Source organism: Mytilus trossulus, chromosome 1, assembly GCF_036588685.1.
Source record: "Mytilus trossulus isolate FHL-02 chromosome 1, PNRI_Mtr1.1.1.hap1, whole genome shotgun sequence".
Lineage (NCBI taxonomy): Eukaryota > Metazoa > Mollusca > Bivalvia > Mytilida > Mytilidae > Mytilus > Mytilus trossulus.
Window position 1 is genome coordinate 13339416 of NC_086373.1, and position 288358 is coordinate 13627773.

The 288358-nt window shown below is 31.1% G+C and overlaps 6 protein-coding genes across 23 annotated transcripts in view; 4 read left to right on the forward strand and 2 right to left on the reverse strand.

The window, feature by feature from the left end:
- Nucleotides 1–653: 653 nt before the first annotated feature.
- LOC134715733 (tyrosine-protein kinase transmembrane receptor Ror-like) lies at nucleotides 654–141800 on the reverse strand. Of its 8 annotated transcripts, XM_063578113.1 has the most exons (19): nucleotides 141671–141800; nucleotides 141350–141438; nucleotides 138924–138978; nucleotides 132056–132106; nucleotides 120896–120942; nucleotides 101761–102093; nucleotides 84801–84857; nucleotides 50392–50458; nucleotides 27335–27366; nucleotides 13414–13603; nucleotides 12326–12432; nucleotides 11538–11625; nucleotides 11110–11145; nucleotides 9200–9351; nucleotides 8479–8688; nucleotides 7787–7894; nucleotides 7054–7179; nucleotides 5896–6000; nucleotides 654–5221 (listed from the first exon to the last, which is right to left on the reverse strand). In XM_063578113.1, the coding sequence occupies exons 6-19, from the start codon at nucleotides 101798–101800 to the stop codon at nucleotides 3552–3554; spliced, it is 2988 nt and encodes a 995-aa protein (XP_063434183.1). In that variant the 5' UTR covers nucleotides 101801–102093; nucleotides 120896–120942; nucleotides 132056–132106; nucleotides 138924–138978; nucleotides 141350–141438; nucleotides 141671–141800; the 3' UTR covers nucleotides 654–3551. The 8 variants fall into 8 exon arrangements, with proteins under 8 accessions (XP_063434183.1, XP_063434211.1, XP_063434192.1 ...); XM_063578141.1 differs by lacking the exon at nucleotides 120896–120942 and having other exon boundaries at nucleotides 101851–102093; XM_063578122.1 differs by lacking the exons at nucleotides 120896–120942; nucleotides 132056–132106; nucleotides 138924–138978; nucleotides 141350–141438; nucleotides 141671–141800 and adding an exon at nucleotides 116126–116247.
- Nucleotides 141801–145096: 3296 nt separating this feature from the next.
- On the forward strand, nucleotides 145097–193603 carry LOC134717778 (SCO-spondin-like). The gene is made up of 39 exons (XM_063580584.1): nucleotides 145097–145426; nucleotides 149156–149294; nucleotides 149883–150062; nucleotides 150693–150860; nucleotides 153224–153382; nucleotides 154011–154151; nucleotides 155557–155727; nucleotides 156552–156716; nucleotides 157004–157168; nucleotides 157883–158047; nucleotides 158603–158767; nucleotides 162041–162205; nucleotides 164054–164218; nucleotides 165467–165631; nucleotides 165983–166147; nucleotides 166653–166753; nucleotides 167596–167763; nucleotides 167899–168066; nucleotides 168303–168470; nucleotides 168808–168975; nucleotides 169313–169379; nucleotides 170134–170298; nucleotides 171762–171926; nucleotides 172438–172602; nucleotides 173785–173949; nucleotides 174347–174511; nucleotides 174888–175052; nucleotides 175428–175592; nucleotides 176819–176983; nucleotides 177520–177684; nucleotides 178132–178296; nucleotides 180424–180588; nucleotides 181813–181977; nucleotides 185820–185984; nucleotides 186276–186440; nucleotides 188051–188227; nucleotides 189057–189206; nucleotides 189863–190297; nucleotides 193258–193603. Exons 1-39 carry the CDS (start codon nucleotides 145097–145099, stop codon nucleotides 193329–193331), a joined length of 6594 nt encoding a protein of 2197 aa, XP_063436654.1. The 3' UTR covers nucleotides 193332–193603.
- Nucleotides 193604–204134: 10531 nt separating this feature from the next.
- On the reverse strand, nucleotides 204135–216292 carry LOC134715761 (guanine nucleotide exchange factor C9orf72-like). Of its 2 annotated transcripts, XM_063578189.1 has the most exons (9): nucleotides 216189–216292; nucleotides 211220–212244; nucleotides 210170–210277; nucleotides 209087–209215; nucleotides 208395–208511; nucleotides 206574–206773; nucleotides 205787–205844; nucleotides 204748–204857; nucleotides 204135–204385 (listed from the first exon to the last, which is right to left on the reverse strand). In XM_063578189.1, the coding sequence occupies exons 2-9, from the start codon at nucleotides 211775–211777 to the stop codon at nucleotides 204226–204228; spliced, it is 1440 nt and encodes a 479-aa protein (XP_063434259.1). In that variant the 5' UTR covers nucleotides 211778–212244; nucleotides 216189–216292; the 3' UTR covers nucleotides 204135–204225. The 2 variants fall into 2 exon arrangements, with proteins under 2 accessions (XP_063434259.1, XP_063434268.1); XM_063578198.1 differs by lacking the exon at nucleotides 210170–210277.
- On the forward strand, nucleotides 216268–222583 carry LOC134715774 (deoxyhypusine hydroxylase-like). The gene is made up of 4 exons (XM_063578211.1): nucleotides 216268–216641; nucleotides 219757–219833; nucleotides 220197–220443; nucleotides 221392–222583. The coding sequence occupies exons 1-4, from the start codon at nucleotides 216356–216358 to the stop codon at nucleotides 221700–221702; spliced, it is 921 nt and encodes a 306-aa protein (XP_063434281.1). The 5' UTR covers nucleotides 216268–216355; the 3' UTR covers nucleotides 221703–222583.
- Nucleotides 222584–226981: 4398 nt separating this feature from the next.
- The window catches only part of LOC134715781 (axotactin-like), a 109169-nt gene continuing 47792 nt past the window's right edge, over nucleotides 226982–288358 (forward strand). For 2 of the 10 annotated variants that reach the window (XM_063578295.1, XM_063578274.1), the window contains exons 1-16: nucleotides 226988–227275; nucleotides 231104–231170; nucleotides 236272–236358; nucleotides 260750–260801; nucleotides 273290–273741; nucleotides 277825–277983; nucleotides 280216–280464; nucleotides 280938–281047; nucleotides 281407–281567; nucleotides 282371–282382; nucleotides 285057–285211; nucleotides 285694–286004; nucleotides 286469–286605; nucleotides 286959–287068; nucleotides 287488–287727; nucleotides 288255–288358. The exon at nucleotides 288255–288358 is cut by the window's right edge and continues 131 nt beyond it. In XM_063578295.1, coding sequence (XP_063434365.1) covers nucleotides 273318–273741; nucleotides 277825–277983; nucleotides 280216–280464; nucleotides 280938–281047; nucleotides 281407–281567; nucleotides 282371–282382; nucleotides 285057–285211; nucleotides 285694–286004; nucleotides 286469–286605; nucleotides 286959–287068; nucleotides 287488–287727; nucleotides 288255–288358 — 2172 coding nt within the window. In that variant the 5' untranslated portion in view covers nucleotides 226988–227275; nucleotides 231104–231170; nucleotides 236272–236358; nucleotides 260750–260801; nucleotides 273290–273317. Of the gene's footprint in view, nucleotides 227276–231103; nucleotides 231171–235914; nucleotides 235953–236271; nucleotides 236359–260749; nucleotides 260802–264678; nucleotides 264791–268759; nucleotides 268841–273289; nucleotides 273742–277824; nucleotides 277984–280215; nucleotides 280465–280937; nucleotides 281048–281406; nucleotides 281568–282370; nucleotides 282383–285056; nucleotides 285212–285693; nucleotides 286005–286468; nucleotides 286606–286958; nucleotides 287069–287487; nucleotides 287728–288254 lie in introns of those variants that run through there. The other 8 variants (XM_063578255.1, XM_063578284.1, XM_063578224.1 and 5 more) reach the window with 8 other exon arrangements.
- Nucleotides 240601–243464, forward strand: LOC134706754 (uncharacterized). Its single transcript, XM_063565976.1, has 3 exons — nucleotides 240601–241184; nucleotides 241758–241979; nucleotides 242563–243464. The coding sequence occupies exons 1-3, from the start codon at nucleotides 240638–240640 to the stop codon at nucleotides 243414–243416; spliced, it is 1623 nt and encodes a 540-aa protein (XP_063422046.1). The 5' UTR covers nucleotides 240601–240637; the 3' UTR covers nucleotides 243417–243464.

Consider the following 288358-nt stretch of genomic DNA (forward strand, 5'->3'; position numbering starts at 1 on the left):
CATACAGAACAGGGTGTTCAAGATATTGACTACCCATGACGATCTAACACAGAACATGGTGTTCAAGATAATGACTACCCATGACGATCTCACACATAACATGGTGTTTAAGATATTGACTATCCATGACGATCTAACACAGAACATGGTGTTCAAGATAATGACTACCCATGACGATCTCACACTGTACATGGTGTTTAAGATATTGACTATCCATGACAATCTCACACAGATCAAGCTGTTCAAAATAATGACTACTCATGACGATCTCATACAGAACAGGGTGTTTAAGATATTGACTACCCATAACGCTCTCACACAGAACATGGTGTTTAAGATATTGACTATCCATGACGATCTCATACAGAACATGGTGTTTAAGATAATGACTACCCATAATGATCTCGCACAGAACAGGGTGTTTAAGGTATTGACTACCCATAACGATCTCATACAGAACAGGGTGTTTAAGATAATGACTATCCATGACGATCTCACACAGAACAGGCTGTTCAAGATAATGACTACCCATGACGATCTCATACAGAACATGGTGTTTAAGATATTGACTACCCATAACGATCTCACACAGAATATATATTACCTTATATCTTATGGCTTAAGGGTTGGGGACATTAAAAAAACACAGTATGTAATGTTTTATGAAATTTATTTTTGTGACAACAAAGGCCACAGCTTACAAGACATGAACAGTGCATACAATATAGAACCTACACTAAAGTCATGTAAGCCTTAGGATTACAATGAAGCAAAACTATAAACCTCACATCAGAGGCACTGATTTTATACATCAACTTCTTAACAAACTTGTTTAATAAAATTCTAAATTAGTTGGTCTCTTAATTAGTACCTTTCAACCAATTAACAAACTTTAACTTTTGTTTAGACAATGTCTTAACATGAAAATCTCAACAACATATTTCTCATGTATACTGTAAATCTTTATACAAAATTGATTTAAAGAAACTGATTTACAATCTTTTACAGTTGAAAAAATGGTGAAATTCTGTTCTAATATTAAGTAACAGCTTGCTGAAAAAGACATAGCTGCTTAATACCAATGGTTTGAATACAGATTATTTCAATTATTCATGGTTTTCAAAAGTTTTTTTCTAAAAATTATTAAAATGTACCAGTTATAGCTAATGGTTGATAATTTTCAACTTTTTAACAATACAGTTGCTTCAGTACAAAAAGATTTCAATTTCAAGCTAAGGCTCATGTTACCTCGTCAAAACTTTTTGTAAACAGTAATTGTGTGTTTAATTCTACAGCATTTTCCATTTTCAGATACTATTACTGTGCATGTATTTCTGATATTCAATCCCACAACTTATCTTGTCAGGATGATTTGTATCTTTACGTGAGAAAGGTAGATAACTCCTAACATAAACCATGTAAAACTGTAACATTTCCATAACTATTAATGTGTAAGGCAAAATCTTCACAACCAATTTGTACAACAATATTTTTGGGGATATGTCAACATATCCTCACTATTATATAGTAAACTAATCCATCCTTAATAATCTCATGGTATAACTTATAACCAGATTTTACTGTAATACTTGAAATTGGGAAAAGTTACATTAACAGAAGATTTTAAATTAATTTATGTGGCCAAATCAATATACAAAGGTCCATCTCTGTATTCTTTTCTTCTTCCATTTTTCCACATACAATGTCATTTTCTTAACTCCTGCTATTTTGGATAAAACAATAATAAAAAAATTGCCAAATGTGATTTGTATATAGAAACAAGAAATATTTAAAGGTCGATTCATTTTTGATTTTACATCTATAAGAAAAAGCCATTTCTAAAAATTAAAATTGTTGTAAATTTCTTTCAATCACATGTTTGCAATTAGTTTTAGGTTTTATGTTTTTGGTAGGGTTTTGTATAACATGCACCACATGTCTAACATGTGACCTATAAAAATATATATATCAATCCATGCTGTATGTGTTGAAGAGAAATTAAATGAACTGGTCTATTTTAAATTGTCAATTTACTTGACTTAAACAAAAGGAAAATATATACATACACAGAATATCACTCAAATCTTAGGATTTCATCATAAATAAATGGTGACTAGATCAGGTTACTTTGGTATTTGATTTTTATATAAAAATATACAGAAAACTAAGAAAATATGGCTGTGAACTATATACAAAAATGTTACCATGACAACTATATTCTGAGTAGACACAGCATTGAAATAAAACTAAATGTATTTTATGTTTTCTCTGCCATTTAGACTTATTTTGATTAACCTCAAAACAAAAATTAGAAAAACAAACAAAAAAACAAACAAAGGGGAATAACTCAATAAAATAATCGAGAATACTGAAAGGCAATGTGTAAAATATGGTGAACTGAAATATACTCCTAAAAAAACACCTGTCTGAAAAGAAAAAAAAAAGCTAGTGTCTTTAGTTACTCTACTAAATCTATGAATCATAATTCACATTTTGAATCTTTTTATGAAACTTAATTTGAAATTTAATCATGAAACTAAAATGATGATATATTTATATGTAATTGTTAAAATGAGTTGATAACATACTTTGAAAAAATCTACTGTAAATTGGTTAATTTTTCGTGGAGAATTTCAGGCCAGAACCTGATTGTGAGGCTTTGTTTTTGAGTAATTCTTATCTTCCTTTAAAGATTTATTTATATAGTGTTGATATTTTTGAAATACAACCTCAATGGTGATTTTGGCGAAAAATAAACTCTTCACGAAAAATATCCCTTTTTACAGTAAATGATGGTAAAATGCTGTATCTACTGTAAACTTTCACTGATATATTATGCAATGCAAAACAATACTGTCATCTACTTATATATATATAATATTTAAAAAAACACCAACAATGGAATTATGATGTAATATATTGCAAAAAAAAATAATGAATATATCCCATCTTTAAGATGGTTTAGCACCTTCAAATCTAACTGAATTTTTAAATTAAAAATATTTTTTCTAAAATTTCATGTATTCAATTTTTCAACAATTTTTCCTACCAGAAATGCCAAAAAAGGGGAATTCAAATTATAGTAAAAGTTGAATACCTTTAATTTATAACATTTTTATACAGTAATAAAAACAAAATTCCAAACAAAGCCAAAAAAACTACTGGTAGTGATTTTGTGAAATTAAAAACAAATTTATATAACAATCAACACAAATAAGCACTTTAATGTGACAATTTAGAGGCTGCCAAGCACAGACAAACAAATAACATCTCAATCAACAGTTACTTCCCTTTATGCCTTAATTTCAAACCATCATAGTCTTAAAATTTTCTTCTTTAATCCATAGTTTCTAACAAATTTGTCATCTCAATATTCCAACTTGAATTAATAAACTTTGTTTTATGTCATGTGACAAATGAAGTTTGAGATGAGAAGTTCCTTACATGTACATGCAAAGCACATCTGAGACCTGGTTTGTTTAATGAGCTCTAATACACCGGTCTGTAATAGTTAACATTATTTTTGATTGACAAGGGGAGATAACTAATCACTAACACTCGTTATAATCTACCGTCCTTTGTTCTGGAATGTAACTATTCTGTGACATTAAATTTGAAAACTTTTGACACTCAGACACGTCTATTGTTGCTGGTCCAGTTAACGTATTACAGTTTGAGACATTAGGTTTATAATTTGATGAAGCACCACTACTAGATGATTGTTTACTACTAGCTATTGAGCCAGCTGGCGACAATTTTGAAGGTCCATTATGGTTAGGCATCTGATTGGGTGGAGGTCCTCTTTGCATTAATATAGGACCTTGACCAGGGTACTGTTGCATTTGTTGCGGACCTAAGTTAGGATAATAATGAACACGTGTTGAATCCTGGTAATTTGGAGGGGGTTGACCCATTCCTGGATGGCCTATCATTCCCGGATGGCCTATCATTCCTGGATGTGACATTGTTGATGATGGGTCTGATCCACCACTACTTCCCGTCAGCCCAGTCATTGCTGTTGTATTACTTGGACCAGTGCTACTATGATGGCTGGGTCCACTTTGAGAACTCTGATGTGTACTGCCTGAATGTGCTGAATGACTCTGACTTAGGCTCCAGTGTGGATTTAACATTAATACTTCTGTCTTCCATGCTCGAAGACGTGCATGTATTTCTCTAAAAGTTGGTCTCCTGTTGGGTACCTCATGCCAACATTCAACCATAAGACCATATACTCTTGTTGGACACTCCTCTGGTGAAGGCAAGATTTGCCGAGCTCTTACAACTTCAATAACTTCGGGATTTGAATAACCATAGTATGGCTGTAAACCGAAGCTGAAAATTTCCCACATGACAACACCAAATGACCAGATATCTGTTTCTGTGGTGAATTTCCCATACAAAATGGCCTCCGGTGGCATCCATCGTACAGGAAGTATGGATTTACTTTGAACTCTGTAATAGTCTTGTGAATATATATCTCTAGATAGACCAAAATCTGAGATTTTAACACACATATTGTCACCAACAAGTATATTTCTGGCGGCTAAGTCTCTGTGTACATAATGATGGCTTGACAAGTATTCCATGCCAGCAACTATTTGTGTAGCAATGTGTAATAAGTCACCGTATTCTAACGCATGTTTTAAACCTTCCGATTCATTGGATAACCCAACATCTGAATTAGGTGAATGAGTAACAAGATATTCATGCAAGTCACCGAGTTGCATGTATTCAAATAACATACACATAGGTTCTTGTTTCATACAAACACCAAGTAAACACACAATGTTCCCATGTCTAAGTTCAGACATCAGGTCAACTTCACGTCGGAAATCATTCTTAACTTTCGGTAAAGAATTCTCCTTCAAAGTTTTAATGGCTACTTTAGAAATCATATTATCACCATATAGTCCAAGCACTTCTCCTTTAAACACTTTCCCAAACTGTCCTTCACCTAATTCCTGTAGGAACCTGATAGAAGATATCGGAAAGTCTCTTACATTCATGGCTGACTTGAGTGGCACAGTTTCCATGTTAGTGGCCGGCTGATCAACTTTAGATTTGACACCAGCATCTTTTTGTTTTTTATGTCTCTGACACAAACATGCGATGGCAAGTAAGATTATTAAAGCTAGTGGTACAATGATTCCTGGTACTAAATACATTAATTTGTTCACTGGTTCTGCTCCAATAGCTCCTTGACCGGGACCAGCACCAACTGAAAAGGAGGAAAATAATGTTGATGGTTCATGTAAATATATACTATTTTGTAATCCAAAATTCTAATTGAAGATGTATCTTGTGTTCCTAGAGATCAAAATGATGATTTCTATATTTGCATGCATATATTGCTATTTTTACAGTATCTTTTAAAAAGTAAATGTTAATTGTTTATTTATTATAATGTAAACTAAAATATAAGTTTGAGACTCATTTTATTGTTGTTTTTCTTTTTGGGTGGCAGAGGATAGAAAGAAGGAAAGTTTTAAACGAAAAATATATTAATGTTACTTGGCGAAAAAAATTATAAAGTGGCGAAAAATATATTGTTTTGGCGAAAGAGGTGGCGAAAAAAATAATTGACCCAGGGGAAACCCTGATTATATATGAGTTTCATAACATTTGGTAGAGGCAAACTAAGTTAGAGAATGGAAACAAAAAATTAAGCAATTTTTTCCATTTGTAAAGGAGCATAACTTTAGATCGGTAAAAGTGACACTTCCAAAATTCATGATCTGTGTTTTGTGGTAATAAGCATTGTGTATGAGATTTATAATATTTGGTTGAGGCAAACTACAGTTCAAGAAAGAAAAAAACAATTTCTGGACGAACAGATGGAAAAGGGAAACACCTAATGCCCCCTCTGCTCAGTAGGAGCATAAAAATACTTACCACACTTAGGGATATCACATAATTCTGTATGATGATATGATGGATCGGTATAGCACCATGGTCCTGTATATGTACCATTCGGGTTTCTACACAAGTGATGGTTTCCTATAAAACATTTTTGAATAATAACATATACTATCTTTGATAAATAAAACAAAAAGAAAATGTGTCCTTACAACTAAGTAGATTTAAAACACCTTGACCTGCTCTTATTTGGCATTAAAATTAGAAAGTCTATATCATAGGGAGCATGTGTACTAATTTTCAAGTTGTTCCGACTTCAACTTCATCAAAAGCTGCCCTAACCAAAAACTTGAACCTGATGCCGGATAAAAGGACAAAGGAATGTTTGAACCAATGAACCAATGAACAAAAGGACAGACAGACCAGGAAACATTTTTCCCCTTACTATCGTAGGTGCGGCATAAAAATAACATGAACATGAATTTGACCAAAGTATTTTAAATATGCATATACATGTGTTTTTGATATGAGAGCAAAAATAGGATGAAATTAGATGAGCATATTTATATTTCAAATTGATGGAAATACAAAAAGTTCCAAGTCTGTGTGATTTGAAAAAAAATATTAACATGATTAAGACAAGCTATGAAGATATTTTGATGTCATTAAAATAAATTATGCAATCCTGTTATCAGGGCAGAGAAAACTTTGTTTTGCTTCACAGAATGATGTATGGATCATGAATGGAATAGAAATGATCTAAACTTATCAATATACAGATATATGATGATTATACCAATAAAAAATTTCTTACTCCGACATAAATTAATGTGTCTGTCCCAAGTTTATTCCAGTGCCAGTGATTCTTAATACTTTTTTGTCAATTAAGATTAATTGGTCTCATTTTTACATTCACTGAGTGATAAAGAGCTAAAAATATGATATAAATGTTTGTCTATCATGAATGCCGCTCTAAACACATCGTTTTTTAGAATGTTGGTTGTTTAAAGTGTCGTTGAATTTTGACAAAGCCTTTCATTTTTTGCAGTCGGCTTCAATCTTAATTGACCAGGACTGTCAGTTTTCATATCGGAATTGGTGGTTTTCTCTAGGCACTTCATTTATGAACTGTGTTGTGTTGAAAACCATTTTTTTTTCGATATATGTTTTCTTATTCCTTCATCATCCACTAACCTAGATCAGGATATTCACTGCCTTTAAAATGTGGATTATTTTTCCAGTTCATACACGGCCTTCCAGACCGACTGTGATTGATAGATCCTTTGTATTTTATGCCATTTCCACCATAACATGTGTGAACTGAAAAGCAATCAATCAGTAAATTAGAATTGAAATGTACACAATATATTGATATCAAAGGAAGGTATAAAATCGTGTTACAAATCCTTTTTGAAAATACATAATACAGAAGTCTGAAAATAAAATAAAATATAACCACAATGTAAAGTGTCTGACTAGGCATATCATTGTCTACCATTTTAATTCTGATTGAATGGAAACTTTTAACAGATGTAGCGTTAATTAAAAAAAATAAAAAGTTATAAAACAAGTTTTCTTCTTTAATTTGCCAATATTTCATCAAGCTTTTTCATTGTACTGTTACCTAACTTTTAGTGGTGTTATTAATGACAATTTCCATATATTGTTTATAATGCATTAGTTTAAGTGTTCTTCAGATTATCAATAGTACAATGTACTTTACAAATAACATAAATCAAGCAATTTGTATTTCAACAACTAGCTTTTTTTTGAAAACCTTTCAGTACAAACTGTATAGCTTCTATAATTATTAACAAAAGAATCTTTGACTGGTATACTTGGCTTTGTAATTTTTCAATTTTGTGAATCACAACTGAAAAAAAACAAAAAAAACGAAACAATAATTTTATATAAGGATGGGACATACCTTCAGGTCGTTGTGTAGGATCAATAGGTACATTAATACCTTTACATTTATCCCCCTCTGGGGTACCTCTTGGTGGTAAGTCATAGCACTTTGGAAGGAAACCTTCCCCTAAAAACAAAAAAAGTATTTTAATTATGCAAATGATACTACTAGTTCTGAGTTATGTATGTGCTTTTGATCCTTTTTGATGTCTCATTATGACTTTAGATAAAGAATAGCAGTTTAAAGTGCTGTTGTATTGCTTTTGGTTATGTCAAGTGCCTGGAGGGGTTAAACATCATGAATTGTCACACTACATCCCTTGTTTTTTTATTATACAAATAATTTTCAGGAGCTTTGGTATCTAAAGCCTTCAAACTGTTAATGAAACTGAACCATATAACTACAACTGAAACAGTTTGAAGTCTGTTTAAAGTTATTTGCAAAAGATTTTACATGTATTCCGTCTAATTGAATGTCACAAGAAGTGTTCCCTATTCAACAAAGATCAGTGGTTATTTCAGTTAAAAAATTAGAGGCACCAGATGTTAACAGATGTCTAAATCTCATAAATAAATTCAGATGATACAAATCAAGGTAAAAAAAGGAACAACTAAGGGTACTCCAAAAGAATCAGTACATCATAATAAAAACAGCCACTTTTAAATCATATTCCAATAAACAGATATCAACTCATAAAACAGCAAACTAACCTATCATTGGATGGTGTCGACCAATGACATATTCCTTTTTACAGATAGTGCCCTCTAGCATTTCACACTCGTCTCTGCAGACTTTACGAGGGGTGGGGTTGATATGTTGACGATCACATAAAGGGAAGGTGTAGAAACATAGAAATTCTATGGCATACTTCTGACATTCAGCTGACATATCACTGGAGGCAGCAATCACAGTAAAAGCAGCTGAAAAGATAGCAATACAATATTTTACTTACACATTACATTTTTTGAGTTATGTCCCTTTTCACATCAAATCTTTTGTTCATTCTACTATGACAGTAAAAAATATCTAAACATGTAAAAGCTGATTGGTATCTTAGATAAATTATGAAGCAGGGAAAAAAGGAAATAGGCCAATTTACCATTGCATGACCAAAACCCAATCAGGGAGATCTTTTAATTTTACTTAGTTGACACTGTCATTTTGCCTAAGTGATCCATCTATAGATATAAAACTTAAGCCAATTAATTGTAAATTTAATCTTGCTTCATTTGTTTCTATCTTTAGAGCACTTGATCAAAGTGGAGAACATGCGATAAAAAATATACATAGGACGGTTGGACAGACAGAGGTAAAACCGTATACCCCCACTTTTTAAAGCGATGAAGGCAGGTTCCTAGTTTCAGACCCTAACCTTCCATGTATAAATTGTTGATAAAAGTGTTGAATCTGCCACTGCAAATTCATACCTACCAATAAATTTTTCTTCCTTTACACCTTGAGCATACTCAGAATTGACATAAATTGTCTGATTGCCTATAAACCTGGCACACATGTTTCCTCGAAATGGTTGACAGAAACCATTGCTGTCATCTTTAGTACTACCACTGCTTTCCTCTTTCAATCTGTAAAATTAAAGTTAGTATTCAGAAATTCTAATCTCTTTCTTCTCCATATTATCATTAAAATCCTTTTGACAGTTAGGAAAGATGTTTTTTTTAATAATGTAATGACAATTTTTAATACAGTCCCCTTAACAGATTGGTTCATCTATTTTACATGTTCTTTCTCAATTTTATACATTTATTTGACATGTTTCTCTTAAAATATTTCTTTCCTCCCATAAATGAGAAACCTGTTCATATTTTCTTTGATATCCTTTTCTATTCTAAGGTATAATGTATGTAAAGATCAGATAACAGCAAGCATTTGCCTTTATGCAATTTATACACAAACTAAAAACTATCACAAAATTCAACATGCTTTAAAAATTATATGAGCACACAAATGTTCAACATACATGTATTTCAGTAAATTATGTCAAATCAAAGTAAATTACACATGTGAAATATTCATAATTAGAAGATTTGAAATGGTGCATTTCTATCAATTTACAAATTTATGCAACTGATTGTCTGAAGTCTTGGGTCCTCTTCTGTCTTTTTTGTTTTATAATTTTTTATGAATATATCATATCTATGCCATGTATATGTTACTAAATAAGTTTCAATCTGTATAACTGTCAAGTGTGAAGGTTAACTAGTGTAAGAGTTAACTAAAGTATAAAGATTAACTTTATAGTGTAAAGGTAAAGGTAAACTGTATAGTGAGAGGTTAACTGTTATAGTGTAAAGGTTAAGTATAAAGTGTCAAGGTTAACTGTATAGTGTAAAGGTTCACTGTTATAGTGTAAAGGTTAACTATAAAGTGTCAAGGTTAACTATAAAGTGTCAAGGTTAACTATAAAGTGTCAAGGTTAACTATAAAGTGTCAAGGTTAACTGTATGGTGTAAAGGTTAACTGTATAGTGTAAAGGTTAACTCCATTGGGCAAATGTTAACTATTTAGTGTAAAGGTTGGCTCATGTACAGGTTAACTGTATAGTATCATGGGTTAATTACATATTGTAAAGATCAACAGCTCTTGTATAATAGTCTTATTAGTTGTTACATTTAGAGTAAGAACATGAAAATTATTATGCAAAGCATTATTAGGAAAAAGATTGAGAAAAATAAGCTTGAAGCTAACTGTTTTGTTACAAATAGAAAATATTGATTCACATTAGAGCTAAGAATGTATAGAATTGTAATATTTTCATCTTGCAATGTATTGTATAATTTCAAAATATTTTTTTTCTTTTGCTTTGTGTGTTCTTTACCATTAGTATCCAGGTTTAATAACAATATATATCAGATATAGTCACTGCAAGATGAAATCTTTTACATAGAATTAGTTTTTAAAGAAGAGGAAAGTGAATGAAGTGTAATTGGAAACACAGAAAATTCACAAAAGGCAAGTGCAAGCCATCAAAATCTATATAAACATCTGAATGACTGCTGCAGAATAGCCAAAAAGCAGGAAGACAATATATAGATACAATTAAGAATTGGGATTACATATGTGCTTCTATTTACACAGATTTTTTTCAATTTTTATGTACTAATTCAAAAAGATGGGCGGCAGAGCTGCAAATGCTTGCTGGCCCCTCATAATTTGCAATTAAAAAAATAACTCACAAATTAGAATTTAAAGCACTAGCAATTAAAAATATATAAAGGGTATGTATGAAATCCCCAAAATAGTCAGGGAAAAAATATAAATAAAAGATTAAAAATGTAAATAGAAGCCATGCAAACCCTCAATCCATTAAAATGATTACTTACTTTTTATATATTTCTGGATCATACTTCCCAGAAAATCTTTAAAGAAAATTTTCCATCTTAAAATGCAACTTAAGACATGTTTTTGGGGCGTACTAAGAAAAAACCATTTTTAGAAGTTTAGACTTCTTAAGCTTATACAATTTCTTCAAGTACTACTTCAAGTACATTTGTACTTGGTGTATATTTTTTTTCCCAACTGTTTAATATCTCCTTTAATTCAATATGAAATTTAAAGAGAATTTACAAAAATCTTAAATAAGTACTTATTTTCAAAATCAATAGAAAAATTTAAAGACTTTGATCCATATGTTAAATAAATCCATAATACAGGTACTGTTCCAGTTTGGAGAAAACATTTGTCATACAGGGGGACAGATACAAACTTTTAATTCTAGAGAGCGAATATTCCCTGTTATTACTAAACATACCTATCTGTATCATCCCCTAGATCTGGGAATGATGAATCCACATCTGTCTTAGATCCTCCACCCTTGTTATCCTTTTTGGGAGGATGTTCTGTGGAAAAAAATGTGGAAATACAATATAAGGGAGGTAAAAATCAGTATTAATTGGTTATGAAATGATATAAAATTAAATCTTTTATAAGAAAATTGAAAAGAAATACAAACTAGAAATAAATAAAATAATATGGTAAAATTTGGTGGCTTGAGGATCCAAAAAACTACACATTAACAGATTTTTATTATGGACTAGATTTTTTTTTAACACAAATGGAGATATAAAAGAATTTAAAAACTCCATAACCTTTGAACTATGATAGCCAACTTATTATCATTATAGCTAAACAAATGTTCAGCTATTTCTGACACTATCAGCTGAATGCAGGTGAAAACAATTAAATATTTGGATATTTTTTAAATGTTAATTTAATGCTTTTAAAACAGATAAAAGAAATAATTTAGTACAACTCCACCTTAAAATTAGGCAGATGGTGGCACTTAAAATGGAAATTTAAATTGCATTCTGAATCTTAAATACCAATTAATTTTGATAATGGTAAAGCAATAGGATAAAGCTTGCAAATACATGTACTAAAATTAAAATTAATTACTAAAGAAGAAAAAAGGTAAAGTACTGAATACATGAAGCTTAGTAACTGTCTTGTTAAATTACAGTATGTTTGGGAGATAAAATCTGAATCTTAGAACTTCATGATTTACTTAAATTGTAAAATAGTTGTCCCCCTTTGACCTACCATTTTTGATCTGTAGGTAAGCTGTTGCATTTTTGTTTCCAGCCCTGTTAGCAGCTATACACATATAATAACCACTGTCATGGGGTACGGATTTCTCTATCTTCAATCTGAAAAATAAATAAATTATAAGCTGCTTATGAATGTTCTCTATAATTCAGCATCCTAGCTTTAACAATAGTTTTTGTTTGTTTTCAGAATAGCTATTTACTGTTATTATTTGTTTTGAAACCAATACTGAACAGTGGCATGAAGTTCAAGAATACAAAAAACAACAAGCATGAAAAATACAAGAACAGTTGCCACCATCTTGTCATTAAATTTTTTACAGTTCCAAGCACTTATAATGTAAACTATGAAAACATTGTTTATTTTTCAATTTCTTATTTTGATGATTTTTGTCTATAATTTTTAGTTTTATCTTTTCATCAACTTTTAAGATTAGTTTTAGAAGTTTTCAGCGCTTTTTGTCTATCATTGCTTGTTTTGAATCCATTCTGTACAGTGGCATGTAGTTCATGAATAAATAAATTACAAGAATGAAATACATGAGAACAGTTACTGTTATCTTGCGAAAAATTGTTTACATTTCTGCACACCTAAAAAGTAAACTATGAATGCTGTTGCCTATTTTACATACAAAAGATGTTAAATATTGCCAACATGAACAGATTTATAACTCCTTACTACCAGATGATAACTATCCCTCACCTAAACACATAATCCTTGTATTAACTCCATATTACTTTGACTAATTTAAAACTATAGGCTGTAGGAGATAATACATCTGGTTTATTTTCTTACTCTTAACAAAAGTTTATTTTAACAATTTTTGTATTTATCTTAATCCACTAAATGGTTTATTTTATGTTCTTGCATGGTTCCTTTGTTTAAATCATCAACAGTAAACTTAACCTTTACTTTAAACTATACTTTCCATCAATCATTTTACTATCTTATGCAGTTTCCAAATCTTTATAAAAATCAAAAATACAATGTTGAAAGATCACAATATTCTGCAGTTTCCAAATCTTTTTAAAAATCAAATACACAATGTTGAAAGATTACAAGAAAATACAGAAATTTGTTACCTTGAACCCCATGGCGTCAATTTCACATTGAATCTGTCCTCTTTAACTCCAATTTCGATGCTGTCTTTGAACCAACTGTACTTGGGAAGTGGGTTTCCAGAAATCTCACAACGGAGACGTACAATTTCCCCTTTATACTTGGTGGTATTCTTCATTTCGAAGTCTACATTCAAGGTGGGTTGTCCTCCAACTGTAAAACACAAAGATTTAAAAAAGTTTGTTACAACAGCTGTTTTCTATGTTAAATTTTTTGTTGCTGTACACGAAATTTAGATATCTTTTCAGCTTATCAAAACACCAAGCTTACAAGGGTAAACATAAAATGCTAGCTGATGGTTAGAATTAGAGGAAATTACAATCAAATTAAACAGGTCATTTGGAATGTAACAACTGAGAGGCTCTTAAACATCTAAATTCACACCCAAACACTCAAGTTTGTAAGTGGTACTGTCTAAAGTCATACTTAATATTTGACCTTGAAAGTGACATAGTCACAAATACTTTTAACTTGAGATAACAACATTGTGTTAAAACTGTCCTTTTCTTTTGAAATATTATTCAAAATAAACAAACATTAAAATGAAGCCATGTGATCTCTAAGGAGGTTACTCCTCTGGAGCCAACCAACCATGTCTACCATTACAGACAAAGTTATCTGGCTTATCAAAGACATAAACATTAAATCCAAAAAAAATATCTTTTAATGTTGGAAGCTGATATTGCTTGTATGTAATTACAGTAAAACCTGTGTAAAGCAAACAATATGTAAACAAGAAACCTGTCTAAACAGAACTATTGTATCAGGACTTGTAGCAAATATCCTTTAATAATATAACCTGGGTATATCAAACAGCTTTCTTATTCAAACAAAATCTTTAAGTAAAAAAAAGTTTGACTTCAGCTGCTTTCACAGTACTTTGTTCAAGATTTATTTAAAAGTGAGGACACTAAATAATGTGGTTGGTAGCTGTCAATACATTTAAGAGCTGAGAAACTTTGAAAATTTAACATCATTCTCGAATAAAATTTCTTGATGTTATAACCTTTTACTGGTAAGTTACATTCTAAAGATTGACAGACCTGCTGACCCTTTTAGATAGTTTATGCTTCATTTGCCAAACAATTTGATTTGAGAGTTCAATAAGGAGGCCAGGAGGTGTGAAATGCCAAAGATTTGCCAACTTGTTACAGGATGTTAAAAAACAGAGTACAACAAAACTGACTCTGGAGCAATGTGCATAACAGTGCTATAAACAACTGCAGCCCTGTCAAATTGGAATCTGACATCTAAATTAACCTACCCATCAAAATAAATGATGCATTCCCTTACAGAATGATAAAGCTATGCCAATGTTAATTAGGTGAACAATTGTGTTTATATAAATTAAGAGGTGTAAACACTGGCAAGATAAGATCACCAGGACCTTAAGTACAATTCAGATTCCTTAATCTTTTTTATTAAAAAGGCAGGAAGGTAATAACAATTAAAAAAAAAGAAAAATTAAACAGTATGGAAATGACCAACAAACAAATGAATGTCCACAAGAAAATGAAGATTGCAGAGCTTCACTAACCCAAACAAAAACTGGTGACAAACTTAGATAAGTTTGAAGGGTCAGCAGTTTTAACTCCATTATCTGCACCCAATGGATGAAATAAATCTCATGTGGTTTTTGGAAGAAAACATATGCGAAAATTATCATAGAAAAGCAACTGAAAGAATAACTCATTCTTGACCTTCAAGCCCAATATAGGTCAATGTATTACTACAATATCAGATTCATTTCAAAAAGAAAGTACTTTCTATATGAATATCTTGTAACAGCTTGATGTAATATAGATCATATACTTGTCAATATGTATTCATCCCCTGATTGTTTAACCATAATCAGATGACCGTTAACTTAGTCATAGATTCCTGTTTATTGTGAACTCACAGCCAGGGCAGTATAAAACAATAGCTTTCTTCAGGAAAGTCATTTGATTTATTAATCAATTTGTTTCGCCAGGAAAGACATGGGATTTACTTTTTCAAGAAGTTACAATAATAAAGACATTTGGTGTTTTGAATTAAACAGTTTATATAACGTGTATGTATATTAAATAGACAAAATTTGGGAAATCAGACTGAGACTGTTTCACCAACTAAAACCTTCATAATTAACAGATCAACATTTCCCTTAGCAGCTGCATAAATAATGGAATTGAAAAAAGGTTTCTTACAAAAATCAATTAATTCCAGAATGTCAGGATTCAGGTTTCTTTATCTCTTGTAAAATGAAATTACGAGATGTAGTGAATCATTATATGTTCAGATGTAAGATCTTTGTCTTAATCGGCATATAAATTGGCCGATGATGAGAAAAATGATGAGATAAAAAGTGACTTCAGATGAAATGTATCAATTCCTTGGAGAATTCATATGTTTCCTTTATTTCGTAGGTTATAAATATTGCTAAATTTATCATACAATTTTTTGTATTGTTACATAACTTGTCTGCACTGCTTTGAATACTAGGTCTAACACAAAACACTGTCCCGGGACTAAAAGTTCCCGTCAAAATTATTGTACTCTTAGTATAAAATTTCAGTTTTACAATAAATATCATTAAATATTTAAGGATCTCCATAATTTGATTTAAATATATCTTCAATATTAAAAGAGGTCAACAATTTCTTCAGGACCTCAACAATACGATTTAAGCATATCCTCAAATACAATAATTTTGACTAATACATGTACCACAGCCTCATAGAAAACAATCCTCAAAAACAAACAATTTGTTTTCTTGGAAAATATGTCACATCAATTCTTCAGTAGCTAATCAGTAGTTCAGTATGGAAAAAAAGGAAATGAAAAAAAGGGCGAAAAAAATGATGAATGTACAACAGAGTGAAAACGGTACAATATTGGCACACCTTTTAATATAAATCAATTATGTATCAAATTTTCAATTACAGCAATAAACCAAATTGAGTACAGCTTGGGACAAAAGATTAATTGGTATCTAATGTGCTTTGGTAATAAAAGAATCAAGATGAAAAGTTAGTTGGGATAATATTTCTGCACAGAAGTAGATTGAAGGTAACTATGCACATATATCATCTACAAACTGTCAGGCTAGCTGATATCTGTTAACAAACTACCCTTAAATTCTGTTCAACCTAATCTTGTTGCTCCACAATTTATGGTTTCTTTGAGGGCAGAAGCAAATAATAGATTTGGATTGTTTTCAATTACAATTCATAAATTCACAGCTGTTACAAAAAGATATAGCTCCTGAATACCTTGCAAATCTACTTATGTCTTAAATCTTATTAAAGGTTGTTATTTTCATATCACTTTGACTATGCTTTATCTCCCCTTATCCCATAAATAAGGGGAGGTAACTGGCAAGCCAGCAAAAAGGGAGATCACCAACGAAGAAATAAATGGAAACAAATTATAAACCATTATCTGCACTCAAATACACAAACTAATACATACATGTGAACCTCCCGACGGGAGTACAACACTCCCGTATTCAGGGGTCTCCTCCCGTCCTCCCGTTCAGGAGAAAAAACTCCCGTGTATGCAATATTTCATGAATGAAAATTTCCAGACGCCATATTTGATCATTTCTTACTACTGTACGGGTGTAATTGACACCTGTGTTAAATTTTACCTGTATATCAAAGAAGATGTATAATTAATTGGCTTCACTTGACAGCTGGGGTGTCAAACATACTGGTAATCAACAATGTTTACCTCTGGCTAACTGCCGTTGTGTTATAAAAACGATGTGTATTGGGAATATTGAAATACATTTTTGTTACTTCCCTTTGTTTTATCCTGTTTTCAGTTATTTTGCTTTTAAAAATGTAAATTGTAAAAAGACTATAAATGATTAATATTTTAATCAAATAATCATAAACGGATGTTGATTAAATGAATTTAAATGTTTTGGGACAAATAAAAAAATATAAATTTATAAATTATTTTAGCAATCTAGACCTCCTTTCAAGGATTAAATTGAAGTTTATATTGTAAATCTGTTTCTCATTAATGTGATTGGAATATACAATATGTACATTTAGACTAATAAATTGAATTTCCAGTTAGTTTAATTGGGATTATAAAACCTTGGGTTTGAGAATTGTAGATGTTATAATATACAAGATTTTATTGTGTAAGATAGAAATAGCAAAACATTTTACAATGTTAAAGTCTTTTTAAGTTTTCTACAAATAAGACTTTCATAATGCTTAAAAGCCATGCAGTACTACTGTTAGTGTTTGTTATTTTTCTAATTAATTTATGATGTTGCAAACAAACATGTAGAGCTTATTTCTTTCTTATTTGTCTATACATTAACCAATGATAAGGAGATGGAGACATGAATAAAAATCTATACAGATAAGATAGATAAATATATTATAATGATTTATTTGCAAGCAGTGAACAATCATTTATCAAAAACAAAACAAAACTAAACAGGAAACAGATTCTTCTTAATATTTTATTTTATTCTAATAGAAAGGCAATAAGGGTACTTTAAACATATTACAATTTGTAGAAAAAACACAATTTCTACTTCATATGGTTACATTTATGACAAAATTTATGTCGATAAAAAAACCTCCTGATCTGTGTCCTATTCTCCTGACCAAAATTTCCAAATCTCCTGATCTGAGTTTCACAGTCCATCACATGTATGCTAATATTTTAACCATACTGCTCTTGGATAAAAATCAACAATGTTAATTAATTTCCGTTATTATTTGTTTCATGCAAAGCTTTGGAAATTTGAGTAATATAAGTAAAGCATCAACTAGGCATTAAATAGTGTCTTGATAGGTATAGAAACTGACAACTATTGAAAATCTCAGGACTAGTTAATTAACAGTATAATGAGCAATCTAACATTCCAGAATGGATTGCTCTAACATGGAGTTTTACACTTCATTATCATCTCTATCTTAATGTTCGGAAGAAGGCTGTACTTAAACTTTAATTTTATCTCCATGCCTGTATCTTTCTTGACAGAATATATTAACTTTGATACAAATTACCAAACCTGCTTCCTCTCTCATAACCTCAATATGTTCTGAATACATCTTTTCCAACTTTAAAAAAATTCTCTTCACATTCTTATCAGATATAATGTTCATTTTTCTTCTTCTAGAAATTCATTTAAAAAATGTTCAAGGATCATAGCAGTAAAAAGCAGACTTAATTAATCATCCTGGGCTTATTTTTGGGAGAGAATACTAATCTATTGTCTACAGGTGTTCAGACAACAAGGTGTGCTATAAACCGAGTATCATGGAGTTCTATTGTGTTGTCATACAACAACAGGGTGTAGTATATGCAAGAATCATTGAGTTCTACAGAGTTCTTAAAAGTTTTGGTCCAAAGGTCCTGACCACCAAAATTTTTCAAAAGACAGACACAACTTTGGTATTTTGCAATTTAAATAATAGTGAGGACCAGCAGATTTCTATCAAGGACCACTAGGGACTCTTGTTCTGTTTTACTGTGAGCACATTATCATGGAGTTCTGTTGTGTTGTGATGTCTAACAACAGGGTTAAGTACATAAGCTTGTATTATCAAGTTTTGTAGTATTGTCACATGAAAACAGGCTTTTGTATAAACTTTTGTCTTTGAGTTCTGCTGTGTTATCAGCATTACAACAGGGTGTAATATAAAAATAATATATCATGGTGTTCTGTTGTTTCACAAGTCATGCAATTTAGGGTGTCGTATTAGCATGTTTCATGGAGTTATTGGACATATCTGTTCTTGAAGTTTTGAAGAATCAGTAGCATTCACTGTGCATCAATTTGGATGTCAAGAGAAATGACCGCAGATGCAAAGTTTCATTATTTATATTGGCACTTTTAGTTTTGAATCCAGACAAAATTGCAGGTTTTTCTATTTTCTTAAGGTAAATAAGACTTTTCAATTTTTCTGATTGAAAAAAAAACCCTTACCGCATACTTTTTGATTGTCCTCAACATACAACTTAGCTTAATGTTAGGTGTGCAAGGATTTTAACAAATGAACCTTCAGATGGAAAAACAGGAAATATGAATCATTTGAGGTATGCAATTTAATAAACAAGAAAACAAGACTATTATAATAACTGCTAATTTGTTAGAGTGCAAGCAATATTGGGTAAACACGTCCCTGTTATGAAGTGTTTTAGGGTCCTGGTATCTCTGTCACAAAACTATATTCAGTACTCAAGAGTAAAATATGTGTGCCCCAAAAACCCAATTAACTATTTTGATTGGTTGATTTATGATTTAAGTAGGATGATCTTAACTGTAATTTAAATGACCCAAAGCATTGGATATATTTCCTTTTACCAAGAGTTATTGTGAAAAAAAGCTCTTCGCACATAAACCAGTTTTGAAAGTCAGTAGAAAGCAAATAACTTGTCATAAATATCTATGTCCACTATATTTTTTGTAACTGACATTTGTGACACATTTAAGTACAAGCCATTAAAAGCTGATGTTATTAACTATAAATGCCATGTTTGGTCGTCAGTCTATCCATTTTCTCCTTGGTAGGTAAGCTTTGAAGATGACAGAATTCATCCCACACAAAGTGAAAACTCCCAGAAATAATTGGATGGTAACAAATATCTACATAATTTAACAATATATCAAGATATTAAGAAATTTCAACAAAAAGAAACAATTAATGAACATTTTGACATAGTACTCCTAATGAATTAATATTGTTACCATATCTAGTTTTTGTCTTAATTTATGTGAACAATAAAATAGAACTGTTCCACTTAAGGGCATCGCTGTGATTCTTGAATTCGTTCAGCATAAACCACAAAAAATCAGGTTAATGACCTAACTGGAATCTATTTCATCTTGATTTTTTTAAGATGCCAATGACAAAAAATACAAAGAAATACAACATTATGTGCATTGATAAAATAACTTCATCATGTACATGTAATTCCATTTTTGAGATTGAAAAAGTGATTTTTGACATTTTAGTTTCTTAGTAATTTACACATAAATAAGATACAATTTGCTTAAAATAATTGACATGGCTCAATTATAAACTATTTTAAAGTATTTTCAAATTGACATGCACAAATAACACCTTTTCCGAATGTGAAACAAACAAAATGGGAGATAACTTTTGATGATTTAAATGTTTAATATCCAGCTTCAAGTTTTTCATACATATTCAGGACAAAAAAATATCTAATATATGGTAATTCAAAGAATGACAGTCACATCCACAACACATCATTAACATTTATTCAACAAATTTCTTGCTTCTCCAATTAATTACTGATACATGTTCTTAATAAGAAGGCACTGATTTATAAGTGGATGTAAGATAACTTGGTACAAACAAGCACCTGCTCTTTGTAATTTCAACTGTTTACAAATGCTTCTACAGAACATTGTTGAAAATTTTCAATTAACTTGCATGCAACAAAACATGAATGGAAATTTCAAAAACTAATCGATTTTGTTTTAACAGCAAGACGCAGTGCATGATGTTTTACAAAATGTATCATCCGCAAACTGCAGGAGGTTATAACTTAGGAAATGAGAAACTAAGACTGTCATTCAATAATGAGTACAAAAGTGCCTACTACATGTGATATTTCTGATCATGTTGCAATATTGTTATATATCATTCATAATGAATGCAAAAACTGGGTGAATACAAACAATCTGTTATCCTGTGACAGAATTTCTGAGTCATGGTCACAGGAAATAGACATGCTGTGCTCCAAGGGACCTGTATTTTATTCAAAACACAATCTTAAAAGCGATGGTATTTCAAAATTTCATCCCCAACACTGTGTTTCATGCTGTGAAGAATATGAAAATGTTAAAGTTTCATGTAGCAGGTATTTTAAAGGGTATAAAATTTCACCATTTATGTGAAACTTTTCAGAAACTTTCCTGTTTACTCTAAATTTGCTGCATAAATAATGTTTTGAAAGAAATAATAATGCCTATAAAATTCTCAAACAAAATTGACACCAAATTTAATTATAAAGCAAAATTCACTTAAAAAGCAAAATCCAATTAAAAAGGCAGTGTAAAAAATAATACACGAAATTATGAAAATCTAATGAATGAAAGACAAATTGACCACCAATAAGAACAGATCCACATTCAGGTCTGGCATTCACAAGTTAATTATGGATGTATTGAAATATTGCAATGTATAACATATACTAAATGAGAAATTTGCACAAACATCATATATCAAACAAATTAAGTGTTGAAAACAGCACCCAAGGGAGATAACAATTAGGCAACTGTCAAAATACTAGAATCAAATTGTACTTACACTGTCCCATCATGAAGAGTAAACATATGACTATACTGTAAATAATCCGAGAGTACTACTCTACATAGGTTTAATGCCTCACTTATCCACTAACAGACTTAGAAGTAATAATACAATGACTGAGGTCTATAAGACTTCTGATCTCAATCCAATCTGACAGGACAAGACAACAACACCAGATCATATCATTAACAACATGGTTACTGCCAGATATCTAGGGTCATCTTGTCTCCTGCAAATTCTTACAATCCTTAAAATCAAATTTTACAACTCTCAGGTTGACATAAATGTATATTACATCTCGTCATTGCATTATATATAACCTACCCCCCAAAAATAAGATGTAATTCTAGGAAAATTATTATACTATATAAATGAGGACAGAAAGGTTACAGATATGATTTATATTTGTTGATGTTATCCTACAGTTATGTTGTTCAATGCTCAGTTGTAGCCTGATCAACATCTAGTAAAGAGTTGAATTCAAACTGATGCTGCATTGCTGTCTTGAACATGCATAACAGTGAAGTTTTTTTATCAGTGGGTTTCGCTTTGACTTTGGGATGATGAACTGCTATAAAAATCTGATCCTTGTCCTTTCCTTAATATGCTTGTAGCAGTTTTGTGTCATGAATTTTTACAATATATTTAATAGCATCATCATAGGATTATTTTAGTAATTTCAAAACTTGTACAGAATAATCGAGAAAATATGATATATCAATATCAAAATAAAAATAAAAAATAAACCGTTTAAGTTTTAATGATTTCTTCAATTAGAAAACAAGTGGTGTCCCCAAAGTTGAAGTCATGTAAGTAGTTATTTGTCTGGAATCAAATAAAGCATTATGCTTTACAAGCACTGTCATGTATAATTGGTCTCTGGTGCCAGCTTTTATATTTGCTGTTAACTCATGTAGAAAATTCCTCCTACTTATTGTCTTTAGCAGTAAATATAAGGACTGGACATTTTCTCATTATTAAACAGGGATTAAGCTATTGACAAGTAGAGTGTTGTATAGTACGGAAGATTTGGATCGATGTTGACCAAATGGAGGCAATAATTGGTACTTTAAAACCTGTCATAATCTATAGTCTATCAGACTAATTGGTTGTTGAGTACTTGTAAAGGTAAAGAAAATCCTCTTATTGCTGCATGTATAAGAAAAAGTGATTGATGACAGATTAAAGTAACGGTACAACAAAACCAGCGACATATACAGAAATATTGATTCTGTGACCTTTTAAGGTTATTGCTAGAATGGAAATTCCCATTATATCCAATTTTGTCCAGTTATTTCACAAATAAATATTGTATGGGGTATTGATTCTCTTTGACCATCCAGCTAGTAACACCTCTGTTTCTCCATGGACAACACTTTGTCTTATTTACATTATTAGCGTGGCAGTCTTTTAACTTTTGACTTTCGGCTATAATTACTTTGTCACATTTTCATGGCTTTCATACTTGTTTCTACAAGATTGTCACTTGATGACAATAGTTTCATCCATCTTTTTACAGAAAACCCATAATTAAAGTCTGAAAAGTGTTCTAAGCAGATATTTTTTCGTCCAATTTTCCATTAAAGGTTCCATGACAATTACACATTGTATAGAAGCACTGTCATAACATCGATCACAACTTCAACACCTGCTGAGGCTTAATCTTATATTACACAATTTACTTTTTGTAGAGATTATTAAATCTTTTTTTCTATAATCCATAAAATTTAGAGGGATCTGATTCAAACACATGCAGCTGAGAAGATGGCCTTTTTCCTTTGTCCTTGTTTGACCTTGATAAAATTACTGGGCTGTTTTGAATGTCAACTATACAAATGGTATTATGTCTCCAACTATTTTCCCACAATTTTTCGTTCATACTTTATAATGAAAATTAAAGATTTTCTATTATCAGATCAGATTAACCTGTTGGTGTTATAATTTGTTTGTTTTCTTAAATTAATCCTTTCCCTATTATGTGTTATCTATCTGAATTTAGATTTTGTATTGATACTCAACGGGAAAATCTATATTATTTACTGTAAAATGCGGCGTTTTAATTGTTTTTAATCATGGTAATTAACAAATTTTGTTCCTGCAATTTTTCTTTCTAATTATGGTATCATTTGTTTTGGTTAACTATGGAAAATAAGATCCAAAAAGTCCTTTTCCCCTTTGGTATTTCTTAGCTTCTCTTTTACCCTATATCAAATTAAAAAAAATCCCCCCAAAAACAGAAGAAGCCAACTTCTAATAATTTTTAATTGGCAGATGGCCTATCATTATCCTATCCTAAATTGACTTTTCCCTACATTGAAAGGGAAAAGGTTTATAGATTTGAGTAAATAAAACATTAAATCAGCTAAGTTTGTGACGCTGCATGATGATTTTGTCAATTTATTCTACATTTTATATCAATTTCAGTATAAATCAATATAATGCACAAAGACCACACTTGAGAATATTTATTTAACAGATTTTCATGTAGTTCTTAGTTCTGTAGAGCTTTTTTTTAAAATATGAAATGACCAACCTATATTATTGATAATAATTACTGGGTTTTCTGTAAACAAATTGAACTATTTGTTTTTACTCAAATAACGCAGGCAAGAAACGTTTTTAAAAGATTGGATAAACATAAAAAAAGTACTCAGACTGGAAAAAATCAACACAAAATCAGAAAGATTAAATGACATTTATACTCTATCATTATAAAATATTGAACAGGATATCTTTTTAATCAATTGAATAGAACGGAAAAAAATGTATTTTCCATTTAAATTCATTAAATATTGAAGTCTTGTAATAAGTTGTAATTAAGGATACAAATTCTTAAAAGGAACAAACTCATTTTCCTATAGATCATAAATTATGAGTGAAAAGTTTTTGTACAATTATGAGCATGAGTATTTCAAAGGTCTTTGCTAATCATATAATCAATATCACTTTTATGCTAATCGTTTAAATAATGATCATAAAATGTCATTTTTTACAGATTTTATCCTTATTTTGTAATCTTTACTGCATAAATAAACCTATGGCACACTTTAACACAATACAGCTGTACTTTTAGACTTGAATCAGCACAGATTGTCTAAAAGTTTCAATAACTGTACAAAGTATGAAAGGATGAAGATAAATAGACGAAGATTTATAACGCTCTTCAAACTAACACTCTCAGCTCATTTATCTTTCTCTCTTCAGAGATCATATTTTATAGAGAAAGTGATAGAAACTTGGAATTTGTTATTATTTTGATTTATCTGATACAATTGTTGTATGCTTTTCACCTGACAAGAAGAACCTGTTAAAATATTGCATGCTTCAGCCAGTATGAACAAATCTAACACTTCCAAACAGCTGAAAAATTCTGGCAGATTTCTATCTATTCTGTTTTCAGTGAAAATATATAAAATCTGATTAAATCCTACATTATTAAACTTACAAAAAAACCCAATCCTTCCAATCTCTGAAGATCTGTTTATCTTAAGGAGATGGAATGACCTTCAGTGTCCAGCGCCAAATGCCCCCTTTTCACTATATATCATGTTTTCATTTAGTAGACTACATTTTATGAACGAGGCACAAACGATGGAAGTGAGAAAAGAAAGCTTATTTGATGCTATTGGCAGTGTAATTCCAGACACTTTTGGTGCTTGACAATAGAGGTTATTCTTTACCCCAAAAAATAGAAACAACAGAAGGATTGTATTTTTTGTAAGTTATGATGTATAACCGAAAAAAAAAACTGTATCAATGCGATTCATGAAATTAACTTTGGTTCTGCGAGACAATATATTATTGTCCATTATTAATTTTCTCGGAATGGAATTATCATTCCCACTTTTAAAACAATATTTCATAGAAAGATTTGATATTCTAGTCTTAAGAACATGTCTAAATGTTTCACTTGTAACCTTAAAATCTGTTTCTATTAATCGACGATTACATGTATTAAGTAATCATGATCAGTAAGTTAAACAGATATTACATAATCATTTCATTTCCAATATTTCTGATTTCCAAGTGGCTCATACTTTCTTTTCATAAAATATATGTTATAAAAGGATGGCTATAGCCATGGTTACATGGAAATTATTATCTGTATCATAAACTTGAACAGTGCCTTTTTTATGGTAAGTATTTCATGTAAGCAGTCAGACATATACTCTTGTAATATATTCTGAGCAAACATCTCCTTAAAATCTACATAAAACCAGCAGATATTTATTTAGAATGCTTGACTTCTTGCAATGATTACATTTGACTGAAGAATTTAAATGCAGATTTAGACCTAATTCACTGTGAATAAATTCCACATCAGTTATTTCACAGATCAGAAATGAGGAATTGAACATACACATGCACTTTTAAATTGTGTCATTGACAGAATGATTGTACTGTATATGATTATTCTATGTCATGATTTTAGTATTGAATAACAGCTTTCAGTAAGCTCATTGATGGGTTCTTACATTATGTTGTAAATTAGGTTAAGGGAGGGTAGCATCAAAATCATGTTTTACCCAGCCACATTCCTTATGAGAATGTTCCAAGTCAGGAGCCTGTAATTTTGTGGTCTTTGAAAATGTCTGCTGTCTGTAATATTTGTTTTTTGTTAGTTGCTTTTTCATAAATCAGCTATTTGATTTTAGTTTAAATAGTTTGACAAATTGTTTTTCTGGGTAACAAGTTTATAGTTTACTTACTATACTGTATGGGTTTTGCTCATTTTTGAAGGCTACACAGTGATGGTCTCAAGTGCCACTAGTAGTGGATAGATGCCTCCTTGGAATCGCCAATCTTTTTTTTATATTGAATATTTGTTTTCATACTAAAGCATACAAGTTTAATGACAAGCTATTTATATCTATGAATGTAAAAAAGAAGATGTGGTATGATTGCCAATGAGACAACTATCCACAAAAGACCAAAATGACACAAACATTAACAACTATAGGTCACCGTACGGCCTTCAACAATGAGCAAAGCCCATACCGCATAGTCAGCTATAAAAGGCCCTGATAAGATGGTTTACACCAAGCAGTAAAAATTTCACAGCATTTCATAAATAAGTTATGTAACCTGCTCTTATGTCAAAGGTTAACTTCTTATACATGTATACATGTAAATAAGCTAAAATGATTTTTTTATTTTAAGATTTTACGTCAACACATTATAACTTTACCCCTACTGCCCTTTTAATAATGTAAGAAATAACTTTTGCTTTTGATCTATGATTTCAAAAATTTAAAGGTTGACAAAAATTATGGGAAAACATTTCATATCCTGTCCTGTAATGACAGACAAACTGGTCTTCTTTTTATAAAAGTGCACACTAAAATCTTCATGAGCATTGAACTGACTGCCATATAATTATTGTATCTTAAGATTTTAGTGGCAAATATCACTCATTTTAATCAGATGATGATTTTTTAACTTTGATGATAAAGAATCTTCCAATGGAGACTGAATATTTAATGCTTTGATATAAGTAACACAAAGGGACAAAGGGAAACACCTATCACCACATAATTCTAGACTTTACTAATACTTTTAAAGTTTGATCTACTATAAATAATGGACTTACTTCCATCCCCGTCATTCGTTCCAAAAAAATCCCTGAAAAGACAAAAATATCAAGTTATTACATTTACTTAGGACAACAAAAATATCAAGTTATTACATTTACTTAGGACAACAAAAATATCAAGTTATTACATTATCAATATCATTGAGAAACATACAACAGCTAACAAAAGGTACTTAACATATGACAACACAATACAATTAAACCATCTGATTGCTACTTGAACATCACAGAATTTTACCCTTATTTTGCAGTAAATCAAAAACTTCAAAAAATTAAAAATATAAATTACATTTCAGAGCTGGTTCATCAGCAGTATATTATAATCACATGTTTAAATGTCCATGATTAATCACAGATAAATACAGGAAGCAGGCCAAATGGACTTATGGTGTAGTCATGACAGATATCTACGATTCCACATAAACTTCTCCTAATTGGCCTGTAACAAGCTAAGAGAGGTGTAAATCACCAGACAAACTACATGTGGCTGATAGCGGTCAACATCTGTCTCTGGACACACAAATTTGTTTGGTCAGTGGATAATAAGTAAAACAAACTTCATTATCTCAACATCTTAATCCCTAAAGATTTGAGGAACCAAACCACTTAGATACATATGTAACATTTCAATTTAAATCTCTTATCAATCGTAAATATTATTTTCTAACGATTTTTTGAAATTTTTATAAGGAATGTTGTAAGAAAACATATTAAATCTTTTAATTGAATTTTCTGTTTGAAACATGAATAGCTGATATCTCACCATCAAGATATATTCTTCAGATAAGGTAAAATAATTTATTTATAATAATATTTATATATTGTTTTAAGTTTTTGTATTCTGATTGAATTAAATAAAAATCATCATATAGTTACCCGTTCTGATAATATTTTTAATGCTATCATTCCCTCACTTTTCTAATATACTGAAAGAATTTTGAGTACCCAGTATTATTTTTGGCAGTCATTATTGTTTTTTTGGACCACAAAATCATTTTGTTGACACATAATTTATTTTAAATCACGGCATCACGGACCCATCAACTTAGCTGGCTGTTTGATTATATACCAAAGCATTTATCTGATTTGATCCTTTTGTTTTGAACCTATAAAAATAATTATTTTGTTTCTACAAAAGTACTACTTATGTAACAGTTACATCAAATTGCTGATACCACTGATTCTACAGCAATTTTTCATTTAAAAAGTCCATAGAAGCTGAGTTTTTTTTGGCTATTATAGAAAGAAAACAATGTTGTTTTCTCCACAGACCATCATTATTTAGATTTCAGTATTTTTTACAAGAAAAAGAGGTTACATAGCATGATAAATGTTACATATTACCCTTTAGTGTAGACAGCATACAGACAATTTGTTTCAAGTGAATCTTAAGAGCTAACAATTATTTGCCAATTTTGTTTCAATTTGTAAAGTACACAGTTTGTCAGAGAGCCAGACGGTACTCTGATAGCAATTGTTAGACTTTGAATAATACAGCAACTTCAAAAGGTACGTTCAATATAGAAATCAAAACTGCTCAAGGAGAGTTTTGCCTGGTGTTATTTTCCTATTTTACAATACAAATGCAATTAGAAAGTGCAAAATTGTATTTCAACAGAATATAAATTAAATACAAATAAAAAGTGCATGACAACTATTTATCCAGATGCATAAAGTCCATACAAAATTCAATAAAATTTTACAGAATATAATACAATGCAATGATTTTTATATACTCACATCACAAGGAAATTTAACAACACAATTTACATATTTCATAAAAATGTTAACTTCTTGCTTAACAGTTGGAATATAAAAGTTCCAAATGGACCCATTAACTTAAGAATTAGCATAACATAATGGGGTATATATAAGAATGGGGGATAGAAACTTTTTGAAAGTTATGTTTATATCTTCAAAGCATGCCTCTTAATTGTTGTTATTGTTAAGTTCAAAACAGTAATAAAATAGGTGTGAAGGCTACAGGTGTGCTTGGGTGTTGGGAGAGAGAGATTCAACACTTGACCCTAACACCTATTATCTAAAATTGACACTTTATAAAAATTCTAAGCCTGCAGAGATTTTCACATTATAAATATTCCAATTATTGTAAAACCTTTATCCTTATGAAGGATTAGCATGTTATCCTTCAACAGAAGTGTTAATAAATATAGCCATTGATTTCATTCTAAAAGTCAATTGCATCTAGATTATAATGAAGAATTGCCATTGAAGAATATTATAGACAATTCAAATATGAAATTATTTATTTTTCTTTCATAATTAACTATGACTATTGAGAAAGAAGGAATAAGAGCTACAATACTATGATACCAAGTTATTATAGCATGTACCAGTTATTCCTTCTATTAACAATCTGAATAAAAGTAAAATGATGAGCCTGAGACTTGCTGTCAATCTGGAGCCATCAACAAGCAACTTACTGTTACCTTCTAGATAATATATTTCATTTTAAAAATAATACTAGAAACATTCAAGACATTACATCTCTTTTAAGGCATGATCTATGATGCTGTCATATAGGGAAATTATAATTTCCACAACTCTTGGAATAATTTGCCAGTCATTGGAAATTAAAATCACTGGTAATGTTAAAAAAAAAATTTAGTGACTTTTGAGTAACAGTGGTACTCCAACTCATCTCATTATTTTTGTATGTGACTCTTATGTATTACGGCATAATTTGCATAATTTCCCTATTACATATGATAAATTGTTTCATTGAAGTTATCTAAACTTGATTGTATAAGTATTCATTGTAAAAGTTAAAAGATATTTTATGTCTTGCATCCAGGAACATCCATAAAAGATTCCTAAATATATATAGTATTATAATCATAAACCATATTTAGATCGGTACCGGGCATTTTATCTTAGTAAGAGATGTCACTTGAACATTTATTTAATTTTTGGTGTTTTTGATGTAAGTCTTTTTATGTAGAAATTTAATAGGACTTCTTAGGTGTTTAGTGCCCTTTTTAAATAACACAAAAAACATGTTATCAAACAAGTGTTACCTTAAACTCTCTGAAAATGTCAACTGTTTTGAAATTAAATATACAAGTACATGTAATTCCTTCCTTGAAATGTGTTGAAAATTTTACTTCAAAGATTTTCAATTAATTTGAAAATTGTATTAAAACCAACTGTGTTTTAGTTGTAAATTGAAAAAAAATTAGAACACTTCTTTACTGCCTAGAGACATGTTAAGTTAGCAGAACTTTGTGTAATGAGAATATTGGATTTAGAAGAACGTGGAGAGGAATTTGGTGAATTAATAATTGATCTAGTGAAGAAGTATGTTCAATAAGCCGCAGCTCAATTTAGACTCCATTAGATGACAGAATAATGCAATCCACAGCTTGTCAAAGTCAAGCAACATTTGCCTACATTTTTATATTTCTGAAATCTAGCAATGATTTGTTTCCTTTATTGCTTTATTATTTTGTTGATTGTCCCTTCACTGAAGCATGTTATTTTATTATATCGGTAGGAATTTCAATTTGTACAGCGATGACATTAATAGCCGACAGGGAGCATATTATTGATACAAAATGTAGATTAAATTGATAATCTTATTATAGGAAGTCATGTTAGTTTTTCATTTTTGTACAGTAAACCATGAAACATGTATTTAGTTTTTGAAAAAAAATCTATCAAAGTAATTTTTGATCGGTCTCCTGCGGCTAACAACATATCGATTGACATTTTTTCTATTCTAATCTTGCTACTTTCTGCCTCAGCTGTTAAAGATACTCTACATTGATTTTGTAATAAAAATAAAATACCTTCCTGAAAATCGTAAATTCATTATATATATATCATATATGGTTCAGATAAAGAGTCCATGATTAACTCCCTACCAGAAAAGGGTATGCTAAAATAAGAAAATTAATTTGCTGTCACTTAACAAGCATCCTCAAATTTCCCCATTAATAAACTGATAAGGATGTCATGTTCTAAATACCTGGTCCAGGTCATAAACTAAATTGAGTGTACATAAAGTTTCAATCTGCTATCAAAGATGGCCATTGATTTTCTTGCTGATATTTTTTTTCTCAGTTTTATATTAACTTGTAACAGTGGATTTATGTCAATTATGTGCGTTTCAGCTGTTTCTTGCAAAACATTTACCTGCTATTTTGAATTATAATGTCAAACTGTCACATTATTTGATGACCTTGCTGTTTATTAATGTGAATTGCATTATGTCTGAAACAGGTTGTTTAACTTGCAAAATAATGGAAATCTGTGAGTAAGAATCATTTGGTAGCCAGGTTTTCTGACTTGATTACTGTTTGACTTTCACTTTTTTATACTATTTGTTGAATAGGTTCGTGTTGTTTATTCTTTGGTTTTCTATGTTGTGTCATGTGTACAATTGTTTGTCTGTTTGTCTTTTTCATTTTTAGCCAAGGCGTTGTCAGTTTGTTTTAGATTTATGAGTTTGACTGTCACTTTGGTATCTTTCTTTCCTGACTTTTCTATCTAGAAAAAAAATTAGCCTTGCATCCTTGAAACCTTCAGCTGACAAATCGAACTACAATATCTATAAATAACAGACTTATAAAATGACAAATCTGACCACATATACAATATATCAAATTGACTGACACTCTGATGATGACCATTACAAATGGACATATTTTATGACAAATCTGAGAGTGGACAAATGACCACATATAATTCCCATTACTATGACCATACATGTCAACATGATTATGGGTATAACATAAAATTTGTATCTTTAATGGGGAGTAATTAATTCATCAAGATGAAGTGATGCTTAATATGATGTATGATGCTGGGGAAATATAAATAACATAACTTTACATAACATGTATGCCTAAAATTTCATTTCATAAGCCAATTAGATTGACATACATGTCTAGTGTCAAAATGTTTCAGTTACAAGGATCTGAAAACGCTTGTTTTATGGGTTCCCCATGATCACAGCACCCTCTGTTGAGAATGAAATCCTTTTAGGGATCATTGGATTTTGTTATAATGATACACATTTTTTAAGTTGGAGGTGGAATTTCACTGGTTGATGTAATAATTATCAAAACAGAAAGAAGAAAAGAGCAATAATGCTATAAATTCCAGTGATGATCTGATTTAAATTATGATTTTTTTCTTCAACGAGACAAGAATAGAAGTCAGATTTAATCTAGATTTTGATAAATGCTGTCTGTATATTTGATCTTAAATATTTTGTATACCTTACATTAATACCACAATAAAAAAGGTGGTTTTTATTGGATCAAACGTCACAGGTAAAGTGTCAGATTTCTTTGCTTACTAATTTTACTAACACCATCACTTTTAAAATTGTTTCATTTATAACATTACCAAATTTAACTTTTTTTAAACAGCAACACACTTCAACACAAACAGACTACAACAGTTTCAACTACCGGTACAAATTATTTAATCTTTGGGTATGAGACACTTAATTTCCTCTCAGAATGACTAAGAACAAGGAAAACAATGAGGTCATAAAAACTTCCTGCGTTGTGCAACCTAATGTTTTATCAGAATTTTAGGAAGTCTTTAAAAAATAAAATAAATGTGTGAGATTAAATTATTAAAGCTGAGTACAGACTGAGTTTTATATCTTATCTATATTTAACACTTTTCAAATAATTTGAATATAATCAGATACCAAATAGAAGATTACTCGAACAATTGCTATCTATGTATACATGTTTACTTTATCACTATTTTGTGTACATATATTGTGGCACAATATCTTTATCACGGTCTATACTGTTAATCCACAAGATAATTTGATAAAATCTCCTTATAGTGGAATATCTACCCAACAAATTATTCAGGGCGGCATTCATATCCTCGCTTTTCAACAATGTCAACATGATGCAGTATATGACGAGATCGAGATGTTACACCTAACGATCTACTTACTTGTCCCGTAATTAACATGCTTAGCAAATTTACATGTTCGTCTTTGATTTTTTGTCCTACAGAATAATTTCTTATTTTATATAGATTCATGATAGTAATCTGTCTTGTATAATTTCCTCAAGTTTTCAGAGCAATATGTACTGAAACTATTACTATGATGAATCCTAAAAATTTATTCAGGAATAAGCTGATAGAGAAATTCTGAATCTCTATAGGATTGAATGTCCAATATCTAAAGAGGGATCTCACTGCTTAAAAAAATAATTCTTGGAGATTGAAGACAAAATTTTGAATATTTTTTGTACAATTTGTATGAGTAATTTATTTTCAAAAGTCCTTCATCTCAAACTAAAAAATATTTACTTAAATTCAAAATAGCAGCATTAAAATTAACCCAAACATCAGTATTTTCAAGAGCTAACTTCTGCATCATCAATTCATTTAAAAAATAAGAAGAATTGTGATTTTTTTTATGCAATGTAATATGAACATCCCTCAGATAGATTTCATTTTCAAACGATGTAATTGTCATTTTAAAAATCTCCTAACAGACTGTCTTTTGTAGTAATTTGACAGTGTTTTTTTCACTTGAAATTTTGAGTTTAACCAAAATGTGTATGTACCAGGTACAATGAATATGTTGACACAAAAATAAAATGTTTGTTTCTTGTCATTTTACAGAACTTAAAGGTAAATTCATGTTAACACACAATGTATGAAAAACTTCAATTACATTTTATAAGGACAGTAGCCTAAGTCTGAACCCCATCCATTATTTTTCATGTTATAAATGAAAACATAAAAGCAGGATTCCTGCAGTGAGAAAAAACAATAACCTTATCAACATTCCTTGGAGATTTATATGCATATACCAATTGAAAAAAACAACCTTTCCGTTTGAAATGGCCAACATATGGAAAAATCTTATCCATCAATCAATATAAAAAAACACAAATTATTTTTCAATCGATTGACCAAGAATAAAAGTCAGCATTCTTCAACATACATGACATAGCATTCATTAAAACAGTGAAGTTAATTTAGGGAATAGAAAGACAATGTTCTAGTTAATAGAATTGTTCACTCAAACCAAGAGAAATTGTCATGAATATTTGAACAATAGAATACCTAATGTCAATTTCATTCTTTTATCTACAAAACAAGCTGTCTTAGCTCAGAAATAGATGAAAGTGGCATGTAAACCGTTTATTCCTATGGCAACCAGGTAGATAAATACAAAAACAATTGTCTTATATTATCATTTTTTTTCATTTTTTGCTGATAATGAATAGATTATTGGTGGTCAAATTAATCCTTAAACCAAGATGATTAACCTTTTCCCATTAATTATATTGAAAACAACCTTTTCCATATATCAATTGTCATATCATTGCATAATCCAGATTTTTTCTCACAGAAATTTAATATTGCTTTTAAAATATCACTGGCAAAAATTTGGAAGATTGATATCTGCACATGGTTCAAAATTAAATAAACCCCATAACTGTCATAATAAAATTCTCACTAAACTGTTTCAACTTCATTTTTATAATTTGATTTTAATTTAAGATAAATGCCTACCACATTGCCTTTTGCTAACAAGACATGGGGAAATGTGATAAATGTACAATCACAGAAAATCTGAGAGGCTTTGGAGCCACAAATATACAATTTTTTTTTATTATTTTCAAATATTTTTTGCATCCAAGGTTTTAATTTCATTTTTTAAATTTTTTCTATCAAACTTTTAAAACCAGAAGCAGGATCTTCAACTTGTAGCAAAAAGAAATGAAATTTAAAATAAAGTGAAAAGCTTTTCCCTCTTTTTATAATATAACAATGTCAACAACATTTTTCATTATAAATTTGAAAACTTACCCCAAATTAAGACGATGAATATCAGTTTCCCATGCATCGTTTTTCTTTTTCTTATTATTCCTCATCTTGTTTTTCCTATGATGTCTTCTACCCGACTCCTTGTCGTTTTTTGCCATTGCATAACCCCCTTAGCACACAAAGAACCAATTTACATAATGAAGCAATTCAATATCCAAAATGTTCTGTACAAGAATTGCAAAAAAATCACAAGAAATATAAATTATATCCTCTAAGTCTGACTGTAAGAACAAATTAAAAATTCCATATGACAGAAAGTGAAATAAAGCTCAGGAAAAAACAGGTGCTTGTTTCACTTAGTGGTCATGATTTACTGTGATTTATCTACACTGCCAGTTGGTCAAAAATACAACATTTTTTTATCTAATCACAAACTTGAAATTTTCTACCATTTTGATAATCACTCAACAATAATCAGTTAGTAAAGTATAAACATGTCCAGTATTGATATAAAAAACGTTGTCGACTACCTATACACACAGTGTACAAGTGATGTAGGTAGAATGGTGTATTGATGTTTTTATGTTGACCTTATATCACACTCGGCCTCTGTCCAATGTTAATCAGACATTTATAGCTAGTAGAACCATTATATACATGTCCAATAAATACATCCTTAACAAAGTACCACATATTCTATCAATACACAGTCTTGTCTTCACAATTTCTTCACAAAACCGAAGAAATTTTATAAAACTCACATAAAAGTGGAAATAGATTTAAAAATCACATAAAACAGGAATTAGTTTAAAAGTCACATAAAAACTGTTTTTCCATCAGTTTAGCTGAGGCGTTAATCCCAAATTGACAAAGTGTAGGACCTGAACAAACTGTGAACAACTTTCACGCTAAAGTACTATGTAAATTTCTGTCAATAAAATAAATCCAACTGTGTTTGTCACAGATGTAATTATTAAATAGACTTTGGCACAAAATTTATACAGAAAAGTGGTAATTCTAGATCCTACTTGTAATTCAAGAAAAGAAAATAATATTATGATAGTCTTTGTACAATACAAGTGTTAAATACAAATTCTTTAACGAACGTTTCAAATACAATGATACCGCCTTACACACTGACAAGTTATTAATTATAAATCTTCCTAATAAAAATGATAAAATAGGTCTAAAAATGCAGACGCCACCTATGTTAACATTTATCATCTTATTAATTTCATTATCCTTATCTTAAATAGATATAAGATGATCTGTGTCTAATTTATCTTCCAACACATTTATATAAAATGACAATTTATATTTGAAATATTGAAATCAGTTGCTGAGATGCAGCACACTTTCAGAACCAAACAAAAGACGAGGGCCTATATAAATGTTATAATGTAGCCATTAGTCCTCATACCACAGACAGAAGGGATCAAGCTAGTACTACACTGTACGGGACAGCACCCTGTGAATAAAATATGCAGGTTCATACAACAATGAAAACTGATCCCTCTGACGAATGTTTATTTATAAATTGATGAATTTTTCAGTTGACAGAAATCTTGGTTCAATTATGGTCAAGATACTAGAGTATTATAAAATTCGCCTTTTTCTGATTCATGAACCTCTGCATTTATTTCTCTGATTTGGAGAGTGAAAGTTTTAATTTTTGATGAGCCTTCATAATTATGAACCTAATTTATTAAATGTACCTTAGAATTTATATCCCTTCAATATTGAGGAGTTTCTCTTGACATTTTTATCTCCCTTATTTGATGTTTACACTTAAATACACTTTTCCTTTATTTATTATGCACATAACCTCAAATACATCACCCTCGTTTAATTTTTTAAGTGAAACAATTTATCTCCCTTATTTGATGTATGAACCTGTGTCACAAATTACATGTATAAAATTAAAAACATATTTTTCTTATTTGAGGAATATAGAGCCAAGGACATGTTTCCAAGAATTGATGATATTATCTTCCAGTTTAAGTCACATTACATTTATATCTGAACCTTTAATAACATTAATATATTACAGTTTTAACATTTGAACTTTACTATTTCCGCAAATCGCTCTGATTTGACTACTTAAGCTAAAAGACCTTTACATCCATACAAGCATATGAAACATAAGAAAGGTAAAAAAAATATGTGTGTCATTCTTGTAATCTATGAAATTCCTTAAGATGTCAGCTTTAACTGACTAACAGACTGTATTAAAGACTGGAAGAGAAAAAAAGTCTGTTACATTAATGATTGATCCAAATATGTGAAAAAAGGAGAAATTCGCTTGGATAGTCTATATGTATAAATAAAAAAAAAACATTTCCAGACAAAATTAAACCTTCTGTAAGCAAAAGCACATGCTACTCAAGTAAAAAGACCTAGAAAGATAAAATTTTGAATTAATAGTAATGCAGACTCAAACTTTAGCAACATCTTCAGATGTGGACTCAAGGGGAGGGGGCAAAATGACTACCCTCCCTCTGTTATTTTGCTCATCATGGCTATGTATGCCCCCTTTCCTCATTAAAATCCTTGATCAGCTCCTGATCTTGATCTTTTTTTTTATAAAGGCAAAGAAATTAATTTATGTATTGTTTTTTTTTTTATCTCTTTGCACTGGAAAACGGCTTTTGAAGATATAAATGAAAATCCATGAGGGATAACTCTTGTCAAAACATTTACATTGAAGCATGAAACAAAATGGTCTTAAAAGCTAATGAGCTGTCTTCAGAAATGATTTTCTTAGATTTGTAAAGTAATTTGTCTAATTTCCCTTAACAAACACTTCTCATCCTTTGTCCATTATCATCCCACTTAAATATAAAACTTCAAAGTCAAAATAAACAATAATATATTCTTAACATTAACACCAAAATAACTCTAATCCTTAAATCTGCTATTACAAAGTGTATATATTTAATGGAAAAGCAGAGAAAAGGTATTAACTATGGATTTTCACCTTTAATAATGAAGTTGTATTTCTAGTTAATCTGATATTCCCCATCCTTTGATAGAATTTTGTGCTTTATTAACTTCAACAATGGATTATGTTTATACCTAAAAGATGTTGTTTATTTTAGCTTAGATAGGCTGAATTTACAGGTATTAAATGAAAGCGACCCCTTTAACGAGATTTGTACCTGTCAAAAATAAATGTATAAATTATGGACATTTGATATTGAATAATTCAGAGGCAATTTATATTCTAATTAAATGATTCTCCCTCTCTCTTTAAGGTACTAACTGGGTGGGCAGTAAAGTGGTCTACACAATAGATGTCATACATTTATTTAGCCTCCTGCTGCCTGATGGAGTCAGGTGAACTTTAAAAACTGACCAATTAAATGTTAAACTGTGCAGAAAAAAAACATTACTTTTTTTTAAAAATGTTAGTTGGAATTTTTTACCATTTTTTTAAATATTTTTTTTCCAAACACATTAAGTTACTTGTGATTTAATTTTTCACTTAAGTCATATTCACTTTAGTATAAACTATTGCACTATTTAAAACATATATGTTTAATGTCAAAATTTTCCTTTCAGTATCTATTAAATGCTTAAAAAGTAATGTTTTATGTCAAAATATTCTTTTCAATTAATGTTTAAATGGGACAATTTTCTGTAAACTCAATAAATTAAATTTGAATGCAGTAATTTAATTCTTGGCAATAAATGAAAAATAAGAATAATGCCAAATGAGAAAAAGTGTGAAGTTACTATATTTAGATGTTTTTTTTATTTGATATGTATTACATTACAAAATATTTTCTCTTATTGCATTTAAAAATGCTTAAAAATAGCCATTACAATAGGTGCATATCATGCTTTCTAAATTAAAACATTTGAAATTTTATGAAAAAGTCTTGTTGGATTGCAATATGAGAATATGTATTCAAGTGTCATTATACATAATGAAATATTCAGACTTATCTTGTGACTTTTCATTACAAAAGAAAATTGGACATCTGGACATCGCTTGATATATCACTTCTGATTATTTAATTTCAAAATAATAAAAAACAATTAAAGCTTTGGGGCATTACTGTGATTAAATAACCTTTTCTAGTCAACACTGACCTCAAATAGCCAATGAAAAAGTGGCATCTTTATATCATATTATAAAAAAGGCTAATGCGATTTGAGAAAAATCTTATGTAACATTGTGTATTAAAACAGGTCTCTTAAACCATCAGAAAAAAAGTACCGTTCATACTCAGACCAATCAAAACTAGTAACTGTACAAGTGACGAAAGTATAAGTTAAGATCCCATGATCCACGACTGTTAGGGGGTAACATGAAAGTGAAGCATCATTAAAAAAGGTCCTAATTATTCTCTAAGAACAACCCTTGTATGGTAACACTATTCCTTTGCTGCACTCTCAATTGTTTGGGCTGTTGCTGTACTCTTACATTATCTTGTTAGTGCATTGTCATCAACAAAAACCTAACCTCTAACAATGACAACTGGTATCTGAAACCTACTGCTGTGAGAAAGATACCAGTCTAGATAATAGTTGTAAACCTACTGTTTCATTGGTGGATAGGGACTTCACAAATGTTCTGTTAATGAAGAGCTGAATCAAATTAATACAAGCATATGTAAAGCACAGGAATGCACTGCAATCTCACTAGGGTTTTCATCAATAAAAGTACATAAAGATCTTTTTCTCATTATGAAAAATTGTGGACCATTAAATAGCAATTTGTTTGTGCTTTCAAGAATAACCTGTACAAATGTTTTAGCCAAGTCGCCTAGTGAAGTAAAAACCTCATTTTGCAGCATTATGTAAGAACTAATTGAAGGTTAATACAATGCAAAAATGGATGATTACAGAGGTTATCCAAGCTATAATAGTGTTTTAAAGCTTTTTACACAATCATGATTGTGAAAACATGAAAGTTGGAAGGTTTGACTATTTGTTTTTAAAAATAAGCAAATCATTATCATTATTGTGAAAGGCAAAATCTAGAAATTTTAGGAAGTTTCAGAAATCTAAATGACAGCTCTTCTGGATCCTTCAATGTTGTCAGATGCTTAGAAACCAGAAGTAAAACCAACTGAAAAAGAACAAATGAATAGAAGGAGATGAGACAGCAACCCACCAACATAAAAATCAAAAGACAACTTTTCAAAACATTGATCCAAGAGCATATCAGATAGATATAAGAAGATGTGGTATGAGTGCCAAAGAGACAACTCTACATCCAAGACACAATGTGTAAAAGTAAACCATTAAAGGTCAAAGTATAGTCTTCAACACAGAGCCTTGGCTTACACCAAGCAGTAAGCTATAAAGGGCCTCAAAAATGACTAGAACGAAACAATTCAGACTCTGTTATTAACAAAGTGTTCTATGTTCATAATTTCTTTTCTACTTGGGATTCTAGAGCAAATGAAAACCCTGAAGCTTGCTAAAAAGATAACTCTAGATATCACAATGGTTCCTGAATCCAAAGACTTCGAAGATGAATAAGTCAAGAATGAAATATAAGCTCATCTTAGCTACATACCCTGAAAAAGAATCTATCTAAAACAATAATACAGTAAGTAAAAAGCTATTTACACTAAAATGGAATCTGTTATAAACATTACAAATACCATTTACCACCCAAATTTGAGGACTGAAAACTTCTAGTTTTTTTATAAGTACGCAATTAAAGCTAAATAAAATAACGGGAAAGTTCAATTAGAAATGGCTTACACAGAAAATTTGGTTTAATGTAGAATACAATCAAATATAAAAAAAACAAGAAAGCAAATTATTCATTCCAGCAGAAAAATCAGTGTAATCTTTATTCAAGCGAACATTTAATGATGACTATTTCCATTCTAATCTCAGATTTTAATGTATATCCTAGTAGATATCAAATAACAAGGATTCTTATGGTATATTATTGCACAATTTGAACAGAAATAATATGATTCTGATATTGTCAAACAGGTCAATCAATTCGAAGCAATAAACGAAACAAAATATTCAATTCCATCTATCTGATACAAAACTCATTTAGTTTTAAAACCAAAACAGAGAAAATTATTAATAAATATTTTGCTAAGTAGCTCTGACAGTTTTTTTATTACTTCAGAAAATTAAAAGGCTTTTATCAATGTTAATCTTAGTAAAACCTCCTATAATGCAATTCTGAATGAAACCATGCCTTGGGAGTACGTCATTTCGATATATCATAATTACACAATTTTCAGCTCTTTTAGTTCAGTTGTCAAGAGTATGAAGGTACAGACATTAAATGAAAAGACGTACAACATTGTTTCAATATAATTAACAGAAACATGGCTTGTCATCCAAAGACAATTTGAAAAATACTGTGAAGGTATAGAATTTAAATGAAAAAAAACCTACAACATTATTACATGTCACAGCAAGATGGCTTTTTGTTCAGTGACAATGAGTAAAATACACAAAAAAAGTCATGGCAAAAAAACCAGTGAAAACTCTTTAAAATACTGGTAGTCCATACTAATGCATCTAGCATGTCTTTGAACTTTGGTGGAATTAAGTTGTCTCAATGGAAATTTTGCCCTTATTTTTATATTGAGTTCCTGAAGAAGGTTAATCCAGAAAAGCGCTTGGGATGCACTGAAATTATTAAACGTGTTGTTTTCAAATTCTTTCAAGGTCAAATAAAAATTCTAATATGGTGTGCAGGTTTAAATGAACAAAAGTTTCAATAAAAAAACATAAATATTAGTGATGCGAGTGTGCTTATTGTCTATGGTATTGTGCATTCATATTCTTAATCTGGTTTCATACTAATGCAATAGTGAGACTCTACCCTTTCTCAATCTCTATTGGCTTAAACTTGTTTCCCAGTTTCAGTAAGGTTGTTCCTGCAAACTGATCATCTGATGAGAAATTTGAATGTTTTTTCAACTAAGAATAAGCAAGTGTATTGATATTGTAATGGCATATAAAGATTAAGAAGATGTGGTATAATTGCCAATAAGACAACCCTCCACCAGAGTTCAAACGATGTAGAAATTAGCAATTAATATCAAAATTTATATCTTTATTATATAACTTTCTTACTGGTACAAAACTGACTAAACTTTCTTGAGTAGGAGAGAAACTATACAGATATTACAGCCCACTATGTTAATGCCAATACTAAATTAATTTCCTGAATGGGAACTTGATCAAACTCTGATGATTTGTAATGATGAATTAACTTTGATCTACAGTGAAGCCCTATCTAATCAAGGATATAAACTTTGTAAGTACTTCCTATGTCATTACATATAGAATATGATTTGTTTTAATCAATGTAATGTGTGTGGCCGACTCAGTCTACTTCACCAAGTCAAAGTGTACATGGTGATGTCCATAGTAAAATAGAGAATGGAAATGGGGAATGTGTCAAAGAGACAATAACCCAACCAAAGAGCAGAAAGCAGCCAAAGGCAACCCATGGGTTCTCAACACAAGTAGAAATTCCTACAGATGGAGGCGGGCTTCAGCTGGCCCCAGTAAACCAAATGTGTACTACCTCAACGAAAATGGCTGTCACATCAAACTCCAAAACAAATAAATGAACTATATTGAATAACATATAAGACTAACAAAGGTCAGAGAGACCCCTGACTTGGGACAAGCGCAATAATGTGGCTTCTTTAAACTTGTTTTGTGAGATCTCAAATATGTTTGTCAAGTATTACATGATACCGTCTAAAGATTTGTCAAGTGGTACATGGTGCTGTCCAATATATAATTTACAGTACCAATCTGGTTACATTTTTTTTTTAAAAAGTCAAAAGGCCAAATTAGTCTGAAGTCAAATCTTATTTAATAATCTATCATTAGGTGAACTAGCAAGCAGTTCTTTATCTATACAGGTGTGGCATGAGTTACAGATTTTTAAGGTACATAGTTCTATCCCCCCCTTTTTCTAGCGCAATTTAAGTTTAAATAGACTAACAGTTTGTTCTGCTTTGACTATTCCTGTTTATAAAGAAAATTTAAATTCTATTTAATTCTTACTGCCACATTTATAAGCGTGTTGGCATAAAAAATAGGAATAGAAATGAGATTGCAAAAGGTTGTAGCAAGCAAGATTTCAAAAAAAGATAACAAAAAGAAATTATCGTAATTCTGTGGTAAACTTATTTTATCAACATTGCATGCAGACAGCCTCCCATTAATGAACAGACCTAATTAATTTGTTAATTAGAGCACAATGCAGTTGTAAACAAACTGCTACTACTTAGCAACCATAGATATCAATTCCTGAAATACATTTTTGTACCACCACTTTATAGACACGTTCGTGATTTAATGAAATCATTCTGCCATACAAATCCAAAAGCTTTATACTTTATCAACATTTTTTCTGATGATTCCTAAGAAACTATTTAACAAAAAGATATAATTAAAATGTAGTTTGAGACAAGAATTTAGAGACTGACACTTTGATAACTATGATAAAGATGCTATTTACAAAAACAATCATAATCTGGGTCATTTTGTCTGCGATTTTAATTCCTAAAGAGCTTATGATACTGTCGAGACTGACTTGAAATCTTCCTTTCTTTAATTATAATTTATAAATGTTATATAGTGCCTTTATCTAAGATAAGCATAGCTATAGATCTATGTCATCATCCATAATCATCTTGGTGAAAGCTTTGTTGGTTAACATTTTCAGTTGATGCTTGTATGTTTTATGTATGACACTCTCCCATCTGAGACTGACTTGAAATCTTCCTTTCTTTAATTATAATTTATAAATGTTATATAGTGCCTTTATTTAAGATAAGCATTGTTATATATCTATGAGAGTTAACATTTTCAGCTGATGGTGGAATGTTTTATGTAGCATGTATGACACTCTCCCATCAGGCTGGTTAGTGTTAACATAATATATGAGGTGTCCAGACAATTTAAAGTAAATACAGAGTGAATTTTATTCTAGGAACTGCAGGATTACCTCTAATTACAACTGACATAATGCCATTCATCAGGAGATTTTATGTCTTAGTTTGCACCATTATTTTCAATATGTGGAGAAAATTAGTGACTCAAAGTCTCCAGATACATTGTCTAAGGAAGAAGTTTTATGACCGGGAGAGAGTTGTAACAGCAAATATCACAGAATAAAATGCATAGTATGTGACAAAATGGCAAAACTAGTTCAAATCACAGTTGCTTAAAAATAGAAACCTAATTATAATTCAGTATTGTGTCTAAAAAAGTGTTGCAATAAAAGTGCTTAACATTAGGATTTTTACTCTGAAACTTTGGCGCCCAGTAAAATTACTCATTTTCACCTACTAAAATCTGTAAGAAAATCCAGTTGACAAGTGAAATATTGTTTAGCCACATAAATTTACCAAGTTTTTTATCACATCTATTATGGACAAGCTCTTACAAAAAATCAGGTTGATGGAAAGTGACACGATTAAAAATATCCTATGTAAATGGTTAAATATTCCTATGTAAATATGCAGTACTATAAAACAGTTCAATAACTGATTTTTATTATGTATGATCCTATTAATTTACTCCCCTAAAACAATATCAATATGTGCACAGTTTTCAATATCTCTGACATATTGCAACCAAATGTTTAATTTTGGATTTCTATAATACCTTCAATGTTTTATGAAGTATTAATTTCTGTTCTGTCTAAATTTTAATTAGTGAAAAGCAATATGTTTTCTGTTGAAATCTGAGTGATTTTCTATTGCCATTTGTTTCGTTTTATAGCTTTATGTCTCCAATGCTATGCCATAATAGATGACCTGGTTTTCAGTATTTTTGGTATTGTGACCAAGTACATTATGTTTCTTTATAGTGAACTTGTAATGAGTAGGACACAGAAAATGCATACAATTTTAAACAATTGCCTGAACTTAATAAAAAAAAATGTTCTGGATCATAGGTTGTGGCCAAAGTAAATTATGCCAAAAACTTATAAATTAAGAAAAAAATTGGGCCAAAACTGAAGTTCCAAACACTAGCAATGAAATTTATAAGGAGAGGTGTAAAATAAAAGTCGTTTTATATCAATACTAAATACATTGTAGTACATGAAATTGAAGCATTTTGGCAAGATATAATAAAAAAAAACATTTATAAAATGTCATGATCTTTCTTGAACCTACTCAAATATGAACAGAAGTTCCAATATCATATCTTAATAATGTCAACACTGGTATCCATGTAGAAAACCTTCAAATATAATTTCTGATTTTCTACCTTTCAAAGTAATGTTTGTCTACTTGATGACCTTCAGGAAGTAATATCATCAGAGAATGTCAATTGAAGAGTACTTAATAAACTAGGTACCATTTGAGAATTAATATAAAGAAGCTTGGAGGGATGTCAGATCATACCAAAGTCACATAAGGACAATCAGAAATGAACTGCACTAAACAAAGATTCCGCTGCTAGGTATGATATTTAAATCTATTAATATCTCCAGCGTTTAATAATTGATGCTCTTCATTGTTCTTTGGCGGTAATTATTTCTGTCATCACGCAGTTAAATAGCATTGATTTTATCCAAGCTTATGAAAATCTTGATTCAATTTCAAATAAGAATTAAACTTTTTGTCTCCAGAATTTACTGTTGCTATGGATTCCAATTTATAAGCAAAAAAGTTTAATTTGTTGCAGCAACAAGTTTAGATATTACAAGACCAGATTTTCCAGGATCAGGTTTTAATTGCATGAAAACAAGATGGTGATGTATGTGTTTCTCCACACCTTAAGTATGGATCAAGCAAAGGAATTTGATCCTGACTTACAATGATCGATACACGTTGCTTCGAACCATGTCTTATTATATCTTTGTTTCAGTGATCAGGAAATAGCAATTAGATGTCACAAGAAATCATGTAACAAGTTCTACTTCACCTGTTTGTTCAAATCACCAGTTTTAAGACTAAAATTTTCACACAATGTTGGTTAGTGACATTAGAATTAATCAAGCTAAAAACATTCTGTGAAATAATGATCACTTAGAAACATTAATACAATATAATGAACAGAAAATTCATACAATTAAATTCATTTTCTTTTCTTTTGCAAAATTAAGCTCCATCACGGTTTCATTGAAAAAGTCAATAGTATGATATTATAGACTTTGTAGGATTAGGGAGAGACAACTGAAGCTTGTCAGCAAATGGAATTTCTAATGATGGCCAATTATTCTTAAGTTATTTCAAATGTGGTCGCCACACAGGATATACATTTGTAATTTCATATAATACAAAAACAATTTATTTCAAAATAGTTACCAGGGTATAGACAATTTATCATCAGAAAACTTTAATATCTTGTTCATGTTTTAATTTTATTTACAATAACACCTGTCATTTGGTTAAATGAAACTTTGGTCTGTTATGGCTATTATTTCGAAATTGGTCTGTAATGGAGTAAAATGGTTATGTGTCTGTCCAAAGTCAGACACCTGTAATTCAGTTATTATTATTGGCTGCTTTCTGCCATATTTTTCTTTAAATTAATTTTCTTTTAACATTAAACTCAGCAATATGTTCTTTTTGAATTCTTTCCCATTTTGTCATACATTGGCTTTTTAAGCTTTCTAGTTATATGGTTTTGGTCTTGCATATTGTTGAATGCTGGAGGGTGACTAATAAGTATTAAAATCCAACTCCTTAGGGCTCTGACTGATAGTTGTCCCATCCAAAATCATACCATATCCTGTTATTTGCATATCTATAGAGATTTTCGCTCAAAATTATGTTCATATATAAAAGAGATTTTCATTAAAACTGATTTTACCTTTAAATAAAATATTTTTTTTATTGATAAAATTAAGAAGCGTGCCTTCAAAAATCTAAGATGGTAAAATTAAACGAATCAAAGACATTTTAGTTTTACATCTTACTTTTCTCTAAATGAAAATGAGTAGTTGCATTCTCAAATGTCATCTAAATAAAATCCTTTATAAAAAGTCTCAAGCAATCTTGACTTTCTGCATAAATGCTTCAGATTGGAATTTATTACCATTTTCTAGACATCTATTTAATCATTGAAATGGATGTAACAGGTAAAAGCAATTTTTTCCTCAGTTTTCCAGACAAAATTCTATCAATGAACTGAGACTTATCTAGGTTGTAAAACCAGTGGGTAATCTAAAGGGTTGGGTTCCAGGGTTGGAATCCTCCCTTTTTTATGAAACCTAATAACATTAGTTCAGTATACTGTTAGTTTTTAAGACCTATTCAGGAAGTAAATGGAGATTAGACACTCTTTAACTTGAATGTTGAACCATGAACATTGGAACTTTCTGATGGACATGAGTAGCCATCTTGTGTTTTAGAATATATTTGACAATCTTATGAATACCATTAAGTAATTTATATATTATCACACCTTTTAATAATATTTTCATTGGTAACTCTAAATGCAAAATACAACCTTTTAAATGATTGAATTCCTTAATTTGACTATAAAGCAGGAAAAAGTACCAATGACTTTCTGCTGTAAAATTGAACACAGGACCACAAACTATTGGAGGCGATCATTAACAATTTTTAAAATACTACTCAACTAGAAAACAAGAACCTTACAAACATTGTATGTTATTTGTAGGAGGCAGGTACCCTCAGTAATATTGATAATCTTCTCCTACATAGATAATCTTTTTAATCTGAAAATCATCATCAAATTCTTTGTCTACTACAATTTTTCAGAAGTTTACTGAGTCCTGCCACCAAATGTAATGATATAAACCAGGGTTAAGTTGTTATAATGTGTTTATGACATTTCTGTCAATATATATAATTGTATATAAACTTTGATAGATTTTTGTCATCACAATTCCTTTATTCTACTCCCTACAGACTCCTTCCAGATCCAATATACATATAAGGCCATTAATCCATACAGTTAATGTCAGCATACAACGATGCCAATGTTTGTCATCTCAGGAAAACATCCGTCAGAAATCCTCCGTAATTACATTTCGTTACTTAGCTAAAACCAATTGCATTTATGTGTTACTTTTGGTTCAGGTGATCCATTTCATTACGATAAGACTCTAGAGGGAAAATCATAGCATATATCTATGGTTTTTCATCAAGGGAATTCATTTTTTCTACATCTTATGAGTTTGAGAAAATATCAATTTGTGTAAATATTCTTAAAATGGCTATAAAATATTTTAAAAAGCTGAATAAATATAACCGCAAACCTTAATTATCCTCAAGCTTTGTTTTTTTTCTTGGTGATAAACATCAGAATACCTTTTTTATCGTAGAACTTTTAGAGTAGGATTGGGAAAACAAGTAATCAAACTATATGCCATGAGACAGTAGAATGTCATGCATTACAATATAAAAAGCTTCATTATAGCTTGTTTAATCCTCAATCAGATGATTTTACTATGTTTCTCAAATTGATTCAGCTAAAAACAAACAAAATTCATTCGATTTAAATGTATGCAACATTTCAGTCTGTTTTGTATAAGTTCAAAGTCATTACCAAACGGAAAACATTTCATGGATAAAATCATTCCTTTCCAATCAGTAAAATATCTAAGTACAAATTATTATGGCTGAATTAAAAGAGAATGAAGCAAGACTATTAGGTTTTGATCTTATTTTCTTCTTTAAAAGTTCAAGCTCTAGGTTTACTGCATGAAAGAATCGAAGACTATTTATTTCTGATTAAATACAAAGCTTTAAGATATTGAAGCAATTCAAAGCTACCAACTTACAAGTTCTTCGACCATCGATCAATAGATAGTTTGCTGTAATTTCAATAATATCAAAAATACAAAATTAGTGATTATAGTGGTATGTCATAGCACCAGTATGACAATTTAATAAACAGCCAGGGACTTCCTCGGAAATCAATTATCTATTTTCTATAGATTACATTATAGGTGACAATCTTCCTCAATAATAAGTCTGTGACCAGAGTGTGACCATTTATCATGGCTGACAGAATATATTACACTAGTCTGCTTAGATATTGTCTTCTAAATCATACTTATGACTTATCTTTGTTACAAATCTAATGCTAGTATTATTGATAAATGTCTGAATCTATTGAACAGGGCGCTCAATGTAAGGACTTGAAATTACAGAATGTATGCTGCTGTTTTGTGGGAAAACTGTTGTCAAACAATTTCCCTCTGGTCTCTTAAACATGCAACTTGTCCAAAGCTATGGTCTGCAACAACTGCTTTCTTGAATTATTGTACATTCATTTTTTTGTGTGTTCATTTATTATTGGGATAATGTTATTAAAATGGGATTTTTTATTTTTGAGCAAAACCTATTTCTGTAAAAATTTATATGATGTGATATGAATTTAAAAACTTAAGTTTCAAGTGCTGGATGTAAATTACAAGACAAAAACCAATATGTATTATAAATGAATTATTTGTACTGGCTAAGAATTAGGAGAAAAGATCGGGGAGCCTCACTTTTCATCCCATTTCTTAAGATTGTACAAATATTTTTTTTATGTTCAAATGACTGCACATATATTGCATATATTCCATCATATAACTGTGCAGGATATAGCACTGTGTTAAATAAAATGCATTTGTATTATTCACTTATTCAACTCTTCTATGACTACGTGCTGCAGTTCCATGCAGTACTAACCATTACCCTTTTTGTTACTTAATGCTAGATATCACGCTGTGCTGTGACAGAACCAAAAACAAGATCTTTGATCTATTTCATAAATTATTTTGATTTTTTTAGAAAGTTGAAGATAAAAATCTAAACCCTTAATTAGATTTCGAGAAGAGTGAAACTCTTGGCATCTAGATAATTCTTAACTGATAAAATCTAAGTATTGCATTATCAATGAAAGATGTAATGCCAGTGCTATTATCCTCAAACATTGAATGTATATAAAAAAAAATAACTACACTAAATATTCCTAAAATTTAATTCTATTTACAGCTAATTTCCTAATGCTTGTAGAGTAAAACTTTGGTACTCTTGCTTCCTCTGTTTGTATAATCTATTCAAGTTTTGTAATTAACACTGACATCTTCAAACAATATATATAGGGATAATTAACCTGTATATATTATATTTAAATTTGATTGGAAGTCATTTCAAATAAGTACTATTGTACAATATACAAACAAAGCAAGCAAGCTAACCAAAGTCTTGCTCAACATGCATTCGGAAAATAGCTCTAAAGGCATTGTGTCCTAGTCATTTGACCCACTAACCAAAGAATCATTGGGGGTCTTTGACTTTTCATGGAGAACTTTCAAGTTTGGTTTAGATATGACTTACTGTGAGCTGTCAGTCTGTCTGTAAGATTCATCACTTTTATCAGCCCTTTTTTCCATCTGACCATATACTGAAGAAAAAAAAAAGTGGTTACAGAAATTTCATACAACAACAACCAAGAGGAATCAGTTTTTATTTAAATGTTATTCATCTGCACTTTAAATAAGCAATATAATATTTTCAAATAAACAAAATGATATAATATAGAAGCCCTTCTCTGAGTGTTGTTTTTCCCCTGCCTGCTTAAAAGACATATTGGTGGCCATGGGTTGTTTTCTGCTCTTTTTTGGGGTTGTTTTCTGCTCTTTTTTGGGGTTGTTTTCTGCTCTTTTTTGGGGATGTTTTCTGCTCTTTTTTGGGGTTGTTTTCTGCTCTTTTTTACTGGGTTGTTGTCTGGCTTTGTCTTTGACACATTCCCTGTTAAAACAATTTTTTTTACAAATTTCCCCAGGTCTTAAAGTCATGAAGGCTATAATACATCAAATACTTATTGCTTACTAGAATACCAATATCATGATTTATCTTACCTACTATACATTTCTAGGAATATGATTGGTTAAAAGCATCCTCGTGGAAACAGTGTATATTTAATATTCGGTTAGTTGGGAGGCGGGGCTTATTTCATACACGGTTAGTAGTGGAGTTACGTCCCTTTATATTCCATATAAGTAATAAAGAGGAGGGGCTTATTTCATACATGGTTAGTAGTGGTGTTACGTCCCTTTAGAAAAACATCTTTCTATTATATGGGGTCAGTAAATTCCATATGGGGTGAGAGCTTCGCTTCGCTCTCACCCCATATGGAATTTACTGACACCATATATACCGTATTAGGTCACTAGCACACTATGTAACTAATAATGTGCACCTTATAAAAAAAAGTAGAAAACCGTGAGTGGATATATCATTTTTTATTTCATCACAAAAACATGCATCTTCATGTAAACTGAATGAGACACTATCTAATGTTGTACTTGAGTATGACTAGCATGTCTTTCAACAGGCTGTTATTTACAGAAGACTTCTTAAAACAAATCAAAGATATGCTTATCATCGCCAGGTTAAGTCATTCAACCTTTCCAAGGGACATAACTCTTAATGTTATTTGTAGACTCAGTAAGATGCTAACAACAAAATAACTGTCTTCTAACAATGTTCACACATTTGTGAGAGAAGCTATTCAGAGACATAATTATGTTGGCTAATGAGTTCTTTATATGCATCTGATTATGTCTCACATATCTCCTACATTGATCAACTCCCAAAAAATCTTAACCCTGTAATAGTTATGTCAAGCAGCGAAGCTTTTTGTTAGTTCATATATCTTGTTTAAAAATGAATCATTACGTAGGCCTCATTACACAAGTATTTAGATATGTTTGAAGAAATCTGATCAAAGTTTATCTGTATGCAGTTCTTAATTATCTTGTGTCAGATCCTAAGTCTGATCTGGTTAACAGATTGAAAAGTTGAAAAAAAGCATAATTCAAAATGGTGAAGCACATGCAATGTGTAAGCAGATTTAATATGATACTGTCTATTAACCAAAGCCCTAGAAATGATTACAGAAAGTAACTTAAATCTTCAACAATGATTTTTTTGACACTATTCTTGGATTCTATTAGGAGAATGCCATTTATATTTCAACAGAACCACGATGTATGAATCAATAAGAAATTAAATGCAATTATCTTATGTCTTTTCTTTGGTAAGCCTTGTGATTTACGAACATAAAATTATCCCTTCCATATTGCTACTGAAATCTATGGTCTTAAATAGAAGAAAACACAAACAGATTGATTGATAGCATGTAATACAATAGGACATGAATGGCAACCAAATTTGGCAAGCTTTTGCAATTTTATTCGTAAATCTAATGAGAAAAGTAAACTAATCGGATCCCTTTATCAGGGAGACTTCATTATTCTACCATTTAGAGGTGTATTCAAGTCATAAAATTACAACACAGTGAGTCAGCCTATTGATTCTTAAGACGTTTGATTGTTTGGAAATGGCTTTCTGTTTTTTCTTGACATTCAAACACTTTGTACAAGAATTATAAGGTTTAAAATCTAATTATCAGCTCAATAACTGAAAGTGATGTAAGAGCTCCGAGAGAATTAAAAAAAATTATACTGAGGCTATGAATGAGAAGACTATTAGTCTTATGATTAACCAAAAAAAACCATAAAATTACATTAAAACATTATAATTATTTTTAATTGTCTAATCAAGTACACCAAATTACAAACTAAACCTTGTAGTATGAAAATCAAACCATGAAAATTTATTAAAAATAGTGACCTTTATTTTCGTTTAAAAAAAAAAAAATAAAAAAAAAAAAATTGTGAATCACTCTTGATAACCCACTACAAATAGGAAATTGGAAAACTGATAGTTGCCATCTTTTCACTCAGTGGGCAATATTTCAAAACAAATTCAAAAGAGCAGAGATATAAGTTTAACTCAGGTCAAATATAAGAAAATAAAGATAAGAATCTTAGTTCAACAACATAAGTTTACACACAGAGTTAAAATAACATGAAAATATAACTTTCCACAGTTTTAAAATATTGAACCCAAAACTTGGCCTGAAAAACATAAAAAAAAATTTAACAGGAGAAAAATTTAAAGCCTGACAAGTCTAAACAACGAAGAATCTTTTGATATTTAAAGGAATTTATAGTTTAAAAAAACATGAAAATATAACTTTTCCTTGTTTAAGAATTTTGAACCCAAATCTTGGCTTGAAAAACACAAGAAATTTTTAACTGGAGGAAAATCCTGAGACTGACAAGCCTATAATAAAATGGAGAATCTTTTGATAATAGTTATCACAAAATATTACATCACTAAACAGAGATGGCAATTATAAGTTTGTGGCCACCCATGGAACACTTTATCAGTATTCATGTGGTCTATGGCACCTTGTCACATCCAATAAATTCTCTAAGCTTGTTATCAACTCTAAAATTATCAGCTTTGTCAAAATAAAATTGCCAAGTATTCTGCATAATAATCAAGAATAATTACATCTTTTAAGTTCTTCATAGGCTTTTAATGAAATTAACCAGTAAATATGAGTTATCTGTGGGAGACTTACAAAATGTTTTGCATCTATAATTTTATAGCTTTCATACCCAAACATTTACACAGATTCTCCAGATAATGCATCGCACTGCACTCTCCTATATTGGAGGTCTGTTTTATCTCAGGCAAATCATGCCATAAAAGGAAACATTTATGACTTTTTTATATTGACAATGAATTAAAATTTCACATCAAAAGTACTAGACACTTAACTGTAGAACACAGTCATTAACTCAAAAGGATTTTTAAGATTGCTTCCAAATGATATAAAGTTCTGAACTTTGATGTTTTATATATCTTATAAGAGTTGCCTCCCTTATACCACTGTCAAAATCTGAATAATTTTTCTTTCAAAATCATATTGATTTGTATAAAATGTTTCAAGTAAATTGGGGATTCAGTTTGTATAAAAAATAAGGATCAATGTGAACATATCATTCACTGTACATAGATCCATGTGACCATAGCATTCACTGTACATACTTTCCATTGTAAATCTACACAAACAATATATCACTGTATATACTGCATGTTTATATCAGAAGCATGACAATGAATTAATCAGAATGCTTTCATGTAAATTTATTTATATTTCACTGTTAACCTATAAACCCTATTATCCAGACAAAAATGCAGACAATTGTAAGATATTTTTTACTCTGGCATAACATATTAAGATTGTTGTTTTGATCAAGTACATCTTCTGAATGTAATTATAGTTTTCATTAAATAGGATCATACTGGTGACCACAAAATACCAAGATTTGCATATATCAACAATGGCCAGTGCAAATAAACAATTGAGAACTATTTATTGTCTTTCCTGTATTGCTTTATATATTTATATTTTTGCATTTCTCAACAAAAACAAATCTGCTTATTACAACCAAATGGCAAATATTAAACTCTACATTGTACTACATATGTGATTCCCACTTGAAATAGTTTAAAAAAAATTTAAACTTTAAAATGCAAAGTTAAATGATCATTACCAAAAAAAATAATCTCAATATCAAGAGTAAGATAAATATTGTAGTAAACAAGGTAAAATAGTAGGACCAATTTCTCAAATGATTCAATGGATAATGAAGAGTGCTGATGTACTGAGTGCGATGACAGGCAAATAACATACAGCCCTCAACTTTGTGCCTGAAGTCCACAATTGGTGATACACGGAAATTTGTCATACTATGGTCAGAATGCCAGAAGATGCTGTCATATATAAATTGAGAATATATTTAGAATGTTGTGCAGTGTACAGAAGTTAACTACCAAATCCATATTTAAAGGGACCTTTGACAGTACAATTCTTGCTTTCTTTTTCTGTTTGGGGATGTTTACTTTATCAATCCAAAATATAAAAAATCTTACAATGACTCACTCTTGTTTCTAAATACCCTTTTCTGACCTTTAACACTTCATTAAAAATGCTGCATTAATGTCTCTGAATTGTGAAGAAAATGATAGGACATATTTTTTGTTTGAATGTCAAATGACAAAGAATGTTTAAATCAACCAGACAGGCACTATTTTTTTTCTCACAGTCCTTGTATAGAAGCATCTTTTTTTCAAAACTAAAATAATTAAATTAGGGTATCAATTTTCTGTAACAACTGTCTGAAATATCATAGCACTGAAATCTTTGATATTTCACACAAAAAATGTAATGGTAACACCCTGATTTTATCTCTACCCTTATCACAAAAATTAAGTAAAAAATCCACCAATGTCAAGATAGTTTGGCCATGTTGAGAACCTAGGCTGATAAAAAAAAGTATTTATTTTATGTTCATTAAGAAAAAAATGTTGTTTTGAGCATCTACTGATAGGTCATGATCTGGTAGCCTATGTTTTGATGTAATTCAACGCTCTCTCTTACCACTTCAACATCACGAACATCACTCCAAATCTGATCTATCTTTAATAAGTTGCAAATGAATCTAAAAAACTCTGTTTAAGTAAAAAATCCACCAATGTCAAGATAGTTTGGCCATGTTGAGAACCTAGGCTGATAAAAAAAGTATTTATTTTATGTTCATTAAGAAAAAAATGTTGTTTTGAGCATTTACTGATAGGTCATGATCTGGTAGCCTATGTTTTGATGTAATTCAACGCTCTCTCTTACCACTTCAACATCACGAACATCACTCCAAATCTGATCTATCTTTAATAAGTTGCAAATGAATCGAAAAAACTCTGTTTTATCAAGTCTTTTGGCAACTATAGTTTCACTTGGTTAGCAAATTATGTACTTTAGATTTATGGGATTTGCTAGTTAATTTTTATTGCAACTTTTTAATTTGCTTTTTACTTCTTCATTAAAACTGGTATGAGAGAGTACTGCCATAAAACAACTTTTCCATCATTTACTAGCCACATCGTTGTTTAGTTTGAAGATAACATAAAGACTAACTAGAGGCTCTCAAGAGCCTGTGTCGCTCACCTGTTACTGTATTTACTGATGTCGGTCATCTTGGTTGGTAGGTCATTAGACACCCTAGTTATGATTGTGGCCAAGTTTGGTTAAATTTGGCCCATAGTTTAAGAAAAGAAGATTTTTGTACAAGTTACAAAAAATGACAAAAAGTTGTTAGAAATTGACTATTAAGGGCAATAACTCCTTAAGGTGTTGACTGACAATTTCGGTCATGTTGACTTATTTGTAGGTCTTACTTTGCTGAACATTATTGCTGTTTACAGTTTATCTCTATCTATTATAGTATTCAAGATAATAACCAAAAACTGCAAAATTTCCTTAAAATTACCAATTTTAGGGCAGCAACCCAACAACAAGTTGTCAGATTCATCGGAAAATTTGTGAGGGAATAGATCTTATTCTAATGGACATTTAAATCTTAAAGATTTGCCCTAAAATGTCTTGGTTTCAAAGATATAAATCAAAAACTACATTTTACCACTATGTTCTAATTTTAGCCATGTCGGCCATTTTGTTTGGAAGGCGGGGTCATCGGACACATTTTTTAAACTATATACCACAATGATAATTGTGGCCAAGTTTGGTTATATTTGGCCATGCAGTTTCAGAGAAGAAGATTTTTGTACAAGTTACAAAAACATGACGAAAAGTTGTTAAAAATTGACTATTAAGGGCAATAACTCCTTAAGGGGTTGACTGACAATTTTGGTCATGTTGACTTATTTGTAGGTCTTACTTTGCTGAACATTATTGCTGTTTACAGTTTATATCTATCTATTATAGTATTCAAGATAATAACCAAAAACTGCAAAATTTCCTTAAAATATCCAATTCAGGGGCAGCAACCCAACAACAGGTTGTCTGATTCATCTGAAAATTTCAGGGCAGATAGATCTTGACCTGATCAACAATTTTACCCCATGTCAGATTTGCTCTAAATGTTATGGTTTCAAAGATATAAGCCAAAATATACATTTTACCCCTGTGTTCTATTTTTAGCCATGGCGGCCATCTTGGTTGGATGGTGAGGTCACCGGACACATTTTTTAAACTAGATACCCCAAGGATGATTGTGGCCAAGTTTGGTTAGATTTGGCCCAGTAGTTTCAGAGGAGAAGATTTTTGTAAAAGTTTACGGACGACGGACGACGGACGACGGACGACGGACGCCAAGTGATGAGAAAAGCTCACTTGACCTTTCAGGTCAGGTGAGCTAAAAAAGAGAAGATATTGAATTTAAAATAGACATTTTGTAATGCACTAAATAGGTAAAAAGTTGGCACCTATTGTTATCATGATTGGAAAAGATGTTAAAACATAAAAAAAACAAAAAAACTGTCAGAACTTTCTGCTCTCTAGGTCAAAAACAGATAAACTGACTCAGTTCTCAATACACCAATTGAGAATATGTAAAAATCAACAAAAAAAATGTGTTTTGCATTTTAACACATTAAAGCAATAGTTTAAAAATTTAGATTAAGAATTAAGGGCTTATCTAAAAAAAACAATTTGTAAATTTTTACATTTCAAAATTTTGTTTTTCTTTCCTTTACAATTTTTATCTTTTTAAAACATCAAATCAAGGTTTAAAATGTCACAAAATCTTCAGTTTTCTTAATAAATGTCAGGATAGCCTTTCAAAGCGTCTCCCTTAGATATATTTCCTTTTGATAAACAAAGTGCTGAAAATTACAGGGTATCTCTATATGAAATGCAATTATATGTCTGACTGTTTGTCTTGTTCTAAAGGATAAATTAAAGTAAAATCATATCAAAATACACATTTGCATTTCCTAAGGACACCATCTGACAGTGTATTTCCAATATCTCTATTCAAAATATTTTTCTCATCTAAATGTTTGGGGACTGGAATCTAATTTCCTTTTATTCACAAGTTTTTTTTTCATTTAGACAAATATTTTTTCATGAATAGTGTAAAATACCTAAGTTTTCCTGTGGGATCTAAACATCACAAGTTATTTCAAATGGGAATGTATCTGTTATATTTTAGTGTCATTGTGTCATGCTCAAAGTTAGAACCCCAGTAAAAAAAAAAACCCCAAAAAAAACCAACAAAATAGGTATTTTCAAGTTAGTTTTCTTTTTAATTTGCAGATACAATAAAGTTTCACATTTATTATCTTTTTAAGGAATGCATGTTTCAATTGACACAGATATAAATATCTAAGTTTTGAGACCTGACCAGGTATCAGCTCAACATGGGAGTTTATAATGTAATGCTTTTTTTGGATCTGCATTAAAATTTAGCAGTTTTAAAAGGTCATTGCACAAGCTTGTGTCTTTCTCAACTGATTGAAATTGCTCTAATAAATCTGAGGAGTAAAATCTGAAGTACAGCCACAAATATTACAATGCAGTATGCACAAACATTTCATTTCATGTAGCTTAATTACTTAGAGCTTGCTCTGAGTTACTGGAAACATTGTTTTGTTTATTTTTGTTGTTATAGTTGTGCTTCAACCTTCAGTTGCTTACATCTATATCATTTGGGCTCTGATGCATTGGCAATTGTCACCACAACTATTAATTTTCAAATTGCTGGCTTATTGACATTTATTAACCACACAGATCTCAATTTTTTCATGACCAGTTATTCAACCGACTTCATATAGGAAAAAAATATATTTGAGAATGTAGAGCACCACTTGCATGTAGCACCTTGGTGGTATAATTATGTGGAGAATATTGTAAACAAATTTTACACTTAAATCAATGAAATGATCAGGATCTATTGATCCATCAAAATTCCCACACATACAGATCTGTTGAAAACTTCATTTTTAATCATCATCAACAATTCTCATGGGTGTCATTATCAAACTTTAACAATATATACTTATATATGGCATGTGTGCCCAGAAGCTTGCACAATCTAATTTGTATTTTTCCTATATCTATCACAACCTTAAAAAAACTCACTAACTTTACTCTTGTGACTGTTTTTTTTCTGGAGCATTTCATCAATGTTCAATTAAAAATTCTAAACAATACATCAAGCATCTCTGTGTACATGTAATTGTAGTTATGTAAGGTCATTTGTACTTCACCTGGCCCTTTTTATGGACATTTCCTAGCATTATTAAAATATTAGGGATGGAAAAAATGCAACACCTACTGCTGTTAAAAGTTCATTGTATAAATGTTCATTCCATTTCCAGATAGCAGTGTTGACCATGGTAGGATATAAAAAGGTGAAAAGCTCAAATGATTCAGACTGTCTGTATGCTACTGTAGACAATTGAACTAAGTCACTGCTTTAGGACTTAAAAGTATGTGGCAAGCAACATTTTGACTGAAGTCTATACTAGGAGATGTTTGACTCAAGTCTATGTTAGCAGACATTAGATTTGTGTCTAAAGCTAGGAAAAACTTGAAGTGAGTCTATACTAGAGACACTTAAAGTAAGTCTATACTAGGAGACACTTGAGGTAAGTCTATACTAGGAGACACTTCAGGTAAGTCTATACTAGGAGACACTTGAAGTAAGTCTATACTAGGAGACACTTTAGGTAAGTCTATACTAGGAGACACTTGAGTTAAGTCTTTACTAGGAGACATGTTAGGTAAGTCTATACTAGGAGACACTTTAGGTAAGTCTATACTAGGAGACACTTTAGGTAAGTTTAAATTAGGAGACACTTGAAGTAAGTCTATACTAGGAGACACTTTAGGTAAGTCTATACTAGGAGACACTTGGAGTAAGTCTATACTAGGAAACACTTGAGTTAAGTCTATACTAGGAGACACGTTAGGTAAGTCTATACTAGGAGACACTTTAGGTAAGTCTATACTAGGAGACACTTGAAGTAAGTCTATACTAGGAGACACTTGTGTTAAGTCTATCCTAGGAGACACTTGAGGTAAGTCTATACTAGGACACTTTAGGTAAGTTTAAATTAGGAGACACTTGAAGTAAGTCTATACAAGGAGACACTTTAGGTTAGTTTATACTAGGAGACACTTGAAGTAAGTCTATACTAGGAGACACTTGAGGTAAGTCTAAACTAGGAGACACTTGAGGTAAGTCTATACTAGGAGACACTTGAGGTAAGTCTATACTAGGAGACACTTTAGGTAAGCCTATGGTTGGAGACATTTGACATTAGTCTATACTAGGAGACACTTTAGGTAAGTCTATACTAGGAGACACTTTAGATAAATCTATACTAGGAGACACTTTAGGTAAGTCTATGGTTGGAGACATTTGACATAAGTCTATACTAAGAGACATTTATAATGATGTCTTGTTGCAATATATGAGTTTTTAAGTCTATGGCAGGCAGCATTTTGACTTAAGTCTATGGTAGGTGACATTTGACCTTAGTCTATGCTAGGTGACATTGACCCTAGTGTTTGCTAGGAGACAATTGACTTTAATCTATGCTAGGAGACATTTGACTTCAAAGTCTATGTTAGGGAACACTAGCCTTGTATCTAGACTAGGAGAGGCTTGACTAAAGTATAAGCAAGGAGACATTCGACTTCGTCTATGCTAGGATATGTTAAATTTAGTCTTTGCTAGGAGACATTTGACTTCGTCTATGCTAGGATATGTTAAATTTAGTCTATGCTAGGAGACATTTGACTTAGTCTATGCTAGGAGACATTTGACTTAGTCTATGCTAGGATATGTTATATTTAGTCTATGCTAGGAGACATTTGACTTAATCTATGCTAGGAGATGTTAAACCTTAGTCTATGCAAAGAACCATCTTTTAATTATGTCTTGCTGCAATAGTCTATACTAGGAGAAGGCCACCTGTTTACCACTACTAAGACTTTGAAAGAGTACATGTTAGAGATTTATCGTGAGGTAAAAAAAAACATACTTTATAATATGATCTTTCCTAAAAATCTGAACTCACTGAAGAAATATTTTATCCTTCAATCAATGAAATCAAGTACTTAGATATTTTTTTTAACGATTAGAAAAAAATTTAACATCAATCTGATGTTGATATTACAGGAAACGAGCACTTGCAAATCAACGATCTGATCAAAAATAAAACTTTATTTATATTACAAAGAACTGCATAGTCTTGAGCAATTTGTTAAAGGGCTAATATTTATAGAAAGTTATCTTTGCAACTGTCACATAAGTCTTACTAAATCTCCATCTACAAAAGACTTCAAATAAATAAAGTTTGAAATGCATCATAAACAAGCATTTAACAAGATTCAGTTTATCAGAAAGAATTTATAAGTAAAATATTTGCATGTTTTTAGTTCCAAATTAAAGAAAGATTTGTGAGAGGTTGAATGATCCTGTCCAAATATTTGACAGAATAAAATGGTATGGCGGCACCACAAAGCATCATAAATCAGTCTACATAGATAACAATAATATACCTTTCTACAAAAAATGACAGTTTACTTTTTTCTCTTTTTTTCTTTAGAATACAAGAATTTTCATATTGAAATAGATTAACAACTGAGCACACCTAGTTCAAAAGATTGAACTACATCAAATACAAATCTATTACATAACTCATCAGTCCTATAATGTATTTTCACTTACAGAAAATTTACTTGTAATCAACTGTTTCTCTTAATGTTTACAACTAAGTGAAGGAAGCTTCCTTTCAGTCCAGTAAAAAAGAGCAAATTATTAAAGTGTAAGCCATTTACCCCTCCTTGAGTTCTAATTTAACCAGGCTGAGCTTAAATTGATTAAGAATGCCATCTTCAACATAAATTAGTCCGTAATTTATTGATTGATTGATGGTAATTTTTTCATGCTTAGACAGCAATTTTAAATACTTGTCCAAAAATTCAAAAACACTCAAAACACCCTCTTTGAGTTCAAATTGAGTAAGAGTTCCATCTTCAACATATATTAGTCAGTAATTACTGATTGATTGATGGTAATTTTTCATTCTTAGACAGCAATTTTAAATGCTTGTCCAAAATACAAAAACTTTGATATAGTGAACAAAAAATGGGCAATTATCTGGGAGCAATTGCCTATGATTGAAATGATTGAAAGGTAAGGCAAGTTGTGAACTAGGTTGGAAACTAACGGTAAGTCATTTACTGTGACTTCATTTGTTGAGATGCAACTAAAAAGTGGAAATGTGCAATTGGTTTTGACTGATAGGTAAGGAAAGGTAGAGCATTAAGTCATTAACTATCACTTGTTTTACTTTGCTTGTGACTGGCTGGTATGTGCCCCTCTTTCTATTATAGTACAAATAATGTAACCCAATTACAGTTCCTATCATAAATCAATTATTTCAACTGATTTGAAAATTTGGCAAACTTTTTAAGACTGGCTGTCATTATTATTAGTACATGTGAAAGAGCAAAGCAAACTACTAATTCAATTGGATTGAAATTTATCCCTTACAAATATCTTCTACCTGAATGAATAATAAGCTTTCTTCAAACACATACTACCAGTAAGTGATATAGATCCTATAGCTTTAATACCTCTATAGTAATGAATGAAGAAGCAGCTCTCATTTCATTCAGTTATCTACAGCTTATGTTCCTTCGGTAGGACATTCTAATTGTTTATTGCTTGCCTAACTATTCATTACTTTAGCAGTCCAGCTTATATTGAACATCAATACTTGTGGGCACAAATCAAAAGAGGGGGGGGGGGGGGGATCTACTCAACAGAAACAGAATTGAAAAAGATAACCAAAAACAGAGGTAACTGTACCCTGATTGTCTTGACTAAAAGCATGATTTCACATTGGCATGTGGCAACTGGTGATTTTAGTGATCCAAATTCAGTTTTAGAACATGTCAGCATAGCTCTCAAAAACTTTTCAACTTGAACATTAAAATGATTAACTTCTGAAAGCAGATGTTGATAGTTGTTGCATAAAATTTATATCTGTTTCAAAGGATTGAATTAAAAATTTAACACCGTCTAGTCAAAACTGACTTTACATGTTCCATCAACACCAATAATTTCTTGAACATTATTCTAAAAACCTATCTGATTTATCAATTTAGATAACAAACACTTAGTTCCAATCAGTCTAAATTACAAGTGTGTATCATGCTTAAAAATATGGAACAGAAACACATTGTAAGGGAAGCAACTCCAATCAGGCTGTATTTTTTTGAAAACTAATGACTCACTGCATACTATTTGCCTGAAATGGGCATCATTACATCATAATATCATTTTAATACTAAAATAAGATCATAGTTTGTATGAATGAGATTGATTTTATGATTTGAATGGATTAGGTTGAAACAATGGTTTGTTTAAATGTATTCTTATGTTTTGTTCTGTTTAGACTATGTTGGAAATTTCTTTGAATCAGACTGACTTAGTGTATTGTTGAGGTCGAAATTGAGTTTATGATTAAAGAGTTGTGATGTGCTATTGATAAGGAAATGACATTTCCAATAGTTATTATCTTTATTAAATGGTATTAAAACTCAATAAATGTCAATAAATACTAAACTTAATAACTCAAAATTCATTCTAATTTTATCAATTCACGAATTCGGTACAGTAACATAAAAAATAATTGGTATTGTTCATAAGGAAGCATGAATTTCATTTATACGGGTAAAATTTCCAATAAAGGTATTTCAATAAAAAACTGAATTGTACACAAAATACTTTTTATTTAGTTCAAATTTATTTACATTCAAACAAGTTTCAAGTTTAATAAAAGAAATTAATCATCTCTAAATCAAATTTCACATTGTGTGTAAGTTTACATTTAAAATGACACATGTTCAATAAATAATCCAGCTTCCTTTCATTATTAAGTGAAAACACATGCCTCACTTAGTAAAATCAACATAAATAATAGTGAATGTTTAAGAAAAAATATTGACTTAATAGAAAGCCAGGAAGTTCTTAATGGCGTAGCTTGTGTGTCAGTTACATTTACTATCAAAAACATTTCTGACATCTCAGTACTGAATCAATTAATACCATGAAACCAATAGAGGGAGTAAATTTACATAAAGTACTAAATGGAATGCTATTTTTATTTATTTATTTATTAGAAATTGACAAGGACAAATGGGAAACTAATGTGTATATAAATATTTGTTTTATACTTTTATTAGGTTAGAGTTACCTCCCATTGCACAGTAAACAGTCACTAGTAGTTGTCGTTTGTTTATGTAATATATACGTGTTTCTCGTTTCTCGTTTTGTTTATATAGATTAGACCATTGGTTTTCCCGTTTGAATGGTTTTACACTAGTAATTTTGGGGCCCTTTATAGCTTGTTGTTCGGTGTGAGCCAAGGCTCCGTGTTGAAGGCTGTACTTTAACCTATAATGGTTTACTTTTTAAATTGTTATTTGGATGGAGAGTTGTCTCATTGGCACTCACACCACATCTTCCTATATCTACTTAGCCATTAAACAATGCATAGCTTAGATGCTGTTATCTTGCTCTATGAGCTATATGACAATAATTTGCCTTTATGTATTTACTATCTTTGTAAGTTTGGTATGTTTCTACTCGATTTTAGTTTTCAATTTGCAGGTGAAAAACTTTAAAACAATCTTTTGGTGGTTGATTGATTTAGAAACATAAGATAAGACACCTTTTCATAATTCCTATTTTAGTGGCAGAGGCATGTGGAATTGTCTTGCTATGTTAAATATTCATATCAAAACATTTTAAGCAGGTACGTATCCCAAGATTCCCAATCGAAGACCAGGTGAAAATAGCCATTATAACAGATGAAAAACTCATACAAGTGCAGGATGTTAATTCATAGAAAATATTTTTTAAGATCTCACTATAATATAAATACATGTAGTGTTTGAAATGGGAATATATTAGTATCCAAGGTTTGAAAATATAACATCTGTATACTAAAATTACAATCATTTATCACAAAATCTAATAAATTTTAATGACGATATCATGATGTAGTTCTGATAGCAATTTTCCCCAAAAAACATTTAAAACCCCCACATTAAGATATACAAGGAGTGTAGAAGTTAGTATTATATGCTTCACACTCAAACTTCTATAAAGCCAGATGAGAAAGCTCGACCTCGTCAGACAGTTTAATAAGTAAGATGTTAATACACCTGTCATACTGTGTTTAAGAGCCTCTTCACATTCTCTACAAACACATGTCTTCACAGCTGATATAAAACATTTTATTACCTTATCCCTTTTCTAACTATAATTTTGGCATAATAGTCCATAAAATTATGCAGAATACAAACTAAATTGATAACTAAAATGTAATTACTTTATTTTTTCAATTGCATATTATATCATTTTGAAAATGTTTCAAATTGTGATTTTGCATTTGAGTGATGTGCTGTGTATGTTAGATAGCTGTAACAAACATTTTTTGAAGGAACCTTTTATCTTCATCAAATAGACCAATTACACATGTGCTGTAATATACACAGGTAATTACAGTCCAACCTTCAAATACCCAGTACCATTTTCTATCACTTTCAAGTCTAAATTAGTATAATTTAAGGCCAATATTTCGTCTCATAATGCTGAAGATTTCTTGGTATAATGTTTGAGGAATCGTAATCAAAGATGCTCCAATTTGTAGTGTTAATTCAACCTTTGATATAACATGTGAAGTTAATTTGATCAGTGCATAGAAGGTTGATGAATGTCACTCATAATGCTTTACCCTAGCCTTTATGATTAACATGATAAATGTTTGAAATCAGTTAAGAGAAGCCATACTTTCCATCTCAGATATACCACACACAAAAGAATGTAACAAGACATTCAAATTAACAACAGGAAGGCACATCTATCCCAAAACATAAGAAGTTCCAATATTTCATATTTTAAAATCCTCAAACATAAAAACAGCTCTAATTTTATGTGCGAGTTGTCTCCCTTTATAGAAATTTTAACTTTTCTATAGTTCTAATTATTTTGAGTATTTAAGCACCACCACACCAGTAATCTCATAAATAATAATATTAGTTACTAAAATTTCAAATGAATATAATTTTGCTCTGACCTTTCTAAATTTGGTTGCAACAATGAGCCTTCAAGTGGTATTCATTCTTTTTGCAGCATAAACTTTATAATAAAAAACAAAAGACAAATAAACTATTCACACTTTGAGGGACATAAGGGATAATATGCTTTTTTTTAAAAACTTTTATAGAGCAATATATATTAATGTTACTTAGTTTTTGGTCATAAAGATGAAGTAACATTGATTGATTGTTAATGTTTAACAATGTTTAACTACCTTCAGTAGTCTTAGCTATTTTATGGCTTCCAGTTTTTATTGGTGGAGACCTGGTCACTGACCTTGGGCAGAAAAACTAACAATCCTAATCAATGAATATTAAAGTCAACCCCACCTCGCCATTACCAGGATTCAAAATTATGACTTTTAAAATGTTCAAATTCTAGTAATCACTTTAGATGAACAAAATAGACCACACGACCAACAAGACCAGTATAGAAGTAACAAACCTTCTGGATGGTAAACAGCCAACAAACTGATGAAACTTCTTCATTGAGCATACGGTACATAAGATTATGACAGTAATTTTGAGCAACATAAAATGTTGAAAGGACAATGACAAGAGGTACATTTACATCAATGTTTAGAGAAGTTAACCACACCTATCTTAATGTGCATTGCATCTGGTACACACAAAAAACCCAAACTTACCAGAATTTATGTTATGTAGAAATAAGTCATCCAAATTAATAAACAGTACATTGAAACTATGATCTAGGAGTAAGTACTATATCAAACTGTCTAAAGATGTCAATGGAAGTAGACATTTAGGTCCTGACATGTGGTACTAGGGATGCTTATCTTACAATACATATGGTTCTTATAAAAATAAAAAAAACTCAGTGTCTCCTCGTAGAGTGTATTGGATAACTTTATCTCACTTCTGATCATTCCTCGTGTCACCATTGATTAGTATCAACCATATTACTTTGATCTGATGAAAAGCATGCACATATCTCTGACCTTACGTAACCTTTATTATATGCATGCTGCTACTGTTAAATTGCAACTTCTCATAAAATTCACATCTTATCAGGTTAATGGATTCTTTTTATTTTATGGTAACTGTCATCTGCCTCAGACAGGAGTCAAACATAATATCAGCACAATAGTATCTTAAAATTACGGTATATGAAATGGATTAGCCGATAAAACCAAAAACTTATTTTATTCATTGTATTGAATGCACTTTGTTAAAAAACTGTGCACAACTTTTTTATTTATTTGAAAATTAACTGTGAATTCATTTATTTTCATGGGTACCAATTTTCGTGGATTAGAGAAACTTGCAATGTGTTTGGATATTTTAAATTCGTGGTTTTGATGAAGTCTACATGACCTTTACAATGTTTTGCCATTCTTCAGTTGGAAAGCAAGCCCTTAGAAACGACTGTTGAACATTTGATTACGAGGTTTACCTGTAACTATGAAATCCATGAAAATTGGTATCAAATGAAAATTAATGAATCCACAGTACTATTAAAGGGAGTTGGCTTTTCAGTTTCAAAGTAATTAACTTTTCAAAACACTAGTTTATATTGATAGGAAATTAATAAAGGAATCCAAAGAGCAAAAAAAATATGTAGGTCACCATGCTTGTTTTTCGTGATATAAGCCATTGAAATTTTGGCGGGAAAATATTCTCCCTTGACTTTTCATAGCTTTATCATTGACAAGTTGAAGTTCTCAAAAACTGTTAAAAAATAATTAAAATTTTATAAGACTTTTACAGATGGCTTATCATTATACATGTAAAAGATTTACATCAACAAAAATTGGGGTCACCGTGCAAATTTTTTCAAGGCTTTCAAATGGATAAAACCAAAGGATTCCGAAAATCTGACAAAAAATCCAAAACAGGACAAGCCAACATATTTCTTTTGAATGATTGATTGATTGCTGGTTTTTAATGTCACTTTCAACGCTATTGGCTATATTGTGGTGGTCAGTTTTTACTGATGGAGGAAGCTAGAGTGCCAAGAGAGAAAACTATTTCTTTTGCAGAAGGTATTATTTTTTTCACCATTCAGATGATTTCAATTCTAAGTTAAGATTCTTCATTCAAACTTCTTGATAATTACAGAACTGTTTTTATTTGTACTTGTAAAATGTGTATGATGTTCATCTGTTGGAAAAAACATAGGGAACATTTCTGGAAACTTGTCTGTAAATTAAAAATAAATTTCTCACAGATCCAACAGATGCAAGGTTTGTGAATCAAAATTACATTTATATTTTGATCATGTAACAACTGCACAAAATTTATCTTTCCGGATGTTCAAATTTTGATTAAGTTTATCAATTTGGTTATTTTTCCATTACACTATTCATATAAAATACAAAAGAAAAAATAGGTTAGTAGCACTTTTATATTCGTTTTGATCTTTTTATAAATTTTTCTGTGATTTTCTACTTAGGTTGGAAACATATGTTCAGTGTGATCTTTAGGTACAACAGTTGGACAAGTCATTAACCTATTGATATATTACTACTTTTGCATTCTGTCAAAATCTGCTAATCTCTTTGATAATTTCTTATACAAATGTGAATTAAAAAAGAACATTAAGCAGCAGCTTGAAAAATACATATAAAGTGAAACTTACAAAATTTATTATTTTTTTTCTATTTTCTTCATTAAAAGCATTGATGCTTTGTAAAAAAATCAATTTAATGAGATCAATATTGTATCTACTCTGAAGCAGCTGCAACATTAAACATCTATAAAATAATTACTTGATCACAAATTAATCTCATTTAGTAAATTTTACAAAAAAAATACTTAATAATCTGTTACTTTGAAAAACTCATTGAGGAACTCTTATAAAAGTACGTATAGGATCTTAAGGTGAAAGTGTTAATCCCTTAACCATTTCATACTATTACATGCTATCAGAATCGCAGTTCAATTTCCTTATGCTGTTACAAAAATGTAAAACAATACAATACATTACTAAGTTACATGCATACCTTTAATAAAATAGAAATGCTCATATTTCTGTCTTAATGGCTTAATGGTAAAAAACATTTTTTTTAAAGATTTTTTTCATGATAATAAAATGCATTAAATAAAGATATGTTTGCACAGGCGAATAATACATAAATTATTTTTAGTAAATGCAATTCTGCAATGAGTTTTTTTTTTTTATAAACAAAAGGCACAGACAGTGCCTTCTCAGATATCAGTATGCGATAACAATCTTTTTTTATTATTTGTAAAAGAATTATTTCTCATTGGAAAAGAAAGATAACTCTCCTTATCTCTGATACAGATTGATAATTTCTCAATAAAATTATATACCGTAATGCCACCCTATACCATTGTTTATAAATACCAAATTTATATCAAAATTACACTCACAAAATAAACCAATTTGGATGTTACAGGAAATCACAAAAAGGAATACCCAAGTGTTAAAAATAGAAATTTGTGCTTAAAGCATCAATTTTCAGATTTGGTTGTGACACTGTAACCAAGAGTATTTGGACTTTCCTATGAAAACCAACACAACACAACCAACCAAACACAGGTGAAATATGTGGCAGTTCTTTATTTTGCTACGCCTTTAGTTAAAATCATGCTACAACTGATATGAAATTGGGATATTTACTTCTCTGATCCATAACAGATTTATTGTGAAACAGAAGACAGGGATTCAGAGTAATGCTTTATATGAAAGATTTTAAATCTTTGACACAATTTTAAGAAAAAGTAAACATTTTTTGATTGAGTTAAGTCTGCCAATTGATATTTTATCGTATGTTTTTCTATGTTGTGATGTTATGCTATTGTTTCAGAAAAAGGGAGAAGGTTTGGATCCAGTAAAACGTTTAATCCCGCTGCAAATGTTTGCACCCGTCCTAAATCAGGAATCTGATGTACAGTAGTTGTCGTTTGTTTATGTAATATATACGTGTTTCTCGTTTCTCGTTTTGTTTATATAGATTAGACCGTTGGTTTTCCCGTTTGAATGGTTTTACACTAGTAATTTTGGGGCCCTTTATAGCTTGTTGTTCGGTGTGAGCCAAGGCTCCGTGTTGAAGGCTGTACTTTAACCTATAATGGTTTACTTTTTAAATTGTTATTTGGATGGAGAGTTGTCTCATTGGCACTCACACCACATCTTCCTATATCTATATATTATAACCATTTTATGACCTTTTCCTTCAGAAATATTAAAATTATCTGGATGTACCTGTAATTATTTTCAAAATATTAACTACCAGTGAGTTTAAGCTGACAATCTGATGTTATACAATGAAAGGCAACTTCTAATAAACAACTGATTACAGACACAAAAAGGATTTAAATAAGTGAGCCGTCTTTGGAAATCATTTTAATCCTGAACAGACAAATAATGCAGTTTTCAAAAACTATTTTTAATGCTCCATTCACTCCCAATCTTAGACTTAAAACATTAACAATTCATGTGAAAACTAACGCATGATAATTTAATTTATAACATAAAAGTGACCCGCACTTCCGTGACTCACGTAAGCTACATATATTAGTTGATCCTTAAGGATTTGTAATGCTTGGAAACAAAGGAACAGCATAGATCAGTGCACTAATCCTAACATCAATATCTCTCTACTGTATAACATTTGTTTTGTCAATACTAAATGATAAATTTTAATCAAATGCAATAACACAGTGATTATTTAAGACCAAGTACTTGTGAAGTTCTTTGTAGTTGATTAAAATGTATGCTTCAGTCAATTTTATAAACCAATATTTGTGACTAACCATCAGTTTTACTAAAATCACAGATGACAGGCTCTAGAAATGCTGCCAACTCTCAATGTCAAGAAAAATCATGAACGAAAATGTTTTCTTCAAAGCAATTTGCACTATGATGAAAATCAATATTTGATTCACTTAAAAATCTAAAATTCTTAGTTATTGCAGTCAATTCACAGCTCCTATAAAAGTATACAAATACAATCTACACTTAACTCAATAAAGTAATTTGTAGAGAAAGTCAGAATCAATTGAATTGTATACAACACAGATTAGGTTTGATTTTACTGACTGAAAATTCAAGTTGAGATGAATCAACATTAATGTAGATTTTAATTACTGCTAAGCTTAAGCAAACTGTGAACAGAGCAGTGAAACAGACAGCTTTATATAGAAAAGAGGAAATTGTGCAGTAAAATAATTACAATAGTGCTGGTTCAAGGCCAAAGATGGTTACAGAACCATACCACTGACATTCAGAATTGTTCAAAGATGGCAAGAAAAGTAAGACTATCGTAATGATTTAGGGTAACAGAACTGTATCACTGATAATCAGTATTGTTCTAAGAGGGCAAGAAAAGTAAGACTATTATAATGATTTAGGGTAACAGAACCGTACCACTGACGCTCATTATTATTCCAAGAGAGCAAAGATAGTAAGACTATCAGGGTCATTTAAGGTAACAGAACTGTACCACTGACGCTCATTATTGTTACAAGAGGGCAAAGATAGTAAGACTATCAGGGTGATTTAAGGTAACAGAACCGTACCACTGACGCTCATTATTATTCCAAGAGAGCAAAGATAGTAAGACTATCAGGGTCATTTAAGGTAACAGAACCGTACCACTGACGCTCATTATTGTTACAAGAGAGCAAAGATAGTAAGACTATCAGGGTGATTTAAGGTGACAGAACCGTACCACTGACGCTCATTATTGTTACAAGAGAGCAAAGATAGTAAGACTATCAGGGTCATTTAAGGTAACAGAACCGTACCACTGACTCTCATTATTGTTACAAGAGAGCAAAGATAGTAAGACTATCAGGGTGATTTAAGGTAACAGAACCGTACCACTGACTCTCATTATTGTTACAAGAGAGCAAAGATAGTAAGACTATCAGGGTGATTTAAGGTAACAGAACCGTACCACTGACTCTCATTATTGTTGCAAGAGGGCAAAGATAGTAAGACTATCAGGGTGATTTAAGGTAACAGAACCGTACCACTGACGCTCATTATTGTTACAAGAGAGCAAGAAAAGTAAGACATTCAAACGACAGAGCCAATGTGCTGAACTCTGAATATCAATCTAGTGCTCACTGTTGCTGAGCTGTCTGTTCTTTTGGCTTTTAATCAGCTAAGTGGATCTGTCTATTCACCAACTAAACACATCCGAGTGCGAGAGTTTAGCTGCATTGAAAACCCTCTGGTGGCCTTCGGCTGTTGTCTGCTCTTTGGTCAGGTTGTTGTCTCTCTGACACATTCCCCATTTCCATTCTCAATTTTGTTTTATTACATGTAGTTGTCTTCTTGTTTGAAATTTTTGGATGCATAGAATTAACATTGTTAAATATAAAAACAAAAGCTATACTAGACAAAGGACAGCTGATCTTGTATCGATAGGAGACCTTACTTGTTAACGAAACATATATATTATTATCATGCGATGATTTATTCATGTAAATATTGTTTAAAGTAAAATAAAGAAAAGCAGCTCACAGTTTGATGATTCCATCCATTTACACAGTAAACAAAAGATCCTAGAAAGTACAGTAATCACAATATGGTAATCTTATTCCAAAAACACCAAAAAGTCCTTTGATAAAAAACTGTTTTGTCTGATATTCAAAAAGACACATTAGAAAAGAAGTAACAGCACTGACACTATAAGATTAAGACATCATCACCTCTGCTAATAGATATAACAGTTGCAATTTGTTTGGATTAAAAGGATTGATGTTTTGACAGTATCCTAACCATAACATACAAACTACAGATCTCTATTATGAAAAATAATCAAGCAAGTATAATAACGTTTCTCATTCATAATATTTAAGTATTTATGCCAAGTTCTACTGTGTATATCAATAGAGACATACAGCAAGACTCATTTATAATATTCTTATTGGAACAAATAGAATGTATCCCCAAGCCAACATAAACAATACAGAAATTAACCGCAGGTTAAAGCAAATTAATTCATTGCAAAAAAACATATCCATAATACCTTCCACGAATACTTTCTGCCTTCTGTAATATTTTACTCATTATATCAAACAGAGATACACATAATGTCTATTGCTATCTTTTCTACGGGAAGGGTTTACTCAAGATACACTGGCTCTTCCACCAATGACTAATGGCCACCATCATATATACCAAGAGCGCTGAAAATGGCCTTAAACACCAACAACCAACCAATCTATTGCTAACACATTAAAATGATCTTAGTCAAAAAAAGGCAATTGATAAGAAATTCTCAACATAGAAAATTTCAAATAGAATTTAAGCTATTTTAAGAAGCTGAAATTGCATGACTTCCACCATTAGAGGAACATTAGCATTCAATGTTCTTCCTTTGTTTTTAGTTTTTAAGTTTGTATTTGTAATTGCAGTGAATCAAGCACTCAAAGCATATTTTAAGGCCATAACATTCTTTTAGTTGATGTTATGATATCTTTAAAATAAGGAAATTAGCAAATAAGTTATTTACATGTATGAATATATTAAAAAAAACTACCACATTTGTTTGTCACAATATTCCAGTTTAAGTTTTCTCAGCCTGAAGTCTAATATCAACCAAGAAAATTGAACCATCACAATTATTTTCTTTCAGGATTCAGAGATACAGCAAGACTGAACTGTTAAGGTTCCAACACTAGTATGATTGTGGATCGCAAGGGCGGATCCAGCCATTTTAAAAAGGTAGGTTAAAACAAAATAAAGGGGGATCCAACCCCCGGGACCCCCCCTTTTGGATCCGCCACTGGACTATTATTTGTTGGATGCTGATTTAAATAGATTTTCGTGAGTTAAATTTAAATGTTCAACGATTTACAATTTTTTTTTTATTTCAGGTTGAATACAGACTTTGGCAAAACAACAAAATCACATATCCACAAAAAGGCAAGTTTTCTGCAATCCATGAAAGTTGTTACTCAAGTAAATAAATGAATCCACAGTATGAAGGGACAATCATAAACTTATTATAATTAAAACAGTGGCATAATTCTTTTCGTTTTACAACATCTTGATAAGCAAATTAAGGAACGCTTTAACCAATGACTATCTCAAACCTTCACAATTCTTATTTCAAACAAAATCATACATCATATGTTAGCTTCTATAACATCAATATGCTTTGGCTACTATATAACATCAATATTCTTTGAGCTCAGGCACACAACAGTAAAGGAAACGGAGAAACCAACTTGGCATCTCAATATTACTATAGTATACATGAATGATTGGCCATGTTTGTTGTCAACATCAGAAGGAATACCACTACTACAAATTATGTAATGTTTACAAGTTAATAATTCATAATAACTGATAGTAATTAACTTGGTTCTTAATTCTATTAAGAACAGGTTCTTCATGCAAGAAGTAAAGCTGTATAATGGTGTAAAGGTATTACTAAATAACTGTAATAGTAAGGCACAAAAGTCAAATTTCATCCTGGTAGGATAAGTTTGGGATTGAAATAGTTAACAGGAATTTTATAGTATACAAAATTAATAGTCGGAATGTATTATAACTTAATTATTTTTAGAATTTCTTAGCTTTGAGAAAAAAGGTCAGCATCTGACATACATATTTTACTTGTGATTAAAAAACTTGATAATTAATAAAACTCTAGTATACAAAAAAGACACTAAAAAATTAAACTTCTAAAAAACTGGGGTAAAACTATTAACTGACAACACCAAGGCTTAAATAGATAAAGACCAACAGACAAACAATAGTAAACAAAACACAACATAGAAAACTTTAAAGACTGAGCAGCAACACAAACCCCACTCAAACACTGAGGGTTGTCTCAGGTGCTCTGGAAGGGTAAGCAGATCCTGCTCCACATGTGGCACCTGTCGTGTTGCTCATGTTAGACACTGTGCCTACTGTACAAGTTCCATCTATAGTTCATGTAGTGTGGTACTGTTCACAGCATGAGATTATATAATATTGTTAGTAGGATAACCAGTGTTCCCTCCTTTTGTAAAAACAGCTAATTCATAGATGTTCACAAATTTTTGCAGAGATAGTAAAAATCTGATAATTTTGATTACAAACCTGCAATGAAATTGGCAGGCAGTTCATTTTACATCTTTCATAAAAATTGATCAAATTTTCTTTTCGGCAAAAATTTAACATTCAATTAAAATGATTACATAACTACAGCAGTTATTCACAGCTGGTAAAATCTTTTGAAGTTTCAAGAAGAAACTTAATTGACAATTTTCACAACAGCATGTACATATTGACATAAGCTAAGAAATATGAATGTAACTATTTAGGTGGAAGTAATTCTTATTAATGTGGCATAAAACTATTTCTGATAAGTATGGTAATACTTTAGAACTTAGCTGCCAATGTTGATGATGTTAAAGTAGCTTTCTGTAAGATACAGAACTCCCACAAGTACATTTTTTATAAAAAAGAAAAAAAACATGTTTTTCAAACGTTGAATAACCTGATAGCACTACAAAGTCTGTTGTTTTTCCATTAAAGTGTTTTCAATGTTAAGTTTATAGAATTCTAAATAAAGCCATGTTAGGAGTAGAAATTTTCCAAGTCAAAAGGAATGAATGAACGAACGGATGGATGGAAGAACAGATGAACAGACGCACAGAGCCACAAACCAGAAAACATAATGCCCCTCAATCAGCTCAATATGTGAAGGAGTTTAGGATAAAAAGGTCTGTATAACTGTTATTTTCACAAACATTTTGAACTCCAAATCCTGTTATTTTAGCAAAAATCAGCAGAGTGGCACCAAATGTAAACTCAATCTATAACTCATAATAGTAAAAATAAATTCATCATGTGAAGGTGTTTAGGGAAAATCTGATTAACATTTCATTGTGACGAATTGAGACTAAGGGTAACACTATATGGCCCTGATATATTAAGTCAGCAGGGCCATTAAAATAGGCCTAAAAGATATATTACTGACTTGTTTCTCAATGAAGACCTTTCAGTTGATGTGACGTAAATCTTGTAAATTATGTTACCCTCCAAATTGAGTCCAACAATGCTTAAGGTCTCTAATATTGACAAAAGTGTTGACTCTATAAATAGGAACTCTTAGCATATACGTCAGCCCCTGTATCTATGAACATTTAAAAAAATGACCAAACAGACATGTTGGTGTAATAAATCCATAAACCAAAGACAAACAGATGAAATCATATTGCAAACTTAATCATCTATTACCCCATGTTGGCATGACAAAAATGAAAGACAATAAAGAAAGAAAATCCTAATTCAGATGTTTAGATGCATGAAAAGTCTGTTTAATGTTGTAGACAAAAAGAAAACTGTAAATTAAATTGTATTTATTGTATGATTGTTATAATAGCGAATGATATGGCTGCTTTAAACTGTCTCTCTTATGTAATCAATTAAAGCTTTATATCAATGTACAAAATTAATTCACTTGCCCACCCATGGAGAATTTTTAATACTACTTTAAATAAAAAGAATCGGGTATTGTTCAAATAGATGAGTTTTGTTTGCACAAAAGATAGCTAGTTACTCCATCTTTTTGATTTTATTTCATAATATGATACTTTTAATTAGCAAAACACACGTTCCTACTGAGCGTGATCCTGCAATCATAAAATTAATTTTCTATTCAATATAACTTCTATCTTTTCACTGAGATTGTTAATACCAGTGGCAAAAAAGATCAGTTTGTTTGTCTTTCTGGCGCCTTGTAATGGTAAATTTAGTTCCATATAAAGCCTTAATATTTGACTTTATGTTATGCAATCACTTATAAGTCATTTATCTACATGCAAACATATAGTTTATTCCTACTATTTTAATAATCAACCGTCCAAAAACTCAGTTACTGTTCTCAATTTAATCATCTGATTTACTTTTGCAAATATTAAATTGTCAGGTCCTGATATATTTTTTTTAAACTTGAGTAATCACAAAGCCCACTTAGGCATCATGGTTCAGGTTGCTTCTGCTGGTAATTTAATGCTTAAATGTTAGGAATTTAAATCGAGATATTTTACACCAATTTAAAAGATTGGTGGTTCTCCTGACTCGAGGAGGGAGTTGCAGTTTATATAAACTGGTAAACTGCTACTGCAGGCCTTCAAATATCTATTTGTTGGTATGAGGCATTTTATCTTCTTGTTTGTAATATAAAATAGTAATTGACCAACATTTAGCTTATTCTAAATTGTGATAAAAAACATTTAAGAGATTTTGTAGCTATTAAAGTGTCATCATTTTTCTTTTCTTTTAACCAGATGGCTAGAATTTTTTTTTAGAGTTTTATCTAATTTAAGTTTTATTTGTTTTAACTCTGAATCTGTAGGAGAACAACAATTTGTCTTGAAATCCCAGCTGGATTTACATAATTTTCCTAAAAAACAAGTTCTGTTGCATCATACTACAGCCTAAACGTTGAACACTGAACATGTTATCATTTGTTTTGTGCTGTTTTATGGCAGTGCAAAGTTTTTTACTTTCTGGGTTTTTTTTAGGTCTGAAAATATATCTTTTAGTTATTGTTCAAATTAATGTCTAAATAAAGAATTCAATATCATAATTATAATTACATAAAAGTTTGTGTGATGCTTAAACTTGCCTGGTAAGATTTCATAGTTCAGAATTCATCAGGGGCTTGACTTCACTCTCTATTCCTGTGCTAGTTGTTATAACATTATTTTGTTGATTCTTGATCTATCATCACGAGACAATGAGAAAATATGAGGCACACGAACCCTCTTGTATAAACCAATTGTATTTAATCATGTGTCAATGAGGTTTCATTAGGTACTATGTGTGAGGTTTAGTTATTCATTATCTCTTGTTTAGAACTTCTTCAGACTTCAATCTTGAATTAAGAAGTTCATCCTCTCACTTAATTATAGTATAAAGTATAAGTTATAATTGACTTCTTTTATATTACTTTATACATGTGTTTTAGATTAAGTTTAGTCAAATTGCTTATAAATTGAGGGGAAATAAACCAATTCCAAGTAGTTTCACAACAATGGTTTTTGATGAATGGCACATCCATTATGTAAACATATTTTCTGTATATTATAGTGTCTTTAAGCTTCAATTTACTTAGCCTAAACTAACTGAGAATCTTAACACTAAAATTGAAGCACAAGACTTCCACCACTTAAGTTTCGTTCCAACATAGAAGTAAGTACTATATAGCAGATTACAGATTAATTAATTGATTGATTAATGATTCTTGCATTAAATTGAGAATGGAAAGAGGGAATGTGTCAAAGAGACAACAACCCAACCAAAGAGCAGAAAAATGCTGGAGACCAACAATGGGTTTAAGCATCCAGTAGCAAATATTTCATGAATATAATATTTAGGACGACAATATAGATCTCAGACTATGTAAGTCACCTAAATAGTTTTTTAATTTACACATGTTCTAATTTGAATTTTTGAAGAGAATTTTAAATTGATATAAAGTTTTTATTCTACTGAAACCGGTGAATCATGGTGATATTTAACAAACACATATGGTAATAAGAACAGTAAAACAGAAGTGCTGCAATGAAATGCAAATCAAAAAGTCATAAAAATCTGCAGCCAAATATTTATCTAATACATGTCTAAGCAAAACTCTCCATTTTGCAACTAAATTGAGTCATATAAAAATAAAAGTACATAAATATTATACAATAATGTCTGTTTAATGTGATGGGAAAAGAGTCTGCAATAATTGATCTTCTTTTACCATCACACATATAAGTATAAATCATAAGTTCTCTACACAATAAATCATAAAATGTCTGCTTCTCAAAAGTATGCTATAATCATTAGAGGTAGTCAAAATAAGAAAATTATCCATTTGAAATCTCATTTATTGAAATGTTTTCCATTTTTTGTTGTGTTACCTAAAATTCCTGCCATATTCTGAAGGGAGTATTGATAGACGCTGCAGTTGGCAGATCATTTGTGTCTGAACAGGCTCCCTGTCGGCCATCACAGTACCAAAACTACCGCAATCCATGCCAGTGCAAGCTACGCTTGACTTTGATACTAAAATCACCTGCTGCCTTTACAACTTTGTATAAAGTAGATTATTTAGATGCATTAAAATAGACCTATAGTGGCAATCACTCTATTATCATCTAACCATGAAATTTTGACAGGCTGATGTGAATTGCAGGATCGTAATCTCCCATTACAAACAAAACTCACAAGTTATTATTATCAGATAGTTATGTAGCAAATGTGCAACTTTACTTATATTTTATCAACAATCAAAAATATACATTGAAGCGAAATATTGGTTTTGTATGAAGATGTCTTTATCGAAATCATCATAAGATCCTTAAGGATCAAAAAGCTGAATATGAATCATAATCGTAGCTTCTGTTTGTTACTTATGGGTATACGTAAGAGATTTATCATTAGAGATTTATGGGTTAGTCCTAAGTAATGGTCGATCAACTTGATAATTACAAGTGTATAGCATTAAGCAATTAGTTGTTGACTTATCCTATGCCTAGGGTTATAAATATAAACAAAGATACTATCTATATACACAAACAATAAAATCGTACTACCCTAAGCCTGATGAGATGTTAGAAAGTTAAATAGTTAGATAATCCATAGGATTCTGGAAAAGGATTGAAATAAATCCTGTAAGCTGATCGTTGATCTGTTAAAGCATTGTTTATTTATCCTGGCTAGGATTTAAATTCCAAAACAAAAACTAAACAAACCAGTTTGAATAAGTATTGACTGTTTTGAGTTTAATACCAAAATAATCAGAAGACAGAAATTAAAGGGTCATAGGACGCAATGACATTTTATCATGCACTCAGTAAAAAGTATAAAATCTCAAAATTACTCAACTCCGTGGAAAATTAAAAAATTAAAGTCTCTTAAATCAAATGGTAAAATGGAAAGCTCAAACACATATAAAGAATGTATAACAACTGTCATATTCCTTAGTCTCAGACTTGGTACAGGCATTTTCTTGTGTAGAAAATAGTGGATTAAACCTATTTTTGTAGCTAGATAAACCTCTCACTTGTAAAACTGGTATAAAACTCCATATTTAAATCCTATTATCAAAAGGGAAGATATACATGGGATTTTAAAAGATACAACTTTCACACATTGAAGTACACAGATATGTATAAGCAATAGAAGACATATACAAATGTATTTGCCAGCAATTTCAAAAATAAGTTTCTGTGCAATTTTACTTCTTACATTTAAAAAAAGATACAGCAATGAATACAATACATAAAAAGATACAAGGAAATAGGAAAAACACACAAGACAATTTCATCTTTTAACAGACTTTGTTTTTCTCTTGATAAAAAAAGTTATCAAGGCTCTTGTAGATTATAATCCCTATCTCTATTGAAAATGGCTTTTACGCAAATCTCTTGAGAGAGATGCCATGATAAAAGCGAATATCATATTTTCAATTTCCTCAAAATTAACTTCGTTTTGAATTAATCATAAAATTATAAAACTAATTAAAAAATATTCATTGAACAAGTGAAGAATAGCACATCAATTCACGAATGCCTGTAGCGCAAGAGGAAAATTATCAGTGTAGGTCATCAACAGAGATTTTAACTTTTCATTTGACCTTTTCTCTATTCTCACTCTCTTTCTCCTTTCTCCTTTCTCTTTCAATCTCCATAAAACATTCGTACAAAGTTTTCTCTTCAGCAAGGCTTCTATTTTCTTGTCTACTTTCTCAAATAAGTATCAGCAAAGCATAGTGATATCAACAGCTAAGAGCCACAACTTATGTAAGGAATTTAAATCATTTTCAACTTTCGTATTCTTTGTATTGAGTACAGCATTGGCATTGATATGATAAGGTAAAAGTCAAAGATAAAGATGAGAATTCATCCGGAACAAAAAATGTCCATTAACAGTTCATTCTTGATAACAGCATCATTAGACATCTAAACATTAAAGACTAACTGTCATGTACTCTATTGGAATTTCTATAAAAGAAACTCCCTGTACCAGTTCAATTTCTGATTTATTTCTACAGTGATAAACTTTCATTATCCTTGATTTGTTAAAATATACTGTAATTTTATCATGCCCTCAGCTCTATGCTTATTTTAACATAAGTATGAAGGCATTGTATTTGTTAATCACAAAAGATAGGGCTAGCAGGCTGCAAATTGTGGACAACAGTTAATGTTTAACCTTTGTAATTTGAAGGTGTACAGCATTCTTCCCAACAACATTATAGCATTAATACTCAAAAATGTAATATATATAAAATTGTTTTTGCATAGCCTTGAGGTTTGTGATTCTCACTTACAAAAAATGTTTTTAGTATCAATAATAAAATATTATTCTTTAAAATATACTTGTACTTACATCTCCAAACTAACATGCCTAATATAGATTATACACTCATCAAGATGAATTCCATCCAATAAAAAATACAGTGCAAGTCAGATGTTGAAGGGAAAACAACAATATGAGAAATATGTTCCTTCATATTTTGCTTTACAATGAATTTAATTTTCTATTCTTAAATTTTAATTTTTCTACAAAAGAAAACAGACCCACACACGCACTGACACCTTAGCTGTTGACCTATGACACCAGAAAGAGTCAAATGGCAGTTAGAAGACTGCTGGACATTAAGATTTATACAATAAACTAGTGACCATACAAAAATAATATACCATTACTCACACCAAGACAAATCTGCTTTAAATATATTTCAATTTAAATTCTTCTCAATTACTATGTGTAATTCATTTACTTTGGCATGTTCAATTAAACAAGTTATTTATGGGAGTCAGACTGCGACCTGATACTGACCTTAAGTGTGACCCAAGACGACCTTGATAATAGATTGTGATATTACTATTGAAAATATCCAGTGCATTTAAGTGGTCAACCCTGGCTCTCGATAAAATAACAGGTTTGGCTGTGAAACTATTGTTTGCCATAATTAAATGGAAGATGAGTACATGTAATTTCTCCATGTCCTATTTGGTATCCATCATTCCTTACAAGTTTAATGATAAATCTATTGTTTGCTGTGATTAAATAGGAAATGAATAATGCTGTTATTGTATGTTCAAGTCATATAAATCATCCTTCAAAAGAAATAATATTGGTAAAGCTAACAATCTGTTTAAATAGAAATATTATAATTTAGTAATCTTTCTGTTTAATTAAACAACGATCTTATAATTGAATACAAGTTATATCAATATTTCTGGGATCAATGTCTTTGGAATAACAGTTTAGTTTAACAAGGTTATGTGAATTCTGGATATTTGAAAGTGTAGAACAAACTTTAACATGAAAATACCAAGAAGTCACTTCAAAAATATAAGCATACTTTTCCCAATCAGATTTTAGAAAGCTGTTCACATGAAAGCTGTAATTTCCCAGGCTGATTATTTTAGTGATTACAAAATTCAATTTTTAAGAACTATATGACTTCATATTTTCATATTTCTAACATGATATATGATTCATGGAGTGTGAAAAAACTACTAGTACAAGAATCTGAATACTTTTTTATTTCAGCATTTTGTAAAGGTCACAGCATTCTTTCAGGGTCATACCACACAGAACAGAAAGAACAGAACAAGTCTTTCTGTATTATAACAGTAAAAAATCTTTTTCCAACTGAATCAAATCAAATATTCCAAACTGACACTTCACAGGAAATAAAAATTACATAATTCATACGTGTTTATCACCCACACTTGAAGATAACAATCTGTATCCTTAGAAATTTCAAGAGCATCACCATATATTTGAAATATTTCAATTTTACAAAATGTGTGAGTGAACTTTTATGTCTTCCATAGATTTATAGACATTAAATGAACAAATGAAATCATATAAAATTTCATTAGCATAATGAAGAGAATAATGTTCTCCTCAATTAAAGAGAAATTTCGGAGCGATTATAATCTATCTAGGCTTGTTATCAGAAATATCAGTCAAGCATTCTATACAAACCACAGCTTTCTTTCTTTTCATTCTTTCATTTTTTGTAAAACAAAAAAACTAGATAATTCTAGATTATGCATGTTGCTTGGTGAAAAGATTTTGATAAAAAGGTGAGTTTTACATCTGAATGAAGTAAACAAAATCTTAACAAAAGCAGCCTTTTACATGTATCTTTCATATTCCACTAACTTTCTAGAAAGTAGAGTGAGTCAAGTTAATAAACTGGATATATTAAAAAGAGGCTCTGATATTTTGACAAATATATCATTCAATGCCTTCTAATAAATGGATTTATAACCAGAATTAATTAACCCAAATAAAACAGACCCTCCCCCTAATCTGATTGATTGATGTATGCTTTACACTGCCTTAGTGCAAAAAGGCTATATCGCAGCTAGAGCTTATTCAAATATCTTTATAATTTCCTCCCCCTAATCAATCTCTCCTACCACCTCATCGTAGTACAGAACAATAAAAGGCCTATATTATTCTTTCTCTCCCTAATCAATCTCTCCTACCAGCTCTTCATAGTACAGAACAATAAAAGGACCTATATTATTCGGTTAGAGATTTATTATCTAACAGACATAGACACAAAACACCAGATGATGCAATTCTTACTGTTTTATTCTTACAAAACCATTATAATAGGTATAAAATAAACATTATAGACCAGTTTTCACACTGTATTTACAAAGCCTATTGAGTTATGTGCTTTTTATAAACATATTCCATCATTAACACATTCATTTTAAACTGATTTCAAGTCTTCAGTACTTTGACGTATCCATATTTTACAATGAATGCTTATTCAGCAAATGAAAGTTATATAATATGCAGCTTTAACATACATATATTAGTAAAAAATATTTTTGAGTTAATGTTTCATAAGTTTTACCATGTTTCCATGCATTAAACAACAGAATTTTGAGAAAAATTTGTTTAAGCAGTTGACATGTAAAAGCTGCTTAAATGTTAATGCATTAAGTTTTTCTGGGTAATAAAACAATGCTTTACGTCTCCATTAAACACAACTTTATAAACATTTCATGAATTCCAGTAAACTTCTGCAGAATGTTATACATGTTTATGAGCTTTAACTCCCTAAATTAGGATGAAGAATTTTCTGTTTCAATTTGCTCTCACAATGTGAGTGATTTGATTATTCTATCTAAAGCATAACTTTGGTACATAGCCATTTGCTCCTATACTACCATGCAAGCAATGATGACTTTTTGACACAATTTAGAGATTATATGAAAAAAGATGTACAAAATCAAAAACAAACAATCTTCCCTCATTGCATGGCATCTGTGATTTAAGAGCATGTTTTCAATCCATTGTAATACATTGCTTCCTTCATGGAATAAAAGATTCTAATAAAAAAATAAGAGCTTCAGAAGAACAATTTGACTATATGCAACAACATAAGACTTTGATGGCAATGATTTTCTAGTGAATTAATTTTATTTTTGGTCAGATTTACATACTGGTAAGCCCATTATATCTAAGTATCAAAATCAAAATCAAAAATTTAAGTATTCCTGCAAAAAAACAGGAATGTATAAAGAAACAAATGAAAAACAATTTTCATATAATTCCTGACTTCAGGAGTAAGCAGTCCCACCAGGTCAAACTTTAAACATAACATCATACTGGTTTTTGCATTTATTTCCAAATAAAATCTACTTATAGCTGTTGAGAGGTTCATTATCTTGAACTGAATTATTCAACAACAAAGGCATGTACAAGCAACCTCCTGTTATTCAAGTGTAGTCTAAGAGATTCCTATACTTTTTGTATATATCAAGTCACTACAGGAATACATGTATATCTTTAAAAACCAACATGATCTACAAAATCTTTTAGTCGGGATACTCCACACGATAGACATGTTTTTTTAAGTTCAAGATAAATACCAATACACACACTCTAAAAGGATTGTCAACACACATATTACATTATATAAACACTTACCTTGGAGAACCAATATAAAACATAGGCCTATTACAAGATGCTGTGACTTCTTCAAATCTGTCAAAAAATATAGAAATAAATTAAGTCATTGGAGAAATTATGTGTATAATAATATATATATATATTACTTTATTTCCTCTATTTTAGAGATTTGGTGTACATGAATAAAATATATCAGAAATTAATAGATTGATTGTTGGTTGTCTTACATCCAGAATAAAGAAATAAAAAAATGAATGACAGGAATTAGACAGTAAGACTGACTTGGCATTGTGGTGGGCTAAAACTAGTTTTACTGCAACACAAACCTTCAGCAATTTGGTGGAGTTGTTACCTCTTTGACATATTCCCAGATTGTTCTTGCAATTAATTTTTCTTTAAGGAGGTGGGGATTCTTTTTTTTTTTTTTTTTTTTAACATTTTTGTCTTTGAAATGGTAACAATGGACTAATGATATGACCGAGTGGAAAATGCTATGAAAATGGATGTTCAGAAAGCAAAACCTCAAAGTTAATGTATAACTACAAATTATGTCATACTGATACTTATGTTACACAGCACTTGTGTTTGTTTCATGAGAGGATATTGGTGACTATATAAATCTTGTATATCACATGTGTTTATAATAAATACGCTGTCTTATTGACTTCAAACCAGGTTTTCTGAATTTGGAAGGCTACCATTCTTGAAATTAAGAGGACGGCTAAGTGTATGAAACTGATGTAAACCTAAATATGGCACTGTCAGGCTTTTTTTACTTGACTCATTCTGAGTGTTCCTGTCTGGAAATAAAGTGACATTTTCCAAGCTATAAAGAACCATAACTCCTGATTGGATTTTCAATAACCTTTACCAGGCATACAAAAGACCCAAAACTAACCATCCACTGGTTTAATACTATTTTATGAATTGGTTATGTTGATATTTGAGAGATATCAATGGGCAGTACAGTGAGTGACGATAAATTGAGATTGAATGAAATGTATACTGATAGTCAAAACAAAATGGTCCACCCTGTAGATTTCAAAGTATTCATCTTATTAATTGTTGCTGTTATCCATTTTTAACTGGCAATAGTTTATAGCCTCTCTGTTGCTTTTATTGATATACAGTTTTTGATCTTCAAAGTTATCCAATACATATTTTAAGAAACAGACATGCTGATAAAGAATAACTAATTAACCTAATATAAGGTGAACCGGGAGCAAAGTAACCTTGTATTACACGAATATCCACTGGATACAAATATCTTATCTTCATAAATAAATATTAAACTTATTAACTGAAATATAATATTCCTTATATACTGAAATAAACACCTGAAAGATATGATAAAAGATATTAATTTCGATCCATCTCCCCATGTTTTCATGTTTCAAATATAATTTAATTTATCAACTTTCATAAAAGCCAAAAATATAAACTTTTTTGCTCCTTAAAAACAACAACACTACTTAATTTTTACAAAAAATCTGACATTTTATTATCAACTCAAAATTCTCTATAAAATATCTTGCACTTCATCTCTTTATCATTTCAGAATTAGACAAAGGGGCAATTCACAGATACATAGACTGCTGTATGATGGGAATGTCAATTTGTCTTTCTGTTTAAGAGTCTCGATTGCCAAAGGATATCAGAGATCTAAGTAGTTCCCTATCCTTTCACCACTCAGAGGATATGAGTTTGTCAACTCTACCAGTGGCAGTTAAAATAGACTCTGATCTTGATTTACTAGGATTGCTGGTTTCTCTGCTTATGTCATGGTTCTCCCCATGTATTCTTTATCATTGGCATCTTTTAAATTTAAAATAAAAATCTCTGTTTCTTTTCAAACTTTCTTCTTACTGAATATAAGGCAGACTTTAACTAATGTACCACTATTTAATACTCTCTAATCACAAGCTAATGGTATTACGATTTGTTACCACATTTCAGTATAATATTATAAAAATTTTGGCACATCAGAAATTCTACTCTGCAACCTTGCACCTCCCATTTAAAAAAATTACAACATTTCTGTTTAAGTCAGTCTGGATTGCCAATGGATATCAGAGATCTAAGTAGTTCCCTATCCTTTCACCACTCAGAGGTTATGAGTTTGTCAACTCTACCAGTGGCAGTTAAAATAGACTCTGATCTTGATTTACTAGGATTGCTGGTTTCTCTGCTTATGTCATGGTTCTCCCCATGTATTCTCTATCATTGGCATCTTTTAAATTTAAAATAAAAACCTCTGTTTCTTTTCAAACTTTCTTCTTACTGAATATAAGGCAGACTTTAACTAATGTACCACTATTTAATACTCTCTAATCACAAGCTAATGTATTACGATTTGTTACCACATTTCAGTACAATATTATTAAAAATTTTGGCACATCAGAAATTCTACTCTGCAACCTTGCATTTAACTCACGTTTTGAAAAATAACAAAAAAATTTTAAACAGGCAGAAGTTAAAACAATTCAAATATGACCATTAAAAAATTGACCCTCTTATGTATAACTTATAAATCAGCTTTCTTAATGTGCTAAGATCCATTTTCAGTGAGAACTGGGGTAGGTTTTTGTATGAAATCAAGACTTTTTTGCCACTGACTGAGCGTAATATCTTAAAAAAAAGGTCCTTAGGTAACTTCTTTGCATATTAACTTGGGTCCAAAGAAATTGATAATGTGAAAAAGGTTTACTGGGCGCAATGACTCACAGATGGGATTCACAAAGCTACCAATGTAAAGAACACTTTTCAAATGATATTACATTGAAATATGACTAATTCGTGTCCTGTGGGGAGAGCAGTTGTTGTTGCAATAAATAGCTAATGTTAAGCTTGTTTTTATTCGCCATTGATTTACATGTTATGTTTTATTTGTATGGTATATTATCTTCTAATAAACTTGTAATTAAAGTTGAGTGTGAAGAGCAGACATTCAAGGACCTAAAAAAGACTTCAATGACCAAGTTGGACTTTTTTTCTTCAGCTTTTATTTTTAATGGATATCATATATCTCACAAATTACAACTTGCTTGTAAGGTAATTCTAAGCAATTTCTGAAACCATGATATGACATCATAAAAAGTGCTATGCTAATGAAAGTTTGAAAAGCAAAACTTTTCCAAAATAACAATTGTTAAAAAAAATGTCAATGTGATCAGGTTAGATCATGTTCATGGAACCATGCTGTATTTCAAGAGAGAATATCAATTTTGAAACAAAATATTTTTGGTATGCTTTTTTGCAAAAAAAATAACCAAGTCATTATCTACGAGTTGACAAACACATGCAATCAGAAAAACATCAAGTCATGGCACAGAATAAATACTTTTCTTTCTCGTTTTGAAAAACTGTACCATGATTATTTCAAAATAAGAAAAATATTTTTTTGTAGAAAACTGGGATTTGAATGTTATTCTAGCATTATATCTGATGATTGTTCATAGCATGGGGTCGAGTCTACATTCTACATTCACATATGTGAATAATTTTACATGTCAAAAATATATTACTCCATGACAAATAAATAACTAACCTGGGAAAATAAACAATTTTTATCAGCTTGTTTGTTGATATTCAGGGTGGTTAATGGATATTGTCAGTCTCAGTAATTTTTATATACTATGCTTCAACTATTTCTCAGACCATCATTGTCACTAAAAACCATTTACTACCCCAATAATCAGATTAGTTTTTGTTTAAAAATTATGCCCCGTTACTTTAAAAATTTACTTTTGATCAGAAAATAAAATATGAATCTATGGACTTAGATTAACTTTGATACATGCTATCTAAAAAATAAAATAACTTTAAAATTTAGTTGATTCATCCTGGTTAAAAGGAGAAAAGCTACAAGATGTTTACGATAAAAGATAATATATTCATATTTAGAGCTAAAGGCACTAAAAAATTAAGACTTTTTAAGATGAATCTAACAAATTGGATTTAAATTGTTTCATTACGATGTGTTCAACCACCCAGAATTTAAAATATCTAAATGCCATAAAATTATTACTAGAAACTTAATAAGAAATATGTAAATTAGAAACTTGTAGATTTGAATTTTTAGACTGTTGAACATCTTTTTAATTTTCAATGGATATAAGTACATCACTTACTTGACAAAAAAACTTACAAAAAATTAAGTACAGTTTACACAGTAAATCTTGTCCAAGCAAAAAATCCATAAAATACTAAATAGTCTTGTTGATGGCGATTAAAAACCCTTTAAAAAAGAGGACCAACTGATTTGAAAATTTTAATGTCTTTTTCACCATTATGTACAAACCACTTGTGACTGGGTAATTGTAATGACTTTTCTTAATTAGGAAACATTTTGAGTTAAATGATGATAAAGGTGACCCTGGGAACACATGGCACAGAACGACAACAATACCCTCCGTCAGGCTTGTAGTATCAGGTTTAACCGAGAACCTAACATGGAAAAAGGCTAAATGATTGTGTCATGCAATTCTCTTTTATGTACAATCGCACACCTTTTTGTTAGATATATGTGCAGTTAATTATCCAAGACACGTAAAAACCATCCTATAATTAAACATTGGGCAACTTATGACAGAAAAGTCCATCACCTGTCCATCTATGACAGTCAATTTGGGTTTTTACACATTTTTTCCCCAGTAAAAAATTTTCATTTATGTAAACCTTGCTTTCATGAAATATATATTATTTAAGATAATTGGACAAGATAATGAGCAGAGACATATCTAGCTGATTAGTTTAGACCCCATCTGAGACAAGAATGCAACCTCCATACCAATACTGTCATAAAATACATTAAGGTTGCATTAGGAAGCCTCATAGTCAAATAACGTTACTTAACCATAGCATCAAATTGTTTTTGTATCTATTATTTTAAGGTAAATCTATAATTTATATGTGAAAAATATTTGACCAATGATCATCAGAAATATCAAGATGTAAGTGCAAACAAATAATGTAATCGCTTCAAAGAAGTTTGGCACTAATCAGAGAATTCCAAAAACAGTATCTTTTAAATTAGTTGCAGTATACATTATGTGGCGGATAAGAGGGGGCCCAGACTGACTAACTAAGAGGGGGCCCGCTACAGTCATGCTTTCGTGATTCCCTATATTATCCAACAATTTTTCCCACAAAAGGGAGGACCAGGCTACTCAGGTCTCCTGCCGCCCCCTAGATCTGCCTCTGGTATACTGTTAAATTATGAATAGACTAATCATATAAGATGGATACCAAACATTACCAAAAGAATACATTCTTAATAAAAAAAGAAGACATAAATTTGTTCTTCCAAAATCTTTATTGTATAATGCTACCACTATTGATCAAACCCCCATATCTCATTTATGAAAATTTCAAGTATGATAGCTTTAATACACTGCCAGCTAAAATAAAGGGTTCAGTCCTGGTTTGAGAGAGATTGCTTAGTTTGTCTATAGATATAAAATACTGTGAGTCAAGGGTCAAGGATTCCATATCTACATAATGATACAGTGATAATTTGGAAAGTGAATCAAGTCTATTATAGAACATTAGCAGGCATCAAGTGTGTCTAATTTCTTTAACCTTTCTGATGATTTGCAAAATATACTGTTGTTCAGGGTTTCAGGCTCATAATAAAAGTTTTTCTATGCCTTGGCGATTGGATTCCTCAACACACCACTTGAAAAATTGTAAACTTCATTGAATGAAAATTTGTATAGTTGCTGCATTCATTTTGTTGAGTTTAGACTATATAAAATGAAATGAGATTTGTTTTGCTTAAAAGTGCATCCCAATCTCATGTTAAATCAAGCACTTAATGTTTGTATGAGGAGACATGAATAATGTTAGATCAAAACAGAATTATTTGAAGTAGGTAATAATACCATGTGCAATCATAAACTGTCAATTCCCTTTAAAACATTTTTATATGCAAAATAGCCAGGTACAAATTCATAAACCCATTTTTTGCAGTTTATAATGGGAATAAATATTATAGGCGGAACACAATTTCAAAGGTATTCGTCTTTGAAGTATCTTACTCCATGTGAAATATACATAAAAATAATAAAGAACTTACATGCCCTGTTATCAAGAAACTTGATAAAATATAAATGTATGCAACAGAAATTATAAAAGAAATATTAGTTCCCTGTAGACTTGGATCCAATCTGACATAACATTTACAGAGTCTGACAGGAGTCCGTATTTCTTTCTTATCAGTTTGTGTGTCCTCTTTTATCTTCCTAGCTGTTTTCCTTGCCAAAGTGCCTAATTCTATTCATCATAATATCTAGACTCTTCATAATCTCAATATAATTGGCAAATTAGCTACAGTTCATATATTTTAAGTGCCTCTCTGATTGTTATCATGGATTTACACTGTGTGTCAATTGAAAGGCAACCACTTTCAACTTCAAAGTCCAAATTATTGTTAACTTACACACCAAATAACAATAGGGCTGCCACACATAAGTAAAATAATGATACATACGAAAGACTACTTGAATACAAGGGTCAGTTATTTATGATGATGACATATGCTTAATAATACTTTGACTACACATTGTAAATTAGACCAACAATAAGCCTACTAGGTACATTAGAAAACTGACAATACACAACCATACCTATGACTTAACTTTGATAAAACCTAACCTCAGACACCAAATCAACATTTGTGGTTTGGTATACTAGGGTTATACAAAAGACACCTACTAGTGTGCTAATGGTATGCATGAAGCCCCAGCACATACTATATGACTTCAAATATCACCATGAATAACCTGAAAGGTGTCACTAAATGGAGCAGAAACTGAAGACTCTTAAAGGCCAGGTCAACTCAGTTTTTTGGTGGGCTTAATTGATGTTGCTTTAACTTTAGTTTTCAATGTAGTATTTTGTAGACAGAATTGTTTTCTTTGGCCTTTTTTTACCTTGTAACTGATCATCAGTTAGGGTTCTGGGTGCATACTCTGTTATTTCACTACCAACAAGAAGACAGAACTTAAATACTTTGTAGTGCAGATGACAATTCGTCTTCTTCTTCCTTGCTTAGGACTGGATTCTTAAAAGAATGTTACAAGTCCACTAGACGGAGAATGAGACAGCAATTCTCCTGTAACTATTTACAAATAAAACGTTCCGAATATATACAATTTAAAACTATGTATATTGGCTGCTGTCTATGGTGTTGGTCTCTTGGGTGCACTATTGTTGGCTAATGCACTCTGGAACCCCTCTATTGTCAGAGCTTCAGTTGTAGCTGTTGGAAGGTGGTTCCACTCTTGTATAGTCCGTGGAAAGTATGAGTACTTATATACTCTCTGGTTTGCTGGTGGTTGATATAGGCGTTGTTTGCCTCTAGTACGCCGATCGTTTGGACGCAATTGTCACGTGCTAAGACAAAGCAACAACAACAATGGAAGAAACTTTACCAAATGCAGAAAAAATAATGGATATATCCTGATACAGCTAAAACAAAAGTAACATACAAGCATCTCATTTGATTACACATTAATGACCACTTAGATACCGTAACAGCAATCCTAAATGCATAAAAATATGCAACAAAAAACTGCAAAATATCTGTGCTAATTGAAGACAAACAATATGTGCAATGATTTGATACAAAATCAACAATAATTGTATTCTTACATAACAGCAATAGCAATACATCTGCTTGAGAATACTTATAGAAATGGTTTTGCTATTGTTTTGTCATGCCTTTAAAAGAACCTCACAGCTTGAACAACAATTACTTATATTAGAGTATCATAATTCTCTAAACAATTGTCAAACTGACAAATAGACTATCAGCAACAAATACTTGATTTCAATATTAAAAAAAAATAAAATCCGAATGACTGGTATATCTCCATGGGACACCAGAAACAGTAAATTTTCTTCCAAATCCAGCAGCTCACCAATTTATAACATGTGTTTGAAACACATCACGACTTCTGATAAGCATTCAAATTTTGGCACATGATAACCATAAGACCAACAGCAACATCTTGTGTGATAAATAAAGAACACTATAGCCAATAATGTTGTTTACAGTATAAACAATTAAGTTATTTACAAAACAATAGTTTTTGTATTAGATACTGAGAAACAATTTGCAGATAATAGACCAACAGCAAACAATCTGAACAGAATGATTGTTTGGGATAAGTTAACTGTTGGAAACAATGTCTTAACAGCTGCTTATATATGTCAATCATCTAAAACATCTAATTCTAAGTTTGACCCAATTCCTGGTTGTCAATTTCAATGGTGCAAAGAAGAATACCATTATAATAAGCCATTCCAAGTTTTCAGCACCAGATGCCAATTTCAACAATAAATGTCTCTTCAGTGATGCTCACAAGGCCATAATATCCAAAACCAAATACAAACTTTAAAGAACTGATATAACTGAAAAGGACACAAGGTAGCCAAACAATCTTCTCTTTCTTCTCTGATTGTGCTTTTATGTTTCGAATACAGATTTGTCTGTTTCAGCATTGTATGCCTAGTATATGATCCTTATACTGCTTTGTCTTTTTCCAGTCATAAGACTGATATGCAGTGTGAGCTTTATACTGGTCTGTCTGTCTGTCTGTCTGTCTGTCTGTTAAGTTTTAGTAATGGTATATGATCAAATTTTGTTTGTTTCCCATATTATGTACCAGGATAGCACTGATACATAATATGAGTTTTGTTCCCAAACAGGTCTATGTTCCAGCCTAAGTATGGATTGTTCCCCATACTAGTTATTAGGATTAGACTAATATGTGTGTACTGAGAGTTTTGTTACCAATACTATTCATTCTTTTTACATGTATATCCATCCCTTAACTTTTATTTATGACAATTTTAACCTTGCTTTTTTATTACTGGTAAATGAAAATAGAGTCTTATAACTTATTACTTAGGTCAATAGTTTTACAGTGAGGGTTATTTATCATATCAAATACACATTTTTACCTATAAATAACTACTAAGTACCATGCTTTAAGATGACAAATAAAACAGGCCTAAATTGTTTCATTTAATTAAAGTTTATACTTATTGAACTTTGTTGTTTCAGCAACAGATTGCAGTATAATACTGATCTACTGAAAAGATAATAGACCATACATTTAAACAAAGTTGAACAAACATCAGTGGTTTTATGCTTTATTGATACTTTAAAGGTTACATGGTTCATTTTGATTTATTTTTTTAATCATTTTTATGCACTATATCATAAGGTCAGAAGGGGAGATACTCAACTAGGTACATTAACGATTCTGAGAAAAATGACCTTGGTTCTTAGATTATAAATACAATAATCTTCAAATGTTTCTGCACAAGAATTGATTCTACGATCATGGATGACTGGATATTTATGTTCCCTTTTGCATGAACCCTATATGTATGTGCTGAATTTTTTGGGGGGTAAAAAATGTATTGATGCATCAAATTAGATATCTTGAATACACCATTTACAAAGTCCCTTTTGCAGTAGGCCACATGCATATATTTAACAGGATCTAGGTTTCAAAGTATTGAGTGCATGAGTACTGACTATACACCAACCCTGAATACAATTGTCTCTACACTTAATGGGTCTATTGAGCAATGCTATTGCTGTATTCAGAGGCAGATTTAAAGGGGGGCCCAGGGGGTTTGACCCCATCTTTTCTGGGGAAAAAATGCTTTTTTTATACATGTAAAGGTAATAACTGAAGCATGACCAAAGCGGGCCCCCACTTATGAAATTTCTGGATCTGCCACTGGTATTGGTCTGCATCAATTGAGTCTAAATTTTACTGATGTCTAGACATCCAATAGGTCCTATTAGGATAATATTCACCATCCCTGTCCTAAAAGTTCCAAGCAATTCTTGGGTACAATTGTACTGGAAAAAGGAAAAGATGCCTATTAGGATTTGTGACAAATGAATATAGGGTTTCATAGATGGAGTTATTTTCTGTTCTCTGCTGGTATAGTTAGAGGACTAACAAAATTTCTTTAATTTGGATGTCATCAAGTGTAAGTCATTTGGGTAATTAAACTGATTCACTTCATTTCCATCATAAACAACAGTATAAATATCTGAAGTATGTGTAACTTAAGCGACCATTATTATTCTAAATATGGAAAAGATTACTTTTGTTAGCAACATCAGCAATTTTTAGGCTATTACAAGTCAATTACTCCATCAAAAAAATTATATATCATTTGTTTAATTTGGTATATTATTCATATAATAGTGAAATAATTTGTCAGAATTACATGTTTGATTGATGCCTGGTATAAATGTCAATGATAATTATAACAATTGATATTTTTTTATGTCACCTGAGAATCAATTACAACTTTCTCTCCTTGTTGACAAATATTGATGAGAATTGTATTAAGTGTCACAAAAATGTGTAAATGTTAATGGTTTTCACATTTTCTTTGCCATTTTGCAGATAGTTGACACTCATTCATGCTGAATCATTGTTGAAGGCCATACATGTCACCTAGAGTGTTAACTTCTATGTTATTAGGTCTAGGGTGGAGAGTTGTCTAATTGGCAACAATGCCACATCTTATTTTCATATCATCAGGTATTGAGCCAATAATATGCCACTCAAAAACAGGGGCGGATCCAGTCATTTAAAAAAAGGGGGGGGGGGGGGGGGGGGGGGGGGGGGGGTTTCCAACTACATGTCCCCATTCAAATGCATTGTTCGGCCAAAAAAAAGGGGGGGTTCAAACCCCCAGAACCATCCCTCTGGATCCGCGCCTGAAAAATCACTGAGAGTGGACAATGCATATTAATTAATACATGTTACAGAATTGCCTCTCTGAAAACATAGCATTAAAAAAAAGTCAAACTTATAAAAAAATAAACTAAAAGGTGCAAATTGTCATATTCCAAAAAGGACTCTTTAGGCAGTTTGATAGAGTTTGTAGAGCGATTAAAAGAAGTTAACAATTTATTATAAGTGGGACACTGACAATGACATGGACTTTACCAACCGTGCAAAGGCTATATAGCCAGTCAAGGTTGTTAAAAACTCCCCTCATCATGGACTTTGACAGAAGAAATCATCATATGTCGCTACAATTTTTGCTGTCAGGTGACACAATAAAATGCTGTAAAAGCATTTGTTAGATGAATATTACCCTTACACAATTTGACATGATAAATCCGTTAAAAATCATTAATTATGAAGTTGAACCAATTTTCGTAGAAACTAAAAAAAATTAAAAGAAGACTAGAGAATCCTTTCCATTGTAATGATAATTTCCTTTATCAATAACACCATGAAAGTTAGCCACAGTCTAGGAACTAAAGTGAATAGATTAAAAATATATCAATAATCAAACATGCATAGAAATACTAGATAAATTCTTTAAATTAAGTGTCAGTTAGGAAGTGTTACTTGTTCAATTAAAGAAAAAAGTCTGAAGTTAATTTCACAAGAAAACTGAGATTGATCGTAGGTATACTGATTTGTTCATGACTAATAAAGACCAATCTAAGTTGTAAGTTTTTTTGTGAAACCGACTCCTGATGGTTACAGTAAATACGCCATGCTGTCAATATGTTGTCCTTTCTCAAAATATAAAAATTATGCAACAGCAAAAACATTTCACCACCTTCAAACTTGAAATAAGAAAAAGTTAAAGTTGTACAACTTACTTTTTGGCTCTTTCAACATGTTTAACTATTTCATATACAACATACAAAAGCATCATTGACCGAAATTCCTGACAAAAATCTATTCTGGTCAAAGTGATATTGTGCAAAAGAGCAGAAATATGTCTTGGGAATTTCTTTGACTTATAGACTGTTTACGAAAAATGGTGGAGTGGGACAGACAAGCAATGATGCAGCGTAACGGGATACCATTCAACTAAAAGAACCCATCTAGAATTATGTCATAATGAAATAATGTACCAAAACATCACAATTTCCCTAGGCGCAGGTTTAGGACAAAGTATCGTGAAAGGGGTAAATAAAACCATTAATAATAAAAGAATTTCAGCGTTTATAAAATTATCTGAATTGCATTTTATAGACTTCTAATAGATTATTCTTCAGACAGAATTTGTTCTCTCACTTTTCATTTCTTATTTAAAGAAACAAGTAGGATTGATATTTAATTAAGGTCCAATATCATCTAGAAATCTAACTCAATTTTACAAATTTCCATGAAAATATATTATTCCCTTATGAAATTTCCATCAATTTATGAAAATATTTATTCCTAATCAATATCCACTTGTTTGATGATAATGTTTTCTAGATGATGCTACTTGAACAAGATCGTAACCTCAATTTTCCCTGGATGGAAACAGTAAATGGCAAGTATTTAGACCAATATTACCAAATCATTATACGAACCATTGATTTACATGCTTTTCATGGTTAGTTTGTTAACAAATGTTTCTCTTCAAAATCCTACCAGGCTTTAATATTATCTACCTATCTTCAAAGAAAGCTCTATAATTAAATCATATATGATTTATTTCCTCTTTTCAATTTCTTGTTGTGAACCCAACATTAAGAAAATCTAATTGGTATACAAAATGTGAAAAGCCTGCATAAATTGCAGCTAATGCCAAAATATTCACATTTAGGATTACCCAGGCTGAATGCTTGACATACTCTAGAAACATAGCACTGAATAAAATCATTTTAGATAATTCATATTTCCCATCCTGCCTAGCTTATCTAATGGGCCTATTTAGTCTTCACATCATAACTGATGTCTTGGTTTCAATAACTAGTATCACATTTTGAGAGTTAAATGTTTACCATCCAGTTTCAACTATCTTATAAAATTGAGAATGGAAATGAGGAATATGTCAAAGAGACAACAATCTGACCAAAGAGCAGACAACAGTTGAAGGCCACTTATGGGTATTCAAGGCAGTGAGAAAATCCTGCCTTGGAGGTGGTCCTCAGCTGGTCTCTAAATAAAAGTACTAGTTCAGTGAAAACAGACATCACACTAAACTCCCTGCATGTCATTATGACAAGAAAAATGGAAAATAAATACAATTGTTCACCAATCTTCATGCAACTGATCAGCCCTATTTGAATTATGTCTACAGATGTTTAATTACAGGTAGTTGTAATGTTTTGAAATCAATTTACATGTACAGCTTGTTCAGGTGTCATCAATTACATTTTTAGTTTTACATGAGTTTGACATAAGCAAGTTTGAGTTTCAAAGTCTGACATATTTTGAAACAGCTGTGGAAAAATTATGATTCAATCGACTTATTGCAATAAAAAAATGTTTTAATTTAATATGTATATGAACACAAAATTAGTAAGTTTCTATGTAACTATGTTTATACTTAAATCATGACAATTGCAATACTCCAGGAATGTTTGTTAAATGCTAAGCTCTTTTTAAGCAGTAAGTTAAGTTGGCTAAATAATTTATAAATATAGCCACAAAAGAAAACCCTTGTTAATTAAAGTTTACGTTTGTATGATGGCAATTTAGCGTAAATTGACAACTTCAGCTTACTGGAAATTTGAAAACTTTCATATTGGTCAAACAAAAGAAATTAAAGTAGCCAGGGTTTACTGGGTACCTCATCGTACAAATACTGTGGATTCATTAATATTCGTTGGATACCAATTTTCATGGATTTGGTGGGAAACAGATGAACCACGAATTTAAATGTTCAACGAATTACAATTTTTTTGCCAAAATAACAAAATATAATATCCACGAAAATGCAAGTTTTTTTCAATCCATGAAAATTGGTACCCTGGACGAAAATAAATGAATCCACAGTAAAAGTAAAGTTTCCTAGTTATATAGCTCACAAGATCACACAAAAAAAAACCTGAGGCTTCAACAGAAATTACACAAAACTAACATTTTTACATCACAGCTTCTAATTACTCCAAACACATTTCTCAGTAGACTATCAGAGCCCTTGTAAAAAAGTTAAACAGATTCTTATATGTTAACACTGACAATCTGTCAACAGGAATTAAGAAAAAATCAGAGTCAATGGAATCTGAACACATTTTGCATAATTACAATCATAACTGAAACTAACATAAGGACATCCTGAAACAAGAGGCCCCTAGGAGCTAGAATCAATAATAGTGTGAAATGTGCTATGCTGATATTTGATAAAAAGGATAAATTAAAATGATTTGTAAAAAAATAAAGTATTATCTAAGGGCAACAACTCTTATAAGGAATCAAATGATGGTTTCAGTCATGTTGCCAGTTTTGTGAATCTTATATTTATAGCCATTTTTTCATAACATAAAAATTGGCCTGACATGCACTAACTCTTGTATGGAGTCAAATGATGGTTTGGACTTTATGGATTTTTTATCAATATTAATTATCATCTTGCTTTGATGCATGATCCTGTTTGCAGCATTGCTGTTTACAGTGTAGTTCTGTCTATATCAGCTTAAAGGGTAAACGATAAGATTATGGGTTCATAGAACACCTTGTTCACAACTCACATTTCCATGTACAGTGAACTGTGAAATCTTGGACCTAATTTGGCTTTTTATTTCGAACTCATACCATATTAATTGAATGATTGTTGTTTGCTTAATGTCCAGTGGCAAATATTTCACGCATGTTTAGGTCGACATTGTTGAACATTTGCTTTAGGTTTCAAGTTGATGTAATAACAGCTTTATGGTGGACTATTACTTTTTACAAAAAGCTTAACCTGCCTTAAAACTAAACTTTAACCTACCAGTTAACCACAAATAAGGGTTTCAGATGGTTAGAAGCCCCCTTTTTTTGACAGTCAATACATTTGAACAGAAACATATAGTTGAAACCCCCTTTTTTTATCTTGGGTTGTGAACCCCTTTTATAAATGGCTAGATCTGCCACTGCAGAGGTGCATACAAATAGAAGCACTTAAAATAATGGTATATACTTGTGTAAAGTTGAAGGACAATGGATTTCATGTGCACTAGTACTACTTGATGTGTTGTCTCATCATGCTAATGATGCCAGGAAAAAATGTGTATTACCCAGTCACTGTCGGTAGGACCCTAAGTTGAGAGTGTTTTTAACCAATTTAACAGGGTTATAAAGACTGCAGTGTCTGTAAATAACTACAAGCACTATAGCTGTGCTGTGATAAAATTAGACATGGCTGGGGAAAACTTTAATCAAACTTTGTTGGAGTATCCACAAGTAAAACTTGATTTATAAAAACTTTAAAATTAACTATATACCAAAGACTAACACCATTTATTGGAAAGACTTATGCCACAATCCTACACGCATGTATCCTGATTAAACAGATAAATAGTTCATGTCTGTTTACACCCATGTCTGTTGGTTTATCTGATTTCTTAATAGTGTTTTAATGAACATTTAAAAAGATCAAAATTTACACTTCTATTATGTAACACAAGTTTTCATGAAAAAAATGATTCTGAAATAACTTTCCAAAGATTTATATCAGAATTTAGTTAAAAATATTACATTTGGATTAAGAAACCGTTAAACATCAAAATTTAATAGTCAAATGAGCCACTTTCAGCTATCAGAGGTTCATAAAAGTACAGCACATTTGGAATGTTCTCAAGAATGACTGAAACCGTTGTTTCAATGATTTCAGGAAAACCACATACTTAGTGTAAAAGAGCAAAATTTCTGTTTTAAATCTATACATGTATTTATAATAAAGGATAGATCTAAGAAAAAAATCTCCCCCTTTTTGACCCTCTTAGAAGTAATTAGATTAGAGTTTCATGTTGATTTTTCAGATACCACTTCTAACACCTCATTAAATGTTTGTAAATGAAGAATCTTTATTTTATCTCCCGTTTATTATCTTTCAAAACAAGCAGCATATTTTGAGAAGCATGTTTGTTATTGAGACATTATTACCTAACACAGACAATTTGAGCATAACAAAATAAACTGCTATGTCAATAAAAATACTTTCTCTACACATAATGTTCTCACGATGATGAAATATTTAGTATGGTACAAGAGAACATTTATAAGAATGCAAAATTCATTTGCAAATGCTTCATAAGAGGATAGAAATTGATATTTATTGAATAATTGGTGTTTTTTTTTTAATATTAACTGCAATTTCTATATTTTCTTGTAAATAATAAATGATAAACAAATTGTCAATAAATGGCAGTGGCCTATCTTAGTCACTGATCCTGACCTGTAGAATGTGTTATTATTATAAGAATGCAAAATCCATTTGTAAATGCTACATTATAAGAAAGAAGGTGCTATCTATTAAATATTGATTGATGATGTTTTTTTTTAAATCTTAGCTACAATTTCTATATTTCTTTAAAATAATAGAGAAGATTTAACTATAACAGGGTCATTTGGTATTACTTCATGCTAAGGTCTATCGATGGTTCAAATTTGGTCTTCACAACTCCAATAGAAACAGAGGGAGGGCATGTAAAAAATATTGTTGGAAGAAAATTAACAAAAATAAAATTTGAAAAACAATAAGGTCTTTTCTCACGCAGGGGAAAGACCTTAAAAATGGAAGTGGGCTATGATCAGGTCACTGTGATCCTAACCTGACGACAGAGTATTCTTTTATACACTATTTTGAATTTTTCAGAATGAACAGGTAATTAAATTTGTCTTTTAACTACTGTTGAGTTACAAGAACAAAAAATCATTGTTATCTATAAAAGACTAACTTTAAACATATCAGATTCATTTACCTTTAGTTTGTGGACCTTTAAAAAGTTTTCTATATTATTATACATAAAATGATGAATCAATGCAAAATGTTACACCTGAGTCATAATATACAAAACTGTATGTCCTTAATAAAGTATCATATAACTGATGTAATTGACAACCACATTTTTTATCATCTTTTATCATTTTTTTCTGATATTATTTTCAACATTATACCCAAACTGTCAAAAAGACTATTGTACAAAAACTATATTCTTTCAAACACACAGACAAAAAATGAAATGTGATAAATTGTAATTAAATTTTCTCACCTGAATGACAACTCACAAGAAAAACTATCCACGCTGACATTTTAGCAGATAAATATTTTTTTTAAGATCTAAATTCTTATAAATCTTTACCCATTTTATCTTTGGTAGTTTCCACTTCAGTCTGAAGATAATCCAAACATTATATCACAATTGAATTCTCTAAAAGTAAACACACGATCAATCAAATTATCATCAAGGTGCACTGCTCGTGGTCCCACAAAACTTGTGCCATACATGAGAGTAACACTGGGATATATATCTCTAATCAGCTGCTGGCTTTTCACTTCAGATGTCATTCACACACACATCTACTCTGCCTCAGTCAGTCATCTTCTGTAACACAAATACAAAATATTTTAATTTTCTTTCACAACATCAGTTACAGTTTGTTATTTAATTTATTCCAAAGTCGTGAAGAACACATGGGTTATTGTAACTTTTTTTGTTTGGAGTTAGTAAAATCAATACCTCACTTATAACTTTTCAATGCTGAGATTATGGAAATTGCTTTCTCACATGTGGTGCCATAGTATGCCAGAGACTTAGTCAAGTAGAAAGCAGGTGAACAATACCCAGAACGCAATTAACTTCCAAAATCGTATAATCCACTGTTTTTATTTTTCTCCAATCATTTAGTTGTCTCCAACTTTCATGCACACATAAAACTTCAAAGATATTATTTTCTTAAATCGATATGCGAAAAAATACATCAACGGAAATATACACCTTAAAAAGGCAATAACCTGGAATATTTCAAATCCTCAGTGAATTGTTTTCTGAAAAGTTAATTGAATATGATTATTAATTTTTTTTTCTTCAATCCTCTACCTGCATTAAGCATGCAATCTGTCATTAAAAATTACATTATACAATTCAGAAAGGAAAAGAGAAAATTGATTTCTAATTATATTTCTGAAATAATGTAATTTTAATAGAGAATCAAACTGTTCCTTGTATTTGGGAATAGTATTGTCACACTGTAACAGTTGGAATTAATGTCTTTTTTAAAATTTAAATGAACATAAAAAAAACACACATCTGAAAAATGATAGAATCAATTTTATTTCTCACTCAAACAAAAAGCTCTTTGATCTAAAAATATTGTAGATAATTTTTTTTTTTACATCACTTAATGAAATTATTACATTTTATTTATTTTAACAGTTAATTTCTAAGCTTTAAGATATCACGCAGGGAATTTTCAGCTCATCTTGTCCCATAGGCTATTGGGAGAAATCAGTGAGTTTTTTAGGTTGTAACTGTGTAAGCACTTCCTGCTCTATGAAAAGAGTGCATTGAATTTTGGTGATCCTATAAAATTAAAGTTTTTTTTTGTTTTTTTATCCTCTATTATGGTTCTATCTTCACTAAGAGGAGGGGAGTGGATTCGTAACCCATAGCTAGCGAAGACGTTTTGGTTCCTAGTCTCATGATAACAAGACTTCGACTTGATTGCAGACCATTCAATAAAAATGTCTTAAAAGATATACATCCTTAACCAAGTCTAAACATTTCTAACCCTACTTCATTTTTTTTAATTGGCCAGTCATAAAATCTTACCTTAAAGTAAGCTGTGGTCCTAAATGGAATTAAAGTTCCCTTAAATTTCAAACACGTAGATTGATTTTTTCCTGATAACTTATTGGAAAGATACTCTTAAGTAGCATGATGAAAATTAATTAATAATTCAGAAAAATTATCTTTCTGGCACAAAAATGGATATAGTAGAACTAAATGACATAAATTTGCATCCTATATGAGCAGATAATATAGATCACCCGTTAATGGCACACAACTATTTAGAAATTATAAAACTTGATTGAACATTAATGTTCTACAATGAGGAAATTAATTTCAATTGTCTGAACCATTTGTTTACATTGCCTTCAGAAAAAAATGTAGTAAACTGCCATGCAATATTTAAATAGTTAAGGGAATTCTTCACAAGACTGACAATTATTATTGCAGTTGACTATCTCAAATTGTAAATTGAAAAAGATAATTCAATTTGAAGACATTTGTCACAGTTAACAATATGTAATTTATGTTTCAATTAATCAGTTATTCATAAATGTTTGATTTTCTATTTTTCTACCTTTTATAGATAAGTGAGAGGCTTAATAGGGACTCAGCTGGTAAAAGTACTACAAATCCTCAAAACAACTCGAGAGAGTAAACCCAAAACCACCAAAAGTTCATCAAAATGGTCAATTTTTGTAGGATAAAGTTATGCAGCATCAAGATCAATTGTTCCAAATATTATTATATCACCATTATAACGGGACAATAGTCTAGCGGTCCCCAATGTAAACCTGGTTATCTGAGAAGTAAACACTGGCACAGCCTTCAAGTTCCCTGAATTCAACAAGGTTATATTATTTCATTTTATAAGGGTTCCCTTTTTAATGAGAAATAAAATGAGAAATTACATTACTTTATTAGTAAGGCAGATGCAGAACACATCAAAGTTGAATTGAATTCAAGTTGTCAACTCTTGAATAGCATTGTACGGTCATGAAGAAAACACCGACTTTATTTGTAAATTATAAGGTGTATCTCATTGACTTCCTTATATTAAAACAATCTTTAGTAACTATCAGCTACAAAACTTCAATATTACTCACTTTCATTATTTCCTGAAATATACCTCCTGAACAATAAAACTGGTGATGCTGAAAATTAATCTTGACTGGTATCTAATGGCTGTTATTTTCTTAAATATCAAGGAATATAGTTTACTGAAATAATACCATCCAGAAACCATTATTTTTAAAGACTTAAATTTGCCTTCATCTTTAAATTAACAGAACTTTGAACAGCAGAAGCCAATCAATATGAAAACCTTGGTTTTGAAGAAATTATTATTGAAGATTTCAAGAAACAAAAGTTTTCATCACCAGAACTTGTTCAGATGGTCACAGACATGTTAAAAAAATATGACAATATGCTTAAAAAATGTTCCTTCGCAAATACATTAGAAAGTTAAGACCCCAAGAAACCTTGGTATCTAAAATGACCTTGAGAAAAGGTGCATTTGCATTTGAAAAATATGATGACCAAGCAATAAAACTGCAAATTACAGATCTCAAATTTCTTTCAGGAGGAGAACATTGTTATTCCTAGATGAGATCTGTAAACAAATTTAATATTATTTATAGAAATATTAGCCTACACTTAGTCAAGTCATAAATCATAAGTATCAACCAGGGATGATTTAGTGGCCTGGATGTTATTTGTCAAATAACAATGGCTGTCAGATAAAATCATACTAAGTCTTCACACTTTATTTAACCTTAGCTAAAAAAATTTCCATAAAGTATCACAGGTATTGTTCAATTTGCTTTCAATTCTACCATTTCTTTTTCAAAAATATAGATTTTTCAATAAAAATGTAATTATGTTGACATCTTGCATGTGACAAATGTAATGAACTTTGCATATACTTAATGTAATAATAATTCTATATAGTCAATTTGTAAGCCATTATTATAAGGGATTTGTCAAAAAATGCATGAAGTCTACTTCAACCTATCATGTGTGAAATTTTACTACCATGATTGGCTGATAATAAGGGATACAGGGTTAAAATGAGCAAATGGATTTTACTGTATTGAAATACGCCTTTTTCTGCACAAGGTGTCTTAAATAGGATCATTTGGTATTCAAATTATTACATGGGCAGATGGATAAAACCATACAGTGACATATAGTTGCTAATTTCTGTTTCATTTGGTCTCTTATGGAAAGTTGTCTCATTGGCCATCATATTCCACATCTTATTTTTTTTATATTTAATGTCCAGTGGTAAATATTACATGCATGTCAGGACAAGAATATGCTATATGATAAACCCTACTTTGAAACAGATATGACACACCAAGTTAGATCATTTATGGCTATTCTACAAGGTTTATAGGAAGTCCTTCGGAAGACCTGACACTTGTTCTGACTGAGCAAATTTAAGTCTTTTTTTTTTAACTCATTATACTAGTATGCAGAGAAACAGCAAAAACTAATAATCAAGGCTTTCTTATGACCAATCTGCAATCATCATTATTTGGAACTGATAACAAGAATTACAACAGTTTTTAAATTTTGAAATCAAAGCCCTGTCATACTGTTTACTAGCCCAACTCATTGCTTTAAAAAAAAAGCAAAAAGCAAAAGTAAAATACTGTTTTAGACTGATCAGCTGTTGTTTTATAAAATGTCGAAATACCTTTCATGAGAATTCATGTAATCCAACTGAAAATATTTCAGGGTTTTAGTCACATCAACAATATCAACGTAATTATATAGCTGATCTTTTTCTTACAGTAACTTCAGTGAGGAGCTGACCTCAATAATCAGAAAAGCTATAAGACTGACCAACCTAAGCATGATGTCAAGGTCAGAAAAACCCTATCAGACTGGCATGAACATCATACTATTATTTCAAACATCAAAATAAGTTGACCTGTTAATCAACTGAGAACAAGACAAACAGTTATCAATGAACAATGAAATTGAAGTCAAGGTTTAAAATTCATTAAACCATACCCAAATTCAGACCAAAAGCAGATCTGTATATAAATGTTGACTATAGTATCAAGCCCTTCTATATCTTTAAATATTAGGCTTTAAATGATACAAATACTATATACATGATTTCTAAGGTCAAATTTGCATTGAATGTTGTGATTTTGTTATAGGCTATTAAAAAAAAATCTGGTGGGAACTTAGAATGTTCAAGTCTATCTAAATCTGTATTTTGTTCTAATGTACACTTTGTCAAGAGTCAATCATAGAATATTGACTAAGGCACTGTTTATCAGGATGCATGATGCATTATAATCTGTAAATTCATCATGCATTAAAATATTTCATGATTCTGATTTACAAAAATCTTGGGATACATTTTCTATAAAATATCTTTCTTTAGCTGCAACATTTTAAAAACAACAAAGTGAAACAGCTTGAAATATGTAACATTGATTGGACAATTAATAGCAATATATTTAAATTGAATGGAAAAGAAGCAATTTATCAAAGGGAATATTTATATCATTTCACAGTATAAAGCTGAATTTCATTTACTTCAATAAAGATAAATTATTTCTTTCAGTTTTATATAAAAGTATGAAATCTTTAGCTCATAGCAAAAACTGAGTTGAGAATAAAGGGGCCTCATTCATCTTTACTAGATTAAAGTATAATTCAATTTATAAAACTGCATAAAATTCTTATTCGATTAACTTTGGGTAAAAAAACTAGATTTTTACCTTTCAAACAATGAGAAATGATCATCAATCATAACAAATTGCTAAATAATACGAAAAAGGAAAAAGAAAATATGTCCATTATTTTACAAAGAAACATCTTGTTGTAACATCTGTTTAATGATGAAGTTATCTCCCCTGTGAAGCCAATTTTTGTTCCAAAGCTTCTGAAGCATACATAGTGACATTAATGTAGTATGAGAGTCACACATGCCAAATTGTACACAATGTGCAGATGCTTCACAACATCCTAAACATGTAACATGTTACTGGGTGTTACAATAAATGTCACTGCATGACATCAATCTAACGTTTTTTGTTGTATAACATTTGATTGACAATACTGACAATAGTCAAGAACTCTTTCTTTAAAATTACTTGTTTTAAAAAGAGTTATTCAACTTTAAAGCAAAACTATGCTCTGTACAGTCTTTTGTGTAAAAAATCATAAAATGCTGAACTCCAAGGAAAATTCAAAACAGATAATCCCATATCAAATGGCAAAACCAAAAGCTCAAACAAATGAACAACAACTGTCAGACTCCCAACCTGGCATAGACACCCTCCAATGTAGAAAATGGTCGACCAAACCTGGTCTTGTAGCTAGCTAAAACTCTCACTTGTATGACAGTATGACTTGTGTTGACAATGATGTATTTTATAACAGTTTTAAGGAAACAAACACAAAATAATATTTTCGACCATTTGAATGCATGGTTTAAGCTTTGATTACATAAAATTTTCTTTGCACCAGATCTTGTGTCAAAATTGAAATATACTGTACTTTAGCCAGCGTAGAAAATCATCATAGACATACAATTTCCACATTTTTGTACATTGACATAGAAGTACAAAATAACCTTCTTTTTTCTTCAATAGAAACAATATATTTAGTGAAGTGCAATATTGCAATAGAATGCATCTCTTGTTATAACATAAGATAATTTGAATGCACTTTAAATCACCCATTTATCACACCTGCCGTTCAAAGTACTGTAATTATAAGGTATTTCTCATGTAACTTCTTCTATTGAGTATATGGTTGGGTAATTACAGAAATAACTGTGTAGTGTAAACTGTATACCCCTTATGTGGTCAATTTAATGAAGATCTTAATATGGAATTTTATACAGGAATTTATACCTACATCAGAAAGATACTGTTTATGTAATAATTATGTTGTCAAAAAGATTTGTAAACCAGACAAAAAACTTTAATTTGAAAAAAACAACTGAGAAAAGTAGCTGTATATGTGACCTATAGATGTTAACGTCCTTTTTCCTTTGGCCTGTAATTGTGAAGAGTTGTCTTATTCGTAATCATACCACATCTCCTTTTTTTTCATATGTGAACTAGACTAAAAACACATTTTAGGCTACAGTGTCCATAAATTCTTTTTCAAAAGAATTTTAAAGTTTAATTATTTTTTCTCATGCTATTTTTGTTTTAAAAACGACTGACGGTTTATACTTGCATAACTTATGACATGTATATTTATGTTCAATTGCAAGTACAGTAATTTAAAAATATTTCACTGATAAAGTGTTTCTAAAGTGGGATATATGTTGTTGAAGAAAATTTAAATCACTCATCACTCGACAAACCTGTATTGCAATTCATAGTAAGATACTTTATCAAAATAAACTTCTATAAACAAAAGGTTTTGGAGATAGTGACCTTGACCTTTGAGCTAAAAATCAAAAGGCTTTTTTTCCTTTCATTTATGTTCTATCTGTATAAGTTTCATTCCAAGAAAACAATCAAAAGTCAGGTTACCACATACAATACTTTTGACCTTTTTATTTTTTAGTTACTGTGACCTTGACCTTTGACCCATTATTCTCTATACATCTTCTATCTGTATAAGTTTCATTCCAACAAAGCAACAGAAACTCACAATATCACTCAGAAACCTTTTTCAAATGTCCAGATATTCCATAATTTATAATTCTGGTCATTTTGTGACTGAATAACCCATTTTTTTTTTAATTACATAGATTCAACATTTTAAAAAAACAAAAAATCACAGATATTTTGAAATACAATTGATTTTATGGCCATTTAGCCCAAATTTATACCTTCCTATTTATGCTCTCATCATAAAGGTTGGAGTTTTGTTGAATCAAAATTCAGATTTGATTTCTGTTGATGATACAATAACCAAACAATAGTATTTGTGATTCTTTCCTAAATATCAATAATTACTGTAAATTTACAAAGAAAGAATCATCAGCATGAATGGACAACTGACCAGAAGTCTGGTTTCTACCCTTTAATTATCTCCCCCTGAAATAAACACATTCCCACAAGGGAATCGTCAAAAAGTCTTACAAAGACATTCTGGTCAAATTTCATTACAATCCGTTGAGCAGTCATGCAGCAATGTCAAAATGTTAACCCTGGTCACTTTGATTTACTGATTAAATTCTTCTCCAATAACAATCAATGATCAAATTTGACTGTATAGAACATTAATAGAAGGAAAATGATGTTTTACAATCGATAAATTTGACTAAATAAATATTAATTCTCTTTCCATCCCTTCCCAGACAATACATATGTAAACATAGATGAGAGCTAATATTTCTTCATTAGTTTACATTGTGTCAAAATGTCAAAACCAAATATTATTAATTCACAAATATATTTTTGTTATCCTTAAATATAATTAAGTAAGCTTTTTCATGTAAAACTGCATAGAGCACCTGTTGTTAATTAAGGGTACTTGAAATGGGAAGATTCTATGGCTTGTATTAATTATGGGACAAGATAAAATGATGTAGTTTGTCAGAAATATAAACTGGATATAGCATTAGTAACAGCAGCTTAATTTCACTGATTGCCTCCGACTCTACAGGCCCACAACAGTCTAAGAGAATATCATCCAGAAATTGCTTCTGACTTAAAAAGCTTACAATAGTCAATTGATTAGAGAATATGTATCAGACATTCCAATAACTACTACAATATCCTAGAATAAAGTATCAAATAGTATTTTTAAGACTCTACAAGCCTATAACAGTAAACCAATTAGACAATATATTCCAGATATTGCTTCAGACTATACACGCTTCACAACAGTCAACTGTTCAGAGCATATCATCAAGAAATTCCAATATCTACTGCAATATCCTAGAATAAAGCATCAAATAATATTTCTAAGACTCTTCAAGCTAATAACCAGTCAACCGGTTACAAAATATCATCCAGATATTGCTTCAGACTTTACAAGCTTACAATAGTATACCGATTTTCCCGAACACACATGTGAAATTGTCGATTACATGGATGTTGCATGTTATTCATAATTTGTGCATAACCATTTGAAGATCTTTGAATTTTTAGTATTCCAGTCTACCAACAACATTTATGATTAATACTCTGAGGGCTACATTTTGAAATTAAGGAATTATACAATAATGTACCAAAATATTGGATAGTACTTAACAGAACATGGACTTGTTAGGGTTATGGTATAGCTATAATTTACAATAACCATAAGGATGTTATAAAAGGTACTTTAAGAGTCGAAATATTACAACTCTAATTGTTAGAGTTCCTGAAGTGCAGGGGACAAAACTCAGGTACAATCAAAACAATTTTAAATAATTCAAACAAAAACTTAAGGCCGCTGTCACTATCAAAGTTTTTCTTTGACCTAGGAAACTTGGTCACAGTTTTTGAAGGATATTTAATTGTGACAACTGGAAAAAATAGCTTTGATCTAAAACTTTCAAAGACTTTGATAGAATAGAATCAAATCCTATTTTTCTTTAAACTTGGATGGACTGGAAGTAGCATAGATTGAGAATGAAGCATTTTTTGTTTACAAAACAAAACCACATAGTATAATTGGTGGGAAAAGTATGCATGATACCAAAGGTTGTGAAAATCAAATACATAAAACATTTACAAGGAGCTAAACCAATTACACTGTCAACTGAAATACTGGCTGCACAATTTCAGCCAAGATGAAAACTACAAGCAGCATCATGGATATGATACCAGTACAACAAATACAACTGAAAGGCTGGGAAAACAATGTAAGGATTTCAAATCTGATTTGAGTACTCTCTAGACTAGTTCTTATCCCTTAATAGTTTAAATAAATTCAATTGTCTTTTTTCTTCTTTTATCTTATAAATTAATATACTCCCATAATATAAGTACTTAGACACCTTAAATAATAAACAGAAAGTGCTAATTCATCTTTGTCAGTTTAAAGTTCAAGTTTACTCAAACTAATTCTGTTTGAAATGGATAAAAATAAAAGAAATTTCTTTGATGAAGAATGAGGCAACAGATTTTAATTCGTCATTCCTACTAAGCCCTTCTTTTCATTTTAATTAATAGTTCTAAAAAATATAATTAATTCATTATAATCAAATCTCAAATTTAACGTAATCAGATATGATAGATTTCAATAGTACCATTCAAAGCGAAATTGATTACTTCTGAATCTAACCACTTTTTTTAAATACACAATTTAATGAAAATAATTGCCCCTCACCTTATGGCTAGTTTGTGTATTGTTAAGACATCAAAGTAAGTTTCTCCTTTTGACAAAATATCCACTATATCAATAAATCTTTAACGTGAATCTGTGTATTCAATTATTTCTTTTTAAAACCAATTTGAAGATCATTCATTTCAATTTCATTCGTATAAATCCCAAATCTTGTGTCTGGTGATATGTTGATACTAGTTCTAATACGATGGGAAAAATACTGTTGAAGCTGTGTCCATAAAAAATGCTAATAACAGGGTAGACTGAGAGCATGACAAATAACATACTAAATTTTGTACCTGGACGTACCTGTAAAGTAAGCTCATCATTTACCTAAGTGTCACTTTCATGATTACATAGGCAATGTTTATAGCACCAAAATTAGACCATAATTTTCTATTTACATCTGTGCAGGTGCACTTCACAAAAAACTAATTTAAAACCCAACAAATTTACATGGTCCAGCTTAAAAGTAATTGTAAAAAAAAGAGAGATATTAATTTAGATGAGAGTGTCAGATACATGTAGTGGTGAAATGTATCATTGGGATACTTAATTAGAAAAAATACAAAGTTTTATTGTGTGTCATCAAATTGGTATCAGATTTGAACAGGACATTATATTTTAAATGAACTGATTTTTTTTCCAAAATCACTATTGGCATCTTAATCAAGAACACGACACGGGTAAATGTTTTTTTGTACTGTAAATAAATAAAATGTCATGCATTCACAACACCTTCAATAGTTTTTTAGTGTTAAACATTTTCAGCCCTCTAGTTTCAGTTGGCAATATCATTATGGCCAAATTGTATATAGGTGGAGGAAGCACTGACAGGAGGGCACAGAGAGAACCTTCGCAGGAAAACTGGCAATCCAAGCCATTTCATAAGGATCAGAGTTTAAATCATCTGCCACAGGCACAGTCTGAACTTTCAGTTTTATGACAATAGTGTACAGAGGTGGACCCCGTACGATTTTGTTTGGGGATTTCTAGGATCCTTTTCTTTCAATCTCTCTAATATCAGAATTATGAAAAATTTCTATAGTTGTTTTACTTTTCTTAAAAAATCGAACAAGAAAACAAATTTTGCTTTCCTATGAAATATATCACTTAAGATGAAGTTAAGTCGTAGACAATACTGAATATTTGACATAAAATGCAATTATAAAAAATACAAAATGTAAAGCTTTTGAAAAAAAATCAACCCAAATTAATCATATCATTTTTAACCTACTTGCTTAAAAACACCCACTAAAGTCAAAATCAAATTAAGAAATAATTGATCAAGTGTTTACCTTATATATGAATAACTTCCAATCCAAGTACTCAAGAGTTATATTGTGGATTTAATCCACTAGATGAGATATACTATAAGATACTCTTTAAGTATCTACATATCCATATAACAATATAAAAATACTACACCTAAGTGCGAAAATGATAAAAGGTCGTGTACGTTTTAATGTAAAACCTTTCACCTCTAAAGTCACTTGTCACAGAAGTATATAATTGTTTATTCTGGTTTAATAGACTGTAGCCGATGAATTAGCTTTGATGTGCTTCTATAGACCAATAGTTCTAAACTAAAAAACATCTATCATTACCATGCATTTAAGTCATAGGTTTTACTTAATTGTAAAATACAAATAAAGTTTTTTCTACTTCAGTTACAGAAATTGGATAAAAAGAAATTTGATAACCAACAATTTTCTGAGTGAAATCATTGCTTTTAACTACAATTTTGTCATTGACTAGGAATAGAAATGAAGGTAAATGCAATAATTTACATAATTATGTACGAAGAAAAAGCTTCATTTTTTTTGTTTGAGCTAAATATCTGTGGTTGTTTTGATCAGATAGTATGAAAATAAATGTGATTTTTTAAAAATACCACATCCCTTGTTTAAATATAAGTAGCAAAAGCGTCCCAATTAAAAAAAAGTCAGATACAAATTTCCCATTAATAGTTATTTATGGAATTTCTAACCTGTTTTTGGGGTTATTTACAATATACATGTAATTTTTTGTCCGTATCATTTTTAGAGCTAACTTTGGTAGTGAATGTAACAGAAATACAGTTTTCTTGATGTTTAATATCAGCATTTAGCTCTTTCTAGATAATTTTGCGGCAATATAATTTCATAACTCTCTTAAGTTATAATTATTTATAAAAGATGATTAAACAAAGGCAACTAAGATAATGGTTGTTAGAGACAAAAAATATCTTGCTCCAAAATTAACCAATTTATTTACACAGTCAAGGAGAGAAACAATGACTTTGAACTTTAAATAAAAGTACATTTTTTCTTTTGTACTTTTCAGACAAATGATCTAGAGGTCGAGAAGATTAGTGAACACCAGGGGTTACATAGATCCAGTCATTTATAAAAGAGGGGGATCCTAACTTAGGATAAAAAGTGGGGTCCAACTATATGTCCCTATTCAAATACATTGATTGTCAGAAAAAAGGGGGGTTCCAACCACCAGAATCCTCCCCCTGGATACACCACTGAACACCACCACTTTAGTTGCTGTAATAAGTCGGGTTATTTGGTCCATGTATTGTTTGATAGTGATCCCTGTTTTCTTGGAGGAGTCAGATTGTCAGTGAGATCTGTTGTACCTTGACTTTCATTTAACATTCATGGTTGTATTTTCCAATATTGTTAAAAAAAATTGTTATATCCCATATGTATTTTGAATCTACCAGTTTAAGAAATATGAAGAATAAACTTTTGAAACAATTTGGACATAAGGTAGATTCATGGTATACCACCATCTTGAATTGTACAAACTCAGTACACAATTGGTCTAGTTATTAACCAAAATCTGCAAATTTGGAGACAGATTTGCAATTTTTTGGCTAAATTGTATATAAAGAAAACTTGAAAATTTATTGTAATAATCAAAATTTTAAACAAATATCAAATGTTGGGTTTTTAGAATAATTTTTTCAAATAAGCCATTTTTGGGGAGATAACTCTTTTAGTAACAAATATATACTGGACTGTGTGGGTAACTTTTGATTTTTACTTCACTTGGAGCAAGAAAACAAGTTCTGTGACACCATTTTTTCTTTCTATTTTCTTGAAACCTATACAACCTATCTTCTTACGATTTATTTCAAAATTCTATCTCATAGATATTTGTTTATGCACACAAATGTGTTTTTTCATGAATAATCTAACCAAATTTAGGCAATTTTCAACGACTCATAGCTTGGAAAATAGCATGGTGACCCATACTTTTTATTATATTGTTGAAAAAAGCATAGAAAAATCTTCCTTTTGGCAAAGTTTAAGAAAATTCTATTTCAAAAAGTATATACTTATAATCTACCTTAAAAAACGGAATTTTAAAAGCTAAATAGTCTTTCTATAATAGTCCGTAAATTCTCTGGCTAATGTTTTAAACTACTTTTCACTCATTTAGAAAAAAATACTGACAATAAGTTTTATTTAGATTACCGGTACACTTATAATATAGTTTTTAAAATCAAAGATTTTTCAATTAGATGTAAAAATTCTTGCTAAATATAATTTTGCATAATTGAATGTTAATTGGCATTTGAACACCACCTAAGAACATAAAAGCTACATCTACATAGAAAACATATGACTGAATGACAACCCAATAAAACTAGGAGTGGTTTCCTATCACTTAAGTTAAACTTTTCTAAATTTCTTATTCCAATGCTTATAAATTACTGTATGAGTTTCTTTAATACAACTTCAAATTCTGGCATAAAAACTTTAAACAAATATAAAAAAGAAGATGTGGTATAATTGCCAAATGAGACAACTATCCACAAAAGACCAAAATGACACAAACATTACCAACTATAGGTCACCGTACAGCCTTCAACAATGAGCAAAGCCCATACCGCATAGTCAGCTATAAAAGGCCCCAATAAGACAATGTAAAACAATTCAAACGAGAAAACGGCCTTATTTATGCAAAAAAATGAATGAAAAACAAATATGTAACACATCAACAAACGACAACCACTAAATTACAGGCTCCTGACTTGGGACAGGCACATTCATAAATAATGTGGCAGGGTTAAAAGACTTTCAGTGACTTGTTGTTTCAGACAATATACGAAGCACTGGCAAAACTTCACCTCATTTTAGCAGCATTAAAATAAAATCCTTCATCCTCCATCCTTATTAAAACTTTTTGAGACCACAATGATAGTGTACATTATTAAAATTTGATTATGCACAATATATTTGTTGTCCTCAAGCAACCAAAATTCAATCAAAATAAATTGCAGGTATGGTGTTGTTTATCAAGGGCAGTCAGCAATTTTATAAAATACATGTCTAATGTTTATCATCAAAGAAGTTGATAATTTGGTGTTGTTTACAAAAGAACATCAGCAATTTTATAAAATATATGTTCTAATATTCATCATCAGCTAAGTTCACACCCCCAATAATGGAATAATTTTTTTAAAAATGAATCAAATCAAATATATCACAAAATACATGCATAACTATTAAAGCTAAAGAAAAAGCCATGTGTATAGCGCTATTAGTCAGATATTGATAGTTTGACAAAAAAAAGTTATGTTTGTATCTTATACCATATATACCTTTCAATAGTAACATCCATTCTAAAACACCTGTAATTTTCTCTGTCCCTATCCTATAATTATTTGCTATCTTCTTGTCACTTAAAATATATCAAACTGTTTAATCAAAACTCATGCATACAAAATATGTTTTACGTAAGTCAATAAAATTTCACGAGGGTAACAATTTAAATAAAATATTCATGGCAACCTTTATGGGCTATTACAGACTCAAAAGTCTCTTTAACTGCATATAAAATATCATTATTCATGAAACAATTTCATAAAACATTACAAACTTACACTTCATTTAATTCTTTTTCACACAAATGATTCTATTCCTTTTGAAATAAAGATAAGACGGATGTTGTAGGATAACAGCTGTTTCAATTTCCAGCATCCAAAAATGATGAACAACTTTGATCAAAGTATGAAGGCAATTTTGCCATGTATGATATTCACACAAACATGCTTAAAATTTTGAAAAAAAATCGGTTAACATAAATTTCAATAGAATTAGATTTCTTTTTTAGACTAGTGTATTTTGCAGAAGGAAAGGTCAAGAGAATTCCTAAAAATGTTCATAATTTTCCCCTGATACTCCAAGGAAGCTCTACTTTAAAGTACCAAGTACTGGTATGCCTTTGTGGAACATTTGCCTGTGATGTACTAATAACTATTAGGTAACCACAGTTTTGCAAAAAAGACATGTTCCTAAGTAACATGGCTTTTTGCAAAACTGCCTTAAAAGACAATTACATTACAGACAAATCTCAAATTTTATAAAACAATTGTTGATTTAAAAGTAAGAATGTACTAATTGATAGTTATGACTGATTATGTAGATCATATCAACTTTTTGTAAGACCCCCAAGAAACGAAGATATTTTGATGTTGCCTTACAATTTAGAGCCAAATTTCTTGCATCACTTTGAATTTCCCTTCAAACTGACTGACACCCATTGAGAATGTATCATTAGCTTGAGGCTGACTACAGTGATAATAGATATCTGTCATTCAGATCTTCAACCTTATTTTAATTGGAAAATGATGACAATTTTATTTCTAAACAATAATATGGCTACTGTTTGTCCTTTAGCATAACGTTAATGTAAAAGCATCGTATAAAAGCAATTACATGTACATGCATTAGTAACTTAATCTATCTAAATGTGAAAATTCAAATGTATGTACAAGAGGCTGTCAGAATGACAGCAAACCAGATTTATAAACATTTATTTGTGTCCTGGTATTTTTCAATATCACAAGAACCATAACTGCTGAACAATGAAAGTGAAAATCTCAATATCAAATTTGACATCAATTTTGTAATCAGTAACAACATAATAAAAGTTGAAAAGCTTTGGTCGAATGGTCTTTGAGTACGAGTAAATGCAACAACATGACTGGAAACACAATTTTTCATTCTTTCTGTTTCAAAAACCCTAACTCCTGAACAGAAAAAGTGAATAACCGCCATTATTAAACTTCACCTCAACTTTGTCATCAGTAACAAAAATACCTGACATGTTTGTCACAAAAACCTGATGTACATCCCAAAACCAATAATCCACATTTTTGTCACAAAAATCCGGTTAAAAATCTAAAAGACTATGGGATTCCTAAAATCGACAAAATAGAGGTGGATTTAGGGATTTTTTCAGCCCCCCCCCCCCTTTGTTTGTGGAAAAAAATTGGTTGATTATATAGGGAATCATTGAAGCATGACTGTAGTGGGACCCCTCGTAGGCAGACAGTGGGCCCCCTTATGAAAATTTCTAAATCTGCTACTGCAAAAGCTGAAAAAATAAGCAGCATTTGAAGAAACTGCAACAGGTCTAATTCATGCTTCATGCCCAAGTGTCCTATAGTTGCAAGTCCACCATGTGAAACAACCAGAATTACCACTTAGCACTTTCTGAATTCATAATTAAACCTTTTAAGCCAATTTGGGTCAGGTGAGTTAAAAACAAGTCATAGCATACCATTCAAATTAATCAAGCTGAACAATTAGGCCACTGGTGAGCTAAAAACAACAGACACAACAAACTAAACTCCAGAAATGAGAAACCCCATGACAATTTTCATTTTCAGTTCTATGACACAGTTCTCAATTATAAATCAGCAGCCAGGTTATAAGAGTATTATGGAAAAATAATTCTGTTCACCACAACATCATAAATAAGACGTTTTTAATACAAACTCTAGCAGATTAAACACCCAAACTAACAGCAACCTAAGCCTTTTTGTTTATATAAAATTTTCATCAATCTTCAAAACCTTGCATAGTACAACATTTTATTAACTATTACTTGATATTTTAATTAAATCAACAACAAACAATGTACAAACGTGTATATCTATAAGATAAGCTGATATCAGATACATACTTTAAATATCAGGCTTTATACTGATATATGGTTACTTATATTAACAAGAACAGCAAAAGCAAGACTAGTGTAGAATGTCTAACCAATTATCATTTACCCTAAGACATGTGAAAAATGCTATAACATATGCTAAACAGACTCAAAAGCATTCATAAAGGCTCACTCATTTTGACAGAGCTATTTCACAATAAGAATTGACTGTTCAAAGAAAAGAAAATCTATTACTATTATCATTATTACAAGTAACATGAAGCTTGACTGCTAAATTCCACTGAATTTTTTTTTAAATTTTCCATGCATATGTTTTTCTAAATTAATTATTTTTCTCTTTAAAGTAACAGTTCTGGCTGCAACTGCAATTTTTATTGAGCATCAAAGCGTAAGTTAATTATATTTATGAAAAGTGATGTTTCTATTACAAAATTATACCCCATAGGGGTAAACAAAATTTTAAACAGACTAAGTTTATATGATAGCACATCTCAGATCTTTCAAATAAAATTCATGAATGGGCTATGAAACAAATATTTTTTCGTCCACCTGCTCCGCACTTCCTACATCCTATGCAAACTTCAAAGATTGGTTAATGTTACGCAGATATCCCAAGAGTGAAACAAAGTCAAACGTTAACATTTCTAAGCCTATTTTCTCACCAAAACTATTGCACTAAAGAACAATACTGTAGATTACTATACAGCATTCAATAACAAGTATAACAGAAAGTGGAAAAGAAGCCATCATGAACTGCCTGGGCATAACAAAGTGTTTTTACAATTTAAAAGAGAACACCAGTAGCCTCATAATGGTTCAAATATGCTAAAAACATTAAAAGTTAAAAAAAAAGTAATACGGCAGAAAGCAACCAACAATCACCTCTGAATTATCCTGTCTTGGGACAAGCACATAAAGGTGGCAGGGTTAAACATGGCTGTGAAAGCTTGGTTGGATGCAGTTTGACTCATGAGATCAGCATGCAGAATATTAACCATTAATAAATAAATAGAGAATGTGTCCATGGGACATCGATGATGATCCCACATATAAGTTATAAAGAAACATAACTGAAGAACCGTAAAAGTGATGCTACCCAAATTTGGACTTGATCTGAGTTTTGTGGTAATAAGTATTTTGTATAAGTTTCATAACGTTGGTTGAGACAAACTAAAGTTTGAAACTCAGAAACAAACAGGCCTACATACAGAAAGACAAGGGTAAAACTTAATGCTTCCTCAGCTATGACATCAAAATAAGTAACAGAAAGTATCAATCTGAAAGTATTCACAGTTACTGAAAGCTTATTTGAAGCCAATTTCAGCTAATAAATACCATGTTTTCCAAGACTAGAATATATGAACCTACATATCAATAAAGAAAGTCAAATCTTCTGAAATAACAATGTTTTAACATAGATTTATATGTTGTTTGCCCTTTCCTTACCTTCTTGTGATAAAACCTGATGTAGATGTTTTAATTCTGAAGTATATAGTGTTATAAGGCTGCTACACTTAATGGCAGTCATATACTGTATTGTTTCTCTGTCTATTTGACCAGTTTTCAAAAAGTCTGTACATGTCACATGGTCTTTGTTTCAATCTTTTACTTATCATAGATATAGGAAGATGATATTACAATTCTAATTAAACTTTAGATTCAAAGATCACAGATTAATTTCCATTGGTTAACAGGATTGGAAATAAAAAGTGTTTACATTGCCAAAAAAGATGTTGTAGTAACATTATGTTTTTATAAAAAATACATTTTAGACTGGTAAAATTAGTTGGTGGGACCCAGCATTCCATGTTCCCACTGCCTGAATGTGCTTGAATCGATATAAGAAGATGAGTGCCAATGAGACAATCTCTATCCAAGTCACAATTAGTAAAAGAAAAACCATTATAGGTCGAAGTATGGTCTTCAAAACAGAGCCTTGGCTTACACCCATCTTTTGGACCAAATTAGGACACTACTGCATACCCCTTTATTCAAAACTTTAAAATGCACATGGTAGAATAAACACATTATCAAGACACCTGTCTTTGTAGGGTTTTAAAAACAAAATAATATGTAATTTTGCAGAATTGTTAAAAATATGGTTTGCTCTACTCCCCATTACCTAAATCCTGCATATATTGACCTTAACATGTAATTTGGCTTTTTGGTGTGGTTTGGTTGTTTCTCATCAATGTACATATACCTGCATCTATGTTTTATGTATATCAGAGTTGGAATAGCAGCATGATATTTTTCAAAGAAGTACCTAATCTTAAACGTTAATTGGTGTGATGTCAAATAAAATTTGATCTTCAATAAACCCAACCAGTAAGGCTCTCTCTCTCTGAGTCTCATCATACATCTACTTTAGATTATATCAATGAATATAACAAGGAAATCCCATACATACCTTAAATGATATGTAAGTTCCTTTGCACCATCAATTAGAATTTTCCCCTATAAAAGTTCAATTAAAAAAAAATATAGTTTCATCAATTCTCACAGTAAATTAACAAGCTTCCTTTTTTAAATTGAAAGTTAATCAAATATTCTCTCGTGAAAGTTTTTCCTATTATTTTACAGCTGAAACTTTTATCATGCTTCTAAATTACAATTTGCACATTTGAACCTGGTATTAAAAATCATCTGCATGTTTCTAATATGCTCCTCTTAAATGTTCAAAGAGATTTTATAGTGTTTTAATTGTAGAGGAATGATTTAGACTCATTACCTGAATTACGACAACATGTGCTATGTCCTTATGACAGAAACCATTTATACTGTGCATGTGTACACAAAGTTCAAAAAGAAACACACTCATAACAACGTGTATAGTCAAGTATGTCCTTTGCGACAAATGCATGTTGTATGTATGAACTTAAAGACCAAATGTGTAGAGTACATCCAACTTATAAACCGACATAAAAAAAAAAATAGATGGCCAATCGATCTTAAAGCAGTTCATCTACTGTGGATTCATTATTTGTTGGATACCAATTTTCATGAATTTTGTGGGTACAGGTGAACCACAAATTTAAATGTTCAATGAATAACAAATTATATTTCGGACTGCATGCAGACTTCAGCAAAACCACGAAATTAAATATCCACAAAACATGCTAGTTTTTCATAATCCACGAAAATTGGAACCCTTGACAATAAATGAAACCACAGTAGTGCTAGGCTGTCATCACTAGTAGTGGTGTGAGATGGAACTACATAGTGGCCGGTGTGTTCAATTTCATTACAAGGACTGTCAGCTTTCCTGTCAAAGGACAAATGGTACTTTCAAGGCACTGGCTCCACCCCAACATCTTACCCCCACGATACAGTTAGTTAGGGTAACTAAAAGTGGCGTAAAATTACCAACAACCATTTCAAATAAAATCATTTTTTTCTCTGTCTAAATATCAATCTGGCCTTAAAAGTTTACCATATCAAGATAATGTTGAAAAAGTAATCTGTTTAAACAATCAGGGTAGACATTACCTTCAACAACACTGCAGGAATCCATTGATTACAGAAATTTTAGCAGAAGAAAGAAACAGGTATGATAACAGCCATTATTTGGATCCAGAAATTTGTAACAAAAGTTATACTCATAGATCCATTCAAAACTGGTAAATTTAGTCATGTAAAAATGATATAAACTGGACATTTTTGTGAGGAAAAACTATAATGTCATAATCGGGTTAAAAGTAATATATTTTATAACAATTGGCATTATGGATACAAATTTTTTGAAAAATATAATTTGAGCCAATTTAAAAAAATTAGATAGAAATGTTTAACGCCAAGTGTTAAATATTACATGCGTACCAGGATGATTGAATTTGTTGTTTTTAAAGCCATTTTCAGTTCTTTTGGTTTTTTTTATGGATGTCAGTTTTTATTGGTGGAGGAAGCTGGAGTCCCTTGGGAGAGAACCATGAACTTCATTTGGAAAACTGGCATTCATGGTCAACTAAGATTGAAGACTAGTGTACCTGCTACATGTAGGAGTAAAACTCACAACCTCAGTGCTGACAGGCTCGTGAAACAGTGTTTCCTTATGTGCAATATTGTGGGTTAAAACTAGGTTGATAAATGCTGTATGCTTATTGGAAAGGCAGCTACCACCAATTTTCAAGTCTTTGGATTAACCTAGACAGGGTAACTCTAACATTGAACACCTCCCTTACACCTGTTTATAGTTTATCTCTGTCTATAATATTATTCAAGATAATAACCAAAAGCTGCAAAATCTTTTTAAAATTATCAATTCAGGGGCAACAACCCCACAAGTTGCCCAATTGGTCTGAAAATTTCTGAGCAGATAGATCTTGACCTAATGAAAATTTTATTCCTAGCAAAATTGCTTTTTTTAAAATGCTTTTGTTTCAGAGATATGAACCAAAAACTGCATTTTACCCTATGTACTATTTTTAGCCATGTCCGCCATCTTGGTTCATGTGAGGGGTCATCAGACACATTTTTTAAACTAGATACCCTAATGATCATTGTGGACAAGATTTGTTAAATTTGTTCTAGTGGTTTCAAGGGAGAAATTTTTTGCAAAATATTGTTAAAAATTGACTATAAAGGGCAATCACTCCTTTAGGGGTCAACTGATAATTTTGGTCATGTTGACTTATTTGCAGATTTTGCTGTTTACAGTTTATCTCTATCTATAATAATATTCAAGATAAAAACCAAAAACAGCAAAATTTCCTTAAAATTACCAATTTAGGGGCAGCAACCCAACAATAGGTTATCCGATCCATCTGAAAATTTCAGGGCAGATAGATCTTGACCTGATAAACAATTTTACCCCTTAAGATTTGCTCTAAATGCTTTGGTTTCAGAGATGTAAGCCAAAATCTTCATTTCACCCCTATGTTCTATTTTTAGCCATGGCGGCCATCTTGGTTGATTGGCTGGGTGATCGGACACATTTTTAAACTAGATACCCCAATTCTATTTGTGGCAAACTTTGGTTTAATTTGGCCCAGTAGTTTCGGAGGAGAAGATTTTTGTAAAAGTTAACGACGATGGACGTTTGACAACAATGGATGATGACGGACAACAAGTGATAAGAAAAGCTCACTTGGCCCTTTGGGATAGGTGAGCTAAAAAAGCATTCTTTCCCAGATCTTGAACTAATCATTAAATCATGAGTCCCAATAAAGGTAAATCCTAAATTCCTGAGAAAATAAAGGTAAATTCCAAATTTCTGAGAAAATAAAGGCAAATCCCAAATTCCATCAAAAAGGTCCTTTTGGTGGATTTGGCTTATAAACAAATATAAATGTCATTCAAAATGAGATTATTTCAACAGAAAGAAGATTGAAGCCAAAAAGAAAATATGTAAGATTGGCTATCAACTTCAAGTTCTATATTTCAGAATAAAATAATGAACTGTTTCCAATAAATAACTTAATGTTAAAGTCACAACATAAATATGTCTTTGACGTAAGATGCAGGCTTTTTTGCCATATTGATCAACAATTATGCAGAAAAGTGTCATGTGTTTTTGCAGAGTTAAAGTGATATCTAGATAGTCTTCCATTAGTTTTATAAGAAAAACTGAGAAAGTACTTACATAAATTATTATTGGACAAAAAGCTCTGATAAGCTGTTAAGACTATTTCTACAGAAACTATGTACTAAATTATGAATAGGGAAGACTGTTTTAGTATGAAAAGTTATTAACACACCTGACAGGGAGGAAAAGTAATGTGTTCTGGTGGCAAGTCTATTTCCTCCTCAAAAGGCTAATATCAGCAGGGTTGACCGGGGCAATAATATATCAACGGTAATGTGATAGTATACAATTAATTTCCTTTATTGTACATACAGTTTTAATGTCTACGGCTATAATAGCACTTAGGACAAAATATTATTTGTGAGTTTTTTTATAGTTAGATGGACATCGTTCTCAGTTAATCCAATCTGATACTCATACGTTATACTCATATTTCCAATTTATCATAATCATATAAAAATAGGTGGGAAAAGTACCAATAAATCTAATTTTGACATATATGTCGATTTCACACTCATAACATTTAGAACTAGTTTGGAAAGAACCAATCCCTTTTAAGAATTTCATTTCATCAGGATCACTCAAACCAACAAAAACCAAAAAAATGAAAACCAAGAATATATAATTAAGTTCTTGAATATGTTAGGAGTGATATGAGCAAAAGGTACCTTAAAATAACAGAAAATCATGATGGTCATTAAAGTTTAATATCTTGAATACAAATAAACTAATTATAATTAAAAAACAAATGTGTAATTTATTTTTTAGCTTTAATTACAGAGTGACTTCCCCTTAGCTTAATGAAGATACTGATAGACATCAGAGGAGGTAAATAATACTATGGATGATGAGTACTCAAAATAAACAACAACTGTTTGTCTGCTTCATCCATTACCATAATGAGTTCTTAATACCAAAACATAATTTGTAGAGAGAACACAAGTCCAATTAATATATCATCTCATATAGACAACAACAGTAACCCTGTCAAACTTACAATTGAAGGTTTTCACATCAGGAGATGTCAAAATAGAGGTCATTCCACACAAAATGTACAGGGAAATATTTATGCTATGTATGAAATCAATTAATATAAATTTACATGTAACTTCATAAAAAACATTAATAGTTTTAGTTTTACAAGTGATTTGCATTACTAATAATCTTGAATTGTGAAGTTATCATGCACTCTATCGCATGCTATACCATTGGCACCATCCTATATAATGATGCTTCCTTCAAAAATCAAGTAAAAAGATATTTCTGTGCCATCATGATATCCCCTATCTATATTTAGTAAACATGAATTTAATAAAACACACATAACATGGTACATGTTTCTCACATAAATCTATGTTTCATAATGATATTTCATAACGCCCTAAGTAGTAGCTCCGGAAAAAAGAGTGACAAAAGCCAATTCATGATTTCTGAGAAAAATGCCACAAAATTTTTGATAAAGACAGATGGAAAGATGGGGTAAATTAGAACTGTGGGTTCATTAATTTTTGGTAAAATTTTTCATGGATTGAGGAAAACTAACATTTTCATGGATATCAAACTTCATGTTTTTTTCCAAATTCAGCATACAAACCTATAGAAGAAACATTTAACATTTCACATTTCACATATTACCATGAGTCAAAGAAAATTGGTCTGCAATGACATATACCTTAACTCCTTTGGAGCAGGGATAAAAAAAGGCATCAAGTATTACATAATACCAGAAAGTACAATTGTATAGCTACTAAAGTACATTAAAAAGCCATGTTAAAGTCCAAATATTGGCTGTGTTTATACTGGTTTGATCAAAATAGGGCTGATATCATTGACATCATAGATTTTATTCTTTTCCTTGATTTTCCTATCCTGTAAGTAAATAGCTTACTTTGCTAATGTCAATTCTGTTTGTCTAGACAAAGTTAACATACAATTGAAATCACAATTAAAGTACTGCTTTGTCAAATCTGTTTTCAATCTTTTATTCCATTTCAAAATTTAACAAAAAGTAAAAGTATTCAAATTTGATAAATATGATTTTAAACCAAATTTGCACATTCTGAATAAAAACGTGATGCAAATGCATAAATGCAACAAATGCATGTTTTACATGAAAAATGCATTACCGTTCTTTACTATATTCCTGGTCCATTTACCTTCAAATCTGTCAATAAATTATATTGTCACTTTTCTCTTATTTAAATAGATCCATAAAATGAATAAAAGAAGGAGATTCACTTTTTTGCATGTTTAAGCCTTTCATCATAAACTTGATATTTGAATTTGTTGACAGATTCAAATATTTCTATATTTAATTGTTAAACATTTGTAATTAAGTTGATATATGTAGATTTAATGGTGATGATATACCATTAGTGCTTACATTAAACTATTTGTTTTGTTAATTCTTTATATTTCAAAGACAAAAAAAATATCACACTTTTAAACTAATGAAAATACCACAACTTGGCAGAACCCATAAAACTGTATATCTAAAGGATATATTTATAAAATATAAAAAAATGCAATCTAAAATTGTCACTTCAAATAATAAAAAAAACTCAAAAATTGTAATTTTAAAATGAAAACACAATTCAAAGAAGCTGTACTTTAAGCTATTGAAAACTAATAATGTCCCTGAGTAATGTTGTTGACTTTATTTTACAAGTTACAAGTTTGGAAAACCATGACAAAGAAAGAAAAACAACACACCAACTAAAAACTGTTAAATAGAAAGGCATAAGCATGTAACTCTTCACTGGTGTGCCATATTAGATATAGAAAGAAGTGGTGTGAGTGCCAATGAGACAAATCTCCATCCAAATAACAATTTATAAAAGTAAACCATTAAAGGTCAATGTACAGCCTTCAACACAGAGCCATGGCTCACACTGAACAAAAAACTTTTAAGGGCCTCAAATTACTAGTGTAAAACCATTCAAATGGGAAAACCAATGGTCTAATCTATATAAAAAAACAAGAAACAAGAAAAATGTATAAATTACTTTAACAAATGACAGTTACTGTACATCAGATTCCTAACATATTAGGCATATATAAAAGGCTATGACTTGAGACTTGTTGAGAAAATATGGAACTATACCAGAATCTACAACAGACAGAAAGAAGAGAAAGATGTGAAATTATACCAGAATCTACAACAGACAGAAAGAAGAGAAAAATGTGAAACTAAACCAGAATCTACAACAGACAGGAAGAAGATAAAAATGTGAAACTAAACCAGAATCTACAAGAGATAGGAAGAAGATAAAAATGTGAAACTAAACCATAATCAACATCAGACAGGAAGAAGAGAAAAATGTGAAACTAAACCAGAATCTACAACAGACAGGAAGAAGATAAAAATGTGAAACTAAACCAGAATCTACAAGAGATAGGAAGAAGAGAAAAATGTGAAACTATACCAGAATCTACATCAGACAGGAAGAAGAGAAAAATGTGAAACTAAACCAGAATCTACAACAGACAGGAAGAAGAGAAAAATGTGAAACTATACCAGAATCTACAACAGACAGGAAGAAGAGAAAAATGTGAAACTATACCAGAATCTACAACAGACAGGAAGAAGAGAAAAATGTGAAACTATACCAGAATCTACAAGAGACAGGAAGAAGATAAAAATGTGAAACTATACCAGAATCTACAACAGACAGGAAGAAGATAAAAATGTGAAACTATACCAGAATCTACAAGAGACAGGAAGAAGATAAAAATGTGAAACTATACCAGAATCTACAACAGACAGGAAGAAGAAAATTGAAGGAACTGAATAAAATAATGGGGCAGATCCAGAACTTTTAATAAGGGGGGGGGGGGGGGGGGGGGGAGGTCAGTGGCGGATCAAGCCATTTGAAAAAGGGGAGGTCCTAACCTAGAAAAGGGGGATCCAACAATATGTCCTCATTCAAATGCATCCCCCTGGATCCACCACTGAGAGGAGGGGCACTGACTGTCCTAAAAGGGGGGCACTCAAGTCATACTTTAGTGATTCCCTATATAATCAAATATTTTTTTCCTATAAAAGGGAGACCCAGGCCCCTTGTGGCTGTCTGGATCCACCTATGAAAAAGTTATACATATTGGCACAATCTTTCACAAAAAAAAAGTCGAAAGATTTTGATGGCAACCCCTTCTTAGAAATTGGATATTTGCCACTGGATGTTAAGCAACCAACAATCAATCAATCTTAGAAATTGGTCATTCCTGATAATATCTCTAAGTTTATATGATGGAAATCCTAGAACAGGAAAGTTGTGTTATAATACCATGGTATAATAAAAACCTGGTACTACTAAAATAAAAAAAATGTTAAAAAACCAAACTACTGTAAAATATTCATCTACTAGTCGCCATAAAAAGCTTAAAACTCACACTGTAATGAAAAGTTTTAAACACCTTCAGTTTTCTAAGAAGAACATTTTGTATTAACAAAAAGTCTTGTTGAAACTCTATTTAAAAAAAAAGCTTGTTTTTTTGTCAGTGATAAAGTATGGTTTACACTAAATATGACTGACTAGTGAGCTCTTCACACTGTAAAAACATTAAAGACTTTTTTCTACACTGTACTATCTGAAGATTTCACCTGCCTTGTTAGTTTTAACAGATTGTCAGTATAAATGATACAAGTTTACAGATGATATGAGAAAGCTGCCAACAGTTGCAATCTGTTTATTTTACTTGCTTTTAAATATTCTCAATTTTCAAAAACAAAACTCTCTTAAAACTGTTTCTTTTCAAAACATTTCAGAAGTAACAAATGATTATTAATTTTTTGTTGTAAAGAATGTATATTTAAAACACAATCTGAAGAAAGGTGATGATTTTTTGGAATACCTCAAGATTCTTTAATGCATTTAAATATGAAATGTCTTAGCCACTTTCAAAATATTTAAATTCTAAGCACATTTATTCAGTCTAAACATTTTATAAAGTTTTTTATCTAAGGGTTTATTGATCGAGAAAAAGGCTCTGTTACTGACCCTTTTAATAGGACATGCAAATATTGTCATTTTATTTTTCCCTAATACAGTGAATTTATCATTTTTGAGGGTAATAATTTTTCATAGCTTTAGCAAAGTTTGATAAACATATAGATACTTGATTTCATTGTTCTGCATAAAAGCCAGATTTAAATTGGAATTTATTTGAATACTTAAATTTGAAGTTAACCTTTACCAACTATATAAACGAATATTTGAAACCCATGATAAAAAATTAATTCGGTGAATCCCAAAATTTTTTGACCTGTTGTTCTTTCTAAAGATTTGACTGTTGTAGTTCTTGCATGAAAACAAAAAAAATGTTTGCCAAAAATTGTAGACTATAGAAGTAGTAAAATACTTTGAAATGATAAACAGATACCAAAGTACGTAATTGTTGAGACTTGAATTGTCTCATACTGTTCTAACCCTATTTCATTTCAACTTCTACAGAACATTCAAATACATGGCATGTTTCCAGCTCTTCCATTTAACTAAGCAAAGATGGGAATACTCTGAAGCATTAAAATTTACTGACAAGATCACTTAAAAGATTAAATTCTTTAGAAATCCTGTTAAATTAGTCTATATGCTATCACTTGCATAACAGGGTAACAAAGTGGTGATTTTCTCCTTTTGTAGTCAAGTCAAATAAATCAGGTTTCTTATCTTCTTTCAAGTTGATATCTCTTTCTTTATTTAGTAATAAAACTACAACGGATGTCTAAAACACTGAAAGACACTCACAGTTTAAACAAATCTTTTACGACTCTAGAGAGCTATTAGAACTGAAACGAACCCACAGATATTTTAACATATGTAAATTTTGAAAATGTTTACCCTTTGTGTATCAGTGCTTTCATTTCATTTTTTTTGGTTATACTTCACCGATTCAGTCAACATTAAATCAGCAAAATTCTTTCCAAAACTACAAACAACGAACCTTGTTTAATATGATATAATTTTGTCAACAGCTATACTAGGCTTTCTTGTGTTTTACAATACACTACACTAAAGAATCACTTCAGATTATTCTTTTAAGACAACAAAGAACCAGTATTTAATCAGCCTTTTCAATTGAAGATGTTTTTAATGTCAAACTATTTTACCCATCACAGAATATTTGATTGGCAAAATTTAATTACAAAATGGCAAAATTTAATTACAAAATTTAAAGTTTATTTTACAAACACTATAGAGAATGATTACTTAAAAGTTGATATCATAGAGAATACTTCTATGGCATTAAAATTTACCTTTTATTTTTATTACCTTTTTTTAGGGGGGGGGGGGGGGGGGGGGGGGATGGTGAACGACTACTCGTTGCTCCCCTGCTTGTTTCCATACTTAAACAGTACAATCAATATTTAGTTTGTGACTATAAACTACTATTTATTGAAAATTTCTGTAATGCAGCCAGGAAAGCTATACTGTGGATTCATTTATTTTCGTGGGTATCAATTTTTGTGGTTTGAGGAAACACAGCATGTTGGTGGGTAATTGATTTCTTGGTTTTGTCGATGTCTGCATACAGAGCTTTTAGAAAATGTGTAATTCGTTGAACATTTGATTTCGTGGTTCACCTGTACCCACTAAAACTATGAAAATTGGTATCCAACGAATAATAATGAATCCACAGTAAGTTACAATACAGAGATAGAACATATGAGTCTTATCTTTTCTTTTCCTCCCTACATTTCATAATGACAAATTAAAGAGATACTTTTCACTGAGATATGGCTATATCATTAAGCACAATGCATTAATTATGTCCAAAAACATCATTTTCCCTGTAAAAAATAAGCATGTCCGCATGTTAACTTGTTCTAATTGGAAGGATACAAGATCAAAACAGAACGAGCATTCTCTCCAATCCAATCTCCTTTTAATGGATGCTGTTATGTAATACAATTTGCTTGGAAATGAACACTTCATTATTTAGATTTATCTTATGCAATTTGTATTGAAACATTAATTCTAAAATTAAAGAAGAATAAGTGCCATTGAGTTGTTATTAATTGAGTATTCAAGGAACAATAAATAAAGCATTGATAAGAAAACACATAAATTAAATCTCTTAGTGCAGACTTCAAAATCTTTATGGACATTTAGTTCAATGAAAAAGACATTACCAGGTCCAACCAATTATTCACATTTTGGATTGAAGACAACAGTACAAAACTGTTAACACAGAAATATTTCCCCCTGCCTAAGTATCAAAATCTACTAGGACTTAGGTATTAGAGACACATATTTAACAGAATAGAGTGTTAGGAATGTCCAACAGGATATTTAACATATTTGACATAAGAAGTTTCAGGGCAGTCAAACATTTTTGACAGAATGGTCTTTCAGGGTTCTTCAATTATAGGCTGGAGCACATATTTGACAGAATGGAGTTTAAGGGTAGTCCAATAGACTATTTGACAGAATGGAGTTTAAGGGTAGTCCAATAGACTATTTGACAGAATGGAGTTTAAGGATAGTCACATAGGCTAAGGCACATATTTGACAGAATAAAGTGTCAAGGTAGTCCACTAGGCTGAAGCATATTTAGCAGAATTGAGTTTCAAAGTTGTGCAATAGGCTGAAGCATATTTAACAGAATTGAGTTTCAGAGTTGTGCAATAGGCTGAAGCACATATTTAACATAATGGAGTTTCAGAGTTGTGCAATAGGCTGAAGCGCACATATTTAACATAATGGAGTTTCAGGGTAGTCCAGAAAGGTTGAGATTTTTTACTGAATGGAGAGCTCGGGTAGTCCAACAGACTGTATCACAAATTTCTCATGAAATATGACAGTTGTTATCCATTCATTTGATGTGTTTCATCTTTTGATTTTACCATTTGATTAGGAACCTTCCATTTTGAATTTTCCTTGGAGTAAAGTATTTTTGTGATTTTATTTTTTTTCTGGTTAGTCCAATAGGTTGATACACATATTTGACATGCTAGGGTAGTCATTTATAAGGGAATAAAAGCCACACACATATCTGTCACAAGTAGTCAAGGTTTAAGATACTGTATTTGCTATGAGTACTTACCAAAAATCCCCTAGTCCAGGTAGAGAATTTGCTGATCTTTATGAAATTCCACTGAAATAAAACACTGAAAATGAATACATCATTATTTTAAAGTTAATTGCTTGAAGTCAGACAGATGCAACAGGTTAGAGAAATAATGGACTTCTCGTTTCTTTGATCAATGCATTTACATAGAAATATGATCTTCTATTTTCATCTCATAATGGACAAATTCAAGACATTATTTATAACATGTGTTAAGCTTTCTTAATTGATATTTAACAAGTGCTGATCACCTATTAATAGGAAGTTACTGACTTGTTATTATAAGATCTAAGTTGTCATTTACCTGAGGATAAAATTTACTGCACAGTTCTGACTGGCAAAAAATGCACAGCAAACCTTGGAACATGCATGATAAAATTTGAACATTTTTGTGAGGGGTTTATTTTTGATAATTTCAATTTTGTTCAGAAAAAAGTCATGAAAACAATATTTCACATAAATTTGGACTTTAGAAAAGATCAGAACATGAAAAATGCTACTAAATTGCGATTTTAAACTTCTTAAAAATAAACCACTCCTTACTCTGACATATGCACTTAAACTTGTTTTGTTTGTGTTGTGGTGTCTGTTCTCCTGTTTTTGATTTATTTGTGTGGTTGCTTTTTTTGTTAAAAGTGATGTTTGTTTACATGCTGAGTGTCCTTTAGGCTCTGAAGGACAGTAGACTCAATATACAATCATAAAACATCTCCTTATTTTATATCATGTATACTAAGTAAACATTAATTTTGGTTTTATGTAGCTGTTCTTTGAAATATCAAAATTGATAATGCAAAATAACACCAAAAATAAAGTTGACCTATTGCTTATAGCATCTGAGATATGGACTTGACCACAAAAACTTGACCTTAATCACTGATCCATGAAATGAGGTTGAGGTACTGTGAGCCCTGTATGATGGACATGTAGACCTTGCAAAGAAAGATCCTATATACAAAAAAAATTGTACCAAATAAGTAATCCTATTACTCATAATAAGTGATTATTTTGCATGACAAAAAAACAATTGGAAAACATGTTTTCAAGCCGTCACTGAACCATGAAAATGAGGTCAAGGACAGTGTCACATAATACAGGTGGGAACTTTATAACATAAGGTATCTGCACTCAAGGTATCATCAGAAGCATCCATGTCTTTTACTATCTGATATATAAGCTTTATACAAATAGTTCAGGCCACTGTTGACGCAATTTGCAGACCCTTGGTCTGGCATTCTGCAATATTTGTTGCAGAAAAAAAACAAATATAGCTATAACATGAAAGACTGTTGTTTTTATCTTGAGGTATTTTCTGCCTACAGAAAATATGGAGTTTCTCATCTTCTACAAACATCTTTCAAACAATCAAATACTAAATCTTAGAATTCTAAAAATTTGTCAAACCTACCTACAAAACAGAAATTATAATCCAGAGGACAAAAATTAGTATGTCAACAAGAACATCAGTGCAATCATGATTTTGGCCCTTCAAGGCTTTCAAAAATATTTGTGACTTACCTTGTGCTAATTTCATTTTATATTCAGAAATTATTTCTTAAAAATTGAAAAAATATTACAAAACTCCACAAATTAATTCCAGCTAATTCAGTTGTTGTTAAAATTCCTGATCAACAGAACCCCAAGAGGCAAGTATTTTTAGAAACACCTACTATCCCTTAGCATAGAAACTTTATTTAAGAATGTACTGTAAAAAGTTTGAACAATAGCAGTGACACCTTTAGCTTAAGTGATAATTTATCAAGCGAGTAAGGTGACAAGCTTAATTAATCAATAAGATCTGCATAAGTAAGAGCCATCAACTGTCATGTTATAACTGTGTAAACCATGTTCTACACTTCGCACTGTCACATATATTATAGATTGGTTCACTTTGATAGCAACAATATAACCCCTTTAAACTTTAAATCATTATACATATTAAAATGAAACGATATTGATGTTTAAATAAGATTAATAAAAAATCGGATGTGACATACAAAATGCCGATGTTAGGGAGCTACCAACAAATTTTGTTGTGTTGTGATAATATGATAGTAAATCCCAGGTAAAAACCAGGTAAATCTTGAGAGCCTTTGATGTTTTTTTTAATAAAAGGTTACTGAGGAAGCCAATGATATCTTGGAAGCTATAATCCATAAAATTAGCCATATTAAGTTTTCATTCAACATGCTGAACTAACAAACCACCGTTTAAATTAATCTGATTTTGTTTAATTTTTGAAAAAAAATGTCAAATGTATCATTTTAATCTCCACAAGTATTGCTTGCGGTACAAAAATCAAATATAAAAAAAATATTTGTCTGGTAATAGTTTTTGCATTAACACTTCACGTTTGATATTTACAATAAGCATGAACAGTATATTATATAATTAAGAATTCAATGTTTCTTTTTGTTACTTTATTTAGGTGTAAAAGCATTGACCAAAGTACATTTTTTATGAAGTTCAGAAGCCATCCTTCTTGTCTTCTTCACTAATCATCGATATTGTGTTGATAGTCCTAAATATGAAGCTTTATTACAACTACCACATAAATCTTACTATAAAAAATCCTTGCATAAATTTAACATGATCCAAGAAAATGAGGTCAAGGTTTAATAAACCAAACCAAACCAGAAAACATATATACCTTACAATCCTTCAATACACTTAATGCAGTTGACCTATGACTTATAGTTTCTAAGAAACAGACTTAAACAAGAAAACTAAACATTGACCAATGAACCATGAAAATGAGGACAAGGTTAGACAAACCATGCCAGGCAGACATGTACAGCTAACCATTCTTCCATACAACAAATATAGTTAATCTTATGCTTAAAGTAAGAAAAACAGATCAAAACACAAAAACTAAACACTGAGCAATGAAGCTAACAAATGAGGTGTAGGTCAAATAAAACCTGCAAGACTGACATGTACATCATAAAATATCTATGCATCAAATATAGCTGACCTATTGCATATAGTATTAGAAAAGAGTAAAACTCAAAAACTAAACTTTGACCACTGAACCATGAAAATGAGGTCAAGGTCAAATGACACCTGCTAGCTAGACATGTACACCTTACAGTCCTTCCATACACTGAATATACTAAACCAATTGCTTATAGTATCTGAGATATGGACTTGAAACTAAAACGGTATTAACAGATCCATAAAATGAGGTAGAGAGCAAGTGAAAACTGTCTGACGGGCATGAGAACCTTGCAAGGTACACACAAACTAAATATAGTTATCCTAATACACATAATAAAAGAGAAATTAACATTACAAACAATCCATACTTTTTTTTCAAATAGTCACTGAACCATGAAAATGATGTCATGGACAACAGACATGTGACAGACGGAAACTTTGTAACATGAGGCATCTATATACAGAAAGGAAGAAGCAGCCAGGTCTTCTACCTTCTAAAATATAAAGATTTTTAAGTTCACTATTGATGCAGCCCCCGGATCACTACCCCTATTTTAAGCATTTTGAGGGCCATGGTGGCAGAGTGGTCTTAGTAGTTACTACTGTAAACACTGAGGTTGTGAGTTAAAACCTCGGTGGTGTGGGTGCATCTAACTCCAATCTTAATTGACAAGGATGGTCAGTTTTACTATCTAAGGTAAGTGGTTTTCTCTGAGCACTCCTGCTTCCTCCACCAATAAAATCTGGCCACCATGAAATATTCTAAGAGCAGTGACTTACAGTGTTGTTAAAACATCCAAAATCAAATTAAATCAAATGGAGCTTTCTGCAACAAGTCGCAGGCTCTACAAAAATGGTCAGCCTTATCCAAGTTTTCTGATTATGAAACTTATCTGTGGTTTCATTGAGTTTCATAATAAAGTACATGTATATATAATCTTAGATTTCCAGTCCCACTTCTAAAACAAATGTCTCCATTTCATCAAAATTTTCAGAGGATTTGACAAAAAAAGAATGAAGAATGCCATGCTTAGCTGGCATCTTAATAATGACTGTTGACACAAGACCAGAAAAACTTGGTGGCATATGGTATAACTATAGATGCTACTTGCATGTTGAGTTTACAATGGCTTTTGTGCTTTTTTCATATAAGAATAAGCCTTGATAAAATATTAGCACACTCACTATAGAACACCAGCCAATTCTATATAATAACAATCGAAACTTCATTTTGTTCATTTTTTTTAAAAAGAAAAGCAGATTTAAAACTATAACTAGTCATATCAAGTTTGTTTCTATTCAACATTGAACCACATGATGCCTGACATATAATCATATTAATACATGTAGATTAAATGAAGCAAAATATAAAACCTATTAATGAAATTAGCCGAGATATAACTATCACCTGTAGACATTAAAATATAACAATAAACTGATTTTTACGATTGACTTTTATTACTTCCTAACCCATAATATTGAGACTTCATGCCTCAAGCTCTGTTTATAAACAACAAGAATCTGGAGATATTTAAAACTTTTTTAAAATATGGATATTTTTGTCAGAAGATAATCACTCAAACAAAGCTAATGACTTTGGTCCACATGTCTTTATTTAATTAAAAAGTCTCTCCCGTTCAATATCCCATAATAAAACCCCTCCACTGGATATCAGAAAAATTTATTAATCATCTGTGAAATCAATACTTTTTTACATTAAATCAAGCAATGCAACATTTATTTAATTTACAATCAATTCCAAACTAAGATATGACTTACATTTTAAGCTATAGTTATTTAATGTGTTGATAACATCCCCAATATAATGGAAGTTATAAAGTTGCCTTTCATCCCACTAAACAGCTCAAATTTTGTCCATTTATGCCCTTATTTAATTTTGAGTTAAGGATCTGCATATTTAAAAAAAATTGAAACGTGTTTCACTAATGAGTATTTTTTATGAAAAGAGCGGCTGCTTGACTTGAAGGTAAGCAAAAGACACACTTTTCTTCAACAAATAAATGTTGAGGAGAATTTCAGCTGATATATCAATAGACACTTTTATATTGTTGAAGATGTACTGTAAATTCAGAAATTATTGCACTTATCTTTATGATAATACATCAACCATCACTGTATCTTTTTCTTCTTTAATCAAATGAGTTTTACAAATTTTTTGTCATTTAATCTTACAAATTTTACAATTGGTTGATTGATTGATGATTGCTTAATGTCACATCAGCAAAAAGAGGCTGTATCAAGTTAGTTTTTTTTCATTTTTGAAGCAAGCATACTGAATTTTAAGCACTAAAGCAATTGAGACAAACAGGATAATCTTTTTATGAATAGAGACTATTCATTTAGACCTAGGGCCCTTTTTACAAAAAAATCTTAGATCATAAGTTATAATAAAATGTTCATAACTTAGGAGTGTATTTTAGAGTTGCAGCTCTCTGTACTAAAACTAAAAATACCCAGCTTTTCATTTATTGTTTTATGGTTTACATTTGAAGAGGTAAATCAGTGGCAGATCTTAAATTTGCAGTGAGGTGAATTGAACAGCAATTCAAGAGGTTTACCTTTATTTTAGGCTCAAGTTTGCTGTGAGCTATTTTGAGAATAATATCATCCAAAAAATATTAATTTCCATGCTACATGTGGCAATTTTACTTTACATTTATCAAATTACACCATCTTTCAAAAATCCTGGATTCCTCTGGAAATGGTGATGAAATAAAAAAAAATTATTACAGGACGATTATATAATTTTTCAGATAAGTTTTGGGGAAAATAAATTTTGTCATAAAACCAGATTTTTTAAAATGATCAGGTGGTAGCTAACAATTTGTTAAAGTGCAGAATGGTTTAATTTTTAGCTGTGTGGAAATATCAAAATAATTGTTTTCTCATACAAATAAATGATTCATCGCTTTCAAGCCCAACAAAGAACTGAAAGAGAATACGGTAAAAAATACCTTACATTGAATCAGTAAAGCAAAATTTCCATAAAATCTATTGAAATTTATTGATGCATAAACCAAATTGCATTATTTCCTCTATAACGGCATCAATGTGCAGGAGACAACACCCTAAGTTTGTCGATTTGTTCTACAGCACAACAGGACAGCAAGGCACAGAAGTCGAGATTTAATATTTAATTACAAACATAAAATACTTTCTAATAATGTAATCAATAGGTTTTCTAAATGACATAAAAAGCTTTAACTTTCAGAAATCATAAATAACACATTTACAAAAGCAATGTGATATTCAGCCATTTCAAGCTTCAGAGAGAAATAGAAATGCTTAGAATTCAGTCGACACAAGAAGCTGATTAACCTAAATAGTATAAAACACTATTCAACAGATGGAACATTTACCGGTATTCATTTTTTTAAATAATACTTGATTTATTAAATATTTTATAAATTTGTACTTTATCAAGCTGAATTCTATTAATTAAAACTACCATTAAATCTCATTAGTTAATTGTGGTGTTTGCTTAATGTACAGTGGCAAGTATTTCATGCAATTTCAGGATGACTTAATTATGAACATAACATTTTAAGCAATTTGAAAAGATACCAAATGGTATACCACTTCAGTTTATTTAATAATACATTTTTGGTTGATGGCTAAATAATTTTTATATTCTTCTCCCTTACATGTAAGATGTAAATATAAATATTAGTTGTTGAATTCCAGTAGTCCAGAATTAAGATGGTGGTATACATTGTGCTTTTCAATAGCATTCAACAATGTCTAATGATTTGATGGGTTGTATTTTTGCTGCTATAAAAAATTGTTTTGTAGTAACTTTGGTTTCAATGTTCCTAATATAAATTACCGAGTTTTTATCTTAAGAGAAGGATATGCTGTTAAATATTGAAATGTTGAATACATGTACCTGGGTTCACCTTCTACACTGGAACACCTCTATCTACCAATTGTCTAGCCACTTTCTAAAAAGAAAAGTTGTTATTTATGATTATTTCACTTTTAGTGCAAGTGGTAAATTTTTCAATTAAAGTATTTAGCTATGTGATCCTCCTACAGAAAGATCTCCTGGAGTAAGACATGCCTTTTAAATGCAAGAACTCATAATTCATAGATATAAAATGACAGCATAATCATAAAACCTTCATTTCATTTCTTGAAAAACATATCTCAAATTTTTATCTGAAAGATGAATAATGGCACATGAAGACATTACAGACAAAAAAATACCCAGTTTAATGTTTAATTTTGGCAAAGATTGTTCCCCGACAGTTGTTAGGCAATGAATCAACCTAAACAGACATGGGATTGAAAATTGGTTAAGCAGAACCTTACAAAATTCACAAAATTTAAATTTCTTTTCAATCTGCAAAGAGCTTTTTATCACCTGTGTAACAGCTCTCAGCAGACTAAAAGAATGAAGCAAAATTACTTAAAAACTGTCAAAAATTGATTAGAAATCTAATAATTTATCCCCAAAGAGGCAAGTTTATCTGTTCACCATACAGATTTTCCATCTTCAAACAGTTTTAGCTTCATGGAGTTAGGGTAGTACATCTTGTCTGATAATAGCTTAATAATTTGAATGATAATTTCTACAGTTATCACCATACAACATACAAATTGCAAGAAAAACTGATAAAATGCACATAAAGATTAAAATTTTCAATATTTTGCAATTACAATGCATTATGTTATGTGTAGTGATGGAGTGCACTTAATATTGGCAATTATTTCAGACATGTAAAAAAAAAAAATCAGTCAAAGGGGAGTAACTCCAAATTTTATTAAACAATGGATAATTTTTTTAACTTACAAAATGACAAATGATAAAGAGGAAATTCATCTAAAAGTAAAAACTATCATTTTAATTTACTGATAAATCTGCACATGGCTGATACAACAAAGTTAAATAATACTTTTGATGAATCATCATTCATAGAATCATGTTCGGTTTTTTTCTTTCTTACAAATAATGACAATAAACATATCAGATTTTTCGATAAAATATAACTTTTTGCTGTTTTTAAATCTGCAAATGATTATAACTTAGGTATTCTCAACACAGAAATGCATTGGAAATATCAATAAGACGGCATCTTATCAAGGATTAATGGACAAGACAACTCCATATTTTGAGGTCCCTTTTAGGCCTTAGAAAATGAGTTCATGAACTAAGATCAGAAGGAAAAGTAAGTTCATGTTCATATCCTTAAAATTTATGTTTCAATTAACCATACTAGCAATAAAGGCTCTTTTAAAAATGCTGTGCATTAATTAAATATCCCTATCAGATATAGAGCAACATTGTTTTTTTATTCAAGTCATTATCAGAATGTGGTTTAATCATTTTTCTAATGCACTAGTGCTGCAAAGGGTAAAATTTGTTTACAGACATAATCAACATCCTAGCATCTTCACTAGCAAAGGGTTACAATCACTCCCTCCAGAGCTAACAAAGATGACATCTTAAAATACATAATAAATATGAGTGCCAAAAACCAATATACATGTACATGTAATATTATGTTTTTATCACTTTTTATCATTTCTACATTTGTACATGCACAAAGGATTGTCTGTTTCTTTGATGGCAATGATGTAAACATATTGTTACTTACTTTACACTTTCATTATCTTATAATGGATCAAGGGGAAAAGATAACAGGAATTTTGAGATATCAGGGGTAAAATAATTCAAGTCTTTCAATTAGAACAGGCATATTTTAATTTCAGTCTCATCATCATAGGAATTTTGAGACAAAAGAGTTTGAGATGATATAATATAAAAAAGAAGATGTGGTATGATTGCCAATGAGACAACTATCCACAAAAGACCAAAATGACACAGACATTAACAACTATAGGTCACCATACGGCCTTCAACAATGAGCAAAGCCCATACCGCATAGTCAGCTATAAAAGGCCCTGATAAGACAATGTAAAACAATTCAAACAAGAAAACCAACGGCCTAATTTATATAAAAAATGAAAAACAAATATGTTACACATAAACAAACGACAACCACTAAATTACAGGCTGTAATTCAACTGTTACAGAGTCATATTCACATGGCTTTATTTGCAATCTAAAATTCCATATATCTTAATAAAATCTTACACAGAAGTGATTTTTATATGCATATACCAGTATCCTGAATATAGAAATTTTAGCAATGAATTAAATAAAGATTTTAGCAATACACACTATTCAAATATGTTTGTAATCAAATGTTTGTCCTGTAAAATAGGTTAATTCTTAAAAGTAACAATACCTTTTAATTCATGGAAGAAAGAAACAACAATATTATATATCAATTAAAAAAATGTATTTACCTATAATATTTTTTGCTTCTTCTTATTGAACCTCTCGTGTTATAAGTTTCGCTTTCAGTTTATATGTCACTGTGTATGAAAAGTTTATCCTGATGTATAAAAATAAAAACAACCAAATAAATAAATTAAACAAATAAACAAAAAACATAGTTTGTCATTCAATGGCATTGTAGTGCATCTAACAAACATATTTTGTTACAGATATCATAGTAATCAACATACACAAAAAAAAAAGATATGTACATTTCTATTAAGCTTCATGGTAATTTACTTATTTTGAAGATTTTGTAAACTTTAGAAAAAAACATTAATAATATTTACCATAAATATCTGTCTTTGATCAATCTGCTATACTTTCTTTGACTGAAATCATTGTAGCTCATCAAATTATCCAAATCTTGTAAACTTTCTCCACATTGTTAAACCTCTTTTCTATAATAGAGAGATTTAACACAGGATTAGAATCAATTTGTAGCATCAACAAGTTCTTCATGTGAACAATATAATCTGACGAGGGGAAGGCAACAAGGCGGGAGTCATATTATGCTTGACCACTTTTTTTGTAGGACAGGTGACCCACAGAATCATTAACTTCTAATCATTAATTTTCTACACCAGGGCTTCTATTGTTGTCACCAAAACATGACCTGTTAGTTTATCTGCTATTAGACAGTTGTAGTAGTTTGATTTACTAATTTGGATAAAGGTGAATTGTCGACAGGTGTCTTGTCTAGATCCATTCAACTACGGAAATGATGTGAGCACTTTTAAAGGATAGTTATTAGAAAGTTTCTGTAAACAAAACTTTATTAGAATTCCTTCAGTCAAGTTCAGACACTTTATAGCAGAATATTCAACAAATAATACTACATAGGTTTGACAAAGCTAAATGAAAAAAAAATCCAGTGATCTGAAATGGGAAGTATGATGGTAGTCCCACATATCTTTATTCCTAAACAAGACACATATGATGATTGTTGTTTTATGTAATGTAATGGTATTGTTATTTGTCCTTATGAGTAGAAATTCCTTAATATAGTAAAATGCTGTGACAGCAAACAATATAAGACAAATACAGATTTTTAAATAGTTTTGAAACATATTAAGAGAGGGAGAGAGAAAGAGAAAGTGAAGCATCATCTATGATCTAGCTTGATTTAGTTTTAAAAAAATTGAAGAAGGAAGACAAGTATTAAATGATCTTTCATGCAATTATGTTTATTTATTAAACTTGGTCTCTTCAATTCGAAAACAAAAGTGTGACCTGTGATAGAGTTGAACTATCTCCCTTTATAGAAGAACTTCAATTGTAGCTGATAAAGTAGACAGTCTTTGAATATGATAGCAGAAATAATTTATATAATTTATACAAAATACATGTTTACCCATCATCTGTTCTTAAAGAATATTCATATATATTGACTTCATCTGCATCTGAAATATATGTAAATCAGTTTGTTGCTGTATATCATATTTGTTTTATTCTCATAGTTTTGTAAGTAAGTTTTTTCATTTGAATTTCGATATATTTGCCCTTTATACCTGACCATGTAGTATGGATTTATCTCAATGTTGAATACAGTATATATGGTGACCTATAGTTATTTTTTTTTATGTCATTTGGTCTCTTGTGAAGAGTTGTCCCATTGGCAATCATACATCTTCGCTAGCCAAGGGGAGAGAAAGTGGGAGTGGATCGTAACCCTTGGCTAGCGAAGATGGCATCTGAGAGAAAGCGGGAGTGGATCGTAACCCTTGGCTAGCAAAGATGGCAATCAAACCACATCATCTTACTTTTTTCATATAATTATTTTGAAAAGTGCTTAAACTGTGAAAATTCTCCTTTTTTTGGATGATCAATGCATTTGAATGGGGACATGTAGGTGAAACCACCCCTCCCCCTCCTTTTTTTGTCCTTGGTTAGGAACCCCTGTTTTTAAAATGGCCTGCTTACATACATGTATTTGACATTTTAGCATTTTATAGAGAATACATGACTGCTTTCAATTTTTTTTTTAAACATTTTTTTTAGCTAAAGATAGATAAAAATGGAGTTAAAAAAAATGTCCTATTCAAGTACACCTTCCAAGGTGCACTCGACTGTTTTTTTCGGATTGTTAAAGTTGTAAAGAAAACCTTTTTCTTTTTTTAAATAAACAGAAGCATTATACGTACAAATAAGGGAATACTATATGTGAGGCCCCTCATGGGGGGTTCCTAGTAATCACATAATCACCATTTTTTTGCCAATATAATCACATAATCATTAAATATTTGCTTATCTTTAGTAATCAAATAATCATAAACTAAAAATAGTCCTAGGTAATCAAATAATCATGAAATATTTGGCTTAATAATAAAATAATCATTAAAAAAACGGCCAAGTAATCACATAATCAAAAACCCCATGAGGGCCCTCATATGTTTCATCAACCTTGGTTTCATAAAGAAAATCTCTGAAACAGAGTGGACTTTTTATAGTTTGATTTGTCACACTTGAAATTCCCATTGATTAGAACAATAAGCTATACATGAAACCAGGGATGACATAGTAAACACCATGCAGGCATGAATCCGACAATTTCAGAACATTTAGGATCATTTAGGGGGCTGTTAAAATTAACGTTGTCACTTTTCCAACCGGAAATATCTTTATTAAAATTAAACCCATGTCGGAGAAGAAATGATTGAAATACGGATTTGATAGTCGCGTGTAGGCCTTTTATAAGTCTTCAAGTGTATGTTGAAGCCAAGTCTTTATCAGTTCTTATAGTTGCTATGACGAATTTATCATAATTTATGTATATTATTTTATTAAATTGGTTCCGGCATTTCCTTTCTGTTCTGTTCTGTACATGTATGTACCTCCGTTTACCTCAGTCGGAGCACTCCAATTATCGGATGAGCAATTCAGTCACATTTAAATTACTGATCTAAAACGCAATGAAATATATAAAAAAAAATGTTATAGAAGAGAAAGGATGACGTATGGTGATGATTCCATCCATAATACATACTCAGTATAACGGAGCCTAATGCTATGGCACAGCAAATCCCAAAATAGCAAATTAAAGGAGCGAGTGCCATTTAAAAGAAGATGTGGTGTAATTGCAAATGAGACAACTATTCATAAATGACTCAGAAATTAACAATATAGCTGTTCTTCAAACACCATAATGCATTGACAGAGGCGGATTTAGGGGGGGGGGGGGGGGGGGGGGGGGTCCGCCTCCCCTTTTGAGAAACAGTTTGTTTTAATTATTAATCAGGGAATCACTAAACCACGACTAGGGTGGGTCCCTTCTTAGGCAGTCAGTGAGCTCCGAAATTTTCTGGATCCACCTCTTCTTCAACAGGTGTTCTGAAATTAGACAGTTGTCTGAACCCTCATTTGCAGTCATATCCCGTCTTCTTATTCCTATAATCAAAACGTTAAATCTAGTCTTGATTAATTTTTTTTGCTGTTGGAATTACAAATAAATAAGTTATAAAACAAAATAAAATATTCAAGCTGATGAATTGCCCTGGGACCAGGAGTGTTACTTCTTATCTATTTAATCAATCTTTTGTTATTAATTAGTCCAAGATTGTCTATGTTATTACCCTTAACACGCAAATTATACGCAATAATTACCTGCAAAAAAAGGACTATACAAGGTAACAAACGTAAATTCATTTATTATTTATACCTCTATAAGTTTTCTACCGATTTGCTACTAGTTTACCATTCTTAGTCTGAATGAAACAATGGCCGGTGGAAGATTAACTATATGTATTTTAATTTTTATGTCAACTTATTGTAATGGTCAAATTTACAAGTTTTCAAGGAACGAAACATTTTCACATACGAGGAAGAAACTGAATGACCATATTATTTCGGAATTTACGACAAAACATTTAGTTACTCAGTGCGCTATGGAATGCTTCCAAATCAAAAGGTGTGCGTCTTTTAATTTTGACCAAGAAAACCACGTTTGTCAGCTGAATGATGCAACGCATATAGACTATCCAAGCGATTTCGAAAATGATAATTCTGAATTTGACTATCATCTTCGAGGAGCATTTTCTATAGACCCAGTAAGTATAACAGCAATTATTATCGTTTGCAATGGGTTTATTTCTTTATAAAGATGTTTATTTTCCTCCACTGCAGACGTATCGCACTTCATTTCTTCCTTTTTACATTTTGGACTTTCTAAGATGGAGGTACCTTTGTACATTGAAAGGGAATGTCTTATCTTTTCGATAAGGTACAAAAAACAAGATTTACTTGAAAATTCAGAATGCAAACTTTGTAATTGAAAATGTAATCGACAGACTATGAAAGTGTTTTATTAACGTAATGCAAACATTCTTGAAAATACTTTACAAAATAGGTTACTGATGTATCTAAATATTGTTCAAATAGTTGTTACGCCCAAATGTTTACTCAATAATTTTGACAGCCACATGTTGCCTCATTGAATAATTGTAACAGTCCCATGTTGACTCAATTGTTGTTGCGGTCACATGGTTGTAACGGCTACATGCTGACTATCCGATTCACTCGATAGTTGTTTCGGCTACACGTAGTCTCAATAGTGGTTACGGCCACATAGTTGTATCAGCCAAAAATGATTCAAGAGTTCTAACAGACACACTCAATAGTTGTTTACGGCTTCATGTTGCCTCAATAGTTGTTTACGGCTTCATGTTGACTAAATAGTTGTTTACGGCTTCATGTTGCCTCAATAGTTGTTTACGGCTTCATGTTGACTAAATAGTTGTTTACGGCTTCATGTTGCCTCAATAGTTGTTTACGGCTTCATGTTGACTAAATAGTTGTTTACGGCTTCATGTTGCCTCAATAGTTGTTTACGGCTTCGTGTTGACTAAATAGTTGTTTACGGCTTCATGTTGCCTCAATAGTTGTTTACGGCTTCATGTTGCCTCAATAGTTGTTTACGGCTTCATGTTGCCTCAATAGTTGTTTACGGCTTCGTGTTGACTAAATAGTTGTGTATGGCTTCATGTTGCCTCAATAAAATTGAGAATGGAAATGGGGAATGTGTCAAAGAGACAACAACTATATTTGTTTATGGCTTCATGTTGCCTATATAGTTGTTTTCGGCTTCATGTTGCCTAAATAGTTGTTTTCGGCTTCATGTTGCCTCAACTTTAAAGTTGTTTACGGCTTCATGTTGCCTCAATAGTTGTTTATAGCTTCGGGTTGCCTCATTAGCTGTTTACGGCTTAATGTTGCCTCAATAATTGGTACGGCCACACCATTGCCTCGATTTAAGGGATGCTTAATTGAAGCTATAGATTGAGTAATTTGTTAACAGCAAAGTGCACTAAAACTTTGATTAATTTAAAAAAAAAAGTTTTTTCGGCCACATATTGCCTCAAAAGTTGTTACGGCCACATGTTGAATCAATTGTTGTTACAGCAACATACTGCCTCAATAGTTGTTACGGTCACATAATGGCTCAACAGTTGTTACGGCCACATGTTGTCTCAATGTTTTTTTTTTGGCCAGATGTAGCTTCAATAGTTGTTACGGCTTCATGTTGCCTCAATAGTTGTTTAGGTCAGATGTTGTCTCAATAGTTGTAACGGTCACATGATGAATCAATTGTTGTTACAGTCACATGCTGCCCTAATAGTTGTTACGATCACATGCTGCCTCAACAGTTGTTACGGCCCCATGCTGCTTCAATAGTTGTTACGGCCACACTTTGACTCAATAAGTTACAACCTCTGTCATGTTGACTTGATACTTTTGTATCGCCATTAGTAAATTACAGACTTTGCATTTAGTCTGAAATAAAATAGATTTCTTTCATATCGTCGCTGAGCTTCTATATGTCGTATATGACTTTTTTGGCTAAACATACTTTTGACACCAATGGTCTGGGCGGGAGGAAATCTTTGGTATTACAAAATAGCATACAGTTAGACCAATCAAAATGTGTGAAAAAAGACATATTACAAAATTTCCAATGTCAGTTGTTTGTAAAGTTTGCTTCCAAAATTTGCTATTTGATATGACCGAAGTCCATTTAACTTGTCTTTTTTTCTTTGATAGGAAATTAGAAGGCCAGTAGACTGTCTATTTTTAATTATTTTACTTTTCAATCGAAACATTTGGTGTGTGAGGTACATAAAATTTATTTTGTTTATTTGACGGCAGAGCTTTCAAAAGTTCATTTCTTTTGATATGTAAGGCATAGCACAGTTTTCTAAAAAAAAAAAATTTCCTATGCACGTTCTCAAACCTTTTCCGGCACACCAGACGTTTTCCCGGATGTCTTCCGTTGTTGACTTTTCTGTTTAGAAAAACGATTTCCGGTTGTATTTTTACACACGAAAAGCCGAAAAGTTCATTTCAGATTTCAGATACTCAGTTATACTGTTACATAAGTGTAGGGTAATTAAACACATTGACAAAACAACAAAAGAGATACCCTTTTTTCAAAAAAAATATTTAAGAAAAAAAATACTCTAGGTAATAACCTAGCTGCGGAACCGTAGCTCTTAGGTCCTTATGTTATTTTTTGACTTAGTATTTGCGGACCATATGGTCCGCAAAATAAAAAAGAAATAAAAAAGGACCATAAGAGTTACGGTTCCGCAGCTAGGTAATAAGCTATAGCTACTAAAGTCTAAAACCAGTCATTCAACCACAGGCAGTGGTGGATCCAGAAATTTTCATAAGTGGGGGCCCACTGACTGACCTAAGAGGGGGCCCGTTCCAGTCAAGCTTCAATGATTGACTCATTCCCTATATAAGCAACCAAATATTTTCCCAAAAAGTGTGGGTCTGGGCCCCCCAAAATCCACCTCTGACAGGGGTTTGTTACAATTGCCGGGTTTACTATCCATACAAACCCCTAAAAAACAGGCCTTATTGTCTTTGTAAAGTTTATAAGTAAAACAAAGGTAATTAACTTTAAGCAACCTCACTTTGGTATATGCAGAAAGTTATCTTAAAAATATGACAAAACATGGAAGGTTTTCTGTATCTTAAGAAGAAGATCTTCAAATAAGAAGAGATCCAAGATATTGTGAGAAACATGTGGGTGAGATTTTATCCTCCAGCAGCATTGGCAGGGGCGGATCCAGCCTTTTTAAAGGGGGTGGGGTGGGGGGATTCCAACCCAGGATAAAAGGGGGTTCTAACTATATGTTCCCATTCAAGTTCATTGATCGGCCAAAAAAAGGGGGTTTCCAACCCCGGAACCCCCCTCTGGATCTGCCACTGATTGGTCGCGTTCTCTTCTCCCTTATCCCAGTTGCTACATTTTGAATTTTGCAGATGTAGCCCGAGCTCAAGCCTTCCAGAAGAGGTAAATCGGCATGTAATATTTGCAACTGAACATTATTTGGTACAAATAAATACATGTACATGTTCTTATTCATTCTTATTTTTCCATGCTGTCTAAAGTTTTTTGATAATCTGAAGATCAAAAATGAAAAAGCAGTTATTGCCTTATCATGATATAAAACACATCATAGATACCAGGATTCAAATGTTGTATGCTATGTTATATAACAATTTTGTGTACAAAAGATTCATCAGAGAAACTCAATCAAAAACTGTATAAAGGCCAATTAAAGTATCAAACGACTCCCTTTTAAAACACAAGAGTACACAAAATAGTATGACTTTCCGAAGAAGACAGAAATGTCATGAAATTAATTATGGAATATATCAGTTTTGATATATATGCAATAAAAAAGTTGAAAATGACAAAAATTACACAACCCAGAAATTGGCTAGAAACTAAACACATTGAAGCAGTAGTATTGTATTATCCATTTTAGGAAGCAGTAGGACCATGTGGAAGTTACCCCTGTAAAAATAATGGCCGATGTTTAGATAATTACAGAGACGAGGATGGAAACAGAATTTATCTATGTTTATGTAGTAATGGATGGGGAGGACAGAACTGTGATATACTAAGTAACTATGGCTATTAGCAGAATTAAACAGACTATTGACCTCATATGATTGTATAATTTGAACTGAGAAGTTCTGAACATTTTAACCTTACTTAGTAAAAGTTCCTACTGCATGCTAAATAGTTTAATAAATCAGCATATGAAAAAGAAGATGTAGTATGATTGCAAACTCTCCACAAGAGACCAAATGACACAGAAATTAACAGCTATATGTCACTGTACAGCCTTAAAATTAAGCAAAGCCCATACCCCTTAGTCAGCTGTAACAAGCCTGAAAATCACAAAAGAAAAACAATTCACAAGAGAAAACTAATGGCCTAATAAATGTACAAAAAAATGAAAGAAAAACAGTAAAAAACAACAACTGAATTACAGGCTCCTGACTTGGTTCAGGCACATACATACAGAATGTGGCTGGGTTAAACATCATTATTCAAATAATACTTTATTTATTTTACAAATTAGATACATTGATTTAATTTATAAGTTGAGCTTAGGATAATCATAATCCAATCTACCAGGTAATTAAAATTAAATCTCTCACTCGCTCATTTTTTAATGCTTGGTCGCTGTGTGCTCCCAATTTCAGAACACAGATTGGCCTGGTCTGATTGGTCAGGATGGGGAGGATGTTCAGCTTCCTGTGGAAATGGATATCAGATAAGAAATCGTTCATGTAAAGATACAGTGACTGATGAAGATAGACCAGACTCAGATTGTTATGGGTCAGATATTGAGTACCAAACTTGTCCTTACATAGATTGTCCTCGTAAGTTATCTCTCCTAAAACTAACTGTTATTTTTCAGATATTTGACAACCAAGACCAATATTTTACTTGTAAGCTATCTCTTCTGACATTTGTGTTACAAATTACATTAAGGAACTGAATACCAAACAAAGTTTTATACGGATGCAATGATTGTTAGAATCAGTTGTCTCCCCTAACACACATTGATAAGATATTGAACGGTCAACCAAATGTTTTTGCCTTACAAAGTAACACAGATTGTTGAAGATCAGATACTTCAGTACCAAAGATACAAAGCATCTGTACTTAGTAGTCCGAAAGAGTTATCTCCACAGACACTGGTTTCTAGAATCAGATACTTAGTACTAAACCTCAGGTTATTTTCTCTTTACTGACAAAAAGATGTGTTGTAAAATTATTAAAGACATTTTTATCATTATTATGTTAGCATAGAAATATTTATTACTTTTAAAATAAAGAAAACTTTACAGTAGTCATTTTAAATTTTGCTTTTGATAGTGAGAACATTTTGTGAAAGATCCCTCTTCAGGGATTATGCAATACAGAGTAGTTAAAATAGAGCTTTATTTGTAAAGGATATTTTTTTAGTTTTGTAATCTTCAAATGAATAGCATTATTTTCTTCATCAGGTTGGGATGAATGGGGAGGCTGGGATAAATGTTCCACAAAGAAAACATGTGGTCCTGGTACAATGGTGAGAACCAGGAACTGTAGCAATGGGGGTGTGGTGGGTGTAGATAGGTACTGTCTGGGTCCAACATCAGAATCAGCTGTCTGTCATAGTCTTACGTGTAAAGGTGAGTATATGATGTACCTTAGTGAATGCCACCATTTTTTTCACTAGGGCATTAACATACATTTGTAAGTATTAAAAAGAAGATGTGGCCATGGTATGAACTAAAGGTCACCATACAGCCTTCAACAATGAGCAATCCCATACTGCATAGTCCACCTTTTGTGTTGATATATAGATTTTAACCCCAAATAATTATGTTATTGTTTTTGAATGAGAAAAAGGTGCATAATTTTTCAAGTTTCAAATTTCTCATTATGCTTGAAACACATAAATTTGAGATCCTCTCTAACATTTTTAGCTCACCTGGCCCGAAGGGCCAAGTGAGCTTATGCCATCACTTGGCGTCCGTCGTCGTCTGTCGTCTGTCGTCTGTTGTCTGTCGTCGTAAACTATTTCAAGAATCTTCTCCTCTGAAACTACTGGGCCAAATACTTCCAAACTTTAACTGAATGTTCCTTAGGGTATCTAGTTTATAAATTGTATCGGAAGTTTTGATCTATCAACAAACATGGCCGCCATTGCTAAAAATAGAACATAGGGGTCAAATGCAGTTTTTGGCTTATAACTCAAAAACCAAAGCATTTAGAGCAAATCTGACAAGGGGTAATATTGTTTATCAGGTCAAGATCTATCTGCCCTGAAATTTTCAGATGAATCAGACAACCCGTTGTTGGGTTGCTGCCCCTGAATTGGTAATTTTAAGGAAATTTTGCTGTTTTTGGTTATTATCTTGAATATTATTATAGATAGAGATAAACTGTAAACAGCAGTAATGTTCAGCAAAATAAGATTTACAAATAAGTCAACGTGACCGAAATAGTCAGTTGACCCCTTTAGGAGTTATTGCCCTTTATAGTCATTTTTTAACCATTTTTCATAAATCTTAGTAATCTTTTACAAAAATCTTCTCCTCTGAAACTACTGGGCCAAATACTTCCAAATTTTAACTGAATATTCCTTAGGGTATCTAGTTTATAAATTGTATCCGGAGTTTTGATCTATCAACTAACATGGCCGCCATTGCTAAAAATAGAACATAGGGGTCAAATGCAGTTTTTGGCTTATAACTCAAAAACCAAAGCATTTAGAGCAAATCTGACTAGGGGTAACATTGTTTATCAGGTCAAGATCTATCTGCCCTGAAATTTTCAGATGAATCAGACAACCCGTTGTTGGGTTGCTGCCCCTGAATTGTTAATTTTAAGGTAATTTTGCTGTTTTTGGTTATTATCTTGAATATTATTATAGATAGAGATAAACTGTAAACAGCAATAATGTTCAGCAAAGTAAGATTTACAAATAAGTCAACGTGACCGAAATGGTCAGTTGATCCTTTTAGGAGTTATTGCCCTTTATAGTCAATTTTTAACCATTTTTCGTAAATCTTAGTAATCTTTTACAAAAATCTTCTCCTCTATATCTACTGGGCCAAATACTTCCAAACTTTAACTGAATGTTTCTTAGGGTATCTAGTTTATAAATTGTATCCAAAATTTTGATCTATCAACAAACATGGTCGCCATTGCTAAAAATAGAACATAGGGGTCAAATGCAGTTTTTGGCTTATAACTCAAAAACCATAGCATTTAGAGCAAATATGACAGGGGGTAATATTGTTTATCAGGTCAAGATCTATCTGCCCTGAAATTTTCAGATGAATCAGACATTCTGTTGGGTTGCTGCCCCTGAATTGATAATTTTAAGGAAATTTTGCTGTTTTTAATTATTATCTTGATTATTATTATAGATAGAGATAAACTGTAAACAGCAATAATGTTCAGCAAAGTAAGATCTACAAATAAGTCAATTTGACCAAAATTGTCAATTGACCCCTTAAGGAGTTATTGCCCTTTAAAGACTTTTTTCACAATTTGTTCATCATGTTGACTTACTTTATAAAATCTTCTCCTTTGAAACTGCAGCAAAACTTGGGCTAAATGAGTTTCAGAGTATCTAGTATAAATTTTATTTCCTTGTATGTAATGAAACATAGCTCCTATTGCTACAATAGAACATAGGAGAAAATGATTTTTTTTTGCTTTTGAAGAAAATAGGAGGATCCAAAGAACATTTAAATAAATTGAAAAGCCAAAATAATCATTGCTGAGAGATTTAACCAAAAGAATTAAGGTGAGCGATTCAGGCTCTTGAGGGCCTCTTGTTTTGTTTTGTTAAACCTCGATTTTTTCTGGTGTTTTAACAGCCATTGATGTAAGTAATATAATATAAGTATTAAGTTATCTTCAATTTACTAGAAAAAAATAGAAAATTAATCATCTTGTCACCCTCATTCTTACAACTGAGGTATAGTTTGACTTTTTAATGTTATACTTTTTAGAGATTTCTGTATCATTTATATTTCAGGAATGGTAAGACTTCGTAATGGTACATTATTTGGAGAAGGTAGAGTAGAGCTGCACAATGATATAACACGAGAATGGTTACAGGTGTGTGGTGATCACTGGGACTTGCCGTCTGCTCAAATTGTTTGTAAGCAGAGAGGATTCATAGGAGCTTTCAATGGTAATTTATAAGTGCCATTGTTACTAATTAAGTGACATTGTTTATAATAAGTGACATTGGTACTAAAAAAGTGACATTGTTAACAATAAGTGACATTGTAACAAATAAGTGACATTGGTACTTAATATTAAGTGACATTGGTACTTAATATTAAGTGACATTGGTATTAATAAGAGACATTGGTACTTAATATTAAGTGACATTGGTACTTAATATTAAGTGACATTGGTATTAATAAGAGACATTGGTATTAACAAGTGACATTGGTTCTTGTCTTAAAAAAAATCTTGCTTTAGATTTTTACTTATATGTGAAAAATAAAGGCAATTGCAGTATACTGTGTTCATAAGTCATTCTAACAAACAAAAACAATTTGCCTTACTTTTTCTTGGGTTCTGGTTTCACTGCTTTTTGCCATTTTAGCAAAAATGAATATACTCCTTTGGAAATAATTATCATAAAAAACATAAATGATTAACCATGGTTATTCTTATTCTATAAATTTGACAATCTAATCACTTACTATCATGTTCTTTCTTATTGCTCTGACATTGTGACGTAGAATTATTTAATTTAGGTTCAAGTATTATTTTGAAATAATATAAAAAGGCTTTGTATTTTTCCCCAGCTATTTCAGATAGTTCTTATCCAAGCAATGCAAGTCAGCCAGGTATAATTGTGAAATGTAATGGTACTGAGAAAACACTACAAGCCTGTGAGAGACATGAGATTGACTCGTGTAAGACAGTTGCTGGGGCTCAATGTAGAGGTATATTATTATTTTCTTCAAACTTGATTAAGCACTTCTCAATTTTTTATATCTTGTTCAGTGCTGATAGAATACCGTATAGCGGGTTATTTTCGCGGGTGTAAAATTTCGCATTTTTCATTGAATAAGGTATACGAAAAATTTTGGCGGTAATTATTTTGGTGGACTCAATATTTTTTAACATTACCTTTGCATGTACACTTTTAAATTGGCTGAATTTATTTTGGCGATTTTGTTCTATCCGCGAAAATAAGCGAAAATTTACACCCTGCGAAAATAACCCGCTATACGGTATTTATGTATACAATATAAATTATCAACAAACTTGACATCTTACACTTCTTGTTGCAAAAAATCTTTCTAAGAAATTCTAATAATGATAAGTCATAAAGATTTCATAATAAATTATGATCAGTTGAATGAAAAGACCCCTCTTTTTCTTACCATCAAGTTTATAATCTGAAGAAAAAGAATAGGAATTAGGACTTGAAAGAATAGAGTTTCAATATATAACTCTTTGAAATGTAACCTTATTTAGACATTGACATTATGGAGCCACTATGTAAGGTTAAATGAATACTTTAGTCGAAAAAGCGAGACTAAGCGATTCAACATTCCGTCGGCGGCGGCGTCAACAAATATTCACTCTGTGGTTAAAGTTTTTGAAAATTTAATAACTTTCTTAAACTATACTGGATTTCTACCAAACTTAGACAGAAGCTTGTTTATGATCATAAAATAGTATGCAGAAGTAAATTTTGAAAAAAAATTAATCCATTTTTTCCATATTATACTTTTAAATGGGTTTTTGCCAGGAAACAACACATTCACTCTGTGGTTAAATTTTTTTAAATTTAAAAAAAAATTTAATAACTTTCTTATACTATTTTAAATTTATACCAAACTTGGACAGAAGCTTGTTTATGATCAAAAGCTAGTATCTAGAAAGGAAATTTTGTCAAGATTTGGTACCTGTGTATCTATATTTTACTTATAAATGGACTTAGTTTTTCTTCCAGTTAATTTTACATACAGTCTGCTGTTAAAGTTTTTCAAACATTTATTCGATTCATAAACTATCCTGAAATTTTCAACAAACTTGGACAGAAGCTTCTTACAATCAAAAGATAGTATCAAGAGGAATATTTTTATTGATTGTTTTCCTCATTTTTGTTGAGCCTGGGAGTTACAGCAAAAGTAGGCGAGACACTGGGTTCCCCGGAACCCTTAGAAATTTTCTTTTGGGGGAAAGTTATTTTTGCCCACCAAATATTTTTGATTCTTAAAAGAAATCATTTAGAAATGAAAAAGTTTTAATTATTTGTAGAGATGTTTAAAGTACAACATAAACAAAGTTCACAATTACATGTATTTGGTACATATATACCGACTATATATTTTATAGTTAAGGGAGTTTGGAGTTTGTGGGCTTCATGGGGAGAATGTTCAGTGACCTGTGAAGACGGGATCAGGACAAGAAGAAGAGAATGTAATCACCCACCACCAAATAATGGAGGACAACCATGCCCTGGCAATGAAGTAGATTATAAGAACTGTACAATGATCATGTGTCCAGGTAACCATCAGATATAATTTAGATTTGTTTATTGTAATCCCTTACATGTTCCCTATATAAGGCTTTTGACCTGCTTGTAAGAACACTGTGAAATACATGTAGGCAGTAAACAAGTAAACAAAAATATCATTCAATAGTATTTTAAAGCAAAAGTTTGATTCATTTTTCAATTTGTATACTGTAGGAATGCTTATTTTGCTGTGCAATAATTTGAGTGTGAAACTTATCAATAGGTAATAAAGATAACACTATGTTGTAATATTCAAGGCATATGTGTTTTGCAACAACATAATGTAGGGTCACAATGATTGTGCAATATGCAGTGGAATCTGTATAGTCATTGGATGGTTAACTTAAGTATATTTCAGCCATTTTAAGTGACATACATGTGTGTGTGACTACACTCATCCATATTAGAAAGAGGTGAAAATCTCTAGATCTTATCCATGCCAATATCGAGCAATCTATGATTTACGTATCATCAAAAATTAAATTGCTGTATCTCCATTCTATTTCTGAAATTATTGCATTCTTTGATCAGACATCAGGACTACCAATACATTTGAAATTAGTTGTTTGTGATCAAGAAAAAAAGTTTTTTTTTAGATCACTGGAATTATGGACAAAGATAGATAACTCAATTGAAAATATTGACTAAAAACATGTCTTGATATCTGTAATTTTAGGAAAAATAATAAAAATAAATTTATTTTGTTTACTTTGTATTAATTAACAAAGAATGTGATAGTTTTCCAAAAAATAAACAGCTCTATTATTGAAGATGTTAGCACTGCCATGATTTATTTTGGTAATTTGAATTGCAGTGGATGGATTTTGGGCTGCCTGGTCTCCTTGGTCAGACTGTTCAGTCACATGTGAGAATGGTACCCAGTACAGAACAAGAGAATGTAATGACCCAAAACATGATGGTGCTGATTGTCCTGGAGATGACAGAGAAGTTAGAGGATGCTTTCCAAAAATGTGTCCAGGTAAATTTCTGCTTTCCAAAATATGTCTAGGAAAATTTCTGCATTCCAAAAATGTATCCAGGTAAATTTCTGCTTTCCAAAAATTTGTCACGGTTTATTTCTGAATAAGTTTTATACACACTGTGACAAAGATTACTATTTAAATGCTTCTAAGTAAATCTATGATATCCAAAAAAGTAGCTGAAGAAAAAAGTGATTTTTTTCAAAGTGTTAAAAATGGAAAAAACTATTGGTCAGCTATAAGACTATTAGTAAAATTAAAAAAAAAACAATTGTTTTTATTACAGTGGATGGTTACTGGACAGCATGGAAAAGTTGGTCTGAATGTTCGGCCACCTGTGGCTATGGAAATCGTAACCGTTCCAGAACTTGTGTTGAACCACTATATGAAGGTGCTCCATGTCCTGGTCCAGACTCGGAAATTGAAGCTTGTAACTCTTTCTCCTGTCCAAGTAAGTTATTTTTATTCATGTTTTGGATACAGGTACTTGTTATGTTCAAAGAGTACAGAATAAGAGGGGATAAGGTATCATGGGTAAAAAAAACTATGAGCTGAAGAAAAACAGAACATCAAGCCAATAAAGACAACAAGTCAACAATGTCAACCGAGTTACACACTACAAAGAATACAAAGATTGAGTTATAGGAACTCAACTTAAGTAGATGATTAACTCTGGTGCTCTTAGAGGGTATGCAGTTTCTCACATCATACTTTCATATTTTCCCACCTTTATGAACTGAATTTATGTCTGTTAAAAGACCAGGTTACAGTAAATGGGCTGTGTCACATGTTATGATAGAGTTTTGCATACAAGATTATCTCATTTAACTATAACTGAAAATCCAAAAATTACGCATTTATCTCTTTAATTGAATAAATAAAACTGATTGAATTCTTTCAAAATAGGTGAAAATTTGTGTAAAAAGCACATAAAGTCAGCAAAACAAGTTCTTATTTTTATCGAATGAAGTAGGTGGGTATAAGGACTGAAATATATATGTGTATAGCTTACGGCTTATTTGTATTATTAAAAAGTAAGTTTATTGATTACAAGTCTACTACCAATATGGCGATAATTATGCACACTTTTTAGAATTTCATAATATTTTTGTTTTTTGTACCTTTTGCATGGACTGGTTCATATAACAATATTTTTATAATGCAGTTGATGGATCGTGGAAACTTTGGGAGTCCTGGAGTGATTGTAGCACGACCTGTGGGGGCGGGGGGCGTAACAGAACAAGAGAATGTAATGAAGCCATGCACGGAGGTGGCGATTGTATTGGTGTTTCCAGTGAAACAGAAAGTTGTAACACACATAACTGTCCAGGTAACATTTGTTATAAAACCCAGATTCCTAGTGTTGCACATGCTTTTTCCCTTCCTATCCCATTTTAATCGCTTATTTTGCATAATCAGAAAATAAACAGTCACACTTGACGTAAAAATAATATGAATGAAGTTAAAAGATTTATGTCCTTGCAAAATTTATCTTAAAACAATTTTTTTAAGGATTGTCATAAATATTTCTGCATTTAGGTTAATCTTTGGTAGAGCTCAATTAGCTATTGATAGAATATGAATTTAATTGAATTTAATTTTCATTTAATTGAAAGATTATATGGAGGGGGTTATGGTAATTTTTTCTAGTAAAATACTTAGATAACATCTACTTGTCAAGTTTGGCTGTCCAAGCCATGAACTTGAAGCTTGTTTTTTATTTATTTTAAACCAATTTAAATGCTGGTATGCTAAAATTGCTTTAATATTAAAGAAAAACCTGCAGTTTCTTTGGTAAGAAATTTACCAGCAATTTAATTGGATCACACAAAATACTGTATACATTAAAATTTACATGCAAAGCAACCATAAATTTTGGCTTCAGTTGATGGTGTGTGGTTAGAATGGGCAGTGTGGAGCGATTGTTCATTATCCTGTGCGATTGGTTGGCAGTCCAGAAACAGAACTTGTCTTGGCCCTTTCTATGGTGGTGACAACTGTACAGGAGATCTATCTGAAGTACAAGACTGTATGTTGGTAGAATGTCCTGGTAAGTTTTAATTTGAAAATGTATTTACTATCAATTATCTCTCTTTACAGCATTATCAGAAAATAAGTCCTGATTATAGCCAATTATCTCCCTTTACTTTGTTACCTGAAAATAAGTCCTGATTGTAGCCAATTATCTCCCTTTACTGAATTACCTGAAAATGACCTCTTTTTTTTATCAGGTTGAAGATTGTTTTCTCTTGAATTATCAAAATGACTTTATCAAGATGAATCATTAAAACATTAAAAATATTGATCCTTATTAGCTCACCGGGCCAGAAGGGCCAAGTGAGCTTTTCTCATCACTTGGCGTCCGTCGTCCGTTGTCTGTCGTCCGTCGTCTGTCATCCGTCGTCTGTCATCCATCGTCTGTCGTCCGTCGTTAACTTTTACAAAAAATCTTCTTCTCTGAAACTACTGGGCCAAATTAAACCAAACTTGGCCACAATCATCATTGATGTATCTAGCTTAAAATTTATGTTTTTTTACCGGCAAACCAACCAAGATGGCCGCCATAGCTTAAAATAGAACATAGGGGTAAAATGCAGTTTTTGGCTTATAAGTCAAAAACCAAAGCATTTAAAGCAAATCTGACATGGGATAAAATTGTTTTTCAGGTCAAGATCTATCTGCCCTGAAATTTTAAGATGAATCAGACAACCCATTGTTGGGTTGCTGCCCCTAAATTGGTAATTTTTTATTTTGTTTACTGTTTTTGGTTATTATCTTGAATATTATTATAGATGGAGATAAACTGTCAACAGCAATAATGTTCAGCAAAGTAAGATTTACAAATAAGTCAGCATGACTGAAATGGTCAGTTGACCCCTTTAGGAGTAATTGTCCTTTATAGTCCATTTTTAACCATTTTTCGTAAATCTTAGTTAACTTTTACAAAAATCTTCTCTGAAACTACTGGGCCAAATTAAACCAAACTTAGCCACCATCATCATTGATGTATCTAGTTTAAAATTTGTGTTTTTTTATCCGGCCAACCAACATAGATGGCCACCATAGCTAAAAATAGAACATAGGGGCAAAATGCAGTTTTTGGCTTATAACTCAAAAACCAAAGCATTTAGAGCAAATCTGACATGGGGGGGGGGGGGGGGGGGGAAATTGTTAATCAGGTCAAGATCTATCTGCCCTGAAATTTTAAGATGAATCAGACAACCCATTGTTGGGTTGCTGCCCCTAAATTGGTAATTTTTTATTTTTTTTACTGTTTTTGGTTATTATCTTGAATATTATTATAGATGGAGATAAACTGTCAACAGCAATAATGTTCAGCAAAGTAAGATTTACAAATAAGTCAACATGACCAAAATGGTCAGTTGACCACTTTAGGAGTTATTGCCCTTTATAGTCAATTTTTAACCATTTTTCGTAAATCTTAGTTAACTTTTACAAAAATCTTCTCCTCTGAAACTACTGGGCCAAATTAAACCAAACTTAGCCACCATCATCATTGATGTATCTAGTTTCAAATTTGTGTTTTTTTACCCGGCCAACCAACCAAGATGGCCGCCATAGCTAAAAATAGAACATAGGGGCAAAATGCAGTTTTTGGCTTATAACTCAAAAACCAAAGCATTTAGAGCAAATCTGACATGGGGGGGGGGGGGGGGGGGGGGAATTGTTAATCAGGTCAAGATCTATCTGCCCTGAAATTTTAAGATGAATCAGACAACCCATTGTTGGGTTGCTGCCCCTAAATTGGTAATTTTTTATTTTTTTTACTGTTTTTGGTTATTATCTTGAATATTATTATAGATGGAGATAAACTGTCAACAGCAATAATGTTCAGCAAAGTAAGATTTACAAATAAGTCAACATGACCAAAATGGTCAGTTGACCACTTTAGGAGTTATTGCCCTTTATAGTCAATTTTTAACCATTTTTCGTAAATCTTAGTTAACTTTTACAAAAATCTTCTCCTCTGAAACTACTGGGCCAAATTAAACCAAACTTAGCCACCATCATCATTGATGTATCTAGTTTCAAATTTGTGTTTTTTTACCCGGCCAACCAACCAAGATGGCCGCCATAGCTAAAAATAGAACATAGGGGCAAAATGCAGTTTTTGGCTTATAACTCAAAAACCAAAGCATTTAGAGCAAATCTGACATGGGGGAAAAATTGTTAATCAGGTCAACATCTATCTGCCCTGAAATTTTAAGATGAATCAGACAACCCATTGTTGGGTTGCTGCCCCTAAATTGGTAATTTTAAGGAAATTTTACTGTTTTTGGTTATTATCTTGAATATTATTATAGATGGAGATAAACTGTAAACAGCAATAATGTTCAGCAAAGTAAGATTTACAAATAAGTCAACATGACCAAAATGGTCAGTTGACCCCTTAAGGAGTTATTGCCCTTTATAGTCAATTTTTAACCATTTTTCGTAAATCTTAGTTAACTTTTACAAAAATCTTCTTTTCTGAAACTACAGGGCCAAATTTTACCAAACATAGCCAGAATCATTATTAGGCTATCTAGTTTAAAATTTGTGTTTTTTTACCCGGCCAACCAACCAAGATGGCCGCAATAGCTAAAAATAGAACATAGGGGTAAAATGCAGTTTTTGGCTCATAACTCAAAAACCCAAGCATTTAGAGAAAATTGTTTATCTGGTCAAGGACTATCTGCCCTGAATTTTTTTTAGATGAATCGGACAACTGTTAGGTCCCTAAATTGGTAATTTTAAGGAAATTTTGCTGTTTTGGGTTATTATCTTTCATAAAATTTGTAAATTTTTACTAAAATTTTCCACTGAAACTACACGGTCAAGTTATTATAGATAGAAATAATTGTAAGCAGCAAGAATGTTCAGTAAAGTAAGATGTACAAACACATCACAATCACCTAAACACAATTTTGTCATGAACTGTCTGCTTCCTTTGTTCACATATATACCAAGGTGAGCGACACAGGCTCTTTAGAGCCTCTAGTTATTTTCCTTACAACTTGCAGTTATGTGTACTGAAAAGTATGCATTAAAATTGCCTTGAAATTTTTAATTTTTGCTTACTTAATCACACCTATAATAAATAAACCTTATAAGCTATGTTTTCAAATTTTATTAACCCTTGGTAACTTTGAAATGAAGTTTCAAGTTTGCATATTCATAGATATATGAATATGTGGTGTTAGTGCCAATCTGTGTCTGACAGTGTCAGTCTGAGCAAATTGTAAAAAATAAAGATATGTTTCTATGTGTCTCAAGATTATAAGTTTGATATTTCATTATTAAAATATGTCATGTTTTTTAGTTGATGGTGTGTGGCAGCCCTGGTCTCTGTGGGATAGCTGTAATATTACATGTGGTGGAGGAGGACAGAATAGATATAGGACTTGTATACAACCTCAGTTTGGAGGTGCTCCTTGCAACGGATCAGAGATTGATTATAAAGATTGTAATATACACCACTGCCCTGGTAATGCTTCTTATACTGAATCATATATTTGTCAGTGATAGATGGTCTACAGTCTATAGCATTTACTCATAGAAGAATATTAGCACACATACACACTAAATATAACATTGCATTAGCCTATTAAAACAAGTTAGCACACATACACACTAAATATAACATTGCATTAGCCTATTAAAACAAGTTAGCACACATACACACTAAATATAACATTGCATTAGCCTATTAAAATAAGTTAGCACACATACACACTAAATATAACATTGCATTAGCCTAGTAAAACAAGTTAGCCCACATACACACTAAATATAACATTGCATTAGCCTAGTAAAACAAGTTAGCACACATACAAACTTAATATAACATTGCATTAGCCTAGTAAAACAAGTGTATAAGAAAACTTTGTAAATGACATATTAATGCCATACATGTTATTTTATTTGGAGGGGGAAGGGTTTGGCAGATATCTTTTATACCTAAATAGCAAATCTTAAAATGAGATATGTTAGCAGTAATGGTATATTTTCCCATTTGAATACAAGAAGATAAAAGGCTCAAAACAAGTATGTGACATAGATTGTTTTGTGCTCAGTGTCCAGTGGCAAATATTGCATGCATATTCAGAACAGACCAAATCAATATATCCAAAAAGTAATCTCTACAATATGTTACATATGGGATGAAAGAAAGAAATTTCTATCCCACGTAAAATGAAAGCTTTGGATTAAAAGTTCCAATTACTATTGAACTTTGATTAGTATTTATAAATCTAAATAAGCACCTCTATAATATTGATTTTACTTCCAAATTTAAGATATCAAGGGATGACAAATTATTCAAAAATGTTCAATGGGTCAACTGCTTTAAAAAAAAGCCTTTATACTATCTTTTTCTTTGTTTGAAAGTTGAAAGTTCTTACAAAACAAATCAACAATTACTACTAGTATATTCTGCACCAATATTAGAATGAGCAAGTGTTTTATTTTTACATTTCTTATTAGGTTGCAGAGTGTTTGAATTTTGTTTGATTATAAACACTCAAATATATAACAAAATCACAAAGCTAGATAGCAGTTCCAACATATATTAGAATCTATACACATATTTAACAAATTATAAATTAATGTAAAGTGTTATATTTTTGTGTGGTTTGAATCCAAGGATTTCTAGGTTTTGTAGTACTCTTTAAAAGTCCAATTACCACATATTTAACTTGGGAAGTTTGTCAAGAAAATAGCAATGATAATAACAAAGCCTCACCAAAATTTCACACTACATTATGTTGGTATATTTTTTGTATTTTCAATAAACAAATAACAAGAAGTTTATAATATGTAAGCAAATAAGTAAGTAAGTAAGTAAGTAATTATTTATTATAGTGACATGTGTATCACAACATACATTTATACAATTATATACATAGCAATTTTATATTTACACCCGGCCCATTGGACCTATATGTCACTTTAAACAATATGATATCGTATCCGAAAACGTAAAAATTTACAAAATAAAAATACAGAATTAGAAGTAAAGTTGTTTTTTTCTATGAATAAAAGCCGAATTTACAAATTTTGCAGTTTGAATTTGACAGTTTTTTAATAAATGGATAAGTTTTTCGTTATTGTCACTAAAATTGTCTAAACTAACTAAATAACTATGGATTTTTGTTCGTTTGATTTTTATTTCATAATTGTAAATAAGAAATAAAATGGCTGAACATCCATCACTTATATATGTTTAATTTCCTGAGATCAATGCAGAGGCAGAAACATTTATGAAAATGTTGCTGTTCTTAAGAGATAATCTCTGTATTTATAAGTATAAGTTTACAAATCTTTAATATCCTAGTGAATGGTACTTGGTATGCATGGAGTAACTGGACCGACTGTTCAACTACATGTGGTGGAGGACTCCAGACAAGGAATCGGACCTGTGAACAACCAATGTATGGGGGATACTATTGTGAGGGCCCAGATGAGGAGATAAGAAATTGTAGTACTCATCACTGCCCAGGTTTGTTCAGAGTTTATATAGTCGATGATTGTGGTTTTATATGAGTTATGATTTAAGAAGTGAAAATCAAACATTAATTTTTCTAGTAATTTTAGAAATCCTTCTTTAATGAATTTGCATCCTGAACTGATACTTGTTTTTTAGTCTTAGATTTTTGCAATGACTGTTACAAATGCTTTCAGATATAATCACTAAAAAAGACAAAAGAATATTCTGCAATATGTTTCGTGAACAATTGTTTTTTTTAATTGTCTTTCCGATATTAAGCAATGATATATATTCATTCTATTTGCAAATTATTGAGATAAAGTTATGATTTTTTTTTAGAATTTATTTTTTCTCATTTAAAAATCTTAAAAGTAACAATGAATTCAAAAATTCTTTTTATTTGATCTATCTTCCTAACCTGCATGTACTATCCTACTTTTGACAAAAATCTTTAAATCTCATTGCATTATAGCAATCATACATTATATGAGCATCAAAAAGTCAGCAGTAGGGAAATTCACTATAAAAGGACTTTAAAAAAAGGATATTCAGGAAAATATAGGGTTTATAAAGTATTGAGGATTCTAGTGAGAGTTTAATCTCAGGGTTACAGGATTGTAGTAACAGAACGGTTGTATCATCATAACATCTTACTATTGTGGCTTCAATTGAAATATAAAAGTTCATCAACTTGTACAGTAAATGATAAAAATGTTATGTCACAAGAATATTTGAAATTCTATTTTTCTACTTTGTTTGATTTTCACTATTATTTATACCTTTTTTTTTATATTACCCTTGCATGTTACCCAAATCTTTTCTCTCCTGTAATCTGCAGTGTTGTTAACTATATATGGTAAGTTCATGACTCACTGCTGATTTGCAGTGAAAAAAACCATGTATTGTATTTAGACTTGTATAAACCCTATTTTTTTTAAGACACTAGCTAGGAAAAGAACAATTGCATTTCAGTGTTGTATAAGATTTATTATAAATTTTCCTGAAAAAAATGATTGAAAAGAACTTATATTCAAACTAGTCAACTGAATGTCTAAAAGTCTTCATTCAAACAATATGCAAATATCTGTGAAAATACATGTTTGACTATGTTTTCCATCACTGGTGTGTAATTATTAGTTAGTATGAAATAATGTTACATCTCCTCCACATCCACACTGTGTTCTATGACAAATGTGGTTGCTGTGTATTAGTGTAGTTACACTTGTGTGCTGTGATTTGACTGCACATGTAATTTTGTAGTTGATGGTCATTGGGAAGATTGGTCAGATTGGGCAGTCTGTCCTGTGACCTGTGGAGGAGGAAGGCATAACAGGTCAAGGTTATGTGTTGAGCCATTGTATGGAGGTCATTACTGTGATGGGAATAGCTCTGAAATCCAGGATTGTAATGTACAGGACTGTCCAGGTAGGTATTCATAGTCTTAAAAAATATATTTTCATATCATTGCAAATTATGCAATTTCTGCAAATTAAAATTGGTCTTAAAATTTGAAAAAATATTTAGTCATTAAAATTTATAAAGCATGAAAGTTATATATGCTAAACTATTAAACATAGATGACTCAAATTAATGGCTTCAACACTGACAACCATTTTTATCTTTCTGTCCGTTTGTAAAGTATCTTAAAAAAACAACCCCAAAACTAAAACACAAGTATTTAATTGTCTCTGTTTTTTTTCTAGCTGAAAAATTAACACTGTTAACCTTCTGTTCATAGAAGTTTAGTTGCAAAATTATTTTGTTTCTAATTTGAAGTTGATGGTCAATGGGATCTTTGGACAGACTGGTCAGATTGTACATTAACTTGTGGGTCTGGTACACAGATGAGGAACCGTACCTGTGTAAATCCTCAATTTGGAGGATCTTCTTGTATGGGGGATAGTACAGAAGAACAGTCTTGTAACAAACACCACTGCCCAGGTAAGTGGACTATTACACCTGTGTAAATCCTCAGTTTGGAGGATCTTCCTGTATGGGGGATAGTACAGAAGAACAGTCTTGTAACAAACACAACTGCCCAGGTAAGTGGATTATTACACCTGTGTTAATCCTCAGTTTGGAGGATCTTCTTGTATGGGGGATAGTACAGAAGAACAGTCTTGTAACAAACACCACTGCCCAGGTAAGTGGATTATTACACCTGTGTTAATCCTCAGTTTGGAGGATCTTCTTGTATGGGGGATAGTACAGAAGAACAGTCTTGTAACAAACACCACTGCCCAGGTAAGTGGACTATTACACCTGTGTAAATCCTCAGTTTGGAGGATCTTCTTGTATGGGGGATAGTACAGAAGAACAGTCTTGTAACAAACACCACTGCCCAGGTAAGTGGACTATTACACCTGTGTAAATCCTCAGTTTGGAGGATCTTCTTGAATGGGGGATAGTACAGAAGAACAGTCTTGTAACAAACACCACTGCCCAGGTAAGTGGATTATTACACCTGTGTTAATCCTCAGTTTGGAGGATCTTCTTGTATGGGGGATAGTACAGAAGAACAGTCTTGTAACAAACACCACTGCCCAGGTAAGTGGATTATTACACCTGTGTTAATCCTCAGTTTGGAGGATCTTCTTGTATGGGGGATAGTACAGAAGAACAGTCTTGTAACAAACACCACTGCCCAGGTAAATGGACTATTACACCTGTGTAAATCCTCAGTTTGGAGGATCTTCCTGTATGGGGGATAGTACAGAAGAACAGTCTTGTAACAAACACCACTGCCCAGGTAAGTGGACTATTACACCTGTGTAAATCCTCAGTTTGGAGGATCTTCTTGTATGGGGGATAGTACAGAAGAACAGTCTTGTAACAAACACCACTGCCCAGGTAAGTGGACTATTACACCTGTGTAAATCCTCAGTTTGGAGGATCTTCTTGTATGGGGGATAGTACAGAAGAACAGTCTTGTAACAAACACCACTGCCCAGGTAAGTGGACTATTACACCTGTGTAAATCCTCAGTTTGGAGGATCTTCTTGTATGGGGGATAGTACAGAAGAAGAGTCTTGTAACAAACACCACTGCCCAGGTAAGTGGACTATTACACCTGTGTAAATCCTCAGTTTGGAGGATCTTCTTGTATGGGGGATAGTACAGAAGAACAGTCTTGTAACAAACACCACTGCCCAGGTAAGTGGACTATTACACCTGTGTAAATCCTCAGTTTGGAGAATCTTCTTGTATGGGGGATAGTACAGAAGAAGAGTCTTGTAACAAACACCACTGCCCAGGTAAGTGGACTATTACACCTGTGTAAATCCTCAGTTTGGAGGATCTTCTTGTATGGGGGATAGTACAGAAGAACAGTCTTGTAACAAACACCACTGCCCAGGTAAGTGGACTATTACACCTGTGTAAATCCTCAGTTTGGAGGATCTTCTTGTATGGGGGATAGTACAGAAGAAGAGTCTTGTAACAAACACCACTGCCCAGGTAAGTGGACTATTACACCTGTGTTAATCCTCAGTTTGGAGGATCTTCTTGTATGGGGGATAGTACAGAAGAACAGTCTTGTAACAAACACCACTGCCCAGGTAAGTGGACTATTACACCTGTGTAAATCCTCAGTTTGGAGGATCTTCTTGTATGGGGGATAGTACAGAAGAACAGTCTTGTAACAAACACCACTGCCCAGGTAAGTGGACTATTACACCTGTGTTAATCCTCAGTTTGGAGGATCTTCTTGTATGGGGGATAGTACAGAAGAACAGTCTTGTAACAAACACCACTGCCCAGGTAAGTGGACTATTACACCTGTGTTAATCCTCAGTTTGGAGGATCTTCTTGTATGGGGGATAGTACAGAAGAACAGTCTTGTAACAAACACCACTGCCCAGGTAAGTGGACTATTACACCTGTGTTAATCCTCAGTTTGGAGGATTTTCTTGTATGGGGGATAGTACAGAAGAACAGTCTTGTAACAAACACCACTGCCCAGGTAAGTGGACTATTACACCTGTGTTAATCCTCAGTTTGGAGGATCTTCTTGTATGGGGGATAGTACAGAAGAACAGTCTTGTAACAAACACCACTGCCCAGGTAAGTGGACTATTACACCTGTGTTAATCCTCAGTTTGGAGGATCTTCTTGTATGGGGGATAGTACAGAAGAACAGTCTTGTAACAAACACCACTGCCCAGGTAAGTGGACTATTACACCTGTGTTAATCCTCAGTTTGGAGGATCTTCTTGTATGGGGGAGAGCACAGAAGAACAGTTTTGTAACAAACACCACTGCCCAGGTAAGTGGACTATTACACCTGTGTTAATCCTCAGTTTGGAGGATCTTCTTGTATGGGGGATAGAACAGAAGAACAGTCTTGTAACAAACACCACTGCCCAGGTAAGTGGACTATTACACCTGTGTTAATCCTCAGTTTGGAGGATCTTCTTGTATGGGGGATAGTACAGAATAACAGTCTTGTAACAAACACCACTGCCCAGGTAAGTGGACTATTACACCTGTGTTAATCCTCAGTTTGGAGGATCTTCTTGTATGGGGGAGAGCACAGAAGAACAGTTTTGTAACATACACCACTGCCTAGGTAAGTGGACTATTACACCTGTGTAAATCCTCAGTTTGGAGGATCTTCCTGTACGGGGGATAGCACAGAAGAACAGTCTTGTAACAAACACCACTGCCCAGGTAAGTGGACTATTACACCTGTGTTAATCCTCAGTTTGGAGGATCTTCTTGTATGGGGGAGAGCACAGAAGAACAGTCTTGTAACATACACCACTGCCCAGGTAAGTTGACAATCACACCTGTGTAAATCCTCAGTTTGGAGGATCTTCTTGTATGGGGGAGAGCACAGAAGAACAGTTTTGTAACATACACCACTGCCCAGGTAAGTGGACTATTACACCTGTGTTAATCCTCAGTTTGGAGGATCTTCTTGTATGGGGGATAGCACAGAAGAACAGTCTTGTAACAAACACCACTGCCCAGGTAAGTGGACTATTACACCTGTGTAAATCCTCAGTTTGGAGGATCGTCTTGTATGGGGGATAGCACAGAAGAACAGTCTTGTAACAAACACCACTGCCCAGGTAAGTGGACTATTACACCTGTGTAAATCCTCAGTTTGGAGGATCTTCTTGTATAGGGGATAGCACAGAAGAACAGTCTTGTAACAAACACCACTGCCCAGGTAAGTGGACAATCACACCAGATATTAGATTATAGGTATGAGGTAAGGATTATATTAGGGTTCAAATAAGGGTATGAAGTTCTAACGAAATAGGGTAGTTCCATTGTTGCTTCATTTGGTTGTAAATCAGCGGTGCTATTTCAGTTACCCAAATGACACTTTCTAAACAGTGCCTAAATATGATTAATATTTTTCTATCACAGCGGAATAATATTTTGTGTTACTGTATATAGTCATTTTACCTTTATATTATATTTATGCTATGTCACAGAGAATGTTGTTGAATCAACTCTAATGAGAATATTTTGTGGCACTCATCTTTTGTAAATAACTATAAGAAAAAAAGTGATACAACTCTCAGCTAGAGACCAAATGACACAGAAACTAACATCTATAGGTCACAGTACAAAGTTCAACAATGAGTAAACTCCATTCTGACCTCTTCTCTTGAAATAATTCAAGTAGTTATTTCAATTTGGGGTGGCGGGGGGGGACTCAAATAAGTACATGAAAACTTAATGTGAAATGTTTCTTTTTCGACTATTCCTGTTGGAAGACAATACTGGATATGGAAAAAATATGTGAATGCAGTTTAAAAAAAAAAAAAAATCTGCTTGTTCTTTTTTCAGATATTAGGAAAATTATGATTAAGACAATTTTATGTCAATACACCAGTGATAAATACAACCTTGAATGCCTCTTATTTGATTTTATACTTTTTTTTTAAATTAACAATCTAAGATATTTGTTACAGTGGATGGATATTGGCTAGAATGGTCAGAGTGGGATGAATGTTCTGCTTCTTGTGGTGATGGTGAACAGATGAGGAACAGAACCTGCATGGACCCCTTGTATGGTGGTAAATCATGTGACGGAAACATGAATGAAACAAAACACTGTAACATTAAAAGCTGCGCAAGTAAGGAGGATATAATCCTATCACTTAAAATGTGGATTCAATTCTTTTAGTGGGTACCAATTTTATCACGGATTCAGTAAAACTTCAAGGATATTTGATTTGTGGTTTCGTCAAATTCTGCATATAAGCTTGTATTAATGTGTAACTTGTTGGAACATTTGAATTCATGTTTCCCCTGTATCCACAAAAATTGGTATCCCATGAATGATAATGAATCCACAATAGTCATTTTGTCTATACATCCTGTTATATGTATATTGGAAATATGAATCAATTTATATCATGTATATTTCAAAGTACTTCACTATTTTATAGATGTATATATCAATCAGTAATACAAGCTTTATATTAACATTTTATACAGGTATTTATTATAGTTTTTCATGTTTTGCTTGAACCCTCCTGCTTTTCTGCTTAGTGTAAATGTTTTGTATATCACAAACAGAAAGTATTCTGTAGAAAAATTCAATCATGAAAAAAAAATCACATGAGTTTTGAATTTGATTTTCAATAATAAATAATTTCTCAGTTTAAATATACCAGTTTAACAGGAAAAAGTGTGATTGAATTTCATAGACAATAAAGTGAATTCAATTTGTGTTTAATATTGAGCATGTTAAGAGGGGAAACAACTTACTTCATGTTTTCTTTCAATCGGTCAAATCTATTTGAATTTCAGTAAAAGTTTTGTAAAAAGTTTTGGTTGTTGAATTAAAACTTTCAATAAGAGTATTTGCTTATTTTCATCCTATTTAAAGATGTGTGTGTCCTTTAATGTAACCTTTGTCTGTCCATCCTCCTATCCATGTATTTATTGTGTGACACCCGTTTTAATAGCAATTTCTTCATACATAATTTTAGTCCAACATAATAATGTGATTAAGCTAAACTATTATACATGTTTTAAGAATCCTTGCACACAATTCCCTGTGCTATTCATGGCATGTATACCAGTTAGACCAATTTTTCCCAGAAAATGCAAATCATAGATTTGTTGATGTTTTAGTTAAAGTTGTATCTTGTTAATGTTACTGTATCAATGAACAGTAGCTGAGCAGCAACTAATTTCACGAAATTCTTACGATAGATATGCTAGTAAGTTGTTAGCATTTCAGTATAACTCATGATCCATTTTGAAAAGAGCAACTGGGGCATTAAGAGCTTTTGTTGAAAATAGAATTTTACTGCTTGACCAATTGCAAGAAAATTGTGATAAGGTCAGAAAAATTATTGTTATAATCTATTATTTTCGTCATTTATCATTTGTTTCTCCAGTAAAATAACCTTTTTTTCGCTTTGAAAAGAAATATATATTTATGATAAAAATTCCCTACATCATCCAACACACATTCAATATAAGAGTGTACCATTGTATTAGTTGTTGTAATCCATTGATCACACTGCTTTTCACTGCTATACCTAGGCTTTAGATTATTATGTTTAGTAGTAGAACATTTATTTAGTTGACGGTATTTGGATGCCATGGACAGAATGGTCAGATTGTGACCTGACATGTGGAGGTGGAACAAGATTCCGTAACAGAACCTGTAATGGACCATATTTAGGTGGGGAGGAGTGTAATGGAACAGCTTTAGAGACAGATTTCTGTTCAATGACACCTTGTCCAGGTATGATACTACATAAAATATAACTGGAGGCAAGAGGTGCTTGCAATCAAATTGTTAATACAAATAAAATTGAGAATGGAAATGGGGAATGTGTCAAAGTATACAAATCTGTGAACATTTCTTTAAATTGTAAAAAAAAAAGTTAAAAAGGAGATTTTTAAACAATGTAAGTTTAATATGATGTGTAAAGGAATGTTAAGTTATTTCATAATACATTCTTGCCCAAATGTTATTGATGGATAATTACCTAATTTGGCAATAATACCATATCTCCTCATCATCTCTAGATCACTACAAATCTAAACCTTTCCTGTATGGAAATGGGGAATGTATCAAAGAGACAACAACCTGACCATAGAAAAAACAACGGCAGAAGGTCACCAACAGGTCTTCAATGTAATGAGAAATTCCTGCACCCGGAGGCGTCCTTCAACTGGCACAAAAACAAATATATACTAGTTCAGTGATAATGAACGCCATACTAATTGTTGTGTAATTATTTTTTTAAAAGTTGATGGAATGTTTACTCCGTGGATGCCATGGACTGGTTGTGATGTGTCTTGTGGAGGAGGGTCAAAGTCACGTAAAAGGTTTTGCAATGGACCATATTATGGAGGAAGGGATTGTAATGGCAGTTTAAGTGAAGTAGAAGACTGTTCAACAGGCCCATGTCCAGGTGTGTCTTTAATAGGAATTATTTGATAATTTGCTTAATAAGTCATTATTTTAATTTCTTTGGTAATTGGTAAAATTCCCATTGGAAATATCCTAAAAATCAATAGAGATGCACATATGAAAAACAAAATGGAAAGATTTTCTTGTCTTTTTATTTAAGTATTCAGTTATTCAGCTTGAAAACTTCTAGCAGTTGTGCCATTTTATGCCATGTTTTCAGTGGTTCTTATCATAAAAAGGGGGGATGAATGACATTTGAACGTTGTTCTTGAATTTTTTACAGGCTTTTTGTCGAGCCTTCAACTTTAGTTGGAAAAAAGCGAGACTAAGCGATCCTGCATTCCGGTGTCGTCGGCGGCGTCCACAAATATTCACTCTGTGGTTAAAGTTTTTGAAATTTTAATAACTTTCTTAAACTATACTGGATTTCTACCAAACTTAAACAGAAGCTTGTTTATGATCATAAGATAGTATCCAGAAGTACATTTTGTAAAAATAAAATTCCATTTGTTCCGTATTTTACTTTTAAATGGACTTAGTTTTTTCTGCGGAGAAACATAACATTCACTCTGTGGTTAAAGTTTTTAGAATTTTAGTAACTTTCTTAAACTATCCTGGGTTTGTACCAAACTTGGATAGAAGCTTGTTTATGATCATAAGATAGTATCCAGAAGTAAATTTTGTAAAATAAATAAATCAATTTTTCCGTATTTAACTTTTAAATGGACTTAGTTTTTTTCTGCGGGGATATATTACATTCACTCTGTGGTTAAAGTTTTTAAAATTCGAATAGCTTTCTTAAACTATCCTTGGTTTGTACCAAACTTGGACAGAAGCTTATTTATGATCATAAGATAGTATCCAGAAGTAAATTTTGTAAAAAGATAACTCCATTTTTTCTATATTTTACTTTTAAATGGACTTAAGATTTTCTTCCAGTTAACATTACATACAGTCTGCAGTTAAAGTTTTCAAAACATTTATTAGATCTATTAACTATCCTAGATTTTTATCAAACTTGGACAGAAGCTTCTTACAATCATAAGATAGTATCAAGAGGAATATTTTTCTTGATTTTTTCCTCATTTTGGTTGAGCCTGCGATTTACAGCAAAAGTAGGCGAGACACTTGGTTCCGCGGAACCCTTACAAATTTTTGTAATAAAGTTTGTAAATGATTTTAGTTGATGGAATGTTTACGGAATGGACTCTTTGGCAAAGTTGTCCTGTGACTTGTGGTGGAGCAGAACACCAGAGAGAGAGAATTTGTGTTGGACCATTCTATGGAGGAGCTGATTGTGATGGTGATAGTATAGATAACAGAAAATGTAACGAAAATCCATGTCCAGGTAGGTTTCAGCCTTTGGGCTTCAGACAGAAACGTGTACTATCAGTATAGTTCTGTTTCACTTTTCCTCATTTTTATGTCTTAACTTCAACATTCTTAATTTATTATAATGGGCCTTACACAGCACATACTACATCATAGCCTTTCATGTATTTGACATGTCTTTGATTATGAACTTTTCTTGTTATTTTCACTGACAATGCTTGGAGGATTTTCTACTAAATGTATCTGAACAGAACTTTTAAAGATGCAGCACAATATAGCTGTTCAAATTTTCTTGTTTCAAACAAGAGCTAAAAGAATTTTCAGTGAAATTGAAAAATGACGGTACCAGCAGTACTACTTCTACTGAGATAGCCAAAAAAATCATATCTATATAGAATATTTTTGTTTTTTAGTTGATGGTGAGTGGAGTCTGTGGTCACAATGGGCTGACTGTACAGTAAGTTGTGGAGGTGGTACAGCAAGACGGTATCGTTTCTGTACACCAAGTACTAATGGCGGAGAAGATTGTGAAGGACTTGGTGAAGAATTACTGGAATGTAACAACCAGAGTTGTCCAGGTGAGTTTCATCAATGTTTAATCTTTACTCAAAGAAAGTTCTAAATTTCAATTTAGTTTTTCTGTCATGAAAATAAACACTGTAAATTGCATGCATTTATTATTGCGTTTTTGTCAATTATGACTAAAATGCAATTCTTATTTTTGTGATACTTAGAAATATTCTATTAATTTATGTAAAAAATTTCAAAATGCTAGTTTAAATTGTAGGGATTATTACTCTGTCACATTTTTTGCAATAACAAAAACATTGCAATAATTTTCTGAATTTACAGTATGGAAAATTTTGTTAGCTTAATTTTGGAAGGCGTTGAACTTCTGAAGTTGAAAAAAAATTATAAGCATTTAAGTAATACATAATAATGGGTATATTTCAGTTAATGGAGTGTTTGGAGAATGGACAGGATGGTCTGATTGCACTAAGATGTGTGGTGGAGGGGACACATATAGAAACAGAACCTGTATTGGTCCATGGTTTGGTGGTCAGCCATGTGATGGACAATGGAATCAAAATAGTACTTGTAATGAACATGATTGTCCAGGTAATAGTGAAAATATAATAACATGTTACTGTGTATAAAAAAAGTGGTGTCTGTGTCTATATCTGTATCTGTTTCTGTATCTGCATGAGAACATTGAAGAAACCAATTCTGGCTTTTACTCACCTCAACAGTATATTTTTATAGCATCAATTGTGAATTGATGCCATGAAAATTGGTGATGTTATCCAATCAAAATGAACTTTACAAACGATGTTGCTTTAGAATGTGATTTTTATGCAACATGTCTCTAGATGTCTTCTGTTTTGTAGTGTCATTGTGTTGCTGCCTCTTTAAATTATATATATCTCAGCTCCTTTACTCATACTTAAAAAAAATCTAAAGGGCTGACAATAAAAAAAGTCCATAATTTTGTAGTTGATGGTTACTGGGACGTTTGGAAGGCTTGGGGTGTATGTAATGTTTCCTGTGGTGGCGGTATGCAAATTCGATTACGTGAATGTATAATGCCGCTCCATGGTGGCCAAGGATGTGATGGAACTAATACTGATAGTCAAGAATGCAATACAAACCATTGTCCAAGTAAGTATCTTGGTCACCTCATTTTAAAACATGAATCTAAAATCTAAAACAAAAACGAAAACGAAAACTACCAGTAGTTCATTCTGCTTCATTTTATTGTCTTTTCTTAATTGAATAGATAAATACTTTTGATTATTTATCTTAACTCCTTTACTCCCTGTCATATATGTCTATGTACAAATTTGACCTGGATGCTGACAAGGAAGATTTTGGGCTCATTTGTCGTCCTGTTATGTTTTATGCTTGTAAATGGAAATGTACAAATTCTAACCCAGAAAAACATAAACTTTGTACGACATTAAAAGAATATTTTATTTTTGAAAATATTTAAGGGAAGAATAGACCATATCAACAAACAAATCTTTCAGGAAAAAGGCATACAAAAAACAACTAAAAAAGGCAACAGCGGTCCAGATAACATAACTTGGTACAGGCACAAATGAGTGCAGCATGGTGAAACCAATTTTACATGAGCTCAAACCTCCCTATTGCCCTTTTTTGACTATATGACATTGTTAACACAATAACAAATATGCACAGTAAATCTATTTAAAAAAAAAAAATTATGATTCAAATGTGTTGAAGTAATTGTATTGCAAAGAGCTGAACATATACTACATTATTCTTATCTTTTTCTTACAGGTTAAATAATAAATAAGGTTTTTAGTTGCAATAGTTAGGCAGATTGTTTTTTTTTTAAGTTGCGAATTAATTCATTTGTTAACCATTGCTTCCTTGCATGATAGATGAGATAGTACGTAGTGAAATAGAGTTAGATCACTTAGTTACATAGAGTAATGTGCACCTTTGTTTACAATAACACATTTAGAGTTAGAATTTATACAAGGTTTAGTCAGATTGTATATGACTAACATAAGTATGAGCATTGATTTTTTAGAAAATGTATGAAATATTTATATAATTTGTTTTATATTTTTGTATGCATAATTATATTGATATTTTAGAAATGAATTTAGCTAAGGATGTTTAAGAGACAATATGTGTTTTTTTAGAAAATGGCCATAAGATATATCATCTTGCCATTTAAAAAATTTTGATTATGATGTAGTTCAGGAACATATATATTGTTAGATATTCTGTTCCCACTGTAGTTTCAACAGTTATGGTACACATTCAAAACTGCATTACCTATTACCTACAAATATTGCATGTATATTCTTTTTTCTTGATCCCTATGAACTTAATAAATTATGTATTTAAATCAGTTGATGGAGAGTGGAAAGAATGGGGAGACTGGAATCACTGCAGTACAACATGTGGAGGTGGCATACAGTCACGCAATAGGGAGTATGTAGAACCGCAGTATGGTGGTGCTCCTTGTCAAGGAAACAATACAGATTATATGTCTTGTAATGACTTTGAGTGTCCAAGTAAGTCAGTCTGCCTGCAAGTATGTGAATATAAATGAATTTGTAGCATATATGAAATGTTTTACAAAAGCTTAATTAAGTGATGACATCTAAAACATTCTTAGTGTTAGGGAAATATTTTATCTTTAATTTAAAGAAACATCATAGATGTAACTTGTACCCTTAAATTTATTTTTTAAGGACACCTGTTTTAAAATGAATTTGTACCTATTCAGTTCTCTATACATGTATTTAGTTTCCTGATTAAATCATGAAAAAAATGAAAAAAATAGATATTTTTCAGTAATCTTTAGAAAAATAGTGATGAACTGATTTTCAAATGCAAAATCTCATATTTTGTTTTCTGTTTCAATATTAAACTTTAATAATAATTTGATAGACTAATTGTAATAATTAGATACTAAGTACATGTACTTAAAAGAAGGCATCAATTTAATACTATATATATGAATATCATTTAGCTTAAACTTATATAATATTTATTAAAATGTTTATCAACGTAAAAAGTATTTTTACTTTAATTTTTATCTCTCAAGTTGACGGTGTTTGGAATGAATGGGAGTCATGGAGTAAATGCACCTTAACTTGTGGTACTGGGACACAGTTTAGGAATAGAACTTGTGAAGGTCCTTTTTTCGATGGTGCTCCATGTAACGGGAGTGATTTAGAAACACAGGACTGTAATACACACAACTGCCCATGTGAGTAAATGGATTTTTGTTCATGGCTTTATTGTTTAGTTAACCTCAAACAACACAACACACTTTAAAATAAAAGAGAAAACAAAAAAAAATAATAATCATAAAATATGGTAAAAAAATCAGTGTTGTGTATTTGAAAAAAAAAGAAATGGATGATTGTGTATGGTAAAAGAAAAAGACAGCTTAACTTGTGGTTAAATGTATAAAGACAGTGTTGTCTTAACAAAATATACGCTTGATGAAAACATTGAAAGTTTCTTTCATCAATTAAACCACACTACCATTTCTAGAGAATTTAAAATCAGTAGAATTTGAACAATTGAAATTGTTATTTGCACAATAAATCTAATAATGAGAAAGAGGAGAATAACAGTAAAAAATCATTTTTAAATTGTGTAAACATTGATGCTATGATATAATCAATCTTAATCAATATGAATTATCTAGTGGATGGAATCTTCAGTGAGTGGAGTGACTGGTTCCTCTGTAGTGCCACTTGTGGTGGGGGAGAGCAGTTGAGGAACAGAACATGTACTGGTCCATACTATGGTGGTGCTCCCTGTGAAGGGATGTACAATGACTCACAATCATGTAATGGGCATGAATGTCCAAGTAAGTTAATTACGACTTATCTATAGTATACATTTATGAAAGTGGAAATTTTAAAACACATACAACCAAAGAAATAAAAATTTTCTTATCAGACTACACTACGGTAAACTTAAAATCCTTTAGAAATCTCAGTATAAGCCCTGTATCCAGAAAATTCTAATAGAAACTAGAAACTGACATTTTATATCAATATAACTGGCCAATATTATATTTTTATAAAAAAAGAAGATGTGGTATGATTGCCAATAAGACAACCATCCACAAGAAACCAACATGACACAGAAATTGACAACTATAAGTCAGAGCAAACCCTTCAATAATGAGCAAAGCCCATACCGCATAGTCAGCTATGAAAGGCCCTGAAATGACAATGTAAAACAATTCAAACGAGAAAACTAACGGCCTTATTTATATTTATATATTGTGTTTTTTATAACAGCCTAAATTTTCAATTGCATTGGAAGGCAGAGGTGTAGAGAAAGGTTGAGTATCTGTAGTATCTTCTATTTCATGATCAATTTCATACATACATTTGTACAACAAATGAAGTTCAGAACCAAGTTTTTAAATGCTAATTAGAAATTTTTAGTGCCAAATAGTTTTACCCTTGTCCATTATTCTGAAATTCTGTAATTCCGTAATTTTCGAAATTCCGTAATTCAATAATTCCGAAATTCCGTCATTTTGTCATTCCGCAACAAACCAATATACAGAGTTTTTAGCTCAACTGGCCCGAAGGGCCAAGTGAGCTTTTCTCATCACTTGGCGTCCGTAATCGTTAACTTTTACAAAAATCTTCTCCTCTGAAACTACTGGGCCAAATAAAATCAAACTTGGCCACAATCATCATTGGGGTATTAAGTTTAAAACTGTGTCCAGGTCCCAGCCAACCAACCAAGATGGCTGCCATGGCTAAAAATAGAACATAGGGGTAAAATGCAGTTTTTGGCTTATAACACAAACTAAAGCATTTAAAGCAAATCTGATAGGGGTTGATATTGTTTATTAGGTCCAGATCTATCTGCTCTAAAATTTTCAGATGACTTGGAAAACTGGTTGTTAGGTTGCTGCCCCTGAATTGGTAATTGTTAAGAAATTTTGCAGTTTTTGTTATTATCTTGAATATTATTATAGATAGAGATAAACAGCAATAATTTACAGCAACGTATGACCTAAAAATAAGTCAACATGACCAAAATGCTCAATTGACCCCCTAAGGAGTTATTGTCCTTTATAGTCAATTTTTAACAATTTTCATAAAATTTGTAAACATTTTCCACTGAAACTACTGGAACTACTGGGCCAATCATTATAGATAGGGATAATTGTACACAGCAAGAAAGTAAGATCTACAAACACATCACCATCACCAATACACAATTTTGTCATGAATCCATCTGTGTCTTTTGTTGAATATTCACATAGACCAAGGTGAGCGACACAGGCTCTTTAGAGCCTCTAGTTTCTAAACGCCTTCAGATATTAGGCTGATTTTTGGTTTGTGAGTTAACTATGGTTACTTTCAAATCAAGTTTAAGTTTCTTTCCACTCCGCTAATTTTTGCCAAAATTATGGGCTTTGGAACTTGATAAATTGTTGAAAATCACAGTTATACAGACTTTTTTTCTAAACGCTTTCAGATATTGGGCTGATTTTTGGTATGTAAGTTACTCATGATGAGTTACAGATCAAGTTTAAGTTTCCTTCTGATCTGCTAATTTTTGCCAAAATTAAGGGTTTACAACTTTGAAAATTGTTGAAAATCATAATTAAACAGACTTATTTTCTATACACCTCCAGATTGTGAGACTACCATCATGTTTGTATCCACATGTGTTATTGAAATTACAGATTTGTCAACTTCTTGAGACAGGCTCATTCATGTCGCTTTGACACATCTAGTAAGTTTTAAAGTTTTAAAGTATTATGGTCGTATCATATTTTTTTGTACGTTATATAAATTCGTAGTATGCATGCTTTTTTAATGAAAATTGTGACGTGACAATGCATTTTTAATATAACTAAAACCCATGAGACTGGAATATATATTTCAATCTTTGGTCAAAATGGATAACATGAACTTATAATGAAAAACTATAGGAGGTTCACAGGATTATATATTTGTAGTTGATGGTGTGTGGACAAACTGGACCTCCTGGGACACATGTAATGTAACATGTGGTGGTGGCATCCATTGGAGGTACAGGTCATGTGATGGACCTTTCTTTGGAGGGGCTAACTGTTCTGGACCAGCAGAAGATAGTCAAACATGTAATGACCATCCTTGTCCAAGTAAGTGTCCCTCTCTAAGTTCTAAAGCTTTTAGTTTTAAGTATGTCTATAATACAGGATATGGTAACAATGTAGGTGTAATACCACCAAATCATGGTACGCCACATCCGGTTGCATACGAAAGTAGGTCTAAAAAAATATTCCCTTGAATTTGACCGTTGTAGGTAATTAATCCTACATTTTATTGCAGTAAAACTATTTCTGTGTCATAAACATATGTCTTGGGTATTTCAAAACACCATTATTTTTTATTTGTGATTTCTATAGAAAATTTTGTAATCTTGAGGTTACATGGTGACTAAACCTTGTACACAGATAGAATAAGGGGAGAAATTTGATTGGTTAACTTCCAATGATGGTTATTTTCTTATATGCAATGAAATGTTATGTGAAACTTTTTCTATAGAACTGGACAGGATAAAACTTTACTCATGCCAAGTAATTCTTTATTTGAAACAAAGATAAATTCTGCACATTTTTTTGAAAAGTGCAAATTTAACAAAGACTAATAGGGGAAAATCAATGGTGGTATTACACCTGTAGTCTCTTTGTTTCAACTGAAACAATGCTTTATTTTGACAGTACTTTGATTTTATTTTATATCTTTCCATTGGATAAAATGTGCTATGATTGCACAACCTAATATTACTACTAACCTAATATTAACAAACCCTACAAACAATTTTTGAAAAGCACACATTTTTTTATTCATAATTATTACTATATCAACCTCAGGATCATTTTGAAAGCATTTGATTTAAAATCAAATCTTAGTAAAATTGACATGCAACATATCAAAATTAAATTTACACTTAAACTAGATGTTCTTGAAATAAATAAATAACTTCTATCAAATATTTTTCTTGTTATATCATCAATGTTTTTTAACAGAAGGTGATGTATGGTAACTTCTTACTTAATGCAGTAACTAAGGATAAAGTTATCATTTTAGTAGATAAAACACAATCCTTAGTATTTTACTGGGGAAAAAATATCCAAAGGGGAGATAATTCAGTAATTTATGGAAACATGATCAATTAGAAATTTGTGGAACGATAATTATTACAAGTAGTCAAGTTTTATATATAAAGGCAGATAAGATAAAACATATAAAGTAAATATAGGAAAGGCCACCGTTCTTGATGTACAAATGAAGAGAAAAGATGAAGAAAAGCTAAAAAATAAATAAATTATGTTATAATGTTTTTTTTTGTCTTTTTTCAGTTGATGGCTATTGGGATGATTGGAATAAATGGGAAACATGTAATGTCACATGTGGTGGAGGAATACAACAGAGGTCAAGGACATGTGTGGAGCCTCTTTATGGTGGAGCAGACTGTACAGGCCCTGATACAGACTATCAAGATTGTAATACACAGAACTGCCCTGGTCAGGACCAAAACAACATTCATATACTTTCTATTTCAGCATTAATAACACAAATTTTCTTTCAGCATTTTTTAGAATTTTTTTATATTTTTTTGAAGAACTTTTGAATTATTTAAAGGTTTAAAATTAACTGACATTTTTTTTTAATTCATTTTCTACATTCAAATAAATTAGATTAAAGATAAAAAAAAATACATTTCTATATCACACCAACTATAATCACAACTAACCTCGTCTAGCTTTATACAGCGTCTTATATCTATCATGTACCCAGCTTATACCACTGCAGTATATGTATACATATATATTCACTAAGTATATTATATAAAGACACGTGTATATATATATTTCACATAAATATATTTGTGAAACTTAATACTCTTCAGTACCTATAATTTACAAAAATGTATTTTGGTTATTACAGATCTATATATCAGCTTTTCAATACTGAATTCCACTGGAAGTTAAGCAAACAACAATCAATCAATCTATACTGATCCTTGCTGTGGTTATTAAAATTCTATTTATATGCTTTTCTATACTGACCAAACATGTGGTTATTACAATTCAATGTGTTAGCTTATGAATACTGACCTGTCCTTTAAAAACTATCAGGCTTCTACATATTGTGCCTTCTTTTCTTACTGAGCAGGCTTATATCATGATTTATTCAAGCTATCCATAATTTTTGGACAGATATATGCCACAAACAATCTATCTGGTATCCACATTTTACATTCTGCTTTTTTTGATATCATAATCATCTAGTCAAATTCAAAATTAGGAGAAGCATATATGTGACATTTTATATTCTGCCCTCTTCAGTACCATAATTATGTTACAACTGCATATTAAATTTACTCTGCATTCTGCTTTGGATTTTTATACCTTGAATTTAATGGTCTGTCTTTCAAAATTTGATAAAATGCCTTACTTATTCAACCTTTTCTTTAAATGCCTTTCAATGTATATTGTGTTCCTCTTTTTATTTTCTTTATTCTCTTTCATTATCATTTTTTTTTCATCTTTAGTTGTGTAAATATGTCTGGTAAATAATTTTAATTTTTAATAACCTGTAACTTTGCTTGAATGAAATACATGTCTGGAGTTTATCCTTCCTTTAGTGATACCTGAATTTTTAAATGCCAACTCAATGTCCATCCAGTATAAATTTATCTTTTCTGTTACTTCTCACTTTCCACCATCGTTAATACTTATGATCTTCTTGTACATTGTATTGGTAAGTGCTTTTCCTATCTAATTATCAACTTGACCTTTTCATCTCTAGTACGTAAAAAGCTATCATTGTAAAAATAATATATTTTACAAACAAAAGTGAACCAATCCCTGGTGAACCTGTAGTACGATAGAGTTCCTAAAATGGATACTCAGCTATGCAGGGTCGTTATAAAAAGCAGTCCCTAAAGTGTTGTTGTTATAAGACTCTCTACAAATAATACATTTGTATATAATAATTTTCTTTGGCATAACTTTTTTTACTTTCTTTCCATTCTTGCTTTGATTTTTTGTTTTTATGCTTGCTGAAATCCTAGGTCTTTTTCTTCATTAGCTATATACTGGTATTATGTTATGGCATAAAGTTGAAATGATACATGGTCTCTTCCTTTTTGGTCTCTGTCTGTGGCTTGTTCCTCTACAGTGATCACTGCCATGTCTGCACGGGAGTTGTGAGTTTAAACTTGCTTGTGGCAGTTGCATTAGACTCTGAGGGTCATTTGTTCTCTCCAGACATTTTTGCCTCCACCACAAATATAGAAAAATAACTGCCATGATAAAGCCAGTAGGGCTGAAAGAGTGTAAAACAATAAATCTATTCATTTCTTACAACTGGGTAAAAGGAAAAGGAGATTATTTGACTCTTGACTGTTAAAATATGATAAAATATAGAAAATATCATATTAGGCATTTTAAAAAAGAAGCTTTGAATTGGCATATTCTTTTTGTCTAAATTTCAGTGCTCTGTAAGTAACAACTGTTTCCTTCTATTCCAAAAAGTTGTTGACCACAAAAATGACTTGCATTTCAATCCATCAGAAGGAACACTTTTACCATGTTCTTCATTTAAAAGTCACAGAGAGGCCTTCAACACAGAGCAAACAAAACTCTCACCTCATTACAAGTTTAAGACGGGCCCCTATAAATGGTTGGAGAGAAGTCTTTATTGATTTCCAATTATTAGAATTTCTTTCTATATTAAGTTTTACAAAGTTGCTCAGCTGAGGCTTTTTCAAACAATAAGGACCAATTATGTTGTTATAATATTCTTATATTAAGATTCAGAAGGTGAAAGGTGGTTGCTTGCCACCTCTTTATACATAATACTGCTGCGGCACACCTAATAATTATTACTACAGTGCTTGAGAGTAGACACTGGCTAATGTTTTTATGCCCCACCTACGATAGTAGAGGGGTATTATGATGTTTTCTGGTCTGTACGCCCATTCGCCTGTTCCTTAATTTGTTCTTCCGTTCGTCCTGCTTCAGGTTAAAGTTTTTGGTCAAGGTAGATTTTGATGAAGTTTAAGTCCAATCAACTTTAAACTTAGTACATATGTTATCCATAATATGATCTTTCTTATATTAATGCCAAATTAAAGTTTTGACCCCAATTTTAAGGTCCACTGAACATAGAAAATGATAGTGCAAAGTTCAGGTTAAAGTTTTTGGTCAAGGTAGGTTTTGATGAAGTTGAAGTCAAATCTTAGTACACATGTTCCCTTCCCTATGATATAATTTTTCTGATTTAAATGCCAAATTAAAGTTTTTACCCCAATTTCACGGTCAACTGAACATGAAAAATTACAGTGCTAGTGGGGCATCTGGCTACTATGGACACATTCTTGTTTGTAATAATATCAATTGGATTTGAATTATAAATCATGTTACAATTTGACTTTCATTCAATGATGATCTTTGATTTGTTTTTCTCTAAGAAATTCAGTTTTCTCATTAATAAACTCATACAAATGCATAGAAAGTGGTGTTGACATCTGTCAATCTAATTGGCTAGCTGTGTATGATAACTTATGATGCCTATAAACAGTTGGGGATTTTATTTTTAATAGGCTTCTCAATATTGAAGCTTTTTTGTAAATTTAATTAATGTTTAATATTTCAAAGAAATAATCTTTAGTAAATTTACCAAGTATTATTTTCAAACATGACAAATTATTACTTTACATGACAAATTATTACTTTACATGACAAAGTATAATTTTAACATGACAAAGTATTACAATGTAAATGTATTATTTCACATGACAAATTGTTACAATGTAAAAGTATTGTTTCACATGACAAAGTATTACAATGTAAAAGTATCATTTCACATGACAAAGTATTACAATGTAAAAGTATTATTTCACATGACAAATTATTATTTAACATGACAAAGTATTGAACTTTTATTCAGAAGTTAAACTGTTAATTTGTTATTTCTTTCCATCTTATTGCTGTTGAAGGGTGCATTAGTATACATAACTTTTGAATCTTGTTGATTTTTATAATATAATTATTAGCTGAATTACATAAATTACATAAATTACATAAATTAGAAAATGAATATTAGAATATTTGACAGATCTTTCAAGTTCTCTCTGTTTTGAGGTAATGTTTTGTTGTTTCTTCAATATGATTTATTAAAGGTATAAACTTTTTAATGTAAACTTAACTCTACTTAATTTATGGACCTGCTAATGTTTTTATCTTTGCGTAACTAATTGCCAGTCTTGATAATGATTAAACATAAAATCCTTTTTCATATGAATGAACATTTATTATTTAAACTTAAACAAACATGTTCACAAGTTCCACTTTTGTAGTTGATGGATATTATGAAGATTGGGGACAATGGGAAAATTGTACTGTTATTTGTGGAGGAGGGACAAAAACAAGAAGAAGAACTTGTATAGAGCCAATGTATGGAGGTGCTAACTGTACAGGACCCAGTGAGGAAGATACTGACTGCAACACACATAACTGTCCAGGTTAGATCTTTTAATTTATGACAAAGAAACAGCTGCACCCTGATTATAGCTTCAACCCGGGACTATAATACTAATAATAGTCCCAGCTTCAACTTTTAACTTATAATCTTGAAGACACAATAAATTTAGTTTTGTATAAAACTTACTAAAGGTTACTTTAAATGGTAATACTTAAAAGAAGACCAGATAATTCATTACTTCTAATATGAAGCTGCATTTCTAGAGAACAACAATAATGTCATGTTTTTATTACAGAAACTTTAAATGCCTCTGACATGTTTAATATTTTAGTTGATGGGATATGGAAGGTGTGGTCTGATTGGACTGACTGCACTACCTCTTGTGGGGGAGGAACCAGTACTAGAAATCGTACTTGTACTGGACCTTATTATGGAGGTGCAGATTGTGAGGGTGTGAGGGTAGAAGACACAGGTTGTAACAGTCACCCTTGTCCAAGTAAGTCTGAATACCACTGTCAAAAAATAGTTATGTGCATTTAAATCAACAATGAATTTGATTTTGCTTGTTTCTTAGATTTATAGTTGAATGTCAAATATGACCTTTTCAGTGCCATTTATTTAAAATGAGCCTAAAAATGTTGTAGTATGTCATATCATAATTTTATGTATTATTAACCTCAAATTTGATTGAATGTTTAAGAAATAACTGATGAAAGCCATAGGAAATTTATACTGAGCCCTATCCTAATTTTTAGCCAGTCAAGGCATGAAACAAATAGAACAAAGAAGACTGAACAACCAATTTGACAAGATTGTACCATCATTTACAAAGCTATCAAAATTCCATGGTTCCTCTATCAAACAAGCAAAATTTTAATTTCATTTATTAGAACACACTTAGTAGTTTAGATATAATTGCATGAAAAGTTGATAGTGACTTTTTTCTGTGTAAGTCACATAGCCAAGTTATAGTACGGGATAATTTTTGCCATGATTATTAAAGACATTTTTTTCACTCTTCAAACATGATACACTTGTAGCAAATTATCCTCAAGTTAAGACAACGGGATTAAACTTAAAACCATCCTAAATATTGTAAGTTTGAAGGTCAATGAGTAAATTCAAAAGGTGACACAACACAATACTAACCTTGCATATGGCAAAGTAATGATGCCTATATTGTTATGAGATGGCGTGTCAATATTCCCAAAAATTATCTGCCTAACATTCCCTTTAAGAATTTTTGTTATAGACCAAGGAATTCTTGTTCACAAGATGAAGTAAGATATGTTTGGAAAAAATATAATAAATTGCTGCATAAGTCTAATTGAATGATCAGCTCAACATAACTTTACTTTAAAAAATACTTTTTTTATGAGAATAGAATGATAGCTGGTGCCCCATCCTCAAGTAAAAGGATAACCATCCAATTTTATCAATTTTACATAGAAAATTCATTACAAAGTATCCCAATAGATTGATAATGAATATAAAAAAATGCATTTAAATCATTAATAAGGTTTTTATTATAAAATTACAAATACTCACTCTTGAATTGATATTGACAAATATGTTCTTAATTCCAGAATATAAAACGGAAACATTTATTACAGGATAATAAAGATTTGTCATACATTTCACAGTCACCAACCACCATATAACCTCATACATAAATATATACTCAGCAACCAAAAAACCTCATCCACAAACCTTACAAAGCAAACCAAAACCCCATATACCATGTTGCATTTATGTGATTGTTGTCATGTTTTGTCCATTATTGTAGATTAGTACTAATAACACTATTGATTTTGAATTAGTTTTGAGTATCTGTATTAAGAACAGATTTTTTTCTAGAAGTAGATAGTTGAAAAAGATAGCAATAGATACATATCTTATTTGATATTTATTTCTAAAGTATATATATTCAGTTTTTTTATTCCAACATAAACATTTGCTTGGATTGGACTATTTTAAATATTTTAATATTTTTGTAAAAAATTTCATACTTTTGATATGTACTGGTATAGTTAACAGTATATTTATAAGCAGTACTACTGAAGCTCCCTTGAATTACCTAAAAACGAATGTCTTAACTAATTATAGTTAACGGAGATTGGTTTGAATGGGGTCCATGGAGCCGCTGTACAGTAACATGTGATGGAGGACTGAGGTCAAGGTCACGTGAATGTGACATGGATTCCTATGGCAACCTGACTGCTGCATGTGCAGGAGATGCCACAGTAACAGAAGCATGTCATACATTTTCATGCACTCCATATGGTAAGTTGTGTATTTAGAGGTAAAGAACTTTATGTCATACTATGGAAGCCTGTTTTATAGATTGATTATTTAATAGGGGTCTCATTGGGGGGTTCTGATCCCGGATCCTGCTTACTGTTTTGTCAGATTCCCGTATCCTGCTTACACTATGTATGTAAGCAATTTTCATTTTTTTTTGTAAATTCCCTTGTCCTGCTAGACTTCATTTCCCGTTTTCACAGCCCAATAATTTGACTTTCATGTGTCACGCTTACAAAAAGTCAGCAATCCTGTGTCACGCTAAGACCCCAATGAGACCCACTTAAATTGTTGCTGTTTAATCCCACTTTCAGTACTAATGGGTATATCATTTTATCAGTTTTTTTAATGGAGAAACTAAATATTAGTGCCTCAAGAAAACCTGTGATCTTAAGTAGAAAAATTGACAAACCTTATAAATTTGGAGTGTAGTCATATGCACTTGCCATGTGCAGGTTTTTAAATCACAATCTCAGTCTTTGACAGGCTAGTGATACAGTAGTGAAACTACATTAACCACTTGGCCACTCAGGTCCTTTTTTCATAGAAGTGAGTCTAAAAAATGTTAGATTTATATTATGCCAATTTCAGGACAAAGCATTCTTGGCAAATTAATATGCATTTAAAGTGGCTTTTTTTTTTACTCTATTGCCTAACCTACACTGCTGTGAAGAATCATAAAGCCTGCACTCAAAGTTGCACCTAAGTAATAAAGATTTTATTCAAGTAAAAACTAGGCATTCAATTCTTCTGTTATGCTTTGTTTATATTTTGATTTGAATTTCTAACAATTGTGATTTTACATTAACAGAACCACACTGTAATGGATGGGGTCAACGGGGACTGGTGGACAGTGCACATGCCTGGGTTGCACCAGTAACCAGCAATGGATATCAACTTGATGAAGTAGAAGTGTATTGCGATATGGATTCAAATAATGGAACTGGAGTCACTGTCATTGGTAAGAATTTTATATGGTCCTAATAACAATGCCTGTTTGATTCGTATGTTTATGAGCATGTACGTTATTGCGCTTATTATGATTAGTAGGTATTTTGGAAATTTATAAAACTCTGGTATATTTGTTTGATAATATATTATGTTATTTTTTACATTAAGTATTTAAAAAATATAAATGACAAAATGAATTATTAAAATAATTCTTTAAATGCATTCCACGAATCCAAAGGGTATAAAAATTTTCTTTTCTTTTATTTTGACTGCCATTATTTTTTCTAAATTCTGCCAATTTAATATGGCACATTCAAAGGTATTGATATAGGTTTTGAATCCGCCAAAATATTTCCCATACATTATTCAATGAAAATCTTGAAATTTTACACTTGTGAAAATGACCGCTATATGGTACAACATAATACTTCTTGCTATTTTTCAGCTATAATGATATCACAAAAGTTCCAAGAAAATTTTGACGTCACAGTAGAAAATATTTGACGGCCAAATGGAAAAGTGATAGTTGTATGATGTCAATAGTTCTAGGGTCAAGCAGAGTAGATTTTTCGAAAAAGCAATAAGGTCTATTGTTTGTAATATGAATTAAAATTTACATCAAGGAACCTTTTGTAAGGAAGTCAACTTTAATCTTTATTTTTTCAGGGCATAACAAAGAGATGAAGACTAGAGTGAGTGGATTTGAGGGATCAGGTGACTACGCCCTCATCCTAACTTACAACATTAGTATAGGACATGCATCATCCATCATTGATGCATCAGAAGATTGCAGGCAGTTCCTTCAGTGGCAGTGTAAAGGTGCAGTCATACATAACCCAAACCAAGCAGGTCATTGGACGACTTACTGGACCAATAGAACTACTGCTTACATTCCTGATGGCCAGCAAAAGCCAGCAGCTGATTACTTCCCAGGGGCGGTACCAGGTAGTGGGATGTGTGCCTGTGGATCCAACAACAACTGTAATAGATCTGATGTCACATGTAACTGTGATATTAATGATGCAGATTGGAGGTCAGATGAAGGTTATGTAACAAACAAAGCAGAGTTACCTATTGTAGCATTTTATGCTGGTGATACAGGTGAGAATTTATATAAAAACTGTCAGACTACTTTTTAAAAGAGTTATTCCCCTTAAAGACAATTTTATACGATTTTCCCTACTGAATAGAAAGATAGAAAAAAACTTTTAAATAGCAAATATGATCTACATTATCTGCAAATAAGAACATGTCCAAGATTTTAAGGCAGCTCCTTATTAGAGTTATTGCCCTTTAATTATAATTTAATCTGAAATCATTTAGCTTCAACAGTGCATCATCCAACTCTGACCAGCATTATAATCCTAAGAAAACTCACTTTTTTTGTTAACTTTTTCATGTATTGAAATTATGTTTTTTTGCTTTTAAATACCGTAACAATTTCATAATTTGAGACATTTATTTTTATATGCCAAATATGCGTTCTATTCAAGGTGAGGTTAGTATTTTATGAATTTTATTTCAGACACAATATTTTGTAAAATGCAATATGATTGATCTAACTACTCTGTGGCTTTAATTTACTGTTTATAAAACAGGCTTTATTACTGATGCAAAACAGCGTAATGCGAAATCACAATAAAGTATTATACAGATGCATTGCAGGAAAGCGACATGCAATTTTTATTTTCAACAATTCAGATGTAAAGCTTTGTTTGCTATCAGTTGCAATCACAAAGAACTGCAGTTTTATTTCCATCATTTTTACATATAAAATATTTGTTAATTTTGATAGCCATCTTTTCTGTGTTGATGCTTACTGACACTATTTCCATGTTTTAAGGTGGTGCCGAGGAGGATGCCTATCATGTCATTGGACCATTAGAATGTTATGGAACAGCCTAAATCATCTATCCAATTCCAGGACTCATCTGCTTTCCTTTGATGAACTCTTTGTGATCATAGTTGTCATTTTCTTTCTTCTATTCTGCTTTTTCAAGGTTGCAATCCCAACTTTATTCCTATTTAGATTTTATAGATTTCCTCTTGCACAGTCCAGTCATTCCATTATACATTGTTTAACACTTCCCTCTGTCACACTCCATTCTTTCTTATTATACATTCAGAAAGTTTTCTTTTGTGTTCTACCTTGTTGAATCCCATATAGATGTTTCACTGAAATAGTTTAGTTTTACTTCTGGAATGTTGAAAGAGAAAATTTTAGCAATACTGCCTATTTATGATGTGTGTGAAGTTCGAAATATAAAACTGTGTCTGCATAGTTCCAAAAGAACATTGTTTCTAAAATTTCATTGGTTTTGGTAAACAGAATATTCAAGTAATGAGGTTGACCTGCATTGATTTTAAAAGTCAAAGGTAAAGGCTAATCCTGTTCTGAATTTTTCTAAATATATTTGCTACTGGATGTTAAGCAAACAACAATAAAAGTTGGACGGTTGGAACTCATTTAGCACAAACTGATTAAAAATATTTGTCAGCTTTCATTGATTTGGTATACAAACTGAACATCAGAACATGTTACCCATACAATATATTAAGGTTAAGTTAGATAAAAATATTGATATTAACATAATGTCTACCCAATAAAGAACTTGTGGAATAGTGTTTTTTCTTCATCTTGACTGGTTGAAAGTTAACATCTTGACTTCATGTGCTAAGAAAAGTATATCAACATTTTTGTTCTTGGGTTGATACCTATCTTTGCAGTGTCATTAAGATGACAGTATTCTGCAATATGTCCCACTGAACATTATGCAACCAACAATCAATCAATCATCTACAATAACGTCTGTTGTGACCCGACATTTTCGTATTTAAAAAAAATAGCATTCTATCTCTTTCATCCTTGCTTTACATATCTTAGATCACACCTTCTGTAGGTTCATTGATCCATAATCACTAATCCTTTCCCATAGATGACAATTTTAGTGATAATAGTTTTATATTTTCAGAGTTTCCTGCTTTTTACTTCCATTTTAGTTGCAATGACTGATTTTTATAATCCTTTTTCCTTTTGCAGATTTTTAATCATCACTTCCCATTCTATTATATATAACTTTGATACACTCCCATCCATTTTTGTTTATTATTACCAGAGACATATAATACAAGAGATTGGCAACTCGGCGAAATCCGGTGATTTCACACGACCAGATTGTATTATATGTCTCTGTTATTACTTTGATAATTTAAAATATTACTGGAGTAAGAAATATATCAACTGTTACACTGTATTTATTTCATAAAGTCCTTCAAAAGAAAACAAATTTCTTATAATCACTTATAACATTTTAAAATCTTTTCAATATATTTCTTAACTTCCTTAGTTTTTTTTTAAGCAATGTATTAAATCATGTGAGCAACCTCTAAAGTTTTAAAATATTTAATTAAATATTTAATCTTAAAAAAACTTAATATTTATTATTATATATCAAAGTTTTGGTACATAAATGAGATTGGTAGATCTTGAAATGGGAATTATCAGTACTTTATTTGGGGGAGGGCAGGGCAGGGCCGGCTTTCACATCAACCCAATCAATGGATGCATTTATGAAGAGAATAAGAGAAAAAATTATGAATTTCTGTTTAAAAATTAATTTTGAATTAGGAACATCCAAAGGTTGACTGAAGTGTAGAAATGTAATCTTAATAATCTTAATTTACTTCCAACTGGCAGTAAAACCCTTGCCAAAGTGGAGCGTTTATTTGATGTTGCGGGATGTATAAATTTGCAGCCAGTCTGGTCAGAATAAGGAAATGAAAACCAATGTCAAGTGTATAGAAAATCCTAGAGGACCCATACAAGAACTCTAAGTGGCATGTTGCAGGACTAAATTTCCCTATTCAACATACCATTGATTCCAAAGGCATTTCAAATATTCTCTGCCCTTCATGCCAATTGTGTGAAACATTTGTTGCTGGACATAAGACTCAACAATCAATTGAGTAGGATTAACAGTTGATATTACTCAATTATTACCTTTGAACTTTGCACTGCTTTACATTTAACTCACTGCTTAAATTGATTTACTGCATTTTAGGTAACGAGGGAGTTGAAGAAGGAGTTGTCACCATTGGGAGAATATACTGTACAGGAGATTCAAATCTTAAATAGCGCATACAGATATCAACATTAACCTAGATATACACCTATATAGCGCATACAGATATCACCATTAACCTAGAAATACACCTATATAGCGCATACAGATATCACTTTGTATTAAACCTTGATATACACATACATCGCGCTGTATTGTATTTTCTGAAAGCAATTTGCACTTTAGATTTATGTTCAAAATGTCTTGAGAATCAGTTTTAAATTGAAATTCTTCAAACTTCAATTAGGAGATAACTGTTTTGTATTTTCAGCTCCGACGGCATCAATTGGGGATTTGATGGTTGCAAATTAAGTTTACTGGCGATGCGTTAGCGGAGACTCATGCTCAAACGGAGCTCAAAATACAATATTGTTATCTCCATTCTAATGAAACTGACAGAAAACAACGTTAAAACATGTATTTAAAATCTGTCATATGCCGTTCGGCTTGCGTGTACGTCCAATAGCATCAATTGTCAATTGATGCCATGTAAATAAGTGACGTTATCCAATCAAAATGAACGTTACAAACGTTGTTGCATTAGAATGTTTAACATTTACATTAAAAAAGATTTTAACATACTTTACACAGTTTTGTAAAGCTGGTTTAGAAATTAACTTAAAAAATAGTTTAAAAATTTCTCTTTATCTATCAACTGATCATTTACACATTTTTGAATTCTAATTTATTTTTTAAGGTTGACATTTATTTTACACCTTGTTCTTTGATATTATTATTATGTATTATATTTTCATTTACGTATACTGAAATGTATTTGTTAGATTTGTTATTATTCCATTTATTTGATTTAAATTATTGAGAATTTTAGTTTTTAGAAAAATGCTTTATTTACATTGTTTCATGTACAAATTGGTTTATCTTTTGTACACTTTTTTCATCCACTCAAATGTATTTATATAATTGGATGCAAATAGCGCAATCAATTCAATGTTTGAATGTTATTGGATATTGCTTACTGCATTATTTCAATGATATAGAAGCAGCGTCTCTCATTTAAGCAGCACATTTTGCTAGACTTTATAAGCCTGAAAATTTAACGATAAAGCACTTTCTTGTTTACAAAAATCAAAGTTATTTGTGAGGTCCCTAATGGGATCCTGAATTATGTAAATACCAGGCAGATATAAATTAAAAATCTGATAAAATCTGAAAAGATTAAATGATATTTTGATTTCTATGAACCAATGTCCACTCTTTTTTTGTGATATCAAAATTTTACATACATCATAAAGATAGAGTGACTTTTGTCTTATCTGATAACTTGCAAAAAATGTGAGATTCCCTCCATTAGGGGCCTCGTAAGCAGTAAAAGAAATGTTGAATTATTTAGATAGTTTTCTCATGTATTCTTTGTAAAATTAAAACAGGCACTAACAATGAAGAGGAGGGGTTCCATGTTATTGGTCCAGTAAGGTGTTATGGTACAATAACCGAATTGTAGATGTTGTCTTGCATTACCCTATATGTTGTATTCGGCACCAATGTAGAAGCCAATTTACAATTTAATAGTACTTGAGTGGCAAAAAATAAAGTTTAGCAATGAAATGTAGTAGATAATTCTGCTGAATGTATTTGCTTTTGAATTTGAAATTTTATGCAGTTAAATGCTCTCTTTTCTAGTTTTTCAGGTTCATCATGTTATAATTGATAATAACTTTATGTTCTTTGTGGATTGTTTTATTGTTATTTTAAAGCGACAATGTAAATAATATGTTGATCTTATAACACAACATTCAAAATTTAGTTTGATATATGCTTGCCCAGCTTAGTTTTTAAATGGGAAACAATTTGCAGAGGACCTATGAGACTAAACTATAGATCATATGTTTTATTTAATTAAAAATTGCCCCTTCATATTTTCTTTTGGAACCAACAATTTTAAATCTCTTTTCTTTGAATGTTAATATATTTTATTTTGTTTTGAAAGTTGACCAAATACGGTCTTGTCCCAAATATCAAATTTCATTAATTCTTCTGCTTGAAATGGCCAGATGATATACTTTTGTTCTCTGATTTATTCTGTAAAAAACATTATTTGCTATATACAAATGCAACTAGAGTTGTCCATTAATTTTTTGATATTTCATCTCTTTTATAAGTAAATTATTCATGTCAAATAATTACATGGATCTTGGTCATCAAATATTTATAATATTATATCATGTTTCTATATTTGTTTGATTTTTCAATATCCTGATATACAATATATTAAATTTAAGGGAAAAAAAATCACAATTTTATTCAATTAAGTATATCAAGCGATGGATTATGATATCTTTTAAATTTTACCTTTTGACAAAAATCTTAATATACAGTCCAGTAGCCAGGAAGCAACTCACAGTTCTAGTAAAATCTCAACTTTAAGCTTGATTACAAAGTGGGTTTATACAAACCCCTGGGATGTCCGTCCTAATTCATGTGGTATATAGTAATGCATATGTTAGCAAAATACCAAATTGTTCATATATATTGTGTATCAGATAAACATAATTGTTGTGATTAATTAACTGTTATTCAATTTACTTTTTGTGAATGATTAATTGGACACATTTAAGCCTTCCTGTCCTAAATTCTTTAACTTTTCTCTGACTGAAACTAACTTGGTTACCAGTCCTGATATCTTTGTGTTTATATAAAACAAAATACCCCTTTAATACTGTTCTAATATGGACTGTGAAGAACTTTTTAACTGAATTATTATTTGATTAGGACTTGATGGAATTCAGTAAGAGAGGTAGTGAGATTTTTTAGTAGATTATCTAGAAGATTTAATACATACCTATTAAGATGTGAGGAAGATGTCAAGAGAAAGCAACATAACAAACAAAAAGTAATAAGATAGTTCAACATACAGAAGAATTTCATGAGAAATATTTTATCTAGATATAATATGCATGAAATATCCCTGTTTACACATGGTTTCCATTTCTTATTGGTCAATATAAATAGAAGATTCAAAAGATTTATATTAAGATATGAATAAAAGGAGAAGTGGGGCATATGTCAATGAGACAGCAACCCAGCAACATATATAGCATGCATGAAATAGCAGTTTCTACTTGCCATTTCCATTCTCAATTTTACTGTTCCTAGAAAATTTGGAAGGTTGAGGATTTAAAAAAAGTCATTTGACCATATCTTTTGAAAAGAAAACCTTGTTTATCTATGCAATTACACTTTGCTTGAATTGTCCAATTAATCAAAATATGAATATTTATAAAGTTGTTATTTTTGAAATTGTTGGTAGATATACACAGATAAACTTTGAATCATCACTTTTTATTTCAATTGTAAGTTTTATTAAAAAATTTAAGTTTATAGAGCAAAAAACATATTTTAAATTCAGTCATTAAGTTTCTTTGGCTAGATGAAATGTCTCCCTTACTGAAATCTCAATTTCTATGAATTATTTTTACAAAGGAAACAAAACTTTTCACAAGAATCAATTGGTGTTGGTCAGTCTATTTAAATTTTGGCTATATTATTTACGCTAGACCAGTTCATAACAGAATATCTTAATCAAATTTACAAGACCAGTTCAGAAGTCAGAACTGAATATCTATAACGAATGAACTGACACTTTCATGTCTATCAACAATTTTAACAGTATCTAATGTTATCATTACTTGTTTTGTTCAGCTTGAACACTGTTATTAAAAATAATAAAGCACATGCAAATGAAAGATGTTTTGTATTTACTAGAAATCTGACTGTATATTCAAGTTATTTTTATAGCGTGTCAATGTATTATTCCCCTGAGTCTGAAGAACTTGATGAGTATTGTTTACCAGGAAATTGACTTTCCATTTCCATCAGCAATGGACTTGATTCAAAAATGTGTTTCATCATTGAAACATAACTCAATATTGAACATCTCTTGTTGAGCAAATGGCAGATTATATAATGTTATAGAGGTAATCCATCCATTAAAAACATATCACAGGTTTCAGGATAGTTAGGATTTGAACTTCATCTTGCTTATCCTTATGATGTACCATATATTCAGTATTTATTGTGATTAGTGATTATCTAAAATTAGATGCACATGCTGTTGTGCTAGACATACTACACTTTAGGGAGCTACCATTTGATTTTTATGGGTGGGGCTAGGATGAAATTTGAAAAAAGGCAGGACAGGATTTTGAGCCAAAAAAAAAAAGCAGGATGAGTAACTTAGCAAAAAAAAAGGCAGGATGACAATTGTTGTAAAAAAGTAGGATAAGCTAAGAAAAAAAAAGCAGGACCGAAAAGACTGAAAAATAAAAAGGCAGGACAGAGATTACAAATAAAAAAAAAGGCAGGACAATTTATCATCCTAGCCCCCCCCCCATAAAAATCAAATGGTAGCTCCCTTATAATTCACAATATTGGCAAGCAAAAAAAATCAAAAGCCAAGGAACAGTGCTTATATTGCTGTTCTTCATCTCAAGTCAATGATGTAGTTGTGTTTGTAAACATCAATTATGTATAAATAAATTTGGTGTTTTTACTGTTGTTATGATATTGTAATTATTATGTTTATTTATGTTGGCCTAATTTGTGTTGTATGGCCTGATAGTTGTTTACCAAATAATCTTATAACTGTGCAGTTTAGGAATCACTGGAACAATCACAGAATGATTAGAACTTTCTAGAATGATCCTTATAAAAGATGCGTAATTTAAACTTCTACGTTATTCCAGAAACTTCCGTTGTAACTTTCCAGGATTTTCCACAATGTTCCGTTCTAGCGTGTTCTAGAATAATCCGTCACAACTATATATATACAGACACTAAAGTTAAACTCTCATAATAAAACTTGGACATAGACATTGATAGACATTAGTATTCACAGCATTTGGATTGACACTTTTATTCTACAAACAACATCATACTGGATTGTGACATTAGTAGTGAACGTAATATTCAAATTGGATTCCGAAAGATTTCCGGATACAGATAAAGATAACAGATTGGACTCATATTTTGACAGTTAAGTTAACAGTTATATTTGTAAAATACTTCTTGTAAACTTTTGTATATTAAATATTGTTAAATTTTACTATTGATTTGTGTCTTTTGTTGGCTACAATTTAAAGGCGATTTCTGGCCGTAACAGAAATTGGGGGCTCGTCCGGGATACTAAAATATATTATTCAAAATTTGTTTAGTATTTTTATCATAACTAGCCAACAAAATTCTACAAAATGGCATTTGATGCTGGTAAATTTTTGAAAACGCCAGACCTGGAGAGTTTTGATAATTTAAGGAAAGAGGAATTAGTGTTGCTTGCTAAACATCTGAAATTAGTTTTTAAAGTATCTATGAGAAAACAAATTATAAAAAATTTGGTTATAGACAAATTAGTTGACGCAGAAATTTTAGGTGAAGAGGCTCTTGATCTTAAGGTCGAAAATGTTGACGCCTTTAAATTAAAACAGCTTGAATTAGAACATGAACTCAAACTAAAAGAACTGGAAATGAATTCGAAGGAGATGGAGAAAAGAAAAGAGGATGAATTTAAATTAAAACAGGCAGAACTGGAAATGAAGGAAAGGTTAGAAATGGAGAAAAAAGAAAAAGAAGATGAATTTAAATTAAAAGAACTTGAAATGAGAGAAAGGTTAGAGATGGAAAAATCGAAAATTGAAATGGTCAAAGAAGAAAGCAACACTAACGTCCAGTCGAAATCAGATTATTTTGATGCAGCAAAAAACATACGTTTGGTTCCGAAATTTTGTGAAAAAACAGTTGATAAATATTTTCCACAGTTTGAGAAAATTGCAAATAATTTGAAATGGCCAAAGCCATATTGGACTACGATGCTGCAAAGTGTTTTTGAGGGTAAGGCAGCTGAAATATACTCCGCACTTCCATCAGAAAAAAGTTCTGATTATGACACTGTGAAACAGGAAGTTTTGAAAGCCTATGAGCTAGTACCAGAAGCATATAGACAGAAATTTAGATCTTATAAAAAGTTTGATTCGCAAACCTATGTGGAATTTGCTCGGGAAAAAGAAGATCTATTTGATAAATGGCTTACTTCAAAGAAAACAAATAACAATTTTGATCACCTAAGACAATTGATGTTATTAGAAGAGTTCAAACAATGTGTTCATTCAGAATTAAAAACACATTTAGACGACAAAACTGTTGATTCAATACATGATGCAGCTGTTATATCAGATAATTATACTCTTTCACATAAAAGAAGTTTCAAGGGTCAAAATTATAATACTTCCAGTGGAAATTACAAAAATCAAAGCACTGAGCATACTGATAGTAAGCCTGTTCCACAGAATAAGAGTCAGTCCAGTTATAATATGTCCAGTTCAAAATTTGATACTTTTGAGAAGAAGTCACTGACTTGTGCTTATTGTAAGAAGATTGGTCACCTGATGGCTGATTGTTTTAGACTCCAGAAGAAGAATGAACGAGATATTAAGCCAAAGACCAGTGCTTGTACGACACCTTATATTACCAGTACATTGGAATGTCCTGCGCGTCAGGCTTTTAAGTCCAGTTTTTGTGATTACATGGAGGAATATAAACCCTTTATGTCTGATGGGTTTGTTTCTATTGTTGATGATACCACTCTTCATCCTATTAAGATTTTACGGGACACTGGAGCTTCTCAGACTTTATTGTTAGAAGGTGTGTTGCCTTTGTCCGAGAATACTTCTGTTGGTGCCTCCGTTTTGTTACAAGGTGTAGAGTTAGGTTGTATAGATGTTCCTCTCCATCGTATTTATCTGAAGTCAGATTTGATAACTGGACCAGTTGTTGTAGGTGTTCGTCCTAATCTCCCTGTTGAGGGTGTTACATTATTGCTAGGAAATGATCTAGCTAGGAACAAAGTGGTTGCTGAACCAATTGTTACCAGTGAACCGGTGGTGGATGTTAAATCACCTGAAGATGATGCTGAATTGTATCCAGCTTGTGTTGTTACTAGGGCGATGGCTAGAAAACAACAAAATGAGAATTTGCAAGAAGACAAGTTTGATTACATGGACCTTTCTGACACTTTTATAGCTGACATTGAAGGTCCTGGTAGCTCAGAAAAGGCCATTACAAAACCACCTAGTGTTAACAAAAGTGTTATTATGCCATGGCCAGATGTAAACAGCCATTTATTAGACCGAAAGAATTTACTTGAAGAACAACATAAAGACCCTGAGGTTCTTCAGCTCAGCCAGAGGGCTCAACCACAGGAGGAAGCAGACAAAGTGGCTGAATGCTATTTCCATCAGGACGGCATTTTAATGAGGAAGTGGAGGCCTCCTGATGCTACCCCAGAGGAGGAATGGAGAGTGATATACCAAGTGGTGGTGCCTAAAGTGTATCGGCAAGAAATTATTGGTCTTGCCCATGACACCCCCTTGGCTGGACACTTAGGTATAAGGAAGACTTGCCTTAAGATCTTGCAGCATTTCTACTGGCCCAGACTTCGAAATGATGTCGCAGAATACTGCAAATCATGCCATATATGCCAGGTTGTTGGTAAGCCTAACCAGAAAATACCACCAGCACCTCTTCTGCCTATTCCAGCCTTTGACGAACCTTTCAGCAGAGTTCTAATTGACTGCGTTGGACCTTTACCAAAGACCAAGACTGGAAATGCATATTTATTGACAATCATGTGTACATCTACCCGCTTTCCTGAAGCTATTCCGCTCAGAAATATCAAGACACCTACTATCGTCAAAGCTTTGATCAAATTTTTCACATTAGTAGGACTTCCTAAGTCTATACAGTCCGACCAGGGATCAAATTTCATGTCAGGTTTATTTCAGCAAGTCGTGTACCAGTTAGGGATTGCTCAGTACAGATCAAGTGCTTATCATCCAGAATCTCAAGGTGCCTTAGAACGTTTTCATCAAACATTGAAGAACATGATTAGAACTTTTTGTCTTCAATTTGACAGAGACTGGGATGATGGAGTTCACTTTCTACTTTTTGCAGTCCGTGAGGCTGTTCAAGAATCCCTTGGATTTAGTCCCTTTGAATTGGTATTTGGTCATACTGTAAGGGGACCGTTAAAATTGATTAAGGAAAAGTGGCTTACTGAAGATACTGACTTGAATCTTTTAGACTATGTATCTAGATTTAAAGAAAAACTGTTTACTGCTTGTCAAATTGCTCAGAAAAACTTGAAAAATATACAGAACAAGATGAAAATATGGTATGATAAGGATGCCAGGGACAGAGTTTTTGAGCCTGGTGATAAGGTACTTGTATTTCTGCCAGTCCCTGGACATCCTTTACAGGCTAAATATTGTGGTCCTTATACAATAGAGAGTAAAATTAATGATTTGAATTATATTGTAAAAACTCCAGGTCGGCGCAAACAAAATAGAGTGTGTCATATTAATATGTTAAAGCCATATTTTGAGCGTACTAATGTACTATGTGATAGTAAACCAGTTGCCACTTTAGGCATGGTTCAATTTGAGAACAATCATGACAAACCAGATGTAATTGAACAACCTTTTAGTTCTAAATCTATGGAAGAGACCGTTAGATTGAAAAATTCAGAAATTTTGTCAAATTTAGACTCAAAAGTTGCACATCTGTCTTTTGATCGTAGAGAAGAAATAAAAAACTTTGGTATTTTCTTTTAAAAATCTTTTTCCAGATGTGCCAAACAAAACCACTGCTGTTTGTCATGATGTTGATGTCGGAGATGCTTCTCCAATTAAGCAACATCCTTACAGGCTCAATCCACTCAAACTTGAAGTTATGAGAAAAGAAATTAAATATATGCTTGACAATGATATTATTGAGCCGAGTAACAGTGAATGGAGCTCTCCTTGTCTCCTTGTGCCAAAACCAGATAAAACTTTTCGTTTCGTGACTGATTTCAGAAAAGTAAATTCAGTCTCAAAATCTGATTCCTATCCGATTCCAAGGATAGACGATTGTATTGACAATATTGGTCAAGCAAAATTTGTGAGCAAATTTGATTTATTGAAAGGTTATTGGCAAGTTCCGTTGACACAGAGAGCTCGTGAAATATCAGCTTTTGTTACACCAGATGGCTTATTTCAATATACTGTAATGCCATTTGGCATGAAAAGTGCTCCAGCTACATTTCAAAGAATGATCAATAATGTTATAAAAGATTTAGACTGTTGTTATGCTTATATTGATGATCTTATTGTATGTAGTGATAGCTGGGAACAGCATTTAACACATTTGTATGATACTTTTGATAGATTGTCAAAATCAAATTTGACTGTTAATCTTGGTAAAAGTGAATTTTGTCAGGCCACTGTTGATTATTTAGGGCATACAGTTGGCCAAGGTCAAGTAAAACCTATTATGGCTAAAGTGGAAGCTATTTCCAAATTTCCACCTCCTACAAATAGAAAACAACTTATGAGATATTTAGGCATGATTGGATTTTACAGGAAATTTTGTTCAAATTTTGCTACTGTTGTTCAACCATTGACTCATCTTTTACGAAAAGACTCTAAATTTATCTGGAGTGAAAATTGTCAAAACGCTTTTGAAAATAGCAAATCACTTTTAATTAATAGTCCAGTTCTGATTACTCCAGACTTTGAAAAACAATTTAAACTTGCTGTTGATGCAAGCGATGTAGGAATAGGAGCTGTTTTATATCAAGAGACAGATAATAATGTCGAGAAACCTATATCATACTTTTCTAAGAAATTAGATAAACATCAGAAAAATTATTCAACTATTGAAAAAGAGTGTTTTGCAATGTTGTCAGCACTTCAACATTTTGATGTATATTTGAATCCCACTGTATATCCTGTTCTTGTTTATACTGATCATAATCCTCTCACCTTCATGCATAAAATGAGAAACAAGAATCAGAGGTTGACTAGGTGGAGTTTATTGTTACAGGAATATGATGTAATTGTAAAACATATTAAGGGTAAAGATAATGTAATAGCTGATGCTTTATCTAGAGCTTATTAAATCACTTTGTATATATTATGTATTTTTGTTCATATTATTCATGATAAGTTTTTGTTACACTAAAACTTCTTTTAAGGGGGGAGGTGTTATGATATTGTAATTATTATGTTTATTTATGTTGGCCTAATTTGTGTTGTATGGCCTGATAGTTGTTTACCAAATAATCTTATAACTGTGCAGTTTAGGAATCACTGGAACAATCACAGAATGATTAGAACTTTCTAGAATGATCCTTATAAAAGATGCGTAATTTAAACTTCTACGTTATTCCAGAAACTTCCGTTGTAACTTTCCAGGATTTTCCACAATGTTCCGTTCTAGCGTGTTCTAGAATAATCCGTCACAACTATATATATACAGACACTAAAGTTAAACTCTCATAATAAAACTTGGACATAGACATTGATAGACATTAGTATTCACAGCATTTGGATTGACACTTTTATTCTACAAACAACATCATACTGGATTGTGACATTAGTAGTGAACGTAATATTCAAATTGGATTCCGAAAGATTTCCGGATACAGATAAAGATAACAGATTGGACTCATATTTTGACAGTTAAGTTAACAGTTATATTTGTAAAATACTTCTTGTAAACTTTTGTATATTAAATATTGTTAAATTTTACTATTGATTTGTGTCTTTTGTTGGCTACAATTTAAAGGCGATTTCTGGCCGTAACACTGTCTTCTGATTGGTTAAAATTATTAGTTTTATTTTCAATGTTGTCAATTTCGCGGATTATTTAATGTGAAGAGTCAAAAATTAGTTTTATGGTTCAATAAATTCAAAATAGATAATAGCCATTCATTAAATGTTTTAAAAGACAATTGGTACTAAATGAAAATGTAACTGAACAAAGTGAAGTTTTATAATATAAATAATTTATTCATGTATTTTTGAATGTTTGACAGAAAAGACCTGCCATATCACAGATACAAATGCATAGAAGGAATTAATAGACATTATTCTGTTCTCTCATTATGAACCAATATAGTCCTGGTTTTAGTTTTTCTGCAGCAGCTAGTACCATCATTAAATCTCCATCTGCAGGCAAACAAAGGTCATGCCGAATTTTCTTCATTCCTCCTCTAAATGGTTGAACACCACTATTCCTGAAACAAGATTTGAAGTATGTTTAAAATGAAATGTTGACATAGATATCTCTCGTCTGTCCACATAAAATTCAGAAAAAGACAACTTGATTGACAACAACACTGCATATTTATTCATGACCCTGTAGACAGGGCTTAGAAATAGTCAATAAACTGAGATGTACTGATAGTAATGCAACTTCACATCATATTTGCATGATGTGTCACATGATGTGTCACATGATGTGTCACAAGTAGTTCTTATCAAATTAATTTTACAATTGTTGACACCACATCTTCCACCCTCTCTGGAAATTACAAAATAAATAAACAATTTACACCAGAATAAGAGGACATCAGTAATTGCATAACCAATAACTTACGTTTCGCCCTCCAAATACTTGATAAGGCACAAAGCTTTCATTTGGATTGTCCTCATAAACTGAGCTATAAATGCTTCTCTAACACCACAAGTAGGGGGTAATTTGTCTAGCTGAAAAATAATAAACATCAGGAGCCTGTAATTCAGTGGTTGTCGTTTGTTTATGTGTTACATATTTGTTTTTCATTAATTTTTTCACATAAATAAGGCCGTATGTTTTCTCGTCTGAATTGTTTTACATTGTCTTATCGGGGCCTTTTATAGCTGACTATGAGGTATGGGCTTTGCTCATTGTTGAAGGCTGTACGGTTACCTATAATTGTTAATGTTTGTGTCATTTTTGTCTTTTGTGGATAGTTGTCTCATTGGCAATAATACCACATCTTCTTTTTTATATTTAATTTTATAAAAAAATAATAAAATGTGGTATGATTGCCAAAGAGACAACTCTCCACCCACGTATGCTTAAATCTCTCTGTCATTTGAACTTTGGTTTATAGTTGTCCCATAAATTGCCAATCATACCATATGCCTTTATTTCATATATTAAGATTTTATCAATAAATATGATAAAAGACTAACATTACAAATAGAATAATTTTCATCCTGGCAAAAGAGTAACATTTGTAAAGATCTAGTTTTTAAAAAAATCACGGCATTTTTGCACAAACTATTTCTTAGGTCCTATATGCTCTTCAACCACATACTGTATATGGCCATTTCATCACTTTTTCCATTCAAGCATCACTGAGATTTTTTTGAAGACAAATTGTATGTCTGGCTTAAAAATTCGAAAGCCTAGAACCTTTGAAAAGTGATTTTTAGAATGGAGAATAATTAATAATCATACTAATTTAACTGTTTCATTATTCAACCATAAGAGATTTTCAAATTAAAGAGCACAAAAATGTGTAATGGGTAAACAGATGCATGAGGTATAAGCCTAGCTGAATTTTATCAACCTTTGACCGACTCTACTTTATAATTTTTCCCCTATTTCACAGGAAACTTAATGTGCATTTTTGTAACTGTATACTAACATCTTCTAAAAGGCTGTGTACCAGTGTTTCAGTGTAGGAAACTGAGCTAAGGATGTCACTATAAATAGAAAATGAAATTTTTGAAATTAAAACAAAGTCAATTTTTCAAACATTAAATTACATATCTGTGTGTTTGATTTGTTGGATTTAACACTAGTTTCTCTGCATGTATAATTTCAAAAAAGTTGATTTCACTCTCTTAATGAAATATTTCATCATATCCAATTTCTCTCTCTGTGAAATCATCATAATTTATAAAGCAGTGATGCATTTGCTTCTCAAATGGATTACATTGGATATACATCCTTGACTTATCTATCATGATTTGTTTTTATTTGTTAAACTTAAAATTTGACTCTCTATGAACTGAGCTGTTAATATCATTAAAATTTAAAAAAAAATGTACTTGTAAATATATGAGAAACTTAGAATTTTTACATTTAACCAAGGGACATAACTTGAGAAGGTCGACTTTAGATAGATCAAATTAATGCATCCATAATTCGAACTGGATCCTTGTTTGGTAGTAAAAGCATTGTGTATAAGTTTTATATCACATTTAAATTAAATTTAGAGTTTGGAATTGATAAGTTCAGTCATTTTTTCCCACATTTAAATTAAATTTAGAGTTTGGAATTGATAAGTTCAGTGATTTTTCCCATTTATAAGGGGACATAACTCAACATGTGAGAAAGTGGCGCCACCCAAATTTGAACTTGGTCTGTTAGGCAGTAATAAGCATGGTGTATAAGACCCGTAAAGTAATTAAGTATAATGATTATCTTACCCTGTGGGGTGTGGAATGACTGTGTTTTCTCCTCCCATTATAGACAGTAGTTCATTTCTTTGTGCGTTATGACTGTGTACCATGTGGTCAGAGAAATGTGGAGATTGTTTGATATCCATAGCTGTTATGTCTATAACACTTGATGGATACTTGCTATACAATAACTCATGAACAGGTAATTTAATTCTTTGATGTGGTTTCTGTAAAAAGTGATAAGAAAATGTAGATATGTAAAATTGAGAAAGGAAATGCTGAATATGTCAAAGCGACAACCACCCGACCATAGAGCGGACAACAGCCGAAGGCAACCAATGGGTCTTCAATGTAGCAAGAATTCCTGCACCCGTAGGTGTCCTTCAGCTGGCTCCTAAAAATATGCATAATAGTACAGTGATAATGGACGTCATACTTAACTCCGAATATACACAAGAAACTAAAATCTAAAAATGTGCATATCTGTTGGTCCTGTTCAATCAATAACACAATTATTAAGCATCACGTATACCCCCAATTTTCACATGTATGCAAAATTGCCGCATAAAAAATTGCCATAATTTCTGCCCCAAAAGAATAAACTCTTTTCAAGTGTCAATTTTCAACCGTTCTAACCAGTTGACCATCTTTGTAGAACCTTGTTTTTAGATTGTTCTATGTTGTGCAGCACCACTGTCCCAAGTCGGGATCCATTTGTAATCTAGTCAAGACCAACATGGTTTAAACATTATTATCAATATATTTTCATGTTAAGGGATAAAAGCAAGAGTGCACACACTGAAATTTCTCTCCTTCTTTATAAATCATTGATATTATGATGAGAGTCCTAAAAAAATAAAGCTTTACTACAACTATCACATAAACTTAACATGATCCAAGAAAATGAGGTCAAGATCATATAAACCGAACAAGAAATACATATACACCTTACAATCATTTAATACACTAAATATGGTTGACCTATTGCTTATAATTTCTAAGAAACAAACTAAACAAATAAAACTAAACATTGACCAATGAAACATGAAAATGGGGTTAAGGTCAGATAAACCATGCCAGGCAGACATGTACAGCTATCAATTCTTCCATACAACAAATACAAAAACTTAACACTGAGCAATGAATTGTGAAAAATGAGGTCAAGGTCAAATAAACCTTTGCGACTGACATGTACATCATAAAATATTTACATACACCAAATATAGTTGACCTATTGCATATACTATTAGAAAAAGACCAAAACTCAAAACTTAACTTTGACCACTGAACCATGAAAATGTGGTTATTGTCAGATGACACCTGCAAGTTGGACATAGACACCTTATAGTCTAGACCAATTGCTTATGCTATCTGAGATATGGACTTGACCACCAAAACTTAACCTTGTTCACTGATCCATAAAATGAGGTTGAGGTCAAGTGAAAACTGTCTGACCAACATAAGGACCTAGCAAGCTATGCACATATCAAATATAGCTATCCTATTACTCATAATAAGAGAGAAATTAACATTACAAAAAATCTTAACTTTTTTTCAAGTAGTCGCTGAACCATGAAAATGAGGTCAAGTACAGTGAACATGTGACAAACCGAAACTTCATAACATAAGGGCATCTACAAATGTATATACAAAGTATGAAGCATCCAGGTCTTCTGCCTTCTTAAATATAAAGCTTTTTTAAAGAAGTTAGCTAACGCCACCCTAGCTATCACTATGTCAAGCTTTCTGCAACAAAAGTTGCAGCTAGAAAAAACTTGCACCAAATGTCCTTTTCACTCACACTATACAGAGTAACTATTAACAGAAATATCTTTTGTAGAACTTTACCCTCATCATTCCCTGTAACCACAGATCATGGTGATATGTAATTTTCTCTTCTCCACTATACAGCAATGAACATTTTCTTTCTTCTTCAGTGTTAAACAGACACAGTGTGTATAACATCTACAACATAAAGTTTGCATAAATATAAACATAAAAAAACAAACATGGGAAAAAAATATCTGTTACATATGATACATGTATACTGGTACTTACCTTTCATAATGGTTACAGTAAAACCAAAACTAAAGACTAACCAATAAATGTAGAATTTTATATTTTTACTCTTGCAAAAAAATAATGATAAACTTAATCAGTACTTTTTTAATCTACTTATGTTCAAAAGCAGTAAGCCAGCCTGGAATTTCAGAAGAGATAATTAGAACATGTTAATTTATTATGGCAATTCAAATAAAACTGCACTACCTTTCATATGACAAGACATTCATCTGTTACAATTTCAATGACCAATGTGGACTTAAAATCTAAAAGGATTTTAAGTATGATTATTTACAAATGTAATTAGAAATTAATGTGCTAACATTGATGACTTGTCTGGTTCTTCTACAGCAGTTTTCAGTTAATTTTCTGACCAGACAAACGGTTTCAACTGAGAAACAAACTACTTTGGCCAAAAGTTTAAAAGAACTGCAATAGGTAACAAAAAAAAAAGTCACATTTAAAGATATAATTCTTACAGCATTAATATTTTCTTCCTTGTCACCTATAACGAGGGTTTTACCAAAGGTCATTAAATGTGATGCTATGCAGTTATGTAGAAATTCTCTCTCTAATGTATGAGATGGACAAAAATAGGTTTCTCCAAGCTGAAAAAGAAATTATAAAATAATTCTTTGCAATAATTAAATCTGATCATGTGTGAATACAGATACTAAAACTCAGAAATTTTTGCAGTGATATTATCGGATAAAATGTGAAAGGACAGGTCTAGAAAAATACTAATTTTGTAAGCATCAATTGTAGGCACCATTTCCTTAAATTGTCCATTATTCAGCTATCCTTATATAACACAAACAATTCTGAATAAATAGTAAAACCAAATATTACTCAGCTAGTATTAAAATGAAATACAAGAAAAACTTGATATTATGTCCATACACATTTTATACTGAACTTGTTATTTATAAATATATTTGGGGGTATAAATAAAGCAATCCTGGAGCCCTTCATAGCTTGCTGTTCCGTGTGAGCCAAGGCTCCATGTTGAACACCATACTTTGACCTATAATGGTTTACTTTTACAAATTGTGATTTGGATGGAGAGATGTCTCATTGGCACTCTTAACACATCTTCTTATATCTTATTAAAATAAATGTCAATCACTATTCTTCACAATCGAGCTCTCGCTTTTTTTTGTGTTTAAATTCAATGTGCTATCATTTCAGCTTTTCATATTTGCGGTATAAAAACTATATATATATTAGATAAATGTTTGAAAATAATTTTTTTTTCTGTCTGTACTGTACAAAATGTATATAGCAAAAAACTGACATCCTCCCCCTTCCCTGAATATGATATTGAGATTGCTACACACAAGTGTTTTAACCATGTTAACTTCAAATAAGTGTATGAAATACTAACCTTAACATTAGTAGGTAAAGCATTGGTTTTGATCAGCGACAGACAATTAATACAATCATTACCTTCAAACATGAGTAAGAAATACTAACCATAACATTAGTAGGTAAAGCATTGGTTTTGATCAGCGACAGACAATTAATACAATCATTACCTTCAAATATGAGTAAAAAATACTAACCTTAACATTAGTAGGTAAAGAATTGGTTTTGATCAGCGACAGACAATTAATACAATCATCATTCAGAATGAAAAATGAATCCATGATATCACTAGCAGGACCAGATGGCTGAAAGCAAAAAATTGGTACTAACAAAATGAATTTACATTGCAGAAGTATGTGAAGTATAAGGCATTTTTTAAGATAAAATGCAAACATGCAAAATTGTATTAGTTATGATAATATGCAGCCATCAAAAGCAATTTCTGAACATGCATGTTTATCATGATTAATGTCCTTACAATTCCATTACCGCTGTGGTTCTATAGAGATACATGTATTTTCAATTCATAAGTTATATATTCAGTGTTTATTTGGTAGTATAGGTTTGTCTTGATCAATCGTTAGTTTTCTATGTAGTGTTTGTAGATTTGTTTAACTTTGCATTGTTTATCTTTCTTTTGCAATGGAGTAGTCAGATTTTCTTCAACTTTTGATTTTGAATGTACCGTATTCTTGGTACCACCTGTGTGTTTTTTTTTATATTGAGTATTTAGAATACTTGTAAAAAATATGTAAAAAGCAGATTATTATTCATAAAGACAAAAGATAAGAAATTACTTTTCCAAATACTGTGAGGCTATAAATAGCTTTTACTGTGGATTCATAAATTTTCATATTGCATGGGCAGTTCTTGGGCACCAACTTTCATGGATTGCGGATAATTTGCCTTTTTCAGGGATATGTGATTTCATGGTTTGCCAAAGTCTGCATATACATGTAACCTGATAGAAATTTTTAAATTCATTTATTGTTCACATTTACCACTGAAATACACTAAAATTGGTAACCAATGAATAATAATGAATCCACAGTATCCATATTCCATAGTATCTGTGATTTACAAATTTCAGGAAAAAGTATTCAACTTCATTTCATTTAGGAAAAAGTAAATGAATATTGAAAACAGATGCCAGGTAATATGTAAAAGCAATTTCAACAAATTTAATGTTTAAAATATCAACAATTTTTTAAAAAGTAAAACGCTTATTGATTCTTAAAGTATCAAACCTTGTGTAAAAGAATCCTCAGTTTGCCGACCAGTCTCTCCATACATCTGATGACTAGATGCTGTATTTGTAGGAAGTATGTTAGATCACATTTGTTTATAATAAGTGATAAAGAATGAACTGCTGGTCCCATTGTCGTGTTGGCTGTGAATACGAACACTGGTACAACTGTTCCATCGTCAGCATTAGAAAAGAACTTATAATCAATAAAACAATTGTCAAATTCACGACAAATTTCTCCGCTTAGTGACTGGCTACAAACTTTCTTTAAAACTACATGAGAGTAATGGGGCTTGTTAGGAAATGTCCATAAATGATCAATCCTAGGTCCTAAGATGTTGTCCCAGTGACTTAGAAATATGCCATCAATAATACTGTCATTTGATGTTTTAATCAGTGATGTAGAAAATTTTGATGATGGTGTTGTTGGAGAAAGACTTCCGGATAATTCTTTATTGATATCAAGATTGTCTTTTGTATTCACTTCTATGATTCCTATGTCTACATTTGGTCGTTTCACTATCTTTAAACTTCGGGATTTTGTTAACTCACTTGTCATTTTAAAACATGAATTTACAAAATCAATTCAAATATAACTGCATAATATTCATTCTTTAGAAGTATATAATCATTATGTCCATGTCTTCAATATACATTTTAAATCTTTATGGTTTTAGTTCTTGTTGAATTTAAGTTTTATAATATAGGTTTTAATTCCTTGTTTGATTTTAAAACATAAACCACATAGTCTGCTATAACAATATTAGCAATCAGAAAACTAAAAGCTACTAGTAGCAACGATGTTATTATATCAGAAGGTGCTGACGTAGTTTGGTAAAAACACAAAACAAACAGCAGAAAAATCAGAAAAACAATGGCAAAGAATGTGTAATTCACAAAAAGTATAATAATGCTTCCACGATCCAAGATCTCAGTTGACCAGTCTTGTCTCATAACTGCTTCTATGTTCATTCACCCTTTTGTCAGCTTCTCTACCATTCTACAGAGGGTCTACAGTGAATGATGCTGTAAGCAAAAAGTATAACAAATTGATTTAATTTAGTTTTTTTCTGTAAAAATATAAGTTTTCAGATAAATTATCTGGTGCAGTTTAATACACAATGAACATGTTTACACTTTTTCTAGTCGTTTTAAGTCTGTAACTGCACCATATGTCCCTGTACCTTCAATTTGAACCTATGAATTTTCAGACAGATATCTTACTTGTGTTTATTACATAAAAGTATATATATTCTTTACTTCATGTACTTGGTCAACATAGTCCAAATAAATATGATGTCTTGAAAGGCTATTTCATTTTTTATCTGTGATGACATTTAAAATGACAAGACATAATTTAGTAGACAACAAGGCTTCATTTGTCATTTTGCAAGACATCACAAAGGTTCCTCTAAAATTTTGATGTCATCAAAATGGAAAATGATTGTTGTATCATATGATGCCAGTAGTTCAAGTGTCTCAGGCATCCAAATAGCAATAAGCTCTTTAGACAAGGGTGGTAAAGGGTTATTTTCGTGCAACTTGTTTTGACATTTTTAATACGTGTGCAGCCATGAAATAGAGGCTGTAAAGAGCATGTGTCGCTCACCTTGGTCTATGTGCATATTAAAAAAAAAAGGCCACAGATGGATTCATGACAAAATTGTGTTTTAGTGTTGGTGATGTGTGTGTAGATCTTACTTTATTGTGCAATCTTGCTACTTACAAGTATCTCCATCTATAATTAGATTAGTGACAGTAGAAAATATTTTATTTTTTTTTACCAAATTTACCAAATTTATGAAATTGGTTAAAAATTGACTATAAAGGACAATAACTCCTTAAGAGGTCAATTGAATTCTTTGGTCGAGTTGACTTATTAGTAGCTTTTACTTTGCTGTACCTTATTGCTATTTACAACTTATCTCTATCTATAATAATATTCAAGATAATAACCAAAAGTTGCAAAAATTACTTAAAATTACCATTTCAGGGGCAGCAGCCCAACAACAAGTTGCCCAATTGGTCTGAAAATTTGAGGGCATATACATCTTGAACTAATGAACAATTTTTATCCCCAACAGATTTTCTCTTAATGCTTTTGATTTAGAGATATGAGCTATAAACTGCATTTTACCCTATGTACTAGTTTTAGGCGTTAAAAATTTATTCTAAAGGGCAATAACTCTTTAAGGGATCAGCTGACCATTTTGGTGATACGTGTATTAACTTTTTTGAAAATCTTACTTTGCTGAACATATTGCTGTTTATAGTTTATAGATATAGGAAGATGTGGTGTGAGTGCCAATGAGACAACTCTCCATCCAAATAACAATTTAAAAATTAAACCATTATGTTAAAGTACGGCCTTCAACACGGAGCCTTGGCTCACACCGAACAACAAGCTATAAAGGGCCCCAAAATTACTAGTGTAAAACCATTCAAACGGGAAAACCAACGGTCTAATCTATATAAACAAAACGAGAAACGAGAAACACGTATATATTACATAAACAAACGACAACTACTGTACATCAGATTCCTGACTTAGGACAGGTGCAAACATTTGCAGCGGGATTAAACGTTTTAATGGGCCCAAACCTTCTCCCTTTTTCTGAACTAATAGCATAACATCACAACATAGAAAAACATACGATAAAATATCAATTGGCAGACTAGTTCTTATCATGAATTGGAACCAAATTGGTTTGCTCAAAAAGTCTTGCATATTAGAGTTGTACTAATTAGATATAGGAAGATGTGGTGTGAGTGCCAATGAGACAACTCTCCATCCAAATAACAATTTAAAAATTAAACCATTATAGGTTAAAGTACGGCCTTCAACACGGAGCCTTGGCTCACACCGAACAACAAGCTATAAAGGGCCCCAAAATTACTAGTGTAAAACCATTCAAACGGGAAAACCAACGGTCTAATCTATATAAACAAAACGAGAAACGAGAAACACGTATATATTACATTTTAAACAAACGACAACTACTGTACATCAGATTCCTGACTTAGGACAGGTGCAAACATTTGCAGCGGGATTAAACGTTTTAATGGGCCCAAACCTTCTCCCTTTTTCTGAAACAATAGCATAACATCACAACATATAAAAACATACGATAAAATATCAATTAGCAGACTTAACTCAATCAAAAAACGTATGATTACACAAAGAACGAATAAATTTGATCTGCGATATCTGAATACAAATGCACAGTTAATTAAATATTAGAGACAAACAGTCATGACCAAAAGGCTATCAAATAAATTCAAACACACTGAGAAATATTTAACCAATCAATGTTCACTTTAGAAAAAAACCGTTTTTTTATAATCTTGAAGTTTATACAAATGTTGTAAGAATAAGTGAAAAATTGAAGATATTACAAATAATCAAAGCTGGTATACAGCCAAGATCCATATAAATAAAAAATGACAAAAAAGCATTATAAACAGTATCAACAGGTCGAATTAACAAGAAAATACGATTTGAGAGTACTCGCAGTTACTGACAGCTAGTTAAAAGCCAAAACCAATTAATAGTAAAAAATCATGCATCAGAGACTAAAATCGACTAAAACACATCACAGGGATTTAGTATTTTAACGTCATTAATAGTCAAAGAAGACATGACTTGTGCAATGCCAAAAATAAATGTATCGACAGGTAGTAGTATAGTGAAGAGCGACTTCTATAGAAATAAAAGTTAACGTGGCTGTGTCCCCTATACATCTCGCCTCAAAAGATAATGAAATTTAGTTATGTTTTAATTTGCTAATGACAAAATCAATATTAGTGCCAATGTGAACTATATTCAGAGATCTAATTACAATATTGGTACGATAACCCTTACTTATAAGTTTGTTCAAAGGTTCGATGAGTTTACAAGGATCACATAGTGATTTCCTCGCTTTAAGTACAATATTACCATAAAATTTAGGATGAGAAATACCATTTTTAATAAGCTTTCTACAGGTATAGCCAAATTTACTAATCAAATCTTTGTATCTATGAAAGAATTTAGTAAAAGTTTTAAGTAATTTATTTATCTCTATCTATAATAATATTCAAGATAATAACCAAAACGTCAAAATTTCCTTAAAACTACCAATTAAGGGACAGCAACCCAAAAAATGGGTTCTCGGATTCATCTGAAAATTTATTTCAGGGCAGATAGATCTTGACACAGTAAACAATTTTACCCCTATGTCAGATTTGCTCTAAATGCTTTGAATCCAGAGATATAAGCCAAAATCTACATTTAACCCCTATGTTCTATTTTTGGTGGCCGTCTTAAATAGTTGGCGGGGGTCACCAGAAACATTTTTTAAACTAGATACCCCAATGATGATTGTGGCCTAGTTTGGTTTAATTTGGCCAAGCAGTTTTCAGAGGAGAAGATTTTTGTAAAAGTAAAAAACGACGGATGAAGATGGACACACAGTGATGAGAAAGGCTTTCGCATAAATTTCACTATTCACTATGTTTTGTGAAATTGGTAACAGATAAATATGCAAGACATTTTTAATTGCTCATTCTTCGTGAAATGGCAATGTAATTTGCGTTTTTCAAGCAGATACCCAACTTTTACGCCCATGTCACCAGCTTGTCTGGCAAAACAGCTCTTGGACGTCAGAGTAATCTCAGACTAAAATTAAATGCATGCGTGTTGATGTGAAATAGATTGACATGAAATTTATACAAATAAAAATTTCATAACAGCTGAAGAAGATATATATATATATATAAAGAAATTTGTGATTTGAAATAACAACTTTTAGTTTTATGTACAATGTTTTGATTTGAGTGTGGTATGTTGAAACTGGGGAGAACAGCTGTAATCAGCTGATCTTACAAGATGTCATCAGAAGTGGTTTCAATAATGGTGTGAGGAAGAAAGTCTCAAGAATTTTGAATATATATTACGGGTGTGAACTATTGAGAAGTTAGAGACCATTTACCTGAGTGATGACACTAGCAAGTTCCAACAAACTTGATTGTTTTTGGAATGGTAAAATAACAAGGCCTTCCGAATAAACAAGAATCCGAAAGCCCACTTCCGGATAAATAAAAATCTGATTGCACGTGTGTGATTGTGTAATCTGGCTTCTTCATAACATATGAAATAATGATGAGCTGTAAAACTTCGAATTCGCATGTACAGGAAATAGGGAATGTTTTATCTGACCCTTCTAGACCACTGAAAGAACGTTTTAGGGCTCTTTTTACACTGAAAAATATAGGTGGTAAACAAGCGATTGATTGCATTTCAAATAACTTTTCAGATTCGTCTGCTCTTCTCAAACATGAACTAGCTTATTGTTTAGGTCAAATGGTAAATCCTTATGCTGTTCCTAAACTCGTGGAGGTTTTAGAAAACACAGAACAGGAACCTATGGTTCGACATGAAGCAGGTACTAAAATACATTATTTATATTAATTTTAATATGAGGCAGACATTACCTGTTAATAGACCACTTTCGAGTTGATCCGTCACCAGAAATGATGTCATTTAACAGATGGAGGGGCATGTATGTATCCCTGCCCTATAAACGTTCATCAAGCGTCTTAGTGATCATCATTGTTGGTCTCATTGGGGTCTAAGCGTGACTCGGGATTGCTGAATTTTTGTAAGCGTGACACGTGAAAGTCAAAATATTGTGTGTTGAAAACAGGAAATGATGTCTTGCGGGACCCAGGAAATGGCTTACGTGTATAGTGTAAGCGGGATACAGGTATCTGACAAAACAGTAGGCGGGATCTGGGATGGATCGGAACCCCCAATGAGACCCCCTTCATTGTGCAGGATAAACTAGAAATAAAGCTTGTTCAGTAGGAACTTAATCTCAATTCTCTAATGACAGCGGTACAGATTGTCAATTATGAGAATTTAATTTGCAGAAAAATTCGTGTAATATAGCTTTATACAAATGTAGTTTTTCAACCACTCACTCAACATTGAAACGGAAGTCATGACGCACCTAAAACGCACGCGTGACGTTCACTAAAACGAAAATTTTTGATGGAAATGCATTGAACTCGAAAGTTGTCTATTGGGACTAAGTCTGTATGAATTTTTTTTTTTTTAATTCAAACATGTTAATAAAAGCAAAGGAAATACCGTAACGTTTCCGATTTTGGTTCTGTTATTAGGTATTTAGTTGTGACGTTATTTGAGTTATGACGTCATATTCAATGTTAACTAAGAAAAGCTGTCATCAGGTAAATTTTTCAAATTTCAAATTTGTTTTTTTTATTTTTCTACCGTAATTGGGGACTTAGTCCCCATAATATAGTACCTAATAGAGGGTACTAATGCCCTCACCATCAGCCTTTAAAAAAGTCATAATGAGTTACAGTTATCATCAAATTGATTTAAATTTTACCGTCATTCCTCAAAATATGAACATAATTTTTACTGTTCTTTCAATGTCATGAAGGTACTCCCTTTACGACCCATTGACAGTAAAACCTCCTCTGACCCACTAAACAAGGCCCTGTGTACGACACACATGATAGACATATTTTATTTTCCTATACTGTACCATTAAAATCACATATAAAGTTCCCTCAATATATTGCTACATGTACATGTATAATAGTTGTTGAATTGACAATCACACAACAGTTACTTCTTTTCAAAATCATTCAATCATAGCAAATTCAGCCTAAAACTCATTTAGTTAATACATCTTTTAATTTCAAACCCATAAAAATGTATTATTTATTGAGGTCTAAGCAGGCTCATACATATGCTACACTGAGTCATATCTGAAGAAACATTTTAGTGGCAATTAAAGATGAAACATACCTATGTATTTGTTATGCATATAAACATGTATGTACCAACAATCTTTTAGACCAAAACCTGCCTACTATTACATATACACTGTCTCTGACCATTTTTCAACCAAAAATATCAACTACACAGAAACCATTTAAAGTTGTGCAGCAAATCAGGCTATCCAGATATAGTGTTTGTCAATGACACTTGAAAACAATTTTGTTGTAAAAGTGACCTAAATGTTTTTCTAAAACTTTAGATGGTAACTGAATATGGCAAGTGTAAATTAATTAGCTATATAGTATGATGCTGTCTGTGTAAAATTCACTTGTTCATGGTTTCAGAGGTACAAGTTGATATGGGAAATATTCTTGACTACATAGTAAAACAGGCTGGATAAGGAATTGATGTGCAGCAAAATCAAAAAAAAAATATCCTCTTGATAAGGATAAATTTAGACTATAACATGTTAAAAAGTTGTGAATTAGAATTGAACCTAAGAAATCAATTTATAAGATAATAGATTGCCTCTTTTGTTATTGTTTGAACACTTGAACCACTGTACTTAATCTGACATTTGTAAGACTTATATAGGCTTGTAAGGTAAACATAAGACATAAGACATTTTATTTCACTAAAGCCCCAACATGGGGTATGTTAGTAAACATTTACTGGTAATTAATTTTGGAAGTAGAGTTATTTCCCATTGATTATAAAAATATAATTTTACTTTTGTGTACAGATATAAGTCCTTGGCTTGATATACTAAAGAAAACCACATTCTCTTCTCTTCTTGAATGTATTTTGTCTAGCTACATGTACATTGTTTCAACAGAGAGTACACATTGTATAATTGATTCTGATTAAGATTGTCTTGACTATATAAATTATATAAAAGTACAATTTCCTCAGTCTACATTTTCTATCATTTGAAATAAAAGAATGCTGCTAACTACGCTTTATCATATGGGGCCACACTTAAAAATATTTTGGTTTGCCCAAACCCTACCCAAAGGTTGAGACAGTGGGTAGGTAGGTAGGCATTTTCTTTTTTTCTTTTTTTAAAAGAAATTGAAGTATCAGATGTTTATTAGTCTTCATGCCTATTTGATTCAAAAAAACTTCTTCTAATCAGGACAATAAAAGAATTTGAGTAGGCAGCTTTTTTCTGGGTAGGTAGCGTTTGGGCAACAAACCTGTTATTTATTAAGGCCTGGAGCACTTGGCATCTGCACTTAATAGAAATCCTTTTAAAATTCTTGAAATAAAAGTTTGAAGTCTAAATGGAAAAATATTAAACAAATATATATACAAAGAAGATGTTGTATGAGTGCCAAAGAGACAACTCTCCATCCAAGTCACAATTTATAAACGTTGACCAGTATAGGTCAAAGTACGGTCTTCAACAGGGAGCCTTGGCTCACACCAAACAGCAAGCTGTAAAGGGCCCCAAAAAATTTATATATATTGCTAGAAACAAGTATGTTGGACACATTTGACTACAAATAACCTTAAAATTTTAGCAGTTGTATAAATTATTACTTGTAATGAATAAAAAAATTTCGCGAAGTGACAAGAATATGATCATCAGCAGCTGTATATTGGCCCCGGATAAAATAAGATTTCACATTATTTAGACTGAAGTTTGAACTAGAACTTATTGAATATTGCCTTAATTTCATACTAATATGTATAACTTGAAGTGGTTGATTGAATTAATATTCTTTATTATTTCAAACTTTCAGGTGAAGCGTTGGGAGCCATTGGTTGTGTAGATGCAGTTCCAATCTTAGAAAAATATAAAAATGATAGTGTCATAGAGGTATTGTTTAATCATTCTCTTCAAATGTAGAACTCAAGCCAAATAATATATTTACTTGTTTGCTACCTCTTTTCACACAGATTTTCATAATTTTATATTTCCATATGTTTAAATCTCTATTGTTTAAAAAACATGTATGCAATCTGTTCTTGTTTGTGTGTTTTCTTATATCTCAACATGGAACAGAAAGAAATTCTGATTAATATTGAATATGATACTTTTGATAATTTGTATTCTGTTAAAAATTCTTTTCACATCAGTATCTATGATTCTGAATGTCTTAGCAAATGTGCATACATCTTATTCTGTCAGTTGAAAAAAATATTTATATGTAAAATGACAACTTGTTATACATCTTACCAGGTTGCAGAAACGTGTCAGCTTGCATTAGAAAGAATTAAATGGCTTCAAAGTGAAGACAAAGAAAGGGAGAAATTATCAGAGAATCCATATTTTTCTACTGATCCAGCACCTCCATCAACAAACATGGACATTAACAATTTAAAAACACAATTACTAGATGAAAAATCGACACTATTTCACAGATACAGAGCTATGTTTTCACTGAGGAATATAGGAACAACAGAAGCAGTTCAAGCTTTGGCTCAAGGTATTTTATCTATTTGGTTACAACAGTTACATATCAAAGTAAGCGAAAAAATAGGGTACAAGTATCTATATAAAAAACAGATATGGTAGGGACAACTCCCAACAAGAGACCAAATGACACAGAAATTAGCAACTACACAAATGTATAAACAATAGGTCACTGTACTGCTTTAAACAATGAGCAATGCTGATACTGCATAATCAGCTATAATAGACAGATTCACATTTGAATATCTCGCATTACATACTTTAAAGGAATAATTGAACAAATTGGGGTAATCATCTAGAGGTCAACATAAAATCTTCAATGATACATTTATATAAGTGTTTATGGTACAAAAAAATAATATGCAAAACACAAATAGCTCTGTCTTGAAAAGAAGTGAATAAACTACCAGCCACACAACACTCTTTAAATGAATTAAAACACACAATTGAAAACACCGACTAATGAGGCTTGGAAACATGATTGATATGGTTTCTATGTGTTCTCTAAGACTTACACCTTTAAAGAGATATCTCAAACTATATTTTTTGCTGATACATGTACTGAAAAAGAAGTTACTTTTGTAGAGAATGATTTTAAATACATGTTTGCAGTGCATATAAAACACAAATTATAGTGCCATCAAACAATGGTACTGATAGTAGTATACATACATGTAGATATAGGAAGATGTGGTGTGAGTGCCAATGAGACAACTCTCCATCCAAATAACAATTTTTAAAAAAAGTAAACCATTATAGGTCAATGTACGGCCTTCAACACAGAGCCTTGTACAGTTCGTTTAAATATGAAATTGTAATACTGCATATTAAAAACCGATTAAAATTGGATTCTGTTAAATTTGAAAAACATTTACATGGGCTAATTTGATGGAAATTGTTATATAAATGAAATTGAAATTTTTAGTTGATATTACTTTTAACTGTTTGAAACTTTTTTCAGGACTAAAATGTTCAAGTGCACTGTTCCGACATGAAATTGCCTATGTATTAGGTCAAATGCAACACGAAGCATGTGTACAAGAACTGAAAGAAAATCTATGTGATGAGAAAGAGAATCCCATGGTACGCCATGAATGTGCAGAGGCCTTAGGGGCTATAGCTACTGAAGAATGTACAAAGATTTTAGAGCAATATCTACAGGACAAAGAAAGAGTGGTTAAAGAAAGTTGTGTAGTAGCTCTAGACATGTCAGAATATGAACAGAGTAAAGAATTTCAATATGCAGATTCGTTAACTAAGATAAATTCATAAAACTGGTTAGGATTTCTAGAAAGGTGATATGATTAGAAGATATTTTATTAAAAGACTTGTGATCTGACATTGCTCTCTTTTGTGAAGACTAAACTGCTGGTTAGAACGAAAGTACATTCACACACTAGTGCTACCATTTACACTGAACTTGATGATGTCTAATTAGATTGTGGCACTTAATAATGATGGAGAAATTTATCTCAGAGATTAAATTATAATGTGAAATGAAAAACAAAATAAACTTAGATTTCATTTATTTTTTGTGCTGGATGATTTGTATATGAACTGCTACTGAACCATATGAAATAATTTTGTGTGAATCTATCATAAAATCTCACTCAAATGATGTACTTCCACACCTACTGTTTTATTTCTTCATCTGAGGTTGACTTTGGATTGATATAGACTTCCTCATATCTGCACACTTTAGTACACTTTTATATCCACTTCTAAAACCCAAAATCTGTTTTTGGTCCGAAATAATTTTTTCTTCTTCCTATGCAAATCATTAGCATATCTGCTTCTCCTTTTAAACTAGGCCTCTGATCATAATCTGGTCATTAACTTTGCAAGGGGTGGTTGGTGGGGTATTATTTTGCGAGCATTACTTGCGTTACCTACAATGTATAGTCTATTGTTATGTCCTACATCAACAAGTTTAACTTTTGCATTTAAATAAGAAACTTTATGTTGAATTTATGTCATATTTGTAATAACATTGTTACATGATTAATGAGAACAGAAACTTAAAGTTGCTCCAAATGAAGGTCATTTTTAACGTTAAGAATATTGGCTCTTACTTTAAGATTATTGTTCATTGTATAAAGGTGTAAAGATGCTTGTATGGGAAAATAAAGATGACTTTCTATTGCTACTTAAAATGTACAGTATTCTAGTTATAAATGTAAAAAGAATGAAATGTGGGTATACGTCAACGAAATAGAAACCCCAACCTCAATTTTTAAACCACCTAAAGAGATTTATATTTAAAATTTAAATTAATTTTGAGTATATATGAAAACAAACATTTACACATTGCTTACTGCTTCTCATATCACATATATTGAAGTGCCTAAGAAAAATACAGTTGGATAAATGAGTTATCTCCCTTCGTATGTTAATTTATAATGTACATTGAAAAGAAATAAAGAAGGGCTTAACACCAAATTATTTACATTATATTAACAGTGATTCAAGTGTTGCATGAGTGATGTAAACAAATTATGTAACACCTGACTATTTTTTCTAAAGATTGTTTATGATGACGTTGGCAGAATATCTATCCTTCAGTTTAAAGTATATTGAACAAAAATGTACAGACATCAGATGAAAAGAAGCTATTTGTCTTGACTATCATGCTCTTTGATTACGTCAATTGGAACATTTTCTATTTATTAGTATTATGTCAACAGATTATACAACTAGCATTAAAATAGATTAAAATTGACTTTTCATGATCATTTCTTTAGAATATTATTGTGGCTGTTCTTTTGATACTACAAACACTTTATTCACAACCATGCATGAGTTTGCCAATTTTCTTTTAAGTGGTTTATTCTGAAATATCATCTGGTTCTTTATCTTAAAACTACAGTAAGGCCTTTATCATCAAATTAGAACTTTACATTCAAGTTCAAGATGGCAGGCCTAGATATGAACAGGGCTACTTTACAAAATTGAAAAATATATTCTGTTTAATGCCAATAAACTACAAACAATGAAATGGTTTTATGAAATCTAAAAAAAAAATTGCACTTGTTTAAAGCTCATTAGGTTAAGAAAGTCAATGTAAAGCTTGAACCTTGTTGATATGGTCCAATCCCATGGTACTCATGCCCCTTCTCCCACAAATACTAGTTGAATAATAAAATTGAGAATGGAAAATGGGAATGTGTCAAAGAGACAACAACCCGACCGTAAAAAAAAACAACAGCAGAAGGTCACCAAAGGGTCGTCAATGTAGCGAGAAATTCCTGCACCTGGAGGCGTCCTTGAAGTCTTCAGTTTACGTCCATTTGACATCTATGTTTCAGACTGCTTTAAAATTTGTTAATGTATTTCTTTTATTTTGTGTACCTACTTAAGTCACAAGCTATTTATTTTCACAATTTTTTTGGTAGAATAGGAATAACTTGTATATGAATAGAGAATATGTTAAATTTTGAAAGATCTCTTTGATAAATATTCAATCAAAGTTAATCTTGAGCACTAATTGGCTGAAAAAGTTGAAGCGCCAAACAATAATTCGACAAAATAAGATGGTTTATAGCAGTGAAAGGATTTGTTATTAAATGAAACCAACAGGAATACAAATAGTGTCTTTCAACTAATGTCAGATTCTCGGAGTTCAATATTTTGTGTTTTTACTTTCAATAATGTCAGATTTAAAATACAGTCATTTTACATAGATATTCAATAAGGTACTATTTCTTACTAAGATCTTGATATAATGGCACAAAGGAAATGGCTTTATTGCCGTACTTTGTCTTGAAGCAGAAGGATTCCCAACACTTAGCAATAGTCATATGCAGATGGCTCAGTTCCCTCATGTGGCTAGAAGTGAGCACCACAATTTTTTTGTGTGAAAAAAAAATCTTTCAACAAACTTATTGGGCGTTTTCTATTTAAATATTAAAAGAAATGCATTTAAACTAAAAGTCCCAACAAATTTGTAATGCTCTGAATTTTCAAAGGGCCTTTCAGTATTTACCGAATTGCAGAAAATTTTATTTATATGGTACCTACTACCTAGAATATGGAATTTTACGAAAAGGACCAAAAATATGAAGAAAATATTTAGAATAGCCATCTACGAAGAAAGATCATTCATATTGAACATGATACCAAATAGCCGACTAATTTGGACTGTCAGCATGAAGCTGTGTTGAAGCTTGAAAGGATTCCTCAATGAAGGGTTAGTATATTTTGGACTGTCTGCATGAAGCTGTGTTAAAGTTTGAAAGGATTCCTCAATGAAGGGTTAGTATATCTTGCTGTGTTAAAGCTTGAAAGGATTCCTCAATGAAGGGTTAGTATATTTTGCTGTGTTAAAGCTTGAAAGGATTCCTCAATGAAGGGTTAGTATATCTTGCTGTGTTAAAGCTTGAAAGGATTCCTCAATGAAGGGTAAGGACTGTAAATTCAGATATTATTGCGATTTTGTCATTTTACACTTGAATGCGATTTTAATTTTTACGATTTTCAGAAAATTCATGTTTAATTCAGTTAAAATATTACATAATGCGAGTTTTAATTATTGCTTTTACAACTCAGTCACATTATTCGCAATAATAAAAACCTCGCAATAATTTCTGAATTTACAGTATATCTTGCTGTGTTAAAGCTTGAAAGGATTCCTCAATGAAGGGTTAGTATATCTTGCTGTGTTAAAGCTTGAAAGGATTCCTCAATGAAGGGTTAGTATATCTTGCTGTGTTAAAGCTTGAAAGGATTCCTCAATGAAGGGTTAGTATATCTTGCTGTGTTGAAGCTTGAAAGGATTCCTCAATGAAGGGTTAGTATATTTTGCTGTGTTAAAGCTTGAAAGGATTCCTCAATGAAGGGTTAGTATATTTTGGACTGTCAGCATGAAGCTGTGTTGAAGCTTGAAAGGATTCCTCAATGAAGGGTTAGTATATCTTGCTGTGTTAAAGCTTGAAAGGATTCCTCAATGAAGGGTTAGTATATCTTGCTGTGTTAAAGCTTGAAAGGATTCCTCAATGAAGGGTTAGTATATCTTGCTGTGTTAAAGCTTGAAAGGATTCCTCAATGAAGGGTTAGTATATTTTGCTGTGTTAAAGCTTGAAAGGATTCCTCAATGAAGGGTTAGTATATTTTGGACTGTCAGCATGAAGCTGTGTTAAAGTTTGAAAGGATTCCTCAATGAAGGGTTAGTATATCTTGCTGTGTTAAAGCTTGAAAGGATTCCTCAATGAAGGGTTGGTATATTTTGCTGTGTTAAAGCTTGAAAGGATTCCTCAATGAAGGGTTAGTATATCTTGCTGTGTTAAAGCTTGAAAGATTCCTCAATGAAGGGTTAGTATATCTTGCTGTGTTAAAGCTTGAAAGGATTCCTCAATGAAGGGTTAGTATATCTTGCTGTGTTAAAGCTTGAAAGGATTCCTCAATGAAGGGTTAGTATATCTTGTTGTGTTAAAGCTTGAAAGGATTCCTCAATGAAGGGTTAGTATATCTTGCTGTGTTAAAGCTTGAAAGGATTCCTCAATGAAGGGTTAGTATATCTTGCTGTGTTAAAGCTTGAAAGGATTCCTCAACGAAGGGTTAGTATATTTTGAGACACAATTTCTGCAGCTTTGAATTGAGCTGAACAACTAATAACAATTATGACGATTCAAACTATGTTTTTATGATAACTGGAATTTACACTTTGTTTTAAATTATGGTAAACACTTTTTAAATGATTTGTGTGGCAGGTTTGAAACATTTCCTTTAACATGAATCTTCCCCTTTAGATACAGTTTTATTGCATAAACAGCTTTCCACCTTGCTAACTTTAATAAAAGATCAATTTATTATTATGTAAAAGATAATTTATTAAGATAAAATGAGGAATGAAAATAATATTTATATAAATTGTCACTAATATTTAACAATGATGAATTGCACATTTCTGAAACCCATTATTAAGGATAATAGAATCTTTAAAATTACCATGGATTATTGAAAACATTTCAAAATTAATTTGACAGCTCTCTTGTGTGATGTACTAAACCAGATGTTGTATTATATCAAAAATATATAAAATTGTTTTTTTCTTTTTGAAATACAATTGATATATAGATCAAGCCCTAAAGCCTATAGATAAGATATTTAATACTAAGTAATTTATGCAATTATAAAAAAAAGCATTTTAAAAAATTAAATAATTGAAGAAAACAAATTTTAATGTTCAAATTTGTTAGCACTATTTTAAACTGCAGCTGTTTAATCCAGATATTAAATTTTCTACAAAGTCTATTATTGATGAGTTAAGACTCTGGAGAACACACAAGCCAAAGTAGGAGAAAAAAGAAACCAGAAGCACCTGCCTGTTTTTTAAGTATTCTTGAAAAGCATTTTGTAGTGATTTTATATTTCCTATTGTTTGGCATAATTCTTAAAAAGCTAAATGATCAATCTGTTGCATAATTTATTGGCTATTTATAGAAAAATGAATAAATTGCCCTGTTTTAAAAGAAAATGATTTCTTATTCAAGCATCACAGCACCGATCCCCACAGGTTGATTAATTTTGCTGTTATTGAACAGGTAACACCTCCATATTACAAGACATAAACCATCAATGTAAGATCATATACTATCACCTATCTCTGTTTGATGTGCACAAATTGTATATTAACCTATTACATGGGCCAATAGAAACAGCTGTCATAAAGAATTTGTCACTACTGGATTTAAAAACATAAATATGATTAAAGTACTTGTAAATAGTGAAGTATTTCATGAATGAAGAAATTATGATTGATATTTTGCAGGATTACTATTTTTGCTGACGGATTAAGTGATCGATTCCATACCTGACCTTACCTTTACCGTTACCTTTTCAACTTTCAGGTAAGTTATATCAGTTATTTAATTTTTTATCAAAAACCCAATCAATCAAAAAGAAAAATGAACGATGACCATGTTTTGACATTTTGACTTGTTGACATTTCTTCCTTCTAGTATATATATTGACAACAAATATCTTAAATAATTATTTTATTATGAGAAATATGAATTTGTTGATAAATATACATGACTTTTAACAGTATACATAATTCTTTAATGTTAATTTTGCCATAAAACAGATGACTCTAAAGTAGTTCATTAATCAAATGGAAGGTAATAAACATTTTTTTTCTGTAGAAGTCTGGGAAAAGAGATTTTTATCCCCGTAGCCTTTTTTTGATAGAATTTCTGGATTCTAATTTCCAGTTACTATGGGAGATTTAATTCTGTGACAGTGAAATTCCTGATTTTTCCTATCCTTATTTATGGTTAGTATTATACAATAGACAAAAGACAATATTTATTTGCACAAATGCAATTATTACAATCCGTAAAGGCCAAATCCAAAGTACATTGCATAATTATACAAAACATATATGACTGATATTGTATAAGTATTGTTATGTATAATCAACCAATTATAAATAGTGCATTGACTTGTACTCTTCAAAGCTTTAATAGCATAGCAACTCAATAAAAGCTGATTTTGTTTGCTTATATCTACAAGTAAATTAAGTACTGTCCATCAGTCTGGCCTATGTATGTTTAAGAAGTCTGGTAATGTAATTGCTACTTTACATTGACAAGTTTTGGCTCCTTTGTCACATGGGGTTATATAAGCTATTGTTCTAAGTTTAAATGGCCAGTTTTAACCAAAATGTATGGACGGACCTTATTTGGTTATAAAGAGATGAACAGTACTAGGGGGTTGGAACCCCCCCCCCCTTTTTTTTTTTAAAGATCAATGCATTTTAATAGTGATATATGGCTTGAACCCCCTTTCAAAATTGACTTGATGATTTAGTTTCATTGGCACTCATACCACATCTTCCTATATCTATGGCATCAATAATGTATGAAAATTCTTTTCTTTCATGATTTAAACTTTTAATTTCAATGTAATTTATATATAACCCATGCTTTGACAAGAGCCAGATTTAGGGTTGTGCTGGCAAGAAATAACCCACCCCCTTAATCCTCAGTAAAGTGGAGCTTTAATATTTAAGCATTACTTGCAGTACTTTAATACCCCTAATATATTTAGGAGATTCGGTTTTAAACAAGGGATTAAGTGTGGTAATTGTTTCTGCCTAATTACACCAAAACGCAGCATTTGATAATGTTTGATATTTTACTGTAACTTGATGATAGTCTTGATGCGTAATGAATAAACATGTTCATGGTAGAAAATATGAAAAGTGATGAAAATTCCTGGGTATTACGTCATCAGCACCACTTAAGTGTAATTCTGGTTAATGAAGGCACGGTAAATGAGCTCTAACCATTTCCATGCTGTGATTATATCATCATTGGTGGTTACTTAAAATGTTTGTACTAAATATACTAGTATATTCTTAGTAGTGCTTATTAATTAACACTAGGTAGACTGACAGGTACAGCCTCTTAATGTGATGCAATATTCAATTAGAAAATAGTTTATTTTTATAACAACAATGTGGATTATAGTACTGTAAATTCAGAAATTATTGCGTTCATTTATTATTGCGATTTTTTCATTTTAGACTAAAACATGATCTTGATTTTTAGGATTTTGTGAAAAATCCTGTTTAATTCATATGATATATTAAAAAATGGGAGATTAAATTATTGTGTTTACAACTCTATCGTATTTTTGCAATAATAGAAACCTTGCAATAATTTCTGAATTTACAGTATTATGGGTAGTATCTTATTTTCAAGCGCAAGCACCGATAGCTTATGAACTTTTACAATGTTATCACTCTATTTCAAATTTTATGAGAAATGTAATTTAGTAGAGAAGATGTTTTATGTAAATTGTTTTTACCATAAAAAAAATCATAAGAAAAACTTAATAGTAAGATACATTCAGCAACTAATCTCCTTGATTTTGTTGGTCCTGTCAGACATTGAATCAGAGATTTTTGTAGTACAAAATGTATAATTTATAGAGAATAGTATTATGTAAGAAATTATTTAAAATAAAGAATGATAACTATTCTGATAGTGAGTGTCATCTTTCAGTAATAGATTACATTAACTAAGCATGCTAACCATCATTTACCTGTCTATACCTATAATTAAGTAGCATGTCACCTGATATAAATCTTCAGATATATTGTCAGTAATTATATTCCTACTTAACCTGATGAAAGAAAGACAAATGGGATTCTAATACTAAAACAGTAATTTGGTTGTCAATACTTAAAATTGTAGAATATTGTCTTTGTATAAACTTGAATTGCTACCTAAAACCACTGTGAGAAATTGCAGTCCAAACAGAAATCTAAATGCAGCAGGAGCATAAAAATTAATTGAAAAGTTTTTGGGAGGGGTAGCAAACTTCTGAAAGTGAAACTAATAATGATTTCTCTAGTGTATTTTCTTGTGTGTGAAAGTAAAAAGATAGCTGGATAGATGTAATTTTCATCACTTAAAATTGTACCAAAACTGTCCATGGATTTTTCAATCTGCTGATTTCAGGAGGCCTAGGTAGTCTAAGTAGTTGAACTACTGTAACACTAGCTTGTCAACAATGATGTTTTGAGTTTGAAACCAGCATGTGGCTTATATTTTCTTGCTTATATTTGTACTTTTGAACAGCATGAAAGAATCTTAAACAGAAAACAATGTTACTTGTAGCATATTTTTACATCAATTGCTACCAATAATAGCATGTAAGAGTAAAAGAAGACTTGGTACCTTGCCAGGTAAACAGGTTGATGAAGTACCCCCAACAAAACATAGTAAGCTATGTCAGTAACTGAGGAATGCATAGCTAACAAGTATAATATATGTTTTATGTCGCCTTGATCGGTTTACTACCAATTTCTATATTCTATCCAGGTGGCAATAGTATATACTTGGCATATTTTACTGTCACAGAATATAAATCTTAGAGACATGTCCTGAAACTGACCAAAATCCTTGTGTCCATCAGTTTTCTAGCCAGGTGGCAATAGTATATACTTGGCATATTTTACTGTCCCAGACTGTACATTTTAGTGACATGTCCAGAATATTTACAATTGTTCCATCCATTCTGTTAGGTTCACTGATATTGATATTAATGATAATGATATACATATGTTTACTTAGAGCTTATTTATTTTTATGTAGTTTTGATATTGGAAGATGTGTTATGAGTGCCAATGAGACTATTCTCTATCCAAGTAACAATATGTACAATTAAACCATTTTAGGTCAAAGTGCCGCCTTCAACATGAAGCCTTTGCTCACACCGAATCAGCAAGGTTTAAAGGGCTGCAATGTAGTTTTAGTCCATTTTGATGTCATTATAGATTTTTTTCTTTCTGATATTTGGAATAAATTTGTATACAAAATTAAAATTAACGTTAATTTTTGTTTATTGCGTCATTCGGTTGCTGTCTCGTAGATGTATACCCCCACCTGTATTTGTATCAATATTTACAACTGGTCCTTTGCTGTTTTATAAAGGATATAGAGATTACCTGTAAATTTATTTAAGTAATTTAATTCCAAACGATTATTGACAACTATGCTGTGTACTGTACCTCAAATAAATTACTAATCAATTATTTATGTTTTATCTTCATTATAAGGTTTAACCCAACTGCTAGTAGATGTTAGAAAACATTCACTTCTAACAGTCAAATACCACTGACTCTAAGGTAGATGATTATGTGATGAATAAAATATTGTCTATTGCAGATTTGTATAGTGAAACAATTGATGCAACTTGATGCACGGTGGATAAATAAACACAGGTAGAGACCAGGTAAGAATATATGATAATTAATTGAGAGCTATTGATTAGAAGTATTATAGTGTCTGTTGGGACAAGGTTAATTTGGGGTTACTCAAGGACACAAATACATGTATATAATTAACATGCACGTAGGATAGAAATACATGTACATGTACATAGTTTTACATGCATGTATAGCTGTCATTCTGAATAAAACTGTAATAGTGAAGGGGGAGTAGGAAGTAAGCATCAAAATCAAATATACATAAGCCTGCTGCTAAACTGCTTTCTGAAAATGTTCCATATGATTAAATTTCTGAAAATATGTATAATAAACTCAGTTTCATTAAATTTTGTATGCTGAAACTCTTTAGTTTATAATCAATTTAAATTTTCTATCTTTAAATTATTGGGATGTTTTTTATGCCCCACCTACGACAGACCTGACTTTTTGTTTTAGTTACTAAATGAGACTGAACTCAGGGGCATCAAGTTTCCTCTAGTCAAGTCAACGTATTTAGTAGCATCGTCAAATCATAGCAACTAATAGACCTCCTAGATACCCTAGATATTTACTGTATTGTCTATATTACATTATAAAAATTGTGTCATATAAATTAACTTTTGCATCCCTAGACAAAGTCCTCATAAAATATTGATCTAAGCCAGACTATATTTAACTTGTAAAGCTTTCATACATAGTGGTTATTGTAAGGATCCACTGCTATTTCTGGTAAACTTTTCATTATGCTATTGAGTATGAAATTTATTTAATTAGTTAAGTAACTTTTTAATTACCAATTGGTACAATAACAGAATTTATTGTGTGAAGTTGAAAAGTTCATTAAAATTTAATATAAAGTTATATTAGTTCTGTCTTGACAGTAATAAAGTAGATCATCCAGGTTAATTTCAATGAATTTTTTTTTGGTAGTCATGAATTTTTTTTATTGATTTAATTGATTCTTGAAATAGTTTCTATTAAAAGTGAATTAAGAATTTTAATCCATATTGTAAATGCATTTGGGGTCTTATGGTACCCTCATCTTGAGTTCAAGAAGTCAAGATGCCATTCCTAACTGAGTCAACCCATAGGCTTTAAAATGAATGTTTGCAGCATCTCAACCAGACCAGGGATCTCAGTCCCAGACATTTAATCCTGAGGCAAGCACTCTACAAAAAGACCACCCAGACAGTTATTGGTAATCTCTATTCATATAGAACAGCCAGATGTGGTATGATAGCCAATGAGACAACTATCTACCAGAGACCAAATCAACTACTATAACTGTACAGGCTTTAACAATGAGCAACACCCTAACCATATAGCAAGCTATAAAAGGCTCCAACATAACAAGATGTAAAACAAATTAAAAAAGAAAGCCTGATTAATGAACAAAAGAAAGAAAAAAAACCAGAAATGATGTGGCTGGTTAAACAGGTTTGCAGGCACCAAACCTTCCCCAAATATGGTAATCTTAATTCTTATTACTTCTTAACCTGTTGATGTGTGCCTCAGATGGAGCAGGATTTGCTTATCTTACTCGGACACCTGAGATCACCCCAAATTTTTGGTATGTTTTGTGTTGCTCAGTCTTTAGCTTTCTATGTCGTTTATTGAGTAACGTTTGGGTTTAGGTTGGTTTTTGTTATTTGACATATGATTGTCAGTTTAAGGTGGTATGAGAGTCTAAAATAAAAATGATAGAACTTGTTCATACTTTGCCAAAATGTAGTATCTATTGATATATGTTGAAATAAATAATGAAAATGATAGGTCACCGCGCATTTTCTCAAGCTACAGGACGCGACAAATTGAGACATTTTGTAAGGATTATACAAGAAAAAACACCATTTTGTGGTTAGAAACTAAACAAAATGATAGAATTGTTAAATACTTAAGGTGAAGATAGCTTTCAGACAATGCTTTGAGAATTTCTAAAGAAAAGATAGGGTCACCGTGAGTTTTTTCCAGCTAAAATACAAAATAGGAAAATTCCATGTAGAATCCAACAGAAAATGCACTATTTAAGAGTTACCTCCCCTTAAAATGGCAATTTAAAAAAAAAAAAAAAAAAAACAAACAAAAATTATCATCATTTGCAAAAATATTAATATTCATAAGTTATATTCTTATAAATTGGTTCTTTTAAATGAAAATTAATATTAAATATCTGCATTCTTGTATCAAATTTTGCTAACATGATAGAAAATCTGGACCTTTGGTTCACTGTTTTTTACATTCCAAGATGGAGGAAGACACCCATACCACCTTAAGAGTTTGAATATTCCCCTTGGTATCTTGTCTCTCTTTTGTCTAGACATGAGACAATTTAGAGCTGGACATATAATTATGGATGTTTTTCCATTACCCAAGGACCATGTGTTGGCCTCCCAATATCATCTTTTAGTTTGCTGGTAATGTCTAATGGCTGTCACATTGTTTATAACCCTATGTCTCCCATTAATCAGAGATCAATTACTATACAGTACTTGCAATGTGGGGATTTATGTTTTGCATGGTACAATGACACTTCCTGTACTTCCTGTATCGATGTCTCAGAAAATAAAAAAATAAAAAAACATATTTAAGAATATTCTATCCGGCAGCAATTATTACTGTTTTTCATTAATTTGGAATCCGTCTTTATCAAAATACAAGTTTTATGATGGTATCTCATGTTTGAGGAAACAGATATTTGTGGTAATATGGAGCGTTTTTGTAGTTGAAATATTTTCAGTCAGAATTTTGTAATAGGAAACATGCATTGATATTCAACAGTGTTGAATATATTTCTAAACTAAATATAAATAAATTGCCAGTTTTAACATATGAAGTCAAACATTGACCAGTTATGATTTACAACATAAGCTTTCATGGTCATGTTGACAAGGTCTCTCTGAACTTATATGAAACATTGGAAGATGATGTGTTAGCCTTAATGCTTTTGAAAAAAGAACACATTTAATCTTGATTGTAATTACAAATATATGGAAAGCAAGGTAAGTTGTTGTGTGTAAAATTACTGTATAAAATTTCCTGTTCCAAAACTTACTTGATCTTATATAGTGTTCTTTTGCAAGCAAGCAAATATATATTTCCTTTTTCTTCGTTTTTGTTTATTAGAAAACATATTTTACGAAAAAACTTTAAGATTATTGATACAAGTATATTTGGAGAACATCAATGAGACAGTAACCAAATGACTCAAATACATCTAGAGGTCATCATGCAGTCTTTGACAAATTGACAAGTTTGTACAATATGTCAAACTAAGAATTGTCAAGGGTTGAAAAAAGTAGGAAAAAATTTAACAAATTAAATAATTCCTCAGGGAGCTGCACAATAAAGGGATATGATTATTGAAAAGTTCAAATAACCTTTGAAGTTGAACTGTATATCAAACTTTTACCCAGTTATTGTTCACCTCTAAGAAGCTTTCATTTAAACCACAAAAACACAGTTTTAATGTAATTTATGCTGATTTTGAACTAAAGTGTGCAGGAAAGATAGATATCATGTTTTGCCATGACATATATGCACCAAAATCAATCACAATATTGTTGAATTTTATTACATTTTTATTTCATACTTTTATCAAGACTGAGTGAAAATATTTTTTCTATGGTATATATATTGTATAAGTATATAGGAATGACAGAATTATATTTGAAGATTAAGAACATTCAATTGGGGATTCACTTGAGGAACCTTAAACATGATCTAAATGCTGTATTTCATCTGAAAAAAATAAAAAGGAGTCAATCTCATTCTTAAAAGATTAACCCCTTCTCAATAGCTTTATCATTCCCTTTCAAATCAAGATAGAGCTACTAAAACCTGGATTTACATGGGAAAGGACCTAAGACTGCTTGGTATGCAACTTGAAAAAATTAAAATTAGGGGTGACAATTTATAGAGGGTGGTAAAGGGTTATTTTCGTGAAACATTTTTTGTCATTTTTATTTCAAGTACATGTACATCTGTGAAAATTGTTCGTTATTCACTGTGTTTGGTGAAATCGGTAAAACGATCAACATGCAAGAAATTTTTAATTGTTCGATTTTTAAATGGCAATTTTATTTCGCATTCTTTATGCAGATCCCCCCTTTACGCCCCTCTTTATAAGGATATAGTAGTAGATGTGGGTGTATACAAATCTATTACCCGGGAATTTTATTCGAACATAGTTGATTGACATCCTGTGTTTTGGTTTTCATTTCGTTTCATTCCAAATAATACAATCACTAACAAGTAGGTGTAGGAGGTTTTTACCATTATTTATTGAGGTGATGAAAAGCAGTTAAATTGCAATGACTGAAATTTTTAAATGACATAGCATTCCATTAACATAAACTTTAAATAACGGAAAAGTTTAATAAGTTCAAATTATTTTAGAATATATTAGTGAAATAGTTTTATTATGTAAGTGAGAATGATGTTAAAAAGCAATATTTTTATTTTAGAGATTTTAAGCTGGATTAAAATGATCTAATATTAAGTTTAAGTGAGTAGATATTTTTGCTAATCTTCTTAGACAAGGTTTATTTAGCACTTTTTGAATGACTTTGATTGTGTAGTGTTGTTCAGGTCATATAATCATATTGACAGGGTTGATTTCAAAATTTACGTAGGTATATCTCAGCCAAATCTTACTTATTTCAATTTTTAATCGGTCAAAAAAAATAATCTAAATAATCCATACATTCTAAGATCGATCAATTGTGATATGAACACTGCCCATTAGAGGTCACAATTTTTTCACCTGATTAAGTGACATTTTTTAACAGCACAGAATTTCAAGAGTTTATGTAAATAGAATTGAACCTAAAGGTTTAACTTGTAATTTCTTTCAGAAATATTAATGACAGTTTCCCTAGTAAGCAACATATTTTTTCAATTAAACTGTAACATTTGAATGAAAGGGGGTGTGATAGAATTGTCCCTGGTGCATAATTATCTCACAAGGCTCTGACCCTCAGAGATATATCATTATCACCCATGTATAATAACTAATACTGCCCTGTGTATAATTACCAGTAGTCATATCGGCCCTTTAACACACCTTATCATAGATTCATGTCTGTCCAGTGGATAAACTTTTGTAAATCTTTTATTGGATTTTTACAGCTACCAAAGTACAGTGAAGACTTTATATTTTGTACAGTGAATAAATATTGATCACATAAAGGCTTGTTGGACATTAAATCCCCAAAGGTGAGTGTATTTACTTTAACAGGATTTGTATTTACTTTTAATTTTAAATTTTTTATGAAATTTTAAAATGAAGAAAAATCATATGAGAATTTTTTTTTTACTTTGTTATGGAAGTAATGAAGGAAGGAATTTAGATTATCTGTTCTTAAAAAATAATTTGCATTCATTTCTAACTATAATAAAACTTGAATAGTACAGTATTTGTATGGTTTTATTTATTTGTATTACCTTTTCAAATGTACTAATTTGCGTACAGCTTATATCATAAATATGTTAAGTGTTATATAAGATATTTATATCCAGTGAACAATATGTTTGCCAAGTTTGAAAAGGAGTTTAATAGAATTTTTATGATTTTGTTGATGAATACAATGTGAAATTCTACCATATTTTTTTCACTTTTAATTTTTAATATTGTAATTTGACTTGGATCATACGTTGAATAGAAATAACACAGAAACCCTGGGATTTATGTTTGGTTATAATTCTCAACAATTAATATACATATAGCTGTGAAAAATAACATGGATAGAAATTAAAACAAGTACAATAGTTATTGTTAAAGTAGCGTGGAACGGTAAGACATTTATTTATTTTGCCTTTGTAACTGTGGAAATGATGGGGGAAAAATTAAAGCTATTCTTGAAGATTTACCTTTTTTATGCAAGTATTTAGGTTCTTAGAGGACTTTTTATGACCCACATAGTGTGGGGGGTATTAAGTTTTGCCTGTACGTCCCAAAATTGTTTCCATTCTCTAACTTGAGTTTGCCTTAACCTTATGAAACTACAAATGTAGTACAAAATGTTTATTACCACAAAACACAGATCGAGTTTGAATTTTGGCGGGGTCACTTTATTTGTTTTTTGATTTAACCAGCCCTTTTGACTACTACTTCCTAAAAGTATTTCTCAAATTCTACATGCATTTTTTAAGGCACTTTAACTACCATTGTTTAACTTTCTTCATTCGTACTTCCTTCTGAATATTTCTTTGTCTTTATCGTAGACTTACAAGTTAGTTCAAAATGTTTACAAAAAGTACATATTTGAGTTAATTGGTAGTGACTAAACTATTTGATGTCTAATTGTCTAAGGATAGGATTATCATTGTTCTAGTAATCAACAGCTGTCACAGAAATAACATTCTGATTGGTCAATTTCCAATTGACTGAACAATTTACTGTTATATCTCTTGAGTAATCAGATAATCAAGATTAGATAACTCTGTGATTGGTTTGTTGATATTGAGTCCAACTTATTTAATATGATATGACTTGTGTATTTATTTGTGAATGGAATAAGGTTATGCCAATGTTTGAAAAGTACATCTTAAGAATTTTAATGAAGATTAATGAATGAGTTTAACTAGAGACATTTTTAGATGAATTGAAAAACATAAATTCAAGGCAGTTTGCTTGAACTGTATTTTTCCCCATAGAAAATAACTGTTTTCTGCTATCCACAAATAAATGATTCAAAGAAAATAGATAAATCCCCAATATTTTTAAATGATCCTCAGCATCATCGCTGTTGCTTTATTGGGCCCTTTTACAGACCATGTTCATTAGTCTTTCAAGGTATTTTGTCCCTTGCCTTGGGCATCCCCTCATTAAAAAATCGCTAAGTTTGTTACTTATAGATTTATCTAAGCGTTCCTAACAGAATATTTGCTAAGCATATTGATCCTGGATTGACAACTAATGATTTGTATACATCGTGTGACCTATAGTAAACAATGACAGTAATGTTTGTAAACATTTAGTATCATAAACCACATATTTTATAATTAAAGAGCAGTTCCCCTAGCATTAATCTGTCAAATAAAGATAGCTTGATTTGATTATCATTTTATTTCACCAAATTCAGCTTCAGGTCACGAACTTGAAATTGTATTCTGTGTTTGATCATTATTGGAATGGAGACCTTGATGAGATCTTATTCATGACTTTTTCATCATTCACAAAAAAAGAGAAACTTATAAAACTATCAGCTACTGTCACAATTATTTCTGTTATTTAAATGAGTCCAGAAAAGTCCTCTGCACATTAGAAAAAGATGAGTAAAAGGTTTATACTACACTATAAACTGTTTCCATCTGAAAGATATTTATCAACTTTTATAGTACAAAATATGTGGGCTATAGTAATTGTTCTCAGCATGTTAATTTGTTGTTGTTAGAGAGAAATAAAAAGTTACATCATTACAAACCTATTGACCTTACCACACAAACACAAGCTGTTGCTTTATAAGTTTGAAGGATTGCAGTTCTTATAAGTCATATGCATTTTTTTTCAACTCAGATGTTGTCAAATACTTTATGCTTACATAACTTAAAAGTAGTACTTATTGAGGTGGTTTGATCAAACTGTTGCACAATGTGGAGGTTGCTAGAATAATTGCCACCACTAATTTTTTCAACACAGAATCTTCATTCTCCCTCTAGATCAGTATTGTTTGGTAGCAGCAGCTAACCTACTCCAATCTTACGCCCAAACCTTTATCTACCTTTCTATCATTTTAAAAATAAAACAAATATCATTTTCTTTTCCTGATTTTATATATGAAATTTTTTAAACCTATAGATGAAGTTAGATCTGGTTAATTCTCTTCCATTGACTGATTGTTGTTTGCTTTTTGTCCAGTGACAAATATTTCATGCATGTTGAGAAAGATAATTACAATCTCAAGTCTCAAACGTTCTTAAGGCATTGAAATTATAAGGTCAAATTAAAATTATACAGAACAAGAAGACCAATTTATAAAAAAATTTACAACAACAAAAATAACATGCATAAAACTTTTAAAAAAAACCCAATTCAGTAAGAGTTACAATGAATTTGTTAAAGGTGTTTGATACATAAACATGATCAATGAACTTCTTTAGTTTCTATTTCCTTTCCAGTAAACAAACCTGATACTTTTCTGATACTCAGCAATTGTACATCAATAGTCTGTCTCTATTCAATGTAAAACAAATTCAATATTTTTACTGATAAGAGCACCCACACGACTTAAGTATTCTTTTAATTATTTAATGATAACTGATAGATGTAATTGTTATGTTTTGTGTTAATCAATAATCAAAGGCTGTTTATGCAGCACCTTAAGTTTTCTGCTGTCTAATTTAACCAGTTTGATTAGATTTCAAGGTATTCTAGTGAAAGTTTCTGACATCCAGCAGCTGTAATTGGTTTGCTTTCTGGTTGACCTTAGTTTTCTTTATTAACTAATTATGTGTATCCCAAAGAGGACATATAAGGTTAATATAACATTGTCAGGACACTTTATGTTGATGAATTTGGACTGATGATGAACCTATGGAGATTTATTGGGGTAATCTGCATATTATTTTCTGCTTTCTTTGTGATCTCTATATTAATTGAATTGGGAGAACCAAAATAGAACCTGTTTTGGATATCATGTCTAGAGTTTGGTTTAGATGAAGACAATTGTTTTTGTTGAATAATTGAAGGGGTCTATGGAGATAATAAGTTGGCTTTTGGTTTTATTAGAGTAAAAAAGATATCATTTAGTAACACATAAAATGCTACTACTAAACATGATTTGACATAATTTTGCTTCATGTTTTTAAAGAGGCTCTTTTACTAGTGTTTCAATGCAGTCATATATAAATCTTTAGAAAGTTTTTCATGTACTGAATCTAACTCAATATTGGTAGACTTAGTATACCACAATGTCCATTCCCAAGAGCAGTTTCATATCAACTTAATAGACTTCTATGCAGGGACAACCTGGCTGTGTTGTATCGCCACTGCTATTCTTAATGCTACGTCTGGACAAACAAAGCTTGTTGCCTGCCAATCCGTCATGTATAGAAACACAATTTCCATATAGATATAAAGAATCCAAAGAATAATAGTTCATTTCCAAATATGTTTGCATTAGATCATTTTTAGCCATGTTTTTACCCTGTAAAAGTTGGTGATATGGACTAAAATACTACACATAAATAATTCTTGTAATTATTGTCTAATGGCAAGTATTTCATACATACTCAAGATAATACAAGTTTATCATATGTTTGGTAGTAAATACAGTAGTTTTGGATATGTGATAAATAGCCTGCTGTTTAATCCATATCGCGCAACTTTGATGCGCACCCTTTATCACACCCCTACCCTTTATCGCATGGCTACCCTTTATCGCATGGCTACCCTTTATCGCACCCCTACTCGGATTTCTCGTTCGTATTCTATACGGAGTCTCTCGGACTTTTTTCATTCAGCAGACGACAACATTGATCATCTGTTGATGAAATGGCTTTGCCACGGAGCCCGCACAGCATTCAAATGGGAGAAGAAGTAATGAATCGTTTGGCTCAAGATGTTTTAGAACTGGAAGATCGGATTGAAGAACGCGATCGTGCTGCTGAGCAGATGACTACAGATGAATTCATCGACCAAATGAGGAATAAAAATACAAGTAGGAAAACAAATTCAGATGTCAACAAGTTAAAAACATGGCTTTCCGATCAAAATGAGCTACGGGAATTTCATGAGATTCCTCCTCAGGAACTTGACCTCTTGCTAGCAAGATTTTTCATGACTGCCAAAAAGTGTGATGGAGGGGATTATGAACCAGACACATTAAAATCTATTCAAGGCAGCATAAATAGACATTTGACCGAAAAACACTGTAATATAGACCTAATCAAAGACAAGGAGTTCAAGCATTCAAGAGATGTACTAATGTCTAAAAGAAAACTACTTCGTCAGAATGGAAAAGGAAATAAACCAAAAAAAGCTGAACCACTGACAAAGGAGGAAATTGATATACTGTATCAAAAGAAACTTCTAGGAGCAGGTAAAATTAGAGTTCACAATTAAAATGATAAAAAAAAAGCAATAAACTAGACCATTTGATGTTTATTCGCATTAAATTACTTTTTATTTTACGCGTCTGTCTGATATAAAGTTTGTGCTCTCCATATATATCTACAATACTAACTGATTTAAGGTTCACCTCAACCTTTCGGCTCATATAGTACGTGACACATACATGATCATGATGATACATGTATCTTCTTGTATTCAGCTATCCTTTAACGTTTTTTTTTACAAGTAACAATAACATTACTGTATATGAACAATGCATGCATATCCCTCATTGGCGTTAAACAATATACAAATAATTTTTCTGTAGTTTAACATTTATTATTTTGGCAAAAAAAATATTACTTGTAGGCTTCATCTCACCTTGGACTAATGTAAAAGTCCCAGATCTCACACAAAAAAGTGTTGGTTATTGAGCATGGTGTTTTATAACTAATTTTAACCAAATAATCCATTTTATTTAAAAAGAATTTAGACATAAAACATGCTGTGATAATGATTGACATGATTTATTTGAAAAATAATTTGTTTTGTATTTTTTCAGCTAATCCAAGAGCGTTAACAAACACTGTTTTCTTAAACAACAGTATGTTTTTTGGAATGAGATCTAGACTGGAACATCAAAATTTAAGATGGGGGGATATTGACCTAAAAACAACATCAGCAGGAGAAAGGTATCTGGAGTTTACAGAGAGGGCAACCAAGACCAGGTCTGGTTCAACGAGTGACGCAAGGGCATTTTCCCCCAAGATGTTTGAAAATAAAGGTAGATAAAAAGTTTTCATGTATTACGCTAAATCATAACCCTGCTTGAAAGAATATTTAGAGATTTTTGTTGGTCATCACAATGAGATTAATTTTCTCACTTGAGATAGTATAGTGAAATTGAGAAAGGCAATCAAGTTGAATTAACCAAAGATAATCTATTTATAACTACATGTATATTACATATGATACATTGTTATTTTCATTGACAACCTCAATGTGCGATAAATTATTTTACTCTCCATCTTTCTGCTACACTAGTGTTAACACACTTTATCAGCCATTACTAACATGTACAGTCTGAAAATTACACCAAACAGTGTCAGAGTTAGATTTTCTACTGACAAATATAATATATACGCAATGTGCATTTATATTAAAACAAACATTATATCGTACTATCTGGAAGTTGATGTTAACATGACTTACAACACAATATGAAATTCTACTATACATATATATTTTATATACTTAGAATCTGCACTTTTAAAGTTAAATATAAAGTGGGGGAATATAAGAAAAACCTTAACTATACATCACACAGTTTTTTCTCTCAATCTTATTACATTATGTATTTTTTTCAGGTGATCCTAGATGTCCAGTAAGTTTGTATTTGATGTATGCAGGAAAGCGTCCAGAGAAAATGAAAGCAGATGACTCCAAATTCTATGTTGGCATCAACAATAAAGGCTATGGTGATGAATGGTTCATAAACCAACCAATGGGAAAAAACACACTATCTAATATAATAAAATCTATGACAGATGAAGCCGGTATACAGGGCCGTAAAGTCAATCATAGTGCCCGAAAAACAGGCATTACAACACTTATCCATGCAGGTGTTCAGAACACTCTAGTTCAACAACATTCTGGCCATAAAAGCCTTAGTTCTATAAACAATTACTCCAGTGCTTCGTTTCAACAACAAAAAGATATGTCAAAGGTGCTATGTACATTCACTTCAAACCAAGATAGTACAACAGATATTAATCAGAATACTATTCAACCAGGTGACAGTAGTACTACAGATCATATTAATCAGAATACTATTCAACCAGGTGATAGTACTGCTAACTTAAATAATATTGATACAATTCCCGATGATGATGACGACATGGTTTTAGTAAGAGCATCGCAGGAAATGATAGAAAACACACTGCTTGACATAGAAAACTTCGAAAACTATGAAGTACTTGATATTCATAATGATATACATGTAGATAATTGCAAGAAATCTAGCAAATTAGTTCAGAAAAACACTGATATGTCTGTCCGTATGTCTGAGAATTATTCTGTGCCGTCCATTCTCCAAGGTGCTACTGTAAAGGGGAATGTTATAATAAACTATGGAAATCCCATTGAAGAAAAAGAAAATGACCAGAGACAAACCCAGAAAAAAAGAAAATGGGTTATTTATGACAGTAGTGATTCTGACTAAATTGTTTATATTCTATATTCTTGTTATTAAATTGTTGATTTATTGTTACTTTTTTTATTATTTATTTACAGTTTTTTTCAAAATTTGTTTTATACAGTACAACCATATTACTAAAGGAGGATAAAAAGAACTCATTGAAATAGTATCAAACAAAACTCAAACAAATAACAAAAATATACATTAAACAAAATATTTCTATGGGCAACAGGACCTAAATTGTAAGGTAACACATGTGCCTCGGATGGATAAGTAATTCCTATTTATGATAAAGCTTATACAACATGGCAAACAAAAATCTGAAGGTAATTTCTGTCCAGGTGCTCTGGATCAGTAAGCAATTCCTTTATACTCTCCTGTTTAAACATATGATAAAGCGTATAATACATGGCAAAATCCGTATCACATGCCGTATCACCCTCGACCAATATCAGCCCTCGGGCCTAAGGGCCCTCGGGCTGATATTGGTATCTCGGGATGATACGGCATGTGATACGGATTTTGCCATGTATTATTCTCTATTTATTGGCAATCTTTCTGTTTTGTCTTTTCTGTTGAAGGTATTACTCCTTGGCAAAATACAATAAAGTGTTTCTTATGCTTTTATGTAAATTCTTTATATGATGCCCTCTAAAAGTTTGGTTTAAGATATGACCAGTAACTATTAGGTCACTTTGTTCGTTTTTGATGTTTTGTTTTTTTGTCTCTGAGGAACATGAAAGTTTAGCAATAATACTGAAAAATTCTAACTTGTTGATTGAATGTATTCTTTCACTTGTCTTATAGTTGTGTAGAAATAATATCTGTATTTTTTCTTTGTGGTCAATATTCTCTTGTAATTGTCTCTCCTTTGGGATATAGATTCTTTTGTGGAAAACATCAAATAATTTGTGATCTATTAGGTTCAGATAATTCTCTTGGACAATAAAACACATTATTTCCAGAAAGCTGACCAATTTAAGCTTAAAGCTGTCTTGTTTCTGTTTTTCAAAAGACATTAAAGATGAATCATTGTTCCAGCAATATTCTGTTTTCGTATTCCGATATCCCCTTTTCATATTCCGTGTTTCATTGACAAACTGATTGATGTATGGCAGATTAACAAGGATTAAATCCTTTAATATACAATTTCTCAGCATGACTTAGAGAATTATTACAAAATTATAGATTTGGCATTTTGCATTTATGGCTGCTTTCTATTGATAAAAAGCTGTAGAAGTAACTTAGAATAGTTTTTATGAAAAGAAAGACATTAACTTGTACTAAGCATGGAATGTTAGGAATATAACATAGGAAATAAATATTACAAACAGAAAATATAGATGTTAAAACTTCAAACAAAGAAAATGTAATTCTTTGAATATCTGTTTGAATATGGTATTTATTAAAGCTTTGTTATGAGGATGTTTTTACATAGACATATACAATACTCATAATAGAGACTACACACTCATGTGTACGTTCTTGTTCTTGTTATATCATGTTTTCTCATACAAATGTTATGATAGCGTAGCCTAGTTTTTTTTAGAGCAAAACTTTAATATATTCCATATTAAAACAGATTTTCAAAGAATCCTTGGCATAAAACTAAAAAGGTCAACCAAATCTATATTTGTCTTTTTATGTGAATCTAGATTTTAATATTTCACTACTTTATTGTTTCTATACTTAAAACTTTGTGAGCACACATGATGCCTTAGCATTTATAATAGTTGTGATGTAAAATTAATCCTCTAGAGTTATATTTATTTGTCTCTCTGGCATTAAAGAATGATTTGCCATGTTAGGTTTACAAGCGCTTTAAAGTAGGTGATTTGATTATAATTTTCCTAAAAGGCTAGTATATAGAGAGGGGTGTAAAAAGGGGGGGTACCTGCACGAAATAAAATTGTCATTACACGATGAACAAACAATTAAAAATGCCTTGCATGTTGATCTTTTTACCAATTACAAGAAACACAGTGAATAACAAACCTTTTTTACAGCTGCAATTGAAATAAAAATGACAAAAACCGTTGCATGAAAATAACCCTTTACCACCCTCTTTCAAATGAGCAAGTGAAAATAGAAGCCATATAACAAGAAAGAGATGTGGTATGATTGACAAATGAAACAAATATCTACAAAGTTCAAATGACAAAGATAAAACTTATCTGTTATTTTAAGTGTTTTGTGTACCAGTAGAAATTAATTATTATTCAAGATTTTAATCATCAAAATGTTAAATAAGGGTAATGCCAAGGTTAAGTCTATTTGAATTTTAAAAACAAAATATTATGTTAAATTGATCTAGGATTCTTCAACAGACCATCTCTACATTAGCTTAAAATTGTGAAATCGTGTATGTGTTACTAGTAAAATTGAAGTATTGTTTGAAAATAGGGTGACAGGGATTCATCAAGTTCATGTTTATGTTTAATGTGCCAATGAAAACACCAAGGGTATAAGTCTACCATTGAAGTAGGTAATGTGTCCCAGTGTTTTGTAGGTGGTCTACCTGTAATTAGGTTATTTTTACACCTGTCAGGTATCTTTGATCTGCCAATTAAGTTTCTGCTTGTAATTTCAATTTGTTTTCCAGTTATTTTATCTTCCTAAATGCAGCATTGATATGTTTATTCAATAAAGATTATGTAACAATTCTTATGTTCAGCAAGAAAAGAGAAAAAATGTTTGTCCAATAAAGATTACGCAACATTTCTTTTTCGTTCAGATAGAAAAGAGAAGATATGTTTGTATGTAGGGAATACATGTAGACTAAGTCTAGATAAATTTCCTATGATCCGTAAGTTCAAAACTATATACAGAACAAGTGTCTGACTGTGGTATGTAAACTTATATCTTTCATTCAAAAGTTGAAGTTGTAGACTAAATTGTCATTGATAAATCACATTAAAAAATGAGAACAAATTTTGTTTATCTGAATGAACTATTACTGTTCTTCAGTTAGGTGGTTTAAATTACAATATTTTCTTTTGGTTTGATATGTGCCCGAGTATTTGGGTTGAGTTGTTGTTTCATTGACTAATACCTCAGATCTATGAGGGGGAAGCACCTTTATTGGGACTCCAGAATCAGGCATTTTTAAGCTTGGAATTTCAGGATTGATCCTTTCCAGATCCAGGAATTCTCTATCCAAATTTGAGGATGTCAAGATGTAAATTTCTTTAAATTTGGATGTTGGGATTTCATTTTTTAAACCGAGGATTCCGGGATCAGGATCTCTCCGACCCCCCCCCCCCCCCCCCCCCCTTACTATTTCATACTTTTTTGAAGTTTGATTAGCCTTGTAATGTTATACTTTCCTTCTTCTAAAAATATGGTTTTAGATCACTATTTTTGTTTTCACAAAGAAAGGTGAACTTTCCATCATCATGTCTCACTTTCAAATTCAAAGAAATGGACTTTTAACCTTCTTGTGGCAATCTTCTGGTCTTAGAGTTGTCATGGATACACATAATTTAAATTAAAAAGAATTAATTCTTCAACTTCTGAATCATTCCAGCATACTTTTATAAATTAGTTATGTTCCATGGGGCAGAAAATTTGTCATTGTATGAAAATAAAATAAAAATCTCTCTAACTTGTGTCAATAAATGTAGCATACTTCATTAAACGACCATGCAAATATAATTAGACCAAACATTGGAATCAATCAGCCTACTGACCAAAATGAGACAGCTGGCCCTTGGCTGTTTGATCTCTTCATTAACATGCTCCTCCCTTTCATAAGTTTTCATACTCCATGGATACTCCTATTTGTAATGTGTTTATGGATACAATTTATTATTCATCACCAAATATGTTAACATCTGGTCTGACTCCACAGCTTGTTATTTTGACATTTCTTCTTAGGTTATTGTTGTATATATTAATTTCTTCCTTTCTTCCTTATTGTTCATTAGTTACTTTTATGTCATTGTGTTTCGTCTACCCTTTATTTGGTTATCTACTAATTATATTGATTAAATAGAATTACATGAACAATCCATATAATTAGATGTTACAGTTAGAAACATCATTGATTTTCAAAATCATATTGTACCCAGCATATATTGTAAACAAATAATTTGAATTTTGTCATAAAAAGTTATTAGTGTTTATATTTAGGTTACTATACTGACAGAATTTGAGAAATATTGGTTAGATTGTTCGTCAAGTACAGAGCAGATTTTATAATCTTATCACATTTACATCAACTAGTCCTGATATGCATGTAATATTTGCCACTAAACAGGGTATGTAATTTAAGTCCGTAACTCAACAGAACAAAAGAGCCAGTTGTGAATGTGAGCTTGAAAAACCTGAAATACCCATTTAAAAGTGCAGAAATAACCACCACCAAGGAACAGATTATGGAAGTTGTTTATAAAATACAAACAAATTATTGTTTTAAAATATTTTCTTGTCAAAAACTTGTGACAAATAGTTCAGTAGAAGTGTATCAAAAACACTTAATCTGTAGGTGACATTTCTTTAATTGTAAACCAACACACTCAATATAACTTAACTATTTTAATCATGCAACCTCTATAGTTTTGCTGTACTGTTTATAGGATAATAGCTATCTATTGATATATTGTTGCAATTTACTAACAGATGTCCATAGGTCTAAAGATCAGCAATACTTGATATGTATTTGTCAAGGAAGTTTAATTGCTCTGTCTACTAGAGACAATTTTCTGCTTAATGATAAGCAATGAAATAGAGAAATTGTCCCATCTTATTGTATAAATCTTAATAGAAATGGGAAAAATTATATACAAAACAGATTCAGGCAACTAAATGGCTTTAGGAATATGTGATTCAACTTTTTTCCTAGAATCTTCTGATTAAATGCTTTTTGGGGCTTATTTTTGTGTTTATGTTCATGCATCTTGGAAATAATTCAGAACAGAATAATGCAATTAAATGGCAATAGGAATATGTGATTCAACTTTTTCCCTAGAATCTACTAATTAAATGCTTTTGGGGTTATTTTTTGTGTGAATTTTTGTGCATCTTGGAGTCAGTTTTCTTTCGTTAGACAGTCAAGTAATGAATAATCTTTAACACTGTGTTAACAAATACTGATAGTTATTCAATTCACAATATAAGCATTCAAATGCAATATTAAATTCCACATATTTTAACTTTCCTCAGACAAAGATTTAGGTTCACAGCTCAAACCATATTGTATTGTTGTGTAAGTGGTTCATGTTTTCTATTAACGAGGACCTTTTGATCTTCGTAACTGTGACAGGTGTTTTATAACCAGGTAAAAGTGAAATGATATATATTTTCTTTTCATTCATGCAATGAATGACTTCTTATTGGGTATATCAAAACTTTTATTTATTAAATTGTCACATACCCTTTACATAAATAAAGTCAAATGATATCTTGGACTGTCATGACTGTTGGTAATTGAAAAGTAGCTTCATGCAAGATTTCCCCCTCTCATTGTGTGTGCAAAATTTACATACAGTGTTCACTGTACCTGAATCTAATTGAAGAAGCTGAACTACTTATTAACTCGATAATTGAAATATTCCACATTGCAAGAAGTTTTGACATTTCCAGTCAAGAGTTCATTTTTAGTAATGATCAACTGCTATCTGCCTCAATTTTCTTTTCCTGTAGACTTTCCCCTGTTATAATAGAAATGAAGGAACAAACATGTTATTGTCATTAAAGAAATTAGTTAACAAAAGAGTGTCATGCTGTAAATAAACTCATCATAGATACCAGGATTGAAATTTTGTATTTGCACCAGTGGCATTTTGTCTACCAAAGTCTCATCAGTCAGACGCTCTAATAAAAAAAAAGTTGAAAAAGCCAAGTACAAAGTTGAAGACTAAGTAAAATATTTGTACTGTTATAGCTTCATTTTAGGTAAACAACACAACTGTAAGGTATACTTTTTTTTTTCTTTTTTTTTCTAAAGTTTTCGATATTTATTAGATGTCATTACATGATTAGAGCAACAGTTCCGCATCATTTTAGCAAATTATTTTTTTTTCATATATTTTAAACTTTGAAAAAGCAATTTTCATTTCAAGATAGTTTTTTTTTTGTAGTTTTATTGTTGTTTGTGTATATTCATGTGCATATAAAAATAAGGAGAAGCCCTTATAACTATTGTCCTTGTTAGATAAACAGTCACAACCTATATATGAACTCTATAAATCAGGCAAACAGAAGGAACAGGCATACAGAGCTGATTACTGGCAATTTGGCCTTCAGTTTTACTTGAATTTTAGTAGAAGTCTAAATTTATTATGTAGCTTAAAAGCTTTATCCATATTTGGTTCATCATATCACGATTTCCACAAATGTTAACTAAGTAAAATTACCATTAATTCCGTATTAAACTTTGAAATGCAAATGTGACCAATCTTTCAAAGATCATAATGGTTAATCACATTTTTATTAGTTCATAAGCAATGAAGTCCAACAATATATTTTTTTTAACTTCAAAAACTTCTCTGAATGAAATTTCAAAGCTTTTTTCTATGATTTATAAATCTACCTCATTTCATTAAGATGATTAAGCGTATTTTTTTTATTTGCAAGATTTGAATAGTTCTTTTCTGTTGGTTATTTATTAGTGAATTAAATAAAGAAAATATTTGAACAGAATATTATGTGGTAATTTATGTAAACTAGAGCATATATCATTAAAATTTCTACAATTTAAATAACTGACAATGTTAAATTCCTGTGACCTATTGAAGACAAGATAGATTTTAAAATTCTCCTATAAAATATTTAATGATGGTGTCATGTGGTTTTCCCCTAAAACCCAACATAAAAATCAGGAATATAAAATAAAGATATTAACTTTCCATCAGTTAATCTAACTACTGTTATTGTATAATACTAACTTGACTCTAACAATAAGTATCTCTGAATACAATACAAACTTTAAACTATTACTTTAAACATATTTTGTGAACAAAGTGGTCAATTTGTAATGATTATCCCCACTGATGTTTTGGGGGAGGGTACAGGTATTGTACTACCTGAATTCAGGTAACATCAAAGACAAGACCTACAGGTATCACTGATTGTACGTCTTTGTGATTTATGTGGACTATTGACACATTTCCATTGGAACATTAGTTCTTATTTCCATTGATCATGAAACAGTTACTTTATTTACTTAAATTATCTATTTATGTCTCCTTTAAACACTTTAACACCTCCAAAGATAAAACACTGACTTTAGATGACCACTGATAATGGTAAGGAACATTCCTGATATTGATAGTTTTTTGTAAGTACAATGTATTATAAAATATACATATAAGTTGGAATGTTTTATTTGTCCAAAATGTATTTTAAAATGAACTTCTATATTTAGGAGTTTGTTATAAAGTGATTGTCTTTGGTTGCTGATTGTCATATTTGTTTTTCCTTTCATTTGCTTCACATTCTGTTATGTCTGTGACTGTTATTGCTGACTTATCTGTTTTTTTATAAATAAAATTGAAGACTATACAATGTACATTAATTGCTTCAATCCAAGTGATTTGGACTATGATGGATATTATCCCATGGGCAATCTTACAACATATTATTTCAAACATGACTCTTTTAAAAAAGTATTAACCTTCGTCCATCATTATATAAAAGTAGTGATGAACTTAATATTAAAAGTACAAAACATATTTTTTCTTGGCTACACCTTGGACTGCATATCTTTACATCAGGGATGTGAATATGAATACATAATTCAGATTTAACCTTGTAGTATTCTATCTATCCATTCAATGTACCATGGAACTATGGTACAGATTATGTAAGTGATAATATCAACAAGTTTAGAAATTATTGAATTGTGCCTTTGAATTAATAAGAATACAACTGTCTTTATGAATTAAATATATATGCAGTAGTCAACAATTGTACCTTTGAATAATTAAGAATACTACATGTCTTTATAAATTGAAGATACATGTATATTCAGTTGTCAACAAAGGCAACAAATTGCATATTTGAGAAAAATATTTGTTTTCATACTTTTTGTGGTTGACTTTAGTGTCTTATTGACATATACCTTAGGTCCCTTTTATTCACATGGTTTACTAATTACAATTGCCAAAAGGCAATGTTTTTAAATATATTTTTTATATTTCTTTTTAAATTGATTTCAGATTGTAATCATTTATGTTTTTTTTTATCATCAGAGTGCATTGTACCTATATATTTTATTCCATAAAAGTCTCATGCCATGATATATTCCCTTACAAGTAATTACTCCAGTAAAGTTTGGGTGGCCCCACTGTTAAATGAACCAATGCATTTTGTGCACATTGAGTTAATTGAATTTCATGGTGACTTCTTCTGTTAAAGTTTACATACTACCTTTAGGGATTTACATTAAATCTAATGATATTTTATAGCATCCCTGTTATTTTTCACTAAATTATGTGGAGAAATGAAAAAAAAGATCTAATAAAAAAAATATATATGATGAATTAGGATAATAAATTACAGCGACATAGGTTAAACTTGTCAAAATTGATTGTAATTTATTACCTATGTGGAAGAAGAAAAAATTGAAGGTTAAAAGACTTAGTAAGGTTTAAATGCGCTGTCATACACTGATGATTACTATTTATGATAGATTTTTATAACTTCCATAATAGCATTATGTAAGAAATCTGTCTTAAGAAATATTATCGTAAAGCACATAATTTTTTATGGGTTCAGGGTTTTTTTTGGTACGTGAGACTAGCCACCTTTTGATTTTATACAAATGTGGGAAAAGGTAAAAAAAAATTAGAATGAAAATATGATTTAAAGAACTTCAAAATTAATAATGTTTTTATTATAATGTCAAAAAAATATAAAGAGGATGCAGGGAATCACCAGGGTCAATGAGGCTTGATATAACTGCTTTGTTTTAACCAAATGTCTGATCACTTTATACAAAGCACTCTGCAATAAAGACACATTTCCCAGAAACAGTCACAGACACAGTGGTATAATGGCTGAAAACCTGTTTCCTTCAACATCAAGCATGTTGTCAAGTATTCAAAGTTCCATTTTATGTTTTAGAAGTAGCTGTTTTCCTTGCATATAGCATGCACAAATATTTAATGCTTAACTCCCCACTCCCTACTTATAAATTATAATATTTGATTATCTGCACTTGCTCTCAATCCCAATATTTGATATCAGTTTCAGATTGATTATACTGTATAGATATTACATTAGTCTTATGGATTTTACTGCAGCTTTTGTATTACGTTTCTATGTTTTGTCATGAAGAATTATTGTTGAACACTTTATTCAATACAATTGTATATGTTGCATAATTTTGATAACAGTATATGTATTGTATTTTACTATGGACCTCATCTTTCATAGTTAATAGTTATACCAGATATGAATTGACTTCCTCCAAAATTTTATTGGAGTTGTCATATTTCGGTGTTTTATTTCCTTCAAAAAATTGGCAAAATATTTTTTGTTCTTTAATAAGTTTTTGTTGTTTGATTCAGTTGTCTTTTGAAAACTTGATCACACCCTATTTCCTGCTATTTGTGTTACAGATGCAATTCAGTGCACTGATCACAATCTGTTTTTAATGGCAATGTGGAACACAAATCCTTAGACTTATTGTATTAAAGAAATAATAACATTAAGGTGTGATGATTAGAAAAGGAGACTATTGACAGGATCACCAAAAAAACACGTTGTTTTGGTGACGACTTATACTATGCTATGCTATGCCATCTCAATGCCTTTGGTTATTTGTGTTGTTTAGTTGCTGTCTCATTGATTTATATCTCACTTTCTTTTATTCATATTATATGATTGGCTTTACCAGACTGATAAATTTCTGTAAAGATCAACAGATTATAATACTTTCGGGGATGGAAACCAAATTAGGAAAACATTTCCTACAATTTATCATGTCTGTATGCAAAGTCTCAAATAACCAGAATTTCTCAGAAATTTATTGAATTCATTAATATTCAGTATCTTACAGTTGAAGAGGTATATCCATTAGTAGAATTAAATATCCTTTTATTCTGCAATCTTATTAGATGGTATATTTAGAATTGATGAAGCTTTCTCCACAGACCATGTGTACAGATGAGTAAACTATAGTAAAATCAATAGAAGTCCGTCTCTTCTGGGATTCATGGCATGGATAACTACTTCTAAACTTTTCTCCATCATTGCATAAATATTTAAGAATATTAAATTATTTATAAATACCTTTAATGATTTCCTTATTATTTTGAATATTCAATGTATTTATAGCATTCTTTCTATTAATTGTTAACCACAAAAAATGTGAATAATTAGGAGTGGGTGATCATATTGCAATCACTTTGTACATCTGTCTTTTTGTCCAACCATGCATATATATTAAAAAAAATATATATGAAAACACTTATTGTAAAACCAGGCTTAAAATTGTAAATGCCAGATGTACATTTGTCTGCAAAAGAATCATCAGTCAGACTCTAATCAGAAAGGCAAAGGGCCAAATAAAGTACAAAGTTGAAAAGCATTAGAGAACCAAAAATCTGAAAGCCAGAAAGGTTTTGGCAAATACAGTAAAAGTAATCTATTCCAAAGGAAGAAAATCCTAAGTATATTTTGAAAAAAAATTCAAAGATATAAACCACTGACAAGGTTCCTGAATATGAGAGCATCAGCATGATGTATCTTGTACCTTGTCTTACAGACGATTTCATTGAGTGTGTAGAGCCAAAGATAATATCTTTGGTAAGCTTGCTTTTTACTGATGTTACTGATCTGTTGAAGTCATTGTTAGGTCAGGTATTCTTCCCTACCTTCGAATTACCCTAGTCCAACAGACAGATAGTTTGGGCCTAACCTAACAATAACTTCACGATTCTGCTAACTTAGCAAGCTTAAACCAAAGATATTACCTTTGGCTTAACACACTCAATGAAATCGACTGTTATCAAAGTTGTTTTTTCTATGTATCTCTACTTAATCCCACTTCTACTCTCTGAATAATGTACTTTAAGAAATTCTAACCTTGTTTTCTTTTATTGATTTGCTTATTTATAAAAAAGCTTCTCATGTTGTATATTTTGAATTATTCATTTTGGCATGGTATCTACAGATAAACATTTCTCTCTATTTTTGACAACTTGCTTTATTGATATTACTGAGATCCAATATATATAATATAAACAAAAATGATGATGTTTCTGTAAAAATATTTGTAAATAGACATAGGAAAGACAGAACTCATTTAATCCTAGGTCTGTTAATTACTAAGCACTTAGAGGAAACCAGTATAAAGATCACTTGTTCAGCTTCTTGTTATGATAGATGTTCTAGTAAACTGATGCTAAACTCTACAACTTCCTGTTTTCTGAGGGATTACTTCATTAAAATACTTCCTTTGAAGTACGATTGTTTTAACATTTAATGTAATATTCCACATTATTACCATGAAAGTGTGAAGCTCTGTCTGTCATTGGGGGCATCATAACCCATAGCATGCCTCATTTATTGCCCTTTAAACCTCTCATTTCTTTTTGAAGGGGTAATGATGCACAGAATAGTTTAGAAGCATTGGAATTTGTAGAACTTCCATATTTCATCGTTTCTCTTTTGTGGTTTTTCAGAAAATATATAATTTTTATGGCTCAGATGTAAATGTAATTTTGCTGTTTTCCAATTAGAATTTTAAGATGTTGGTCAGACTGGTTTCCACATGTTAGTGTACTTTATCCAGAAATTTGTTTTTGTTTAAGTAGCTAAAATGAATGATACATGATGAAAGACAGTGTTTACCAGTGAGACATAAATTACCACTGGCATTTTCAGGGATAATATCCATAGAAATTAAAGGCTTTTAAGTTTAGAAATGCTTATATATGTTTTCAGAAAAGTCTGCACATGTATTAGAATTGACCAAAAAATATTCTTCCATGATGGAACCATTTAAGATATTACTGATAAGACCTTAATTATGTATTTGATGTTCCATTACTGTTAAGTACTCTCTGGTTTTAAATATAAGACCCCTTAACACATTTAACTACTCTGTTGTATTTTTGATAGAAATGAACTGAATTTTATAAAAATGTTTCCAACTCATCCTTGTTTTAATGAAAGAACATTTATATTACATTTGAAGGACAGTTTGTCTGTTTGCCACAACTTCATTTATACATTTGAACAATATGTTTTCACTTTTATACAATACAGAATTCCAGTGTTTCCTAGAGAATAAAGAATTTATCAGAGTTAAGTGACCTTGTAGGATCGACATTTAAATGTAAAAGCAGAAAATTATATTGAATTGGAAATAATGTGATTTACATTTCCGGTGATTTCCGCCAAGATTATTAGCCTAATTTGGTTGTTATTATACCACACAAGCAAACACGTTTAAACCAAACTACGATAAGCTACAAATTTTTTAAGTACCGTTTCAAGTTTTTGATTTTGGTAAAAAGTCAATACCATTTGTGAAAAAGCAAATTTTCAACCTTGTTATTTCAATCTTAGATTTGTATACTAAGTCCATAAACTACTGTTATATTTATCGGTATATCTTCTTCCCAGATCATTCATACTTTTCATTAAAGATTTGTGGAAATATTACATACTATTATTGGTTGATGATGTATGAAAAATTGCATTTATTGGCCATGATTTTATTTGAAATCAATCAGAAGGTTCCTGTAACTGACAAGAAGCATGATTAAGTCTATATAAGTCTACAAGTAAATTGCATGGCAAGCATTTTCTGATCAACTGTCGGGTTTATGACATGGAATATGAATGCAGCGCTTAAGTAAAATCAATACTCTATTTTATAAATTCACACTTTCAGGTAAGGTTTAAAATTAGTTCACTGTTTATTTGATTTATAAATATTTAATTATCTGTATTTTTTAATTAAGAAACGGCTCCCAGCAACCATAAATTGATAATTTTTTCTACCTTATAAATGTAATGTTGGAACAGCTTGTTTAAACATTAGGAATGCTGTTGCTTGCATTTTTGGGCTTCTAAGGAATGTAAATATAAACTAATTGTCAGTTTTTGTAGCCTTATTGGCTTCACGGAAGAATGTTGCATGTCAGGATGGTTTAGTATAGAGAAGATAGAAATCCTGGAGTAGGTCAGACTCAGACCAATGGATATAACTAATCATGATGTACAGTTGAGGATTGGATTAGCATTGGAAATTCGTATTACAATATTATATTAACAATGTTTTCTTGTATTACAAAAAATATTTCTTTTGTTTTTATCTTTTAAAAGATGTTTCATATATCATTTTATTGTTCTTCAGATGCGTTATAAGCATCTGCAAAACCCCTGGTTTTTGATGGGGTTCATTTTGCTCAGTTTTTAGTTTTCTATATTATGTTTTGTATGCTTTATAAAGGTTGTTATTTGTCATGATATTAATTGTCAATTTGTTTTCAAGGTATGAGTTTGAATATCCTTAGCTATCCTCCATTTCTCTTTTATCTATAATAATACTGCTGTGCCGATGTCACAACATCACACAACAATTCCAAACAAGTTAACCTGAGTATCGGACTAGCTGAAATTGATATCATAAACATTTCAGTACATTTGTAAATAAAGATATATTTTCACTGGTCAGAAACATTTTAAATAACAAATTTAAAATGTTTGTGTTTTGTTTTTGGGCCTTTTATAACAATGTGAGTACCCCACTATCAGTAACAGCAAAAACACTGTCCTTCAGCTTAGAATTTTTACCGCTATGATTTAAAAAAAAAAAAGCCATTTAATTGTTGGTGGCAAATTATAGAATCAAATTCAGGTTATCTTTCTATCTATCAATTTTTTTCAATTTTTGTTGTTCTTTGTTTTGTATTTCTTTTGATTGTTATATGGTTATTATTTCAGAGAAACCCTATTATAAGTGTTCGTCTCATTGTGTTTTAGATCTATTGATAGTTATCTCATGGGATATCATGTCACATCTCTGTATTTTTATATGTAAGATTTTTTAAAGGTTTTTGTAACAGATAGCATGACTAATTGTCCTCTATTAAGTTGTCAATAATTATATTGCTAGCAATTTCTGTTTATTGTTGATATTATCATTGAGTCCATCTTCAATATTGATTTGATAAACTGGAAAGATAATTCTTGTAATGCATTTCAGTTTCTGTCACTAAAATGTTATTTCTAATGAAATATTAGGTTGGACACTTCAATAAAAGTGAGATTTATAGATATTAATCATGAATTATTTACTCCTAAGTTGATTGTTTCACTTTAGATTTCCTTGACCATTGCCCATGTGGTCAATCTAACACATAAATAGCTTTGCCAGGGTGACATGCAATTTGTAATCAATTATTGTATAGGAATCAATGTCCATAACACTGTTACATTCTATTCGAAAAGAAAAACTGATCAAGATATTTATTATATTCCATCTAGCTGGCAATGTTTACCATGTGTTTGTTAATGCTGTAGATTTTTTACTCCAAGGAGTTAGTTGTTGGTTGGGTTTGAGTGGTATGTTATACCATTGGAAACACTTTTGGTAATTCCTGTAATATCCTTTATTGCAAATGTAACACAGACATTAATATAAGTTGGAAGTTCATTTAAGAATTGAATGCTTCTTTTTGTAAATTTATTGGGATGTAAAAGAGTTGACCGAAGTACATTTTGTTTCTGCGCTTCATTCTAAAAATGTACGCACGGTCAACGCTTTTACAACCCTTTAAAGTTACAAAAAGAAGCATTCAATACTTATGATTACATTTTTTAGCTAGGATCACGGAAACACGACTTTTATCCAGTTTTATTTAATTCACCTGTGCACTTTATTGTGGGACCTCGTGTCATCATGCATGATACATTTTATTGTCTAATGCAATTGTTTACGGAATAACATGTGATGTGCAGTTAGCCAATCAGAATAACGTATTATAATGAAACTTACATCTAATGTAATTATTATGAAATAAAGGCAATGATTGTACTTTAGACTTGTTCTTGTCCAGCTTGAAATATTTGCAGCTAAATCAAAGTTCCAATTATCATCCATGCAATATTCTTACTTTACGATATGGAGATGTACCATAGGTTAGAAGATGAAAGTAAAACCAAATAACCAGTGTATTTGTCGAAAACTTAAGTATGAGTAAAACAATAGATACATATTGAAATGACAAATGACATATTTACGTGTTTTAAAATACATGTAATTTAGATTGATGCATTTTGACGATTGAATTGAAAGTCATTTATTTGCATAAATGGCGATTTTTTTTATGTTTGTTGTCTTTATTTACAAATGAACTTAAATGAAATGAAGTCATTTATTACTTTGGTCTGATTTAAGAGAATACAGTGTATAAGAAAGTACGCATTCATACATTTTTAATTGTCATATTCAAACCTTTTGCAGTTTTACATGTAATGGGATTGCCCGATTTGTAAAAGGTTATTTGAACAAAAAGTTGATTTTCTGTGGTTAATAAGGCATGGTTATAGTTGTTTGTTTATAAGGACGAATAGTTATCTAGTCTAAATACTACAGAGGGATTTATATTGCTCAGGAACAAGTATAAGTTGTTGACAGTTTTGGATTAGGTGATTATTTGGAGACTGGAGTTTAAGGATAAATTCTTGTCCAATTCCTGTGTTGCTTCATAACAGTGTGAATAAATGACTTTGGATAAATGTCCTTATATAGAGATAAACAGTAAGTTCTTGCTTTGCTTAAGTGACGAGAAATTTTAATTCATTAATCATCTTGAATACAGATTCTAAATATGACTTTTCGTAAAGATATACATTTATGTTTCTAAATAAAAATAAGTCTGATTGATATATACACGTTCTACAAAACCTTTATCAATACTTATAATAAGTAAAACAAAGGATATGTATAGGGTATCCATCCATGCTACAAAATCAGTACATGCACAGAAAAACAAGAAACACGAAAAGCAAAGGAACAGGGCTTTTATTACTGTTCTTCATTTCAAAGTCACAGTGAGGCCTTCAACACTGAGCAAAAAACTGTCGCCTTACTGATGGTCCCTAGGACCAGCTTGAGCGGAATTCTTTGCAAAATTAATATGTATATTTATGGACTTTTAAGCATATATTAAACTGATCCTTAACTCTGTAATAAACATGTATGTTAGCATGTATTATTTGGGTTGCTGTCTGAATTTTAAAAGACATTTGTTTATTTTCATATTGATACCTCAGAAAATATAAAGTGGTCAATCTATATTTAGGATTGAAGGATTAAGAATAACAACTTTCTTCAGAATATTATTTTGAAAAAATCACATAAAAAATAAATACCATAAGATAAGGGAACCCCCAAAAGTACAATGCCATGATTTCCGATTGTTAAAAGCCATTTGGTCCTCCCATAATGTAGTAATTTTGTTAAAAATTTTGTGACTTGCAACACCTTTTTTCAATATCTTTTTACAGTTTTAATTGGAGTTTAATTAAGTTTTTAAGACCATAATCTCAGTGATATAATCAGGGGTTGTTATAGAAAGTGGCAATTGAATGCAGGGCCACAATTAAGACGGACCCCGCTGAACAAACCAATCTAGATCTGTTCAGGGTCAAGAATGTTAAATAGAAAGATAATAAAATGTCTGTGTTGACACACGGTGCCCATTATACAATTTTAAACTTCTATTTGTTAAATTGATTTCTAAAATTTAAAATAATGATTACCAATTGTGGTAACTCTTGTGGTAATTCTAGTCTAATTGTACTCATGTCAATCACCAAATTAATCAATGTTGGATCAACTCCACCTATAAACCAGTCAATTGTTCCTGCTAAATTATTGATTCTTAACGCTAGAATTCATCACCTTACTTCTCTTAGGTGTTCGTTTATGACATTTGCAGGATCTGACAACTAACACTAGTGAAGAGTGAGCAAATGAGAAGTCACTTATGACAACTTGTGATACTGCATGCAAGTTGTGACAGAAATTACAGTTTTCTGTGATCCTAGAACACTCTGAGGTGGTATCTAAATAGTGTCCTAAGTCTGTTATTTGTCCTTAAATCAAAAAAGCTAAATACTTATGGAACAAATATTCCAAGCCTATGTTTACATTTTTAAAGTTGTTTCCACATACTGGGTAATATTTACTATGAGACTGGAGTACAAATGATATGAACAAAGTGGTGATCTTGTAAAAAGAACAATAGAGAGAAAGAAATTACAAACAAAAGAATACGTTGACTCAGCAATATGTTGACTGTTTCAAGTACTTAAGTAATAGTTGCCAAATTTAGTATGGGATTCATATACAGAAACAACTGGGTTTTATAGTTGTTGAATTTACTTTTCAGATAAGACTCTGGTCATCTGGATGTGCTGATATGACATAGAATTTGATTGACTGTAAGTAATTTGGCTTCTCCTTGTGGAAATTATTTATACACAGTAATGCATTATAGATTTCAGATGATTTTGTATAAGTATAAAAAAGTTTGCCAATGAGACCAAAAGACACAGAAATTTACAGCTATGGTCACCATATGGCCTTCAACAATCAGCAGAGCCCATACAGCATAGTCAGCTGTAAAAGGCCCTGAAATGACAAATGTAAACAATTTAAACTTAGGATTGGCACATACAGAATGTGGCATGCTATATTTTAATGCCTTATTAGAAATGCTTATTAAGTTTTGATTTCCAACTTTCCAATACTCAAAAACACTTTTTTATATTGGCTATTTTTGTAATGAAAAAGTCCATTCTAAGTTAATATGAATCTTTAACTGGTAATGATTCAATTTTCTATGGATCACTTAATGTATGTATTCATGCAATTTAATAAGGCCAGTAGTACATAGGTGTATTAAAATCTGATGGAGAAAATGTCATTTACCTTAAAGAATTTTTTTCGGGTGACGAGTTGGGTGAAGTTTTATTTATATTTATAATTTACAAGTCAAACATACAATTGTGCGATAAACTGGCAAAGGATCAAAGATTATTTTCGCCAAAATAAAGCTTCAAAGAAATTATGTAAACAAGATCAGATGATGTCCATTAAATTTTATAGTTTAAATATTTTTATTAAATTCAAAATATATTTTTTAATTGTCCGCAGGATTTTCATTCCTGTGTTTGATGTTTGAGTTTATCAGATTAAATTTTATGTGATGTTTTGATAAGTGAAATAATACAATTATTAAGATAATATCCCTTTCTTACCTAAGGTGAAATATATACAGTTTTAATGTTATTTTTAAGCACTTGTAGGTGAATTTAATCCTGTTTTATGCTTGAGACTAGTGGTTGATTTAAAAGCATGAAGAGATTTGCAAAGAATCAGTGTTAAAAGGAATTTCAGAAATGAAAAGAACAAAATAAAGAGTGACATGTTTTACTCAGAAACAAATACAAAATAACAACACTGATCAATAAAATCCTTGTGATATCAAACTCATCCATATTAAAAACTATAAGGGGCCACAACAAATTGATATTGGGATTTTCACCAAAAACAACATATTCATGATACTGTGGGTTATCAATGTGGGGATTCAGGAAAACTTCTTTAGATATTTGATTTTTTGGTTTTGCCTATTTCTGCATACAAAGCCTATTGACAGTTGGTAATTCCTTGAGCATTTGAATTCCTGTTTCACCTGTACCCATGAAACCCATGAAAACTGGTATTAAAAAAATAATGATGATTCCACAATAGAATGTGTCATCCCTGTTATTTAATAATGAACAAATAAGATAGAAAAGTTACCATCTGATTCTGAGTTAGAGCCTGTATTTTGACATACCCATTGGGGGAGGTGGGGCAATACTGTTTTCTGGTATACTGTATTACCCTTGTTTGTTCATCCCCTGAATTTTCTGTTGTATTTTTTCTCTGGAATACTAATACTAATGCTGTACCATGTGACACAGTTTCAGATTCATTTCTAAACAAATGTTTACAGAAACCTATATATTTTCTAAACATAATGATCATGTGTGAAATTTTGTTAGCATTCTTTCCTAGGGAACTACAAATGGGAGCTTTGAGGAACTATGAAATATATTCCCGCTAACATGTTTAACCTGTCACATTATTTATGTATGTGCCTGTCCCAAGTCAGGAGTCTGTAATTCATTGGTTGTCAAAGTTTATGTGTTACATATTTGATTTTCGTTCATTTTTTTATACAAATTAGGCCATAAGTTTTCTCGTTTGAATCGTTTTACATTTTCATATCGGGGCCTTTTATAGCTGACTATGCAGTATGGGCTTTGCTCATTGTTGAAGGCTGTACGGTAACCCATAGTTGTTAATGTCTGTGTCATTTAGGTCTCTTGTGGATAGTTGTCTCATTGGCAATCATATACCACATCTTCTTTTTTATATTTATGTCAGCATGCTATATTGTGTGATATGGTTTCAGAACATGTATGACATTTTGTTCCCAATTTAATTTATGGAACTACAAATGAGCTTCCTGAAATTTACTAACAGGCTTCATGTGAATATGCTTTATCGCTTAATGGGTTTTCCGCATCTTTTCTTTTCAACTTCCTAAAGCTGGATGTCATTATAACAGTTCTACTTTATAATCAGAGGTCTATTTGAGTGATATTTTTTTGTTACATACAAAGATAAGATATTAACACTGAAAATTCAAAGATGGCTGCAGGCATATTATTTTATCATGCCATGCCAGGAATACCTCTGTTTGTTTCATGGAGAATATTATATTTTTATAAAGGAAAAAGTTTTTTTACTTTATGCTCAAAAAGGCTGTACCATTGTTTAAATTGAAAGACAAAAAAATAGGGATTGAACTATTTTTTTTGTATGAAATGGCTATTTTCAGATTACATTGTTTCTGCCACTACAGAAATAACAACACTGTTAAAACATGTTTTACATCCAGAACCATACAAGTGGTAGTAAGTTTTTGTATATTAATATATGCTGCTTTATATGAAATCCCAAATTTAAATGGCAAGTGCAATTTGGGTGTGATCATTTGAGATTTTAGAGATACAATTCTAATAGGATTGGGAGTTTGTGTACTAAAACTGTTAATCTTTTGCAATAAAAACAAAAGTAAAGTTCCAATATATAGTATGGATCACTACATTTGAAAATATGTGAACTGCAGTTGACTCTGTCTGTTTATACCCGTGTTCAACATGCTACTTTCATGTTTAAGAAATGGATTATCTTCATTTCAAGGACCCCTGTCAAGATTTGTATTAATGACACAATATTTAAAAGATTCTACTGTTGTTAGTGGGACATTTTTTGTGTTCAATAAGTACTCCACAAATGCATTATCCTTTTAAAAACCATTCATAAAAGCTGTCCGTTATTGAAAAGAAACTGACATTTGTAAAGGTTTTATATGTTATTCGCACATTTCTTGATCATTTCGAGTACCTTAGGACTATTATTTCTATTTTCTATCATTATAAGCTGTGAATGTGCTTTTCTAAAGTGTGAATAATAAGTTATAGCCATTTTTCGTAAATTGATTCATAAATATGATTATTATTTCTTGGTGTAATAACAGTGACCATTACTTTTATTGGAAATGTATTTTATGAGTCATTAAGAAAACTGAAAAGGCTATTTTTATGATTGTCCTGTCCTTTTATCCTTATTTGTGATATAAAAAAAATTGGGGACATATTTTACTTGTTAAAATGGATATTTCATGCAAATTTTCAGTAAAAAAGATTTGAATATTTTTTCAACAGAAATTTTAATCTCTTAATGTTCAGAATTCTCCCTCAGCAATTGTACATGGTAATTCAATAGGATTGCATTTCATAGCTTGCAAAACTCAGAACCCTTAGAAATAGGAAACAATATATACCGGTAACTAAGATTTATATAAGCAATTCTTTTACTGCTGAAGTTGCAGAATCTAACTGTCTGACAATTTCTAGTTGACAAATCACAATCCAGCTAATTTCAAATCTAGGCTTGTTTCTAGTAAGGTAATAAATAAAAGAGTCCCATGAATATATTTAATGTCATGTTTGGCACCAAAGATATCCCAGACATGAGATTATATTCTATTCAATTGTTCTTTACAAATGGGATTGATTTTTTCATGATTCCCTCGGCTATCTTTGAAAACTCACTTGAAAAAAAACAATGTGCACTATTACCATAGAATCAATATCAAGTGTTTGGTTATATAATTGCGTTGTTGTGTATTTGGTCGCTGAACAGTGTCATTTATCTTGCAATTTGCCTGAAGGCAGATGCAATAAGATAGAAAGAGAATTTTAATTTCCTAATAGGACCAATGCATGTGGAAAGTTTTGTCAAACAACTGTTGAAATCAGGCATTTGTTGATTCTAGGACTAAAAATGTTTTTTGTTATTCAACAGAAAGGTAAATTTTCTAGAGTTTTGATGCATTAAAAGTAAGGTTAAATGGCTTTAAATAGTAAAACATTTGAATAAAAAATTATACATGTCTTATGTTTAAGTAATTATAAAGTACCAGAATGAAATCTTTTCAACAAAATTGGAAATTGAAAAAAACATGGAAAATTATTTTTCCTGATATGAATAATGGATTTTTTTAAGGTTCTAGAAACTGCTGTCTCTCTAAGTGCAGCCACAAAATTTTGGGGTTTGTTTTGGGGTGCATAAATGATTTGTGGAAAAAAAGACACCCTTCCGTGTACACTATGGGTACTATTCTAACATGACGTCCTTCAAACGCTTTGAGTACACACCCGTGGTAAAATTTGAATATATTGCATGGGCTGTTCCGATCTTACTCCCATGCATATGCTTTTTTATGAATGAGTTTCACGACGTCATAATACGATGACGTTAGAATATGAGCATTTTACGGGAAAATACACGCATGAAAAACCGAAAATCATCACAACATGGCAACGTAAACAAACGATGCTAAAATGTGTTATAAGCCATATTTGTTTAAACATTTAAGACATATAAGTAAATTATCATTTAAAATAATTCAAAACTATCTATATGCGTTATTTTAAATAGTTTAAGCATGTCACTAATTCAGTTTGCTCCGTTCTTTTACGCCAATTTGATAGTGCGTTTATTTATGGGAATGGCAAATATTTGCCTCCACCTAGAGCGCTTCGACCCAAAAGAATTGCCGTATTTGACCTATTAGAATCGAAATAATTCATGGGGGCTTGAATATATCTAGATTTTACCACGGGTTGTCCCTTTATGCCGATATTTTACCCCTCGCTATCGCTCAGGGTAAAATATTTGTCTTAAAGGGCCAACCTGTGGTAAAATCACGATATATTCAAGCCCCCATGAATTATTTCTTAAATATTCAATGATTCAAGTATAACAAGCCTCATGAAATTTAAATACAATGGTCCTTATAAGTTTTTCAAAATTGCAAAGAAGGATTATAGATGTTGTAAAACCATTGAATGAGTTCAAATATGTTTTGTTACTCCTTATGATGTGGAAAGTATTTTTTCCTATTTTGAACAATTTCTTTTTGATTTTTGGTAAACTTTCTTATAATGTTTACTGAAGGGCATGGACCAAAATTATATATAGTGCTTAATATCTAAATATTTTTCAATCATATCTTTTGATACAAACTTGTAACTTTTCATTTTGAACCATGCCAATGAGGTTAAGGTCATGTGAATCCTGCCAGACAAACATATACATGTTGCAATCATCCAAATATAGATAATCATATTATGCAGATATTTTATTGCTCTTAAAAGTTTTGGTTCTTAAAATAGTAAGAAAAACATATCTTTATTAAACAGTTCGAGTTTGGTAAAATAGAGATTGCTTTCTGTAAAAATGTTAGATTATGCTTGAGATTTACTAGTAAACCTTGTGCACATCATTCTGTTTTACCGATCTTAGCCATTTCGTTTAAAAGTAATTAAAACAATGTTTGCTTCTTTAAAACAGCAAATGTTGGAATATGCATTTAATGTAGTGTTCAAGTACTTTTCTTGTATACTTCAAAGCAGTGATTGAAGTCAGCATAACAAAAAATATGTACTTTTCAGAGAAATAGATTATTCCCATCAAATTTTCAATTATTGTTAAAACCAATATTTGTTGGCAGTCAGTTAATAAAACAAAAGACTTCTGTAAAACAAAGTAGAGTATCTGAGTAGGTAGGTAGGACTCCGTAGGAGTTATATTTCGCTTCCAAGGTTTAACATGTGTAATAATAATAATAATAATAAATTCTTTATTTAAAGAGGGTAAACACAGTTAGTTACAATCACTAATCTTCCCTGAGGCCCTCATATACATGTATGCAATACAAGTAAAAACAAAATGATAATAATAAGAGAAAAAAGCAAACATACAACATATAAACACAATTGTATAGACATAATAGTTCAATATACATGTACCATGATTAAAAGATATAAAACAGTTACATATCGCATGTAGTAAATAGACCTAGTATATACAAATCATTAAAATCATACATTCTAAGAGTAATAGTTGCAATCATTTCAGACTGAATATTGGGACTGTCTCAAGTATTGTTTTATAATTTGTTTAAAAGAATAAGTCTTTTGCACTTTACGCATTTCATGTGTAACATGGTGCTAACCCTTATGTAACAACTGAGAGCACCTTCTTAGTTTTTATTTGGGTCCATGATGCCCAGTTGTGTTTTGTGGGTTTTTAAATGTCTTTTCATAGTTTTTTTCTTTTTAGCCATTATTTAGTCTCAATTTGACTTATTAGTTCCAGTTCTTACTTTAGTATCTTCCGCCTCTTGAAAAAACAGACAAAACACTGAAAATTAGCATTGACATGTCAAGACTCAAGAAGCATATAAGCAATGACAAAGCTGAATTCTCTTTGCTTGGGTGTATTCAGGTTGAAGGTAAACATTTTAACTAAGTAATGCAATTAAATGGGTTTGTTTTTTGTAAACAAGTTTCCTTGGTAACGCTTCCTGATTGGATATTGATTCGTTAGGTAATATTTGTGAAGCACCTTAAAAGGATTGATAAGATGTCTTTTGTCATCAGTTTATGGTAAAAGCTAATATTCATTATAGCGTGTTTAATGTCAGACTGAAAGATGAAGTGCTTGTGTACATTATACATCATAACAGTTAAGTATCAGGTTGTTAGTCAATCATACTTCTACACCAGAGTCAACCTTTACAAAGTAGGCGGATCGATTTATATGCCCCACAATGTTATGTCTGTGTGTTTATTGGTTTGTCCGTCTGTCTGTCCTGCTTCAGGTTAAGTTTTTTGTCAAGGTAGTTTTACGTTGAAGTTGAAGTCCAATCAATTTGAAACTTAGTACATTGGAATACATGTTTCCTATGATATGATCTTTGAAATTTTTATGCCAAATTAGAGTTTTGACCCCTATTTCACTGTCCACTGAACATAGAAAATGTAAGTGCAAGATGGGCATCAACATACTTTAGTCCCACAATACCCAAGTCAGGATTTTTATTGATGATTGTCTTAGTCTTCAAAGGAATTTTGTGTTGTTAGCTCCAGTCTTTGTAATTCTCTTTTTATTTTATAAACAACATGACTAGACTTGTTGCGATTTAGGGCTTTTCTTTTTTACAAATTTTACAATGCCTTGAACTCAAAATCACATTATAGTATAGATGGTTGTAAATGTTGATCTTGATAAATCAGGGTCTCAGAGACTTATTTCTGCAGAACAATAATCGTGTCCTATTGCAATATGTTTTCTGTGTAAATCTGTATTTGATTCATGTTAAGTCTTTTTTATAAGGATTTGAATATCTAAAAAGTAAAAGTATTCCTGTTCATACATAAAGCTGTTAAACTGCAGGAAAATTAATCATGCTCAATTCAGTATTCCCTTTTAAGCATAATATCTATCAATTATATCATAAAACAGGTGTAAACCTATCAAAAATTTCATTATCAATGACGAAAAAATTGACTATCACAATAAAAAATCTTAAGGTGTATTTAACAAGAGAAAAGATTTATCATTTTGTATTACGTCTTTTTGACATTAAGAGGAACACTGATCTTGTAATTCATTTCCTATCTGTTGAGATCATAGTTTTCTTAAATTGCATGTTCTAATAGCATTATATATATACAGAACAGATTGGATTTTAGATTGTACAAATGTATAAAGGATGACATACATACAAGGGAAAGGTTAGTTTTCAGTTTACTGTTCTCATACTACGTTTTATCAAATTCTGTTAAGTTATAAATGATGTAATTTGTAAATTGTTTTAAGTTGTAAGTATTTCTTTAATCTGTATGCAGTGGAAATACCAGGGGTTGTTCCTGACATAAATATTTACTTAGTATCATTTGTGGAACCAATGAAAAACAGGAGTTAAGCATTTGTAGTAAAAGAATGCCTATGTTATTGTCATATCAGGGCAAGTTTTGTCTTTGTGAAATTCTGTACATATGAAATAAAGGTAAGCCATACTTATTGTCTCCTTTATTATTAATTGCATTTTTTGATTTTCAAATTTTTAAATGTTTATCATTTAAAAACTTTTTTCTGTAAAGGAAATGGGTTTTGGTCACTCATTCATAATAGTCTGGAAAAAGGTATTTTGGAAACTTTTAAGATATAAGAAGTGTGTCTTATCTTAAACTTACAGTACAATAGAAGCTAGTCAAAAGAGATGTCATATCGTACAAACAGTTGTTCAGCCACTTGGTCTTGAGCTGTTGTTATTATTTTTAGCTAAAATATGCAATAATTGTCAGAAATACAAGACAGAAATAGAAGTACAGGAGTTACAGTAAACTGAAATGGCATGTTGATCTAAAACTAACAATGTTTTGTTCAGTAGGACTGACATATCAATCTGTACTGAACTAACCCAGGATTTAATAATGCTCAATAACTATTAAATAGTTTGCTGAGATCTTGAGCAGGAAAATTAGGCAGATCGCTTGTCTATTAAATCATCTATGGGATCAATTTTCACAAAACATAATCTTCACTCCAGACAGAATACATTGATTCAGATCATTTATTTAAGATCCCATTTTCAGTGTTATTTTCTACAACCATTGATTCAGATAATTTATTTAAGATCCTACTTTCAATGTCGTTTTCTACAACCATTGATTCAGATAATTTATTTAAGATCCTACTTTCAATGTCGTTTTCTACAACCATTGAATCAGATAATTTATTTAAGATCCTACTTTCAGTGTCGTTTTCTACAACCATTGATTCAGATAATTTATTTAAGATCCTACTTTCAATGTCGTTTTCTACAACCATTGATTCAGATAATTTATTTAAGATCCTACTTTCAATGTCGTTTTCTACAACCATTGATTCAGATAATTTATTTAAGATCCTACTTTCAATGTCGTTTTCTACAATTTATGCTGTATACAGAAGAGCAATGTTTACTTTGGAATTCATTTTATTTATTTTTTGAAAAAGAAAAGGATTACATCATCAAGTGGTGTGCTAGTGTGTTTTTTCAAGATTGCAGCATTCATGTACAAACATTCATAATTTACATTTAGGAAGGATGGAAAGTTGTTTTTATAATAACCACAATGTTTGAATTCTTTAATGATACATGTTATATTAGTATCAGGTATCTTTTGGTGCCTGCGTTATTAGTTTTACTTCATTCATTAGTGCATCAACCATAGATATTTGTTAAGGATTAATGAACGATATAACAATGGTCAAGGCTCATGTGGGTGCACTCGACTCCATCCAATGTAATTGATTAGGATTGTCAGTTTCACTATGGTAGGTCAGTGGTTTTCTCCAGGCACTTCCACTTCATCCACCATTAAGACTGACTGCCACGAAATATCCAAAAAGTGGTGCTTTAAAGTGGTGTTAAAACATCAACAATTATATTAATATAATATAATAATAAATTCTTTATTTAAAGAGAGTAAACTCAGTTAGTTACAATAAACTTATCTTCCCTGAGGCCCTCAAAAATTAATTTAACAATGGTCAAGTATTGAAGTCAGTATTGCTGTGGTAAAAATTAGCTTGATTCAGATGATTACCATTATGGAGAGGTCAGGTTGGTTCTAATTGCACTGACCCTTTCTCCAATATTCCTATTAACTGTTGAAATTGACGCTGAAAATACCAAAGGAACATTCAAAACTCATAAATATGGAGAATCTGACATTGCCATTTGGAAAAATAGGGGGAAATCAAAAATAGACAAAACCATAGCCAAAATTCAAACAACAGTCTGCAAAGGGTTGTTGTCTGTTTATTTTTTACATATTTGTTTTTCATTCATTTTTGTATACAAATAAGGCCATTAGTTTTCTCGTTTGAATTGTTTTACATTGTCATATTGGGGCCTTTTATAACCCTCTATGCCGTATTGGCTTTCCTCATTGTTGAAGGCCATACAGTGACCTATAGTTGTTAATGTCTGTGTCATTTTGGTCTCTTGTGGACAGTTGTCTCATTGGCAATCACACCACATCTTCTTTTTTATAAAGCAGTTCAAAGACATCATAAGATTCAGCAACAGGGTTGAACTTTGCTAGGTTTTTCACCATGATGACAATTTCAACCAGTCTTTTTCGTTGCAAGTTAATTTTAGATAACGTCACAATTAAAGAATGTAGCTAAAAAACAGTTAAGTGTACCATACATCTCATTTTATTCATATGACTGTATCAATACTAACATGGAAGATTCTGATGTAGACATTTTTGTACTGTGTGATCTATCATTAGTTGTGTGCCAGTAACCTTCACCTTATTATATACTGTAAACACAATAAAAGGGTGGACTCAGACAAATGCTAGGAGATGGGGAATGATAAACAGTTATCATTGTCAATTAATGTAAATCATCATTATATCATTTGATCTGATAAAGGGCAGATAACTCCCGTTTCCTGTCAATTACATACCATAACAAGCAATTTTAGTTTTACATATCTTTAGGACAGTGACTTGTTGACAACTAAATTTGACTAAATGTGTTTCATTATTTTGCCCAGTGTGATGATTGTAATTTTTTACTGATGTTAAGTCTGACACCCACTCATTTTGCTGAAATAGTTGTATAAGTGTGGATTTTTTTATTTTCATAATTTCCGTACATAAATGGAGATGCCATTTTGATTTGTTATTCATCAATTGCTTTGTTCATTTCAGTTAAACTATGACTTTAAAATGTTCAGCTATGTAAATTAATTATATTTCATTACAATGGGCTCTTCTGAAACAACTATGTATGTGCTGTATATAAGTACCAAGCTTGAACTTCTTTTTCCATAAGATTTGTATAAGTGATTTTAAAAGTACAAATTTTGATTGATTTTAACAGGAGAAGCTTCTTTTTCTCTTTTTTCATCCCTTCTTTTCAATTTTGTGTGGATTTAAAATCAGATAATACAGTATCATCTATACATATTGCAGTTATCTGCTAACACATACAAAAAGCACTTAAAGTTTCTGCACTGAACTTGGCAAGCTGAAATATATACAAGTTCTTCATAGTTCTGTTTTAATTTTCACACGTTTTAATTTTCACACTTTTTGTACATGGCTCTTATGTAATATTGTTAACAAATAGGGTGGAATGTGGCTTTAATCAAATTGTTTAAATGTAAATCAATGAAATTTAACTGCTGCACTGAATGAATTTAAACCTTTTCAATAAAAATTTCATACATCTAAAACGTTTTCTTTCTGGTATGTTGTAAGGTGATTACATATACCTTTACAATTATGTTTGAAATAAAAACTGTTTGCAAAAGGATAAAGGGAGACGTCTGGATGATGACATTGAGTATTGAATCTTTTTTAGGGGAGGAAATATTTTCTAAATAGTATATTTTACATTCATTTGGTCAGGTCTTAAAAAGGGCAAAAATGGCTTATAGTTTGACAATGTTGGGCAGAGGTAGGGAAAATTAAAGCTTACATATGGTATGGGTTTTTCTCACTGTTGAAGACCATACAGAGATCTATAGTTACACTTACATCATTTGATGGATAGATTTCTCATTGGCATTCAAACAACATTTCCTTATTTTAGTTTATTTCATCAAAGTTCAATTTAAGTAGTGCCAATTTTGTGTAATCAGCTCATCCTACTGTTTTCAACATAGAACCATGACACAGGTAGATAGCACACATATTGCAGTTGTTAATCTACTTTTATGGAATTATTTGAGGAACTTTCTTACATTCCTAAACTTGAAAACAGTCTCGTTTTAGCAAAAGACAGTACAGACCTAATTTGTTTTAGCAACTCCTTGAAACTTCTTAAAAAAAAAACTATAAATGAGTTGTGTGAGGCATTTATGTCTTTACTTATTGTTGAAGCTGCAATGATCTTTGTATTTATTTGCTTATCTGTTTTGTCTTTGGTAAGCAATTATAACTTTTTTTTTCCTTTTTCAGTTGTTCTAAAATATCACCCCTGTGATATAGCCTTTTTGTGCTTATGTGGTGTAAGGCAATCAGGCGCATTGCATTTGCGCCAATTTTTTAAAAATCCAATCTTTCATTTGCACCACAATGTTATAAGTCTTTTAGATATGTTCAAAGTAACAGAACTGTGTTTTAACGAAGTTTTAACATACCTTGCGTATGATTTTAAGATGACTGAATTCTGAGAAATATGTTTCATTATGCCAAAAAAAAACTGTACTTATTTTTTAAAGTGCTTTCTGAAGAAAAAGAAAGAAAAAATACTATTTACCTGTATTATTGGCACAAATGAAAGGTTTTAATTTTGGCGCAAATGAAATATTGTTTGTGGCGCAAATGAAAGATTTTTTTTGGCAAATGAAATGCCAATTGGTGCAAAAGCAAAGCACTGAGGCAATCACCATTTAATCAATCAATCAATCAATCAATCAATATAAGATATTTTCCTTTTATAATTACAGGTAGACAGATGTCAGTGAACAGGAAAAAATGAAGAAACTACAGTTATCCAAGTGCCTAGGACATTTGTTATTACGTTTAATACTTTTATTATTTTGGAGTTGCAAGGGTTTAGCTCAGAGCTCATCGTCATTATTTTCATCAACACCATCGTCAGAATCATCTATAGTTTCATTTTCATCGTCAGATGTATTGCCTTCTTCATGGACATTCGTTGGGAAAGGATATATAGCAGTGTATCCCGCAATATTTTCAAATCAAAATCCAGATTACAAATTATCATTCCGGACTAGAAACTCCAATGCAGTTATTTTTTGTCATATTCTAAAGGAAGATAAACAAACGGAGCATTTATCAGTGGAAAGTTATGAATTTTGTGGAGAATTACACAAAGGATCATTAAAAATTACATACAAGTTAAACAGATATACAAAAACTTTTGTCATAGGAAAAGGTAAGATTGTGTACAATTTTTGAGATGACATCTGTATGCATTTAATGTATAACAAAATCCATTTTTATGCCTCACTTAAGGGCATTATGTTTTTGGTCTGTGCGTCTGTTGGTTCTTGATTGTTATAGTTTTTGGTTAAGTTAGTTTTTGATGAAGTTCAGAAGTCCTAACAACTTGAAACTTAGTACCCATGTTTCCTTTGATATTATTTTTCTTGTTTTAATGCTAAATTAGAGTTTTGACCCAAATTTCATATTTCATTGAACATAGAAAATGATAGTACAAGAGAGGCATCCATTTACTATGGACACATTCTTATTTATAAATTCATATTGAGTTTAATGGTACAAGATAGACATTTTCCCTTAGAAATTTTAAAACATTTTTCAGCTGGAATTCTTATTCTCGATTTTTTTTTTTTTTTTTTTTTTTTTTAAATTTGGGTTGGACAGGCAAATTTTATTGTGTATCTTCACCACATTTTGCAAAACTATCTGTCATGTCTGTAAAATAAAAGAAAATCGCCAGAAATAAAAACTTTTTTTTATTAAAAAAAATGTGAAGTAGTAATGAGAATTCTTGTTATTATGGTCCAACAATACTTGTGATTTGATCTTGGCAGGCAATATTTTGCTTTATTGATAGGTTAAAAAATGATTTATAATTCAGAGAAAATGATATTTTAATGTACCATACAGTATGTGTCAGATTATAATTAGTTTTGATAGTTGTTAGGCATATTATATGATAGTGGTGTAATATCATTATGTAATTTTCCATTAATAACCAATGTATTGATCACCAATTTTAAAAACTTCGGCAGAAGTGTTTTTACGTAAACCATAAACCGATCATTTTTTTAAAATGAAGCTTATAATTAGCATTTAAATGAAAATATTGTATTTCCTTGCAAATTTATAATTAATCGTGCCAACAAGAATTATACATCATCATGGATTATCTTTCCAGGTAAAAAAAACATATGATCTCTCTCTCTGTAAACAAATACAGTTTTGAATGAATATTTCTGTATTTTAACATTTCAATTGACATGTTAAAATACCATCTGATTCTGTGCTCAAACTTGAATTTCATAAACCATGCATCAAATATCATAGTATTTGTGAGCTATTTATTTATAGATATCAACGACCCAAAATAAATAGTGGTAAAGACGGCTAGATAGAGCTAAGCACAAACATAAGATGATTTTAGTACATACTGGTGTATTTAACTGATTCAGTATTTAAAGAACCTTGGCTTTTAACTATTCGCCATTTTAGTAATCTCTCCTCTAATGTTCTGTCCCAAAAATTAAGATTATTAAGGACTCTGTACATGACAATCATTGACGATTTGTATGTAACCATGAAAGATGTTGTATGATTGTTATTAAGACAGCAATCCATACTTAGTTCAACTTGAGCAAAACCCATTCTATGTAGTAAGCCAATACAGCCTTTTATTATAATTTGACTTATGCTTCATCACCTATAATGCCTCTGTGGTCCAGCTAGTATGTGGACACTGAGGTTGAATCCTTTATGTGGCATTTGTGCACGACTCCAAACTTAAATGATTGAATCATCAGTTTTCGTACTGAAGGCAGGTGGTTGTCTCTGTATACTGCAGTTTCCACCACCAATATAACATTACCACCATGAAATAGTGCTGAAAGTGATGTTAAACAATCAATTAATCATCACTGTAAGGAAGTACATAATATATGAATAAGGAGATGTAGGTAAAATATCTCAATGACAGCAACCCAATTTTCTTTATAAATATTTTAAATTGTTCTTGATCAGCTTGTCATTTAGTTGAAGATTCTTCATGCTTTTGATATATTTGGGCACTATGCAGGAATGGATTATAAAACAAATATGAGGCTTTAAGTCTTAATTTTTGTTGACTTTTTAATACATGGTTAAAAATATCAAAAGACTAGGGGTTCTGGATCTTCTCTGGATTTGAAAATGCTAAATTAAAATGTATTACATTGTACATGTACATGATGTATGCACAGGTCCACATATTTCATCCGTGCAAAAACTTAAATACAATCTTAGATATAAAAAAAGAGGATGTGGTATGATTGCCAACGAGACAAATCTTCACAAGAGACCAAATGAAACAGAAATTAACAACTATAGGTTACTGTAAGGCCTTCTACAATGAGCAAAGCCCATACTGAATAGTTAGCTGTAAAGGCCCTTTAATGACGAATGTAAAACAATTCAAAAGAATAAACTAACTGCCTAATTTATGTAAAAAATAATGAACGAAAAACAAGTATGTAGCGATTTACTGTTATGTTTGAACTTGAGTCTTTTAATTAATTGTGTTAGAGTAAATTGCATTTCTAAATTATCATATTTATTTATAAAATAAATGGTTTTTCAAGCTATTTTTGGACTCATATCTAAGTAACAAACTTGAATTTGCCAATTTGTCAGTTATTTATTTTTATGTAACTTGCTAATCAATAGAGAATGATTAAATTGAATGCTGTATTTTCCCCATGAGACGCACACAGATGCATAATAGTTAGATTTATTGCAATTCTCTTGCATACAAATTGTTGATTTGGTTCTAGTCCAGAACAGTGTTTGCAGTGTTTAGTGCCGCATAAAAAACAAAGATGAGATATTTGGTATGTTTTACTGGACAAATTTCAATAGAAATCATGCCTTTGAATTAATTAGTACATAGATATTGACTATAATTATTGATGAGTTTCAGATTAAAATGAAACCCAAATAGTATACCAGTGTATTTGTTTATTAAGATTAAAAGGAAACTAATTATGATATTGAAAATTAAATGTATATACTGACAGACAAAAAGAATGCACCAGTAAATAGGTTAACACATCCCTAGTCATAAAACCTAATTTATTTGAAAGAAAATTCAGTAGATTAATTGTTAACTTAAAAAGAAGACAGGGCACTGAGGTTATCTAAAAGAGAAATTGGAAGATTAATGTACAGTTCATATAGAACAGAGGAATACCTTAGGGAATGTCATAGGAATTATTCTAAAAATCCAATATTATACAAAATAGTCAAAGCCAAGTTAGTTTTATGTACAAAGAACTTGATAATACAGAATGTGTTAGCTTAGTCTTTACAAGATCTCACATAAAACTTATCCGTTAGATGCTTTAAAATAAAGAAATGCCAGAAAATGTCAAATAAAAAACAACATATACAGGTAATATGAAAGTGAGATCAATCCTGAATGAATGTAAATTGAGAAATCTATTCCATGCAATTATTCTCATGCAACCGGATGCATTATTTTCTGGTATGGCCATTTTACAAGAAATTGTTGTTTTTAATGCACAGGATGCCATAATTTCTGGTGTAGCCATTTTACAAAAAAAGAATTGATTCCAAAGGCAACAGGATGCAATAATTAATGGTGTAGCCATTTACTAGATTTTTTTTATCAATATATTTTTTATCCATTCTGAGATCTTAATCCTTTCTTTGAGTATTAAATGTAGAAATGATTTAATCCCATTGCATTAGTATTTTACAATAATGGATAACAGAAATCAATGACTTCTCAATTCACACTTGACAATGCTTGATAAGGAATCAGAATCAGAAAAAATTAGAGGTTGCCATTGAGAGAGATATCCACCAAATATTGCTAGATTGATAGGTTGTTGGTATTTGAACACCACTTTTGAGAGCTATTTTGGGGCTATTTCCTCGCAGCCAGTTTTAATTGGTTGAGAAAGCCTGAGTTTCTCCGGTGAAAACCACTGAAGTTGGATAGAAAAATCAAAAATCACTAGAAGATAAGCTCTTAATTATTGCCACTGCAAAATAAGAAAACTTTGAATTATTGCTAAAGTGTTTTCAGTTCTCTAAATTGTATTTCCAACCAAGTAATTCAACAGTACACTACTGTAGTACTAACAAGTTTATTCCATTTAGTGTTCACTCAAGAATCAATTTCGTTTCAGTGACAATGCAGTGGTCAATACTTCTTGCTGTGCTGTGTTAAGTTTTTTTTTAAAGTTAATTTTTAAGTCATTTGCAAAGTTTTAAATTATAGTTTGTTATTTTTCAGCATTAAATGATGATAACTGGCATTCATTAGAAGTACAACTCCTGACCTCTGGTGACCTTTTAGTGACCTTAGATGATGAAGTTGCACTGTCCGAGCCTTTGAGTAGTCAAGTATCAGTATTAGATTGGAATACATTATCATCAGTCATAATATTTGGAGGTATGGACTAGTTATAGAGTCAAAAGGCAGTTCTTCAATAGAATGTTTCTTGATTATCTTTTAGTATTCTTACACAGAAACCATGCCGTTATCAATCAGCTGTCTACAACTTCAGTTCAGTTTAAAATAAGGAGCTATTGAAACAATTGTAACGTACTGAAATCAGTATTGATCAGGTTAAACTTTACCTTAAGTAGAATTCTTTCTGAGACATTTCATTACAACCACCTAACCTTTTTAAAGAAGTTAATGTTATTTAATTGTCAGAAATACATTTGACCACTACAAAGAAAACTATAAAAGTCACATGACAAAATGTGAAATAGTTCAAACCAGAAAACCAACAGCTTGACTTATGTAAAAACAAATCTGGCAAATAGTTATCAACAACAACTACTGAATACTAGAGACAGGCACATACAGAATTTGTGGGGTTAAACATTTTGTGAGCACTCACCCATTCCCTTACCAGTGACAGTGGTGGAAAAACAAAAACATAAGATCATCTATCAAAATTAGGTGAATAGGGATGTACTCATAGAACTAACCCAAAGACAAAACACACAAATTACAAATTGAAGAAGACTCATAGTTACTGATAGCTAGCTCAAAGCCAATTACAACAAATAAATATATCATGCATTCCTTGACTAAAATATCAATCACTACACTTCCAATTTAGTTTAAATTAGTGTAAAAACAAACTTATTTATTTTAACTTATCTGTGATTTTGTCATATCCACATAACTAAGTGTCAGTTTTCATTCAATTTATCAATTTGTTGTTTGTATTTTTGTATTAATGATATATTTATAAGTTTTGTCACTGCGTGACGTTAAGCAACCAACAATCAATCAATATATTTATAAGATAAAGCTGGAAAGTCCCTTCTTTGTTAACTTTGTTAGACTGCAAGCTACCATAACAGCTCTTGTTCTTTTGAAAGAGTACAATTCCCTTTTCTTACCACTCAACTAAAAATGTAGTATTTTAACTTGAGCGAGTAAGAAACTAACCAATTTTGAAGGCACCTCAGAGTAATTTTTTTAGGTCACCTTTTGAATTGAGAACCTGTCATCACAAAATTGCTGAAATCCAACCATTCAGTGTCAATATTTTTCATCATATTCTCTTGTGTTTATTAAGTTTTCTTTATACATGCAGAATTTGGTTACCTTTCCTGGTTACAAATTACTTTACTATTTTTGATTATCATACAATGACTGGAAATTAATTTGGCATAAGTATGAGATTGTGCATCTGCATCTGAAGTTTTATTTATATATAAAAGCAGTTCAAAAGAAAATTGATTTTTACAAACTTATGTAATCTCAAGATTTTTCATATTATATAATTATGATATATTTTCATTTATATAATGTAATTATAATGCTTTTAAGAATTGATTTATGGATACACCCTAATGATTGCTGAGATAATACATGTAAATTGTTTAGAATCAGCAAGCATACAGTGATGATTGCATTTAATTTGATAAATTAACATTGCAATGGTATGACTTTTGGCAAGGTTTTTCATACCCACAATTTCTTTGGATAAATTTCCCCATGGGTATGATTCAATGGAGATAACCATCCAACAAACATAAGAAAGAACGATATCTACTGCTGCCATAACCAAATTTTCCAATGAGTGCTATCCTCCAATGCTATGACAGAGTTTTTCAATGGCCAATGACCGAATTTCTTATAAGCCACAACTTCAATGATAGAACTTCTCTGAATTTGATTTCAACTTATGAGCTTTATTATTCCTTTGATATCTGTTGCCTCTTCTTATATGTTTATGGAACAGATTTGATATATTTTATGCAAATAGAGATAATTTATTTTACTTATCATTTGGAACAGACTTCACAATGGTTTATACATAATTCTAATATGACATGATTCTCTCGCTTTGTGAATAAACCCATGCTCTAAATCCATTAAAATTTGTTTGCACATGCATATATTGACTACTGCAGAAAAATGAATTTATCAAATTGGCATGCATTTAATATATTTTCTTAATTTAAACACTTCCAAACTCTTGAAATATGCATATCTTGTTACTTTTTCATTTATCACTATTGCTCTGGCTAAAATAATCATGATTATAATGCCTAACCATGTTAAAACGACAATAAAGTATAGCTTGCATCAATTATTTCTTAAATTATTTATCTAACAGTCTCAATAATTTACATCTAACATGATTTGTTTATTTAGGAAAAGGCACTGAATCTCAAGATCATCTGTATAGTGGATGTTTAAAGAATCTCCAAATCTTAGACGGCAATGGGACATATAACAATATAAATCAGCCTGACATTACTGGTATTGTAGAGACAGGATGCCAGGATAAATGTTTAACAGGGAAGCAGTGTAATGCTGAAACACCATGTACCAATTTCTACTCCCATGTTAAGTGTGACTGTTTTGGTACCAATTTGCAAGGACCATACTGCAATCAGTCAGGTATAAAGCTACATTGTATATAACTATAGGGTTACATAATTATTTTTAGTGTACTAATGTTTTTAGACTTTGCCTACCATAAATAAGTAATTTGTGATAGAAGAATTTTGAAATACATAGAAGTATTGATTAAAATCTGTTTAGATAGATTTTATGGTGGCCTAACTATTTAATTAAAAGTACAGTGATAATATTTAGTTCAGGTACTATAACGTTAATGGAGACATATTGTGAACAGATGTTATCAAGTTGAATCTGCAAAAAGAATTCCCATGCTTTTGTTACAAGTTTTACTTAATGATGATGGCTAATATTCAATCACAGATGTAAAAAATCAGCTGCTGGAAAACAGCAGTAAATTATTGAAAGAACTTCAAATTCCAATCATTCAAAATTAGCAAAGATGACAGAGTTGTCTCCCCATTTAGAAAATTAAAAGACTGACAGAGTTATCTCCCATATATATATTTCAGGTACTACAAAAATCACACTGAGAGGATATGAATGGATTACTTATCACCTTTATGATAAACCAAGTGACAGAGTCTTTTCAGACAACAATAAGTTTAGTTTACAGTTCAGGGTAAGAATGTCTACCACATAGAAAAGCACCAACTGAAAACATGCAATTATATACAACATTGAATTTTATGTAATATATTATTTGCAATCTATAATGTAAGACATCTAAGAGGTTATTTTATTCATTATGCAAGTAAATGTGACAACATCTAGTGACATAAATATGTCTATAAAAAAACGAATCTCATCTTAAAATTAAAGATCTTTGAAGTGTAGGTGAGTAGTTTAAATTGTGTGTCAACATTGTCCTATAATAAATCAGTTTTTATATTTTGATTTCTCTATATATTCTTGATTTATTTGAAAATATGTTGTTTTGCTGTAGAAAAAGTACTATAAAGACAGTTTGTTCTGTTACAGTCAGATAGAGGCTCAGGTGTCCTGATATATGCTGTTGGTACTTACCCACATGACAGTCACGTGATAGCTTCAGTTCATGAGGGAGTAGTAACAGCCTCAGTTGGATTTCAGCAAGATGTCACATTAGAGGCTAAACTTGGTATTGCTACAGATGACTTCAGGTAAATACAGACCCCTGAAAGGTTTGTGGTAATGGGTTCATTGTGTACTAACAAGATGGTTTGGAATAGTTGGAGTTTTTAACCTCAATTTCTAATAATTGTAATGTGTGTTATGCATTTAAAAGTAACTTCCTCAAACTTTCCTTGAAATGTTTGTTGTTTTTGGTTAATCCTTTTGATTACTCTGACTTACCTTAATAGTTCATCTTATAGATTATAATATTGTAAGCCAATAGCAATAAGATGGGATTTATATAATATAACTGTTGTTTCATAAGCGAATACATGTTCATTAAAAAAACACCTCATGATACCAATTTCATTACCACGACACATTTCATCAGGTATTCAGCCTTCAGACCAAAAGTTTGGTTCAATTATATGAAATGCTTTGGAGCATAAAGACAGAAAATCCCCCCAAAAAACAAACCAGTTTAAAATTAAGTGTTCCTGGTGAAGGTAAATCCAGAACAGTCCTCGGAATGAATGGTATATATAAAGAGTTTTCAGATGTTGACATGAGAGAGTTGGAATATTATATTTTATACAATTTTTAATAGATATCTTTATTAAGTTGATGAATACATGAGAAAATTACAAAGAAAACCATGATTCTTAGTTTTCACCAGACTTATCTCATGTCAGTTTTCTCAGTTATATGGTTTTAACATAATTATCTTCCCTTCCAACAAACATTATATTCCTCCTTGTATATATCAAGCAAGTGACCATTCCATGTTCATAATGAATGTAAAACAGAAAAGGTACATGTTGTTCACTAACATACATCATAATCATTCTAGGGAGAAGGAAGGGTAAGGCAACATTCTCATCTTCCCTGCTTCATATTGCATGTTACCCTTGCATGATATATGTCTGCTTATAAAATCATGCTTTGATATATAAAACATCAGCTGTTTCTTTTGTATATTGTGTAAACACACATATAGTGGCATTTTTTAAAACTTATAATAATATTAAAATCATATTTTCTAGATGAGTGTTATGTTATGGTTCCATATTCAGGAGCTACTGGACTTTTTGATTCATTTTCATCATTACTATAAAATGCATTGATGTATAGGATCATGAAATATTACCTCTATCTTGCAGTGGACTGGCTTATATCATTATCAATTTTCCTTTTCTTTTTTTTTTTACATTTTTATGCAAAATATAGCAATTTTAGGTCTTTTGTTTCTAGTTCCATACTGTTTTCAATCTTTTTACAGCCATTGCATTCTTATTGTTGCTTTTAAAAATAAACAGCCTAACAAATTAATAATACTTTGGAGTTTGTATGAGAAAATAGTGAATATGTTTCTTTTGTCTTCATAAGGGTCAAGTAAGTTAATGATAGTAGGATTGTAAAATGTAAAGAGTTGACAAGTTCTGTGTCATAGACTGAAAACTTTTAGGGATGTTTGCTATAAACCTTTTTATCATTTTCTTAGAATTTGTGGTCTTTCAAGCTCTGGCTTTTACCTGGGTAATGTCTTGAGTGAAAAAGTACTCCTCAAATCTTTTATATTTCAGTGTGTTTACAGAACATGCATCTCAATTATACTTCTGGCTTAATGTTTTTAGATTATAGACATTTTTATTTTAAGTTTTTATAATAACTGATATTTTATAATTTCTTCCAATATATTTTATATGAAAAAAAACAGTGAAATCTTTTTCGCACTAAAAAAAAACCTCTTTTTTCAAAAGCGCTTATAAACATCAAGTGCACAGGCTTTTCTTTTTTTCCATATTTAAATGAAATATAAATCTTCTACTAGAAATGATGTTATTTTAGATTTATGTAGCAAACATCCTTCATACAGTTTTAGTTAATATAATTTATATCACAAACAATGGTAAGTGTTATTTTTAGTTTTGATTCAACGTTTATTCAATGATTTTCTCCATAATATCATCTTTTGTTTATTTTATTTTTTACATATAATCAACCTTTATTATACATTATATATATATGTTCAAAAGTATACCTCAATGTGATAACAAGTTATTTATATTATTCCAGTTAAATATACATTATTGGCACTAATACCACATCTTCTTTTATCTATTCAAGTCACAATAACAATACCATTCAATATTACAACTTAATGCCACAAAAATTTAGAATGAGATACTACATGTACATGTAAGTAATGCCAAACCTGTGTTGCATGGGCCTAAAATAATTGTATAAAGCTTATTCTTTAGAAAGTAGAAGTGCCATTAATCAAATATTTGAAACTTATGGATTAAACTTTCCATTTGGTATTTGGCAATCTCTCTTGACCTCAATTTCATGGTATAATGACTTCAATGTATAGTTTCTGGTTTTAGGTCAGTTTCTCAGTTACTAGGACTATAACACATCAAAAGGCCATTTTACAGTTGTTATGAGTAAAATGACAATTAAATTTGGTTTAATGTAATGACTGTTAGGTGTTTTGTCCAGCTGAAAAAATTCACCTAAAACTTTACCTCTTTATGTGGTCTAATCATCAATTTAAGTTATGGCCCTTTATAATTAGTAAAAGGTCAACTATATTTGATTTGTACTATGGTTGTAAGGTGTACATATCTGTGTGACAGGAGTTATGGCCCTTTATAATTAGTAAAAGGTCAACTATATTTGATTTGTACTATGGTTGTAAGGTGTACATATCTGTCTGACAGGAGATGTCATAATTTGACTTTTTCAATGATCAATACTAAGTTTGTTGCTCTTATGTCAATTTATCAACTACTTGGATGAATAAGCCAACTATATTTGGTAAAGAAAATCTTCTGTGTACATTTCTGTCTAAAAGTGGCCCCCTTATTTTGACATCATAGTTGTTGCTAAGTTTTAAAGCTGAGGTCAGTTCTCAATGAATTTTAGTTGTTAGTCAGCTTTGTGCATGTCTGTCTGACTTGGGTTATTATTCTTTGACCCAATTTTCATGGTTCAAGGATTAATGTTAGAGAAATACATGAAGGACTATAGAAATATGTAATGATGATATGACTTCCTACTGACCTTGACCTCATTATTATGGTTTGTTTGTAAAAGTTCAATTTTTCTCTATAGATGTATCAAGACCTTAATTTTAAAGACTGTCACTATATCGTTCAGTTATACACAATTCAGCAGGCCATTTTATAGCCGATGCACTCTTTTATTCCTGTAGATGCTTTATTTTAATAATTCTTTTGTTTTCTTGCTATTTCTTGACCTTTTTTTTGGATAAGATACATTAATAGAATGAAATAATAAACTTGTTAAAAAGAAAATAATATTCTTAATTGAAAGAAAAATACCAATAAATATGAAACAACTACTTCCAAAATGTAAGATAGGTTTGGTTGAATACTTCTTATATTGAAAATGGTTTAGGACTATAGTTTAACATTTTAGTAAATGAATTTAAAAAAAATGTTGCTCAAGTTATTTATTGCAAGTAATTAACCTTCAAAGGAAACAGTAATTACCAAAGTTTGTACTTTCAGATGGCATAACTTGACCATTGTCCACAACAAGAATACAGTAACATTTATCCTGGATGAAGAGGTCAAGATCAGGACAACTGAATCCAGTAATTACTACCTCAGTCTTGATTCAAAAATCTTCTTTGGTGGAGGCAATAATTTTGTCATAACAAAAGGTTAGTTTGTATAAGTATATTCTCTCTCAGAAAAAGGAGGGTGATTGTTTACCTCTGTCCATGTTCTCTACCTCTGTTATTTTACCTTCAAAGTGGAATCATAAATAATTGCATAGAATATAATTTTATACTAATTAGAAGTAGGTCAAGTCAAAAGGTTCTACTGCCTAATTTTTGAAAAGGGTTCTGATCAGAACACTGGACTTTAGTTATTTAAAGTTATTTCAAAAATTCCCTTGGATCTTGAATCACAGATCTGGCAGGGATTCATCTTTTAAAATTGTTAAAAAAGTAACTTCATATGATTTTAGCTGTGCCTGACACTGACGCTTGACAATATCCTGTAGTTGATGAAATCATTTATTGAGTTAGTCTGCTATATGAGTATTTTTATCTATATGAAATATTTTGGTTGTAATTGTTTTAAAAGACTTGAAATATCATAATCAATACTTTAATCTTAACATTGATTTCTGTTTTAGGTTTACAAGTTACCCAGAATTTTGTTGGTTGTTTGAAGAATGTTTACGTTGACGATGTTTCTTTAGTCTACGAGATGAAGCATGGTAATGACAGAGTTATTCATAGTGGTGGTCACAAACCTTATTATGGTTGTCACAAAACAGAAGATGTTCCTATATCATTCCCAAAGTCTGGAACCATGATAGTACTTGATACACCATCAAACACTGACTTACAAGTAGAGTTTGGTTTCCGCACGGTCCGTGATGTGGCCATTATATTTTATGCACAGACTATTTCCAGTCTAGGATATGGTATTGGTTTCTTTGAGGTGAGTAAGGATAAGCATGGAATCGAAAGGTTGTTCTAACAAAGTAGCAATTCTTACAATTATGTTGGGTATGCCTGGAATTTTGATGTGATGTGTTATTTGGTATTACGTTTATACAATTGTCAAATGAATTATTTATGGGATTTATTTGATTGTTGAGAATTGCTTCTGATCCAGAACTTCAACATCTTCTGTATAGAAATTAAAAGATGTGGTATGATTGCAAATGAGACAACTCTCCACAAAAAGACCAAATTACACAGAAATTAACGACTATGGGTCACTGTACAGCCTTCAACAATGAGTAAAACCAATACCGCACAGTAAGCTAAAAAAGGCCCTAAAATACAAAATTTGAAAATTATTTGAATGAACAGTTAAGCTTATTTAAAGAGTCATAAGTCAGAACATTTGCAGCCAATGATAAATTTATATGCTTGATATTTTTACTTTTTAATTTTCAGATCTGGATTAAAGACCACCAAGTTATTTTACAACTAGAACCATCCACTAGGAATCCTGATCTATCAAAAGACATTGTCATTGATCATGTTGTCAATGACAACAAATGGCATACTCTACATCTCCATTTTACTGACAGGTAAATACATCTAGGTCATTGTAGAAAATCTAGCCTCATTTTCATTCTGACACTTGAAAGTTGACTTCAGCTGGCCCTGTAACAATAATGTGTATTAGTTCAGCAAAACATGGATGTCACACTAAATTCAGAAACAATATAAATGAATTCAAACTTTAAAAAAAAAAAAAACTAACAAAGGCCATGGGTTCCTGACTTGGGACAGGCACTATAATGAGGCAGGAATAAACATGTTCTGCAGGGATCTCAACCCTCCCCTATACCTCTAGTACCTAAAAAAATCATGTTTGATATTGGTAACTTACATGGTATATGATATATGTTTGAAATAACCATTGATACTCTTTCAACAGGTTTACCAAAATAAAGATAGATGATAGATCTAACCAGATAAATCACACAGATCTACTAGAGTTGACAGGCGAAATGATGATAGGACATGGACCTAGGTTGACTTATGATGGTAGGGTTGCTAAGTATTACAAGTTGAAGCCCAATAACTTGAAACTTAGTTCATATGTTCCCTATGATATGATCTTTCTAATTTACATGCCAAATAAGAGTGTTGGCACCACTTTCATGGTACAGAGAACATAAAAAAGGATAGTGCCTTCCTCAGATTAAAGTTTTTGGTCAAAGCAGTATATGATGAAGTTGAAGTCCAAAAATAATAGTGCTAGAGGGGCATCCATGTACTACGGACACATTCTTGTTGTTCAATAACCTTATATTCGAAAAAAATACTTTTTTACATTCAATAGTAGCAGACCTGCACTTTTTCTCTTTTTTTATGAATCTTATTTATTGAAATTATACATCATTTATATTAACATAAGTGACTCATAAATCATGTTACTGTATTGTTGACAATTTGTTTTTCAGCCAATGATGGCTTTGTTGGTTGTATACGGAATCTGGCTATACAAGGCCAGGTAAAGGATGCCATCAACTTACTGCAGACAAATTCAGCAGTGTATGGTGTAGTACTGGATGGATGTCACCTGGTACCCCACTGTGAAGGTGGTCCTCATTGTGAACATGGTGGGAAATGTTTGTCAAACTGGGATGGAGTTGCTTGTGATTGTTCTGCTACTGCATATGAAGGACATGCATGTCATTTTGGTATGTATCAGGAGTTAAAATGTACTTAAATACCTCAAACATTTTATTGAAACACTCAAAATGTACCCAAAATAAAAAAAATAGATTATTTGAAAGGAAACAAGAAAATTGCTTGCTATTTTGAACATGTTTTCACAGATTTGATGAATATAAAACTTGAAATTAAGATTTGAAATATTTGTTTTTCTGTATGAAATAAGAGAAAATATCCATATATATTGATGTGTGTTTGATTAGTGGTCACCATCCTTAGAATTGCTCAGAGTTCATCAATGAGTTGAAGAGGTAGTAAATTATATCTAATTTGGTTCAATTCTTTCAAATTCATATTTAACCATTGCAAATGTTTTAAGGCAGAGGCCGTAAGTATTAATTAAAATCAATATAATTCATTTTACAGTGGCGGATCCAGGGGGAGGGGACCAGGGGTTGGAACCCCCATTATAAAATTGGCTGGATTCGTTCCTGTTTTATATAGATTTTTAGAATCTTTAGTTTTCCTTCTATGTGCTTAATATTTTTCATAGCAAAATACAGAGGATCTTGTGACGATTACTACCAAGCTGGTTATAAACAGTCAGGAGCATACCAGATTGATTTAGACAGCACTGGTCCCCTGAAACCTGTTTAT

What these genes read in the sequence shown, in the direction of transcription:
- LOC134706754 (XM_063565976.1), top strand. Translation starts at nt 240,638, where the DNA reads ATGGCTTTGCCACGGAGCCCGCACAGCATTCAAATGGGAGAAGAAGTA. An exon ending in AAAGAAACTTCTAGGAGCAG is followed by an intron (nt 241,185 to 241,757) that starts GTAAAATTAGAG and finishes GTATTTTTTCAG; the next exon opens with CTAATCCAAGAGCGTTAACA. An exon ending in CAAGATGTTTGAAAATAAAG is followed by an intron (nt 241,980 to 242,562) that starts GTAGATAAAAAG and finishes TATTTTTTTCAG; the next exon opens with GTGATCCTAGATGTCCAGTA.
- LOC134715774 (XM_063578211.1), top strand. Translation starts at nt 216,356, where the DNA reads ATGATGAGCTGTAAAACTTCGAATTCGCATGTACAGGAAATAGGGAAT. An exon ending in TATGGTTCGACATGAAGCAG is followed by an intron (nt 216,642 to 219,756) that starts GTACTAAAATAC and finishes TCAAACTTTCAG; the next exon opens with GTGAAGCGTTGGGAGCCATT. An exon ending in AGTTCAAGCTTTGGCTCAAG is followed by an intron (nt 220,444 to 221,391) that starts GTATTTTATCTA and finishes AACTTTTTTCAG; the next exon opens with GACTAAAATGTTCAAGTGCA.
- LOC134715733 (XM_063578113.1), bottom strand. Translation starts at nt 101,800, where the DNA reads ATGTCAGCGTGGATAGTTTTTCTTGTGAGTTGTCATTCAG. An exon ending in TTTTATATTGGTTCTCCAAG is followed by an intron (nt 50,459 to 84,800) that starts GTAAGTGTTTAT and finishes TTTTTTCTTCAG; the next exon opens with TATATGGTCAGATGGAAAAA. An exon ending in AACGAATGACGGGGATGGAA is followed by an intron (nt 13,604 to 27,334) that starts GTAAGTCCATTA and finishes TGTGTTTTACAG; the next exon opens with TTGGAGGACAACCCACCTTG.
- LOC134717778 (XM_063580584.1), top strand. Translation starts at nt 145,097, where the DNA reads ATGGCCGGTGGAAGATTAACTATATGTATTTTAATTTTTATGTCAACT. An exon ending in TAATGTACAGGACTGTCCAG is followed by an intron (nt 165,632 to 165,982) that starts GTAGGTATTCAT and finishes TCTAATTTGAAG; the next exon opens with TTGATGGTCAATGGGATCTT. An exon ending in TAATGACTTTGAGTGTCCAA is followed by an intron (nt 176,984 to 177,519) that starts GTAAGTCAGTCT and finishes TTATCTCTCAAG; the next exon opens with TTGACGGTGTTTGGAATGAA.
- LOC134715761 (XM_063578189.1), bottom strand. Translation starts at nt 211,777, where the DNA reads ATGACAAGTGAGTTAACAAAATCCCGAAGTTTAAAGATAGTGAAACGA. An exon ending in AGGAAGAAAATATTAATGCT is followed by an intron (nt 208,512 to 209,086) that starts GTAAGAATTATA and finishes TTTATGTTGTAG; the next exon opens with ATGTTATACACACTGTGTCT. An exon ending in TACACAGCCTTTTAGAAGAT is followed by an intron (nt 204,858 to 205,786) that starts GTTAGTATACAG and finishes ATTATTTTTCAG; the next exon opens with CTAGACAAATTACCCCCTAC.